The following is a 271,713-nucleotide window of genomic DNA, read 5'->3' on the forward strand; positions in this document are numbered from 1 at the left end:
TACTATGTAGGAATTCACATACATATAATTGGTCTATTCTGTCCCACAATTGCTCCCAGTTGGTCAGTAATGCTGAGAAGGTGTGACTAGGGAGAACAGTTAGGGCACTCCTGACCTATCTTTGTGAAGCCCAAGGACACTTGTAGCCCTCACTACCCCCCCCCCCCCCCCACACACACACACGCTTTGCTTTGAATTTTGAAGCTTGGAAATCAAAGCAAAGGAATAGACTAGAGTAAGGAACAAAATGAAGGGAAGGGGGAGTATTTAGTTTGAGTTTAAATACATTATTTTCGACTACGTTGGTTTGTCGTCCAACTATATCAGAATAACATTTCCGCTTAATAAATTGTCTATGTCAATGAGTGCTCAAGGTTTTTTCAGTGGCATTTGGTTCATTTGGTGCATTCATTAGAGACTGAGAAAAAAAAAAAAAAATATATCATTATTTTAAAAAGCGTACTTATGGTAGCTGCGGTTGATGGTGGACGCATCAGGTTAGCACTGCTCGTTCTATGCGTTTATACTGTCATTGGCGTCGGTTGTAAGAGTATTGTTAATTATTAATTTTACAATTCTAACCATTTTAACATAGTTAGAAGTAAAGCAGCCGAGTCCTCCCATGGCCGGGCATTATACCGGCGGGCGGAGACGTAACTGCGTGAGATTCTTGCTCAAAGATGTTGTGGCAATTTCGGAGGGAATGTCAAGGACGGATTTTATTAACAAGTTTGTTGAAAAGATTCTGAAGTTTAAAAAGGAGGAGGTACATGCTGTCATAAAAATGACTTCTGGCAAAGGCTTTGATGTGAGTTTTGAAACGGCAGCTCTTTATCAAGAGTTTTGGAATCGCTTTGAGGGAGTGAGGTCCCAGTTTTCAGGATTTACAGTGGAGAAGCTGACTGATAATACTAACAAGATTGTCGTTGTTAGAATGTTTAGTGAAATGATCAGTGCTGATGACGTCTGTTATTGGTTGAGTAGATACTGCTCAGTAAAAGGCCAGGCTATGAAGGTGAGGTGTGAGAAAGGCTATTGGAATGGTGCCTGGAGGGTACCAGTCCAACTACGGCAAGATCCTCAGGGCTTTCAGGGAATGAAACAAATTCCGTCGACTATATTCCTGGGGGAAAACCGTGGCTTTATCCACTATCAAGGGCAACCGAAACTCTGTCGCAAATGTGGTGAGCATGGGCATCTGGCTGAGGTATGTGATCGAATTTTTTGTGGAAAGTGCAGAACAATTGGACATTCCTTTGAGGAATGTAGCAATAGCAGAAAATGCAATCTCTGTGGAGAAACGAATCACCTCTTTAGAAACTGCCCGAATTCGTTTGCTAACAAATTGAAAGCTAGGAAGGCAGTTAACAAAGACAACAAAGACAATGAAATGATGTCAGACAACATAGATAATGAAATGAATAAAAGCGTGTCGGTACGCTGTGAGGTGGCAGCCCCACCAACCGACTATCCTGCGGAGGGCTAACAACTCACCCAGGAGAAACACACTTTGTTACGAAACTGACCAGAGAAAGAAGCCGGACTGACCAACACGGTAACGGACCCCAGCCTGCCCCCGACCAACGAGTACGGATCGATCTTCGTCATAAGACCCGTGTCGCCACCTGGAATGTCCAGACACTCCTTCGCCTCGGAGCTGCCACCCTGCTGTCCCGAGAGCTCTGTCGCTATAACATCACCATGGCAGGGCTCTGTGAAGTACGATGGCAAGGCAATGGTGAAACAACAGCTGGCAACCATTGCTACATCTGGAGTGGCCCCGAGAGTCGGACCGGCCTTTACGGTGTGGCTCTTGCCATTCCAAAAGCCCTCCGGAGGTCCCTCATCAGCTGGACACCAATAAGCGACAGACTACTGTCTGCTCGATTCCTCCACCATCACGGCAAGATGACAGTGATCGTCGCCTACGCCCCCACCGATGTCGCTGATGAGGATGCGAAGGACACGTTCTTTGACCAACTCCACCAGGCTGTCAACCAAGCCCCACCACACGACGTCACCATCATCCTCACTGATGCCAACGCCACTCTATGTCGGTGATGGACCAGATCCACCTCCCATCCAAATTGGTAGCGACATTGTAGAGCCTGTCAAGAGCTTTGTATATCTGGGGTCCATGGTGACAGACAATGGGGACCTAAAACCAGAGATTCTCCGCAGAAGAGCCCTGGCAGCTTCTGCTCTGCAGTCTCTCTGAAAACCACTCTGGCGGCACCAGACCATCGCACGCAAGACGAAGCTCCGCATTTACAACCTCGCCGTACTCCCTATCCTGCTTTATGGCTCAGAAACATGGCCCCTGAACGACACCCTGGCCACAAGAATCGATGGTTTTGATAGCAAGGCTCTCAGAACCATCGAGAACATCAGGTGGCCCCAGCGAGTCTCCAATAAAGAGCTCAGAGCCCGCACGTGCCAGCCCCAAGCATCTTCCTTGGTCGCACAACGCCGCACCCGCTGGTTTGGCCATGTCCTTCGTCTACCACCAGACCATCCGACACGAGCCATTCTCCAGTTTGACCCAAAGGCCACAGGCTGGAGACGACCACGAGGGAAACCCCGCACTCGATGGCTCGACGTCGTTGCGGGCGACCTCCAACAACACGGAGTTGCCGTAGAGGATGCAGAACAGCTGGCACAAGACCGCCAGCATTGGAAAAACCTGGTTCATCTGGTCGGCTCAACGCACAGGGACGGGACCCCCCGACCTTCGCTGGAGCAATAAGTAAGTAAGTAAGTATTTTAAAAAGACAAAAACGAATGCTTTTTGTCGAAATTGTTCTGGCCCTAGTCATGTCGTGAGGTATTCCTCAAAATGAATTTTCAATGTGGCAAGAGGTGTCATGTTTTTTTGGTGGTCTTGTAAATAATTAAAGTTCATTTTAGAGATTATTTTAACCCAGAGTAAATAATCCTAATTTAAAAAAATTTACATAAAAACATGCTACATAAAATATATTGTTTGAGTATTAAATAGAACAGAATTATCTTTATTGTCATTGATTACAACATAGTGTACCTTGTTTCAGACAAGATTTGATGTGGCACCCCAGAATAAACATGTAACAAACACTCTCTGAGCCTGTGTGTCTTTGTTTTGAAGGACCTGTAGCATCTACCAGAGTGCAGCAGGCTCTCTTGTGGTAGCACAAGCCAGCTATATCCTACAAACTGGGTAGAGCAGCTGATTATTTTGTGGTCTGTGTTGATGAAAGATTGTCTGTTGCCTTGCACCTAGCACTTCACAATCTAATGCTGTTTACCAAATATTCAGCAAAATTAATCAATATTATTGAAATGAATTAAAAACCACACGATTGTTTTTCTAATATGTCAGCAATTTTCATGACTGACCCCATTTTCAACTCTGACCAAACCAATAAAACCTGATGAAAGTTGTGAAAAAACAGGAGGCATCCCTTTTAATTTGTAATGCATGCAAATATCAAGTCAGACACATGATTGCTAGTTTGAGGGAGTGGTCATCTCCGAAATTAGATACTGCTTATTGTCCCACAAGAAATGTTTCCAGTAGGTTTCCACTTCCACTGAGGCTGACAAATGTGTCAAATTGCCATAAAAGTTTCCTTCAAAATAAAAATCTGACTTTCTTTTTATTTTTCAACCAGCGGCAAGCATCTTTCTGGTGACTCAAGTTCTGAAAGTTTAGATCAAGTAGTTGTGAGGTCCAGCCCGTCTAGAGGTAAGAGGGGAGGGGGGAAGACACAGGAGGCAGCTACAATCAGAGCCAGACAGGCTGGAATGCCGCCAAACCTTGGAATGAACACCCCACCTCGCGACACCCACATCCTAACATTTGTCAGTTTGTCCTCTCCACCGCAGCACTTGTACTTCCCTTTCCCATCGTTCTTTCCTCTCCTTCCTTCTCATGGTCAACACTACCAGGTTCTATCTCAGTACCCTATTTCCACATTGACCAACAGAGTAGGGAACGTTTCACTTTGCTAGAAAATCTTTAAGAAATCTGCTCATTCCTTCATCAAAGAGAAATTCCGGGCATACTCCATACAGGATGAGGACCTGCCTACCTGAGAACATGGAAACATTTGTCCCCTGCCAAACTGGATTCAATTTAAATTCCACCACCAGACACCCCCCACCTCCTTACTGCACTTCCCGTTTCCACCAGCTGGTGTCAGAAAGGCTGCATAGTAGTGATCCAAACACATCTAGACAAAAAGGCCTCGAGGGAATCAGTCCCGGATCCATTCTCTGACAACAAGTACATCTAGATCAGTTGAAAATGAGATAAAAGATGGGAGTGAACCCAATGAGCTACTGACATGGCCAATACAGACCTTATGTTTGGCGATGAGGATCAAGCAAAGCAAAACAGACAAGATAAAGTGTACAGCGGTCGTCTAGATGAGGACTTTTGGAGCAGGAAGCAAGGGATGCGTAGTTGCAGGAGAAGGGAATGGAGAAGTGTAAATAATAGAGGTGAGTTGGGAACTCTGTGTAGGCAACTCTCGGGCTCAAATGGGCTAAAAAAAAAGTCGCCCAAAAATGAAGCAAAATTGGAGCATTAGAACCATGATGGTGGATGATTTAGTACGCCGGTGCAGTAAATAAAAATGTTCAAAAGAGGGTGTTGTCATGCATTATTATCCAAAGATCCCACAATCAAAGAAGTACTACACTCTAAAAATCAGGTTAAAAGACCCTCCCCAAACGTTGGCGGGTAAGCACACAAGGGGAAAAAAATACACAGAAAATAGTCAGTGTGAAGGTTAACACAAGAAAGTGTTACTTTTTTTTTTTTGCACTGAACAATATAGATTTTCATCATTATTGAGAGTTGTAATGTTAGAGCAACACAGGTTCAGTGCAAAAAAGTGGCAATTGGAAATGTGTTAAATTAAAACTAATGAGTGTGAAACTACATCAACACTTATTTGCGTAAACTCAAATCTGTAATGAGCATTTGTTAATTTAAAATAATATACAGTGTTAAGATGTGTACACTTGTTTAGAATCTCATGCTGAAACAAATATACTCAGTTAATAACCCAATGTGTCCTAAAACTCAAAAATGTTCTCACATCTGTGCTAAGACAAATAAAATTAGTGCTTTCATTAGGATTCCCGTGAGCTATCGAACATTTCTCGAGTCCATCATTTCTAGGCATTAGGGAAAAAAAGTGTAGGAAGGGTTAACTAAATTTCCCGGTGATGGATATCAGTGACGTGCAGTCATGGGATCATGTTCCTCACTTGTTAACGTGGAAATATAATATTAAATATGTTATAAATGATTATATTTATTCAGTGTTAAACTTCTTCCTCATTTAACTTCTCAAATGTTTCATTTTCTTTATCAAAACACTAAGTTTCACATTATATTATTAATATTATCAATACAATTAGTAGCTAAACATATTCCTGTTCTGAAAGTCTGCAGATGCAGAGTGAGGCACGCAATGCTCTTGGCCCGTGACAGAGGGCGATAGTGAGACCAATATTTCTATTTTGCCACACACCTCATCCCCAAACAATAATAATAATAATAATTTCCTTTGTATTGTCATTCTTTGTAACAATGTACACAGAACGAAATGTCGATACACCTGACCCGTTGTAGCGAGTCGATGCAGCCGCAGCCAGAGGGCACCGCCATTATACCAATTAGGTATGTCTCGGTCGAGGCGCGAACCAGCGACCTCCCAGTCTCAAAGCGGGCACACTACCATCTAGGCTACTGAAATTAATAATAGTATTAGCAAGCTAACAACAAGTCAAGCCATCCCGTATTTTTTATGTGCATATCCTTTTTTATAATGAAGACTTACTTATCTATTGATGCCTTTCTTCAAAAGGAGTAGCGCATAGACGTTAAGGTAACACACTAAAACATTAAAAAAAAATCTATTCTACAGTTCATATTTTGCGTTCTTGCTCTGCCAATCGAATGATGCGTGGTTTTCGGTTGGTTGGTTGGTTGGATCCCTTAACAACTAGGGTCGTATTGGTACCATTTTCTATGGTGTGTCCTGGGCAGGTGTAGCCTGGTGGTGCCCATCCCTTTTCTTGCCTAGGTTCATTTATTTGTACATCTGACTGTGCATTACCAGACACAAGCCTCACTACAGGTCACTGATGAAAAATGATTCATCTAACCTCAACCCTTCACCCACTTTATACACGCTTTCCTTAAAAAGGAAACAACCCATCCAACGTTGCACACTAATCCCCCTCTTTTCTCCACTTGCTTCTGCTCAAGCTCCAAAGATTCATCCTCCACTTGTGTTTTTCTCTCCAGAAGTGCAGCCCAATTTAAGGACCCCCTCCTTCATCTCATGCACAAGAGCACACACACTTACTGGCACTTAACTTTGTGGCTCCCCTTGGGGCAAATGTGTAACACGTGACTCTAATTAACACGTACTGTAACAGTTGGAGCAGGAGCGAGCGCAGATAAAAAATAAATTTGACATTTACGACACCGTTGTCGAAGACAAGGATTGTGTTTTAAGCAGCTATTTCAACGCCAACCTTTGAATGACCCAGATAACACACATTTACATTTATCTGGCTGCATATCTTCTGAGAAGTAAAAGTGTATTAAATGAGTCCACGCAGAAGCAGATGGCCAGATAGTGACGGGCACAAGAAAATAGATGATTAAAGGTATGAGTCATAAATCAGAAAAAGAGTACGTCTCATTTAAATTCAGTTCATCGTCATCGCCACGGTGACGCTGACAGTTACGAGATAAAAGTCATCTGAGTCACTTTTGTTTGGGAGTGTGTAAACGTGCATGAGAGTTGCGGGCAAACATGGCGGCTTGGTGGGAGGTCTCTCGCTCGCAATGTGTGCAAGTAGCCAATGCATCACTAGCAAGATTAGTGTTGAGAGTTTCTCCCTTCTCTGGCTGACCTTGTGTGGCATTGATGGTTCGTGACATAGATCATCACATTGTCACATAGGTGTGTTGCATGCATCGCTACGAGGACATGAGTGGGATGGAACTTGACCCTTTTATTTATTTTTTTGATACCACAGTGGAAGTGGAAACAGTGGAAGTAGTATTAGATTACAAGGTCAAACTGTTGTCATACCAAAACCATAACGGTGTAGGAAAGAGGTTTGAGCTGATTTAGTAAAGGGGAAAAAAATCAAGCAATTATGTTGTGTTAACATTAACTAATAGGACAAAGATGCACTAATGATATGCAGAGAATCTGTTAATGTTCACCTTTGTTGCAAAGTTAAACAAATACAAATTTTCTGCCTGTGATAACTTCCAAAGATGTTATATAGTTATCATATGACAATGGTAAATGGACTGCATTTATATAGCGCTTTCCCAGATACTGATGACCTCCAAAGCACTTTACAATACACTTCACACTTTACCTTCTCACACACACTCACACACAGATGGCGGAGTCAGCCACGCAAGGCACCTACTTGCATATCGGGGGCAGTAGGGGTTCAGTGTCTTGTCCAAGGACCACAGGAATTGGACCTGCGACCTCTTTCATCGCAAGACAACTGCTCTGACTTCTGAGCTACTGCCTCCATATATTTTCTCTTTTAGAAACATTTCCCATGCTTAAACGAAACTTGATTGTTATAATTACTGTTAAAGGAGGGCTCATTAGAAAAAGTATATTTCTGCCTTTTACCATTGCAGAGTAAATTGCTTTAAATGATCAATTTTCTGCGCCGCTTATCCTCACTGGGGTCGCGGGGGTGCTGGAGCCTATCCCAGCTATCTTCGGGCAGTGGGCAGGGGACACCCTGAACTGAAGTTATATTTATATATTCCGAACCTTATATGTTGGTTACCAATTCAGCCAGCATGTAGCGATCAGGGTTTCTCACCCGAATTAATTCGACATAGCCTCATATTGTCTCTAGCTGTTTTTATGAAGGAAGCAATACTCTAAACCTGTTCTAATTTTAGCTGAGAATAATCGATGTTTCAGTTCATTGATATGGACAATGATTGATCTGCCCAGAAGGAAAATAATAGACACACAAATAAATAATGCACGTGTTTGATACTAACAAACCACATTTATTTACATGACAAGGAAAATCAAATTACACAAAAGAATACTAGGACAGAGTTGACACAAGCCCTCACAGTCTTAGAAAATGAGAACGGACAGAAAAAAAAACCCACCTCAGAAAATTCTTTATCCCTTTTTGTCGCATCCTTCAGCCAAGGGATAGGGAAAATGAGAACCACATCTTAGTTTTGCCATGTTTCCTGGCCGAGGAGATGTGGAGGTGGCTGGTCGCCATTGTTCTCAGGTGGGCTTTATTTTTTGCATTTGTGATACCTCCAGTATCTAAACAATGCTTTCCATAAACAATATAAGAGCACTTTGCTCGCAAAATAACAATTTATTGTAAGAACACTGAATTTATGCATAAATGATGCATGAACTTTGCGAGAACTTTTCCCGATGTTTCCGGTGACGTGATCACAGGATTTTGGTCATGTCACGGTCGCCATGACGACCAGTATGCCACGCCCCCGAACTCAAGCTGAAGCAGATCAGCTGATTGCTGGTCTGCTATTTAAGGCTGGATTTTGGGTTTGGCGGGCGCTGGCTCATTACACATACCCCGGTCTGCTATGCCTTGTCCTGTTTTAGTTTTTAAAACATTTTCCGTCTGTTATGCCCTGTCCTGTTGAGTTCGTGCCGGAGGAACTCTGTACCGTTCTGTTCTGATTGTAAGAATGTTTTTGTTTGTCTTGTCCCTGACTTTTGGACAACTTTTATTTTGTTAAATAAAACTTTGGATCGTTACGCAATTGAGTTGTCCCTCCCTGCCTCCTGCCTCCGTTCTGGTCCGATCACTCCTTCGACCCCACCACGCCTCGTGACAGAATGAGCCAGCCAACATTTGAACTCGGCGAACGATCCCTGCGCGATTTGGGGAGAGCTGGAGGACGCCGTTTGGCAAGCAGAGGTAACCTTCCCTGCCCGTTCGAACCACGGCCCCGCCCGTCGTGGCCATTGCTGTGCCTCGAATGGGGTCCCGGGAAGAATTGACGCCTGCCTGTTCGACTCTCATGCCTGCCTGCCCGACTCCCGTGCCGATTGCCTGCTATTCTGTCTCCCCTGCGTGCCAGTCCGACTCCGCTGCCTGCCAGTCCGACTCCGCTGCCTGCCAGTCCGACTCCGCTGCCTGCCAGTCCGACTCCGCCGCCTGCCAGTCCGACTCCGCCGCCTGCCAGTCCGACTCCGCCGCCTGCCAGTCCGACTCCGCCGCCTGCCAGTCCGACTCCGCCGCCTGCCAGTCCGACTCCGCCGCCTGCCAGTCCGACTCCGCCGCCTGCCAGTCCGACTCCGCCGCCTGCCAGTCCGACTCCGCCGCCTGCCAGTCCGACTCCGTTTCCTGCCAGTCCGACTCCGCCGCCTGCCAGTCCGACTCCGCCGCCTGCCAGTCCGACTCCGCCGCCTGCCAGTCCGACTCCGCTGCCTGCCAGTCCGACTCCTCTGCTCCTGTTTTGCCGGTTCTGATTTTGTCTCTCATGTCTTGTCGGTTCTGATTTTGACTCTCTCATGTCTTGTCTGTTCTGATTCCGCCTGCCCTGCCTTGCCTGTTCTGATTCCGCCTGTCCTGTCTGAATCGCCACTTCTGAGTCTGCCTGTCCTGAGTGCGACTCTTCTGAATCGGTCTGTCCTGAGTGCGACTCTTCTGAATCGGTCTGTCCTGAGTGCGACTCTTCTGAATCGGCCTGTCCTGAGTGCGACTCTTCTGAATCGGCCTGTCCTGAGTGCGACTCTTCTGAATCGGCCTGTCCTGAGTGCGACTCTTCTGAATCGGCCTGTCCTGAGTGCGACTCTTCTGAATCGGCCTGTCCTGAGTGCGACTCTTCTGAATCGGCCTGTCCTGTTTATCTGTCCTGTTCTCGTCGGTTCTGCCTGTCTGTTATCCCCTGTCCAGTTTGCCCGCCGGACCCCCAACCCCTGCCGAGCGTCGATTCCGATCCGCCTGACGCAGATGGCGCCTGCCTCTCCCCGTTCCTGCGTGTTCGGAGGAGGGAGCGGGGTTGCCCCAATCGTGAGCGTCGAACCATTCCGGGGCGCGAGGTAGTATTTTTTTTTTTCTTTTTGGGACCTCGGGAGCTGTCCCTTAAAGGGGGGGCTCTGTCACGGTCGCCATGACGACCAGTATGCCACGCCCCCGAACTCAAGCTGAAGCAGATCAGCTGATTGCTGGTCTGCTATTTAAGGCTGGATTTTGGGTTTGGCGCGGGCGCTGGCTCATTACACATTCCCCGGTCTGCTATGCCTTGTCCTGTTTTAGTTTTTAAAACATTTTCCGTCTGTTATGCCCTGTCCTGTTGTGTTCGTGCCGGAGGAACTCTGTACCGTTCTGTTCTGATTGTAAGAATGTTTTTGTTTGTCTTGTCCCTGACTTTTGGACAACTTTTATTTTGTTAAATAAAACTTTGGATCGTTACGCAATTGAGTTCTCCCTCCCTGCCTCCTGCCTCCGTTCTGGTCCGATCACTCCTTCGACCCCACCACGCCTCGTGACAGGTCAATGCTTTGAAAAGTGTTTTTATACAAAGGGGAGACCATATAATGTGTTACGATCATATTAATGTCCACAAAATGCAGTGAGAAGCCTCAAATCGGAGAGAAACTATATATGTAGAGAAGTTTTTTTTAATCCCCCCTGTGTCATCTTAAAGACTGTTAAGGTTTCAAATTTGCTTGAGCAGTTTGCATGTTTTTTTCTGTCAAAACTCTAAAACTGTAGATTTCCAAATGTTGAGCCTTTACTGTGTGGTGACTGACACAGATTCTTGATCAGATGATATTGCAATCCAGAGCGAGAGATGAAATATGTTGGGTTGCCAGAGGTAATTTTGTATCAGGAGAGTATTGTTTTGAGTTGAGACTGACCTCTGCTGCAGCCAGGCCCGATCTTCCCTGCCGGGGCGTGCTACCAACTGTAAGATCTATCACGTCTATATATAAACCACAGCACAGGGATTGGCTGGATTATGTATGATTTATGTCGGGCAAGCTGCACACATCCACCGTAAAGCCTTTCTTTGTCCCGCCACATACCCACTAATGTATTTCATTTTTAATTGTCTGTCTTAGGAGGCTGTTACAAAAAGAATTTTGCAGGATTTTGGACTAAAAGTAATGTTTTGGACATATTTCTCAGGGTTTTAAACTTAATAAGGTTTAACTGAAAAAATATATACTCACATGATTTGAACCCCACTAAAAATATTTACATTAAAAACAAAAAGCCAAATTATCCACTATAGTTTTCACAAATGCGTCACTTTTAGTTGTACTGCCTTAGAGGCTATTGAGTTCACAGCCACGTTTATGCATACACAATACACATCAGACAATGATTTGTGTTTACATTCAAGCAATAATTTGGTTTGAAACGAAATATAAAATTTCTGGAGCAATCCGAATGAATTGTTTACATGCCCAAAGACAAAGGAATAACATTTCGAGGGTGAAGCTGGAGAAACGTCGTTTTGGAAATCTACGTCATTTCTGCACTTAACTTTTGACATTGAATACTAAAAGGAGGATTTCATTCATGTCAATTCACCACATTCAAACATTTACAAGATGCGCTCTTATGTGGAAAGCCAAAAATATAGACTTACACTATAAATGGATGAATAGAACATTGACGGGTAAGCTGGAGTTTCAGTGTGTAATTATGTCTACTACAAGTCTCAATGTACTTTGCAGAATAAAGATATCCCAAACAAGAGAAATTTCACTTGTGCACAACCAATCAATTTCGATTTGTTTACTCGTATGCGTATACATGCACGACTGATTGAAATATAAGAGTACTATCCCAACCATTGCAATCAGAATACTTGCTGTCGGACTAAAGCTTGAATTAGATTACTGTGAGCATTTACATGGTTTTATATAATTGGAATACTAGCAATATTACCTGTCCAATCGTACTATTTACTTCCTATAAACATAAAAATTTTTAATGCTTCACAAACATCACCCCCGTCTCCCCATTCCAACAAAAGTTATACTTTATTTGTTGATTGTTTTTGTTGTAAAGTAAACTAAATACATTTCCCTTAGTACTAAGGTTCCCTTCCAAGTAATTCTTATCAATCTTTTTTTCAATTACAGGGCTGATCAACCGGTACTTAAAATTGTCATCTCTAAAACTCTACACCTACTGGATTCCATGCCAGCTTTTTTCCCATCCTGTCCACCCTGGCGGACACAAGCACACAGTCTCCGCACCTGACTCACTTTCTCTCTCATGCTTTCCTCTCAGTCCTCTCCCCATCTGTCTGGCTCATGTTCGCCACTCTCATCACACTCACAATGTGAGTGACCACACACAATCACCCCCTCCTCCTCACACTTCTCCTTCTCACTGTCCATTCTGTGCTCATGTTATTCTCCACACTGCACAATACAAAAAATATATTGGTACTCCATTTCAGTTCCCACTTATTGTTAATGTTGACCATGTATGGTCGATTGACGCCCACGCAACATCCATTGCAGCCGGTTATTCTGGAAAGGGGATTACCTAATGGGCGTTCCCTTCTCAAGGTTTTGCATTTTTCTTCATGCTTTTTTTTTTCTCGGTTGTTTGTTTTTCCTTGCCTTCATGTAGGTTTGAGATCAGGGGATCTAACAACCTAAATGTGGGGCTATGCAGCCCTTCAAAACTCTCTGTGATTAATGGCTATACAAATAATGTGACATAAACTTAAAGTGGCAAAAAAAATAGTTTATTTGAGGTATACACCGTTTTATTTTAAGATATTTTATGGTATTTCTCTCATGAAATCAGTAAAATCATCATTGAAACACCAAAATTACCTTATCTAGCAGATGGTAGACCGTTTTGATAATTCTAAGAAGTATTTTTATATTTTAAAATATATTATTTTGAAAAGTATTACGACTGTCATGGGGATCTGGCTTTTTCCCGTTAGCCCTTTTTTATCTTTCATTTTTTTCTCAATTGTATTAAAAAGTTGTTAAACTTAAATTTATTATCACCTTGTGTTTGGATAAACTGAGTGAAAAATAACAATGATTTTTTTCTCTACAACAGTAAAAAAATAAGAAAACTAAATAGATAATGACCCACCCAAGCCTAGAAAAGGCATGTCTGCTTATTTTAAGTATATTTTGTTGTGTTAATTACAAAACAAGCTCTTAAATTGAGAAAAACAATCTGCCAATGGGGTAGGATTGTATTTTTTTTTGAAGTGCACACTTGTCACATTTGAGAAGGTGGGAAGACTGGGACAAAATGGGAATGAGACGAGAGAGGGAAGTTGTAGGTATCATGTGGGTGTCAGAGGAGAAGATTGGGGATAATACTCAGATTGTCGGGCAGATCAATATCGTGGACAAGGGAGGACAACCCTCTTCTGTTAAGGGTCTTAGAAATTCTAACGGTGTATTCATGAGGAGAGAGGGAAGCAGCTGCTGTGCATTGTCAGGCTGAGTGTGCACAAGAGGCAGAGTAAGAGAGGAACCCCTTCTCCCCATTTTACTCAATAATATTACAGCAGTGTAGCGATATCCACAACAATGGCAGCCGGCCACTTTGGGCATTGTGCAATTGATCCCCCCTCGTGGCAACCTAACACGGACGTACCCAGTCGATGTAATTGTTGTTTTTCTTTACACACACAAACCCCAAACGGCATATTTCAGCCAAAGAATACATTTGCATTGAAACTTGCAGGCTGTATTGACATTGCTAAAGCCGCCACGCTTCTTTATTTAGTCGTCTATCGCTTCCAGGCATACTGACTTACTAACCGGATCCAAGACACTGCACCGGAGAGAGCGACGGATGGAGAGAGAGAGAGAGAGAAAACAGAGAGAGAGAGGTAGGACGGACCAGTGGCCGGGCAAGCGCAGGAGAGAAGAGAAAGCACTGGAGAAGAGGAGGAAAAAATCCTAGTGAAGAGGAAGAGAGTCGCAGGAGGAAGAGGGAGCATGCACGGCGTCTGGCTAACTCTTCCATGCTTGTATCCAGGGCCTTTGTGAATACACCATGGGATGCATCGGCTCCAGGAGACTGAGTAAGCGCCACTTCTCTTGCTCGCTCATTGCGGAAAAAAGTAGGGGGGGCAGAGGGATGGGGGGTTGGGACGAGGAGGAAGGGGAATGAAGGGTGTCCTGCAGAAGTGATGGTTTGTGTTGTAGAGAAGGACAAGACATGCTTTGTGTGATGTTGTTCTTCTTGCTTTTAAGAAAGCTGGGGATGTGTGGTCACCGAGACTCTTCCATAGTGTGCAGGCAAGATGTCACAGAGGATACGTGTTAAGATGTGTGCGTGCACCCCCCAACTCCCCTCCCAACCACCACCTCTCGGCACCCATCCTCCCATCGCTTGATTTATGATGCTGTTTGGCAGTATGTATATGTGCAGGAGTAGGAGGCAGAGCAGGATGGAGAAGGCAGGCAGAGGCGGAAGCTTATTTATAGGGCGGCATGGCTTGGAGGGTGGAAGATGGGGAGGAGGCGGCAGGGTTGGAAAAGTGATAATGCAATTGTCCTAAGCGCTGCACAGTCTGTTGTTATTTGCGCCAATTAGAGGGATCATCAGACAAGGGGAATTTGGAGGGAAGGGGTAGATGTGGATGGGGACGGATGGACGGCTTCAGGTGAGAGTCCTCCGGAGTCCAGGGGTGGTCTGGTCTTTATCGGGAAGAACAAATCACACTCGCAGGCAAAAAATAAACACACTTCCTCGGCGGTTAAATATTCATGAGCCACTTAGCGCTAGGAGCTCCTCAACTTATTTACGGTAAAGGAGCAATGTCACCATAAATGTGGCCCAGCCCCTACAGGGTCATGCACGTCCCGAGCAGGTAAAAGGACTCGCCCTGTCTCACCGAGCTTTTATTTTCCATCTCGAGGTAAATTCTTGATGAGGGGTGCTCTAAATATACCCAACTGGAGCACATCTGAAAAGAAAAAAGCAGAGCGGCCAGAAGGCAGCTTCAAACTCGATGCAGTTCGATTTAAGCGTTCGGCAGGTTGTGAAGCTGAGGAAGCGCACAAGGTCGGGGTCGAGATGAGAGACAAGCTTGTCCATTTGTTGAAAAAAATAATGGAATTGCAATGAGCTGGTGGGGACGGGAAGGGGGATGATTTTCACAATCTCGTTTGGAATTTGAATGATCAGAACAGGCCGAATAAAATGACGGAGCAGTCAATTTCAATGCCACAATTTAAATGGCAGCAAATGGTAATGGAAAAAATACAGGGAAAAAAAAACAGAGCCTTCACAGTCGGTGAATGAACTACCCGTGTTAAGGGACGGGGTCAAACTGTAATTTAAATCAATTGTCTGTCCGTAGAACAAATTTTGTATTTGGACGAACTTTTGCCACCAAGGAAGCTTCCATAACCTTAGCGGCAGTCTTTGAACGTGACATGGCATGCCTAGGGGATTACTGCTTGCATCGTAGAATCGTATCACAATCCTACATCGCGTTACGTTTATCTGCTGTTCTCTGATGGGCATCACACTTTATTCAGTACTGCGCGTAAGGAGCCTTTTACCTTAGTTTTTCACTTTCATAAAATGTTTTAGTTCTTTAATTCAGGCTTAAAATATCAATTTGCAATAAAACAATATATTGCAAAAATTGGTGGTTTAAAACTAAAAAAAGCTTAACATTGACTACATTTACATGCAGGCAATAATCCAATTGGAAACTGAATAATGGATTTTTGAAGAAATCTGAACGACTGCTTTACATGCCTAGAGACAAGCGAATTACAAAGTATACATGGCTTTTGCAAGAATTCCAATTACAAAGGTGAGAGGAATTGACATCATTATGTAAATAGACATAACTTCCTCATTTCACTTCTAGAATAATTTCATTCATGGCATTCACAAAATTCAAAAAAAGTAACATGCTTGTTTCCTCTGTTCCCTAAAAGGGAGTATCATGTGTCTACACAATGTGCTTGTATTCCGCTAACCAAAAGAAACGTACACTGTATATTGATGGATGATCAAAACCCTGAAATGTATAACTGCACGTACGTTTCTCAGTATTGCTTTGAAGTCTTACATATCACTGAATGTACAAAAATGGACATTGCTACCAAAGGAATGCAACATCGCCATGAACCAAGGATCCACCGCAATTCTTTTTTTACGTTTTCATGTTTCAAGCAAGCCTGTTTGCTTTCATTGATCCATGACTAAACCCATAGAGACCAAGCAAGGTGGACAATAGCATCTCCAGCGGCTTGTGTCCGCACCTGACAGCGACGCTGATGTAACCCTCAATCCAGAATTGTTGGCGGGCAGGCTAATGTGGAGGCATGCTTGTGTTTATCCTGGGTGAGAATAGCTTTAGTGTGCACTATTGATCGGGCTTCTCCGCTGCAGTCCGAGCTGCCAGGCCAAGATCAACAGGAGGGAAGCGACAGGCTGCCCGATCGGCCCTGGCTTTTGTCTGTGTGGCTTCTGGTAACTCGGTCATTAATCGGGCTGTGTTCCATAACCATTCCCTTGCATCAGTGATGGCAATTGCTTCCTAAAATCAGACCATTGTCTAATACGACTGAGTCGGGAAGCATGTGTGTTCTGTTGGCTTTGAAAAGTAGGATTGTAGTTATTTTCAAAATAATACACTGGATTGGATTTGCGGTGGAAGTAGTAGTAGATTTCTGCATGTCTGCTATTAAATTGCTGTCTCAATAGCAGTCTCTTCTTTTTTCGTTTTAACATAGGACAGGTAGAACCTTACCAGCTAAATAAAGCAATTGTAGTTTAATTCTAGCGATGCACAATACTGATATGCCAATAACCAACTACTTTTCATATATAAAGATTTAAAGTTTAAGTTAACTTAAAATTATGAAAAAATGGTTATTAAAAGAGAATAGCTTTGTCTTAGAAATTTAGCTTAATGCTAACACAACGCAAGTGGTAATTGACGTGCTATAGTTAGCATCCATATTCAGTGTGCATGTTTTACAAGTGTATTCAGGGATAAATAGTGTAATGAAACAAATAGATAGACAATGAAGACGCTCACGGTTGTACAGTATCTATTTTTCCTCTCTAGAAAAAAAACAAGGAATATAGCGGGTTTTATTAATGAAACCTATGTTCGTTTTCCCGTCATTGTGATCATACCATGCTAACTCCAATGGTCTACAATGGAGGTTGGAGAATGGCATTAAAATAAAAAGGATTGTTATTTGGGATGCACAGTAACTGTTTTTTCATACTGATGCCTGCTTCTGTAGACTGATAACTTCTAACTTTTCTTTCTTTACCTGCATGCTGGTTTTAGAAATAGAAAGAAACAATTGCAAAATCAAATTATTTTTATGTTTCTTCATGTGTGCATACAATTACAATAACATTAGTCAAGTCAAGTCATTTTTATTTGTATAGCCCTTAATCACAAATAGTCTCAAAGGGCTTCACAAGTTATTACATATAAGAAGTTTAGGTTATTCATATGCTATAGAGTAGAAGTGAGTTTTAAGCTTGGACTTAAACATGTCCACTGAGGCATCAGATCGGATCTCAGGGGGAAGAGCATTCCACAACACCGGTGCCCGGATGGAGAACGCTTTCGAACCAGCGGAACACTTCTTGGCTCTTGGGATCACCAGGAGACCGGCGCTCTCAGAACGAAGGCTTCGGGCCGGGACATAGGGGGAAATCAGATCTGAAAGATATGAGGGGGAAAGTCCATGTATGATTTTGTATAGTAATAGGAGAACCTTAAAATCGCATCTTAGGCTAACAGGGAGCCAATGCAGGTTAGTCAAAATTGGGGTGATGTGATCGTACTTTTTTGTCCTAGTTAAAAGCCTCGCTGCAGCATTTTGTACCAGCTGAAGACTCTTGAGTCTGGTCATCGGAAGACCGGAAAGTAGTGCATTACAGTAATCGAGACGGGAGGTAACAAACGCGTGAATTATGATTTCCGCATCCGACTGAGAAAGTATAGGACGAATTTTAGCAATGTTACGAAGATGGAAGAAAGCGGTTCTAGTAATTTTCTTCACATGTGTTTGAAAGGACAGAACGGGGTCAAATATGACACCTAAATTTTTAAGTGAGTCGCTCTGTGTGATGTGGCAATTGTCGATGTTCACAGCAGTTTTAGAGAATAAGTCACGGGACTTAGATGGACCAATAACTAACAGTAATAGCTTACTGATTATACAACATCAGTAAGCATGTCTCCAATACTTACTTTGTCAGTGATAAGTATAATGACAAGAAATTGTTATGAGCACCATAACACTTACAAAGACGTTGGAGAAAGTGTGTATGATTGCAGCTGTTTTCATTTCGTGAAAGTATGGCACTTCTCCTTGTTGAACCAGTGAGTCAAATTAATGTCATACGTGCCTTGGCTAAGAACAAAGTACATCAGACAAATGTAATGTCTGGCCAATTATGGCTGTAGAGCTCAAACACATGTGGGAAAAAACATTCTATAAATCAAACAAAACTATTTGGTAAAGTTCACAATATCTGTGTATCTGTGCATTATTTGCCCTCATTTAGGTTTTAGATCAGGTGATGGTGTCATAATAGTCAGTGGTTTGCAATAATCTGTGGTCTGTGCAGCCCTTTAAGACTCTTTGTGATTAGGGGCTATACAAATAAACATGACTTGACCTGACTTAAAGTTCCGAAGCCTGTACAATCCTACAGCCTGTACACAGCCTAAGCGATGCGACTGATTATGGCCAAGCTCTCCAGTGCCTCACGTTTATTATGAAGATGTACAGAGGAGAGACAACCAAGTTGTGCTACTACCTCTATAGCAAATCAAAATATATTTTAATGAGGAGCATAAATGCTGCTTGAACATTATAGCGTGGTATCAAGAGACAAATTATCAGGACCTTTTTTTTCTATCAGGCTTAAAACTGCGATGTCATATTTAGCCGTTATCTGTGTCTCTTTTATGGTCTTCTGTCAAATAGAGCCTATTGCAGCAGAATGGTGAAAGGCAGACTCCCAATCTGCCAGTCAATCGCAGGGCACATAATGAGCCAGACAAGCATTCACACTCGCATTCATACTGTCAGTGAGTGGCAACTGAAATGCTGCCAACACGGAAGTCTTCCAGTCATTCGTTTCCGATAGCGTTTGTCTGCATTCGGGTCGCTGGCAGGGGAGGTTAAACCAAATTGATTACAAGACACTCCTAAAGCACGTACAAGTATAGACCACGGAGAAGCAAGTCAAATGTTGGAGCGGTCTGTAGTCTCAATCAGCACTACATACGAGGAAGAGAAGGGGTATACGATATGTCGCTGCCACGTGAAAAAAACATCTCCAAAATTTCACTGATCATCTAATTCAGGGGTCACTAACCTTTTTGAAGTTAAGTGCTATTATTTTGTTACTGATTAGAACAAAGAGCTACCAGCGTGATATGCATCCCTAAATAACAACATAAAACGTTAGTACTATGTCGTTACTATGATACTATTATGTTATTACCAGGCTTTAATCATTAAAAGTAGGGTTAAAATAGGCTCAGGCAACCACTAAAAAATTGCCTAGTATAAGGTAACTGAATTATTTTCAAATATCTTTTAGGCTAATTTTAAAAATTATTTTGGAAGAATTGATTTGTGTTTAATGCACTTATCATGACAATGATTTCTCATGCCAGTTAGAAATCAAGCTTCCTAGAAAATGCCAATGACCCATCAGCAGTGATTTCAGAACTGGTTCGTGGTCTACTTGGTTGATCTTTGGGAGATACCTGGTGCCCATGAGTACCACATTGGTGACCCCGGATCGAAATAGTCTCTTAATAGTTTGTTAAAGGGGTATTTAAAGTGTAATCATTTTCAAAATATTAAATGTATCATTTTTTTTTATCATGTAAAAAAGTATATATCTGCTCCAATACTTAACACATGCTTTGGCTACAAAAAAATATATCACTGATTATCAAGTGGAATTCTTTGTGTTTTTTAATTATTATTTTTTTCAACCTCCTGAAAAACAAAACGTATTTTGGAGATTGGAGTTTTTCTTCACATAACAGCGACTGTATGCACCTTTGAACTAAATAATGACAAAAGGTAATTTTTTGCTTGCGTGGGTTTCCTCCGGGCACTCCGGTTTCCTCCCACATTCCAAAGACATGCATTTCAGGTGGATTGGCCGGCCAAAATTGTCCCTAGGTGTGAATGAGCGAGTGACCTGTCTGTCCCTGTGTGCCCTGCGATTGGCTGGCAACCAGTTCAGGGTGTCCCCTGCCCACTGCCCGATGATTTCTGGGATGGCCTCCAGCAACCCTGCGACCCTACTGAGGATAAGCGGTGCAGATAATGGATGGATGGATAGATGTATAATATAGTGAACAGCCGCTTCTGAATGTGATTCCTTAAAAGGAATTTGCTAAATAAACGGCGGAAACCCCAAAACCACAAGCTGTCTACTTAAACAGCCCCATTACAAAAAATTAAACAACCCAAATAAATAGTAATAAACAGAGTAGGAAAAATACAGCATACAAAAATGAAGAAAGAAAAACATTTATTCTTTGTGACTTTCATATTAATAAAAATATTAATCTTCAAAATAAGCAGTATATTCTGTGTGCCCCCAACCACCTTAGACGGATAATATACTTAAACACCAAATTACACTGTTTGTTGAATATGAAATACAGTAATCAGAGAAATTAACCTGTATCTGAGCGCTTTTCTCCGTGCCACCAGTTGCAGGGGGTCAGAAACCCTAAACTACTTTTTTTGTTTCTATATAGCGTAAAGTGATATCAATTTAAAAAACACCATTGTAATGCTGTGTTGTCACTACGTTATTACCAGTTTGTAATCAGAAGTAGTTCTAAAATAGCATCAATCAATCACTAAAACATCATGACAGCTTTAGAAAAGTCATAGAAAATCACAATGGCCCTGGTGCCCGTGGCCACAACTTTCGTGACCCCTGTCCTAAATACTCCCGTAACACCTATTACTGCTTACCTGCTTTCTAGAGTTGTGATATCTACAAGCTAAGCCCTTTGTGATGTCATTTTCAGACAACAAAATGGAAGCCTCCTGAGAATGACCCAGAGATGTGTTTGTTTAATTCAGATTCTATACACATAGTTCCCTGAACACTACAATCTCATTTGTAAACTTCTTAACTGGCATTGAGGAGGCACGAAAGCTCCTGGAGGAAAAACAACATCCTCCTAAATCCGCTAATGACCTTCTCCCACTTGACCTTTCAGTCAGAGCATCCTGACCAACCGCGTTTCGGTGTGGTCTTCCCACAACACTGCAAATAACGAAAGCGGTTTGAGAGAGCGGCGGTCAAGAGAGCGCAGACGGTCATTTCCCTCCACTCCCCTTCCACCGTGAAGGACATCTTCACGTCTCGTTACCGAGGAAGAGCTGAAGCAATCACAAATGACAACATCCACCCTGCCCGCTTCCTCTTTGACCTGCTGCTTCTGGCAGGCGCTGCTGGGTCTATCAGGACCACAGCAAACAGACTCAGACAGCGTCTTCCCACATGCTATCGCTGCACTCAAATCACAAGAAAGCCGAGGAGTGTTTTTATAGTGCCTGCAAATGTCATTTTGTGATTTTGTTTTTGTAATCTACACCAGGGATGTCCACACTTTTCAGGAAGCGGGCCAGATTTGGTTAGCTGAAAATGTGTGCGGGTCAACTATTCAGCCTGGCATTCTTTGAGCAGTCTTTAAAAAAAAAAAAAAATCACCCTCTGTGAAAGGTTTGCAGTGCTTGGCGATCAGTTTCTGGACCTCGTAGCTCCCCGTTGTTGCATTTTCATTTGACTCGAAGGGTCCCGTTAAAAAGCGCCGTTAAAACAGCATCCAGTTGCTTCACCTTTTCACAGCGTTTGTTTCTAGTAAGCTTTTTTTAGTCAGCATGTTTCGTTAGGCTGTGCCTCGATAAGGAAAACAGCCACAGTCTCTCGGCAAATTAGGCAGACCCAGATGTTTCAGATTTTGGTGAAATGGGGGTGGGCTCGATTTCTCACAGAAAGCCAAGAGTAAGGTGGCCAATGGGCTACTGCCATCATCTAGTGAAATGGTGAATTTTGTTATATTTTTTGGTATAAATTTATTTTATTCAGCGGTCAACATTACTGGCGGGCCACATATTATTAATTTTATGACAGAGGACGCGGGCAAGTAAAAATTTGATCATGGGTCGTAAATGGCCCCCGGGCCGGACTTTTGACATGCCTTATCTATACTATTAGTCATCCACACCAGTGGTCCCCAAACTTTTCTCCACCATGGACTAGTTTGTTTGACAATATATTCACGGCCCAGGCCAAGGTCAGCATTAAACATGCTTGTACTTTTTTAACGACCCTTTAAATGCAAGGAATATCCCAACTGGGATCAGAAATCAGATTTTTCGAACAATCCAAATGAATTTTTTATATTTCTGAAGGAAAATGAATAACCCAACCCCATAATGTATTTTTTATGCAGCCGTTTGTGGATTAAATACACTGTTTATCCACTATTCATGCACTTTTCTATGACTATTGATACAAAAATCACTAATAAATGAATACTATTGGTATACTGAAAACTAAACGTTAAAAAAAGTGATTAAAATTAAGTTCAAACAAAAGTAGAAACGAATACAAAATTCTAAACCATTACAACCCTGGTACATGCTTAATTGCTTTTTCTTAAAATGATTGACCAAAATATGTGCTGAAATTGTAATTGTTCGACAAAAAGAAAAATTGTCAATTTTGGAGGTCTTGTAGAATTAGTAGTTGAATATTTCATTCTTAAAGCATAAATAATTAGTAGTGTCTCTGTTCTATTCCTTTAAAGGCATAATTTCACATAAGTTATTCCTTCTATGATACATTTGTAGAATAGATAACATAATCAATATGACATTGGTTGTTTTGCCTGTTGATCATTTCTGCATTTTCCTTATGTCAGTTGTTGTCATTTAAAATGACATTTTATTCCCCGGATAAACACTTGCCAAATCAAAATTGGGAAAATAAAAATCTGCTGTGTAAGCCGATTGAAAGCCACGTAAGACCAATTCAATTGATTTCCTTAGACGCACACGGCTGCTGTCGGCGGATTGATGAATTGAATGTCGTAAACTACGGATTTTATCGACAGCTCTTCGGGCTTTTTAACATCTACTCAGCCTCCGCAGTATCACCGGGTCACGTGACAGTGATATGCAAGGTCCTGTCGTTTCTTACAGAGAGCAAAGGCTTTGAGAAGACAGTCGATGGGAGCTGCAAATTTTTCACAAAGGAATCCTATAAGAAAATCAGTCAGAATTTTGTGTCATTTTTATCAGCTATTCTGCTTACTGAACTAGACTTGTTTACATGGAACCACGTACAGTGTCGTTAACAAGTATTTGCCCCCCTCCTGATTCCTGTATTTTTTTGCATATTTATCACTCGCAAATGTTTCAGATCATCAAACCAATTTGAATATCACACAGAGACAACCCAAGGCAATATAAAATGCAGTTTTGAAATGTTGATTCTATTTATTAAGGCACAAAAATTTAAACCTATCTGGTACTATGTGAAAAAGTAATTGCCCCCTGAACCTGATAGCGAGTTTCCCCATCTTTAGCAGCAATTACAGAAATCAAACGTTTACAATAATTGGTAATGAGTCTTTCACAACACTATGGAGGAATTTTGTCCGACTCTTCTTTGCAAAATTGTTTCAAATCTTCCATTTTGGAGGATTTTCTAGCATGAATTGCCTGTTTAAGGTCATACCAAAGCATCTCAATTGGATTAAAATTCTGGACTCTGACCTGGCCACTTCAGAAATGTCATTTTATTTTTTGGGGAGCCATTTAGAGTTGGACATGCTGGCGTGTTTCCGATCTTTGTCCTGTTGCATGATTAAAAAGCACTTGAGTTTGATGGCACAGACTGATTGCCGGACGTTCTGCTTCGGCATCTTCTGGTAACCACCAGAATTCATTGTTCCGTCAACCCCAGCAAGTTGTCCTGGTCTTGAGGCAGGAAAAGCAGCCCCATACCATAATACTGCCACCACCATCCTTTACTGTTCATCATGTTATTTTTGTCAAATGCTGTGTCATTTTTAGGCCAGTTGTTACGGGCTGTGCACCTTACAAAAAAATAAATCTTTGCCTCATCAGTCCACAGAATGATTCTCCAAAAGTCTTGGGGAAAATCAAGAAAATGTTTTGTGTTCTTTTATGACAGCAGTGGTTTTCGTCTGGGAACTCTCCCATGGATGCCATTTTTGCCAGTGTGTCTCTTATAGTAGAGTCATGAACACTGACCTTAACTGCAGCTAGCAAGCCCTACAGTTCCTTGGATGTTTTTAGAGGTTCTTTTGTAACTTCCCGGATGAGCCGTCGTTGCACTCCATTTATGGAGCTATCCAGCCTTGGAAACGGCTGTGACCTTTTCTAGTCTGATAGATTTCAATTACTTTTTTGAAATTTCTTTTGGAATGTCTTTGGATTGTGGCATGTCAATTGCATTCCTGAGATTTTGTACCCTACTTCACTTTGTCTAAGTAATTTCTTGATTCAACACAGGTTATAGCAATCAATTTTGGGTGTGATCTGTGGAATTGAACACAGTCACAGTTTCTTTGTAATTTATCAAAAGGGGGCAATTACTTTTTAACATAGGGTCAGAATTTTTTGTTCCTTTCATAAATGGACTCAACATTTTAAAACTGCATTATGTATTTCTTGGTGTGTGTGTGTGTTCTGTGTGATTTTAGAATTGGTTTGATGATGTGAAACCTTTGTGAGTGATAAATATGCAAAAACTGAAATCAGGAAGGGGGGAAATACTTTTTCACAACACTGTTTTGGGACGACAAGGAATTCCTAAAGGCTGCATCTATAAACCTCAATCGGAATGTAACGGCTCAATTTGAATGACATTTCATTTCTTATCAGAGGAGTGGTATAAAGCAGAGCCCCGGGATACATCATTAATCCGTTCTGAGGTGGGGATTGTAAGGTGAAATTGTTGTGTATGGCGAGGGAGAAAAACTTATGGTAACTAGTTAATGCGTTCTGAACCCCTGGTACCCCAGGTGAAAATGTGAAAATGACAAAGTAGTACATAGCTCTGGATCTGTGTTAAACACGGATTCGAGTACTAAAACATTTTGTCAAATACAAAGCAATAATATTTATCTTAAAGTTTCCACTTGCGAGGTGTGTAATGCCCCCATGAGACTTTGCCGATTTAATAACTGCCCCGATTATAGATTGGTTATGGCCCTATTCCTTGTTTTTTTTTTTATTACCATCTCAAGGTTCGTTTCAATTATTATCACTTCTTGCTTTTTCCCTTACCATCACTGTCAAGTCAAGTCACATTTATTTATTTAGCCCTTAATCACAAAAATGTCTCAAAGGACTCCACAGGATTACAATGACATAATTACCTGATCTTAAACCAACATGCAGGCAAGGAACAACTCAAAACCTCACAGCAAGTTTTGGGACCCATACCTAAACAGATTAAGGTTTATTTTGCAAGTTTGAATCTTCTTGGTTTTTGGGCACGCAATATAATTTGTTGTTAGTGTTATTGTGGGAAAAATGGTGTGATGACGGGCCGAAAAAACATCGTGTTACACATCCTAACATGACAATATCATAAGCTGAGTCTGCGGTAACCCAGGGATCTGCTGTAGTACTGTACGTTATGGGGGAACCCACTCTTGATAAATCACATGATCTTGTTCAAGTGTCCCAAGAGAAGCATATAAACATCAGAACGTAATGTATCATGTCTCATGTAAACAAGTGACCGTGTATCTCCTTTGGGAATAATTTGGATTGGAAATAACAAAAAGTCTTCACGTTAACCCAGCTATTGAGAGCAAAGCCATTATTATACGTAATGGTGCCCATCGTGTCCCGGCACCATTAGACACTATGATATAATCAGCGGCGTTTTTGCTGGAGACAACACATCAGAAGCGTTTCTTCGTATCCATTTACTCGGTCACATGATACCTGTGAGTGCTAGAAACATCAATCATTGCATAAAACAGGGCATTGTTTTCTCTGTGTATCTAAATGCTCCGGCGAAGGCAAGCTGCTGCAGCGGCTTGGAAATAACAGCGTGAATGTGGAGTATCTCGGTAACATTGTCTTCTGTTTTGATTTTGCCACTTCACGGAATCCATCATTTACGATCGATATGGGGAAATGTGCTTGCGTGGTTCCAAGGCTTCCCATTTATATAAAAGCAGTATACTCAAGGCTGAGAACATATACCAGTATATTTATTTGAGTTACAGTTACCCTTAAGCTAACAATACATAGATATCAAGTGGCAAACTACAGCACACTCAGTTCTCATTTTTAGGTTGGCTTGGCATTTAGCATTGGGTTTCTCATATTATTAGGGTGACACCTTGTCAGAAATGCAGTTTATTTAGGTAGTTATTATCCATTTTGGAGCAAGATTGATGACACTGCAACAAAATAGGACGTTAAAGAAAAGTGGTAATGAAATGCGTTGAATGATCCTGTTATCAAGTATATCTTGCTCCAATGGCAGATTAATTTGCTTATTTAATAGTTTTATGGTAAAATGTATTATTTCATTTTTAAAATACTGTGGCAGTAAAAAGTTGTTGATCCCTTGCCAACTTATTTGATTTGCCCACTAAAAAAGACATCTTCATTCTATTCTTTCAATGATAGTAGCCCTGTGCCTTTGGCAGAGAAACACCCCAAAAACATGAAGTTTCCACCTTTATAGTTGACGGTGGGCACAGTGTTCTTTAGGTCATAGGCAGCATTTTTCTTCCTCCACACATGACGGGTTGATTTAGACCATATAGTTCAAATTTGATCTCATCTGACGGCAGGACATTATCCCAATCACTTTGCGCATCTTTGTAGTGATCATTGGCAACCTTTAGGCAAGTTGCCACATGTACCTTCTTAAGAATGGCTACCTTTTGGGAACTGCAGGATTTTAGTCTATTGCGGCACAAAGTGTTACCAATAGTCGTCCTGGTGACAGTGGTTCCAGTTGCCTTGAGGTCATTTACCAATTCCTGTTGAGTGTTTGCAGGGCATCTTCCCACAGTTCACATGATCATTGCCACCCTTTACGAGGAGAAAGCTTCTTTGGAGTATCAGACTGAGGTCTATTGATGGTCATGATTACTTCTTACTTTTTTTTAATCACAATTGCACATATAGTTGTTACTTTAATTCCTAGTTTCTTGCTAAGGATTTTGTAGCCCATTCCACATATGTACAGGTAAACAATCCTGTCTCTGGGGTGCTGAGAGAGATTTTTGGTCTTTCTCATCTAGAAAAGTTTTGAATCTGTCTTTCCTTCTGTGGACAGGTTTCATTCATACAGGTCATTGATAAGTAGAAGTCTCTTGAATTAGATAACCTGATCGTAACAATCACATTAATAACATAAGTTGTCAATGTAAAAATGCATATCCAACTGAATGTCCTTTGTGCTAATTAGTAACAAAAAGTAGTTATCAGCTTGAAAAACCTAGGAGACATCTGCCTTAGAAGATTTCCTTGCTTTAATCGACTCCTTATTTTAAACAATTGTCCCAATCATCCATTAGTTATGGCCATGCAAATTAGCAATGCTAGCGATTCCTGTGCTTTTTAGTTTTTCTTGATAATCACAAGCTTTGTTTCCATGGTTATCATGTTTTCACTTCTCCCTTTAGCATCACCGCAAGGCTTGGGACCCATCATCTTTTTGCCTAGTGTAGTGCAGGTGTTATTGCATTTTATTCTGGGAAAGTTTCTAAAGAAATGTTCCCGAAAGTCAAACATGTCTGCACCCCCTTAACGGAGTCTCGTGCCCTCCCAGGGGGGGCCGCCCCACTACTTTAGAACCACTGCCCTATAGTATTTTACAATTTTAATAATAATGTTTTTTAATGCATCAGCCAATTCCCAAAAGGTTTCTACCCCTAGCTATACAGCAATTTCTCTTTGCGATCCCTTCTCAAAACGGATTCATGTCATATCCCAGGGGTCTACTGTACTTCAAGTTTGTGATTGACTGGCACCCAGTTCAGAGTGTACTCTGCCTACTATTTGTAGACAGCAAGGATAGGCTCCAACAATCCCTATAAAACTCATGAGGATAAAAGGCCAGGGAAATGGATGAATAGATGTACTTCATCCGTGTCACTGCTCCGTACATAGCATTGATTCCCCCACCACTTTGTCCCAAAACGGTCTTTTCACACCTGCAGCACAGTGGAGGGATTCCCTGCCACTTACACTGCGGAGAATACAAGACACCCGCCGCAGCGTGAACCCCAGTAGAGTGCCACATTCTCCTAGCATCCCTGCAGTCAACTGGTGGTGAATCCTGCAGACTGGGTGGCTGGGGGAGGCAGAGGTTCTGCAGTATCTCCCATACCATAGGAATAATCTGGCGGGCTCCCCAGGGATTTATTGGTCCCGCCAGAGTCTCATAAACTTGGATTATTAAAACATATAGTGATATATTTGAAAATGCATTAGAATTTAAAAAATGTTCAAAAAATTCTTCCAGGGAGGCATGCCCTCGGACACACCTAGATTCTCTACCCACCAGGGTTTCACAAGTCTTTGGGAGAGACTGCCTTTTACGTGTCAGCAAAAAAATGTGGAATGTTAGCTTTTCATTTAGATAAATATAAATGTGAAGTTTATCAAAACAACTTTTAGATTTATCATTATAAGAATAATTGCAAAAGCCTTGGTTTGTATTTGCTTTCATAACGAGTGTATTTGTGATTCCATAGTTTACAAGGGCACACATTCAGCCTAGATCTGGCTTTTTGATTTTGCTCTAAAATTTCATCTGATTGATGCGGTTGAATTTAAAACGTACATAAATTTATTCCTTGGTTAGGGGCGCTGTTGCCCCTAGAACCCCTAGACTGTCCACCCACCAGGGTCTCACAAAATTCTATGGAAAACACTGCCGGTGAGCAAAATGTGAGGAATGGTAGCATTTTGTTTGAATATATGTAAATTGCAAAATTAATCAAAGTAACTTTTAGATTTCTCGTTATATAAATGATCACAAACGTCTTGGTGTGTATTTTCTGTGTCATTGCATTTCATAATTAGTGCATTCAAGATTCCATAGTTTACAAGGTCACACATGCATTATAGATCTAGCTTCTTGAATATACTTGAAAAATGCAACCGCTTAATGCGTTTGAATTTAAAATGTACAAAATTATATAGCGGAGAGCCCCCTAAATGTCCACCTACCAGGGTCTCACATAATTCTATGGAAAACACTGCCGGTGAGCAAAATGTGAGGAATGGTAGCATTTTGTTTAAATATATGTAAATTGCAAAATTAATCAAAGTAACTTTTAGATTTCTCATTATATAAATGATCACAAACGCCTTGGTGTGTATTTTCTGTGTCATTGCATTTCATAATTAGTGCATTCAAGATTCCGTAGTTTACAAGGTCACACATTCATTATAGATCTAGCTTCTTGAATATACTCGAAAAATGCAACCGCTTAATGCGTTTGAATTTAAAATGTACAAAATTATATAGCGGAGAGCCCCCTAAATGTCCACCCACCAGGGTCTCACATAATTCTATGGAAAACACTGGGCTGACTGATTGGCTCAGCTTCAGTTAGGTGAAGCCTTGTACGCACGTTCAAGGTGAATGAGTCATTGAGGTAGACTCCTACCAGCACGTGCACTCTTCATCCAAGGTCCTCGGTAATTGCACATGTAACCGGGGGTCGTCGCCTGCACGTTTCTGTCAACTCGGGTCACACCAGTTCACGCTAAACGGGTCTTTATTTGTTATCATGAGGAGCGTTCAACTCTAAGTGGCAATTCAGAGCAAAGAGGCCCGTGTGTGGGCAGGGGATGACGAGCGTTTTTGTAAACAAAGCGACTTAACGGCAGAGCGAGTTATGAAAATGAAAGATTGTGCCGCGAAAGAGACAGTTTCATAGCTAGAAACGGATCCGTGCCGAGTGTACGCCGAATGATCCGAGGGGCGGAGGGCGTAGTTGGCGGCGGAACGTGTTTATGGATTTATGTGCAATTGCACACGCACTCAGCATTAGCGAGTGACCGGAGCTAATTGCGTCTTTGTTATCTGCAGCTGTTGGGCTCGCAAGAAAAGAAAGACGGCACGCATATTAGATGGTATCAACCTCAGGAATCAAGCAGGTTTTTGTCCTTTCCTGCAAATTCTTTAGGACTGGATGACATTTACGCTTCAGCTCCGAGCGTTTTATTGCCTGTCTTATCTTATCCTAAATGTGCACAACATTGTAATCAATGAAAATAAAACAATTCTATTCATTAGAAATGTAGCATATGCACCAATGCATATGCTGACTATTTTTTTTTGCACAATGATGACTTTTGCACCAAATGCAATATTGCACAACCCTTACGATACCAACGGTATCACGATAACACTGTATGTAACATCCCACATGCCGACATTTCTCGTGTAAATACCATGTAAATTCTCACTATAGCCTTATCCCCCTTGTTTTATAACCTTATCTTCCCTGTTCCTTTATCTTCTTGGCTCATACCTCACTGTGAAGGTGTAAAACTTGATTGTCATGCCCAATTTCGTTGTCACAATACGTTAACCCATTTTGTAACAATGACAATAAAGGTATATTCTATTCTATTCTATATGCGCAAAACACGAACATTTCACACAGCAATGAATAAAACACTTATCATTTCAGATATTTCTTTCCCATGAATGCAACTATACATTTAATGTTGACAGAATTAGAAAACATTTACACTTTAAAGTGTATTATTGTGTGGTATTACTTTGTATTATTTAGTGCCCTAATTGGTTACATTTTATTCATACATAAAAATCAAAAAACAGATTAAAAATAAACAAAAATACATGAACTATCACCTAAGTGTGCATTACTTGACCTAGCATCTGCCTCACCTAGAGAAAGTTGGCATCTTACTGCTGTGGTTACCCGAAAAACAAAAAAAATATTGCAGTTCGGTCACTTGAGTCGCCATAGTTCGGAATCTTCCTTGTGCTTTTTAGCACTATTTTTTGGTTGCATGAGCCAGTACAGAGACATCCAGTGGTCAAATAAAACACACTGTTCCTTGAAACAACTTTTGAACAATCGTTGGAACTGCAAATCATTGCTGACATGAAAAACATTTATCTCCAAAATGATTTTTTCCAGGATGATTATTAAGTCAAAATTATTCCCCCCAGAAATGAATGAGATTTTCTTTTTCTTAAAAGCAATGGCACATTTAATATTGATAAATTTGAAAAACAATTACACTTTTATTAAATCTAGTAAAAAGAAAAAAATAGAAAGAGGTAAAGATACTAATTATTTGTAAATGAAGTGCAAGCATTGTTTACTTGTTACATGTGTGTACAATAAAAGGAAAAATAGAAAACCTTCATATTATGTGTATACAATATACGTATTCAGTATATCATCGCTGACATGTGAAAAACGTTTATCCCCAAAATTATTTGTTACCTGGAGGATATTCCTTCAATTTTATCTAGATTTTGTATGTATATATTTATATATATATATATATATATATATTGCATCTGATTTACTTAAAAGCTTACTCAAATTAGTAAAAGTCCCTAATCAGGGTACAAAACATTTTTTCCTCCTCTATGTTTTGGCCAGTATTCTCTTTCCCTCATTCCCTGTCAATAGTAAAATAGAATTTTGTTGTTTATCTACCGTAGTTTATTGTTGCTTTCTGGTGAAATCAGGGCATCTTTAAATTTGCTTTTGTTTTTCAGGAGGATGAATAAATATAATCATTCCACCAAAAATTAATTCTGGAGATCATTCTTGTTTTACATGAAATAAAGGATACATTGAAGGAGCTGTACCAAATTTGGAACTTTTTTTACTCGCTGCTGCCATCTCTTGGTTTGCGTCAAAAATTCAGCTTCTACCAAGCTCCTGATGTTGCACATGCAAGTACTGTACATTAGAGGTAAGATCGGGCCCAAAAAAAGCACCCGAGCCCGACGCAGGCCCGAGGGGTATTAAACCCGACCCGGACCGAGCCCGACTAATTAACTGGATTTGCTGGCCCGGACCGAAAGGGGCCCGAAATTACATATTTTATTTATAAGGAGGGGTGATTTATGATAACAAATTAAACTCTGCCTTTTGTTACAACATCTAGGCCTAAGTTAAATAAAACTGTATAAACATTTACATCTTTTATATTTCTGTGTCTGCACTGCAGATGTTACATTAAGCGACAATCTGTCATTGACGTTTTTTTTTTTTTGAGGTAGCGAAAACATTTAAGGGCGTCCGTCATTTTGACGACTTGATCATTGGGCCATAATCCACAGCAGCAGTAGTAGTACGTCCTTAAGATTTTAGCGCAGCACTTTCATTGAGGGGGTGTTGACGTGTTGTGCCCTTTTCCGACTCCTATGCAAATTCCCCCCCCCTGATCGTATTCTATATAAAACGCTTATTAAAACAATAAAGCGAGCTAATTATAATAATTGGGAGATCCTAGTCTATATAACGCGTTTATTTAAACAATAAAGCGTGATTTTATTCTGCAAATTGCGTTTTTTAACGCGGATGAAAATGTCACCAACGTCAATGTACGCTTCCGACAAAAGCGATCGTATTCTATATAAAACGCTTATTAAAACAATAAAGCGAGCTAATTATAACAATTGGGAGATCCTAGTCTATATAACGCGTTTATTTAAACAATAAAGCGCGATCGTATTTTACAAAATGCGTTTGTTAATGCGGATGGAAAAGTCACCAACGTCACTGTACGCTATGATTTCCGCAATCACAACTAATTGTACACAAATAATATTTATTTGATTTACAACAAGTATTCCTTGGTCTAGTATCCATACATAGTTTAGGTATATATTTTTAATGAACATATATTTATAATTATTAATTAATTTAAAAAAAAAAAAAAAAAAAAAAAAAAAAAAAAAAGCAGGACCGAACCCGACCCGACCCGACCGTATGACTGACATTTCAGGCCCGACCCGGCCCGAAATTGCCTCGGGTTCGGGTTCGGGCTCGGGCCATAAATCTTAGGTCTACTGTACATGCATTTATTAGACACACTTTTTTTTTTTTCATTTTTGTTGAGATTCGGGTTTGAAATGTGGTTGAAAAATACCTCTTGTTCTCAACAGAAAAATCCACAGGGACGGGCATGATGTCCCTTACCAGCACTCCCCCCCACCCAACACTTCTCTTATCTAATGTGTTCTGCCCCAAGCAGCTTTGCTAAAAGTAAGATATAAGCAGATGGGCGCGGTGGGAAAAAAAACTTAAATTGGTGCATTTTTTAAACGTACTTATAAACAATGTTCCCTCTAAGCTGCGTGTGTACGCAATTGTGCACTACCAAGAGCTTTTCCGCGCACAAGAAAATCTAGCCAGCTCACATAAATGAGGGCTCGAAATTGCTAATTAAATAGCTAATTAAGTCAAAGTTACAGTGCATGAAGGTAAAAATACACAGGTTCCCCTGACGCTGTGTTCTAAATGCGGTATTTTGAAGTCAATGTCCAAGTTGAACGAAGTTGAGTTAAGTCAGTAGTTTATCGATTGTTCCATCCCTTAACACAGATGTATCTTATTACTAAGTTCCTCCATAGTCCAACAAGGATCCTGTTCATGGAGGAGGGAAACTTGAAAATTAGGGATATGCCCGCATAACCCCAAAAGTTGTTTCTTACTACAGTGAGAAGGGAAGCCCGCCAAACGGCTCCTTCGGGTTGTTTTTGCTTCTTTGATCCCTACATGACAAAATATTATGTAAAATTGTGCACAAAATGACTTAAAGGAAGGAGGGGATAGAAAAAAAGAAAAAAAAGACCAAAATGAATAAGTAGTGAAAAGCTGAGAAAAAAAATGAAACAAAAGGGGAGAAAAAGAGAAAAATGGGCAGGAAAAATAAAGGAAAAAAGGTAATGGAGAACAAAAAAGCAAGAAAAAAGTAACAGCTAGGAAAAAATAAACACAATGAGATTTTTTTAAAAAAGGAATTTTTAAAAAAGGAGAAAAAAACAGGGAAAAAGAGGAAAAAGTTTGTGTTGCATTCAAATAATTTACAAATATATCAAGTTAATCTTGTTGCCAACATTGTACTTCCACTAAAAATGTAATTAAATACAGCTCTAAATAAGCCCCCCAAAACGTTAGAATTATGCGACAAAAGATACCAGGAATAAAAGAAATGGAAATCTTGAGAAAGAATTGTAAAAACAAATGACGTTTGTAGGCCCTGCAACTTTTGCAATCGTACATTAGTCAATTCATCCAAAAGTAAAAAAAAATTTTGCATTGCCGGAAACTCAGCAAAATGTAAGTTGATTTCAAGTTTTGGACATGTTTGATAATGATTTAGTTGCCACACTTGGGATTGCTGTTGCTCACTGTTGTTTCAAGCGTTGCTCACCGACTTTGTGTGAACGCTCAGACCCGTGAAAAATTACAGGGAACATTGCTTGTAAAGAAAATATTTACCTTTTAACTTTTTTAAGGACACCCCAAACGACACACCGTACTTTTAAATATTGACGGAATTAGGAAACACTTATTTTTTAAATAACTCCGAAATAAACCATTGAGGGACAATTAGAATAATAAACAACCCCCTAAAATGTTTTAGATTTGTTTTTTTTTTCATATAACAGCGACAATATTCATTTGGATGTTTATTGGCTTTATGAAGCATAGCTGCTCGATGCGACTTTCCTCGGTTTTGTGGTTACCCCACTAAGTGCAATGTGACAGCTAAGAGTCCATGACATATTTCCCTTCCAGCAGTTGTAGCTATCTACGTGTCCCAGAGGCCATTTTCATGCCCCTCGTGTCGTTTCAGCATCCTCCCCCCAAGTTAATGACTCGCGCTGTGTTTTTACATCTCGCATCCCTCCCCTGCAATTTTGCCTCGTTCCAAAAGCACGTTTACTTTCTCCCTGCGCCAAACTTCCCCCAGCTAGTCCTCACTACACCGTACAGCTCACTAACCCAGCATCTGCAGATATCCCGGCCAAGAGGGCTTCTGTCTAGGGCTGCACCTATCGCTCGACGTTGTCTATGAAAATCGATAGTAATAAATTCCATTGTCGACTATTGTTGACTGACATGTTTTTCCAACAGAGTGCGGCATCTCAACATGATTATAGTCTCTGCTGAGAGTCGCTCGTGCGCAATAGCGTCTCTCTCTCGAACGGTAACATAAACATACAGAAATGGTGGTGTCAACATGGACTATGTGTACCGTAAATTCCGGACTATAAGCCGCTATTTTTCCCAAATGTTCAGCCCTGCGGCTTATTCAATGAAGCGGCCAATTTATGTAATTTTTCTAACGGCCACCAGCGGCGCTGGAGTATAAAAGGTAAGATTAAGACCAGTAGAATATGTGCACCAAGAAAGACTGCAACTTCTAAGTTTAAGCATACATTTTCTGTAAAGTTAAGGTACGCTCCGATATTGAGGAAGACGCCCTTGATGGCGATAGTTATGAGGAGGAAGTTGAGGACGATCTACCGTGAATTTCACAATTGCGGGATGCTTTTTTTTAACAGGCATGTTTGATACATTGCGAGCGTGATCCTACTAGCGTGTTGGTACCTTTCAAAGGCACGGTTTGGGATGAAAGTTATATTATTATTATTAAAGCTTTAAAAACTCTCTCGGTGTGCCGTCTTTCTTCGTAAATATGTGTAACCATGTATAATATGTATTTGCAACTGTATATTTTTGTAATGTATTTATTTTAGAGATTTATTCTGTTATGTGTTCTACGGACGAATCAAAAAGAAGGGGCGGAGCAAACGCAGGCTGATGGGAAGTGGGGTAAACCTGAGTTACCGGTAGATCTGTCTGTCGTTGCAGCGGACAATAGTGGATATATATTTTTCCCACCCTTAACTTTGGAAATATACATTTTGTTTCCTTGGATTACTTTCAATATGTTCATATGCTAATTACGGGTATCATTTTCCACTTATGCCAACTGTGGTTCCAGGATTGTGTACAATCTATGTAGTCCCGGCTCCTAGGCTTTGTAGCGTATTATGAACTGACCGATAACGGATAATGGATAATGAATAAAGAAAATAGAACAATAACCCTTAAAAAATCCCCCCCCCCTGGTCTGGGTTAAACTTGTGATTGTGTCACAAACTTCAATGCGGGCACACGCGGCCTATACATGGGTGCGGCTTGTGAAAGTGCGATAGTGGCAAATCACTTAAAAAGTGGTGGGTGCAGCTTATAATCAGGTGCACTCTATAGTCCCAAATTTATGGTACTTCTTAAGTTTGAGGGTATCATAGCCTGGATTTGACAAATAAAAGTTTTCAAATCAAGTGTTGCGTATCATGGCAGTAGCTCAGTGATGCAAGAATATTTCAAGCGCCCGTTAGACAAAACAGAGTCTGACTCGTTTTGGTAAGATTCAAACAAGGTTCAAGTTAATACGGTTCTGATGACATGCATTGTACATTTTATCAGCATATATTTCTCCATAAAGGAGAGGTTGAGCGGTATGCTAACCTGTGCATGACAAACATATTTAAAATTAAATGCATGCAGAACAGAGCTTTCAGCCGCTCTGCCCCGCAGATCTGGAACTCATTGCCGCCTGACCACTTTCAAATCCGGACTCAAAACTTGCCTCACATACCGCCCCCTTTTAACTCTACTGTGTTTTTATTTGCTATTTATTACTTGCTTGTTTTATTGTGGTTTTATTCTTGCTTTATTGTTGTTTGTTACTATATGTACAGCGACCTTGGGGGTCCTGAAAGGCGCTTCGAAGTACAATGTATTATTATTATTATTATTATTATTATTATATTTCGCTATGAAAGAAAGCTTGAGCGTTGTGCCAGACTGTGCCTGACAAAGATTCTTAACAGATTGAAATCAAACTGTTTTAACAACTGGCGTTTGTTCTTAGGACAGCATGCATTTAATTTCAGATATGTTTGTCAGGCACAGTCTGGCATAATGCTCAAGGTTTCTTTTATAGAGAAAAGTATGCGAATAAAAAGTACAATGATTGTCATCAAATCGGTATTGGCTTGAAAGTTACTTGAATTTTACAGAGGCTAGTCTGTTTTGTTCAATAATTCGATGTGCTATTTAAATGTTCACGTGTCACGGATCTACCGCCATGATACGCAAGTAGTCTTTTTATTCAGTGTATCCAGGCTAAGATGCTCCCAAACTTTAGAAGTTTTGGTATGCGTAATTCATGTTAGCCTTTCTGCATGTTTATGTTACCGCTTCTGATAGAGAAGGTATTGGCTATTGCGCATGCGTGATTCTCAGCAGAGATTACATTCATGTAGAGATGCTTTACTTTTTTAATTTGGCTTTCAATTGATCCTTTCTTTTTAGTTTGATTTGTTTAACTCCTAACATTTTAGCTATAACATACAGTGCCGTGAAATAGTTTTGGCCTGCTCCCTGATTTCTGTATTTTTTGCATATTTATCACTCACAAAGGTTTCAGGTCATCAAATCAATTTTAATATCACCCAAAGGCAACCCAAGGAAATTCAACATGCGGTTTTAAAATGTTGATTCTATTTATCTGGCCCTATGTGAAAAATAATTTGCCCCCTGAACCTTATAGCAAGTCGCCCACCTTTGGAAAAGATAACAGAAATCAAAGGTTAACGATAAATGGTAATAAGTCTTTCACAACAATGTGGAGGAATTTTGACTCACTCTTCTTGGTAAAATTGTTTAAAATCTGCCATATTGGACAATTTTCTAGCATGAACTTCCCGTTTAAGGTCACACTACAGAATCTAAAGTTGATTTAAATCCGTAATTTGACTTGGACACTCCAGAACCTTCATTTTGAGTTTTAAAACCCTTCAAAGGAGGACTTGCTGGCGTGTTTCGAATAGTTGTCCTGTTGCATGATCCAAGTGCTCTTGGATTTGGGAAATTACTTTTTTATATAGGGCAAGATAGACCTAGATTTTTTGGGTTCCTTAATAAATGGAATCAACAGTGGCAGGTTGTGGTTCAATTGCTGAAAATCCTGAGGCCATTTGCTGCCATCCCTTTCAGTGTGGATAAGCCTCCTTCGGGTACCTTTCCTCACTTGTTGAGTCTGTGCTTTGCCATAATCACATTTCATTTCAATTTATTTTTTTTAAATTGTATTTTAACCACTGTTTGCGTCTCTGTGTTTTGGTGTTTCTGGTTGTTGGGTGGGGATACATTTTGTTGTTTTATTGTTGTATTGTACGGTGAATAATTTTATACAGCACTTTGAAAGGCAATGTTTTTCCTGAAAAGTGTTTTACAAATACATTTGATTTGATTTTGATCTGAATAGTCAACAACTATTTACATTGTCGACTTTTTCTGTTACGGATCTTTGTCGACAACATCGACGAATCGTTGCAGCCCTAGATTATTCGACAGATAATTTTGGTAGTCAGTGACTAGTCGACTATTAAAATAGTCGTTTGTTGCAGTCCTACTTCTATCCAATCCATTACCCCGCCGTTGCAACCAGCTTGGCTGCATCTGTCTTGATATACAAGGTCTGAACCCCCCTGGTTCTTCACCCGGGATATCTGCGGGTTAGCGGGCAGAAAAGACAGATGACAGTCAAGTGCTTGTCACTTGACCGAGAGCGTTCAAGCCGCCCAATCCGAGCGGGATTCGACATCGCCGCAGATCTTGGGTGGGTTATCATGCACGACTGAGTCGCTCCCTCTTTTTCTCCCCACCCTGCCTTGCTCCTCCACGGCCGTGCTAAAGCAGTCTCTCCCCCCATGACTCCAGCGCCGCACTGTTGTACGTGCGGGGGAGGAGGCAGAAAAACGCCAAGGGAGGAAAAAGCTGGTCATGTGGTTCATTGTTGATGATGATGCTGCTGCTGTTTCCCCCCCTCTCCTCCTCAAGAGGAATCCTGCCTTCCTTCTCAGGAGCGGAATTACGCATCAGCTTAACTGTGACTGGCGAGCATCACCTGACGGGGTGCGGACACGCACGAGCGTGCCATTGCCTTAGGAAGCGCAGAGATGCCGGCTAATGACTACTGAACCATCATTTGAGGAAATGTTGTGAGCCTGTAGCCTAAACAAGTCAAAGTAATCACAAACAAGGACATCTAAACCATTGCGGATCACTTCACTTATGCATTCATGTCTTTCTAGAAGACATTACACCAAGGGTGGGCAAAGTTTTTGAGTCACAGGCGGAATTGGGAGAACATTTTTTGCTGGAGGGCCAAGTGGAAAAAAACGATTGACTGTTTGGATTTTTGTAACTGCCATTTCAGTCTCAAATCTGCTAAAATGAACTGCATTCTTGCGGCCGCGATCCATTAAACCTAATCGCATATTGTTGTGAGCTGGGACCGGTAGAAGGCCCTTTTTTTCTGAAGTTGTGAGATTACTTTTTTTCTCAGCCTTTAATGAACGGCACTCGTGCGGCTGTGATCCATCATCCCCGATCGCATATTAATGCAAGCGGGAACTGGATGTGCACTTTTGTCAGGTCCGGCAGCTCGTTTTTGCTGTTCTGTCCACCAAAAAGTTAATTGCACTCGTGCGGTCGTGATCTATTATCACTGATTGCATTATGTTGCAAGCAGGGACTCGCAGAGCGCAATTTTGTCAGGCCTGATGGCTTTTTTTGGCCATTACTATATTTCCGTCTATAATGAACTGCACTTCATTATCCCTGATCGCATACTGCTGCAAGCGGGGACCAGTAGATGGCCTCTTGTCAAAAGGCGGGCCAAAATGGCACGCCTTCTGACACATATTAAACCAGAATTCAGGCTTTGGTGCCTGTGTAGATTGGACAGTCACAGAAAGCTTATTTTTGTCTGGGCCACTAAAGCGATCCATCATACCCAGTCGCATATAACTGTGAGAGGGGACAAGCAGAGCATATGTTTGCCAGGCCTGGTAAAGATTTCTTTGCTGTTACTTCCGCCTGAAGTGAAATGCACTTGTGCAACGGCAATCCCTTATCCCCAATCTCTTATTATTGCAAACAGGGACCCAAAGAGTGCAATTTTTTTTCTGGAGGCGTGCTGTGTTGGCCCGCCTAGAATGAAAAGCACAATTGTGGCCACAATCCATTATCCTGGTTGACCATTGTTGAGAGCAGGAGCCGACATGGCGTTTTGGGGGGGATTTAGGCCGCTGAAGTATGGAAAAAATGTAGCCAGTTACTTGAATCTTGGCCTGGTTGCAGTACACAATCAATGCTTTATGAAAAAAATATATTGGGGGAGACACACGAGGGACACTAAGAACAAGAGTGGCATCAAAACAACACATTTTTATTTGTAGTACAGTGAACCCTTGTTTATCACAGGCACTATGTTCCAATAAGAACTCGTGGTAGGTTACATTTTGTCGGGCCAGCTGTGATCCACCCCTTTGGAATACAAATGATTGTCAGCCATTGTGAAAGGGAACCTATAAAGGCATTAAAACTTTGGTCTGTACTCACAAGCCCAGAATATTCAGTTTTATTTGTTTCAGTAAACACCTCAACAGAACAGCTCAACTCTAGTACTTGTTTTGCTCGCTGCGTTGTACAACACGTGAAGAAAGAAAAAATTATCCTCCCTCACCAATCAGAACGTAAATCAGTGACGTGGCAAAACCGTGAAATGTAAACCGCATTATAGCAAGGGTTTACTGTACTTTTTTTTACCTTGATATACATTATCGTTGTTTTTACCATTTTTTGGGCGAGATGGACTCAAAAGCCTGGTGGGCCGTACGTGGCCCACAGGCCTTAGTTTGCCAGCCCCTTCATTACACTCTATTAATGTTTGCGCATTGAGTTGAGTGCACTATGTCCAGTTCCGTCCATAAACTGGAGGACTACAGGCTATAGAAGTCTTGAACCACGCTGTGATTTATGAGGGAGAGAGAGAGTGACTGCTAATCCACTAATTGGACAAACAAGGCTGCAGGATAGAGAGTAGAAAAATGAAAAAAAAAAAGTGAGTGAGGCAAACAGCGCAAGATAAATTGTGTGCATTATGCTGTAGGCCCGATATAGTTTGTGGGTGTGCATACATTATGTTTGCAGGGCACGTTGCAGGAATCTGGGACACACTCTTCCCCCCTCCCAGTCCGGAAAGGTTTTACTGACATGACGAACCATCTCCCGAGCGCCAAAAATGAGGCACGTTTGCTTAATCCAACGAGGGTCACGCGAAGTTCAGCTGTAATAGTAAAATTTGCAACGTCTCAGACAGTCTTTACCTTCGCTTGGAGAAGATCATAAGTGCTTTCTTTGGTAGTTTTTTTTTTTTTTTTGCAGAGAATGATACTTTCTTGTAAGACCTTGCACGTAAATGTATTTTATTTCATACAACTGACATAAGTAGAAGTTATACCGTTTATATACAGGCAATCCTTTTCATGGTCATAGTGGAGCTTGGGACTATTCATATTGATGTTCCCAGAGAACATAGGCAAAGTTATTTAAGGCATACTTTGGTAAAGTACCTCAATCCCATCAAACACCCTTGGGGATAAACCAGAATAGAGATTGGTTTGATTTTGCCATAGAATCACACACAAACTTGGGTCAAAACAGACATTGTAGAGAAAGGGAGGCTGCCTGACCTTTTTCTTGGGCCTTGTGCAATCTAGAACATAAAAACAACAGACACTAAACTTGATTTATGCATGTGGAAACATCCTTGGGATGAACTATAGTTTATTTTGAAATCGACGCGCTAACAGGAATCAAAACAGAGAAATCGCCTTGTTCAATCCAGAAAAACAAAGAGTCTCAAGCTTGATTCACGCATGCGGAAACACCCTTGGGATAAACTAGAATAGAGATTGTTTGGATTTTGTCTTAGAATTGATGCACTAACATGAGTCAAAACAGCAATTGCAAAGAAGGGCAGGCCTCAGGGTTCCTTTCCTAAGGCCTTGTTCAATCCAGAAAAACAAAGACAACGGACACTCAAGCTTGATTTGCATACGCAGAAACACCCTTGGGATAAACTAGAATAGAGATTGTTTGGATTTTGTCATATAATTGATGCACTAAAATACCGTATTTTCCGCACTATAGGGCGCACCGGGTTATAGGGCGCACCCCCAAAAAATAGTTTTTGGTCCTATATCTTCCATTGATAAGGCGGACCGGATTATAAGGCGCTACAATGGGAACGTCGACAAAACAGTCAGATGATTCAGTCCAACTGATTACCCCCTTAACATTCCCAAAGCTTGCAAAGAAGCAAATACGTGTCGTAGACACGTGCGGATGCGGTGTCCGTACGATGTTACTTAAATGCGTCATTTCAAATATCATTTGGAAGGTTAAAGTCTTGGGATTCAAGAAATGCCAAACATTTCTATGTTTCTATTTTCTTTTTCGCTCACAACTTTACTGTGCATATGACAATAAACACTTGGAATTGAGTTTAATTCACTCAACTCATCACAGCAACATCAAGATCGTTCTAAAACAAGATACCGGGAAAATATAAAGCCGCATAACTCACCTAATTTCTCACGTTCAATAATGATACGCAATCATGGTTTTCTTACAACCGTGAGTGAAGTAAATCCAGGAGAGTAGAATATTTACAAATATAGACTAATGAAACATGTTTCTTTATGGCGTTTTAGCAAGCTTGCTACGCCATTGCTAAACTCGGCCGATTGCAGGGTTTGTTTTGGCCCTCTAGCCAATCCGAGGCTCCGAATAACTTCAGCCAATAGCGATCGATTTAACGGATGATTGACACATCTTTTTCGGCTAATTGCAGGGTTTGTTTTGGCCCTCTAGCCAATCCGAGGCTCCGAATAACTTCAGCCAATAGTGATCGATTCAAATGATGATTGACACATTGGTTAGCCAATGAAACGCCGGTATATAAATCCCAGCATACACCGCGGACTACTCCATGTTCGGGGGAAAATCGAGTCGGCGGCTGTTGAGTAAGTTGCGAGACCTTGCGAATTTAATATTGAGCCATATATAAGGCGCACTGTGTTATAAGGCGCATGGTCAGCTTTTGAAAAAAATTAAGACTTTTAGGTGCGCCTTATAGTGCGGAAAATACGGTAGGTTGAAAAGGAGCAATCTTAGAGAAAAACAAGCATTAAGGCCCTTTTTCTTGGCATTTGTTCAATCCAGAACAAAGACAACATACTGAAAGATTAGGGCTCTCCAATATTATATGGAAGACTTGAGCTATGCCGTTAGATCGCTGTGACTTATCTGTGCTTGGTGTCTTCCTATCAAACCACTCTTATGCACATTATCCTGTTTAAACCAGCTAAGACCATTGAGTCTCATATAATCACTTTGAGGCCGCGTTGTCCCCCCTGCGTGGGTTGGCGACCAAGACATACTGTCCCTATCTAGTCTCTATCTTTGATAAGTCAGACTTCTTCTTGCGTCATGTTGAAGGAGCCTCCACAGCTTTGTATTCAATCTTTCTGGCATCCAGTAAATAGTTCAAATATAATTTGCCATCTCCTGGTTCCTATTTCTAGTATAGGGAGCATCTAAGATAAAAGAACCTAGCTGAGGTTCAGGCGAACCTATTACGACAGTCGAGCTTGATTTACGCATGTGGGAAAGAGACATCCCACACACACACTCTCTACCGATTTGTTGCTTCTGCAGGAATTTTATTGACAAGAATTCTGAAGCGCATCAACATGATCATAAAACGTCATATGGTCTACCTGGTTAATAGGGATTTCCCAAGCCGTATCACACATCCTGCATATTATGTGACATCAGGGTCTTGTGTAGTACGGTAATCTTTTTAGTATACGAAAACTACATGCATCACATAGCCTCCGTGTCTTGTGACACAACAAGGAAATTGAAAAGATTGAAACAGCAAATAGATGCTAAATACTAAATGAGTAAATATATGCAAACTTTATAAACATCTTTGAGAGGTTTTCAATAATATGCTCAAAAGTGTAATTGCACAAAACAGACAGTCCAGAAAGTCACTTACATTTCAGGTCCAGTATTTTTTGGACAAACCAGAGTCCATTAGTATTAGACAGCTTAAGCATTGCAGTTTTTTATTAGCATATCATGCCCTTGGCCTTGGCTGGCTTAATGATGTTGCAAAGCCTTCAAGAAGATTTTTTTCTCGGTCCCTGACTGCAGTTTCATTGGTTTGAGAGGCTTTATGACTGTGAAACTGGTCAATCGTATAGTAGAATTTGCTCTTCCAATCATAATTGTCTTGAAACGTGATTACTATTGCTAGCGTCAGTGAACCATTTGATAAACCAAGTTAAGGTTTATGCCAGGTTCACTACATTTAAGGTTTTTGCTTCAATACCGAAGAATGTGTACAGATAGTTAGTTTTTAACAAAACCATTTACTCTTAAGTAATTTCCGACTGTATCTACAAGTGGCTTTTGTAACTTTAGTAATGAAGTTGAGTACTTTTTGCATCCATAGCGATGCAAAAGTAGTACTAGTACTGCATCACATTATGTGATGTTGCCTCTTTGTTTTTTTTAAACTTTTTATTTCTCACATAAAATTCTTCAGTTGGTTGGGTCACCCATCAGTTTCATCAGTTTGAGAGGCTTTTTTTACGCTTTTGTTTTGTAGTCCTGTTGGGACATTTTTTTGTACCCTTTTCAGTTCTGATTTTAGTTAAGGCTTTAAGCAAACGTGACTATCAAGAGGTTGATCATCCACGACTGCCCTCAGCTTAACCCATCAAGTTTTACGTCATGTGCTCTATATTGTATACTTTTTTTCACTTCAATTTTGTAAGCTTTACAAAACTGTATAATTGATTTGGACAACAATCAGACTGTGATTTTTGTCAAGAACAGGTTTATTTTTGAGATACTTCGCATGGATTGTATACATTTCCAAAATAGCGCTGAGAACAGAAAAGATTCTTAGCAGCTACAAATTTTAGGATATGCCATCATTTAGTGAGCAATAAGAAGGGTAGGCTATCTAATACAAAGGATAATCTTTAAAGTCGATTGAATTTTACACTGGTATCTAAAAGGTATGTGAATATTTGTTACTTATCATATTACTGCATTAAATTAGTCTCAAATGTGAAGTAAATCAACTTCAAAACAGTTTCAGAAGAACAAAATACATATTCTGGAGTTGGCCAAGTCAAAGTCCAGGCTTGAACCCCATTGAGATGCTGTGGCATGACCTCAAAAATTCATGCCAGACATGCCAGGAATCTGAACTACAGCAGATTTACAAAGAAGAATGGGCCAAGATTTGTCTTGATTGATGTGCCAGAGTGATCTGCTGCTACAGGAAGCATCTGGTAGCAGTTATTGCTGCCCAAGGGTGGGACGAAAAAATAAAAAATGTGACGGTTCAGTTAATTATTCCTCCCCTTTCTGTCATTGTTTGCACACTATACTCATTAAAATATGAATTTGAATTGTCTTTATTGTCGTTGATATCAACGTTGTGAAACATTGTATGCAACGAGTTAGACATGGCACTCCAGAGTGAACATGTAATAAAGACTTAAAAGACAAAAAGATTATCTAGATGAATAGGCAAAACATAATTACAACGTAATGCTTAGAAACTGAGCTAAGTTATGATAATAATGCAATGAAACAAAATAGTGCATGTGACAACAGTGCGATGAAAAAAGGTGGGATAACCGTTTGCAGCGACAACAAAAAATAAAACAAAATAAGTCACAAGGTATATATATCTTTACAAAATAGAATAATATGCAAACTATGGAAACCTAAAATGTTTGCATGGTTTTAGTTAGAGCAGTCACTGTTTTTTCATCTGTAATTTTGACATAGATCAAATCATTGACAGAGGTTTAGTTACTTATTTCTCCCCCTTCTGTTATTTTTTGCATGCTGAAGTCATGAAAACATGGAAACCTATAAATGTTTGGGTCATTTTAGTTGAAGCAGACACCGTATTTTCATCTTTTAATCATGTATTAGATCAATTACAGAGGGTTTAGTTACTTATTCCTCCCCTTTTTGTCATTGTTTGCATGCCTTTTTCATTAGGATATAGAGATCCATAAATGTTTGGGTGGTTTTAGTTAAAGCAAACACAACTTTTTTCATCTATTATTTTGAAAAAGATTAGGTCAATGACATGGGGTTCAGTTACTTGTTCGTCCCCTTCTTATTACTGTTTGCATGTGTTCTTCATCAAGATATGGAGATCTAAAAATGTTTGGGTGGTTTTGGTTGAAGCAGACACCGTTTTTTCATCTGTGTAATTATGACAAATATTAGATCAATTACAGAGGGTTCAGTTACTTATTCCTCTCCTTTTTGTCACTTTGTGCATGTATTCTTCATTAAGATCTGAAGATCTATAACTATTTGGGTGGTTTTAGTAGAAGCAGACACTGTTTTTTCATCTGTGTAATTATAACATATATTAGATCAATTACTGAGGGATCCGTTACTTATTCCTCTCCTTTTTGTCACTGTTTGCATTCCTTTTCCATTAAGATAAGGGGATCTATGAATGTTTGGGTCGTTTAAGTTAAAGCAGACGCAGCTTTTTTCATCTGTATGATTTTGAAAAAGATCAGGTCAATGACATGGGGTTCAGTAACTTGTTCCTCCCCTTTGTATTACTGTTTGCATGCCTTTTTAATTAAGATATGGAGATCTATAAATGTTTGGGTGGTTTTAATTGAAGCAGAAACTGTTTTTTCATCTGTGTAGTTATGACAAATATTAGGTCAATTACAGAGGGTTCGGTTACTTATTCATCCTCTTTTTGCCACTGTTTGCTTGTGTTTTTCATTAAGATTTGGAGATCTATAAATGTTTTGGTGGTTTTAGTGGAAGCAGAAACCGTTTTTTTATCTGTGTAGTTATGACAAATATTAGATCAATTACAGAGGGTTCATTTACTTCCTCGCCTTTTTGTCACTGTTAACATTCCTTTTTTATTAAGATATGGAGATCTATGAATGTTTGGGTGGTTTCAATTAAAGCAGTCACAGTTTTTTAATCTGTATGATTTCGACAAAGTCATCCTGTCATTGTTTTGCATGCTATCCTCATCAAAATTTTTGAAACCTATAAATCCTTCGGCAGTTTTACTTAAAGTAAACACTGTTTTGTATTGTTTTAAAAAGATCAGATCACATTTGCTGCTGTATTTTTGCAGAAATATTATAAAGTTCCACTCTACTTTGGGTCACACTTTTGTAAAATCAATTCAGATCAATTAAGAGCTTGATAAAAAATCGAATACTCAAAGATAAGAATGTAGTTATTTAAGTTTTGGGTTATTTTTCCTCAGCTGGTCACGGCTAACATGCTTAGCTAGAGAAGCTTTATCAACTCATTATCTTGAGCGACACTCAGGATTTTCCATATCAATTTCATTTGAAACCGTCACAGTGCAAGAGACCCCGAGGTCTTATTTAAGTATTTGTTTTTCTTGCTGCTGCGTTCATGAAAAAAGACTCACAAAATTTGTTCTGACACATATAAGCCGTTTAAAGTTGCACACTGACAGGAACAAGAATCAAACAAAGTGGGTTGTGATGAAAGTGGGTCAAATTGAGTGGAAATGAAATGTGCAAAGTAACCGCTCCGGTTGATTAATTTGCAGATTTTAAAGACTTCTACAATAATCCTACGATAAAATATCTAATGGTTGTCCTCATTTCTGATGGGGGATGAGGCAACCTACAAGGTGGAAGCGTAGAGTCTCTTAATGAACACCAAGGAAGTTATACTGGACTTGCCTATGTGTGCCCAGGGGAAAACAACCTAGGACAAAATCTGCTTAATTCGTTCAACAAAGCATCACTGGAGAGCATACCCTCCATTTTGCTTCTTACTATAGCAATGCTAGTTTACTAGGAGACAAAGACCATCTCATTCCTTAGCAAAGCATAGTACGGCGGTCGGCAACTCGCGGCTCAGGAGCCGCATCTGGCTCTTTAGCACTGCCGAGTGGCTTACTGGCACTCGTCCAAAATACGTTTTACAAATTGTAAAAATGTATTTTTGTTTTAATATGGTTTATGTAGGAGGGAAAACATGACTAATCACTTTTAACGTTTTCCAATGCAGTAAAAAGCGTATTATGAATATTACATTTCCACCTGGGGTGTATACTATGACGCGAGAGGGAAGTTGGTACAAGCACATTTCTCCTTCGCTTGTTTTCCTCTCTCCTGTATTACCTGTGCAAGTACCGAGCTCCTATGCCCATGCCCAACCCCTTTTGAAGGGGTAGCGTCACAATCAGGCAGGTGGCTGTTTTTAAAACAAAACGGCGGATGTGTGATCGGCCATGGACCCCAAAGATAAAAAGAGAAAAATAACTGCACAGAAATCATACTAAAACTGCATTAATGTAGTATTTTTACTTAACCTTTTCACAATGCTGCTATTTTAGTTTTGATTAACGCATACTGCGGTATACAGTATTGCACCCTTTTTGTTGTTGAGGCACATGTTATACACATTCCATTTTATTGTTGTTCTTTTGAATCCTCAAATTAAAAATGACAAAAATTGGATTTCTTGAATTGTATTCATTAATGATCGAATGAAGTTAAACTTGAAGCGGTATCCTACAATAGAGTACCGTGGTCACATGGTGCATCATTTTCCACAGGATGCACTGTATCCAACTTAGTCATTTTGATAGAAAGCTAACATAGATACATACAACATGTTCATTCATTATAAAGCCAGTGTAAGGCTTTTATAATGATTTTAATGTTTTGCAGCTCCAAGAAATTTGGTTCTTTGTTTTTTTTTTATTTTTGGTCCAATATGTTTTTTTCAACATTTTGTTTTGCTGACCGCTGGCCTAGTACAATGGGGATGAGTAAGGGCCACACGTTTTTTTGGCTTCACAAAGATAGGTCAGGAGTGCCCTATCTTTTCCCTCGTTACAACTCTTTGGTATTACTGACTAGTTGAAATCAATTGTGTGAGGGAATTTTATGTATTTAAATTTGTACAGAGGGCGCTGCGAGACAAGTAAAGGCACAGAGGTAGGAATTAGGGGTGGTTGCAGGAAAATGAGGGAAAATAAGCGAGTTACTTGATTGGTGGCATACTTATTTGTTTTGAAATTTAACTACAGTTCTAAAAGTTCTAATGTTAGTGTTTTAAGTTGAGTAAATTTACAATTCACCATAATCCTTCGCTACTTCACACTTTATTCTTTGAAACCTCAGTAAATTGCTGGTTGAGAAATATTTTTTTTTTTTGCTTTTATGGCTCTTTGGGTCAAAAAAGTTCCTGACCCCTGGATTAGGGTATGCTCAATCAAATTTTAAATCTTATGTTTATTTATAAGTCTTTATCATAGGTTCTTACCAGAGAGCCACATCAGATTTCTTTATGAACAATGTACACTATATTGTAGTCTATGACACTAAATAAAATTCTCAATATGTGTGTGCTCAGAAGATCACTTTCTACAGTCTTTACTCTCAGTGGTTATCAGATTGCAGACCGGATAGAATTCACAGGCGACGCTAATATCACTGAGGTCAGGAGACGCAGAGCGGAGCCGATGTTTTTGAATGACTGGGTCAGTGGGTCACAGACATCACTGTCCATCCACAGAGCCGAACCAGTCTCACTAGCGCTCCCGCAGAATAGCTCAGGCACCAAACGGTGCCGTGACACACACGGCACTGGTTTCGGATCGCATCCCTCTGGGGCTTGCTGATACAGAGAGCAAGCACCTAGAGACTGTAGCTGTGTTTAAACCCAATTACCAGTACACGCTATCAAATTAAACCAATGCTTTAATTAGGATTTGAGCAGTCTGGAATGCGAGGGGGGAGTTGGGGATAATAAAATTAATTTGTCCGACCGAAAGGGTCTCGTAAATGGGTTATTGTTGATCTGCCATAATTTTCATTGACCGTTTATTTGAAAGTTCCAATGAACAGGTGTTGTGACACAAAAGTTGGCGCTTGGAAGTCGGGTCTGATGGCTTGACAGTGTTTTAGGTTTAAAAGCTGAAATTATTCAGATAAACATTAACTATGAATAAACGATAACATTTGTATCATATATTCAATTGTTAACCAGTGCCCACTGCCCGAAGAAAGCTGGCGATGGGCTCCAGCACCACCGCGACTCTACTGAGGATAAACAGTGCAGATAATGGATTGATGGATGGATGGATGGATCTTAAATGGTCTTTTCATAATAATTCTAATCATAATCATATTAATTCACAAAACCCAACACAGTAAGCCATAAAACGCTAAAAATAGGTTTTCCGTTGCTGGGACTTATACTCCAGAGCGACTTATATTTGTTTCTTCTGCTTTAGATTAATGATTAGTATTTATTTTGGCCTTTCTTAAAAAAATCAGAGGTCACTATAGAGTTACATACTAACACAGTGACATTCTCTATTTCTGGAAATCGTTTTTAGGTTGTGGAATGAAGGAAAAAAACGGAGACTGAACAATATAGCCAATTATATTCGAGCCACATGTTCAGATTATTATTTCTTAAATATTATAGGGCAGGGGTTACCAGGTAGGACCCTAAGGACCACCTGAGTAGCTGTGCACTGGTTCTGAAAATAGCTCACCGGTCATTGTGATTTGGGAAATGTAATTTCTAACTGGTATGACATTTTACTGAAAGGCTATTTTAAATATTTATAAATATTACAAGCTGGTAATTACATCAAAATAACAAAGTAACAACATATTAATGACATGATATATTCTTATTTAAGAAATGCAAATCAAACTGGTCACCCTAGGCCCTAAGAAGAAACAAAGAAGTAGCTTGCAGCTTCAAAAAAGTTGGTTTTCCCTGTTATAAGGGATTAAAAAAAATGGAGTGTGAATGGAGTGAAGAAGTAGATAAAGAATGTGCCTGTCAGGATTATTCTAAAAGTGATATGATCATGATGGGGCGGTTTGAAAGGAAGAGGAGTGGAAGTGGGGTAGCGAAGGAAGATACTCCGTAAAAAAAGGTATCCTGATAATTCAATGGGCATGGTACTGCTGATTCAGATGTACGCACTTTAGCCAACAGAAGGGTAGTAAAACACACAGAAATGATATTCGTTTTATGTTGGAAAAACAAAGAAACTCTCCTTGATGCAGGTTCATTGACTATGTTTACGTCTAGGCAATAACATGATTGGAGACGAAAGATTGGATCTGAATGAATTGTTTGCATGCCTAGAGACAAATAACCCCTTATACATGGCGTTTACGAGTATTTTTATTACAAGTGCGAAGCTGGAACAACGTCATTATGCAAATACTCTGCCACTCACAAAATTTAATGAAGTACCATGATTGTTTTCCATTAATTCTAAAAGTGAGCTCAATTGCAGTGTCTTGTGTGTTTACAAGAGTTGCTCCTAACGTGGACAAAAGGCAAGGTTTTGCCAAAAAGCTTAGACTTACATTATACATGGATAGATACAACTGTTGCACCCACTACTTATGGATGTCTACAACTAGCATTTATGCTTTGGGGGTAAATATTAAAATTGAAATATAATTGAGAAATCAAGCAAAACAAATAAACCTTTTTGGCGAGTTAGCCAAACTTTGCTTCTAAAATTCATTTCTGTACTACAAGTCTCACAGGGTTTTGCGGCATGTAATATCCGGGCAAAATGTAACTGCGTGCCCACACAAGCATTTGGTTTATGCGAATGTGTATATTCCCTGGCAATCATGAAATGAAAGGACTACCCTTGAGGTCAGCAACTTTTTGGCGCTCCCTAGTGGCTCAAGGGTGTTTTTTCAAAAATGTATGATAATAGGAAATTCTGTAGGAGGACAACGATGACCTAAAAATTAAACATTCAAGTTTTCCGAAAAATTATATATATATATATACATCACAGTATTTGTTGCCTTCCTTATAAGGCTTACAGGGTTTGTTTGTCTTTCAATTTAGAATAACAATCTTCAAGATGTTAATAGATTCTCTCTCTTGTTTCTTTTCTTCCTTTCTCAGCAGCAGATGGCGTGCCAGTCCAGAAGGATGGCGAGCAGGTAAGACCTTATTCTCGTCCGCCTCAATTTTTTTCCCACAGGCGGACAAGCCAAGGAAGCAACATGGCTGATTCGGTACAGCCGGTTTGACAGTTCACCGAGAAGCACCTCGGCCTTTTACCCGAGCTTTCCGTCAAGCGCCGATTCTCGTGTCGTGACAGGAATTGTAAAAGTCTCGGCGTTCGCTGTTCTGCAATTTTGCATCATGTAAAGGGTTGGGAGGGTTACTTTAAAAAATGTAATCGAATACAGTCGCTAATTACCTGTTGAAAGATGTAATCATTAACGTAATTTCAACACCATAATAATAAAGTAACGTAACTTCATTACTTTCGATTACTCCAATGCCAAATATGCTAATAAAAGACAAAATAATCATAATTATAAATATAATTAAAAAGATAAATTAACCATGTAACCTTGAAGAATTGAAGGAAACCAAGGTAGGGTAGTTTATTGTAGTCCTACAAAAAAGTGCTCAATTTTTAACCACGTAGTATAGTTTATTAAGCAAAAAATAAAACTTTTTATTAAGAACCAAATATATTTTTTTTAAACACACCAAATGTTCACTTTCTAAATTTCCTACAAACTCTGAAATGTCTTGTGTCCGAGTTATACTTGTTTGAAAATATTCACATTTACTACGCTAAGTAAAACATTGCCACAATATAACAATACGGGGATCGTACAGTCATTTTGAACGCATCACTAGCGCGCAACTGCAGGCTTATGCCAATTCAACGGAATGAGGGTTTCGTTGAAGGAGAAATGAAGGACAAATTGTCTCTCTAGTGTTAGTGATTGAAATTATGATAGGCACAATTTATCTATTGGTGCATGTCATATTGTCAGTTATAACGAAATTGTGAATGTGCTTAATTGCTGTTAAAATTGTCGAGAAAAATTGTTCAAACCTCACATTGTTTATTTGATGTTAATAGTGTCAATAAAATTGTTCAAACCAAAAATTATGTATATGTAAATATAGTATTAAATACAATTGTAATCCTGCAATGTAATTATTTTTTTCAACTAAATGTACCTGTAATCTTTTGGCCTGGAGAGGAATGGGCGCCACCAGGCTGTACTTGCCCAAGACACACCACAGAAAATGGTGCCCCTACGACCCTAGTGGTTAAGGATTCCAACCAGCCAACCAACCTGTAATTTAATTACTGTATCTATTTTTTTCTGTAACTGTAACAGAATGCAATTCTTTTTTTTGTATCCTAATTACAGTGCTCTGAAAAAGTATTTGCCCTCTTCCTGAATTATGTGTTTTTTGCAAATTTGTATTTAATATCACACAGACACAAGAAAGTACAAAATGCAATTTTAAAATGTTGGTTATATTTTTTAAGCCACAAAAAAAATCAAAACCTATCTGGCCCTATGTGAAAAGGTGATTGCCCCCCTCAACCTAATAGTGAGTTGGGACACCTTGGCAGCGATAACAGAAATCTAACTTTTACAACAATACTGTGAGGATTTTTGGCCCACTCTTCTTTGCAAATTTGTGACAAATCTGCCACATTGGAGTTTCTTTTAGTATGAACTGCCCATTTAAGGTCACACCACAAAATCTCAGTTGGATTTAAATCTGGACTTTGAGCTGGCCACTCCAGAACCTTCATTTTGTTTTGTTTTTTTGCTATTCTGACGCGGACTTGTTTGTATGTTTTGGATCGTTGCCCTGGTGCATGATCCAAAACACTTGAGTTTGAGGGCACTCACTGAATGCTGGACATTCTCCTGCAGGGTCTTCTGGTAAACACCAGAATTCATTATTCCACCAACCACAGCAAGCAGTCCTGGTCCTGAGGCAGAAAAGCAGCTCTGGACCATTACACTACCACCTCCATGCTTAATGTTGAAATCATGCTCTTTTTGTCAAATGCTGTGCCATTTTTAGGCTAGATGTAACGGGCTGCACACCTTCCAAAAAGTGTAATTTTTGACTCATCAGTCCACAGAACGTTTTCCAAAAGTCTTGAGGATAATCAAGATGTTTTTTGGCAAATGAGAGACATGTCTTTGTTATTTTGTGACAGCAGTTGTTTTCGCCTGTGAAACTTTCCGATGGATGCCATTTTTGGCCACTGTCTTTCATATAGTGGAGCTTCAAAAAACTGGCCTTAACCGAGGCCAGCGAAGCCTGCAGTTCCTTGGATGTTTTTTCAAGTTTCTGTTGTAACCTTCGCATGAGCTGTTGTCACACTCTTGGAGTAATTTCAGTTTGTCGAAAACTCCTGGGAAGGTTTGCCTCTATTCCCAGTTTTCTGTGGATCATGGCTTTTTCATGGGGCTAGTTTTTTTGTGCCTCAATAAATGGAATCAACATTTCAAAACATAATTTCGTATTTCTTTGGTTTGTCTCTTTGTGATATAAAAATCAGTTTGATGATCTGAAACCTCTGTGAGTTATAAATTTGCGAAAAACACAGAAATCAGGAAGGTGGCAAATACTTTCTCACAGCACTGCATGTAACGCCGCTATATCTATTCCATTCCATTCCCCTAACCTCGTCACGTAGCACCGGGAGAACGGGCGACATCAGGCTCAGTAGCCCCTTTGCGGTCACAGGATGTCAGATAAGTCAGTCACCATTCCCATTACGGCCCTGCCTTCCTCTCAAGGGGTAGAAATTGGAGAGAAAGCCATTTTCCATCAAAACACAGCTTTACTTTTCAAACCGAATGCACCACAGAGCGATTCCATTATTTATTTATGCATCGTGCCCTTGCTAGCAGTAAAACACCCACACCAATGATTGTTGTTTTCAAGCTTTTTTTTCCAGCAAGGAAGATAAGTTCCCTCTTTGGCCTCTGCGTTCTAACACTCAAGTGTTATATCTCTTCGTCCTACACATTATAGAAAAAAAAATAATAAGTGGAAGAGAATGCAACTACAAAGAATGCCACAAAAGTCTTAACCCATTGGCAGAACACTTTGCTTACTCCAAGTATCATTAAGATGTTTTATGTTGTTTATGTAATAACAGAAGATAATGTATACTTAAAATGAAGGGCATAGGTTTGGTGTTGGCATTGGTGGGGACAAAGCGCATTTTGACTATATCATAATATTTGAGGGAACAAAACAATGATTGCTTGATATTGGTGGGGACACAGCCCTTCCGTCTATTCCAAAACTACAGCCCTGTTTAACATAAAATATTGTCTTATCTAAAAAGTGATGTATCATTTGACACATTTTAGGTTTTGTTTTCTAATCTTAGCAAACTTCTTTATGCTCAGTTATTTTGGAAAATGTCCTTATTTTGTCAAAGAAATAAAATATTACCTATTGTGCCTATTTTAAGTAGGATTTTGCAAATTTAACTAGAAAAACGAATTAAAAATATTGAAATACATTCACATGTTTTTTTTAATGTACATTTTAGATAATATATATTTTTTTGCCAATGGAGTGAGATTTTTTTGCAATCTTACTACTTTGGTGTGAGACTGCCTCCTACTGTAGCGGATGTGTATTAACACACACAAACCCAACTCCTACTTTAATTATTTCATGTCATATGTTTGTATTCATTGACCAATGAGCATAATACATTTGCGAACGACATTCAGATTTAGAATGCAGCAGACCCCAAGGATATGGCATTAATCTGTTCTGAGATGGGGATGGCAAAGTGGAATTACTGTAAAGCAAGGAATACAAATATATGGTAATTAGATCATCCATTCTGAACCCATTGTACCCCAGATAAAAACATTAAAAATGCAAAATTGTCTATAGTAAGTACTACTTATCTGTAGTGTATGAGCAAAAGATCAAATGCTGTGCTAAACAAATATAGATGTAGGAGAAAAATCAAAACGTTTTTACATTTGGTGTTCATGCGATTTAAGCTGTTCAAGTGGAATAGCTGGTGGATGCAAAGGGGTTGACCGCAGATTGTTGTGCCCTTAGAAGATTTCCTTGCTTTAATTTTCCCTGTATTTTCAATAAAATTCCCGATTGGAAATTGTATACGGCCACGCAACTTAGTAATGGTAGCAATTAGTGTGCTATCTTTGTATTTTTGGATAATTGCAAGCTTTGTTTCCATGGTTATCATTTTTTGGCATTATGGGAGTTAGTTCAGCTAATAACATAATGGCATCTTATTGATGCCGTGACGCAAACCAATAGCAGACCAACATTATATATGATGCCGATCGATGTTTATTTTTTACATTTTTCAATCTTACTTCTTTATTTTGTATACATTTTTATCTTTTTAATTCATCTTACTTTGCACTGAAAGGAGAAGCCCTCCAATTTTGTCTTACTATTGTAGAATGACAATAAAGGCCATTCTATTCTATTCTATTCTGTTCTATTCTAATAGCTGACAAGCATCTTAGAAAAATAACTTTACATGTGCACAATTTAAATTTTTTACATCTTTGGGCACAAGAAAAAAATTATTGTTTATGTTCTGAAGACCCTTTAATTTGTTTGGAAACAATGTGATGTATCCGGTGGGCGGGGCTTAGCCTGTGGCAAAAGCTTGGGCGAGATGATATGTAAAGAAACGTATGCACTAAAAGTTTAGCTTTGTATCATCAAAATGGCTGACTTTGACGAGGAAAAGAAAGCTGTTGCTGGTAGTTGTCGTCATGTTGTGTTTGTGTGTGGCAGAATAGTAGAAAAACATTAGTGATTAAAGTTTTGCAGGATCCCAAGGGATACACCTGATCAAAAAAAATGAAGAGAGTTGTGTTTAAATCCATTAAAGTGAAAAGATTGGACCTAGGCACTTAGCAAAAAGGTTCAGATTTGCACCGCACACTTCATATGGTGGTGCGCGCGAGTGCAGCGGCTTCAGGCTCTCCAGTTAGTCTTTTTGCCATTTAATTAATTTTTTTTATTTTATCCTCACTGTTAAATGTGAACACTGGAGTGCCACGTCCAATTTCGTTGTCACAATATGTTTAACGCATTTTGTAACAATGACAATAAAGGTATATTCTATTCTATTCTAATTTGGGTTAGAGAAATCAAACGTTTATGATTTTTGTTTTTGAGTCCATACTACTTATTATATTAGCAAAATATCTCGTTATTTTCTCAGCTCCAGCTAACTGTTAGCGTGTAGCCTAAATGCTTTATCTTGCATGCGGCTACTGGAAAATAAAAACTGTATGCATTGCAAACAAATGTTGGCCACACAATTGTGCACATTCATTAGAGACATTTAATCATTCATGTATTTATTGTTTTTTTGTTTTAGGATAAGCATCTTTGATGGCATTTTTGCTACACGCAAACAGTTTGCTGAAGCTAATATCAAGATACTTTGCCAATGTAATAAGTAATATGGGCTGATAGTAACAGTCATAAATGTTTAATTTCTCTCATCTGATATGTAGTGTGTGCTGCAAACCCGAGCATTTTTGATGAGTGCCTCGGTCCAATCTTTTCACTTTGATTTTCACATTTAACCACAACTCTCTTCTTTTTCTTTGATCTGGGATACTGTAAAACTTCACTACGTTTTTTTCTGGTACACAACCACACAACATGACAACAACTAGCAGCAACAAGAGTTTTTTTCACGTTTTACTGCAAGTACTGTTTCCAAACATCTTATTGCACACTGTTCATTGAAAGCGTGGGCACCTTATCCCAGGGCTCTACTGTATTTCAAAAAATCCCCCAACTTCAGCGTTTTTTTTCCTTTATAAATAAAAGTAGAGCATCTTTGAATACACCTATGAGCGTGTACTCATTTTGCTTTTTCGGAAGTGCCCCAATCCTAACTGATGTCTGTTCAATCCACCCCCACCCCCCTCCCCTTTTTGTCACCCTGGTTCTCGCCTTTTGTCGTTCCTGGTTAAAAAAAAAATAAACACGTATCTGTTTTGCACTTCGCCTTGTTGTTTTCCTGCGTACGTCCCGTATGTAACCCTTCCACGCATGCCGATATCCCTCTTCCCCTCCCTAGCACGGACGCTCGGATTTTTCATGGGAGGGGATCAATGTAAGTCAGGGGTGGGCAACTATTTGGAGTTGGGGGCCGCATTGGGTTAAAAAACTTGGCCAAGGGGGCGGTCCTGGAGACCGATCCAATTTTTAAATTTACGAATATATATACAACCAAAAATCTACATGTCATACTTCTTTATATTTGTTTTTTCAATAGATTAGTTTAGTCAAATTGAAACGCTCACAATTAAAAATATATATATATATATTTGGTCCCTGTTTTAACAGCAATTGATATTTGGTTTGTAGTATTACTGTAGTTGTATTTATTTAAAGTATTTTGGTATATTTCTACAGTCGGATTTTTGTAGTGTTTTGTAGTTTAATTCTTGTAGTATATTCAAATAAGTATTTTGCCAGTGGTATTTTTGTAGTATTTCCAGAGTAGAGCTTTTGTAGTATATCTGTAATATATTTGTAGTATCACTGTAGTTGTATTTTTGTTGTATATCTGTCATAATATTTCTGTAGTAGTATTTCTCTTAATTATAGTATTGCTGTAGTGATATTTGTGTAGTATTTCTGTAGAAGTATTTTTAAAGTATTTCCAAAAGTAGTAAGCTTGTAGTAGGTTTGTAGTGTTTCTGTCGTAGCATTTTTGTAGATTTCCATAGTAGTATATTTGTATTATTTCTGTAGTATCTTTGTCTTATATCCATGATAGAATTTTTGTAGTATATCTTTCGTTTTATTTTTTGGGATTTTTGTCATAATATTTCTGTTGCAGCATTTTTGTATTTTAGTATGTTACTGTAGTGGTATTTTTGTATTGCTTCTGTTGAAGTAATTTGATAGTTTATTTATAGATAGTTTTTCTTTTTAGAATGAAAGCAAGATAATATATTAAGTTCCTGTTGTAAGCACTAAATTTTGTAGTATTTCTGTAGCAGTATTTTAATTTTTTAGTGTTACTGTAATGGTATTTTGTAGTGCTTCCGTTGAAGTAATTTTATAGTTTATTTGTAGAATTTTTTAAGTCCCTGTTGGAAGCACTAAATTGGATATTTGGTTTCTGAGTAATTTTGTACTATGTTTGTAGTATTTCTGTAGCAGTATTTTAGTGTCAATGTCGTGGTATTTTTGTATTGCTTCTGTTGAAGTCATTTCATAGTTTATTTATAGATTTTTTTTCTTCTCAGAATGAAAGCAAAATAATATATTAAGTCCCTGCCTTAAGCACTGAATTTGATAGTTTCTTAGTATCTTTGCAGTATTTCTGTAGTAGTATTTTTGTTGTAGACAAACAAAAGGGACGATGAGGACAACGACATTTTTTATTAATAGTAGTTTATTCACTAATATTTATGTTGTGATTTCATTTTGACCATTCGGTAAAAACAGCTTTGCATGTGGCCCGCGGGCCCTAGTTTGCCCATCCCTGACGTAAGCGCTTCGTTTTGGACGGGAAGGTCGATCTCTTTCACAAACCCCCCCACCTTTTCCTCACCGAGTTTAATGTGTGGCAGGCGGAATAAGCACACAGCGAAAGGATGTCGATTTGTATTAATCCAACATCTCCATCACTTCTCCCCCTCCACTCACCACCTCTCTCTAACACTGTCTCGGTGTCTTTGTGTGCCCCGTCACACCGTCCATACTATTTTTTTCCCCTCCCTCTTCCTCCCCCTTCTTCTACCTGCGCCATCCCTCTTTCTCTGCAGCTGTCCATGGAGGACACCACATCCATCCTGCCTCGTCTCAAGAGGAACTCCAACGCTTACGGCATCGGCGCACTGGCTAAGTCTTCTCTGTCAGGTGTGTCAGGTGTGTGTCTGTGCTGTGACCGGTAAAAAGACCCCATGTTGGCTCCGTCCCCCCTGCAGAGGACGCTGGAGTCAGCATGGTACCCGAAAAGGGTTCCCCTGTTTTTTTTTTCTCCTCCCTCCTACCTTCCTTCCTCCCCCCACACTGTGATAGTCAATGACTCAGCATGAGTCATTGGCGGAATGAATTCAGCCCCAAAAGACAATAGAAACATCAGTGTTGCTCTGAGAACAGGTGAGTGGCGAAGTGAATGAGAGTGTAATTTGGTGTCTTGTTGTCTCTTGTGCCGGATTCCAATTCGGTTTGGATGTTTTTGACTTGTGTCGTGCTCAGTGGAGTTGAATTGATTGCAGTCAAATGTTTTTTTTAGTGGAGTTTATTCATTTTATTTATTTAGTTTCTTGGGAGAGTGACGACAACTAGTGGGGCACCGCTTGCTTTGTTAAAGCGACAAAACCCTTCTAATGCTTGAAGGTAGGGTGCATCGTTTGAGGTAGCTTTAAAAGTTGAGAGTAAAATAATTTCTTTATTAAGTCGAGTGCCTACCTGAGTTCAAATAGCGTTTACATTTTTTTCCTCAATGCGCCTATCTGTTTTTATCTTACTTTTAGCACCCCTGTTCCGGACACTCAACACATTTGGAAGCAGTAGAGGGGGTTGGGAGGGGTGAGGGCCGGAGATTTATATCATGCTCGTGCTCAGGGTTTTTCGTTAGTGTAGCCTGAAAATGGTGAAAGTAAGAAAAGGCTGGTTTCAAAATCAGTCTAAACACCAACCCAACCCCCCTGAAAGATTAAAAAAGTGATAGTAGTACTTGAGGAATGAGCTTCCTCAGAATTTAAGCCAGGAGATGGCAGCAGAGAGTAGCATAATTTCAAATTATGGACAGCACCTTCGAAATGCAATTTTTAGTCATTAAAAAATATAACTTAATACTTAGTGTCAATAATTATTTCTTAATTATATTTATTTCAATTACTTAATTTTTAATGTTTACCTTTATTTTGTTTTGTTTTTAATCATGAAAGCAACAATATAATTTGTATCGATAGTTAGGAAAACGATAACTCAAAACCATAGAGGGACAATTTAGATTACAGAGAATTTCTAGTATTCTTTTCCATTTTATATCCTAAATCCATTACAATGGCACCATCTAGTATAGCAATAGATTGCTGTGCCGGCTGGCTTCCAAAATTGACGTACGAGTTACTAGCGTGCAACATGCTGCAGGGCCAGATATTGAATTTTTTTAAAAATGATTAAGAATCGGTGCATTTAAGTGGAGTAGGTCATAACGCTGATATTACCAGTAAATACACATTTATATAATTGAACTTCAAAGACAAGATTACACAGTAATGCAGAAAAATTAAATGTGCAACGATAAATTTAATCTAAACAGATTCAAAAAATACTTTTTATAAACCATTGAGGCATGATCTAAATAACAAACAAACAAAAAGCAATTTCTTTGCCAAGTTTTTTTCACATTACAGAATCAATTTAATATTTAAGTGCAAAAACTGTAGTTAGTTACTGAGTGTAGTTGTAGATTGTTGTACCGGGTGGCAGCCCAAATTGTCATACGTGTTGCCGGGCTGCTACAGACTGCAGTGCCAAACACGGGATTAAAAAAATTATCATATCCTGGAAAAAAATGTACATCAAATATACATATGTAACTTCAAAGACAAGCACGCCTTATTTTAAAAAACAAAGAAAGCGCTAGTCGGCAATCTTTGATTCTCTGAAGTGTGTTCCTCTGAGATGTTGTACAATTTCACAGAACTGCTGGAGATGCTTTGGTTTCATTGTAAAGCTCAAGAGGCTGCATCTTTTAAAATGCCTTCTCTGCGCCTTCAACACATGGAAGAATAATGACAAAGTGCTTAAGTCATTCACCGGCCTATGGAAAGCATTCAATAAACTAAGACAGTTGAGTTTAGCGGCACAATGACTATCTAGTACGACATGAATCTGTTCTGAGGTGGAAATCGCAAAGTGCAATTTCCATATGGCAATGTGCAGCTAATGCGTTCCCATCCTCTGCAAGCTTTGTTTCCATGGTTATCAGGTTGTTGCTTCTCTCTTTTAGCATCACTGCAAGCCTTGGGACGCGTGACTAAAAAATAAAATGGAGTAAATGGAGGTACACCAATAGCATGCGGTGACGCAAACCAATCGCAAAACCAAGAGCAGACAGACATCTTAGAGATCAACTTGTCATACACACAAGCACCACAAAGTTGTTGAATTTTTGTTTTTGGGTATGCGAAATAAATTGTCTTTGATGTTATATAGTGGGGAAAATGCCATATAAAGGGGCTGAATAAACAAATTTTCCCACATCATAAAACTAAACCGCAAAATCTGTCTAATGTACAAAACAAAAAACAATAGGTCATGTTTATTTGTATAACTCTTAATCACAAAGTCTCATAGGGCTGTGCAGACCATTATTTCATGAGAAGGAAAAACTTCAAAACCTTGAGAAGGGGCCGCACACAAGGTAATCCCACTTCCAAGATGAGAGTATGAAGTCAACATCACTTATAAGCTTTAGAATATGCCGTAAGCACCAATTTAAACACTTCCACTGAGGCAGAGCATTCCACAGTACCGGGTCTGACGGCGAATACTCCCGAACCTGTGGATTTCTTCTTGGCTCTTGTAATCACTAGTAGACCAGCATTTTCCGAGCCAGGCTCTGAGCAGGAACATAGAGTGCAATTAAATCAGAATGTCCATGCTAGATTTGGTATGTTATCAACATAACCTTTAAATCACTTTTTAAACTTACAGAGAGCCTGTGCAGGTCAGCTAAAATCAAGGTGATCAATCTTGTTATGTGTAAAAGCCTCACTGCAGCATTCTCAAATGCAATATCAGTTCTTCATTTTCAACATAAAACCTCAGATGTTAAAACGGTGCCCCCCAGCTGTCCCCGATGCCACTTGTCGCCACTGACTTAATCTAGTTGATTTCTGCGGTGCAGTTTATTTGAGTGCAGTGCAGCTATGTGGATGTCCACAATCATCATTTATTCATCTCACCCATTCGCCGTCATCACAATAGAAACGGGGGTGCCAGGCATTAAGCAAGGAGCGCCGGTTGCACGCTATTCCTTCCGCAGGGGGGCTGAATTTCCCCCGGGGATTGCTGATTGACAGCGAGGCGACGTAGCACGTTCCCACTTAGCTTGAGCGCTAGTGTGTCGGCGGGACCACCTCTCATTTGCCATTCCAAAGCTGTCGCTTCACCCCAATTAACCCCTTCCAGATCGGTGTGCACCTCTGACAGGCGGTGCTCATCCATCCCAAGCCTTCCTTCCTATCCCCTTCCTTCCTTTTCCTCGCCTTCAGTCAGTCGTCTCAGTCTCAATTAAACACACAAATGTCATCCGGGTAACCTTTGTCATTCAGCTGTTCTCATAATCCATGTTCATGAACACCCCAGTTGGACCGCCGCTAGGCTTTGACTGATAAATGTGCTTTTGTAACCATTTAAAATCATCCGAATAGACGGTATTTTGTAATTGAAATATTAAGAAACACTGGCAAAATAATTCAATTGAATTATCCTTGCTGTATTGTCATTGATATCAACATTGTAATTGTAGGGGTTGTATGTAGGGGTTGGGCATGACATTCTTGGGTGAACATGTAATAAAGGCATCAAAGAGTAAAAAAGATAAGACTATGAGGATAAAAAGGTGATTTTTTTTAAACAACAAAGTCCTTAGCGACTGGCCTATATAGTAATATTAGTGCAATACTGTATTCGTGAAAGAGAAGAATAGTGCATTGTAACAATAGTGTAGGAAAAACTAATATGATAACGTATAGCAGCAACAACAAAAACCCAAAACAAGTCAAAAGGATATATGACATATAAGGATGAGATAAAATAGAGCAATCCTACTTATTTTTCTTATTCCTTTAAGGTTTGTTTTGTCTGCCCAATGTTTTGGGTTGTTTCAACCAAAAATACAACTCCTTTTCGGTTATGCAATGATCATAATTATACTTGGAGTCACTTAAGTGAGGGAATAAAACAAATGTACCCAATTTTTGTCCCATTTATTTTTTTGGAACAAATTAACCTAATTCCTCAGACCTCAGGTGGGCAACTGTTTTGAGTTACGGGCCGCATTGGGTAAAAAAAATTGGCCATGGGGCCGGTCCTGGAGACCTGTCCTATTTCTTCATCTATGAGTAAATATACACGACATACAGACATCTACATGTTCTATTTCTTAATATTTAATTATAAAGTAGATTGGTTTCATGAAAATCTGTTGTATTTTTGATTATTTTTGGCTGTTTTTAGGAACATATCGACTTGTTGTTTAAATGAGTGACCCAAATGACACAATCTGGTTTGCTTTGTATAGAAAAAAACTAAAAACTTATTTGAACCAAACTACAAAATTTTTTTGGTTGTGTTATACAGTTCGACACAAACATATATATAGTTTTCTAAACTTGATTATTTGGGGGCAGGGGGATTACTGAGAAGAACTCATCAAAACTTTTTAACTAGTTTTTGCAGTTGTTTTAAACAAATGTAACCTTTTTTCGGCCCAAATATTTAAACTTATGAGCAAGCCTTATTGCATTTTTAGTTTTTTTACGACAGGTTCAATCAACTTGAGTGCTTTAAAGGGAACATTATATATCTTTTTACTTAAATTCTGAGTGTTAGGTCAAGTCAAGTCACATTTATTTTCCCAGCCCTTAAAACCAAAGAACTGCACAGGCCACCATTACACCATTCCCTAATCTGAAACCAATTAATTCATTTATATACAGATATAAAATTAAATACTGGAATCCCTTACTGCCAGCAGCCTCAGTTCATCGCAAGTTAAAAAATATTCTGCGATCCATTATCCCCGATTGGATATAGCTGCAAGCGGGGTGTGACGTTCTAGCCCGCCTAAAACAAAATGCACAGTTGCGGCCACAATACGTTATCCCCGTTTGACTATCGCTGAGACCAGGAGCTGACAGAGGTCTTTTTTCTGTTTCAAGCTGTTAGAGGATGTCATTGTGGCCTGCCTAAAATAATCTGCACTGTTTCGTTAGCTATCTATTATCCCTGTTATGTGTGGCAGCTCTCTTTTTCCGTTCTTTCAGCTTATAATGAACAGTACACGTGCGGCCGCAATCCATTATACCCAGTCAACTTGGCTACTTTGCAAATCTTTCCTTATAGCGGGGGTTCTGGTCTCAGTGACTGCGATATATAAAGGATTACAGTATAATGTACATATTGATGTCTGTATGTGTTTCTATTCATAAGCCTGAATGAGAAAAAATTGTAGGTCTACATTATTTCATAGCTTTTGTATTGCCAATGTACTGGATTCCAGAATATCGGAAGATACGAACAATTAAATCCAGCAATGTTTTTTTTCCTTCTGACCCCGCCCATCTGACAAACGATTTTGAACCCAATGTGACACACGTGATTAAGCGGCCCCAAAACCTTCGACCTTATCGAGATAAAATAACCAAATCTTCACAAATAATAGCGAGCATAACAGTGACTAGCATGCCTCTTTTGGCATGTGTCGCTCAAAACCAAAGCACGGTGTTGTATCGGATTTTCATTAGATCTGATTGTGGAGGTGTGCGTAATGAAGTGAATAACACGTCTTATCAATCATACTCAAACTACTGTACCCAATATAATCACATAGAAAAGCAATACATCAGTCTAAGCCTAACAGCATCCCCTTTTCCGACAGGCCATCAAAACATCCGCCACCAAACCGTCAGAAATAACGCTTCTCTTTTCTTTTTTCTTCTTTCAGGTGTGACACGCACCATGAAAGAGAGAGTGACCAAACCCACGGCCATGGCCCAGGGCCGCGTTGCCCACATGATCGAGTGGCAGAACTGGGGCATGGCCACGGTGGGCGTGGGGGGCATCCCTCAGTCCCGCATCAGCACGCAAGAGAGGGAGAAGGAGAGGCGGCTGGAGAACGACGCCTACAGCGACCTGAGTGACGGCGAAAAGGAGGCACGCTTTGCCGCAGGTAGTGGGAAAACTAATAACGATTAAAAAGCTTTTTTCACCTTAATGATTTACGGAATTCGTGTATTTAGCGTTATAGCTTGATTGTATGTTTACCTTGTTCGGACAGTTTAGAACAGGTATGTTAAACATTCGACCCACCATAGGTTTTTAAGTATTTCAAACAACAATCGAGTCTATAGGTTGTTTCTAACAAATGTTATGATTTTTTTTTATTATAGCAAACCAAATATTCTCTCCGGCTGCTAGAGGGGATTGTTGAGTTTGTATAGCGTGAGTTGGTTTAGAGGTGTAAAACTGTAGTCACTCAATTCACAAAATTAGCCAGTTACCACATTCAATGACAAACATGAAAATCTTTTAATCACATGGTTTGTGATTAAATGTGTTGTGTGTAGAAATAATCCTTATCAACCATGATTATAATATGCAGGGTAGGTTACTCATATCGGCTCAATAATAAAGCACAATACAGAAAAATAATGCTTTTTTGGAGTTGACATTCGTCCCGCCAAAGAACAGAATGCGTGGATCCGGCACCAGAGCCAATTTCGTTAGAAATTCCTGGTTAAGAACTTTGGACGATTACATCTAGCTCAGAGATAATACAAACCATTCACTATTTTAAGTCATTTAGGCCGGGACTGCATGAATGGGTTTCTATCACCAGAGGCTGTAGAGCTTTTTGGCAAACCATTACAGTTGACTCCCATGACATTAATCCATTCTGAAGTGGGGATCAAAGTGAAATTGCCTTATAGAGGGGATAGAAACCTATTATATTTATCTACGAATCTTTGCACCCCATATAATATATAATAAGTACTACATATGTTTAATATATGTGCATATGATTGAACAACATTATATACAAATACAGTGGTAAAGGGTAAAATAAAATTATTTACGGCGCACATGAGATTCTGCCCTGAATAAAGAGATGGGCATTGTGGGAGGTAGTTGAATCAATTGTATACCGACATCTTGGGGTGGCAGTAGTTTAGGAGGTAGAGCGCTCGTCTTGGGATCAAGGGATCCTGTTCGAATCCCGGCTCGTCCGTGTTACATGTCGAAGTGTCCTTGGGTAAGACACTGAACCCCTAATACCCCCAATAAGCAGGTTAGCGCCTTACATGGATTCAAGGCCGCTATTGGGAAATGTGGAGCACATTGTAAAGCGCTTTGGGAAGTCTTTGACTTGAAAAGCTCTATATGAATGCAGATCATTTCATTTCATTTCATGATGCATACCAGTAACACAACAGCACTTTATATGACGTCAACCAATAGCAGACGGGCATATTAGAGCAAAGTTTGAATTTTGAAAGTTATTGGCCACACAAAATAATTTTTTGCTAATGTTTGGTGGGGAAAAATTTTAAAAAGAGGCTGAAAAAAGAACTTATTTCACAACTGAAAATCTCGTAAGGTTGAGACTCTGCATTGCAGAGTTGAACTGTGCTTAATGTAATTTTTCCCCTGGTCTCTTAGCAATGATAGGCATTCAAATACACGCTTGAGTTTGACATACTTCTAGCATTTCTTGGAAATTATTGCTAGTGTTTAAGTTGTGGAAGTCAAGGGTGTCTAAACTTTTCATAAGCAGGCCAGATTTTGTAGGATGAAAATGTACTATTCAGCCTGGCATTCTTTGAACAGTCTTTAATAAGTACACTCTATGTGAAAAGTTTGCAGTGTTTGCCGATCAGCGACTTCATAGTTTGCCTTTGTAGAATTTTCATTTGACTCGCAGGGTCTCTTGAAAAAGCGATGCTGTGCTGTTACACAGCATCCAGTTGCTTCACCTTCTCACAGCTTTCAGTTATTTTTTGTAGTCAACATGTTTCGTCTGGTAATGCCTCTTGATATTATATTTTTTAAAACAGCCACAGTCTCTTTGCAGGCAAGACGCAAATGTTTCGGATTTCGCTGCAAAAATGTTCCAATTTCCACTTTGTCCTGAAGGCGGCCCTCACAGTTCACTTTCTTTTTTTTTTAGATTTACAGAAGCCATGTCTGAAATAAGGTTGGATAAAATTCTTACAGAAATCAATCATCTGGTGAAATGGTGATTTAAAAATAAAATAAAATGTATTTTATACTGTGGTCAACATTACTGGTGGGCAACATATGAAATTTATGACAGTAAAATTTGTTCACAATGTGGCAACCTGGGGTATCAAAGGCAGCCTTTACACTTGGAAACACAAAACACCAAGAGTCAGCTTTCCAGATTTGAACAACAGAAGGTTGATTGACTACTACAAAACTGTGTGGGGAATTGGGAGATGAGGTCCAAAAAACAAAAAGTCTTCTCTGATCGGAGGTGGGCTTCCTTTGGTAGGTGTCAGAGAGAACATTTAAAAATCAAATCAGGCCTGCCTTCCAATGCTCCGCGAAAGGTCAGGGTCCCATCCAGTCCTGACTTTCCTCATTCACTCTAAACAAAACGGAATTCCTCTTCTTTTTTTAACCAAAGATAAATTTGGCCGCTGGCCGCTTACCCCTGAATTTTTGAGGAACTGGGGCTCTCTCTCTCTCCTCTAGCAGCAGCTGTCCTTAAATACAGCTCCCTGGGTAATAAGTAGATTGTCCTCAAGTTTGACCACTCCGAGGAGCCAATTTTTTGCAGGGCGTGTACCTGGAGGTAACGGTGGTTCACAATCTTACCTGATACAAAAGGGCGTGTCAGCCCACCAAATACAGCCTGCCTCACTGGGTGGGACCTTTGGTTGCCACAAGAAAGGCATATGTTTATCAATTTTGTTGGGATGGCCTTGACACAAAACTTAGCTAAAAACACTCACAGGAGGCCTAAAGTACAACTGTGTAAATCTTCATGAAAATCGGTTCAGCCGTTTTGGACCCTAAAAGCCACAGAAGAATACACACGCACACACATACACCATGCACACACATATCAGGTTTATTAATAAGTTTAGATTAGATAACTCCCACACAAAGGCCCCACAATAGAAGAACATTTTCCCCCTAAAAATTGTAGCCGTTGCAATTTAAAAATCTCATTTCACTGCATATCAATTTGAACTTTTTGGCCTTCCTGCCAGCAATTCAGCCAATTAAGTGCTCATTTTTTTCCTGTCTCACCTCAGGCATCCTGCAGCAATTCGCGATTTCCCAGGCGACCCTCCTGGCCTGGTCGTCGATGGACGGCGAGAGCCCTCGGTCGGGGTCCAACCAAGGCAGCGTGGCGCACCTGAGCGAGGTCAACCAGGAGAGTATCACAAGTCGAGGTAAAAAAAAAAAAATCCGACTACAAGCCGCAGATCTGCGTAAACAGCACTTTTGGATAGTTGCACTTGCATGCAAGTGTCAGCCTTGATGAACCTCATGTTGTGTGTGTTGCTGCCCGTAGGTCCTATTTTTTGTAATGCTTCATTTGCATGATTCTTAAATGAGCTATCCCCAAAAAATAACAAGCTCCTGTTTAAAATATAGGATGGTTTTACTCTAGGTTTCAATTTCTATCTTCGCTGTCATGTGAAAAAAACATATTTTCAGGGGAAAGCCATATCAACATTATTCTTCAAAAATAGTTTTATATATTTTTTAAAGAAAGCAACAATAAATTTAGTTTTGAAAAACATTGATGAAGCCAAATTGTATATTGGATAGCGACGCCTAGTGGTCTAAAAATACTTGATTCATTTGGATGGTGTAATAATAGTCTGTGGTTTGCAATAATCTGTGGTCTGTGCAGGCCTTTGAGACTCCTTGTGATTAAGGGCGTCACAAATAAATATGACTTGACTTGACTTGAAATAAATTCTATAGATTCAAATAATAAGCCAAACCACATGACTTGACTTGACTAGAAATTATTAATTACATCACAGACCTCAAGAGGCCTTCAAAGAAGCTGATATTTTTAAACGCCATCTGACAACTACAGAAGCGCGGGAGACTATTTGCTAATGGCACTTACCGGCCGCTTATCTTCCACAGCTAAGCCCTGCATGTGATGGTGGTCAAATGCCGTGATTAAGGCATCTACAACTATTTTTCCACTGTTTCTCCCTCTAGCCACTCCTTAGAGGTAAGAACGGACCTATAGAAACCCAGCCTGACCCAACGCGACCCACGAATATAAAACCCCGAACTAGCCTGGAGGGACAAAAGCATGACCAACTTAGGTGCCGAGGTGCCTAACTTGTTTGGGTGTTTGGGCACTTGGGTTGGCCATGGTCCAAAAATGTTTGTGTGTGTTTTTTTGCTATTTTTTCCTTTTTATTTTTCTTTGTTATTGTATGTGTTTGTCTTGCTGTCGGTCACCCCTCTTGAGGGATATGACCAAGGTAAATAGATAAAAATAGCCTGAACCTGACCGTTAAACTTGATTTGAGGGGCCGTGTGCGAAGTAAACCTGAAGCTGCACTTCTTCACCGTGCATACTTTGGTACCGAGGTGCAGGTTTGGTTTTGAGTCGGCCCCTCAAATCAAGTGTGCACTTTGGTGCTGCACTTCGGCACAGAAGTATGTGCGGCACTGAGGTGCCGGCCTGATTGTGTTACTTAAAAAAGTACAGTGCCTTCAGAATAGAATAACTCAAGTTGAAGTAAAAAGTAGTCATCCAAATATTTACTTAAGTAAAAGTGAGTGTGCAGATCCTCCATGAAAAAAAAAACGCGAGAGTAAAGCCCCGCCCGACCTGACTCAATGATTGACATTTCATGTCCAGACCCAAGATCTTACCCCTATCACTCGTTTGAACCACTTAGTTGCAGGGTGTGGCTCGCACCTCGCTGCTTTTGTTATTGTTAGCTGCTCCTGCTTTGTCCGTTAGTGTTACATGCTCTCTACAGCTGCTCATGCAACCAGACATCGCTGAGTTATTTGATTCTGGCATCTTCAACTCTTTTTTTCGCTGTTTCCTTTTCTTGTCACTCATAATATCCATTTGGTTGAAGGGTATGGCTTGCTACTAGCTGCTATTGCAAGTTGCTCCATGTAAACAAAGCTTGCTTTGTCCTTTAGTGTCACTCGCCTTCAACAGATGAATGCCGTTCAGTTTCAGGGTTGCAATGCTTGAAAAATTATAGTTTGCTTTTGCAATCTTTCGCTGGCATCTTAAGAAACTTCTTTCACTTGCAGCTAATAATAGCCACTTCCACCAGCTTTGACCGACTCCAGCTATCCCCCCTTTTCAGTTGTTCCGGGTGTATCCAGCTCGCTCCGTCTATTGTTGTTGCTGCCAGGGAATAACACCAGCTTTTATGTTCTATCACTGGTTGTAAAATTTAGAAGTAGGCCTCAGAATTTTGCCAAGTGGTGTTCTTTGGGCTTCTGTGCTGTGTCTTCTTCTAATGCTCCATTCTAATCTACAACGACCCCTACAGGTGTATTTCTACAGTGTGACTTTAAATCGGGGGCGACAAAGTCAAATGAATGTCGGGCCAAACATAATGTTGCGAGACTAAATGTATTCCAGCACGCTTGGATAAATAAAGCAATAGATTCTTGTGACAAACATTGACTAAAGATATATTAGCAAATTCCTCTAACAACAGACCTCTACGCAACCTATTATTAAGAATAATGTTTTTGAAAACAGTACATTTACGCACTGCAGGAAGTAGCTAGCCAATCACATTGAAAGGCAGATGTACATCAAATTCATGTTCTTTTTCCCATCTAGCTCTTGTGCGTGAACATCACCGTTGCATCGTGGGAAATGTAGTATGTGTGTGTCTGAAAGATTTACGAGTTGCTCGCTTGCTGTGGTCTGCAGGCCAGTTCTAATAATGAATTAAGATCATCTTATGGGCCTTAGAAACTTTTTCATAGGTCGGATGTGGCCCCGGGCCTTTAGTTTGACACCTGTGCTTCAAATAATCAATAACAAACCTTTTTCACATGACAGCAACAATAAGCATCCTTAGATATATGACTATTTTCATTCCAGACCAGATCTTGCATCACTCTTCAGCCGAGGTATGGCCTCATACTTACGTCTCCCAGGGACACTACTGCCTGTCTTCTTCGGACGCTTGGGATCCCATCAACAACGACCCCTCAGGCGTGGCGTCTCCCCCCGCCGGCTCCTATCTGGTAGGGGGCGAGGGCTATGACGGCCAGTCGGCCGCTCACTTCTTGTCGCAGCAGCAGCAACAGCAGCAGCAGTTTAACCTCCAGCAGCAGAGCCAACTTCAACAGCTGCAGCATATTCAGCACTACCAGCAGCAGCAGCTCCTGCAATATCAGCAGCAACAGGTAGTGGAACTTAAAGGTATTCTCAAATTCTTAAGCATGCAAAATGTGTGGTGATGGTACATAGTTTTTGCTTAAAATCATTATATATTTCATCGGTATGTTCCAATTGTTTTCGAAAATAATGCATTTTGAAGACAGCATGTCTTGTCTTTTTCATCCTGAGCTGTGATGTCATCGGTGGAACACAGGACCCTAGCAAACCAGTCGCCTTATAGTGTTACGTGTCAATTATTAAAAGAGGTTACGACTTTTGTAAGCAAAGTTTTGCTAGTTATTGTGAAAAATGCAGAGGAGTTGTGTCGCAGGTGGATGCAGTAATGGGACGACAAAGGGCAAGCAGCCAAAAAGGGGATAACTGGCAAAAAATAACATACAAAGAACAAATGGGGACTGAACGTGAGGCGTGCAGACAAAAACAAACGCTGTGAGCTGCCAGGCTAACCAGGAACCAACAACAAAAAGCGGCAACGGCTATGAAAACAAATGCGAAGCTTACCGAGAGTAAACCAAGGGACCCGACAATCCACAGTGGGAAGTTAACAAACTCCAACCAGGTGAAAACAAAACAGGAAATCCCCCGGCAGCCACGGCGCTAAAGGGGCGATAGCCGGACAAAATTACACCAACCGCCGCGAAAAACACAAAAGTCACAATTTCCCACCTAAAAGGAAGTGAAGGCAAACATGGAATACATGCTGTAACAGCAACAGTTTAGCCTTCCCCTCGCCACTTTTGAAGGTTGAAGCACGATACAGTCTCAAGGCCCCTAGCGACAGGGTAAGCAAAGTTCCAATTTCTCCAAGCAGAGATGAGCGGTATGCAATAACTGTTCACTACAATCAATGTCAGTTTCGGAGCTAGTCTCACATGTTGTGTTAATGGGACTTTGTAAGTGTTGTGTTTCTTCTGACATCACAGCTCTAGAGGAAACTAGAGAGATGGGTCAAATTCTGCAACATATTTCCATAATTGTGGGGTGGAGCACTAAACGTTTTGTGTCTAAAAAAACAGAATCCAGGATCTAATCCTAGTTTCTTTCGGTAGTCACTAGAACACAGGCTGCACAGTGCCAACCACTCCCTGCAAGCGACCCCCAACAGCACCATCCACAGCCTGGTCCACCAAGTGCACCCACCCCTGGTGGATCTGTGGAACTCGGGCCAGATGGAGGCCTACCAGGTGGAGGCCGGCGGCTACGTGGGCACGGCGGCCATCGTGGAGCCGGGCCTCTGCGTACCTACGGGGGAGGAAGTGGTAGGGAATGAACACTCGCCGTTGCTGGAGCAGCAGGAGGAAGAAGAGGACGTCAAGGTAAGCTCACGTGGTTTTTACAACACAAATTGTGTGTACATCTCTCACCTTTTTTCTAAATATTGGCACCCTAAATGTAGAGGTTGGTATTTTGGGAGGACAACACAGAATAAAATCATGATTTGATACAATGAAAAGTTTACTGTATGTGGTCAATATATTCTGCGTTGACATCATACTAGAAATATATTTTTTCTCATGATAATGAAGAAGTGGGCAATACATCGTAAAAAGGAATAAATAGATAAAAGCACAATCATCTTGTTTGCAAAAAAAAATCTAATCTAAATACTTTTTTTAAGTAGTATTTTTTCAGATTTTCAGATTCGTTTTAAAATACAATTTAGGTAAAATTTAAAAAATACATGAATAGGAGAGGACGATTACAAAAAAATACAATACAAATTATTTCCCTTTCCTTGTAGAGTTTTAAAATATTTTTAAGTGATATTTTTTATTTTATTTTAAGAACCATTCTTACTCGAATCATCATTAAAAAATACTTGAAATTAGCAGAATTAATTGCCGTTTGCCATATTCAACCATTTTGCTTGTTTTACAATGTGTTTATTTACAGAGTAAAAGAAAGAAAATAACTATGATACAAATTAAAACAAATAGTAATAATAATTACAATTAAATCAATTATGATAATAATCAAAATAATAATAATAATAGTAATAATAATAATAATAATAATAACGGCGGCGCAGTGGTTAGCGCGTGTGCGGCACAGTTCTGAGGTTGTGGGAACCTCCTGCATGGGTTCAAATCCAGCTACCGGCCTTACTGTGCGGAGTTTGTATGTTCCTCCCCATGCTTGCGTGGGTTTCCTCCGGGAACTCCGGTTCCCTCCCACATTCCAAAGACATGCATTTCAGGTGAATTGGCCGGTCCAAATTGTCCCTAGGTGTGACTGAGCGAGTGAGTTGTCTGTCCACGTGTGCCCTGCGATTGGTTGGCAACCAGTTCAGGGTGTCCCCTGCCCACTGCCCGGAGATGGCTGGGTTGGGCTCCAGCCCCCCGCGACCCTAATAAGGATAAGCGGTACAGCTAATGAGATGAGATGAATAATAATAATTTAGCAAATTATGTAGAAGAAGACATTTTTTGGAGGGGGCTTAAATGACAAAATACAACTTCTTTTTTGTATTTTAAGCATTTTGCTTGCTGATGACTTACAAGAAATACATGAAAAATCTTAGGGGTGTACTCACTTTTAATGTCAGTCGTTGAGCAATCAACTCATAGGGAAAATGTACCTTTAACATTTACAGTGGTCAAGGGCAGTTGTCCGCAACATTTTCTGTAACATGGACCGGTTTAATGTCTGTCTGTATTTCTGCAGCCCAGTCCACAAATAACTTTAGTAATTATAACAAAAATAGTAATAATAAGGCCAAATCCACTGTGTGATCACGAGACTACTAGGAATCTATATAACATAGGAAACACGTTTATTTGGCTGAACTTTTTCCCATAATGCTCCAATACAATAGTGTACAACATGGCACCGTGAGTAAAAATGGTGTGATGTGCCCTTTCCTTTGTCATCCACAATTCTGATGGCCTAGTGGTTGGGATTTAGTGCACTCACAACTGTGCTCCGGGCTCGATTCCTGTTGCAGCTTCTTGAGCAAATGTGGTCAGGGATATTTATCAACATATCAATCATAGCTCATTTGTGGTGATGTACTACGGTAAACCAAGATATGATGCGCGTCTTGAGTCGTCTTTGGACGTAAATAAATAAATACTTTATAAGCAATAAATAACACTAATTTGTTTTCTTACTGTATGGCTCGGTACCAAACGACCCACACTTGCGTCTATGGCATGAAATGAGTTAATAAGCCAAATATTTAAGGGATGTACTCACTTTTTGTGAGCCATTTATTCATCCGTCCATGTATCTTTTTCTCTGCATCCAGGACGGAGAAATCACGCTGTGCATGGAGCCGGAGCCCTCCACGTTAACTCCGCCCACGCATCCGGGGGACGCCTCGGGCGGTAGTAGTCCCGGGCAACAGCCTGCCTCACCGGTGGGCGAGCAGAGGGTTTGCGATGCTGTTCCGGCCAATCTCGCTCAAACGCTGCAGGAAGAAGAAGAAGAAGAAGAGGAGGAGAAGGATAACGCCAGGCTGCAGGACGAAGGGCCGGCCGCTTCCATGGCAACCAACTGACTCGCTTGCCATCACGTGACTCCTCCCAACGAACTGACCCAGAGTCAGCCATAGTAATACAAATATCTATATATTATCCCGTTGCTTTTCAGGTATCAGAAAAGGAAACTTTTTTAGGGATTATTCGGAACTCATCGCGATGAGGAGACCTGATGCAACAAACTTTGTAAGCCTTACATCCAAAAGGTAACCACGTGACGAGAGGACACTATTGTCAGGGATTTTGGTGGGGTGGGGGCCGGGTGCTATGGAGGCACTATCCTGCTATATGTAGAATTAATTGTAGGAATCGAAAAACACACACAGATATACATCATGTGAATGAATGAATACCGAAATAAAGCACATAATACATAAATACATGACATGAATGCATTTTTTTCATCTATTTATGCATTTTCTCATTTATATTTGTATTTATTTAGTGATATATTTTTTTGTGTATTTTGTTTTGTACTTAGTAATTTATTTGTCATTTATTTATAATTAGTATTTTGTCATGTATTTTCTGTGTATTTTGATAGAACAAAATATTATATGGCATTTTTCTTGCATACATATGGCTCAGAGATCAAATAAGACATTTTTGATGAATTGCCTTATGCTAAACCGATTATAATACATGCGAGGCTGAGACTAAACTGATACTTAAATAGGTTGGTCCAGTATATTCAGGACACAATTTTAACTACAGTTTACAATCAGGGTGTCACATCACCAAACCCCGTTTTGGGTGTAAATCGCTACATAATCCTTTATATGGGAGCTCATTAAACAATTTAGCTTTACTGTTGAGACACTTTATGATGAAAACTCACAGAACAAATTTTAACCCAAAACAAACGTTTAACCCAGAAGCTGTGGCAAAGCACCTTGAGCAATATAATTGGGTAGACAATGGAAACGGGTGGAGCACAGAAAACGACGAGTACACTCTTTCTCCTTTGCCTTGTGCCGCTTGCACTGAAGGTAAATATGTTTGTACCGTCGTTTGCAGTATTTTGTGACATTTTTACAAAAGAACTTTGCTTGCACTTTGTTTTAAAACCATTATTTAGGATAAAAATAACAAAAATGAGCCTCAACACTCTAGAGGCAGTTGAGTTTTAAGTGGTATACTCACAATGACATAGGATACGGGCCGTAGCATTATTATTGTTTCAAAGATTTTATGAAAACTTCAGATATCACACATTGAAATAAAATGAGCTGAATAATTAGCTTTTGTCTGTAGAACAGTTTTATTGAATTATGTCTTAAAATATTTCTCAAAAAAAAAAAAAATAAAAATATATATATATATATATATATATATATATATTTGCTTTTATGGCTCTGTGCGTCAAAAACACCTGGTATAGCCCAAATGTCACAAAGGATTGTACAAGCCACAATGACATCATCCCATAAACTGGAACCAAACATGACAAAATATGCAGCAAAATAAACTGCCAAATGACAAAATACATGACCAAATGAATGACAAAATACGCAAAAAAATACACAAAAAATACACGACAAAAACAATGGCTCCGTCAGGGGTTGGCAAGGGGTGGCCACGGCCCTCCTGTAAATTTGTTGGCCACCCCACTGGCCAGTTTATCATTAGATTGTAACATCAGTTATGGCTTTTAGTTTTGGTGTGCCATCCCAAGATTTTAAGTGGCCCCATCTGGCCACCCCTTGAAAAATGTCTAAAGGGGCCGCTGGACAAACTGCCAAAATACCTGACATTTTACTCTACAAAGTACACAACTTAATAAATGAAAAGATACATAACAAAATAAATAGTGAGATAAACAAATGACACAATAAATGGAAAAATGCACATGAATGAATACCTTCCATTTTTCGTCATATATTTAGGCATGACATGAGTTATTTATGCATTTATTCACTTATATGGCATATATTTGTGGGTATTTCATCCATCCATACAATAATTTCTCCATACGGCAGGATCGCTCCTCCATACGGTGCATGCATGCGACCCCGTCTTATAACAAAATACTAAACATATTAGGAATCATTTTCCAAAGACGGGGTTAAGAAAATACGTGTATAATATTGACAATTTGTAGAGGAGAGGAGGGAGAAGAGGGGGGCAACTTTTGTTTACATTTCGTTTTCCTTCTCACATGATTTTACAACAGTAACAACCACCACCCCCCTCCCCCCGCCCCTCACCCTAATGACGAACCTTAAAAACTTCCATACGACTGACACAAAAACACACAAATATCTCTGCACAGGTAAGGATTGTACTGTAAAAATAAGTGTGCTTCCTCCGCTGTCTCACTGTATGCATGTACTTGTACTATACAACACTGTATAGACTTTGCACTAAACCATCAGAGGGTGGCGCTACGCGAATAATTTGCGCTGGGCTCCAAACTGTGGAAGAGGAAAGAAAATAAAAGATGGAGCTATCCCTTCTTTTTTTTTGTATTTGCACTGATGCAATCCAACTCTTGCACGGCCATGATGGTGATGAATGTACTGCTTTTGGACCAGGGCGCTTCTTGAAGTGGAGTTCATACGACATGTGGTTGGGTCCAGAAGTAGGGGTTTTGGGGCTTTTCACAACAACAACACTAAATATGAAAGCTGATGTCATTCAAACGGAGACTTTCTGCTTTCTCTTTCATTTGATGTGTGATGTCACACCAAGTGGGAAACGTTGTTAGCAAACGAAGCTGCTGCGTGCTACAGCTCACATTTATGCTCACACTCAAGCCGTCCAAGGAGGCCTCGCCTCTCAAAGGCACATACAAATACTGAGTAGTGCGGAAATATATGCTGTAAATCCCGGGATACGACATTCATATTTTCTAATGTGGGGATCACAATGAGAAATAGTTGTATAGATGGCGATGGTGATGAGATCATGCTTTTTGGACCCCCAGTACATCGGATAAAACATTAAAATACAAAAATGATTAATTATTACATTATTAAACAACATTATAAATGCATATAGATCTAAAGGAAAAATCAAATATTGTTTACCTTTAGTGTGACGAGGCTTGCGCTGGTCAGGTGGAGTAGCAGGTGGAAGCACAAGGGGGAGAATATGGTGGATTGAAATTAAAACTGATTAAAACACTGCCACTTGCGAGGATACGGAGAGTATGTGAGCAATTAACATTAAAAAATGAATATACACGAAAAGGAAAAATAGCATTTTATTTAACTTTGGAGGGAACTTGTGCTGTTCGACAGCAGATTCAAATGAAAACTGGTTTTAAAACTTCCTCCTGCAAGACCTGGGGGTGTATATGGTCAATAAACATTAAACATAAATATACGGTACATGCAAAGGAAAACGTAATGTAATATACCTATTGTGTGATTTGGCTTGAGCTGGTAGGGAGGAGTAGCAAATGGATGCACAGGTGCGAGGAGTTGGCGGATTCAAAGTGTATGTTCAATTAATATATACATGTACATAGCAAGGAACAATGATGTTTTATTTACCTCTGGTGGGACATGACTTGAGCTGGTCGGGTGGAGTACCGTGTGGAAACACAGGGGGGGGGGCATATTTGAAGCGTCCCCTTGCGAGGATTTAGGGAGTCAATTATCATTAAAAATAAATATACATGTCAAAGAAACATGACATTTTATCTACCTTTGGCAAAACGTGACTTGAACTGGTTGACTAGATCGGTGGGTGGATGCACAGTGGCGAAGAGATGGTGGATTCAAATCAAAACTAAATTGAAAAATTCCACTCGCGTGGATTGCCATGCCGTCAAGAGATTTCCTTGCTTTAATCACCTTTTTATTCTTAATAATAGTCCTGATCCCCGATTGGTTACAACCATGCAATTTAGCAAGGATAACAATGTGCATACCTTCTTAATAATTGGAAGCTATTTTTCCATGGTTATCATGGTTTTGCTTCCACCTTTAGCATGCCTGCAAGCCTTAGTGAATAAACGCAGTACAAGTTCATTGCGATATACACGGCTATTGATTTGATCTTTCTAAGATGAATGGATTGTGTTTTGCACATTTCAAATTAATGAATGGATTTTCTTGAAGGCGCATTTTTGTCAAGGATATGATAAGAGTAAACTTTGTTTCCATGGTTATCATGTAATGCTTCTTTTTTTAGCATCCCTGCAAGCCTTAGCAAATAAATACAGTACATGGTCATCGCGATCTATACCGCTATTGATTTAATCTTTCTGAAATAAATTAAATGGGCTTTGCACGATTAACATTCATGAATGCTTTTCTCAAGGCACGTTTTTGTCAAGGATATGCATGCCTTCTTGATAAGAGCAAGCTTCGTTTCCATGATTATCATGTATTGCTTCTTTCTTTAGCATCCCTGCAAGCCTTAACAAACAAACACAGTACAAGGTCATTGCGATATCTGCCGCTATTGATTAATTCTTTCTGAAATAGATGAAATCTGCTTTGCACAATTCAAATTCATGAATGCATTTTCTTGAAGGAGCATTTTTGTCAACGATATGCATGCCTTCTTGATAAAAGCAAGCTTATTTTCCATGGTTATCATGTTTTTGCCTCTTCCTTTAGCATCCCTGCAAGCCTTAGCGAATGAACCCAGTACAAGGTCATCGCAATCTACGCCGCTATTGATTTAATCTTCTGAAATAAATGAAATGTGCTTTGCACGATTAAAATTCATGAATGCATTTTCTCGATTTTAGACGAGGATACGCATGAATTCTCGCAGTGTTGCCACTTGAGACGAGGAAAAGAAATTGAATATCCTTGCACAGAAGTCAGATCTGGAGACGATGGAGCATGCTTTTCATTTGGAGGGACAGACCCCAAGGCAAAAATGTGAAATGGAAGCATCAATACTACATACGGTATTCCCCATTTCGTGGTTCGACTTCTGCGTCCTCTGATTTTTTTCGATGAATATGTCTGTGAATAAATAGGCACTTTTCAGTGTCACTTTACAAGTGGCCATACACAAATTGATCGGAAAACTGCCTTTTTTTCTGGGCGCTAATTGGGGCAACCCAAAGGAATCATTTACATAACTAGTGACAAACAATTGACCCCAAATACATGCAAGCATGTAGACGTTATTTCAGTATTTAACTTTTGTCTTTCCATTATCCCTAATCGAATATAGCTGCACGTGGTAGTCAGCAGAGCGCATTTTGTTGGGCCTAGCAGCTATTTTTCCCCTTCTGTCCACCAAAAAGTAAACCATTCTGGCCCCTCCGAAAAAGAAAAATGGATGTTTGCGGCCGTGTTCCATTATCCCCAATCGACTATTTATGAGGGCAGGGGCCAGGAGAGCACTTTTTTTTTTTTTTGTGGTCTGCCTAAAATGAACTGCACTGTTTTGCACGCGATCCATTATCACGGTCAACTATTTCTGAGAGTGGGGGCCAACAGAGCTAAATTGTGTCATCAGTGGCACTTTTTTCCTAGATTTCTGGCTAAAATGAGCACCAACTGTGTGTCCGAAATCCATTCCCCCCGTTCGCATTGTGCTGCAAGTGGATGTCTGTCAGAAAGCACTTTAGCTGCCAAAGGAGGGGTCCTTGGTGCATCGATTACAGGCTACAGAAACTGGCTCTTGGGACATGGAAGGTTAGCTTTCTGGCGGGGAAGGAGCCCAAGTTGGTGTGTGAAGTTGGAAGGTTCCGACTAGATATAATCGGTCTTACCTCCACACACAGCTTGTGCTCTGGTACCAGTCCTCTCGAAAGGAGTTGGACTCTCTTCCGCTTTATAGTTGCCCGTGCCGAAAGGCGCATATTAGTCAAGTGTGGGCATATTAGTTGTGTCACGGCTCAGCGCCAATACATTGGGGTTCACCCCGGTAAACGAGAGGGTAGCCTCCCACCACCTTCGGGTGGGTGGACGGGTCCTGACTGTTGTTTGTGGTAATGCACCAGGCAGCAGTTCAGAGTACCCACCCTTCTTGGAGTCCTTGCAGGGTGTGCTTTAGAGCGTGCCCCCTGGGGTACTTCTGGAGAACTTCAACGCTCTAGTGGGCATTGACAGTGATTGGTAAGGACGGCCCCCCTAATCCAAAGTCGAGTGGTGTATCGTTATTGGACTTCTGTGCTTGTCACAGCTTGTCCATAACGATCACCATGTTCAAACATAAGGGTGTCCATATGTGCACTTGGAACCAGGACACCCTAGGCCGCAGTTGGATGATCAACTGTGTAATAATGTCATCGGACCTGCGCCTGCATGTCTCGGGCACTTGGGTGAAGAGAGGGAAGGAGCTCTCAACTGATCCCCGCCTGGTGATTTATAGGCTCAGAATGTGGGGGAAGATGACATACCAAACCAGCAGACCCAGGCGTGTTGTAAGGGTCTGTTGGGAACGTCTAGCAGAATCTCCTGATTGAAAGAGTTTCGATTCACACTTCAGGCATAACTTCGCCCATGTCCCGAGGGAGGGCTGAGACATTGAGTCCGAGTGGACCACGTTCCATGCCTTCATCGTCCAAACTGATCCAAGCTGTGGCCTGCTTTGGCAACCCTCAAACCCGTTGGAGCATCAATTATCTGTACTACAATTCTCAAAGTGCTTTGCAGCAAAAAATATCCTTGAGGCAGAAACTTTTCCGTTATTTGGTTTCTACTCAGAGAAATTCCCTTGACACAGAGGCTAATGAACGGATTAACAACAAAATGCAAGGGAATACTGTAATATGTCATATCATGTTTATGGGAGTCCCTGAAAATTGAGAGCTATATCCCAAAGTGTCCAAACTATAACTTCTCACTAATAAATCAAATTTTCCCGCCCACATAAAAGCTGAAAGTCTTACGTTCAATGACATCTGCAATGTTTTATTACATCGACGGTCAAAGCCGAACATAAAAATGCTTCTGGGCCTAAAAGACAAATATCCAAATTGTAAGCAGCAATAGCAAATTGTCAGTGTCATACCAATGTAAATAATTTAGGGTAAAAAAAAAACAACAACTCTATTTTAATTGTATTTTATTTTCATTCACCATTTGGTCTTAATTTTTTTTGTCTTTTCTCACAATTTAGGTTAATTGTTTTTGTGTAGGCTTCATTCGAAATAGGAATAAAACCGTGCTTGTGCTGCTCAATCAGCCAATCAGGGAAAACAGGAGGCGGAGCTAAAGGCGTCTTCCTTGCTCGTGTGTGATGACCGTGTCGCTTTTATTTTGTTTAATTTTGCAGTGCCTAGCGAAAGTTTTTGGCCACTCTTGGCAACTCTTTGTCGTATTGCCACATTTCAGGCTTCAAACCTAAAGCTAAAAAACTCAAAATATATTTTAAGAATCGAATACATGTGAGACACAATCATGAGGTGGAGCTAAATTATTTTAATATTTTATATTATATTAGAAAGAGAAAACTAAAAAGTAGGTGTTGCAGGAATATTGGTGCCCTGTTCTCTCAGCTCAGCTAACTGACTCCAAAGGTTCCCCTGTGGCTTCTGAATGATACACTGCAAACCTATCAAGACCTGGCTATCCCTCTAGAATTTCGATTCAAACAAGATAACTAATCAGTGATGCAACCAAGAGGCCCAGGATCACATTGGATTACCTACAGGCATTTGACAAGTAGTCGTCTTCTGCAATGCATTTTCCCTTTTGAGGAAGAGTAGTGAGAATAAAGCCCGTTCTGAAAGAATACTATAAAAAGGTCCGTTTGGCCTTTGCAAGAAACTACATGGGACACAAATAACATGTGGAACAAGGTGCTCTGGTCTGATAAAATCCAAACTTAACTTTTGGGCTAAATGCAAAGCGTTACGTTTGGCGTATGAGTAACACTTGAAAACACCATACCCACTGTCAAACATAGTGGTGGCAGCGTCATGGTTTGGGGATTGCTTTTATAAAGCATGGACTGGGAAGATCATTAGTTGATGGGAAGATGGATGGAGCCAAATACAGCACTACTCAGGTAGAAAATCTGTTTGGGTCTGCAAGAGACCAGAGAACGGGGCCCAGGTTCACCTTCCTTAAACAGACCTTAAACATAAAGCAAAATCTACAACAAAATGGTTGAAAGCTAACAATATAAAGGTTTTGGAATGGCCAAGACCTCAATCCTATAGAGCATTTGTGGAAAGAGCTGAAAAATGCTGTGCACAATCACCTAACACTCACTTAAGGAACATAAGCTGTTTTGTAAGGAAGAAGAGGCAAATATTTTGTTTTCAAGATGTGCAAAACATAGAGAGACATACCCCAAAAGACTTGTGGCTGTGATCGCACCAAAAGGAGGTTGTACAAGTATTAACCCTAAGGGGGACCAATATTTTGCAACGTCTACTTTTCACATTTTTGTTTGTTAGCACAATATAAAATGTTGAATTATTTTCCCGATTGTGTCCAACATGTTGTTGATTCTTAGAAAATATTTAATTTCAATCTAAATTTTTAAAGCCTGAAATATGGCAATATGTCATATGGTTCTTGGAGGGTCAATACTTTTGCAACTCACTCTATAATTTACTTTTGCTGTGAGGGTGGCTGGCGTCAAAAGGACTGGAAAGCCTCCTTTTTTTCTGTCGGAGAGCAACGTCTCTTCATGTTGTTGATTGTGTGAGCAACTTTAAAGGTACCGTTTGTAAATTAAACTGTATATACACATATATGACTATATAAAAAAGGCAATTTACTGACTTGAATGAATTGATGTGTTGAAGGCTTCTTTATGCAATGCCGGTACAATGTTTATTTTTCTACTTGAACTCCCTGAAGCTAGAATAGGTGTCATGGTTGTAAAGTCTGTTGGGTCAAGAGTAACCCAAATTGGGTGAGTAGCTTAAAAGTAATGGAAGATGGGTTATTTATATCCTGCGCATGAGGTTATGACCTAAGAATTGGAAGAACAATACTAGCTCCAATTCCACTCATTGAGAACAAATCAGGGTAAAAAGGAACCCATTTTGGCTCCAATCTGAAAAAAAATGTGGGTAAAAGTAACCCAGTCTGCTCCAAATCCCCACAAAATGGACTAAAAGAACATCCCAGGGTAAAAAAACAAACAAATCCCAATTTGGGTCAAGAGTGGTTGAGGATAACAAATGGTCAAATGTAAAAAAAATAAAATAAATACTTAAACTTGGCTAGAAGTAACCCAATCTGCTCCAGATTCCCACAGATTGGATTAAAAGAACATCCCGGGTCAAATATAACCCAATTTGAGTCAAGAGTGGTTGAGGATAGCAAGTGGTCAAATTCTAAAAGAAAGAAAAAAGGAATCATTCCTAAATTCGGTAAAAGTAACAAAATCTGCTCCAAATCCCCTCAAAGTTGATTAAGAGAACCAACTGGAGGGGAAAAATAACCCAATTTATGTCAAAGGTGCTTAAAGAAGAATCTAGAAAAAAAAAATTGAATTTGGGTAAAAATAATCCAATCTTCTCCAAAATGTTCACAAAGTTGATAAAGAGAACAACCCAGGGTAAAAAATAAAATAAAAATAAAAATTGGGTCAAGAGTGCTTAGAGATAAAGCTAAAATATAATAATAATAATAATTTGGGTAAAGGTAATCTGCTCTAAATCTCTGCAGAGTAGATGAAGAGAACAACCTTTTATATTTTACAGTTGGATCAAATGAACCAAGAAGTGGACCAGTCCATTTTGGACCCAATTTGGGTTATCGTTGACCCAAAATTTGTAGAAACTAGCGTGGACGCCAGGAATAACAGCTCTGAGGGATTCAAAATTGTATTTTGTTTTCTGAACGGAACGTCTTTACACCATGACACGCGTTCGTTTATTTATTGAGCAATTAGGGACGATTATCTTGTATATATTTTTTTTCTGGGGAGCCTTCCATGTTTGGTTAAGGACCTCGATATTAGATGCTGCTTTAGTTCTATATGTGCTCATCTCAAAGAGGCAATATGGAGGATCAAAGGCGGGAACTGCTTCTTTTATTCTGGCCGGGTGATTGATTCTCTTTTGTTGAATCTCAGTGAATGAATAAATAAGGAGCCACATGAATTTGTGTGGATGTAAAGGCTTTAAGGACCTCGTCTCTCTCTTCTCCTTTTGTGTGAGTCTTCTTTGGTCTGTACAGTGTTCCCTCATCAAATCGCGCTTCCAATTTTACCTTTTCTCCAAATGTTTTCCAATTAATTAGTTAATTCTTGCTTGCATTGCTGTTAGTGTTAACTGGCAGAAGGCACATTTGTTGCGGGGATGCCATTATGGCATGCCTAAAATGAACTGCACTGTTTGGCTGTGATCCATTATCCCTAGTTGACTATTGCTGGTAACAGGGGCCGGCAGATTGTTTTGTTTTTTTCAGTTTTGACTGCTGAAGGGTGCCATTGTGGCTCGCCCCAAATGAGCTGCACTATTCTGGGTGTGATCCATTATCCCCAGTCGGTTATTGCTGAGACCTAAAATGAACTGCACTGTTTGGCTGTGATCCATTATCCCTAGTTGACTATTGCTGGTAACAGGGGCCGGCAGATTGTTTTGTTTTTTTCAGTTTTGACTGCTGAAGGGTGCCATTGTGGCTCGCCCCAAATGAGCTGCACTATTCTGGGTGTGATCCATTATCCCCAGTCGGTTATTGCTGAGAGCGAGGGCCAAAAGAGCAAATACAATTTGTGGCGTTTTTTTTTTTTTTTCATTATTTCCGCCTACAATAAATAGCACTCGCACAGGAGAAATCCATTATCCCAGTTAAACTATTGCTAAAAGCAAATTTGTCTCCTTTTTTCCGTTCTTTCCCCTAAAATGAACAGCATCCGTGCGGCCACAATCTATTCTCAGCAGAGCACATATTTTTCAGTTTAAGCCACTGAAATATGCCATTGTGGCTTACTCAAATTGAACTGGACTGTTTTGGACATGATCCATTATCCCGCCGGCTATTGTTGGTAGTGGGGGCCGAGAGAACAAATTCGTGTCATATGTGGTGGGTCTTATTTTCCAGTTCTTTCCGCCTAAAACAGCATCCATTTGGACACAATCCATTATCCCTGATAGACTATTGGTAAGAGCTGGAACCAGAAGAGCACACAGAAGTTCGGCCTGCCGACTTTTTTTGTTGTTATTCCCGCCTAAAATGAAATACATTCAGACGGCTGCCATCCATTAACCCTTACTGCTGCGAGCAATACAACCAACCAAAATACTCGAGGCTTTTTCTATTGGATAAGCTGGAATTTGCGTGTATCTTTTGTCTCTGTACTACAAGTCCCACAGTGCTTTGTGGGATAAAATATCCCGGATGAGGGAAATTTGAAGTCGTTCCTGATTGGCGAAGGTTTTCTTAATACGGGTGGTTATGGAACGGATTAATCGCGAAAATCGAGGGAATACTGTACTTCTATGTTTGTGTGGTCATGCCTGAAGAATCATGGGAAATTTTAACAACCAAAGGCTTAAAAGCAATCGCCACGTCTGCTGTGTTTCAAAAAATGTACGAAAAGAAAGAAAACTGGGACTCACGCATGCTTGATGCACCATTCTCTGATAATTTTCCCCCACGTTTACGTCCTCATCTGTTAGTTTTCTTTGCCATCCTCCTCTTCTTCCTCCTGCACGAACATGTTTTTCCCAGCATTCCTCTTTGGTCTCCACATGTGGAGCAAATAAAGAAAAACTTGTGCAGATGTGCGTTTGTCTCTTTTTATATTGGCTTTCAATTGTAATTCGAGATGCACGCTAACAGCTCAATATAATGTTATTGGGCCGATAGAAACAACAGACCCAAAATGACTTGTTAGAAAGATCTGAAGCGTTCATATTTCTCGTAAAATATATTTTGATTTTCTAGGGAATAAGTGGTTGTGTATCCTCCCTACCTCACCTCAATGTACGCGAGGCAAATAGATGAATGACTAAAGGTAATGATAAAAATAAAATCAATAAATAAAAGATATAAAATAACATCAAAATTGAAATGATAATAAGACAATCTATAAATAGTGGATTCAATATAATAATAAAGTCTAAAATTATAAATGAAATAATAATAATAATAAGATAATGATATGTAAACATAATGATGACAGAAAATAAATAATGAATAAAAACAAATAGTAAAATTAAGATAATGAAAAAAAAAATAGATTTAATAAAAATAGATAAAAAAATAGACAAATGAATAGATTATACATTTAAATAACAGAGAAATCAAGTCAAATAAAATAAACAAAAAATGAATAAAAATAAATACTGAAAATAAGATAATAAAATAATGAATAATGAAAATAGATTAAAAACAATACATAAAAAATAGCTAAATGAATAACCTATACATTTAAATAACAGTGATGAATTCATACAAGGTAGTATGTAAATAGGAAATAAAATATTAATACCTGACTGATTAAAAGATAATCATGAAAACAGGTAAATAAATATAAAACAAATTAAAGTGAATAAAAACAAAGAAATAAAAATAATAATATCTATCTATCTATCGTTTCAAGATTATAAATGTTGTTCATTTCCTTTCCTCTTTTCCTCAGATGGTGCTGGATTGCTGTATCCTGACGAAAATGAGAAAATTGAAAAATAAAGTGAATAATTGAATGCACAAAAATATAACATAAGAGCAATAATACAAATAAAAATCTGACCATTTTAAAATTTATGAAAAAATAATGGGCGGCACGTCCAGGTGGTAGTGCGAAGCCCCGCGTTGCGAAGGTCACGGGTTCAATTTCAGCTACTGGCCTCCCATGCGGATATTGCATGTTCTCTCTGTGACTGCGTGATGGCAGGTTAATTAATGCACCTATATTGTCCCCAAATCGCCAGTTTTTTTCCAAAATCCTACATTTTCAAACTACCAAGATGTCTATTTCAATGCCAATGACACCCATAATTTGAAATGTAAACATTGCAGTACCTCAGGAGGTAGAGCACTCATCCCGGCGCCAAGAGGTCTCAGGTTCGATTCCCGGCTCCTTGGGCAAGACAAGACGCCTCTATCGGAGTGTGTGTGTGCGTGAGTGGGTATGTGAAATGAAATGATCTGCATTTATATAGCGCTTTTCAAGTCAAGACTTCCCAAAGCGCTTTACAGTGTGCTTCACATTTCCCAATAGCGGCCGTGCAGCCATGTAAGGCGCTAACCTGCTTATTGGGGGTATTAGGGGTTCAGTGTCTTACCCAAGGACACTTCGACATGTAACACGGAGGAGCCGGGATTCGAACTGCGATCTCTTGATCCCAAGACGAGTGCTCTACCTCCTGAGCCACTGCCGCTTCAAAAAAAATGAAATGATCTGCATTTATATAGCGCTTTTTAAGTCAATGACTTCCCAAAGCGCTTTACAGTGTGCTTCACATATCCCAATAGCGGCCGTGCAGCCATGTCAGGCGCTAACCTGCTTATTAGGGGTTCAGTGTCTTACCCAAGGACACTTCGACATGTATCACGGGGGAGCCGGGATTCGAACTGCGATGTCTTGATCCCAAGACGAGCGTTCTACCTCCTGAGCCACAACCGATACATTGTAAAGCGCTTTGGTAGGTCTTCAGTGACTTGAAAAGCGCTATATAAATGCAGTCCATTTACAATTTAGGGTTGAATGAACAAGTGAGTTGTCTATCTCTGTGTCCCCTGCCCACTGCCCGAGGATAGCTAGGATGGGCTCCAGCACCCCCGCGACCCTACTGAGGATAAGCAGAAAAAATGAATAAATAACTAACAATAAAGCATTAAAAAAAAACAACCTTATAGGTTCTTGGTATCAGTCTCCATCCGCTGGAATGTATCGGTAGGAAAAAAATAGTAATCGTGCATCCATAATACCTCTGAGTGCTTTTGAGTGATTAACATAAACACCGAGTAATTTTCTCAAATTATTATCATTTATTTAAATTGCAAACCATTAAGGGTGATTTTTGAGCAATTGTATAAGAGTGAAATCATAACGTTTAATCAGTAAACAGTTAACCCACATCAAGGTTAACGCCATTAAGTCGTCGGGTTTCATCGTTGAAGGTCAGAAGAAGGTCTGAAAAAAGTTCGTAAAAGACACAGGAAGGCACCTGAGATTTAAAAAGTACAAAAAGAGAAAAAAAAAATGTAGAAAATATCGTGCATAGAGTTCGTGAAGTGACTCGTTTTTATCCCTAGATAGGCTCGTCCGATTCTTCGCTGTCCTCGTGCAGCGAGGATAGTGCCAGGATGCCGGGCGAGTCGCTGGGCGAGTCGCCGGGCGAGGACGAATCTTGTGAAAATGTGGGCGGGGATATCGGATCACGCGTTACCGGGTCGCCGGGTGAGGGCGGGGCCTGGTCCTGGGAACTGTCCTTCCTGTTGGGGTCCCCGTCCCTTCTGCTGGGGTCCACCCCCCAAAGGTCCCGGTCCCACAGGGGTGAGGAAGCAGTAGAAGAGGGCGGTTCAGGTTTTTTGGACTTCCTGCTGGCGTCCCGGAAGCTGGCCAGGGGTGGGCGGAGCCTCACGCCGCTACGGGTCGAGCCTTCGATGGCTTTCTGTAACTGGGACCGGAGACAAAAAATATGAGCTACGTTATTGGCACTTTTTGCAATTATTTATTGTAAAATTGTATTATTTATAACATTTGGAGTGATTTGGTTACAAAAACCTCATCAGAAACACAATGCATAGATAAGCCAGAGACAAATTGAGCAATATTTTTGATTAAGTGTTCAAGTGCAACAAAAAACATTAATACTATTTCTATTGTAATGTATAAATACGTAATTAAATACATAAATGTAGTAATACATAATAATAAAATAGTCTATATAAGAAAAATGAAAAATATAAAAAAGTACTACTTACAATTAGATTTTTTCTTTTAACAAATACATTTTTCTAAATATGTTTTTAATAAAATAAGAAACATTATCGTAATGAATAAATAACATGTAACAATATTTTAAAGTCCTGTTTCTAAAACGAGATTGTGTTTTTTATTTAACAATACATTTAAAAAAAATCTTCAAATGAATAAATATTTTTAAAAGTAAATTTTAGTAAAACGAAAAAATAAGACCTATATTTGTAGTTAGTTTTTAGGAATAAAACAAATCAACTATATTTAAAATGTTTCTTCTATTGAAACGAGAAGCATAAAAAGTACTATATTTTTCATTTGTTTTTCTTGTAGTAAAATGAAAACAAGTTCTTTATTTGTTATTATTTTTTCATTGTAACAAACAGAATAAATATATCTAATTACAATGTTTAAGTTTTCCTATTAAAAAACAACTTTTCTCTTCGTAATTAAAAGATAAATAAATTAAACAATGTATTTGAAATCGTTTTTCTAGAATAATGACAAAACTACAAACACGTTCTACATTTTGAATAATCTTTCTCATGTAATACAGCACATTGGCCTAACAGGCCAAAGATCCCTGGTTTGAGTCCAAGTGGGAATATTTTTTCGCCTTGAAAGCTATGGCCGCCAACAGGCTATACTTGCCCAAGACACACCACAGGTAATGGTGCCCCTACAAGCCTAGTGGTTAAGGGATCCAACCAACCAACCCACCCAATATAGTAAATAAATGTAACAATATTTAAAAAAAGGGAGTAAATCATACTTCAAATACGCAAAATTAAAGCCAGTGCAATGTTCCAATTTGTATCCTATACCTTTCAAAATAAGACAAATAATATTTAAAATTAGCAGAAATATTTCACGTTTTACTTATGAAAAATGACATGTTAATTTTGTCAATTTTACTTATTTTATTACATTTTCCCAATGAATTTTTTAAAACATAGCGCATAACGATAACACTTATTAAAAACAAAATAATAATATATCAGTAACTTTGATTTTGAAATTCCCAGATAAAATATTTTCTAGAGAAATTATACAATACACAAATTTTAAATGTGCAAATAACGCTAAATTTAAAAAATGCAAATCGCACTAAATTCAAATATGCAAATGAGCTCAAATTTAAATATGCACGTGAGTAAAATTAAAAAAGGACACTTACCTCTTTGAGTGCAACCACACCCACCAGTTTGCCGATACTTGTGACGTAAGCGTGACTCAGACCCAGAAGAGAGAACAGAGTGTGGGTCTGAGGAGGGCCAAGGGGGGTTTATTGTGGAAAAGGAAGAAGAGGGTTGGAGAAGATCCGATCGAGTCAGCGTCAAACGTGTGAAAATGGGACAACGTCCTGCTCTTTAACATAAACGATAACTCACTTTGTGCAATGACGTCCTCTCCACCAGCTGAAAAGGGGAGGGGTCGATTCGAATTTGCTCCATCTCCATTGGCCTCTCCATCTCGATTTCCTCCCAAGCTTTGACCTGACGGGACCAATCACAGGACTGCGATAACTGACACAACGCTAAAGCGCTGGAGCTAGCGTACCTCGTCCGGAGTGAGGGAGTCGGTCAAAGTGGGCGGGGCTGTTTCCTGGAGGGGGCGGAGTTAATAGCGACATTGCTAGTCACGTGACCGAAATATTTCTCAATTATTTTGTCATTTGTTTTTTGGGGGTATTTATTTTTTTCGTGCATTTTGTTCCTAAAAATATTATTCAAATGAGGGAGCGTGTCAAACCTTTCACCTATGGGTTTATTAGCGATGAACGGATCGACTCCATTTTGATCCGCCCCCTCATTTGAATAACATTCTGTTATGACAAAATACACGACAGAATACATGGCAATGACATGACAATGGATGACAAAATACATGAAAAAATACATGAGAAAATACACCAAAAATACGAGAAAATAAATGACAAAATACATGACACAAAAAACAACAACTAACAGCCCATAATGACACTTACATGACAAAATACACAAAACACATAATAAAAAATACACGACAAAGTAAATGACAAAATGACAAAATACATGTCAGAATACACAACAAAACAACAATACACACAACAAAATACATGAAAAATGTGTAAAAAAAAAAAACGACAAAATACACAACAAAACAACAATATACATGACAAAATAAATGACAAAATAGACAAAAGACGAGACAAAAATGACAAAAAAACACAACAAATGACAGAATACACCCCAAAATAGATAAAAAAATACACAAGAAAATATGCACAAAAATAAACGAGAAAATGCACGGGAAAATAACAAAATACACAAAAAATTACACTACAAAACACATTACAAATTACACAATGAAATACACAAAAATACACAAAAAATACAAAATGAAACGGAAATACACGCGAAAAACAATACAACAAAATACATGACCATTTTCACAACAACAAAAAAACAACCTAATACACGACAAAATAGGTGACAAAATACATAAGAAAATACACAAGAACATAAATGAGAAAATTTTAACCAAATACGTATCAAAATACGATATAAACGACACAATACATGACAGTATGCAAGAAAAAATACACGAGAAAATATACGACAAAATACACAATACCGTACATTACCCAGGACAAAATGTACGAACGTACCTGCACGTCAGTCTGACCCGACAACGACGAAGAGGAGAAAAGTCTGTGGAGAGTTCTCCGGACGGAAGGTTTGCCTTTGTCTGAAGATGGAAACAAATTCAATTGTTGCCATAATGCTTTCATTTCCTTTTTCTTTTCTTTTTTTTTCTTTTTTGCCATTGAATTGTAAATCTTCTTTTAGTCCTTTGTTGTCTTTTCAATTGAAATGACGCTCTGGCACTTTACAACGGTTAACCAATAAAGTGGATGTTTCCAAACTACAGCACAGGGGCCGTTTGCGTGCCCCCACCCCTTTTTAAAATGTTAGATCATTAAAAAAAATAATAGTAACCTTGAAAAACATTAATGAAAAAAAAAAAATACAAATTTAGAATGGGGAACACGTGAATTTAAATAAAATAATAATATAAATAAATCAATAAAAAAAAAAGTAATGCAATAATACATAAATCAAAATTTATAATAAAAATATTCTAAAACATATTTTCCTAAAACATTATGTTCTATGATTGTGATTATTAGGTTTGTTCTCTCTCTCTCTCTCTCTCTCTCTCTCTCTCTCTCTCTCTCTCTCTCTCTCTCTCTCTCTCTCTCTCTCTCTCTCTCTCTCTGTCTGTCTTTTGCGCTCCCTCCTTCACTCTCTCTTTTGCTCTCTTTCTCTCTATTAAGCTCCCTCTTTTGCACTCTCTCTCTCCATCTCATGCTCCCTCTTTTGCAATTTCTCTCTGTCAGTCTCTCTCTGTCTCTCGCTGTCTCTTTTTTATGCTCTGCCTCTTTTGCTCACTCTTTCACCTCTTTTGCGCTCTCTCTCTCATGCACTCTCTCTTTTGCTATTTTACTCTTTCGCTCTCTTTCTCTCTTGCGCTCCTTCTCTCTGGCTCTCTCTTTCACGATCCCTCTTTTGCGCTGTCTCTCTCTGGCTCTCTCTCCATCTCCCTCTCTCTTTTGCACTCTCTCTCTGTCCCTCGCTCTCTTTCATGCTCCTTCTTTTGCTCTCTTTCTCTCTCTCTCTCTCTCTCACTCTGTTGCTCTCGCTTTGTGCTCTCTTTCACTATTTTGCTCTTTCAGTCTCTTTCTCTCTCTCTTGCGCTCCCTCTTTCGCACTCTCTTCCTGGCTCTCTCTGGCTCTCTCTGGCTCTCTCCGGCTCTGTCTCTCCATCTATCTTGCTCTATCTCTCTCTCTTTTTGACTCTTTTACGATCCCTCTTTAGCACTCTCTTTTGTGCTCTCTCTTTTGCTCTCTCTCTTTTTCTCTCTCTCTTTCTCTCACTCTTTTGCACTCTTTCTCATACACTCTCACCTACGCGCTCTCTTACTATTTTGCTTTTTCAGTCTCTTTCTTTCTCTCTTGCGCTACCTCTTTCGTGCTCTCTCTCTGGCTCTCTATATCTGGTTCTGTCTCTCGCTTTCTGGCTCTATCTCTCTCTTTCACGCTCCTTTTTTTGCACTCTGTTTCTTTCTCTCTTTTGCGCTCTCTTTTGCTCTTTGGCTCTCCCTTTATACATATCAAGTCAAGTCACATTTATTTATATAGCCCTTAATCACAAAAATGTCTCAAAGGACAGCACAGGATTACAAGTACGCAATTACCTGATCTTAAACCAACATGCGGGCAAGGAACAACTCAAAACTTCAGCGTGAGAAGAGGCCTCACAGGTGGTAATACCCCTTCCAGGATGACCAGGGTGAAATACATTGAGCATTACAGTACGCAAACATAGTAAACACTAGGTTACATGTTGAAAATGTGTCCAGAAAGTGCATGACAGCAGCGACGCCCCCAGCCTGTAAACTAGTCCAGAAAGTCTATACTCTTTATATATGTATATACATATATGTATATACATACTGTATATGTATTCACTTACATATATGATCAATAAAATAGTGAGGATTAAAAGATGATAAACAAAACAAACGTTGGTGATAAGTGATGATATACAATTAAATATCGCTTATTTTTCCTTTCGTCTCACCTGAGTTTGTGTAATTGCCGGATGTCTCTTGAGGTTTGGGGGACGGGATTGGCCCGTTACACTCATCCAGAACCGGAACGCTCTGGAAAAAAAAAAAGAATTGTGAAGGAACCTTCAAAAGCCGTCTTCACGGTCCTCTACCTTCTCATCGCCTTCGTTGCAGCCTTCCTCGTCCACAAAGGCGAAGGACTCCCAGCTTATTTTGGACAATTGGCCCGGGGAATTCTGAGCCTGAGCTGCCGCATAGTGAAGATCACATTTTAGAACGGATAAAGACTGTTTTTTTTAAGAATACGAAAATATAAACTACATGACAAAATATATGACAGACTAAACGACAAAATACATGACGGAATACACAATACAATCAAAGACAAAACAAAATGAAATGAAATGATCTGCATTTATATAGCGCTTGTCAAGTCAATGACTTCCCAAAGCGCTTTACAATGTGCTCCACATTTCCCAATAGCGGCCTTGCAGCCATGTAAGACACTAACCTGCTTATTGTGGGTATTAGGGGTTCAGTGTCTTACCCAAGGACACTTCGACATGTAACACGGACAAGCCGGGATTCGAACTGGGATCTCTTGATCCCAAGACGAGCGCTCTACCTCCTGAGCTACTGCCGCCCCAAACAACTAAACACATGACAGAATAGACAACAAAATGACAAAACACGACACAATACATGATAAAACCACAAAATACACGGCAAAACAGCAATATACACGACACAATACACAACAAAATACATGACAGAATACACAATAAAATAAAAGACAAAATGACTAAACACAGAACAAAAAACGTGACAAAACGACAAAATACACAACAAAATACATGACGAAACCACAAAATACACTACAAAACAGCAAAATACACGACAGAAAAGAACAAAATGGCAAAATATACACAACAAAATACTGTACATGACAAAATACATAATTAATAATCGACAAAAAGACAAAAGACAAAATATCTGACACAATACACCACAGAATGCCCAAAAAACAACTAAATACACGACAATATAGCAAAAGACACAACAGGATACACGAATGAATACATGACAAAACATACAACAAAACGACAACATACACAACAAAATGAATGACAAAATACATGACAATATACAACGAAATACATGACGAACTAGAAAACGAAATACATGACAAAATGCACGACAAAACTATTGAAAAAAAACGTGACGAAACGAAAATATACACGACAAAATGCACAAAAAAAATAAGCGACAAAAAGAAAGACTACATGATAAAATACGAGCGCAAAGTAAATGACAAAATACAAAACAAAACATAATATACAAGACTAATTACATGACAAAATATTTGACTAAACAAACACTAAATTACACGACAAAATATATGAGAAAACGACAAAACGACAATAGACATGACCTGGGTTGGGTAGGGTTACTTTAACTGGATTACTTTCAATTACTTTTGGATTACTCCAATACCAAATATGCTAATAAAAGACAAAAGAAACTAAATATGAATAAAATGACTACATTTTGTGCAGGCTTGGGGAGTAACGGAATACATGGAACGGCAAAAATGATGTTGGCAAGCTGTTGGGATTTATTTTCATTTTGTTTCTGTCACATTTTATGTTAGTTTTGCCGGAGATCAAAGAGATCAAAGCCAGGAGAGAAAGCTTACCACCTGTTGTGAGTCATAATTTTATTCATATTTAGTTTCTTTTGTCTTCTATTAGCCTATTTGGTATTGGTGTAATCCTAAAGTAATTGAAAGTAATCAAGTTAAAGCAACCCTACCCAACCTTGGACATGACAAACTACATTTAAATGGCTGCACATGGGGACACCGGGGACAAGAACCGACTTTTAACCTTGCCACTAAAATACTTAGCACTCGTTTATTTGAAGACATGCACATCGCAGCTGCTAATGACGTACAAGAAAATCAGTATGGAAAAACACAAATTTGTCAATGATGGGTACCATCCGGTAAACACAGACTATCACAAAACAGCAAATGAATCAAGTCAAACGAGTTTGCCGCGGTAGCCTCTATCTCGGTATCGTTTTTTTCCCCGTTGCAAACGAAGTAGTAGTTGTGTAGTGAAAGGAAGTCCGTCTGATTTTAGAGAACCGGCTTTTTCGCCTCAACTCATTAAAGAGAGCCGGCTCTCAAAGGGCTCACTTGCTTTGATGCATTATATTATGAATTATTATGTTGTATAAAGAAGTTAAAAAAAGGAGTATAAAAGGATAAAATGAAAAAAGACAGGTTAGTGGTTATCCCTTTAATCAATGTATTACCAACAATAATTTAATGCAGAAAATGAATGAATAATTTGAATAAGAAAATTCTACTTAATTATATTTGCATGTATTTTTTCCTTCTACGCTGAACGTCCAAGCTACTAAATTTTGAACTTTTTTTATAATAAACCTCATTCATGTCGAGCAACCCAGTATCTCACAAGAAAATGTTAATTAACAATATATATGATATAAGGAAACACATGTACAAAATAACATGTTAAATTACATAAATAAACACGTTTGAAAGAAAAATATGGTGTAAGATTATTTTGTATTTTGTAAGGGAAAATACGACAGATTGTAATGGCATGGAGCCCTGGAGGTTGACAGGTATGAATTTCAAAATCCATCGATGTCTTCTCTTCTAATTTTGAGTGCCTACTAATGTTTAAACTGCTCATTTTTTTAGAAATTAAGATTGTTTTTTTGGGGTAGTTTTCCTTCGAAAATGCGTATTTCGTAAATTGCAATAAACCAGAGTAGTAAACTACAGAAGATTCATAAAATTTGGTAGCTCTGCTGACCCTTCTCAAAGACCCGGCGGGCCGGCGAGAGCCACCAGTCGATGGCGGCTTGGAGTTCCATCCTCTCGATGGAGCCCAGAAGAATCATAGAGTCTGGAAAGCAAAGGAGAGATTAGGAATGTCAAGAAATGAGATAAGAGACGATTTTGAAGACATTTTTTCATTCCGATAACCTTTCGAGTCCACGAGCGGGATGGTTTTAAGCGTGGTGGTCTCCAGCAGTTGATTCAGTTCTCGATACGTGGAGTGAGCTGACAAGAACTTGACGTTGCGCACCATAATGTCTTCCACGAAGATGTTGTACTTGCTAAACAAAAGCCAATAAACAGGGTGGCCCACTTCGGCGGGTTATACCCGGGGGCCCGCTTTACCTGATGTGGCCGAGGGCCAGCTCAGGCAGGTACGGCAACTTCTTGACCTGGATGATGGAGTCGTAGAGTGATGGCTGCAGGCCCTGGGCCACCATGTTGGCCAGGATGACAGCCACCATCATGGGCAGGATATGCGAGATCTGACCCGTCAACTCGAAGCAGATCACCGCCGTGGACACCGTGTGGGTCACTGCTCCCGTCATGGCAGCCGCACCTGGTTGGGGTACGAAACAAATTCGAAGTATGTTATTAGTTGTTACAGTGATGGGACGTCAGGGCCTGCTAGGCCTTAGCTGCTGGCCTAAAAAATATCAGTTAATGTAGAGAAAATTGCTTTATACTTGGTGCAGAACATAATTTGTTGGTTACTGATTTGGCCAGGAGGTAGTGCTCCCGTTTTAGCCATCCAATTAGTTTAAAAAAATACCCTCATATGGGGTCTAGCATTTATCAAGAAGGAGGAAATACATGATTTTTTAATTTTATTTTAAATATCGATTTTTCAGTTCATGGATATGGATAATGATGATCAGTCCAGAAGGAAAAATAAATCGACATACAAATATATAAAATCGCTCTAACAAACTGTGATTTATTTATTTACTATTTTAATCAAATGAAAGAATAAGCACATTGTTGACGCACTGTTAACGAAGGGGGAGTGAGGTCAGAAATTCAGTAGCAATAATAAAAGTACTGATACATAAACACGGTTTTAAGATAATGAACTCATATAAATGATCAAGAATTACTCTCATAGCATGTCATAAATTATATTTATAACCAGCACCGAAACAGTTTGTTGTGAAATCCTTTCTTGCCTATCTTTGGGTCAGAAAAAGCATCATGTGGGGTAGGGAATAAAAAAGCCACTATTCATTATCCCTGGTCAACATTTGCTGAGAGCATGGGCTGAGAGAGCAAATTTGTATTATGTTGACAGTTTTTTGAAAATTCTTTCCACTTAATAAGCAGCACCAGTGCGACCGCAATCTATTATCCCTGGTCAACGATTACTGCAAACGGGAGGCCGGCAGACCGCAAGAATTTGTCACGACCTGTACAAGCAGGGAACCTAAACGCGTAACGTTTCACAACTAGCTTTATTGCGGAAGCAGAGAAGTCAGGCGCAGGAAAACAAACGCCAGCGATTTGGCGATCGCTGGGCAGGAGAAGCAGGAGGCCCACGAGATCAGAGCGTGGTCGGAATGCGGAAATGAGTGGAGTAGCGGGGATGGGTGATCGGAGTATGGTCGATGTGCAAAAACGGGTCAAGTAGCCGGAGCGGGAGATCGGAGCGTGGTCGATGGATAGAACGGGTCAAGTAGCCAGAGACGATCAGGAAGTCAGGGACAGACGAGCAGGATACAGGTGAGGACGAGACAGACGGGATTGAAAACGGATACAGGATACGGGATAACGGGGCTTGGATCGATTGATATAAGATACAGGATACCGGACAGACGGGATCAATAACGAGCAGAATACCGGACCGGATAGATCAGGTATCGATACAGGATACAGGATACGGAACAGACTGGAGCCAGAGTCAAAGTACTTGCCTTGCAAGTGAGGAGGTTTGTTGAGGGACTGACCAGGAATGAATGAGAGTACTGAGTTTAAATAGGAGGGGAACCAAGCAGCTGCTGGAGCCAAACGACAGGTGAGGACAACGGGTAAATAATGACAGAATTTGCCCATTTTAGCATTAATAGCATGATCAAGGGATTAAAAATATAATCTAATTGACAAAATCTAGCCCCCCAGGACTATATTAGATCCATATAAGGGAATAATAACAATATTTTTTGTGATGCATTTAATACAAAAGTCTATATTTCATATTCAAGCAGAAGGTGTAGGACAACCAGGAAGGTCGAAAACTGACCAATGACGGCGTAGCCTCCCGGCAGGATGCGGTACACGATCCCATCAAATAGGATTCCGTTAGGGAACAGAGTGGCCATGATCTCGCCTACAAGACGACCGAAAGCCGCTCCTAGAGGAGGGAGATAAGGGAGGGGGAGTAGCTTGGTAACATTATTGAAGGTCAGCAGCCGGTAAAAGTGCTCGTGATACTCTATGGGAAAAAAAAGAAATCATAAATCCTCTTACCCAATATGAAGACCGGCATGAAGGCGCCCGAGGGGATGGGCATGGTGGTGGAAACCGCTGACATCCAGAACTGCGACATAAAAAAAAAAAAAACAAGATCAGGGAAGAATGGAAATGTAGCGCGAATGCTATTAAGGCAGAAGGAAGAAAAGCTACTGGACTGGTTCAAAGTGGTGAGTATACAAGTCTGAGGGTTGCTGTTCATGATGGTCAAGAACACAGAATTTGTTTAGGTGCACAAGATATTTTGCTCTGCACTTCGACAATCCAGATGTTGCACAATCTATTCCATGTTTTGGCCTTGTTGTGTTTGAAGAATTATTTTTTTACTTACGTCTGTGTGCAAAGTATAAGGTTTTTGGGGATTGGCAACCCCTTTTGTCAGGGAAATTAGGGTTTAAATGTGCCTTTTATACTCTTATATTTTTATATATTCTTATATTTTGGACTTTTATATTTTTATACGTTTAAAGTATACTCAATAAGTGTGTGGTTTAACAAATTTGAGTTGTGTTCAGAGGCACGCACCTTCAAGGGTAAAAGAATAAATTTTGATTATTGTTTGAATGTGCCTTTGTGTGATGTTCCCCTTAAAAGTGGCTTAACAAAGCCAAATATTATATCCAGGTGCTGTTTGTCGTCTTGCAACAATTGTATCCTTTTGGAGGCTGCTAACTTTTAATCAAGATGGCCTTCGTTTTGGTGCCGGGAAGCCCGCTTGAGAGCTTGCTTCCCACATTCCAAGTCTGCTTGAGAGCTTGCCTTCCCACATTACAGAGAGGCATTGTGTTGCAAAGTTTCACTATTCTTATTGCTCTTTTATTATACATTACATACTGCATTTAAACATGTGATTCCTGTCTAAACCAATCAGATTTGCTTCCTGTCTTCATATAATCGTGTTTAAACCAATCAGATGTGTTGTTTCATTCTTGTGTTTTCCTATAAATGAGCCTCCTGCCATAGGCGGAGCGTGATTTCTCCCTGATCCGATCCTGGAAACACGCACCATCCGATAGAAGGGCTATCAAAAACCTAAATCTCCGACTCAGAGTGTGTTCTTTTCTTCATCCTAATACAATCTCGTTTTAATCTTGACACCTATTAGAGGTCCACTTGTCAGTTTTCCTAGATTTAAGAAATTCAAGATTTATTGTTGTCCTTCAATAATGCCAATGATTGTTTTTGTGGCTGCTGTACCCTTGCAATAGCTACGTCATCCTGAGAGGGGGATTACCTCATGTGCGTCCCCTTTTCAAGGTTAACTTATTTTCCCCATGCTGAGGTTTTTGAGTTTTTCCTTGCCTTGTGTAGGTTTTAGATCAGGAGATAGCGTAATGGTAGTCTGTAGTCTGTAGTCTGTACAGCTCTTTGAAATTTCATTGGATTAAGAGCTATACAAATAAACATGACTTGACTTTATGAGAGAAGTTTAAAACACACATACAATTAAATAAAAGAAAAAAAAACACTTTCTGACAATGTGAGTTCCATCATTTCTATAGGATTAAGGTATTTGGCCTCTACTTTTTTTATAATAATATATTGGTTGAGTGGTTTCATAATTTTGGAATACAAACATTCCCCTACTTATGACCATTCGACTTACGTAAAAGGGTAGACACGAACATTTTTGGGGGATGTCGTGAGATATCCGGACATTGCTGTGAGTTAGATTTTGGATTGTGTGCACCTTTTTCCGAGTAAAGGACATTACTGTAGTGCTTCTTTCCGCCGCTACCGGTGGTGGCGCTGTGAGAGGTCACCCAACATCCACCTCAAAGAAATCCGGCTTCTACTTCCTAGTTAGTGTGTACACATTCTACACTGTATCTACAGCGCACCAAGAACTTCTTAATTTATTTTATTGTTTAATATCTCGTGCATCCATTCAAAATGGTTGGTGTAAAGTGTACAGAAGAGGTAAGCCGTTTCTTTTGAAATGAAAGTTGAATAAGAAAGCTTGATGCGGTTGAGAAAATGGTTTCGGCCACTTTTTACCACGGAGGAGGAAGTCGCCTAACTATTGAATCTTCCAAAAGTACGTTAAATTCAACTTCATCTGTCTTTATAGAGCATATAATTTTATGAAATGTTTATTTTTTGTGCAAAACAATACAGGTTATTCATACAAGCCTTACACATATTTATATAAACCTTAAACATAAAAAATATAGCACTGAAGCAATTTACAAACAAATTCCACTTACGAACGTAGGTAGGGCAGCGTCTGTAGTCCTTTACGCGTCTGCATTAATGACTACAATATCCCAAGAATGTTCTAAATTCTTTTAAATTTGTTGGTTTAGGCCAGATCTATGATTTTTATAACAAAAGTTTATTGAAACAGGGATTAAGAAATTGTTGTTTGCTGATTAAATTAATTTCATTCAATATCTTAGTTATAAGATCAAATATTTACTCACTGTGTTTGTTTAATGTGTCCTTAAAAAGTTTAAAGGTAAATATTATCTCTAACTGCACCAATCTGCTTGTACCTTACTTTTATCAGAGCTGTTCGGGGCGGAACACATTAGGTCAGAGGAATGGGGGCTGAGGGGAGTGCTGAAGAGTGACCTGGTGCTCCGCCCCGCACGTTTTTTTTCCACTGTAGCATGAAAATGGTGTAAGTAAGAAAAGACCTGCTTCAAGTAGAGTCCAAACGCAAACCCAAACACCAAAAAGTAGTTCTTCTGAGCGCCTCTAAGAAATGCATATACTTGCACTCGCATCATGAATGGGTGAAAATGAGAAAAAAAATGACTGAGGCTGTGAATATTACTTTAAGACATGAGATGGAGACAGAGAGTAACATATTTTAAAATCGATTCAGGAAAAGAAACACTCTAATGCTGCTCACCTTCATGACAAGGAAGAGGAGGAGGATGATGAAAACGCTAACTTGCGGGTGAAGCCAGACGGCCGAGCGACCAAGGCCGGCAGGGGGTGCCGAAGCCGAAATTTTGGTCCAGGTGAAGTTGTCGAACAGGGAGTTAATGCACTCTCGGGGCATCAGCTGACAGAAAAAATGGGGTGCATCGTTAAATATTTTTTCTATTATCTATTATGCTTTATTTCTCACCAAGCCTATCTGCTTTTATTTTACATTTAGCAAAGCCGTTCAGGGCGGAAACCATCAGGTAGAAGGAATGGGGGGGAGTGCTGGAGAGTGCAACATCCTTGTCCTCACATTTTTTGTTTCTATTTGTTGGTGTAGCATGAAAATGGTAAACATAATAAGAGGCCTACTTTGAGTTAAGTCCAAACTTCCAAACAGATTTAAAAAAAAAAAAAGGTTCATTCGAGCGAGTCTAAGAAATGCACTGAACTTGCAAGCGCAACATAAAGGGGCTGAAAGAGGCTGCAATGATGACACAAGCCAGAAGATGGCAGCCACAAGTAAAAAAGTTCAAAATTTCGTAAAGCTCCTTTAAGGTTTCAGGCTATTTATAGAAAAAATAAACACGGAAAAATAAAGCTGTTCTTGCATTCATCAACTCCTATTTTATTAATATCATGTTATATTCTTTGGAAGCATTTATTTTACTATTTTCCTCTGTATAGATAATAATTATAAATAATAATAAATTATATATATATATATATGTATATATATACCGTATTTTCCGCGCTATAAGGCGCACCTAAAAGCCTTTATTTTTTTCAAAAGCTGACCATGCGCCTTATAACACAGTGCGCCTTATTTATGGATCAATATTAAGTCGTAAAGTCTTCCAACTAACTTGCAGCCGCCGACTAGATTTTCCCCCGAACGCCAAGTAGTCCGCGGTGTATGCTGGGATTTATTTACCGGCGTTTCATTGGCTAACCAATGTGTCAATCATCGTTTGAATCGATCACTATTGGCTAAAGTTATTCGGAGGTCAAGGGGCGGATCCTTTTTATCATTTACAGGCTGGCATAGGCTTAAGCTGCAAAACAAAGCCTGCAATTGGCCGAAAAAGATGTGTCAATCATCAGTTGAATCGATCACTATTGGCTAAAGTTATTCGTAGGTCAAGGGGCGGATCCTTTTTATCATTTACAGGCCGGCGTAGGTTTAAGCGGCAAAACAAAGCCTGCAATTGGCCGAAAAAGATGAATGTGTATAGCACGTGGTTGATGGCATACAGAAAGCATTTTTTACTATTCTGTATTTGTAAATATTTTATTCTCCTGGATTTACTAAACTCACGGATATAAGAGGACCATGGCTGCACATTATTATTGAACACAACGACTTCGGTGAGCTACTCCGGCTATATATTTTCCCTGTATCTTGTTTCAGACTGAACTCGATGTTTCTGTGATAAGCGGTGCATAATGGATGGAATGGAGTGTCTATTTTTAAATTAAACTCAATTCCAAGTGTTTATTGTCATATGCACAGTAAAGTTGCGAGCGAAAAAGAAAATAGAAACTAAAGAATGGTTGGCATTTCTTGAATCCCAAGACTTTAACCTTCCAAATGATGGATTATTATTATCAAGATTAGATGACTTCGATCCTGACCACAAATTCATATCAGCTAGCTCAGACAATTGCAAATATTATACTGGAAATGAATACAATACCTTTGTTAAATCTGAAGACAAATTCTCAATAATACACTTTAACAGTAGAAGTATGTACACAAATTTTGATGACATCACTGAATACTTACAACAATTTGAGAACCCGTTTAGTGTTATTGCAGTTTCTGAAACGTGGTTCAGTGAGGGAAGGGGTGTAAATTTTGAATTAAACAACTATAATCTGAACTATGTAAATAAAACAAACAAAATAGGAGGTGGAGTAGCTATATATGTGCACAAAAGATTAAAATCGAAAATATTACAAAACATGTCATTTGTCATTGACGATTTACTTGAATGTATTACAATAGAAATTATAAATGAAAAAAGGAAAAAAATTATAGTCAGTTGTGTGTATAGATCACCGGGCTCAAATCTGGAAACCTTTACAAACTGGGCTGAAAAAACATTTCAAACAATAAGCGCCAAAACACTATTCATTTGTGGAGATTTCAACATCGATCTAATGAATCCAAACAAACATAAAAACATTGATGACTATATTAATATGATGTACAGTATGAGTTTGTACCCAACTATATTAAGGCCTAGTAGATTCACTTCACACAGTGCAACACTCATTGACAATATATTTACAAATAATATGGAATTTACAAACGTCAGCGGGTTACTGGTTTGTGATATTTCTGATCACCTACCAGTATTTACAGTGTATGATGAAAAGGTTACTAGACAAGAATCAATTAAGGATTATGTTTACAAACGAGTTAGAACTGAAGCGACTATTATATCACTGTATGATGACTTAGTTAAACAAAACTGGAATGCTATATATGGTACAGATGATGTGGATGGTGCGTTTGACATATTTTTGGAAATATTCACCAACAAGTACAACAAAAATTGCCCAATGAGACAAATTAATATTAAGAATAAATCTGTAAACCATCCATGGATAACTAAGGGTTTACATAATGCTTGTAAGAAAAAAAACTACTTATGTAGAAAATTTATTAAACTAAGAACTAAGGAAGCCGAAACCCGGTATAAAACGTATAAAAACAAATTGACAGGAATATTAAGAGCAAGCAAGAAATTATACTATACCAATTTATTACATCATAACAAAAGTAATATCAAAGGTATTTGGGATATATTAAATAGTATAATAAAAGGAAAGAATGTAAGCAATGCATATCCAAACTATTTTATTGATAAGAACAGTGAAAATTATAATTTAAATCAAGTTGTGGAGAATTTCAATAGTTATTTTGTAAATGTTGGACCAGAGCTCGCTGCAAATATCCCAGAGTGCAGTGGTAAACAATTTGAGTCACTAATAAAAATGAACTCCAAGACCATGTTTTTATCTGGGGTTACGGAATCAGAAATCTTAGACGTGGTTAACAACTGTAAAAACAAAACGTCTATGGATTGTTTTGACATCGATATGGTACTAATTAAGCAAATTATAAACAGCATTGTGAAACCATTGACCTACATCTGTAATCTATCATTTCTAACAGGCACATTTCCAAATCAAATGAAAATAGCAAAAGTTATACCAATATACAAAAATGGGAACAAGCACATTTTTACAAACTATAGACCGGTATCTCTGCTTCCTCAGTTCTCTAAAATATTAGAGAGACTTTACAATAATAGACTAGAACAATTTGTAGATAAACATAAATTGATTGATGAAAGTCAATATGGTTTTAGAGCAAACAGATCAGCAACAATTGCAATTATTGATGCAGTAGAAGAAATCACCCACAGTATAGAAAAGAAGAGATACGCAGTCGGGGTATTTATTGACTTAAAAAAAGCATTTGATACCATTAATCATAATATTCTAATAAAAAAACTGGAAAGATATGGCATCAGGGGAGTGGCTTTGAAATGGATTCAAAGTTATTTGACGGGGATGAAGCAAAATATAAAAATGGGAGAGTTGTCATCTGAATACTTGGACATCTGTCGTGGAGTACCACAGGGTTCTATCCTGGGTCCAAAGTTATTTAATTTATAGATCAACGATATTTTTAACGTTTCAAAACTATTGAAAATAGTAGTATTTGCAGACGACACTAACATTTTCTATTCAAATGATAACTATATGGATTTGGTAACCTGTATTAATTGTGAACTAATTAACCTAAAAGTATGGATGGATATAAATAAATTATCTTTAAATTTAAATAAAACCAAAGTAATATTCTTTGGTAATCGTAAGGCAAATCAAGATTTAGAAGTAAAAATGGATGGTGTCACAATAGACATTGTATCAGAAATTAAGTTTTTAGGGGTCATAATAGACAATAAATTAAGTTGGAAAACACACATCAGACACATACAAACAAAGGTATCTAAAAGCATTTCAATAATTAATAAAACCAAAGTTCTTTTACATTATAATGCATTGTATTTATTATATTGTTCTCTCGTTCTGCCATATTTAACATATGGTGCAGAAGTCTGGGGCAATAATTACAAAAGTTCACTACAGCCCCTTTTTATCCTTCAAAAACGTGCAATAAGAACCATACACAGGGTAGGATATCGGGATCATACCAATATTTTATTCATGCAGTCCAATTTATTGAAATTGGATGATTTAATAAAATTTTTCACTTCACAACTGTTATTTAAGGTCAACAAAAACATAGTGCCAGAAAACATACAAAGATTATTCACTCGGAAAGAGGGAAATTATAACTTGAGGGGCTGTGGTGAATTCAAAATCCCAAAGGTGAGAACCACCAGGAGAAGTATGTGTGTGTCTGTGTGTGGAGTCAGACTTTGGAATAATTTGCAAAATGAAATCAAACAATGTCCAAATATCCATGTGTTCAAATTTAAATACAAAAAAGCATTACTGGCGAAATACAGAGATGAAGAAAATGGGATATGAGGGAGACTGGAAATACTGCACTTCAAACTATGGCTAACTTGTTGTTATTGTGCTATTATCACATCAGAACTGTTATAAGTATTGTGTTTATTTTTATTGATATTATCACTGGTGCCGCAGTGACATTATGCGCATTATGACGTTGAGGGATGGGTATTGCGAAGATTAGTGTATAAAATATGTGATTATTGTAACTATTATAATTATTGATATCTGACCTATGTAATAAGTATATCCATGAGATTTTGTTGTATTAGACACAAGAGGAGCTATCTAGAAAATGTATTTAATAGGGAAGATAAAGGGGTAGGAAAAATAAGCATCTGCTTCTGACTACCCCTTTTCGAACATGTTGTGTGACATTATTTCGTTGTTGACTCATTGTTTTTGTCCTGTTTTTATTTTTATGTTCGAAATAAAGTTTTCATTCATTCATTCATTCATGGAACGATGCATTTGAGTGACATCGTACGGACACCGCATCCGCACGTGTTCTCGACACGTATTTGCGTCTTTGCAAGCTTTGGGAATGTTAAGGGGTTAATAAGTTTGACTGAACTATCTGACTGTTTTGTCGACGTTCCCATTGTAGCGCCTTATAATCCGGTGCGTCTTATGTATGTCAAATATAGGACCAAAAACTATTTTTTCAGGGTGCGCCCTATAACCCGGTGCGCCTTATAGTGCGGAAAATCCGGTATATACACACACATATATATATATATATATATATATATATATATATATATATATATATATATATATATATATATATATATATATATATACGCTGCCCATATTTCTTTTTTTTTTCTTTTACTTTTTATATTTCTATGTGTTTTTGTTTTTTTATTGTTTTATTTTATTGACAATTTTCCTTATAAAAGGAATGTTTTTTTTCTGGTTTTGAAGAAGTCTTTCAAGATAAATATTTATGATTTTTTTCTTTATTAAAAAAACCATTATTTTTAATAATTGATCACCATGAACTTTTATTACGTTTCATGCTTTTTACTACGAAATAAAATTAAAAAAACAAAATGTGTTTTTTAAGTTGACCTCAAAAAAATAATTTAAAAAATGTTTTTGAGCAATTTTTGGACTATAGATTTATGTTTATTTATATTGAATATTTTTAACACATCTTTTTGCCATAAAAACATTATTCAAAAGAAAAGGATTGTTCACCTGAATTGTGTGAAAAAATGTTTTGAATGAAAGAAATTGTATTGATATTTTGGAGTATTTCTTTTCCAGATCAGAACTCTAAGGGACATGTTATAGACTCACACAAAAGAAGACACTTTACGTAAATAATCATTTAAAAAAGACAACAACAGAAAAGCAATTAATAAAACTTATTGAAAAAAAAAAATCAATCAATAAACACATATACAAATAAAATAAAGAATAAAAAAACTATTGGAAAAAATATTGTAATATATTGGTTAAAGTAAGATCAATATATAAAATACAATAATAATATAATGAATGAATATATATATATATATATATATATATATATATATATATATATATATATATATATATATATATATATATATTCATTCATTATCTGCACCGCTTATCCTCAGTAGGGTCGCGGGGGTGCTGGAGCCCATCCCAGCCATCCTCGGGCAGTGGCCAGAGGACACCCTGAACTGGTTGCCAGCCAGTCACAGGGCAAACAGAGATACTTGCTCATTCACACCTAGGGACAATTTGGACTGGCTGATTAACCTGAAACGCATGTTTTTGGAATGTGGGAGGTAACCGGAGCGGCCGGAGAAAACCCACGCGAGCACGGGGAGAACATGCAAAGACCACACAGGAAGGTTGGATCTCATGACCTCAGAACTGTGCCGCACATGCGCTAACCACTGCGCTGCCACGCTGCCCATATATATATATATATATATATATATATATATATATATTTATAAAAATAGAAGTATAATATATAAAATAATATTGCATTAATAATACAGAAAATGATAATAAAATAACAATTAAAATGAGAAATAAATATTCAATGAAAAAGATTCCCAAAACTGAGCTGAGAAGTGACTCCTCACGAACAAATGTAATGCAGATGTGTACATACAAAAAAAAAAAAAAACGGAACTTTGCATCAGGAATATCCAAAAGCTCAATAATACTGCACTTTACAGAGCAGCTGTTGCTAACCTTATAATGCAGTTTTTGCAGAAAATCTTTTAATGTGAACTCTCTATCACCAATATTTTTAAGTGCCAAATCATAACCGTGTTCTGGCGTCCATTATAATTCTGTCCTCTATTCCAAACCAGACATTAGCATGAGATAATGGATCCTCACCTCTCCGGCCATAAATTGTCCAAATCCCGGCGGAAACGTGAAGGTGGCGATAATCAGCGTGACCGCTCCTGGATAGATCAGGCGACTGGACGGACACACAAACCCATTTGCGTCATTTTCTACTGGGGACACAAGATTAACGTGAAAAGAACCAGACACACAGTCAAATGGTTTCTCTGATGGAGGAGATGAGTGCTTACAGATTGTTGAGGCCGCGGGGAGAAGACGTCGAGTGAATACCTCGCCAAAAGGTTATTAAAGCGCACGTTTTTTATGCCATCTAGAGACTGAAGAGCTCAAATGCAAAATAAAATGAGCAGCTGTTGGAGTCGGGTCTGATGCCCGTGGGTACTTCCATATAATACTCGTGTAATAATTCACCACACGTTTGTTGTAGCTTAGAATTGCATGCATTAAAAGGACACATTAAGGAAGCCTGAAGGATACCAGGAGTTGGTCAGAGCTGTTGGAAGAGGCTAACTTTATCATCTAGTCACAGAAGCTTCTAACAAAGTAAAAGATTGCAAAAGCAAAGCAAAATTTGTCAAACGACAGAAAATCACAGCGACGTTCCCTTGCATGATCAACTGTGGAAGGTGTGTGACACTCTAGGAAGAAGCAAGCTTTATTTACATGAACCAGCTAACACATGCTGAGCGTGCCAAACAAAAGCCTGAAGCCAAGTGGTTAACATAAGCGGCTAGAGAGGAAAACAGTGGGAAAAAGTAGAAAACTGACAAACAGAGCAAGCTTCACATACAGGAACAGATAGAAATGACAATTGCGGTAAGATATAGCCCATGGCCAAGTGGTTAACATGAGTGGTTAGAAATGGAAACAGTCGGGAAAAATTAGGAAACTGACGGACGAAGGAATCTTTATATACAGAAATAGCTAACAACAACTGTAGCGTTGAGATACAACATAAGTGGCCAGAGAAGGAAACAGTGGGAAAAGAAGAAGACTGACTGACAGAGCAAGTGTTATATTCAGAAACAGCTAACAACAACTGTAATGTCAAGATATAACAAGAGTGGCTAGAGAAGGAAACCGTGGGAAAAAGTAGAAAACTGACAGACGAAGCAAGCTTTTTATACAGTAACAGATAACAATCTCTCATTTACTCTCATCAGCTTCACCGCTTATCCTCAGTAGGGTCGCGGGGGTGCTGGAGCCCATCCCAGCAATCATCGGGCAGTGGGCAGGGGACACCCTGAACTGGTTGCCAGCCAATCGCAGGGCACACAGGGACAGACAACTCACTCGCTCATTCACACCTAAGGACAATTTGGACCGACCAATTCACCTGAAATGCATGTTTTTGGAATGTGGGAGGAAACCGGAGTGCCCGGAGGAAACCCAGGCAAGCACGGGGAGAACATACAAACTCCGCACAGGAAGTCTGGAGCTGGATTTAAACCCACGCAGGAGGTTCCCATGACTTGAACTGTGCCGCACATGCGCTAACCACTGCACCAATGCCCGTAACAGATAACAATACCGGCAAAATATAGCCTGTAGCCAAGTGGCTAACATGTGTGGCTAGAGAAGGAATCAGTGGGGGAAAAAAAGTCAAAGATGGCCCGACTCATTGTACTCGGTGGCAGCACTAGTGGGAGCCAAGCAAAATTGACGGATGAAGCAAGCTTTATTTACACAGAGCAGCTAACAATAAGTGCTAGCGGCAGCCCGAGACTGCAGCCAAGTGGCTAACATAAGTGGAGAAGGAGACCGTGGAAAAAAACACAACAAATCACATGCTCAGCTAGATGTTGAGTGACACTGAAAGACAAGGCAATGTTTATTTACACGGAGGAAGTTTCATTAACTAAAACAGCTTGCAGCGAGCCATAGGCAGCAGCCAACATGAGTGGCGAGAGAAAGAAACAGTGGAAAAACTCAAGAAAACCTGACCGACAAAACTGGGCAATGTTCACTTGTGAAAAACAAATGACACTGAAGGATCAAGCAAGCGTTATTTACACAGACCAGCGAATTATAACAATAGCAGCAGCCATAGCCTGCAGCCAACTGGCTAACATGAGTGGCTAGAGAAGGAAACAGTGGGGAGAAAGTCAAAGATGCCTGAATCATGGTACTTGGTGACAGCGCTCTTGCAAGATACTGAAGAACGAAACATGATGTATTTACACGGAGCAGGTAACAATAACAATAGCGGCAAGTGGCGACCCTTAGTGTGCAGCCAAGTGGCTAGCATGATTGGCTAGGAAAGGAAAAAGTGGAAAAAAGTCATATATGCCTGAATTACAGGACTCTTATGACGTTTACTTGAGACGGGCAACTCACAAAGAATAACTAAGCAACGTTATTTTTACAAGGAACAGCTAACAATTGTGATAGAGGCTTGCTACAAGCCCTAGCCAGGCAGCCAAGTAGCTAATATGAGAGGCTAGAGAATGAAACAGTGTAAAAAAAGTCAGGGATGCTTGAATCACAGTACTCAGTCATGTTTGCTTGCATGACCAGCTGTAGAAGGTGAATTATACTGTAGGACAATTAAGAAGCAGCAACAATAACCCTGAGCAGCCAAGTGGCTAACATGAGTGGCTAAAGAAGAAAACAGAAGAAAAAGTGCCGGATGCCTGAATCATGGTGACCATCACATTCAGTGTTCTACTTTGTGCGGTAAGTGGCTAATTACAAATTTCAAATCCTGTTAATGAGATAGTACATTTATTAATGCCCATTATTTCAATCAATAGTGTTTAATCAAATGAATAAAGTTTTTTACAACCACTAGGGGTCGCTATATAACACACACTGAGGCTTTAAGTGTCATTCCGAGATCGGTACGCGCGCAAATACTCACTGCCTGGTCAAAAAGCGTGTGAGTGCCGTAGGTCTTCTCATGAAGAGGACCACCTGCCTGTTCAGGTAGACGAAAAAGGCCCCCAGGAAGCCGCAGGAGATGCTGAAAATCCGAGAGAGCGATCTCTCAGGCACGTTTTCCATTGAATTACAAGCAAAAGACGAGAGAACGTTACCCGATGATGGCGAATGCGGGAAGCTCCTGCAGGTCGAAAGGGAAATCCATTCGGAAGTTGGTTTTGAAGAGCGCCGTAATTGTGACTGATTGGGAGAGAAAACAACAGTTGCGTCAATTACAGTGTTTGCTATGGGGAGGAGAAATAATTCAATCACATTTAGACCGTAATCCATTACCTAACCAAATCAGATCACTTTTGATTTACTACCAAGTGTGCTCAGAAAAGCTTGGAAGTCAGATTCTACTGTAATCCCTGCTTTATCGAAGTTAATGGGGACCAGAACATGCCGGCCTCAATAGTTAACCAGGGATAATGGATCACGGCCGAACAGGTGCTATTCATTTGCGGTTAAAAAAAAAAAAAACAGAAAAAAACAGATGCCAAGCATGACACAAATTTGCGCTCGCAACCTCTGCTCTCAGCAATAGTCGACCGAGGATAATGGATCGTGGGCAAATTAGTGCAGCTTATTTTTGGCAGGCTACAAACAGAAAAAATGAGCTCTGCCAATTGCTGCTCTCAGCAATAGACAACTGGGAATTATGGATCGCGGCTGCCTTGTGTGCTGTTAATGATAGGCAAGGTGAAAAAAACAGAAAAAAAAAACATGTCATGCTTGACCGAATTTCACACTCTCAGCCCCCGTTCTCAGCAATAGTCAACTGGTGATAATAGATTATGATGAAAGTCAGTGAAGTTAACTATAGGCAAGCCAGAAATAGTTCTCTCCCGGGCTCATACTCTCAACAATAGTCGACAGGGGATAATGGATCACAGTAACATAAGTGGTGTTTAATTTAAAAAACAGCCGCCACCCATCACACAAATTTACTCTCTCAGTCCCCTCTCTCAGCAATATTCAACTAGGGATAATGGATCACAGTAAAACTGACAAATGGGCCTTTTACCAGTTCTCGCTTGCAGCAGTATAAGATCGGGGATAGTGGATTGTAGCTGCAAGAGTGCAGTTCATGTTAGGCTGTAACAGCGGTAAAAAAATTACTTCAAGGCCTGACAAAAATGCGTTCTGCCGTTCTTGGCTTGCAGCAGAATGCGATCAGGGATAATGGATTGCGGCCGTAACCAGTGCCTCAATTTAGGTGGGCCTAAACAGGACGTTTTTTGACAAAACTGCCTTCTGCCGGTCCCTGCTTGCAGCAATATGCAATGGGGCGTAATGGATCGCGGCAAGATTATTGCAGTTCACTTTTGGCTCTGCTGGCCTCCGCTTGCAGCAATATGTGATTGGGGATAATGGATTGTGTAATATTTTACAACTTGATATGCAACGAGGTTGCAGAGTACAAAGCGCGAAGTAGCAAGGGATAACAGTACATTTTTGGAAATCGTACGTTCCAACTGGACTCAATAAAAACAATAATAACGTTTTTGGGGTTGCTTAAGTTGAATTTGGGGGTGCTAGAGCACCCCAGAAAACAGCCTAGTCCTTCCCCTACTTACGACCATTGGACTTCCGTAAAACGATAGATACGAACATTATTTTCGGGACGTGGAAAAATATCCGGACATTGCTGCAAGTTAGTTACTGTAGTGCTTCTTCCTGCCACTACCGTGTGGCGCTGTGAGAAGTCACCCAGCATCCACCCTGAAGAAAATCCGACTTCCTTTTCCTAGTTCGTGCATAAACATTCTATACTGTATCTCCAGCGCGCTAAGAACTTTGACATTTTTGTTATTTAATACCTCGTGTATCTATTCAAAATGATTGGTGTAAGGTGTAAACAAGAGGCAAGCTGTTTCATTTGAAATAAAAGTGGAATAAGAAAGCTTGATGCGGTTGAGAAAATGGTTGGATCGTTTTTTTTTCGGCCACTTTTTACCACGGAGGATGAAGCAGCAACTCTTGAAGCTCATCTTCAGGAAGTAAGTTAAACTCAACTTTATTTATCTTTTATAGAGCATGTCATTTTATCAAACGTTTATTTTTCAGTTTCAAAACAATACTGGTTACTAATACAAGCCTTGAACATACTTGTATAAACCTTAAACATACAAAATATAGCACTGAAGCAACTTACAAACAAATTCAACTTACGAACAATCGTCCAGAATCTCACTTGTAAGTTGGGCAGCATCTGTACGACGTTGCTACAGTTACTCAGTACTTGAGAATTTACTTTATTATTTTAAGTATTTGGTTGACTACTTTTACTTCCACAAGGGTAATATTATTCTGAAGAAACGGTACTTTTACTTGAGTACAATTTTTGGCTACTCTACCCACCTCTGGTTAAAACGAATGCTTTTCAATATTTCACACATTTGATTATTTCTCTTGTGTGATGGTGAAATGTGATTTTTGATACCCAAAATGTTTTGTTATAAAGTCTGAAACGACATGAAAGATGCAAAAAGTGTTCCGGTTGCGAATCCTCCTGTGTGGAGTTTGCATGTTCTCCCCGTGCTTGCGTGGGGTTTCTCTGGGCACTCCGGTTTCCTCCAACATTCCAAAAACATGCATGTTAGGTTAATTGGCTGGTCCAAATTGTCCCTAGGTGTGAATGAGCGAGCGATGGCTGGGATGGGCTCCAGCACCCCCGTGACCCTACTGAGGATAAGAAGTGCAGACAATGGATGGTGTTCCGGTTGTTAAGGACCAAGAAAAGCTGCGACCTTTTCCACTCTGCCAATTTTTTCCCTTCTTTCCTTTTCCTTTTTTCAATTTCTGCAACCTTACATTTGATGACCATGCATCCATTATCTGCACCGCTTATCCTCAGTAGGGTCACGGGGGTGCTGGAGCCCCTCCCAGCTGTCTCCGGGCATTGTGCAGGGGACACCCTGAAGTGGTTCCCAGCCAGACCCATTCACACCTAGGGACAATTTGGACCGGCCAATTAACCTGACATCCATGTTTTTGGAATGTGGAAGGAAACTGGAGTGCATGGGGAGAACATGCAAACTCCACACGAGGAGGCTGGGAAAGCTGGACTTAAACCCTGAACCTCTGCGCCGTAGGGCCGTGCGCAAACCAGACAGGCACCCTGCCGCCAATATGATGTTCAGTGAAAAAAATTAAAATATCAACCAATCCATCAATCACCCCCCCACCTCAAAATGGATTCCTGCTGTATCCTGGGGTGCACTGAAGCCCAAACACACTGCTTATCCTCCCACAATTTGACTGTAGGGCTGAAATAAGGACTTTGCTGTCACAAGCGGCTACTTTATCCCCCAAAATGCAACGGCTGCATTTTTCCCGGAGCGTGTTTGTGTACCGTTTTTGCGTTTGTGTGAAAATGCGTCTCACCGGCATCCTTGTTCCACACAGAGAGCACCCTGAATATGAAGGCGCTGAAGGTGGCGGCAAAATACCCCCGCCAGTAATTCCTCACTGCAAAGTAGGTAGACGTGACCTCAATACTGAACAACACCCCTGGTCGGTGGCGGAGGAGAGAAAGGAGAGGAAAAAAAGAAGGACGGGGGAGGATTACATGAGGGAGGGAGAAGAAGTGGTCAGCGAGGAGGGGGAAAAGAGAGAATGGATTTAAATATGCTGAGGGGTTGAAAACACTTGAAGTTGAGGGTGTCAATCGAAACAAAAGGGCCGCTAAACACACAGTGCACTCTTAACAGGAGAGTGCGTATTATTTGACCACTAGATGTCGCTGTATTGCATTGTGTAATTAAAAACGAGTGCTCAAACAGACAAATAGAAACTTCAAAGACACCCAGGGCACCATTTTGCTTCTCGTTCTTTCGCTCAGAAACGTCAAAAAAGAAAAAAATGTCTCTCTTTTTAGTTTTCTCGTTCTTTCACTCTTTCTCTCTCTCTCCTTTTCTCTTCTTTCTTATCGTCTTTCTTTTTTCTCTTTCTCTCTCTCTCCTTTTCTCTTCTTTCTTGACCTCTTTCTTATCACTCTCTCCTTTTCTCTTATTTCTTAACCTCTTTCTTCTGACTCTCTCCTTTTCTCTTCTTTCTTAACCTCTTTCTTCTGACTCTCTCCTTTTCTCTTCTTTCTTAACCTCTTTCTTCTCACTCTCTCCTTTTCTCTTCTTAGTTGACGTCTTTCTTCTCACTCTCTCCTTTTCTCTTCTTTCTTAACCTTTTTCTTCTCACTCTCTCCTTTTTTCTTCTTTCTTAACCTCTTTCTTCTCACTCTCTCCTTTTCTCTTCTTTCTTAACCTCTTTCTTCTCACGCTCTCCTTTTCTCTTCTTTCTTAACCTCTTTCTTTACACTCTCTCTCTCTCTCCTTCTCTCTTCTTTCTTAACATCTTTCTTTTTTCTCTTTCTCTCTCTCTCCTTTTCTCTTCTTTCTCGACCTCTTTCTTCTCACTCTCTCCTTTTCTCTTCTTTCTTAACCTCTTTCTTCTCACTCTCTCCTTTTCTCTTCTTTCTTAACCTCTTTCTTCTCACTCTCTCCTTTTCTCTTCTTTCTTAACCTCTTTCTTCTCACTCTCTCCTTTTCTCTTCTTTCTTGACGTCTTTCTTCTCACTCTCTCCTTTTCTCTTCTTTCTTAACCTCTTTCTTCTCACTCTCTCCTTTTCTCTTCTTTCTTGACGTCTTTCTTCTCACTCTCTCCTTTTCTCTTCTTTTTTAACCTCTTTCTTCTCACTCTCTCCTTTTCTCTTCTTTTTTAACCTCTTTCTTCTCACTCTCTCCTTTTCTCTTTCTTGACGTCTTTCTTCTCACTCTCTCCTTTTCTCTTCTTTCTTGACCTCTTTCTTCTCACTCTCTCCTTTTCTCTTCTTTCTTAACCTCTTTCTTTTCACTCTCTCTCTCTCTCCTTTTCTCTTCTTTCTTAACATCTTTCTTTTTTCTCTTTCTATCTCTCTCCTTTTCTCTTCTTTCTTGACCTCTTTCTTCTCACTCTCTCCTTTTCTCTTCTTTCTTAACCTCTTTCTTCTCACTCTCTCCTTTTCTCTTCTTTCTTAACCTCTTTCTTTTCAATCTCTCTCTCTCTCTCCTTTTCTCTTCTTTCTTAACCTCTTTCTTCTCACTTTCTCCTTTTCTCTTCTTTCTTAACCTCTTTCTTCTCACTCTCTCCTTTTCCTCCTTTTCTCTTCTTTCTTCTCACTCTCTCCTTTTCCTCCTTTTCTCTTCTTTCTTAACCTCTCTTTCTCTCTCTCTCTCTCTCTCTCTTTCACTTCCAATAATTCACCTGGTAACAACATAGTAAAAACATAGTAAGAAGTACAAGATAACTTCTTATTTTCAAGATGGGTGCCCTTCAAGCTGATCAGTAACAAAAAGTAAAAAAAACTTTGGGGACCCCTGCTTTTCATGTATATTTCTTTGTAATTTAATCTATCTATCTATCTATCTATCTATCTATCTATCTATCTATCTATCTATCTATCTATCTATCTATCTATCTATCTATCTATCTATCTATCTATCTATCTATCTATCTATCTATCTATCTATCTATCTATCTATCTATCTATCTATCTATCTAAAGTAGTAAATTCTGTATACATATTTTTAATATTCATGATATTAGCTAGGATACCAGGGGGTTCCAAAAGGCATTAGCTAACCATTACAGTATAGGTTTCTATAGGTCAAATTCACCTCAGAAGAGATAAGTGTCGTATCCTGGGGGTCTACTGAATATATTTATAGTTCCTACATCGGGAAAATTCACTTGATATGGATTTACGGTAAAAATCAAGGGAATACTGTTTTATATAAACTGAAAAGGATCAAATGTATAAAGTAGTACCTACTGTATACATTTTGTTTTTAATTTTAATGATTTTTCGGGGATACCAAGGCATTATCTTATTACCATAGCTTTTTGTACCCCACTATGCAGCAATTTCACTTAGCGAGCCTGGATTCCTGTCGTATATATTGTATGTTTAGTGTTTACTGTATGAACATTTTATATATACATATAGTTATGTCGTGAAAATGGACCTAGTATCCTCAATAATCGAGAGAATACTGTACAATATTAGCGGAGTAGGTCCACTCTAAAAGTCGAAGAAGGGCATCAGAATCAAGCTTGATTATTATTCCATACCTGTCAACCTGTACGTTTTTGCTGTACAAAGTACGTTTATTATGCATTTTAAGACGTGTACGACGTACGAGAAAATCTGTACGGAAAAATGCAAATTTGTCAATTATGGGTACCATCAGGTATACACTTAGTATGACGAAACGGCAAATCAATCAAGTCAAATAAGTTCGCCGCGGTAGCCTCTATCTTGGTATCTGTTTTTTTTTTCCGTTGCAAACGAAGCGAGCGGTTTGATGCTACTGTGCGCATGAGTCTGCCGCCTCGGATTTCATGTGGTAGTTATGTGGTGTAAGGAAGTCCGTCTCTTTTTAGAGAACCGGCTTTTTCGGCTCAACTCATTAAAGAGAGCCGGCTCTCAAACGGCTCACTTGCTTTGTTGCAGTATATTACGAATGATTATCTTGCATAAAGAAGTTAAGAAAAAAAGGAAGTCTAAAAGACAGGTTTGTGGTTATCCCTTTAATCAGTATATTACAAACAATAATTTAATGCAGAAAATGAATTCAGAATTTGAATAAGAAAATGTATTATTCTATTTGATTATATTTGCATGTATTTTTTCCTTCTACAGTGAACGTCCATTCATTTTTGAACTTTTTTGATAAAAAACCTCATTCATGTCGAGCAACTCAGTACCTCACAACAAAATGTTAATTAACATTATATATGATATCACGAAACACATGTACAATATAACATATTAAACTACGTAAATAAACACGTTTGAAAAAAAAAAATATGGTGTACGATTTTTTTGTATTTTGTATGGGAAAATACGACAGTTTACAAGGGCATGGAGCCCTGGAGCGCGACAGGTATGTTATTCATTTCTTAGCACCGCATCATTCATGTGCCAGTGAAGCAGTAATATGTCGTTGGCATGAAAAGCGTGAAAAAAAAATCAATTTGCGTGTTGTGAGAGGGTGAACATATCAACATTACCTCCGAGCGGCGTGCCGAAACAGCAGCCCACCCCGACGGCACAGCCCACCGTCAGAATATCCGTATAACCGTAAGGGTTCTACTGACGCAGACAACACAAAGGGGGGGATAATGGATAGAAAAGCGGGTGAAGGGCGGGTGGCAGTGGGGGCAGTGACACCGGGTAGGGCACAAATTGGGAAAAGTGAATAAATCGGTTTCGATGATTCAGCAAAGTGTGCGTTGCAACACAGGGAAGCGTGCATATTGAACAAGTGTCTGTAAAGCTAAAGTATTGGGACGCTTAGGGGAAGTGGAAGAAATATCTTATTTCATGTATATAGAGATTAAAAGGTGACATTTTGGAGAAAGGTCCCAAGACTTTAGTCTTTAGGGAAAGCGAGTGAGAGTTTGGTTATCGAGGTTGCAAATTAGTTTTGCTACATGCTAATCGACGAGCTCAATGATTGAATGAGCAAAATCAACACAATGGATTAAGACGTCAGGATCTTTGACATTGTATGAAAATAAAATGAAAAAAAAAAAAATCAAAAATACCTTATTATCTCATTGACGCATAATTTTAAGTCTTAAAAATACGTTTAAAAAATAGAAATAAAAGGTGATTTTATTTAAAGAATTGTGTCAATTTAATTTTTAGAAAAAGAACAATTACACAAACAGAATTGTCCAACATGTCTATATCTATTTTTATTATTGCGTTGAAATGAATTTACATTTAAATTGTCATGTCCAGCATGGTCGCCGTGGCGACCGGCTGGCCCCGCCCCCTTGGCACCGGCAGTAGCAGATTTTCTAATTGGCGTGTGTGCTTCTTAAGTGCGGGTTGTGGGGATTGCCGGTGGCGGGTTCACTGCATTACTTTGCATTATTCTGTTCTGTTTGACTTGAGGAAACCTGTACTTGCCCGTTCTGAGTAAAAGCCTGTTTTGTGAGTATTCCTAGTCTGAGTTCCTGTTTGCCTGTAAGCCTGTTTTTGTTTTTGTCCCTGAGTGTTGGACGACTTTTATTTCCTTAATAGAAGAAACTGACTGTTAACGCGAATGAGTTCACCCTTCCTGTCTCCTGCCTCCGATCTGGTCCGGTCCCCTGACATAAATTTGTAATTTTATTAAAAGAAGTATCATATTTTCTCTGTAGAATTGTCCAATACGTCTTTACAATTATTTTTTAGATGTTCTTAATAAAAACTGCAATTATTTTTGATTCTATTTTTGTAAAACAAATATTTATTGTAATAAATATTGTTCTTAATATGTTACAATATGTATTTACTTGTTTTTCCTAAAAATATTCTTTATACTTCGTTAATCCAAATTCACATTTAAAATGTAATCATAAAACGTATGGACTCAAACTATTTTTGAAATAGATATCATTTATCACATTTTATAATATGCATTTACTTGTTTTCGCAAGTAATTTTTGAATATTTTATCCATGCAATTTCATTTTTCCATTTTTGTTAAACAAACCAGTAATGATAGCAGTGAAAATATATCTTGAAATAAATATAATGTATGATAATTTATTATATCTAATTGATCTGAAATATAACTACTCAATAAGCACAATGATCTGATATGTTCTTTCATTTATTTTTCTATTTTATTCAGAAAAAAAAACTTTTTTTTTCTTACTTTTGAGTGTTTTTATCATTTTTTTCTTCAGTAAAAACAAATTTATTTTGCAGTATTCAAAAAATACTGAGTTATCAAATTATTATATATGTGTTGACTTTTATAATCAATGAACAATTTTTTTATATTTATTTTAACACATTTTCTATACACAATTTAACATCAAATTTTACAATATACATTGACTTGTTTTGCCAACCAGCAAACTAGTTGATACATTTTGATATATTTTTTCCCTATTAAAATAAAAATAATTAATTAAAGGGGCAAATATATATATATATATATATAATATATATTTTTTATAATATATGTATTATACATCTTTTTACTCATTTTATTTCAATTTAGTTTATAATTTTTATATTTAACGTATGCATACACATTTGTATTTTATTACTCCAATCTTATTCTTTGACTCAGCTAGAAGCTGCTGTCGACCACCGCTCACACCAGGCCGCTCACACGCAAAACCCCGCCATTATTTTGACGGGACTTGCCTCCCACCGGAGCAGCGAAACAAGTGGCCACGCCCACAGCACACGCACACACCAACAGCTCCTGGTTATGGATACCATTCTGGGGGGGTCCGGGGGGGTTTCAAGTGGGGTCAAAGTTCAGGAGGATGCAGCAAAGAAGCACAAAGGGTGGGGACAAAAAAGGGAGATCAGCGTCATTACACATGCTAAACGTTAGCGTCACACGCCAGAAATACAAGAGGTAAGATCTCAAGCAAATGATCGAATTCGACACGAATTTCGGACTGTGTCGGGTCTGAAATGTCAATCATTACATTCAGGTTGGGCCAGGCTTCTTTCTCGCTGACTTTTTTAAAAGATAAAGTACATTTATATAAAAATATTTAACTATAACGATGATAAAAGTGCACCTTATAATCCGGTGCGCCTATGTACCGGAAAATTCATAGGTACAATAACTGATACTGTATGTGGAACTGTTCTGCTTTTGAGGAACATTTAGAGTGCTCTCTTGTGGGTTCGTCAATTATTTGAGAGCTTTTCATCCAATAGTTTGTATCATTGTGTCATTTATGTTAAGTTCACAATCGTTTGAGCAAGTGTGAGGTCACTGTTCTGCTTTTGAGAAACCTTTAGAGTGGTCTTGGAGCGCCCTCCTTTGGTTGAAGTTCTGGTGGTTTGTTGCTAAAGGGGTTGACCTTATAATCAGGTGCGCCTTATAGTGCGGAAAATACAGGATACTAAAACAATTTGTCGATACTAAACAACAAAAAACACATGGATTGAAATTTCTTCTTTTAAAAAAAAAAAAAACTCTACGCTTTGACTCTTGCTGACTCTATAATAAATGCTTTAGCTCCTCTTTTAGGAGATAGGTAGAAATTGAACACATGGTTTACAGAATGTATGCAAATATAAGACCAACCGCTTTCACCCCAGATCCACCTAGCTAATGTGTTCCTGGTTCTTTTCTATTTACATTTGGTTGTTAAAGGGACAGTGTGTAATATTTGTCCACAAGATCTATCCCGGCTGACGCTCAAGGAAACTGTGCGGGTCAGATGTATCGACATTTCGTTCTGTATACACGTATACAGGAATGACAATAAAGTAAATCTGAATCTGAATGTGAAGATGTCGCTGTATTGTGTATTAAAATAAAAGCAATTACTAGAAAGTACGAGAAAAAAACATAAATTATTGAGACTCATAGTGATCAAAAATGTTTTTCCTAGTTTTCTTTCCAGCCTTTTGTGAAGGAAAGAGAAAAAAGTAAAGAAAAGAAATCAACAAAACAAAAAAGGAAAATGGACAATGAAAGAAACGGAAAAAAACGGAAAGAAAAGAGGAAAAAGACAATGGAGAAAGAAAAACAGAAAAATAGAAAAGAGGGATAAAAACAGAAAACAGAAAGAAAAGAAGAACAAACAAAATAGAAAATAAAAGGAAAAAGAAGAGTCTGATGAAAAATGGAAAAAAAGGAAAAAATGGAAATCAAAGAAAAAAGAAGACAAGAGAAGAAACAAGAGAAAAGGGGAGGAAAAAAGTGAAGGAAAAAAATGAAAGATGAAAGTATTTGCAAAAAGAAAAGTAAAGGAAAAAGAACAAGAGAAAAGGCAAACAAGAAAGAAAGGAATACGCGGGTACACTTAGCAACAAAGAGGCTGATAAATATGTTAGCTCCCTAATTTTGAATGAATACAAATTTATCCACTTTTTTACTACTAAGAGGCACTAAATATTACACTCTGTCCCTTTAAATATTCTTAGTGTTTATTCCCTACCTTCATATGCTTTTTCTGTGTATTCTATCAGTGTTTTTTGTGGTTTGTTTTGAATCATACTTTTTTTAATACATCTTTGATGTTACTTCCTTTTTTACGTCGAGTTTTATTTCTTGGTGTTTCATATCTCTTGCATTCACATCAAAAGCTAAACTAAGGAATACCTGTTACAAAATTATTAATTCGGATAACAGAGAAGGCACTTGTTTAACTTAGAACTCATTAGAAAAGACAGGCTTTTCTTTGTTATCATAAATCAAATCTCCTCCTCACAAATAAAAATGAAATTTGGGGTTTGCTTCGGGCTCGGTCCTGCAAATAAAGTTAATTGGTTGGACTCTGGCTGGGTCGGGCTTTAATACCTGTGCGCCCGGGTTGGTCTTTTACTCTCTGGCTCTTTTTCTCTGAGAGTGTCGCACTAGATTCTTGTGGTTTATGGCCCAACTTTCTACCTGTTAAAATAACGGCCTTAAAAGTTTTCCAGCAATGACGGAAATTTGTTTGTTAATGTAACCTCTGCAGACACAAAAGCTGAAAAATGTTTATATAGTCATGTTTAACTTAGATTTGGTTACAAACGACAAGCTGTAATTTGTTATCATAAATCACCTCTCCTCCTCCCGAGTCCTCACAAATAAAATATGAAATTAGCGGTTTGCTACGGCTTTCCATCCCACAAATCAAGTTAATGGTTCGGGCTAGGGCTCGGTCTAGGTTTAATACCCACAGGCCGGGTCGGATCGGCCGGGATATTTTAGGCCCGATCTTACCTCTGATTCAAAGTGACACAAGCACAAAGATGTTGGTTGGGGGAGGGGGAAATCGGGGCCCCTTTTTTCCTGGGGCTCCATCTTACCTCATAGACGCCGGAGAAAATGGACATGAAGCGACTCAGAACGGCAGCGCAGATGCTGGCGATGTGGACGAATGGACCCTAAGGGCGGGACCAAGCGGGCGACGGACACATACAAGACAGCGCGTGTTAAACAGGGGAACCCCAAATAGGTCGCACCGAATCAGAGCACATCAAACAGGGCCCTAATTGCTTTTGGTGAGGTGGCCGTGGCCCTCAACACCGAGACGGGCTGGGGGAAGACGCATCTCATCGGAGGACAGGACAAAAAGACAGCAGATGATTTATGATTCGCTAGATCGAGCGGGGGAGGACCGAGGGGAGAGTAAAGAATGATTCTCTTTGGTAAAAACTAGCTTATTTACTGAAAACTGGCATTATCTTCTAAGGTATTGTCATTTTCTTCTAGGTCAAAAACTAGCTTCTTCGTCTTTTTCTACATTAAAAACTAGCCTCTTCTTCTATGCTAACATTTTTTTGTTGATTTCTTAAATAAGATAAGAAACGCGTCCCTTTCTACGTCGTAAACTAGCTTCTTCTATGCTAAATTTTTGTTGTTGATTTCTTAAACACGATAACAAACGAGTCTCTTTCTACGTCGTAAACTAGTTTCTTCTTCTATGCTAAATTTTTTTGGTTGATTTCTTAAACACGATAACAAACGCGTTTCTTTTTACGTCGTAAACTAGCTTCTTCTTCTATGCTATTTTTTTTGTTGATTTCTTAAATACGATAACAAACGCGTCTATTTCTACGTTGTAAACTAGCTTCTTCTTCTATGCAAAATATTTTTTGTTGATTTCTTAAATACGATAAGAAACGAGTCTCTTTCTACGTTGTAAACTAGCTTCTTCTTTTCAAGAAACAGACATTGTCTTCTTCTACACTGACAATTTGTGTTGATTATTTTTAAAATCCTATATCTATTGCTGTCTAGTTCTACGTCAAAAAGTGGATTACATATTTCCCGAAAACAGGCGTTGTCTTGTTTTACGTCAAAAACTATCTTTACCAAGAACAGAGACGATCCTTTTCTACACTGGTAAAGTGTTTCTTTTAAAATTTAAAATTATTTTTTATGTGATACCTTACATCTCCGTCTTTGTCAATTTCCAATCATTTCAATGCATTTTTTACAAAAATTGCCAAAAAAGCGACTTAGACTCCAGTGCAACTTATGTGTACATACTTTACTTCTTTGCTGAAAACCAACAATCATACTACTAAACAATTCTCTTTTTCTTCACGGAAAGCTGACGTTCTAATCTTCTACATCAAGAAATGAGCCTCGTTTTTTTCTGCTCCTAGAAAGAATTTTGATTTTTTTTAAGTGTGGAAAACTAGCTTCATCCATGCCCAAGTAATGATAGTATCCTTCTGTGTAGAAAACTAGTGTCTCGGTTATCTTCTTCCTTGCCGAAAACGTAGTGTCCCCTTTTCCTTAGCAGAAAGCTAGCGTCATGTACTTCAACATCAAAAATGAGCCCAGTCTTATTCTTACTGTACAGCAATATTAAACCTACGTCTAAATTCTTCTGCCTGGAAGCGAGCATCGTCACCCTTTAAGCAAAAAGTTAGCATAAATGCAGCTGAGTTTATGATTAGTTTGCCACGTTGTTACATGAACCAGCAAATGCGACTTATACTCTACTTCCTGAAAACTACTGTTGTTCATTTTCTACGCAAAAAAATATTACGATCTCTTTTTCTGCAGAAAGCTAGCTTAGCATTGTCTTATTCTAAACGAGTGTTCTTATATTGCATGACAAAAATTAGCTTCTTTTTTCATGCCGCTAACCCTAACCCTAACCCTAAGCTAACGTCTCCTTTTAGGCAAAAAAAATTATGTTGTTGTCTTTTTTGCCAAAAACTAACATTCCTATTTTATGCTAAAAAATGTATTATTTTCTTTTTCATAGCGGAAAGTTTGCGTCATGTTCTTCTGCATCAAATATGAGCCTTGTTTTATTCATACAGCAACGAGGAAATTACAGCCATAGTCTACTGCATGGAATGCTAGCATCATCTGCTTTTAACCTAAGAATTAGCATAAATGTAGCCATGTAAACCGCCATGAATGCGACTTATACTCCAGAGCAATGTATTTGCGTGTTGTTTTGACTTTTTTTCTACATACTCAATTCAGCCTCCTATTTTTCATATGGGAGGAATTAGCATTGTTCTTCCACATCAAAACCAAGCCTAGTTTCTACTGTTTGTACAGCAAGTGTTGTTTTCTTCTATGTCAAAAACTAACTTAATTTTCCATGCCAACAATCACGGGCGTATTTTGTTGTGTTCAACGCTAGCGTCGTCGCCTTTTAAGCTAGAAATGAGAAGGTTTGTAATTGCCTTTATTGTCATGGATATCAATTTGGCAATCATTGTATGCTACGAGATTAAGCATGTTATTCCAGGGTAAACATGTAGAAAAATCGGATAAAAGTCAGAATAAATAGGTAAAATATTTACAATGTAGTGGACGTTTTAATAATAGGGGATTGAAAAAAATAGAGCATCGTAATAATAGTGCAATGAAAAGTAGTGCAATAACATTAGCAGCAACAACAATTAAAGTAGTAATTATCGTTGTTACACAAACCGCCCACAAAGCTACTTATACTCCAGTGCGACTTATGTGTAAAGTTTTTTCAAATAAGTTATGCTTTTTGGGCTTAGTAGGATTTATCTAATAAAGTCTTTACCTCTTTGCCGAGGGGCATCCCGCTGCCCAAGCCTGCCGTCAAGCCTATAACTTTCGCCACGAAGGCCTTGAGGGTCAGATACTCCTTCAGGACCACGCCCCTTAGGATGGTTTTAAGCTCGGGGATGCCAGAACCTGAAACCGAAACCCGGTGAGGTCAAAATCTGTAATGGCGATTTATAAAATTTCAACGGTGCTTACCGATGGCTTGCGGAGAAACCAGGTGACAAAAAAGTGAAGCGAACATAACCAGGATCATGGGATAACTGATCCAGGCCAGGTACTGGAGCGCTACGTTGCCTTTTAATTCCCCATGCATCCACTTGTAAGCTACGGGGAGGTGTAGGATTATTTCATTGACTCCGCCCCCAAGACAACGCCCACTTGGTCTACCTTGCAAGCTCTTAGCGCTAGCATAGTCCATACTCCAGCTGACTAGCGCCATGGTCAGACCAAGAAGGACCAGGAAGATCCAGTCCTCTCCCATCTTGGTCACGATGTAGCGCCGGGCGCGAAACAAGCAATCTGGAGCGGAAACGAATGATTCAGATTATCGGGGCGAGCGCCATTCTTGAAACAATTGCTTCGAGTGATGATGACAGGGTAGAAGGCTTCATTAGTTCGGATGTAACGTACTGTCGAAAGACATCACTCTAGCGGTGTTCATTGTGCTAGCCTTGGCCACTAGGGGCAGCACTCGTCAGTACACGTCTAATAGTTTACATTTATTAATTTATAATAAGATATATAAATCTTTTTTTTGTCTAAACATATGTCATATATACATCATACACTATCAGTACATTGTCTGTTGACTTGTGTCGTCAATGATAGCGTTGTTAGAGCATTGCAAATTTGTGTTTTAATATCCATTGTTAAGGGGGTAAAATCGGCTTAAATTTGATGATAGAGAGAAAAAGAGGGTGTATATAAGGAGAAAAGGCAATAGGTTAATAAAACGATAGACAAAGAGAGAAAGAGAGAGAGAGAAAGAGAGAAAGAGTGGCAGAGAGAGTGTGTGATAGAGAGAGAAAGAGAGAGAGAGAGAGAGAGAGAGAGAGAGAGAGAGAGAGTGACAGATTAATTGATGGGGAGAAGGAGAGAAAGAAACAGATTGGTAGATAGGGAGAGAGCGTAAGAGAGAGACAGAATAGTAGAGTGAAAAAGACAGATCGGTAGAGAGTGAGAGAGAGACAGAGATCGGTGGATAAGGAGAGGGAGATAGAAGTAGGTTGCTAGAGAGAGAGAGAGGGAATGAGAGTGGGGTTGGTAAAAAGAGAAAGAGAGGCTGGTAAAGAGAGAGGTGGGTGGTTGAAAGGGATAGGGAAAGAAACCAAAAGGGAAAGAAACATTGGGAAAAAGAGAGACAGGTTGGTAAAAAGGTTGAAGAAGAGGGAAAAGAAAAAGAGTGAGATCAACAAAAAAAAAAGAGGGAGAAAAGGAGAAAGACATTGGGAGATATGGAGAAGACGGAATAGAGAAACTGATTGTAGAGAGAAAGAAACAGTTCGGAAGAGAGAGAGAGCTTGGTAAACATTGGTAGGTATGGAGAAAGGGAGAGACAGGCATGTTGGTGGATATATATAGAGAGAGACAGGTTGGCAGATGGCGATAAAGGGGTAGAGACAGAGAGAAAGAGAGAGAGAGAGATGTTGGTAGATAGAGAGTGAGAGAGACAGATTTTGGTAGATGGGGAAAGGAGGAGAGAGAGAGACAGACAGGTTGGTAAAGAAAGAGACAGAGAGTCAGAGAAATGTACAGTATATTGGTAGGTAGGAAGAGGGAGAGACAGGTTCCCAGAGAGAAACAGATTGGTCATGAGAAAGAAAGACAAAGATCTATAGAAAGGAATAGATAGAAAGAAAAAAAATAGAAAGCTAGATGTATTTATTAATATTTTGGGCAGTTTTAGAGAAGAAGAGGAGGGAAATGTTTTAGTCATCCTTATGAAAACACTTCTAAATAAAAACATCACGAGTCTTATTGGCCGACCTTGACATTTGGAGTAAGGTCGTGGCTTCTTGGTAGAGGAGGTGTGACTGAGATGGGACTCCAAGACGGGTTGTCGCCGTCCACTGCTTTTCCCCGCTGCCTCCGCCGCGTTGTTCTGGCCTGCCTGTCGCCGCCATTGTCTTTCCGTCAGCAAACGGGCCGCCTCACGACGGGCAAAGTTGCCCAGTTGCTCTCGATATTCCCCGTACAGCTGAGGGAGGAACAAAACAAATTCAGATCGATGCGACCGATTTAGTCGCAAAATGCAAACAAATTTACAAGCATTCTGGTATAATTAAATAGGGGACCAAACTAATAAACACACTAGGGTGGATATAAACTAAATTTGTGCCAAAAATACAATAAAAAGCTAAAGGATCTATGACGTCTATGGCAGCCCATCTAGGAATGATCTTTGACGCCGATACCTTTCTATGGCAGGCTAGCTAAAAATGGATCTTTGCCGTCTATAGCATACCTGTCGCGCTCCAGGGCTCCATGCCCTTACAAACTGTCGTATTTTCCCTTACAAAATACAAAATAATCTTAAAACCATATTTTTTCAAACGTGTTTATTGATGTAGTTTAACATGATTTATTGTACATGTGTTTCGTTATATCATATATATTGTTAATGAATATTTTGCTTGTGGGATAGTGAGTTGCTCGACATGAATGAAGTTTATTATAAAAAAAGTTCAAAAATGAAGTCGCTTGGACGTTCACCGTAGAAGGAAAAAATACATGCAAATATAATTAAGTAGAATAATACATTTTCTTATTCCAATTATGAATTCATTTTCTGCATTCAATTATTGTTGGTAATATACTGATTAAAGGGATAACCACAAACCTGTCTTTTTTCATTTTCTCCTTTTATACTTCCTTTTTTCTTAACTTCTTTATACACCATAATCATTCGTAATATAATGCATCAAAGCAAGTGAGCCGTTTGAGAGCCGGCTCTCGTTAATGAGTTGAGCCAAAAAAGCCAGTTCTCTAAAAAGAGACGGACTTTGTTTGCAACGAAAAAAAAACGATACCGAGATAGAGACTACCGCGGCGAACTCGTTTGACTTGATTGATTTGCCGTTTCATGATAGTCGGCGTATACCGGATGGTACCCGTCATTGACAAATTTGCGTTTTTCCGTACAGATTTTCTTGTACGTCGTACACGTCTTAAAATGCATAGTTAAACGTACTTTGTACGGCAAAAACATAGTCCCCTCTCCCAGCTTAGCTATATTGGATGGTAAATGTCTCTAGCTGCTTATGGTAGTTTAGTTACTGTATAATGGATCTTTGGCAGCCTAGCTAAACTGGATCTTTGATGTCTATAGCCGTCTTTGGTAGCCTAGCTGAACTGGACTTTCGATGTGTATAAATATAAATGGCAGCGTACCTAAAACTCACCTTTTACGTCTACAGCCATCTATAGCAATTAAATGTGGATTTGATTTCAAAAATAGGTTTTTGATTAGATTTCTTGAATTTATATTTTTTTCAAGATAAATAAAAACCCCTCTCATGTTTTTTTTAAACGGTCATCATTATTATTGGTGACCATCCGCTGTAACCGATATACGTCGAATACCCCGTGGACAAAAATAGAACAAAATGGGCATGGAGATCGGAAAAACCCCTCCCGGAGCCGAGGACGGGATTCCGACAAACAACATTGAACAAAATCAATACCCATTTAGAGCACAGAAGCTGCAAAATCGTCAGCAAATCGCACGTAGCCGGGCCTAAATCAAGCTAGCATAGAGGCCCCGAAGAGGACTAAAGCTCCTCTAACTGGCTATAAATCGGCCTTCTAGTGGCAGCGTAATCGGGTAAAATAGAATTGACACCGCCAGCTCTGGGCTCAGGATTTTATGAAGCTATCGGAAGTGGCATGACTGGCATACCTTCGCTAAAGCCGAGCCGTGTCGCCGTTTTTTTACGACTCCAGACTGATTTATCTATTCTGCGAAGTGCTTGTCCTCGTTAGGGCGTTGCTTAGGGCCGGCCGTTAAATGGAAGTCATTTGATTAATTGTTCGTTTGGAGGGATCGAAAAATTTGCTAAATCTTGAAATCCATGGTACAAATTAAGCAGGTAAATTCAAATTACTTGAAGCTTTGGCTGATTATTTAACATGGATCCAACCACTAACGTGCAATGGATCAAAATATTTTGATTTTAGAAATACAGTGGAGAAAATAAGTATTTGAACACCCCGCCATTTTGCCATTTCTCCTGCTGGGGTCTGAAATTTTCATCATAAGTGCATGCCCACTGTGAGAGAGATAAACTAAAAAGTAAATATCCAGATATCACAATGTATGATTTTTTTTTAACATTTTATTTGTGTGGTATATCTGCAAATAAGTATTTGAAAACATTAGAAAATGAATGTTAATATTTGGTACAGTAGCCTTTGTTTGCTATTACAGAGGTCAAATGTTTCTTGTAGTTTTTCACCAGGTTTGTACGCACTGTAGGAGGGATCTTGGCCCACTCCTCCACACAGATCTTCTCTAGATCAGTCAGGTTTTTAGGCTGTCGCTGAGAAACGCAGAGTTTGACCTCCCTCCAAAGAACTTCGATAGGGTTCAGGTCTGGAGACTGGCTGGGTCGAGCTAGAACCTTGATATGCTTCTTACGAAGCCACTCCTTGGTTTTCCTGGCTGTGTGCTCTGGGCTGTTGTGTTGGAAGACCCAGCCATGACCCATCTTCAATTTTCTGACAGAGGGAAATCTCACAATACACGGCCCCAGTCATCCTCTCTTTAATGCAGTGCACTCGTCCTGTCCCATGTGTAGAAAAAACCCCAAAAGCATGATGCTACCACCCTTATGCTTCAGAGTTGGGATGGTGTTCTTCGGATTGTACTCTCCATTCTTCTTCCTCCAAACACACTTAGTGGAATTATGACCAAAGTGTTCGATTTTGGTCTCATCTGATCACAAAACTTTCCCCCATGACTCCTCTGTATCATCCAAATGGTCATAAGCAAACTTAAGACGGGCCTTGACATGTGCTGGTGTAAGCAGGGGAACCTTTCGTGCCATGCACGAGTTCAATCCATGACGTCTTAGTGTATTACCGAGAGTAAGCTTGGAAACAGTGGAGCCAGCTCTTTTTAGGTCATTGACAAACTCCTGTCGTGTAGTTCAGGGCTGATTCCTCACATTTCATAGAACCAATGAGACCCCACGAGGTGATATCTTTCATGGGGCTCCACTCCGATTAAGAATGACCGTCATTTTTAGCTTTTTCCATTTTCTAATGATTGCTCCAACAGTGGACCTTTTTTCACCAGGTTGCTTGCCAATTGACCTGTAGATCTTTCTAGGCTTGTGGACGTGTACAATTTTGTCTTTGGTATCTTTGGACAGCTCTTTGGTCTTCGCCATGTTTTTCCTCATTGTATGGGGTGGACGGGTGTCTTTATGCAGCTAACGACCTCGAACAGGTGCATCTGATTCAGGATGATACATGGAGTGCAGGTTGACTTCTAATGGGCAGACTAACAGGTCTTTCAGGGTCAGAATTTTAGATGATACACAGGTGTTCGAATTCTTATTTGCATCACACAAATAAATTGTTAAAAAAAACATGCATTGTGATTTCTGGATTTTTCTTTTTAGTTTATCTCTCTTGCAGTGGACATGCACCTTCGATGACAATTTCAGAACCCTCCATGATTTGAGTGGGAGAATTAGCAAAATACCAGGGTTTTCAAATACTTATTTTCTACACTGTACATCATTCATAAATGTGGTAAATCATGAAAGCGATGTTAGAGATTTAGGAGTTGAAATTTGAAATCCAAGGAGCAGATTAATAAAAATGTATACAGCTACCAATGGGCGATAAATTGAAAAAAAAATCTATTACTAGCTGATTCTTAAAATTGAGATTCAAGATATTGACAAAACTGGAAATTGATGGTAGGAATGAGAAGATGAATTAGAATTACTTGAAGCTGAAACATTTTTCCAACTATCGATGGGAAATGAAACAAAAATGTTGTATCAATTATTAATCATTTAAAAAATGGAGGATTCAAAAATGTGGTGAATCTTAAAACAGAAGGTACAATTTTGAATTATTTCACGTTGATGATCAAACATTTATCCAACCACTAATCAATCAAATTGAATCATTTAATTGGTCATTTTAAAAATCAAGAATTCAAAAATGAGTTGAATCCTGAAATTGATGACTTGGGGAGTTAAATTTGAATTACTTGAAGCTGATTGACAAACAATGATTACGAGGGATCCACGATCACTCTGAGAAAATCCTGATTTTTGAGACCAATACAAATACCTTTTAAGTTTTTTTTTTAAACTACATGCTACATTTAAAAAAAACTAGAAAAAAACACTAATTTAGTTTTATTTTTTCGTATTTATTTTTACAATTCCAAAAATATTAGGCAACTTCGGTAAACAAGCTCGACTTTGTCAATTAATTGATTATTACTCAATTTGTTTGCCAATTATAATAAAGAGCGCCATCACACTGACATAAATATCACAGAAAGTGCATCTATTTCTGGGTGTATTCATAGTGTGAAAAAAAAATCACTTCTGAACATGATATAAATCCTCCAATACCGAAAATCACACATGCCTTGGCTAAAAAAGACATCACTTATTCTTATCAATTAAATGGAGAAATTGTCTTTCCGATGTCGATGTTTACCTCCTGGCTCGAATCGGGCATGACTGCGCGGCGATGTCCGTGTTGTGTCACCTGAGGCTCGGAACAGACCTGCCTCGCCTCGCATTTACTCCTACCATTAGCGCCGTGCCTCACATCCATCAATGTCAACGTCATCAAAGAAGCTGCCGCTAAGCAAAAGCGCCTGCCGTGCCGGTTGAAAAGGGGGTCTGTCATGATGTAACCGATGTGTTGCGCGTACAATGGATAATAGAATAAAGCCATATTTGACTCTGCTAACCTTGCATCGTTGATGTCTTTAGCGGTCTATGTCTGCCCAGTTAGAATGGATATCTGACGTATATAGCCGTTGATGGCAGTCCGGCTGGAATGGATCTTTAAGGTCTGTAGCAGTCTACAGGTCCTTTGACGTCTGTAAAGCAGCCGAGCAAAACTATATCTTTGATGTCTATTGCAGTCTATGGCAGCCTAGCTAAAACTGATCTTTGACACCTATAGCAGTTTCTGACAACATAGTTAAAATAGATCTTTGACATCTATAGCTGTCTATGGCTGCCTAACTAAACTGTATCTTTCACGTTGATAACTATCTGAAGCTGCCTCGCTAGATTGAATCTTTGATGTGTATAACAGTCCTTTGACATCTATAGCCGTCTATGGCAGCCTAGCTAAGCTGTTTCTTTGATATTACTAGCCATCTATGGCAGCCCAGCTAGAACGTATCTTCGATGTTCATAGCTCAGCCTATCTAAACTGTATTTTTGACATTGATGGCTGTCTAGAACGGTATAGTAAAAATGGATCTTGGATGTCAATATTTGTCTGTCGGTGTCTAGCCAAACTGGATCTTAAACGTCAATGGTAGAATGAATTGTTAATGTCTACAACAGTCTACAGGTTATTTGACGTTCATAGCCATATTTGGCAGCCTAGCTAAAATGGATCTTCAATTGGCTATGGCAGTCTAACTAAACTGTATCTTTGACGTCAATAGCCCATATGACGGCCTAGCTAAAATGAATATTGTTGTCTATAACAGTCTACAGGATCATTGACATCTATAGCCGTCTGTGGCTGCTTAGCTAAAATGGATCTTTGTGGTCTATAACAGTCCACAGGTTCTTTGTCATCTATAGTCTTCGTTCTTTGATCTTCGTTATCTGTGGCTGTTTATCTTAGCCTAAATAAACTGTGTCTTTGACGTGGTTTGCCATCTATGGCAGCCTAGCTCAAATAGATCTATGACATTTAGGGCAGCCTAGCTAAACTGTATCTTTAATGTCTTTGGCAGCCTGGCGTAAGTGGATGACGTCTAAAGCCACCTGCGGCAGCCTAGTTAGAATGAATCTTTGATGCAGATATTAGTCTTTGGCGGCCTAGCCAAACTGGATCTTGCATGTCTACAGCCGTCGTCAATGGCAACTTAGCTAAACTGGACATTTTAACAGTGTGATTAAAAATCTCATCCTGGGAGGCTTCAAATGAGCTCACAATCACTTCTTACAGCAAAGCATGAAAAGAAAGTTAATGAGCAGAGGAGCCATACGTTAAAGCTGCCCCAACAAAGTTTATTAAAGGCCTATAGTGATAATGAGCAGATTTGAACATCACAAGCGTGCGAAAGTTGCACTGGGGTCACCTTGGAGTTAGATCCCAAGGTCAAATGACGTAACCGTAAACACAAACCGTGACAGATGAGACAGCAAAGATATAAATGGTGCTTTCAATGTCCTTCCCACGTTTGTTCCATGGGAAGTATGCGGTTATGTTGCGCCATTGGGTTTCTGTCTTGTCATGTTATTAAATCATATATATATATATCCCATTCAAATAGTTTCGGAAATGGGTGCAAATAAGGTGCGTGTATAAGAATTTTAGCCAGCTCATTAATAAAAGTGTTGAAGCAGTCACTAAATAAGCTAGCCCTTTGTTGTGACTTCAGGATCGACCTCCGTTGTTGCCCTGGCAACAAACAGAGGGGGCGGGCCTAGTCGGAAGAGTTTAGCTTAGCACAGGTTAGCAGCTGGTCTTTGCTAGGTCGTAGCATCAGACAGCATACAACAGGAAGTTATTTTTTTACTTTCGATGCTAATATTTTCTGATATGGGAAGAAATTATTTGTTATTTGTATAGTTTTTTGTTGTTGTTGTTGTTTTTAATACTCTCGAAAAAACAAAACAAATTTTGTAGATAAGCGCACAAGTGTGAATGGGATTTTTTGGGGTTAGCTTATTAGCATTTTGCTAAAGTTCTAAGCAGTCACTAAATAAGATAGGCCTTTGTTGGGACTTCACTTTTGAGCAAAAAAAAGAAGGACGGGGCAGGTCGTCAGAGATTAGATCAGGTTAGCTCAGCGCAGGCTAGCAGCTGGTAAGTGTCTCTGCTAGGTTCTATCAATGGACTAAGTTAAGAGAATATATTTTTCACTTCTGATACAATATTGAAATTTTCTGTTATAGGAAGAAAGGATCTATTCTGATTTTAGTAATTTTTCCTTAAAAAAAACCTATTTGGTGATAAGCACGAAAGTGTGAATGGGAGCTTTTGGCTACCTAATTAGCACTTAGCTTAAGGTCCAAGCAGTCACTTAACAGGCTAGAACTTGTTGTGACTTTGTTGTCAACCTCTGCGTGCTAGCAACAATCGAAAGCGGCGGACCTAGTCGAAAGAGACAAGGTTAGCATAGCGAAGGCTAGCAGCCGGTAGTATCAGACTTAGTTGAAAGAAGTTATTTTTCACTTCCAACACAATACCGATGTTTTCTCTTAGAGGAAGAAATAATCTATTTTTTTGTTTGTATTGATTTTTTAAATCATCCTGAAAAGATGAATTTCGGTGATAAGCGCAAATGTGTGTATTGGAATTTTTGGCTAGCTAGTTAGCACTTATCTATAAGGTTAAGCAGTGACTAAATGAACTAGGTCTTTCCGAAATTTTCGGATTTGTATGTAATCCTCGAGAAAAAACAAAACTGCGGATAAGCGCTAAAGTATGTATTTGAATTTTTGGCTAGCTTATTAGCACTTGGCTAAAGTGTTAATAAGTCACTAAATAAGCTAGGTCTTTGTTATGACTCTCTGTCTTCAAGGTTCTCACATTGTATAGCGTAGCTTAAGGTAAAAATAAGTTATTTTTCGCTTCTGATATCATCCAATAATGTAATACTCTATTAGTTTGAATTTGATTTTCGGCTTCATCCTTTTTTACCTATTCATGGTATCATAAGACGTGTAGAGTGCATATCTTTTGAATTTTTTTTTTTTATTAAAATAAAAAAATGTATACTTAAGCTTTAATAAAGTTATTATACTGCATATTTACTCATTCAGTGCTCATTTACTATATTAGGAGGGTTTCATTCTTTGATGTTTACAATGCATACATTTCTTTATGTTTCTTTATGTTTTTCTAGTCAAATAAAACCTTTTTTTTAAACATTAGTTTCCGTTAAGGGAATAAATAATCTATAAATTAGAATTTGATTCTGTGTCTGATTCTGATTCCTTGAGTTGATTCAGCTTATCATTTATTTGATAGCAGTTTCTCTCAAACTCACTCTGAAAGGATTTGTTTTTTTAATTTTTTTTATTTTAGTCAACAGTTTGTTTTGATCACATTTGATTTGTTCCCTAACAACGCTAGGCTAATAAACATAGCGGTTGAAGGTCAGCATGACCTTGACAATGATTCAAACTGTAATTGCAATCCTGGGGCTGCCCCCCTTCACGCTGCACATTCATAATTTGCGTTTACGAGTGAAAGAGTGAGATTGGACCTTACAAACGAGGTTAACGATTAAAATTTGACCCCACAAAAAAAACGATTGTGAATTTACACGCGGGCGTGAAAATCCGCACGCGCATTTCTGAGTAAACATATGCATGCTCTAATTAACAGCACAATAACAACGAGGCGCTCTACCAACACTGCTCAAGCTGTCATGTTCTAATTATTGTGCGTCCGACGGGGCGAGAAAAAAAGAAAAAAGGAAGGTTTTTCTCTCGTCTTTGGTATAGAAGCCGACATAATAAAGTCATGGTAATCTTAACGATTTAAATGACTTCTGAAAAGAATGAAGTTCAAACCCTAGTTCCTATACCCAAGCATAACACCGAACCCTAGATGTAACCATAGCCCTATGTCATGTCCAGCATGGTCGCCGTGGCGACCAGCTTGCCCCGCCCCCTGGGCACCGGCTGTAGCAGATCGTCTAATTTGCGTGTGAGCTTCTTAAAGGCGGGTTTTGGGGATTGCCGGTGGCTGGTTCATTACTTTTTCTGTTCTGCATTAATGTGTTCTGTCTGACTTGAGGAAACCTGTGTTTGCACGTTCTGAGTAAAAGCCTGTTTTGTGAGTATTCCTAGTTTGAGTTCCTGTTTGCCTGTAGGCCTGTTTTTGTTTTGTTTTGTCCCTGAGTGTTGGACAACTTTTATTTGCTAAATAAAAGTAACTGGTCGTTACGCGATTGAGTTCTCCCTTCTTGCCTCCTGCCTCCGATCTGGTCCGGTCTCGTGACACCCTAACCCTGTTTCAAATCGTAACCCTAGTTCTAAACACCTTTTGGAACCCTAATATGGATCTCAAACCTTAGTTCCGGACCCTAAGCCTTCACTTAACCCTAGCTGTAATCCCAACCCTGATCCTGTTTTTAAACCACAACCCTAGCTCTAAACACCCTTTGGAACCCTACATTCAGCCTGTAACCCTAATATGGAGCTCAAACCTCAGTTCCTAACCCTAAACCTTCCCTTAACCCTAGCTGTAATGCCAACCCTTACCCTGTTTCAAACCGTAACCCTAGCTCTAAACCCATTTTGGAACCCTACATTCAGTTTAAGTCAAGTCAAGTCAAGTCATGTTTATTTGTATAGTCCTTAATCACAAGGATCTCAAACCTTAGTTCCTAACCCTAAGCCTTCACTTAACCCTTGCTGTAATCCCAACCTTAACCACGTTTCAAACCGTAACCCTAGCTCTAAACCTATTTTGGAACCCTACATTCAGTTTGGAAGCCTAATATGGATCTCAAACCTTAGTTCCTAACCCTAGGCCTACACCTAACCCTAGCTGCAACCCTAGCCCCAACCCTATTTCAGATCCCTTAATTCAGTATAATACCCTACTAAGGACCCTAAATTCAGTTTAGAACCCTAATATGGATCCCAACCTCTCGTTCCTAACCCTACTACCTAGGCCTACAACTAACTCTAGCTGTTACCCGAGTCCCAGCCCAATTTCAGTACCTTCAATACAGTTTAATGCCTGGAGAGGGATGGGCGCCACCAGGCTGTACTTTCCCAAGACAGATCACAGGAAATGGTGCCCCTACAACCCTAATGGTAAAGGGATCCAACCAACCCAAATAAGGAGCCTAAACCTTACTTTCTAACCCTAGCCCCAGTCCTATTTTTGAACTTTAATATTGGTTAAAAAAAGTTAATATACATTATTTTTTACAGACTGATACCAATCTTGATACCACAGGCTCTTTAACTCCACCCGGGGGAGTAAAAGCCCACATTAAACCCCAACCCCACATTTGCATATTACCCTATTTTTATAACGATGTCTATTTTTCGGAACACTATTTAAATGCTCTGTATTCCGCACGTTATATTGGGTATTTTTGTATTCTATAGCTCTTATTTGATTTTTTTAACACAAGGATACTGCTGGAAATGTGAATTTCCCTACGGTAATAAAAAAAAAAAAATCTGCATTAAATAATCAATGTTCACCCCAAAAAAATGCATTTATTTAATAACAATTCACAAGTATCGGTACTTAAAAATAAGCCTGGTATTGGCACCAATATCTGATATCAGTACTTGGCATTTCAAGTTCAAGCAATGACTTAAAACAACATCTTTTAAGTCAAACTTAGGGCACACTTTTCATTATTTATTTTTAACTTTTTATTTATAATTATGTTATCATTAGTATTTTGTTTAGTTTGTTTAAATTACATCAAGGGCAGCACGGCGGCGCAGTGGTTAGCGCTTGTGCGGCACAGTTCATGTCATGGGAACCTGTCGTGGGTTCAAATCCAGCTCCAGACTTCCTGTGCGGAGTTTGTATGTTCTCCCCGTGCTTGCGTGGGTTTCCCCCGGGCACTCCGGTTTCCTCCCACGTTCCAAAAACATACATTTCAGGTGAATTGGCCGGTCCAAAATTGTCCTTAGGTGTGAATGAGTTGTCTGTCCCTGTGTGCCCTGCGATTGGCTGGCAACCAGTTCAGGGTGTCCCCTGCCCAATGCCCGGAGATGGCTGGGATGGGCTCCACCCCCCCGTGACCCTAATGAGGATAAGCGGTGTAGCTGATGAGAGACATCAATATGGATCAGTCGTAACATAGGGGAAAAAAAAATTCAAAACAATTTCCACCGTTTTTATAATCGGCAATGTTCAATAGCTTTCTCTCAGGCCAATACCGATCTTGATACATCATACTGATACCATTAGTAAAAATAATTCAATTTCTGCAATAAAATAACTGATATTTTAGATATTTTTCACCCCAAAAAAATACATTTAAAAGCTATGTAGCCTGCTATCAGTACTTGCCATTTCAAGTTTGATCAATCAACCAATAATCTCGCTTTGATATCGAGCGTATTTATTTAATCATTAAATACTTTTTGTTTTCATGAATTAACAACCAGGGTTGGAGTTATTTCATGCTGGTTATAACTTATGTAGGTATGTCTTTTCTGTTTATCTTACCAATGATGGGTTTTTTTTTCAATACCAATCTTGATACCACATACAGATACCAATAGTTATTATATTTATTTTTCTGCAATTTATTTAATGGCAATTTACAAGTGAGAATACTTATTTTTTTAAATTTATGTTCAAAGCCTTGTATCAGTACCGATACCAAATCCTGATATCAAATATCAAATAAATACATTTACGGTAATTGGATGTGACAGCTGTATTGCCATCTCAAGTTCAAGCATTTACTCATAAACTGTATCGTTGATGACAAACTTGAGGTATAACCATTTATTATTTTTTACCTTATTTTTTTCTACTATTTATTTATTCGTGGTTTAGTTCTCATTATTATTATTTGTTTTCCGATTAAGTAAATTTATATAAAGGAGAAATTAGCTCAACTCAAATAATACGTAAAAAAATAGCAGTAAAAATAATAAAAATAAATGAAAGAAAATAATTCAATAAAATAACACAAAAATTTAATCAAATACGAAATAATAAAAAATAACGAAAAATCACAATAGCAGCTTGATGCCAATATGATGTAAATTATCGCCAATCAATAAATGAAATAAATTCTAAAAAATGAACTGAGGTATTTATATGCAATATAAACCAATTACCACGAAAAAAAAATATATATATATAAAACAATAACAAAAACTAAATATAAAGGTGATATATATGATTTATTTTCTTTTCCTGTTATTACCACCAATAAGTAAAACAATTACCATGTACCCCTAGTTAAAAGATAACATCTTTATTCCATGTGTGCAAGTCTAGCACCCTCTGTTGGTCAGATCAATTTTACTTAGGAATGTTTTAGCCACAACGATATTGGTTCCGCCCATTTTAACTCAATTTAAGACTCAAGATAAAAAGACCAGTACAAAAAAACTCACCAGGAACTGATCTACGTTCAGTACCGTCTCAAAAGTATTCATCCTCCCGCACATCTTCCCTTTCGATCCTTTTTCTCGACTCTCAAACTTTCAACTGCGGTCTTAAAGCTTCCCTCCCTCTGCGAACCTGAGGTTAAAACGGGCCCTCCGCAGAAAATTGTCATCAGCTCTTAATTCAGATTAGATTCCGCCCTGCGCTATGCTAATGGTCCGCTAGCTAAGTATGACCATAATACCCGTTGATGGAGTGGAGACGTGTTGATATCGTGCGCGTGTCAAATATAAAGTGGGGAAAGTATCAGTTCTGAGATCGGACGGTTTTGAAGGTCGTTTTCGGAACAAGGTCGGGTTTGAGTGCTTCGTGATGACGGATTAGCCCACGAAATTCTGTCCTCGGGTCTTGAATCTCAAGTTCTTGGTGCATATATAAAATTCTTTTAACCCTTGATATGTGTATTCATGTGAGCACAATTGGTTATGTGCCTCCATACCTCGAACCGAGACTCAACTGCAAAGAATAGGATCAAATTTTGTCACTTTCGGAGGTAATTTTCTAATTTCAAGTATCAGTTTTCTCATTTTAAGATATTTTAACTTGTTTTTTTATGTATTAAAATAAGAATATTTATAATTATGTCGGGCAGCACGGCGGCGCAGTGGTTAGCGCGTGTGCGGCACCTACTGTGTGGGTTCAAATCCAGCTACCGGACTTACTGTGCGGAGTTTGTATGTTCTCCCCGTGCTTGCGTGGGTTTCCTCCGGGCACTCCGGTTTCCTCCCACATTCCAAAGACATGCATTTCAGGTGGATTGGCCGGTCCAGATTGTCCATAGGTGTGGATGAGCGAGCGAGTTGTCTGTCCCAGTGTGCCCTGCGATTGGCTGGCAACCAGTTCAGGGTGTCCCCTGCCCACTGCCCGATGATTGCTGGGATGGGCTCCAGCACCCCCGCGACCCTACTGAGGATAAGCGGTGCAGCTAATGAGATGAGATGATTATGTCAAATATTTGACATCCTTTTCGTACATTTACTGATTTTGTACTTATATATTTGCCGTTAAAGGAGGGTTTCACTCTTTTTGTCCCTATCATGGAAACACAAGACATACAGGGTGCAAATATTTTGATTGCTTTTGCTTGCAAAAAAGGTTTTTTGTACACTTATGTCAAAGCATTTATATCGTTTTTCAAACTTATGTATTTACTGTTTAAAAGGGGGCTTCATTCTTTTGGGCCTAATCATGGTGTCACAAGATTTACATGGTGCACAATATTTATTTTATTCTTTTTCTAGTAAAATAAAAACATTTATGCTTATGTCAAAGCATTTGCATAGTCATCATATATTCACTTATTTACAATTTCTATATTTACTGTTTAAAAGAGGGCGTCATTCTTTTTGGCCTAATCGTGGTGTCACAAGATGTACATGGTGTATATAAATAAATTTCATTCTTTTTCTAGTAAAATAAAAACATTTATGCTTATGTCAAAGCATTTATACAGTCATCATATATTCACTTATTTACAACTTCTATATTTACTCTTTAAAAGAGGGGTTCATTCTTTTTGGCCTAATCGTGGTGTCACAAAATGTACAGTACATGGTGCTTATAATTTATTTCATTATTTTTCTCATAAAATAAAAACATTTATGCTTATGTCAAAGCATTTATATAGTCATCATTTACTCACTTATTTACAACTTTTATATTTACTGTTTATAAGAGGGCGTCATTCTTTTTGGCCTAATCGTGATGTCACACAATGTAAATAATGCATCAATTTTTTTATTCTTTTGCAAGTAAAATTAAAACATTTATGCTTATGTATTTACTGTTTAAAAGAGGGCTTCATTCTTTTTGGCCTAATCGTGGTGTCACAAGATGTACATGGTGCATATAATAAATGTCATTATTTTTCTGGTAAAATAAAAACATTTCTGCCTATGTCAAAGCATTTATATAGTCATCATATATTCACTTATTTACAACATATATATTTACTGTTTAAAAGAGGGCTTCATTCTTTTTGGCCTATTCGTGGTGTCACACGATGAACATCGTGCATATCATTTATTTTATTATTTTTCTAGTAAAATAAAAACATTTATGCTTATGTCAAAGCATTTACATAGTCATCATATATTTACTTATTAACAACATACATATTTACTGTTCAAAAGAGGGCTTCATTCTTTTTGGCCTAATGGTGGTGTCACAAAATGTACGGTACATAGTGCTTAAAATTTATGTATTTGTTTTTCAAGTAAAATAAAAATATTTATGCTTATGTCAAAGTATATCATTTTTTCCATCGTATATATTTACTGATTAAAAGAGGGCTTCATTCTTTTTGGCCTAATCGTGGTGTCACAAGATGTACATGGAGCATATCATTATTATATTCTTTTTCTCGTAAAATAAAAACATTTATGCTTATGTTAAAGATTTGATATAGTAATCATAAATTTGCTCAGGGCTTCATTCTATTTGGCCTGTTCTTGGAGTCCTAAGATGTCCCAACACACACACTGCACGTCAAAGTGGTTAAAAATGAAGAATAATGAAATGATAAACCTTATACAAAAGACCCCGCCTTATGACACTTTCACCTTACGGCGCTGAAAAGGTTGTTTTTCACCCCCTCTTTTTGGCATTTTCTCCACCAAACGTCAACAAAAAATTATTATGTGAGCCCAAAGACCACTAAAATTCTAACTTTCTAACATTATGGTGAGTATATAGAATAACTGTCTGCTATTGGTTGATGTCATAATGAAATGAAATGAAATGAAATGATCTGAAATGATCTGCATTTATATAGCGCTTTTCAAGTCAATGACCTCCCAAAGCGCTTTACATTGTGCTTCACATTTCCCAATAGCGGCCATGATCTGTGCAGCCATGTAAGGCTGCTAACCTGCTTCTTGGGGGTATTGGGGGTTCAGTGTCTTACCCAAGGACACTTCGGCATGTAACACGGACAAGCCGGGATTCGAACTGGGATCCCTTAATCCTAAAACGATCGCTCTACCTCCTGAGCTACTGCCGCCCCAAGATGCTGGTCTGCTATTGTTTGGTCTCACGGCATTATGAAAATTCCGATATGCTACTGGCTAAATTTCTTCCCACAATGCTTTTCTCTCTTTGTACAGTTCATTATCTTGTATGCTTGGTAAAGACTATGCCAGTCAGCAATATAAATCTATTTAACGCATTGGGTCCACAGACTTGCAGTGATGCTTAATGGAGATGAAAAATAATGATGACCATGGAAACAAAGCTTACCATTATCAAGATATACGAAAAAGGCACAAGAACATAATTAAGTTGTCAATTTAAGCAAGAAAATCTTTCCTTGCAATCAAGCATTTTCAAATTTGTCTTTTTTTTTGATCCGCCGTCACCATCTACTCCCCCCTCTGCATCCACCTGCTACTCCACTGTATCACGTCACACCAAAGGTAAATCAAATTTCCTTTTTCCTAAACGTGTGTATGTAATTAAAATGTTATTTTATGATATACACATAAATTACATGTTAGTAGTACTTACTTTATACAATTTTTTCATTTAAATATCTTTATCTGTGGTACCAGGGGTTCGGACGCAACAGCTAATTAGCATAAGTTTTCACCTTCTCATTTCAGAACAGGTTAATGCTGTATAAACCCATTAGAAATGAAGAGTTTATACATAAAAGTAATCAAATATTAACTTTTAAAATTCTTACAACACTGGAAAACAATAGAAATGTTTGTGTTGTGTTTGTAAACGATTGGCATACAAAGTGTGCCTGAACTGGAGGGCTGAGGGTCATTTTGGAGGCTCACAATTAAAATATGATTCAGGGAAGTAAGATTTAATGATAAAAACCTAACTGATGGTTGTTTTTTTTAGTTCCACTAAGATTAAATGTCTTGCAGATTTTATCCCCTACATTTTAAGTTATCCACCTATGTAGACTGAAAAGTGACAAAAATAGCATACAAAACTAATTTAAATGATTGATTTAATGTTTTAATAGTCTTTCTGCTTTTAATCGTTTGTAATATCGGACTTCACTGTTAAATGTTAGGTCCTTTATCAAAAGCTTTTTAAACCCAGGTGCTTTGTTCCCCCCAAAATTGCCTTAAAAACAGCTCATTAGTGACTTTATTTTGAGTGAATTAAATTCTGGATGGGTTCCCTTAATGTTCTCTGGTTGATTAATGGTACTCAGCCAATACTGCTAAAGCGGTGGCTTTGGCGACATCAAGTGGACATATTTAAAAATGCGGGTTCTTGCAGCTCATTTTTCTCTTAGGTTGTGGTTTTGACTTAGGAGGGATCCATTTGTCTTTCAACGAAGTTTTTTCATAGCGCCGTTTTGGTTTACAATCGTGCTAACAGAGTTAATCATTCTCCACACTGATTGGCTAGCGCAAAATATTGGCTCCATTCATCCTTCACTGTATCTCCTGCGGGCAGGAATATTTGTTTTCAACGTGAGGGTTGCACCGCCCGACAGCCAACTGCACCCGCCCGTGCAAACCACACTGATATTGAATTCAAACGCATCGCCTCGAAGCCCCAGTTAAACCTAAAAAGTAACAGTGACAGTAAAACAACAACAGGAGAAAAATACAAAGTGCGGCTTGGTACCAAATCACACACGGCACTGTAACGGTCCGAGGCCACATTACGCCTGCGGACTATGGGTTTGAAACATGTGCATGACACCTTTTCTCTCCCCCTGTCACTCTTCAACCCAAAAAGTTCCCCCTGGCACCCTTCCGGGTCCCGGTCCGTTCAACCCAACCCCCCCACTCCAGAGGTGAAACCTTACTCGCGGTTAAATTTAGCACACGGTGTGAGCGGCCGATCGCCGACACACTTTTGAGCGGCTCTCGCCGGGTGAGTTTGTTTCCCTGTCAAGCGCTCATTTGTCCCACGGGGGCCGCGACACTGAAAGATGTCGCATGTTAACCTTTCGTCTCAAAACAAAGTCGTTTGGAGGCGCTCGCGGATCTCCGTTTAGGAGCGGCGGGGTTAGCATCACGTGGCCGGAGTATCGCCTGAAGTTTTAATGGCTTAATGCGAGACATTTGGCGGCTGAACATTATCCCTTTGCTAGCGTATAACATTCGAGACTTATGAGCTCTATTTCGCCACCGACGACAGGGCGGCCGAGTATGTAGCGTCCCCTTGAACAACCCTCGTTTTTATGACGGAATCAAAAGCTTTGTCCTTGAGGGGTCATCGACGATGCATTATCATCAGAAGGAGATTCCCCGGATAAAAACGTTGCAGGGGGTAAGAATGGTGAAATGCCCAAGAACTTAGACATATTACCCCATTTCAGACTTCAAACTTTTAGATGAAAAAACTCCAAATGTTTTCCAAGAATCAAGTACAGACAATGTCAATGGCAGCCTAGCTAGAATGGACCTTTGATGTCTATCGTCGTCAGGGGCAGTCTAGCCAGAAAGGACCTTTCATGGTTCTAGCCATCTGTTTGCCTAGCTAAAATGTCTCTTTAAAACTTCAACTTCACTGGCCTAGATAGGAAGGATCTTTGATGTCGAAAGCCTTCAGGGGCACCTCAGCTAGTGAGGATCTTTCACGTCTCTAACCGTCTATGGCAGCCTAGCTAGTGTGGACATTTCATGTCTATTGCCGTCTATGGCAGCCTAAATAGAAAGGCTCTTTGACATCTCTAGCTGTTTATAGCAGCCTAGCTAGCACAGATCTTTGATATGTATGGAAGTCTATGGCAGCCGAGCAAGAAGGGCTCTTTAACATCTCTAGCAGTCTATAACAGCCTAGTTGGTTTCGATCTTTGACGTCTGCGGCATCCTAGCCAGAATAGATCCGGGCCGTTTATAGATGTCTATGGCACCCTAGCTATGACAGATCGTTGATTTCCATAACCATCTCTAGTAGCCTAGCTAAAATGCATCTTTGAGGTCTAAAGCAGGTTGGCAGGTTAGCTATATTTAAAGAGTTTAATGTGAAATATATTTCCAAAATGGGTTTTGATGAGACATAATGTGTACAGGGCAGCACGGCAGAGCAGTGGTTAGCACGTGTGCGGCACAGTTCTCAGGTCATGAGATAGAACCTTCCTATGTGGAGTTTGCATGTTCTCCCCGTGCTTGCGTTGAGTTTCCTCCGGGCACTCTGGTTTCCTCCCACATTCCAAAAACATGCATTTTAGAGTAATTGGCAAGTTCAAATTGTCCCTAGGTGTGAATGAGAGAGTGAATGGTTGTCTGTCTATGTTTACCCTGCGATTGGCTGGTAACCAGTTCAGGGTGTCCCCTGCCCACTGCCCAAAAATAGCTGGGATGGGCTGCAGCACCCCCGTGACCCTACTGAGGATAAGCGGTACAGATAATGGATGGATAATATGTACAGCTTTTTTCTTTGTTTTCCCGCCAATCAAATATGAGTTTCTGTGCATCCCAGTGCCTGCAGAAAAACGGTGTTGATAATGTAACTCAAGGTTAATCATTTATAAGCTTATTTAACTTATTATTTTTTTTTAAATGTATGCTTCACTGGAGAAGTATTTTTACCTCTTCTTATACAACAGGTATCACCAACCCTTATTATGGTAAAAAGTACTGGTTTACAGATAAGTTAACAAAGCTCAGAGTTTGAAACAAATTTCTGGAATAACTAATCATGTTATAACTATATTGTTACTGTGATGGTGCTAAGTTAGTACTAGTTTGTTATTTTTTTGTGACTTTGTCACTTAATGTCATTCAATTCAATATATACTGTGCTACTGTGTAATAACCACCAATTTAGTTTTATTAATGTTTATGTTTGTTTTTGTATTGGGCCCATGCCCAGCCCATCCTGTCACCCTTGCTAATAATTTGTGAGAAAATCACAATGACACAATGAACTATTATTCAGAAACTGGTCTGCGCCCTACCCAGGTGTTCTTTGGGGGCTCCCTTGTGAACCACATTGGTGATATTCGTTTTAATATGTCTAATACGGGGGTGAAAAACAAGTACCATTATTATGTAGTTTTGCTCCCTTTTACTGTATTTAGACCTTTTTTTAATTCGCCAATTCAGTATCCTATATTTTATTTTAGGGATGCACGATGATTAACGGTCAAATACTCATCATCATCTCATCTCATTAGCTGCACCGCTTATCCTCAGTAGGGTCGCGGGGGCGCTGGAGCCCATCCCAGCAATCATCGGGCAGTGGGCAGGGGACACCCTGAACTGGTTGCCAGCCAATCGCAGGGCACACAGGGACAGACAACTCGCTCGCTCGTTCACACCCAGGGACAATTTGGACCGGCCAATCCACCTGAAATGCATGTCTTTGGAATGTGGGAGGAAACCGGAGTGCCCGGAGGAAACCCACGCAAGCACGGGGAGAACATACAAACTCCGCACAGTAAGTCCAGTAGCTGGATTTGAACCCACACAGGAGGTTCTCAAGACCTTAGAACTGTGCCTGCACACGCGATAACCACTGCGCCGCCGTGCTGCCACGGTCAAATACGACATCCCATAAATTATCCTGATATCCGGCAATATGTGTAATGGCTTTTGTCTCCATGTCTCGAAATTTCAACAATATTGTCAACACTTAATCATTGGAAGATAAAAATACATTTTCACAAAACATGTTCTAGTGTACATCTTTGTTTATTACGAAAAGTAGAAAAATGTGATCTTTAAGTGGGAACTATGTTTTCTCTTTTGAGTCTGTTACGTGTTTGTTCCCGAGTGCCACGTCTCATCTCCTTGTGCACTATGTTGTGACAATAAAGAATTATCCCCTCTCAAATATGTCTCCGGGCCAGCATGGCGCGTGATTAAAAAAAAAAGGAGCTACTTCACGGATTTTGGAATATCACAGGGGGTTCTGGTTTCCATTAACTGCAATGAACACCACATTACTACATTATTTGAGTCAGCAGAGGTAAATGAATAAAGTATTTTTGAACCACTAAGGGTCGCTATATAATACTCGCTTTTGCTTTAAAGTCTCCAGTCTCCAAGCACTACCTTGTAAATATCTTTGCCTATTTATCCTGACCATTTCATTTATCTCAGTTTCATCTTTTCAGTGTTTATTATGGCTTTATCCTGAATGGCTATGACTAGTCCTGTTTCAAACAATGTTCACAAGTTATTTCTTAATAATAATGAAGACTAGCCTATTCTTAAGATTGTGTAAAACTGAAAAAAGTGCATGCTGCACCCCGGTTCTATATTGTCAAAAATAAAACTCATGCACAATTTAGGGTCCAAAAACTCAGGTTCTTGAACCAATAAAGAGGGAGTGAGGTGGAGCTGCAAAAGACAGAATCCAGAAGATGTGCAAGGACCTACCAAGGTCTGCTGGTATCTCAGAGCCTTCCTTTGCGACGCATCTGTAGCCATTGACACTCCGTCAGTGATCCCAAAATAACCTCGCCAGCATTTCCGCTGGCGTGGACCGCCGACGTTACAACAGAGTCCTCAAACGCTCCCGGCGCCGTCCATTTCACTCCCCGTTCAGAGAAAGTCCCGAGGCGCCGGCTGTGGTCCGGAGGCCGGCGGAGATCTAGAATCGGATTGACGGGCTGAGAGAAATCAGACAGGCGGACAAAGCTGAGCAAAGCCATCTGATGAGGCAGCAAAGGACACTTTCCTTTATTAGAACTGCGGACACCTAATAACACACATGCAACCACATACACACACTTGTTGCTCTTGCCAGAGGTGTTTGCCAGATGGACGGGGTGGGGGGTGGAGGGTTATGAGGTGGTATTGGAAGGGCCCCGACCCCTGGGCCCCCCACCCCCACAGGGCTCCCCCTGCAACGCGAGGAGGAAGTTTGCACACGACACCCCTCCTAGAGATCATTTCTTATTAGTCAATGATGCCGAGGCCATCTGCAGAACGCGTAAATGGAGCGCCAGTAAATCACGATGCCCTGGAAAGAAAAAAAAACGAGAAAACATGGAGGGTTGAACATAGACAAAAAGACGTGGTGGTATGATCATTGTGGAAAAAATATTAAATCAAAGTCATAAAGTAAATATTATATATATTATCAACTTGAATCATACGTATCAATACAAAAGTAATATATTAAAATAGTAAAATATACAATGGCAATACCATCACCGTGCAATAGTAAATAAACAAAAATAAATACAAATAAAGGATATTGTTTTTGAAATTATACCAAAAATAAAAATCAATAAAATAATGTGAAGGTAAAATAAATTTAAATGAAATATTAAAATCATATTGTAACATTATCGTTGTTGTACCACATTAAACAAATAAAAACAAATATTATGAACAGTAAGAAAAATAAGTATTTGAACACCCTGCTATTTTGCTATTTCTCATGCTTAGAAATCGGCAGGGGTCTGAAATTTTCATTGTAGGTGCATGTTGACTGTGAGAGAGATAAACTAAAAAGAAAAATTAAATGTAAACCTGAAAAAATGAATGTTGATATTTGGTACAGTAGCCGTTGTTTGCTATTACACAGGTCAACCATTTCCTGTAGTCTTTGAGCAGGTTGGCACACACTGCAGGAGGGATCTTGGCCCACTCCTCCACACAGATCTTCTCTCGATCAGTCAGGTTTTTAGGCTATTGCTAAGAAACACGGAGTTTAAGCTCCCTCCAAAGTATTCAATCCTTGGATTTCCTGGCTGTGTGCTTCGGGTCGTTGTCATGATGGAAAACCCAGTCACGGCCCATCTTCAATGCTCTGACTGAGGGAAGGAGGTTGTTCCCCAAAATCTCACTATACACGGCCCCAGTCACCCCCTCTTTAAGGCAGTGCACTTGTCCTGTCTCATGTGCAGAAAAGAACCCGCAAAGTATTATGAGAATAATAAAATTGACAGTGGAATTATTGTAATTGCGCAACATCAAATAAACTAAAATAAATCAATATTTCTAATGATATTTATCAAATAAAACTATTAAAATTAATTTGTAAAATAAATAAAATTAATACAAATAAATCCCTGGAGAGGGATCACCAGGCTGTACTTACCCAAGACCACATACAACTCTAGTGGTTGAGGGATCCAACCACCCAACCAAAAATGATTGATAAAAAATAAATGAAACATATCAGAATAATAAAATAATTAATGGCTTTACAGTATCATCATTACACAATATTAAAGATATAAAAATAATATTGAAATATAATCAATTAATATACTGAAACTATATCCCCCTAGTAGGAGGTGGCTAGAGTCAAAAACACACTGAAATTGACCAAACATTCATTCCACTTCACTTCTTCCAACAAACAATAAGCCTAAAGCACAAGGGGTGGGTTGCTGTGCCATGCAACCTTTCATCAGCAGAGAGGCCCGACGGCATACACTGGTTTACCCCCTCCGCATCATATGCGACGATAACGGTCATTCGTAACTATTTATCACCAATAAATAATAATAAAATAAATCAGAAACACAAATATTAAAACATTTAACAACTGGATTATGAAAATTGTGCAATATTAAATAAGAAAAAGGAAAGTTAACAATAGTGCAATGACATTTTAGAGCAACAGTTAAAAAAATATGAAAGTATCAGCAACAAGGTATATATTTTTAGTTTCGAGCAATAGCATATAGCTTCACAGTTTCGTTTAGCAACAATGACAAAAAAGACAGAAATAGAAAACAAGTATCACGATATGATTTTGCAGTTTTGTGTGCTTGTTTATTGTAGTGATGGCCCTGGGGAAGAAGCTGTCTCTGAGCCTGTTTGTCCTTATTTTGAGGGACCTGTAGCGGCTACCAGAGGGCAACAGATCAAAGAGGTGGTGGGAAATGTCTTTTACTATGTTAGTGGATCTGATACGGTCTAAACTGGGTAGAGCGCACCCAATGATCTTTTAGGCTATGATAATCATTTCGGTATGCTTTTCCTGTCCGTTGCAGTTCTCCCAGCATACCACACGGTGATGCCGTATGCCAGAATGCTTTCCAAGGTGGCTTTGTAGAAGGACACCAGCAGCTTCTGTTCCTGGTCGGTTTTGTTGTTTTTTCTTTTGACACGCGTGTACAGCGGTCATTCCATGACTTTGCGTGCGCGGCCATCACGACAACAACAAAGATCGCGCAGATCCCCCTTAACCCCCGGCTCGCTTTGCGCCCCGCACGCCGACGCATAACAGCCTAATCTCGGGCCGTAGAAAAATATGTACTACTCCGACCTCCGCGATGTGCTTGTGCACGTATGTGTATGTGTCAGCAGGGAATGACTGGGGACAGCTGGCCCGGGCCTCCATCTGATACATTCGGAATATTATCACCGAGCGGCGGGAATGACACACGTGGTCCCGGAGCTCGAGGAGAGACCTGAGCGCAGCGGAATCGCGGGTGGGCCGGTTACACTACACCTGAACACGGCCGGGACGCGCTGTAACGCCGGCAACAACACACACAAACAAGGCAACAAGCCGGGTCGCGGAAAGGGGACAGACACTGTGCGGCAGGAAAGCGACGTCAAGTCATGTTGATTTGTGACGCCCTTGAGCACAAAGAGTCTCAAAGGGCTGCACAGACCACAGATTATTGCAAACCACAGACTATTATCACACCATCCCCTGATAATGCTAATTGTAATTCACCCTGGTCAATCCTGGAAGGGGGATTACCACATGTGCGGTCCTTTCTCAAAGTTTCTCTTTTTTCCTCACACTGAGGTTTTTGAGTTGTTCTTTGCCCGCATGCTGGTTTGAGATCAGGTAATTGTGTAATTTTGTAATTGTAATCCTGTGCAGTCCTTTGAGACATTTTTTGTGATTAAGGGCTGTATAAATACATTTGACTTGAATTGACTTGACTGATCTATATTTATTATACTGTTCTCTAGTTCTGCCATATTTAACATAAGTCTGGGGCAATAATTACAAAAGTTCACTACAGCCCCTTTTTATCCTCCAAAAGGTGCAATTAGAACCATACACAGGGTAGGATATTGAGATCCTACTAATATTTTATTCCTGCAGTCCAAATTATTAAAATTGGATGATTTAGTAAAATGTTTCACTGCACAACTGCTATTTAAGGTCAACAAAAAAGATAGTGCCAGAAAACATCCAGAAATTATTCATTCGGAAAGAAGGAAATTATAACTTAAGGGGCTGTAGTGAATTCATTATCTCAAAGGTGAGAACCATTAGGAAAAGTATGTGTGCGTCTGCGTGTGGAGTCAAACTTTGGAACAATTTACAAGACGAGATCAAACAATGTCCAACTATTCACTTGTTCAAATTTAAATACAAAAAAGACATTCCTTGCAGAATACAGAGATGAAGAAAATCGGGTATGAGTGATACGAGAGATTGGCAGTAGTGCGTCTAGAACTATGGTTAACTTTGTGTTATTGTTGCTATTGTTATATCATAATTGTTATTACTAATATCATTACAATTGTTGTTACATAATTGGTGTATTTAATAGGGAAGATTAAGGGGTAGGTAATATAAGCATTTGCATTTGACTTTTTGAACATCTCATCTCATTAGCTGCACCTCTTATGAAATGAAATGAAATGAAATGATTTGCATTTATATAGCGCTTTTCAAGTCAATGACTTCCCAAAGCGCTTTACAATGTGCTCCACATTTCCCAATAGCGGCCTTGCAGCCATGTAAGGCGCTAACCTGCTTATTGGGGGTATTAGGGGTTCAGTGTCTTACCCAAGGACACTTAGACATGTAACACGGAATGAGCCGGGATTCGAACTGGGATCCCTTGATCCCAAGACGAGCGCTCTACCTCCTGAGCTACTGCCTCAGTAGGGTCGCGGGGGTGCTGGAGCCCATCCCAGCTCTCTTTGGGCGGTGGGCAGGGGACACCCTGAACTGGTTGCCAGCCAATCGCAGGGCACACAGCTCGCCCATTCAAACCTAGGGACAATTTGGACCGGCCAATCCACCTGAAATGCATGTCTTTGGAATGTGGGAGGAAACCGGAGTGCCCGGAGGAAACCCACGCAAGCACGGGGAGAACATACAAACTCCGCACAGGAAGTCCAGTAGCTGGATTTGAACCCACACAGGAGGTTCCCAAGACCTTAGAACTGTGCCTGCACACGCGCTAACCACTGCGGCGCTGTACTGCCCCTTTTCGCACATATTATGTAATATTATTTTGTTGTTGAGTTATTGTTTTTGTTCTGTTTTTATTTTAATGTTGAATAAAGTTTTCATTCATTCATTCATTCATCGAAAACCTACATAGGGCAAGGAAAAAACTCAAAAACCTCAGCATGAGGAAAAGGCCTCAGATTTGAAATAAATACATTGCAACTTCAAATACATCGAATGTTTTTTTGCGGTTTCTGATGAATTATCAAGTACAGTGGAAACTCTGGGCATGGTACACCTTTTCATGGCCAAACTTGAGCACTTTTAAAGACTTCCAAAGACAATTTTCTCTTTTCTCCAGTATCATTAAAATAAATAACAAATCAATTGTGGATTATGGATTTTGCAGAGCCACAACCATAGCTGCAAGTTACATATGCAAGAAATACAGTGTGAATTTTAGATCTTGGGTAACTTGCCAATGTATTCGTTTTTGAGAGAAATCTCTCCCCATATAGATGTTGGGTAAAAATCATATAATTTCTAGCTTACATTTTCAGTTGCAGGAAGTTCTTCCCAATACAATTCACTACTGAGAATCACTACCTTCATTTATTGCAAGCCCCATGACAAATGTCCATGATTGATGCACGCTCTTTGCATTAATACACATTCCAAAGTGCCCTGTTTAAGTGTGGCATGCACCCAGGACCGGCCCAAGCCTTCATGGGGCCCTAAGCAAAATTTGATTTGGGGCCCCCGATTACTTGTCAATTTGCACACCTACTAGAAATCACTTCATGTTCTACTCCAGGAGAGGGCAACTATTGGAGTCAGGGGCCGCATTTAACATGTTAGTCTTCTTTTTAAATAGATTGGTTTCATCCAAATGGGTTTTGAAACAGTTAGAGTAAAATAGTATATAAGCTCCCTGTTTTAAGCACTTCAATTCTTCCTTAGTTTTGAAGTATTACTGTGTTTTTTTTAAGTCAAGTGAAGTCATGTTTATTTGAGACGCCCTTAATCACAAAGAGTCTCAAAGGGCTGCACAGACCACAGATTATCGCAAACTACATAGACTATTATCACACCATCCCCTGATCTAAAACATACAAGAGGGCAAGGAAATATCAAAACCTCAACATTAAGTAAATAAATCTTTTTTAGTATTTCTGAAGTCAGACTTTTATTTAATTTCTGTAGTTTTTTTGTGTTTACTGTAGTTTTATTTGTGTACTATTTTGTAGTATTTCTTTTTATTTCTGTAGTACTTTTGTTGTAGATTTTTATGGGGGGGGGTATCCGTAGTATTTTCTTTGTATTTTTTTATTATTACAGTAGTTTTATGATTATAGTATTTTTGTAGGATTACTGCAGTCATTTTTTTTATTTTGTAGTATTTTCATATAAGAATATTTATTGTGCATCTGTAGTATTTCTGTAGATTTCTAGTAAAGTTTTACTGCAGTTTTAATTTTGTAGTTCTCTTGTGATATTTCCAAATTTTGTTGGCATCTCTATAGGTGTAATTTGCGGTATTTCTGTTGTAAATCTCTTGTAGTAATATTTTTGGAGTAATATCTCTCTGGTAGTTTTTATATTATAGTATGCATTGGCATTTTTTTAGAATTTCAGTAGAAGTAAAATTGATGTATTTCCGAAGCAGTATTTTAGTAGAATTTTGTAGTAAGTAATTCAGTAGTAGTATTTTGTAATATAGTATAACTATAGTAGTATTTTTTTAGCAAAATAACATATGAAGTCTCTGTTTTGAGCATTATATTTATTATATAATTTTGTAGCTACTGTGGTAGTACTTTTTGTGAAGTATTTTTAAGTGGACACACAAATGGACAATGGGGACCAAAAAAGTTATCCACTCTTGGGGGCCTCCTAGTGGTTGCGGGACCCTAAGCAGGCACTTAGCTCGCTTATGCCTTGGGCTCTGCATGCACCTGGCGTTGTGGGTGCGACCACTGACGCTTCATAGGACAATGCCATACAAACTAATGTCAGTTGCCATTAATCACAAGCGAAGAAGAAATGCAATGGCAAAGCAGAGTCACCAGAGTGCAGTGTGGTTATTAGGAAACTTGTTGAGAAAATGACATTTCATGCATTAACAAGCACTTTTCAATCCTTAAAACACTATAAAATTCAAGCATTTTCAAGGATTTCAAGCACCTGTACAAACCCTGCTTACAGTATCTCCTTTTGCAACCTTTGCCATGAGTTTTGGAAAGGGGGGATGATGAAAATAACTACAACGCAAGAAATAATAGTAAACTGTCATGATTGCCGACTCAGGGCACCTGAGACTGCCCCATTAGCGCCAACAGCCCTAGTCGCTGATTGGGTCATGGACTCTTTTTAAACCCCCGTCTTCCAAGAGGAAGCTGTCAGACCGTCTGCGAACCTATGCTTTCTGCTAGGCAAGCTCTGTACTATCCGATATTCTCCTACCCTGTTGTCTCCTGCCTGATACCTGTTGCCAACCTGATTCTGGACCCGTTTCTGCCTTGCTCTTCCGTCCCGGCCATCGACCTGTTTTACCCTGTTTCCTACCTGATACCAGTTGCCGACCCCTTTTTTGGACTTGTTACTGCCCTGTCTCCTCCGTACCAGCCATCGACCTGTTTTCCCGCTGCCTACGACTACCCTCGCTTGACGCGGAAGTGCCACTTCCGCAATCCTGCCATCAGCTACCCATGTCCGACGATCATCGGATCACGGAAGCAAGCACTGCCCTCTCTTTATCAATAAAACTGAGTAAAACAAACGCTATTGGGTCCTGTCTCCGTTTCTGGCTTGTGACAGTAAACATGAGAGTGTTTGTTGACGTTGAAGGGTTCGATACCCAACTTGAGAGCGACGTGGGGTTGGACAAGATCGTTTCCATTGGAAAATTCATTGGGTTGGGCTTTGTTGAGGGGGACACCAACAAAAATGTCCAAACAAATTCTAATTCGGTATGAAATAAAAACATTGATTTAAATAATAGGCAAAAATACATGAACTATCATACCAATGTTATTTTCCGTAAAGAAATCATAGGTTGAGAAAATTTGTATTTCTTTTAGAAAGTGGAATCTATACTTAGAGGTCGCCGCCATGGCATCGAAACCCAGTGCCAACGAGCACAGCGTAGCAGCATTAGACATCAGTGCCATCTACTGGTCAGATATTACACACTGGGGCTCTAAAGTAACAGTACTTTAATTCTATGTGTACAATTGAAGTGTAGGGAGGTAAAACTGGGTCCTATTTTTTGGGGGGTAATCAAGTCTGGGATGAACAAACTTTTGAGTTGAGAGGCCATTGTTTAAAAGCAATGTTTCTCAATTATTTTCTGCCATGTGCCCCCTCGGAAGAAGAAAACCTCTCATACTTTGTGCAAAGTGTGAATAATCACTGCAAACAAAACTTCACCATCAAGCACACACATTGCCAATAAGAGCACCATAGGGGTACCTGAGGTAAACCACTACCCAAAATACGGCGAGGAATGGGCACCGCCAGGGTGTACTTGCCCAAGACACACCACAGGAAGACAAAGGTGGTTAAGAACTACGTGAACCATACAAATCCTTACCTATAGTTCTGCACTGTGACTCCCGCATGCGCCTCCTACTCCCACGCCTCTGTTGGGTTGACTCATAACAAACTCGCATTTCATTTCGTTAATATCATCTTATTCATCTTCTTCCTGTGTCTTAAAGTTGAATTACTATTTAAATGTGTTGGGGCGGCAGTAGCTCAGGAGGTAGAGCGATCGTCTTAGGAATAAGGGATCCCAGTTCGAATCCCGGCTTGTCCGTGTTACATGTCGAAGTGTCCTTGGGTAAGACACTGAACCCCCAATAAGCAGGTTAGCGCCTTACATGGCTGCACAGATCACGGCCGCTATTGGGAAATGTGAAGCACAAATGTAAAGCGATTTGGGAAGTTATTGACTTGAAAAGCGCTATATAAATGCAGATCATTTCATTTCATTTTAAGTGATCCGAACGATGTTTTTTTATAGCTTTTTAAGGTTTCACTTTGATCTTCCTGGGAGGTCGGGAACGAGCCAGTTCCTTTTTCAAGGTAATTGTTTCAAATCGGGAAAATGTGCTTGTTTCACGAGCAATCCGAGCCACGAGCAAGATCCTGGAACGAATTAAACTCGCCCATCAAAGCAAAAACTGAATGAGGAACAGCTTCTTCCCAAAAGTCAAGTCGTGTTTATTTGTATAGTCCTCATTCACAAAAAGCCTCAAAGGGCTGCCTACCCTCAACTACAGCGTCCACAATGTACTGCACAATTGCCACTGTAAATATGCCCGTATTACAGTAATTATAAGTCATTCATATATTGTTTTTGACGTTTTTTATCCTTTTGCACATATTTTTACCTTTTTGATCTTACTTGGGGCAGCACGGTGGAGCAGTGGTTAGCGCGTGTGCAGCACAGTTCTGAGGTCGTGAGATCAAACCTCCTGTGTGGAGTTTGCATGTTCTCCCCGTGCTTGCGTGGGTTTCCTCCCACATTCCAAAAATATGCATGTCAGGTTAATTGGCCGGTCCCTAGGTGTGACTGAGCAAGTGAATTGTCTGTCCCTCCATGCCCTGCAACTGGCTGGCAACCAGTTCAGGGTGTCCCCTGCCCACTGCCCGAAGATAGCTGGCATGGGCTCCAGCACCCCCCGCGATCCTACTGAGGATAATGGATGGATGATTTTACTTGAACTGAAAGAAGCGCTACAATTTTTTTTAATAATCGTATGACAATAAAGGAAATTGTGGGCACAGAGCTGGACAGCCTGACAACTGTAGACGAGGGACCGGCACTGAAAAAGCTACAGCCAATCATGGACAATTCATCACATCCACTAAACAGCATCATCTCCAAACGGAAGAGCAGCTTCAGCGACAGACTGCTGTCACAGTCTTGTTCCACGGACAGACTGAGATCATTTCTTCCTCATCCCATGAGGCTCTTTAACTCCACCCGGGGGAGTAAAAGCCCACATTAAACCACACCCCCACATTTGCATATTACCCTATTTTTATACCAGTGTGTATTTTCCGTAGTACTATTTAAATACTCTATAGCAAAACGGTATATTGGGTATCTTTGTATTCTATATTTTTATATTATTATTTTATTTTTCAACAAGGATCGTGCTGGAAGTGTGAATTTCCCTACAGGGATGAGTATCTTTGTATCTATCTATCTATCTATCTATCTATCTATCATACATTCATCAATTTGGGATCAGTGGTCGAAGATTTTTTGGGCCATGCAAAGTTAGTCGTTCCTCCACATCCCAGAATGATATTAAAACGTGTACCTAAATAACAAGCATTATCTAAATATATAGGTTAGGGTTTTCTAATTGTGTGCCAGAGGGGAAAAAAAGCATTCTATTACAGTATCTTTGCTATCTTCTAGTGATCAGTTGAGTAACGATCGATCCATATCAGGGCAGCAGATTACTATTTAATACTAATTATCTGCTCACGAGGTAGTAAAGGGAGGTATAAATAATAACTCGTATACATGAAGCTCTTTCAAATTGCTGAGATTATAATTCATGCATTTATTCCTTGATTGCTGTAATATATCGTTCTCTGGTCTCCCTATTTCTAGCATCAAAAGTTTGTAGCTGGTCCAAAATGCAGCAGTGAGACTTTTGACTAAGACAAGAAAGTTTGACCATATCACTCCTATATCAGCTAACTCGCACTGGCTCCCAGTCCGCTTAAAATTATACCTTCTGGTACTATATTTTAACAATGAGATTCTCATGGGTCCATTCGAACCCAACTGATATGTTGGGGGTCATTAGGTGACCAAACACCCCAATTACAACCTCTATGCCGAGCGCCAAGCACGGAGGCAATGGGAACCAATGTTGTAAGTCTTAGGTATGACCCGGTTGAGGCTTGAACCAGCAACGTCCCAGTCTTGGGGCGGGCGCCCTACCCGCAAGCCCACCGAGCAAACGATTGCATGGACTTGCCTCCTGTCTCTCAGATTTGATTTCCCCATATTTTCCTGCAAGGAGCCTCTACTCAGAAAATGGTGGTCTACTTGTGACTCCAAGAGCCAAGAAGAAATCTGCAGGCTCGAGAGTGTTTTCAATCCAGGCCCCAGTGTTATGGATGCGCTGTCCCTGGAGATAAGATTTACACCCTAAGTGGCAGTTTAGATATAGACTTAAGACACACTTCTATTCTATAGCATATGATTGATGTCCAACTCAAACTTTTATTTTCCTGTCCTTTCCGACAACCCGACTCGTGGTGAAATGAGGGAGGACAAATCGAGATAACTCAGTTGACCAGCGCCTGGACCTGAAGCACATCAACGCCTGCGTCAGACAGCCGGCAGAGATGGGAAGTCGTTGCAGTCATGGACCTTTTGGACAACTTCTACATCTTACCTATGTTTTTCTAATTGATGTTCACTATGTTTTGTGTATTGTTCCTTAATGCAAAATGTATTGCAGCCTGGTCGACCTGGAAGCGGGATTACCACTTGTGAGCCCCCTAGTATTTCTATTTTCCTTATTTTGAGTTTTTCCTTGCCCGCATGTGGGTGTCGTTGTAACCAGTTCAGTCCCTTGAGACATCTTGTGATTAAGGGCCTTACAGATAAGTGACTAGACTTGACTGTAAAATAACATATTCCGAATAATTCTGTGGATTTATTATTTTTCAATTAACTCAAAAAACACGACGGAATTTTAAAAAATGCCCTGTTCCATTGGCAGATAATTTTTTGCTTATTTTAAGTAATCTATTTAGTTCATTTTTTAGAAAAACAAGTTTAAAATGTAGTGAAAAAACACTAAAACATGACGAGAAACATCTTCCACCCTCTGAAACAGATTTTAAAATTAAAAAAAAATTAAAAAAGAGGTTAGTGGTGTGGGATGGAGGAATTCAGGGAAAACCAAAACTCAAAATAGATCCCGAATTAAGAAAAGAATATAATTAAAATGATATCCCCCATCTTTTGGAAAAAAAACAAAACAAAAACGCACAAGAGCAGGGTGGAGTAAAGGAATTCAGGGGTAATTATCCAAAATAAAGAAAAAAAGACAACACAGGCGTGAAGATGGGTACGAAAATTTGAGTGGGGGAAAAAATGATCCACATTTTTTTTAAAAAAGAAACAAAACATCAGAGGGGAACATGGTTAGGATGGAGGAATTTTGGGGGGGAATGCTATTAAGAAAGTTTCGTAGATATTGACCACTAGATGGCAGGCATGTCATGCCTCTTCTAAAATTCGATACTGTTCTGCCCCCATAACCCAAGTTGGTCTTTTTGCAGATCTTGTTTTTTTTCTTGTGGACAAACACAAACCAACAACAATAAACACTAACCTGTTTATTCGGCAGGTATCAATCACCCTGTCTCCCATCATGCATCAGTTAGACAGAAAATCACATCCTTTCCTTTCTTTACCCATCAATAAAATCCATACTAGTTTAAAGGGACAGTGCGTATTATTGGACCACTAGATATATTGTGTCATGAAACCTAAAAAGAGTGCTAAAAAGCACAAGGAAGAATACAAACTAGAGAGTCAGAATGACCAAACTGCACCATTTTATGATTGAAATCAATGTTATTTTCAGAGAATTCCTTTTTGTTTTGTTTTGACCAATAGGAGGTCGGGTGCTTAATAATACACACTGTCCCTTTAAAAATCCTACGTGAACTTTTATAAACCCTTCCGGTAACTGATCAATACTGCTTTTAAGCATCTTTCTCCACAACACTGTAACTAAACTGAACACGTGTCGCCTCCCTGTGGCTTTTCTGGGAAACATCAATTAAAACCCAGCATTATTCATCGATTATTCTTAAATACCTCATGAACTGCATAGCTCTTACCTTTCTGGAAGACGTGCAATATATATTTGTCACCGTGTCACATACAAAAAAAATAACAGATCATGTAAAAACACCAAAAAATTGAATGGGGGAGGAGAAGCTAAATGTGCACCCCCCTAAAGAGGAACGTAATTATACCAGGTCAAAGTTCACACTGCTGGCCCAAGAAGTAGCACCGCACATTCCCCTGACAATCATACATAAAAATATTTACAACATAAAAACATTTGCGAGTAAAAACATGCAAAAGGAATAAAAGGTGACACAGTCATAAAGTACAAAAAGGGGGGATAGTAATTTGGTGTGGCTGTGAAAAACAAACTTCTGCACTGACTTTATTGCTCAATGCTGCCCTCTGCCTCTTACTAAGCTGCACTGCAACTCGGCATGAGAAAAACACATTAAAAAGGGCAGGGTTCATTTACAAACGCCTTACAAAATAACAAAGTAGAAAACACTTTGGTGAGGGATTAACATACTCGGATGTCAAAACACGTCGATTAGCATCGATGGAATATAGCGGAGGCAGTATGAACATGGAAAATATGAATGAATCAAGGTTTGGATGCCCGTTCAAGTGTGTGAGCGTCGGTTGAAAACGCCGGAATGCAAACGTGTGTGGCAGTAATACGCTTGGAATGAGGGGACATGTTTGTATGGGGGCATTATAAACGCTGGGGCTGGTATTTGGGAAATAAGTAGAGGTCTTTACACAGCGAGCTGGTAAATTCCGACATCTCTTTGCAGCGGTGGTGGGGGGTACCCGGGGCGTACCCCTCGCGCTCTTTGATGCGTCCGTTGACCTGTGGCGAGAAAGTCAAGAGCAGTGGTTAGAAAGTAAGAATTTTATTATCGATTTCTGTCCAATATTGAAAATCAGCAATACACTTGTTATACTTGTCATTTGAGGTAAGATCGGGCCTAATATATATATATATATATGCATATACACATTAAAAAATAAATTAAAAAAACAAATAAACATCCCGACTCGACCCGCACCCGAGCCCGGAAAATGAACTTGAGTTGAGGGACTAAGCTCGATGCAAACCCAAATTTTCATATTTTATTTGTGAAGGAGGAAGAATTTTTGGAAGACTCCGCCCCCAGGAGTGCATCTGCAGTGAGGCAGGCCTCCAAATTTTGTCAGTTTAGTGTGGCAGATTCCTCCATGGGAAGATAGTTGAGTGTCATCTGCGTAGCAGTGGAAACTGATATTATACTTGCAAATAATATCACCTTATGCAAGCATGTAAATACTGAAAAGAAGGGGGCCAAGTACTGAACCCTGCGGAACACCACAGGTAACACTAAAGGGCTCAGATGTCATTTCACCATATTTAACACAGTGCGTCGTATCTGACAGATAGGGTATGAACCATTAGAGGACGGTTCCTGAGGGACCAACTATTTTCGAATTTGACAAAAAACACAATAGAAACAAACAAAGCAAAAAAATAAGTAAATACATTTCTAGGACACAATACATCTTGCCTCGTACTCTACCTGGCACAGCTTTTAGCCATGGTGAGAAACATTTGGCGAACAGGCACTTCTCATTAAATGTACACTTGACGGGAAAGGTCCAGAGTAAACATGTCTGTCCCAAGTTGTTGTATGTATTGTGGACCCAAGACACGATTCTGCACTTAAAGACCCGACTGAAACCACACCACAATTTTGCTAGTTTTGTTATTGTGGTCACGCCAAGATACCTCGTAAGTAAATTGGTGAATTATCCAAAAAGAAAGTTGATAAATAATTCAAAATCATTTTAGTTCACACAAATAGAAAATATAATGGGTTCACATTTGGGTGGAAAAGCGGATGAGTTGTTAGCGCTTCTGCGGCACAGTTCTGAGGTCATGGGATCAAATCCAGCTACCAGCCTTCCCGTGCGGAGTTTGCATGTTCTCCCCATGCTTGAGTGCGTTTCCTCCAAGCACTCTGGTCTAATGCATGTCAGGTTAATTGGCCGGCCTGAATTCTCCCTAGATGTTAATAAGTGAGTTCTATGTCTGTGTGTGCCTTGCAACTGATTGGCAACCAGTCCAGGGTGTCCCCTGCCCACTGCCCGAAGATAGCTGGGATGGGCTCCAGTACCCCCGCAACCCTACTGAGGATAAGCAGTGCAGATAATGGATGGTGTTCACATTTTTAAAACGTTAAAATTGGATTCAAGTCATTTTAATGCCAATTAGGACCCTATTTTAAGAATAATGAATGAAATGCCTTATAAGGATTTTCAAAGATCCGTTGGAACCCTGATTTAGGTTTTCCCCCAAATACACACTCACTTGCACAAGAATGTCGGCCACGTGCGTGTCTCTAGCGTGGAGGCGGAGGGCAGAGTTGAGCTCTTGGATGAACCAGGATCCTCTCTTGGTGTTGCGCATGGCCGCCGTGCCTTTGAGAGTAAATCGAAAGCGATTGTTTGAACAATGTGGGCGCAAATAAACGTTCAGTATGATTGTTTGTGCCGTCGATTTCTTTTTTTCTTTTCTTTGAAGACATGTGCTAACTGTAAACAGAGAGAGGTGTAAACACGGTGCGAGGAGACTCCCAACAGAGACAGAATAAATAACGGGTCTGGCGCTGTTAAGTGAAATATGTTTACGGGAAGGTGTAACCGTGACAGAGACGAGCCAGCCTGGAAGATATTTTGAGTCGCAGCGGAAATCTCGCAATATTTTGATCCAATGGGCTCGTATGAGAACCAGAAAATAACAATGATTATTCCAATTCATTGAAGCAAGGGTGGCAACCATACGGCAAGCTGGCCAGAGAAGGTCCACCAATCAATTTAATACGGCCCCTAAGACACCAATGGTGGAAGCGCAATGGGGAAAAAGAGCCAAAAAAAAAAAGACCTGCCGTTCTAAATATGTCTACTTGATGTCGCTTAAGCATGGCGCCACACCCAAAACAACTGTAGGGGTCTCTCTCTCTCAACCACTCTCTCTCTCTCCTCTTCTCCCTTTATTTTTCTTTTCTGCTTTTTCTCTTTTCCTCTCTCTCCATGTCTCCCCGTGTCTCGGTCTCTATGTCTACGTTTCTACATGTTTCAGTATCTTTTTTCCCCTATTTCCTTTTCTTAGTTTCTCATTCCCTCCATCTTTCTTTCCAATCTACTAGTCAGGCTTTAGTAAGAGTGCTTTTTCTCCTGAGCTAAAATGAGTTTGACACCCCGGCATTAAAAGGGACAATGTGGTTAATTAGCGCTTCCTGGTGGTAGAAAAAAACTTCATTTGAGAAACACACAAAAATTTTGATTTAAATGACAAGCCAAAATATATGAACTATCAAGTAAACATCCTTTTTTATAAAAATAATTGGCAATCAAGAAATCATCAATCACGATCCTCACCCAGACGGAGCTGGCATGATTGGCTGCAATCTTGCTACCCTCAATACCTGGGTTTCCCCTCTGACTTTTTCCTCTTTTACTTTTCATTTTTTTCATATTTTTCTATCCCCATGCCTTTTTTCTTTCCTTTTTTAGTTTTACTTGTTCAGTTTTACCCTCTTTTTTCCTTTAAGTTTTTTCACGTTTTTCTTTTTTCCCCCTTTCCCCTTTTTTCTTTATTCGCAAAAAAAAGGCACAAAAGTAAGGGAAAATAATATTCTGTTTTGGTCACTGAGTCTCCGTAGTTTGTATTTTTCCTGTGCTTTTTAGAACTCGTTTTCAGTTACACAACACCATTCACATAACGTATTTTCTGCACTATAGGGCACACCGGGTTATAGGGTGCACCCCCAAAAAATAGTTTTTGGTCCTATATCTTCCATAGATAAGGCGCACCGGATTATAAGGCGCTACAATGGGAACGTCGACAAAACAGTCAGATGATTCAGTCCAACTGATTACCCCCTTAACATTCCCAAAGCTTGCAAAGAAGCAAATACGTGTCGTAGACACGTGCGGATGCGGTGTCCGTACGATGTCACTCAAAAGCGTCATTTCAAATATCATTCGGAAGGTTAAAGTCTTGGGATTCAAGAAATGCCAACCATTCCTTAGTTTCTATTTTCTTTTTCGCTCGCAACTTTACTGTGCATATGACAATAAAAACTTGGAATTAAGTTTAATTCACTCAACTCATCACAGCAACATCAAGATCGTTCTAAAACAAGATACCGGGAAAATATAAAGCCGCATAGCTCACCTAAGTTCTCACGTTCAATAATGATACGCAATCATGGTCTTCTTACAACCGTGAGTGTAGTAAATCTAGGAGAGTAAAATGTTTACAAATACAGACTAATGAAACATGTTTCTTTATGGCGTAGTTTAGCAAGCTTGCTATTCAGTCATCTTTTTCGGCCAATTGCGGGGTTTGTTTTGGCCCTCTAGCCCAGGGGTGGCCAACCCGGTCCTCATGAGCCGCATGTCCTGCATGTTTTTGGAGTTTCTCTGTTCAAATACAGGTGATCCCAATCACCTGGGTCATTATCAAGCTCCCGCACAGCTTGCAAACAATCTTAAAATTTGCATCACCTGAGAAACCTCCAAAACATGCAGGACATGCGGCTCTTGAGGACCGGGTTGGCCACCCCTGCTCTAGCCTATCCGAGGCTCCGAATAACTTCAGCCAATAGCGATCGATTCAAATGATGATTGACACATTGGTTAGCCAATGAAACGCCGGTATATAAATCCCAGCATACACCACGGACTACTCCACGTTCGGGGGAAAATCGAGTCGGCGGCTGTTGCGTAAGTTGCGAGACCTTGCGATTTAATATTGAGCCATATATAAGGCGCACTGTATTATAAGGCGCATGGTCAGCTTTTGAAAAAAATTAAGACTTTTAGTTGCGCCTTATAGTGCGGAAAATACGGTAAATATACCAATGGAAAATATTACACACTGTACCTTTAAGAATGACAGCAGTACAAATTGGAGATACAAGACCAACAAAACGTACAGAAAAATAAATACAATCCGTCTAAAATTTGGGCAGAATGACACTCAGAATAAATAGTTATCCCTTGCTATAACGCTGCTTCAATGATTTTTATTATTCATTGTGCTTTGCATTCTTATCAGCTATTAAAAATAAGGAGGCAATTTAAGCAAGGGAATCTTATTCCGGGATGACAATCCTTGCAATTGAAATATCTAAAATCAGTTTCAGTTTTAATCAGACGTGCAACCCTTGAGGTTATTTTTTTAGTTAAAAACAAAAAAACACAAAGGAACACTGCACCTACTTAGGACCTACAGGCTAAAATTTCAAATTAAGTGCAAAAGAAAAGCCTAGCCTGTAATGAAAATCAAGCTAATAAAAGCGCTATTCCAGTTTTGACTGCTATCATCTTGGAAAAGAACCCCAGGGCAGCCTAAATACCCTATTCAAGCCCCTAAAATAATATGATAAAAAGGCAAAACTTACAAATTCCCTGACCTTTGAGAGACGCAAAGCCGCAAATCATGTCAGACCGCTGGGGCAGTTTAATCCTGGGCAGGCCCGAGTCTCCTTGTCCAGGATCGGCATTCCTCGGACCTTCTCGCCCCGCGTCGGGCTGCTCGCAGCTGGGTGAGCTGATCCTTGCTGGCCCGTCCACTTGCTCCACTCCGCAATCCAGCTCCTCTAAATAGGAGACACAGTTGAGAAATTGGTCTTTTTGGGAACACCATCTGTGGTGTTAAATAAGTTTGAGTACAAAAAAAGGAGAATTCTGTAAATTTGAGCTCTTTACCTCCTCTGCAGGCCTGGATGAAAAACATCTTAGGTTTGTTCTGTAGCAATGGGCAGCGCACATTGTCGAAAGCTTCAAACACCCACTGAAGCTAAAAATGAACGAAAGACAGTATGGTTAGGTCCATTTTTCGAGATTTTCACCTAAGGGTGTATACGATAGTTCCCACAATATGAAATCAAGAGCGTAACAATTTCTGTTGATTCCATTCAGAATCTCTTTTGCTTCATAAATACTTAGCGGATTGAGGATTCCATACTGTATATTTTGTACTGTATTTATTAGCCATGGGTCCCAGGACTCGCAGTGATGATAAAGGAACAAGCAAACACTCACTAAATTGCATGGCCATAGTCAATCTGTGGAGGACAATTACAGTAATCCCTCGGTTATCGCGGTTAATGGGGACCAAAACCACCCGCGGAGAGTGAAAATCCGCGAAGTAGCGACGCCCCTTCAAAAATGCTTACATTTTTTTTAATATTATTATTTATAGACCTGCAAAGCTCTGAACCCGCGAACGTGGAACCACGAAGTAGCGACGCCCCTTCAAAAATGCTTAATTTTTTTTAAATTATTATTTATAGACCTGCAAAGCTCTGAACCCACGAGCGTGGAACCACGAAGTAGCGACGCCCCTTCAAAAATGCTTTTTTTTTTTTTAATTATTATTTTTTAGACCTGCAAAGCTCTGAACCCACGAACGTGGAACCACAAAGTAGCGACGCACCTTCAAAAATGCTTAAAAAAAATAAAAAAATTCAATTATTTTATTTTATTATTATTTTTTAGACCCGCAAAGCTCTGAACCCGCGAAGATGGAACCGCGAAGTAGCGAGGTCCCACTTTATCTATCTAAATTACTTGTGTGTGTGTTTCTATGTGACTAAGAGGCTTCCAAAAGGCTGAACTGATTTTCTTGTTTCTTCTTCAAGTGTTGTTTTAGGTCGAGGCACGACCAATAAATGCCAGCCAAATCGATAAACATTTGCTTTTGAGGTGTCTCTAATGCCTTCTAGCGACCAAATTGGGTACTGCAGTTCCCAACCACGACCACTCCAAGCAACCAAATCCAATCTTTGACCAGCCCGGAAACGCCAGGCCATTCATTTCAACATATTATATTAGATTTATAACGGAAAACATGAAAAGTATATGTTACAAAAACAATAGCACCCTATTATGAAATATGGCAATATGTCAAAATGTTCTTAAGGGTGGTAATACTTTTGCAAGAAACTAATCTGATAGGATGGCTGTCTTTGCAGTGAGCTGTGTCAAAGACTTTGTGATACAATACTGAATTTTTGCACTGTATTTTTTTGCTATGGATACGAAGACTTGCAAACATGCTAAAGGGAGAAGCAAAAAGATGATAACCATGTAAACTAAAGCTTGTCATTATCAAAAAATACAAAGAAGGCACACAAATTGTTAAATTTGCTCAATAATATGGCCATAATCATGCAATGATTGGGCTATTGTTAATAAAAGAAGACAATTAAAGCAAAAATATCACTGAGGTTCGAGTTTTCCCTTGCCCTCATGTAGGTTTTAGATCAGATGGTCTAATAATAGTCTAGTTTGCAATAGTCTGGTCTGTTCAGCCCTTTGAGACTCTTTGTGATTAAGGGCTATACAAATAAACATGACTTGACTTCTACGGGCATGCAAAACAATTTTCACTAGTATAATTGTAAACTCTATTAAATTTTTACTTAGCCAATGCCATCTTTTCCCTCCCTCTGCATCCACCTGCTACTTCACTGGACCAGCCCAAGTCACCTCACACCAAATGTATTTATGATGTTTCTTATATTACACATTAGTAGTACATGCCATATACCATTTTGTTATTTTAATGTTTTCTCTGGTCTAAAGGGTTTTTATCCCCCGCAGTACGGCAATTTCACTTTGCAATCCAAACCTCAGAAGCGATTGTCATATGCCAGACGTCTATATACGCACACACACATAAGTTATATATATAGATATATGAATATTTACAAGTGTTAAACAACATAAAAGCATACCTGCAGGAGCTGGCCGTCTGTGCCGTATATGGCTCCTTCAACGCCGTGAGAGAGCAGACAGACAACGCAGCTGTTCACACTGCGGTGCTCCGGATGCCTGCGGAAGTTCTCTAGGCATTTTCTCATTTCCTGAAAGAGGGCGAAAAATTGAATTCGTGTTCACGGTGATTACGCAAGAGAAGTGGGCGAGGCGACCTCACCTCTGCTGTCAAGTCTCTGCGGACGGTCACGACGTAGTCCAGATCAGTGAAAAGCTTCCTGAGAACCTCGTGGTCGACGTCGCCTCCCTTCCTGGGTTCGAGGTCGGTTGCCGAGTGAAACATCACGTTGCTGATCACCAGGGCTAAACCGCGAGGTGTTGAGGTCATTGCGTAAGACTGAAACAAAAGGAGGTAAAATGGGACAGCGTTTATTTGGGGTCAGTATTTTGGATGTTAAAGTTCAACTTTGGAGTCCGTGCAGCCCTTTGAGACTCTTTGTGATTAAGGACTTTACAAATAAACATGACTTGACTTAACATGACATTAACTCTTTGGCCAGATTTTGTGGCATAAACCACGTTACTGAAAAAGTTTGGTTTCTTGCACTACAAAAGAATTTTTTTTTCCCATCACTGAGCAAAATTCTGTACAAGAGGCAGGCGCACATTTTTTTCAGAACGCAAGCTCCATGCAAAAGCAAAACCAGCAGGCTCAAGGACAGCTTCTTCCATCAGGCCTATACTTACTCTAAACTCTCTCCCGCCCTCTGCCAAATTAATGCACTACTGCGTTCCTTAGATTTTGACTTGCAGGCATACATTTGACCAGAAAACCCTGCAAATAATGTCCGTTCATTAATTTTGCCTTATTTAAATCATCCTAGAGATTTGGGGAAATACATGTAAGGGCAATATTAGAGCGCTTAAAGGAAAAACTATTCAGTTATGGAAAGATTTAAATGATGACCTTAAAAATGCCCCTTATGTATGTAAGGTAAAAACATTTTGGATGCATTTATTAAAGAAGATTAATAGATCAAAAATTTTTTTGAGTATTATACGTTAATTGAGTCACCAGTGATACAACAATTTTAAAATGTCATTTTCTTATTTTACAACATTCCTTTGTGCAGTAAAGTTCTGCTTTTTCATGATTTGATTTTGATTGAGTCTTCCCTGCAAGGACAAAATGTAAAAGCTAGGGCCCCTTAAAAGCTTAGGCTTCAAACTATCCCCTTTGGGCACATGGTAAGTACTGTACTATTGTACTGTACAGTTGCTTGTGTGCAAAGTCTTTGTATTATTTTCCTTTTGTTTAGTCTATTAACACACTTTTGTGCTGTGCCTTGAATAAACTTCAGTCAGAATTCATTAAGAATGTGCAATGAAGCTCTTAATTGCACAGGAAAATAAAACAGATGAGTATTCAAAGGCAGTCTGCATAAGGGGGGTGCTAACACCTTTTTAGAATACTTACAAAATGACCACAAAAAAAAGCAAAACATCTAATTGTTTTGAAATGAATTGAACATCCTTTGGACATTTTTCAATTAAGCCAAAAACGAATGGGTGGTCACACTTTTACAACACGCGAGCTACTTGCTTAATGAACAAACTATTAACCAACCAGTAAAACGCTAAACAAGTTATTTTCAATTAATTTAAGTGATTATTTGTACCTTAATTACACAAAAAACTCACACCTTCATAGTTTGTGAGCAACTTAAAAAATGACCCAGTCGAAATGATTGATTCTCCACCCCAAAAATGCAAAACTGAATTATTTTCAATGAAGAGTCAAGGGCTTCTTGCACTTGAACACCACGTGAGCTACTAACAAAATGATAAAATTGAAATGATTTACCAATCAAAAAAGCCAAATACCTAGTTATTTTCTAACATATGGAGGATTCTTTGGACATTTACGCCAAAAATGAAGATTCAAGGGCAGTCTAATATGAAATAAAAACCATTACTAATTAGTGTAAATGAATGGTAGTTATTTTTCTAAATGCTAGTTCAAATATATAAAAGATGTTTACACAAAAGCATGTAATAACATAGTCAAAAGATAACTAGTGTCAACACTGTGACTCAATTTAGTTTTTTATGACTGATATTTTTGTCCTATCTTGCTATTTAAAAAACACTCAATTTATGCATTAATTTGCGTAAAATCAATAAAAATTCCGACATATAAACAGTAGGTTGCCCTTATCCTAACAAATGTAAGATATATTCATGAACTGTCTTAGTTTTCTGATATAAAAGTAAAATGGAAATGCATATTATACATTGCATTTGAACTTCTAATCCTCAAGCACTCAATACATTGTAAATACATATTAAAAATCATCTGTAAATCATAAGACTTAAAAAGTGGTCGGCGGCGCCCTCTGTTGGCTGCGGCTGCATCGGCTCGCTACAACGGGTCAGGTGCAATCGACATTTCGTTCTGTGTACATTGTTACACAGAATGACAATACAAGGAAATTATATATATATATATATATATATATATATATATATATGTGTATTATCGTCAAAAATTACACCTTTAATTTGCATAATTCATACCTGTTAACCTGTATGGTTTTGCCCTACGAAACATGTTTTAATGCATTTTAAGACGAGTACGACGTACAAGGAAATCTGTACGGAAAAACACGAATTTGTCAATCGCAAGCCGCCTGGGGATTTCCCATCATGCATCATTCCGGAAAAAAAAGAAGGCGTACGATTATTTTGTATTTTGTACGGGAAAATACGACAGTTTGTATGGGCATGGAGCCGTGGAGGTTGACAGGTATGACAATTTGAAATTCTCCAATTTGTTACTGCAGCAACGTTAACGTTTATGCAGACACGCCGCATTTGACCACTAGAGGGCAGCGTGTCGCCAAATACAAATCACTGATTACACTTTCCATTGGTCAAAGTAATGAGCTCCCCTGTTCCACATCATTTAAACAGGTTTAAACCATTTTAAGCAGGTTATCCGCTGCATAACTTGTGCTACCTTTATGCACTGAGTGAGGTAGAGGTCATGTGTGCAAGGGAGCACGGGATTGGTGTTGGGGCTGTCCGCATCCAGGCTGTACTCCATGTCCTCTGAAAACAACACGCAAAATGCATCGATAACCAAACGAGTTAAATAATGTACTGGCTTGGTTGCAAATACGTATGACATCACACTCGTAGCTTCAAACATAAAATCTGCATTCTACAAGCCCGTACTCGAATCACTCACAAGGTGCGGCACCAGCACTCCTTTCAGTAATCTGATAAATAAACAATGAAGCAACTGACAATAATATCCCCGTATCACCAGTATATTTAATTACCACTCTCTAGGCAATCCCTTTGTCCACAGCCTACGTCACCATGGAAACGTAAAAATATTGACATGAGACACGTATGTGATATGTCACATCTCACCGTGTGTCCTAGCTCGTTTGGCCGAGATTTCCTCTTGGGTGGAAAGTGGAAGAGGGGAGTCCCCGTATCGCTGAAATAGAGACAAAATTGAATTTAAAATTTGATGCAGGGGTCACCAACCTATTTTTGTTTACTTCACTACTTGTTATGTTATTACTACGTTAGTACTATATTATGCCATTACCTGGTTGTAATTATTACAAGGTTTAAAACAGGTTCAACCAACCACTAAAACATCATGACAGCCAGAAACAAAATTTCCTAGGAAATCACAATGACATCACTGGTGAGCTACTTTCAGGACCAGTCAGTGACAGTTTTGCTACTTAGTATGTTATTACCATGTTCGTACTCTGTTATTACATGGTTGGAAATATTAGTAGAGTTGATATAGGCTGAGTAAGCCTCTAAAACAACATGCCAGATAGAAATTACATTCCCTAGAAAATCACAATGACCCATCACTGTCGAGCTATTTTCGGAACCAGTCCGTAAGCTACTCAGGTGTTCATAGGGAGCTACCTGGTGACCGCCGGCACTACTTTGGTGTCCCCTGATTTAAATGTGACTAACGGAGTCAAACATATGCACTGACGATAAAAATACATAGTTGAAATGTGAATCACATTATAATCCCGCTCCAGGATTAGCAAATATGCATTTATAGGATTTTTGGCAAACGCTTTAAAAGCCTGATAATATCGGTTGAGCACAAAAATATTTAGGCTCCACCTTGTGGCGCATTCCTGCTATTGTTCTACTTAATTGATATTTTTTTTGTCAGTTTTGTACGGTTAATGAACTGTTATTATACGTTTTAATTTTGCTTCTCTTCCAATGCAGCTGTTATTCACAGGGGTGGGAAAATTACGGTCAGCGGGTCACATGCTGCCTTCCAGACTTTTCATCTGGCCCGCCAAGCAAAAATTGTCTAAAAATAATGATAAAAATAAAAAAAAGAAATACAACTAAAAACTGTTTTTGTGCCAACTTGGCCCCCTTTATCCCTTTGGATGTCAACAAAAAATACTTTAACAGAAATACTACAAGAATACCACTGCAGTAATACTATACAACACTAAATTACTACTACAGAATATTACAACAGAATGGCTATATTAGTACAAATACATTAATACTACAAAAATACTTCAGTCTAAAAAAATACTCCGATGAATATACTTCAAAAATGCTTCTAGAAAAATATTACAAAAAAACCCTTCAGTAAAACATTTATACAAAAATACTACTACAGAACTATTCCGACAGAATATTACTACAGTAATACAACAAAAATACTACTACAGAAACATTATGGCAGAAATTCTACAAAAATACAACCACAATAATGCTACAGATATACTACATATACTAAAAAAACTATTATGGAAAAACCACAAAATACTAAATATACTACAATGAAAATATTTCAAAAATGCTTTTACAGAAATAGTACAAAAATACCACTACAGTAATACTTAATACAAAAATACCATTCCAACAGAATATTACTGCAGAAGTACAACTAAACTACTACTCCAGAAACATAACGACAAAACGATAAAAATATACTACAAATATTAGACAAATTCTGCTATGGAAATACGATAATGCTATTGAAATACTACAAAAATAAAACTACAATTATACTACAAAAATATAAAAATACCAACAACATGCAACTGCAGTAATACTACCAAACTAAATATCAAATTAAGTGCTTAAAACAGGGACCTTGTTTATTATTTTCGTTTATTGTGATTGGTTTTTTGATAAAACGGATCAATTTAAAAACAAACATAAAGAAATATTACATGTATACACCTGCATTTATATTTATTTACAAGTGGAAAAAAATGGATAGATCTCCAGGATCGGCCCCTTGGCAGAATTTGATAACCTAATGCAGCGTGCCATTTCAAATGGTGGGCCACGTGCACTACACAAATATCATTTTTAATTTTTGGGGGAGAGAATCTGTTATCAACAAATAGAGGTATCAGATGTCTCGAATGAAAAGGTGAGCGACTGTACTCGATTACACGCGAGCTACTTAATCATTCAAAAGAGTATCAAGAGTGAAAGGTTAGTTGGCTCACCTCTGTCCTCGGTTCTGAGGTCTTGATTAGCTGCCGTCCCTCTTGTCCTTTATGTTCTTCCTCCGGCTGAAAGCATAAAAGACGTTACCGTGATTACAGTATAGTAGATGCCTGGCTTAGAAATACCCAGCCTTATGATGTTCTCACCTTACAATGTGGAATAAGATGTTTTTTTGGCCCTTTTTTACAACATTTTCCTCACAATAAAAATTAAAAACAACAAATGATTAGGGGTGCCAAAAAACGTAGCTGTGTTCGAGTGTATGATGAGTCTAAGCTGATCCACTATTATATACAATGCTGATTTGCGTCACGGCATCATGTTTTTGGCTGAACTCCTTCCCACAATGCCCTTCTCTGTGCTTTCCAAGGACTTGGCGAGCCAGCGATACAACACTTATTTATGTACTGAATTTAGTTGCTTTTGAAACGAAAGCACGCATGATGCTAAAGGGAAAAGAAAAAATGTGATATCTATGGAAACAAAGCCCGTGTTTATCAAGCAAAACGAAGAAGGCGCTCTAAACACTCCCTTCACTAAGTTGCTCGGCCGTAACTAATTGACAATTGGGGCTATCGTTACAAATAAATAGAGCAATTTAAGCAAGATAATCTTCTGAGGGCATAACAATCTTTGCAAGTGGAAGGTGGAAAATGAGTTTCATTTTCAATCCACCGGCACAGTCTCTTCCTTTTTTCTGCATACACCCGCTATTCTACTTTACCAGTTGAAGTCAAATCACAGGTAAATCAAATTTAATGTTTCCTTTACATTTGTATTCATTGCACATGCCATTTAATCATGTACACATATATTTCACACAAGTAGTGGTTTCTATATAAGATTTTGTAATATTTTTATTATCAAGGGTACCGGGAGTCTGGAACAGGTTAGTTACGCATCGTATAAACCACACGTGACAAACTCTTGGCCCGCGGGCCAAATGCGGCCCACAACGTCATTTGTGGGGCCTGCAAGAGCTTCAAATGTCACAGTCTAAAAATAAACAGGTCGACGAGTGCTTTATCCAAATACTACATTTCCCACATTGCCCCTTAACTATAGTATGTGTGAAGTGACGCCTCAGCGCCTCGACACGCCAGTATTTCCATATTGATGCCAATGAGTGAAATTTAGAAATAAATAATCCTTAAAATGTCCAAGAAGGGTTTTGTTGGACAGTGAAACCTCTATATATACAAGATTCATGTGTTCCCAGAATGTGCTTGTATCTAGAATTGCTTAAATCTCAAGCACATTTTCCCCAAACAAAAAAACTGAAAACTCCAAGTTAACCCTAAATAGCTCTAAAACGCATCTTCCTGATTACTAAAAACACATTCAAATAGTAAGAGAAAATAAAGAATACAGTGAAAAGATACATTGGTAACTTCTGGAAATTTTCATCAATTGGATTTTCTCTCATATTACGAGCATAATTTCTAGTATAGTATCTGAAATTTTTCGTAGATTGTATGAAGCTGTATCACTATATTTAATTAATAACATGAAAGTGTCATGTTTGGGACAAGAATAATTCATATATTCAGATACTTTACATAAGGTACTAGTTACATTTATTTTTACATACCAAATGACATTTAGTAACCTTTATACGTATCATCGGACACTTTGAGGACAGCCATTACGCTGATGTGGCCCTCGGTGAAAACGAGTTTGACATCCCTGCTGTTCACCCTTCCATCTCCTGAGGGAGCCAACTGTGGTCATTGTTATAAATCCCCTAGGTGCTAACGTTAGCATAGTGCTGAATCTACTGCTCGCAAACAGTATCTTGTCAACCCTGCTATCAATTTATAGGTTCACACTGCAGAGCTTAATTCTCAATTGCAATTTCTTTGGGGGTGAAATATAATGTTTTAGTCAGATTTTTCACATTTGCAACTAAATTCAACTTGTATGTGATCCCGCATGCGCAGAAAAGGACACGTGACATCACACGCAATGCGCGCAGCGTTTGCAGAAGTACTCATGGATGCTAACGGTGCTACAGGAGTCAGTATTTGTACTACTTTATCATTTTAAAACGATTAAAAAGAGAGCCAGCATTTTAAAACGTATGGGTGCATGGTCGCAACTAGGAGTGGTGAGATAATGTTGTGAGCGGTTTCACTGACTCTGACTTAATTTGTAATTTTCAAATGACAAGAAAAATTTTAATGCGGATAAATGAGCGCCTATCCTTAACACTGTCACGGCAAGAAACACCCGAACAGAGTTGTCCCCCCCATTGAATACTCTGTTTTCGTCCACCATGGTTGTTGATTTTTCCCCTTCATCCCGCCTGGTTAAACAGAATAGTGATGTCTGTGGCCTATCGATGACAGGCAAGTCGCACTAATGCGTCCCGACTGATCACACAGAAATTGCATTCAAAAATCGGCTATGTATTGGATTTAGGACCATATATGAAAGTGGCCTGGGTCTGGTGTGAAAAAAAATCGGCAATGTTCCGTTTAGACGGACTTTATCAGATCGGATGCAAAGGAAAATCCAATTTTCCTGCGGTGTAAACCTAGTCAATGACAGTTCCAATTCTAATTATCAAAAAGTTTCAATCACCCACTATAACAGCAATTCTATTTTGCGATCACCACTTCAGAACGGATTAAAGTAGTATTCCGGGTGTCTATTTTATGTGTGTTGGGAAAACGTTTGCCGTGTTACACATCAACTCACTTGGGTTTCTTTGCCGTACTTCCCCTGTAATGTCGTGAGCAGCTCGCACAAGTGCAGCTGCTCGGTTTCTCTCAGAGCTGAACAGAAGCTGCCGAAGGCTCGCGGACCACGCTTGGGAAGCAGCAGTAAGAGACGCCAGCTTCGTTTATGTGACGTTTGCTCAGCCTAAAGAAATTGACAATAAAGTAAAAGGAGTTAAAAAATGAAGCAGCTGATTGTAAAAAAACCATAAAAAGGAGGACAATACTAACTGGTATGGAAAACAATTCTAGATGCATTTTTGGGATGGTTACATAGTTCAGACATCTGCATATTACGTCTTGTTCAAAATGATTCATAAAATGTATTCCACTAGTGTTCACATTGCTAATTCATAAGAAAATATGTACATATTGATGGAAATGCACAATCTGTTCTGTGGACGCCGAAAAAGTAATTATGAATAAAGGCTTTTTTACATGGTCTAAAATGTATTGTAATTCATACCTGAAAAGATTTACAATTTATAACTATGAAAAATATACAAGTCAAAGCCAAAGAAAACTTTAATTGTCTCTCTTATTATAGGTTTAGTTGGACCTGACATTTATAAGTGGTAAAATCATCCAGCAAACAATATAATTTGTTGCATTCCAATTTCAAATTAATAAGTTGTATCTACGATGCTTTTACATTTTAGGAGCTGTGACATCTATAATATTCTGGATACTTTTCATACCAATCATTAACAGTGATTAAAATGTGTACAGGTCAAGCAAAAAAAATCATAAATGTTTTTGTTATTTGTTTCTAAGGGGATTTTATTGAAGTGTTATATAAAAAAAGAAAAAAAGATAATAGTTTAAACATAAAAGGTCTAAATTGTATGCCAAATTAAAAGCAGATACATATCTTAATGTGATCTTTACAAAATAAATCAGGGAAAAAAATCTGCAAGACAAAAGACGGGAAAAGATTACAGAAAGTCATCTACACAGTACAGAAAATCACAGGCTGCTGCTCCCTGCCCAGTCTGAAGGACACTGCCAGATCGCGATACTCCGGCATATCCCTCTCACCTGCTGCCTTTTGGCAGACACCGAATGTCCCTTAAAAAAGGCATGTCGAACATCTGGGTCCTGGGCCAGATCCAGCCGGTCGGATGATTTAATTCAGCCTTCTATAAATTTCTGAGTACAGTAATTTGGGGATTATAAATCGCACGAGCCAAAAAATAAATGTTTAAGAAGGAAAAAATATTATGAGTCGCACTGGAGTATAAGAAGCATTTTAGGGGGAAATGTATTGCTTAGCACAACACCAGCAATGTTGAAATTATCAACACAGACCTAGAGTGCCCTCTTGCAGTAAGTGTGAAAATAAATGGTGAAATGATATACCTCGTAATAATGTGTTAATATTTTCACACACAAGTCTCACCAAGGTATAATGAAAAAAAACTGATTTATAATCCGAAAAGTACAGTAATGTAAAAAAAAGAGCAAGTCTCTAGGAAATTTCTGTCATAAGTTATCATTTTTTATTTATAAACATGGACAAAATGATCCCTCCAATGCCAAATATGCAAATATTTTTCCCCATTGTTTGTGAATAAATGTTGCGAAAAGATCCCTTGCCATCTGTGATCATAATAGCTAATTATAAGCGATTATAATACTCAAAATGAGTTTGACATCCCTGCCGTAAAACAATGATAACAATGGGGACATCACAACCCTAAAGAAGCACAAAAAAAAGTGTATTATTCATAGAAAAAAATATATATATATTCATAATATTGTAGTCCTAATTTTTGCACGATGTAACTGACTATTTTATGATGCACTTGACAACTTAGGCCTGTTTACAAGCACTGCCTTGTAAATATTGCCCATTTGTGATATTCTTTGTTATATTATTATTATTATTTTTATTTAGAGTAGTGTATTACATGTTTATCCTGGAGTGTCACGTCTAATCTCGTTGTGAACAAGGTTGTAATAAATGACAATAAAGTCAACTCTGTCGCCTACCACAAGGGTACCTATTTGTCTTTTTAAAATATTTTCTGTTATTGTTTTTAAGCGTTGCTGTTTGCAGTCATTTGTTTTATGTCATAATAGTATTATAGCAAGTAAAAACATGTCAATTAAAAGCAAAATAAACATACCAGGATGCCCTCAGCCATGCTGTCTGTGAGGATGTTGTCTTCCTGCAGAAACTGAATGAGCAATTCATCCACCACCAGCTGCTTGCACAAAGAAGCACTCCGCAAAGCTACTCTGTCTCTTTCCAGCATGCCACACTCGCGCATTTTGCTATTAAAACACATAATCATTGTATTACTAGTAGTATTTTTCAAGATGAGCGACTACGCCAAATCCATAGTCAACTCTTTTGTTTACAAACGTCAATGGTAAGAGTAGAAAACGATCGACATTGACTCTCGACGTCGCAAAACAAAATCAACTTTGAATTCGAATTCAAATCGTTTAGAGTTTAGAATTCGATGTGTTAGCATTCGATTTCTGCAGACCACACATGCTGACAGTCGATCGCTATCTCAGCACTCGGAACGCGCTAGCTAGCCAAACTCGGTGAGTGAAGCAAGTTAAGTTTTTCTTACCTTCAAATGTTCAGTCACCAAAATATAAATTTGTATAGTATGAATAAAAGAGGGGGGCTCGATTTGATTATTTTTTTTCTCCTTCTTAAAAATCTCACGTCCGAAACAGACCGCCCAACTTCCGCGGGTAGCTACAAAGCGAAGGCGGGGCTATAACTTGGTGTTTATTATTTAGACAAATAACAGTGCGGACAACTTGAGGGACGTGAATGCTGACCAATGGTGGTTTCCTCGACGTCACGCTAACCTTGGTGTATGGCGGGACATTGAACGTGGTTGTTCTTTTCGGGAGAAAATAATCCAAACGAAACGCAAACTTTTACATCCATTTTAAATTTCTCGTAAAAAGTTTTTAAAAGGCAAAAAATTGATTCATGCATAAAAACTATTGTATTGTGTACAGTAGATCCCTGGGATACGACATTGATCTGAGGTGGAGGTGAAATTGCTATAAAACGGAGGATAGTTTCCTATGCAATAAGCCAATGCGTTCCGAATTCCTGGTACCCCACATCAAAACATTAAAATAGCGAAATCTTATAACTAATTCACGTGCATATAATTAAATATGATGCAAGAGTGTGTGCCGGGAATAGATGTGAATGGCAAAGGATAGTCAAGAATGACTAGTATTGACCTATGATGCGGAAGGGGTAAACCAGTGTATCCTGGCGGGCTTCTCTGATTATGAAGGGTTGCATGGCACCGCAACTCACCGCTTGTTGTGCTCTGGGCTTAATCTTCAGTGTCAGGTTAGAAAGAGTGAAGATAATGACTATTTTGTAAATGTGAGTGTGTTCTTGACTCTAGCCACCTCTCACTGGGGGGGATATGACTTCCGTATATAGATAAGTTGATAATTAAATATCATAAATAAATATACATGTATACAAAAATTGAAATTTGATTCATCTGTGGTGTGATGTGATTTGAGCTGGTAGATTGTCGGCTTGACCTGGTTCAAAACGCCTGTAAAAGGTAAATTAAGCTTTTGAATAGAAGGAAAATGTCTCGGTGTTGCCAGGCCGACAGAAGTTTGGATTCTGCTGCTTGAAGTGGTTGGTGGTCTGGAAATGCAGTACCCCATTTGGCCACCGGAGGGGATTAGAAACCCCACAATGGTAAATGGTCTGCATTTATATAGCACTTTTCAAGTCAATTAAGACCTACCAAAGCACTTTACAATGTGCTTCACACTTACCCATTCACACACACTCACACACCAATAGGGAGTCAGCCATGCCCACCTACTTATTGGGGACATTAGGGATTCAGTGTCTTGCCCAGGGACTTCTTGGGTATTTATTGGAGGTACCCAGACACAAAGACATGCTTTACTTTGCCTGGTTGAGTTTAATTTTTTAACGAGGTTTCACTTTTAGGGATGACTCTTTCCTGTCTCAAGCCCAGAATATTTTTGTTGTTGTTGTTTTAAATCTTTTTTATCAACTGAACTGCTTACTTTAGCTTTTGTTTCCTTGGTCCCAATACCCGGTCAGAATCCCAGAAGTTGAATTAAACGCGTGGCAGTACACGAACTGTCGAAATTTCCAATACAATGGCCTCAAAAAGTATGCCTCCTTTCTGATTTAAGTGCTTTTTGTGTATTTATCACTGACAAAGGTTTCAGATCACCATATCAATTATAATATCACACAGAGAAAACTCATACAAATACAGATTTAAAATGTTGATTGCACTTATTGCCCCCTGAACCTAATAGAGTTTTTGCTAAATTGTTTCACTTGGTAGTTTTCTCGACAATACTGAAGGTTTTCATATCAATTTGATTTAATTTCAGACTTTGACTTGGCCACTCTAGAACCTTAAGGCCACTCAGAGGTGTACGTGTTAGGTAATTTCAGTTCATTGTCTTGTTGCATGATCCAGGTTCGGCTTCAGTTTGAGGGAACAAACTGATAGCCGGACCTTCTTCAGGATCTTCTGGTTAACACCAGAATTTGTTATTCCGTCAACCACAGCAAGTGGGCCGGATCCTGAGGCACCAAAGCAGAACCAGAACATCACACTGCCACCACCATGCTTTACTGTTGGCATCATGTTCTTTTTGTCAAATGCTGTGCCATTTTATGAGAGATGTAACTAGCTGCACACCTTCCAAAAAGTTTAATTTTTGACATATTAGTCCACAGAATGTTTCTCCAAAATGTTTTGAAGATGATCAAGATGTTTTATTTGGCAGTAGTGAGACAGCTCTTCTATTCTTTTGTGACAGCAGTGGGTTTTGCCTGGGAACTCTCCCACGGATGCCATTTTTGGTCAGTGTCATTTTTATAGTGGAGTCACTCACTGACCTTAACTGTTCTCAGTTTTTCCCATTTGTGGATAATGGCTCTGACAGAGGTTCGCTGGAGATCTTCAGCCTTGAAAATGGCTTTGTGACCTTTTGCAGACAGAGATTTAAATCGTTTTTTTCTCATTTCTTCTGGAAATTCTTTAGATCGGGGCATGTCAATTGTGTTCTTGAGATTTTGTAACCTACTTCACTTTGTCTATCAGATTCAATTAAATTGATTTCTCGATTCAACAAAGGTGGTTGTAATCAATTTTGGGTGTGGCCTGTGGAATTGAACACAGCTTTCTCCAAACTGTGGTTAGTCACAGTTACTTTGTGATTTAACAAGGAGGGGTCAATTACTTTTTCTTAAAGGGACAGATAGATTAAAGTTATTTGTGCCTTAATAAATGGAATCAACATTTCAAAATGCATTTTGTACTTCCTTGGATTGTCTATGTGTGATCTTAAAACTTTGTGAGTGATAAATATGCAACAAACACAGAATTCTGGAAGGGAGCAAATACCTTTTCACACCACTCTAGCAATCAGATTTATCAGTTGAAACACTCGAAACGAAAATAATAAAATAACACATTCATTTCTAGCAGAGCGCAACGGCAGTCATGTTTCTTTTTCGGGTTTGCTGTGCGCAATATTGAGCGATCTAGCCACCGAGCGCCTCGTTGTACCGTTGCTCATTTCACCCTCCCCTGCTGCGTATCTCCTCACACTGACTGGGTGCTGTCAATAATTGATGGTCTTTAGTGACTCTCAAAGGGTAACAGGTCTGCCACAAAACGTCTCATGTGTCATTTCTTGATTTATTCACAAGTCTTGAAGCGCGCAATTGCTGCCCAAGTGTTTAGTATGTTTTAGTGTGCTGTGATGTTTTTTTTTTAATGAGTTTATTTTGACGTATGGGGTTGATGCTACATGCGTGACGTGCGGATGCTTTAAATAAGCTTGTGGCGGGGGGGTCATGGAGGGAGAGCGACAGAATTATTGAGTGAATTAATTCCGCCGTTGCCAGTCCTGATTGACTGTGCAAGTACAGTACAAACATGGAGGAAGAAAAGAGAGCGGACGGGTTTTTCCCTGCTAAACGAAGTTTCACTTTTGGGACTTATGGAAGGTGGGTGCACTAATTCAAATTTGGACTACCAGTAACTCGTTCACCGCCTGCTCTTACTGCAAAAACTTTATGTTAAAAATAATGTTTTTGTTCTATTTTCGTATTATAATCTCATGACAGATCATATATCATTTTGCCAATTTAAAATATTGGAATTTTTTATTTCTGTATTTGAATGTGTTTTTATTTCAGAAATATTTTAATTGTTTTTTTTTTAAGTTTTAAAAAATACATTGTGATGTATTTCAATAAACAACAAAAAACAAAGTGTGCAGCATAAATAATAATATTTACATTTGAATAAAAGTTATTTCTTGGTTTTGCCCATTTTGACGATTTAAATCTTCTATTTTTAATTTGCATTTCATTGTAATTTTTATTTTACAATAAACACAATAAAATGATTTTAATTTTATCTGGAAACATTAAAACAATCATTTTTGGATTTATTTTAATATATATTTGTTAAACAATAAATAAAAAAAAAACAAGTAGTAGAATATACAATAGAAATAATAACAACAATAATAATGTACTGGACAAAATCTTAGTTATCTTTGTTTTGCTTATTTTAAATGTTGGAATGAATCGGTCTTCATTTCTTATTTTGATTTGTATGACATTTGATTTTTCTACTTTAAACTTTCAAAATTATTTGAAACAATAATTTACAACACAATCATTCATGATAATAATTTAGATGAAAAAAAGTTATTTGTTTTGCTCAATTTAAATATTTGAATGTATTAAATAAATGTTTCAATTTTTATTTATACTTGAGATTTAATTTTTAATATTTTTACTTTTGTGGGGTTTTTAACGCCCAAATTGATTTTCATTTTATCCAAAAATGTCCGTGATTTTATTCTTAGAATTATAATAATTTTGTGTAACACCAGGAAAACATAATAAAATATGATTTATGAATGATAATAATAATCATATAATCCAATATTTTATTTTTTTCATTTTAAATATTTAAATTCAAATCTTTTAATTTCAATTTGTATCTTTTTTATTTAACTTTCAGATTTCTAAAAAGTATTGAAATAATTTATTCTATTTTAATTTTTGAAATATTTGTGAAAATAATGAGTAAAAACAAATAAAAATAAATAAAAAATGGTTGAACAAAATGATAACTGTATCTTAGTTTTGCTCATTTTAAGTATTTTAATTAATTGAATGCCATTTCCTTTATTGAGTTTGTATTGTTTTATGATTTTAATTTTTACGTTATAATTTTTTACAATTTTCTTGTGAAACAAAAAATGATAAGTCAATAATAACAACATTCAATTGGAACAAAATAACTGTCTTAGTTTAAATATTTAAAGTAATAAATGTATAATATTTTAAAGTAACTCATATTTTAGATTTACCTTCACATTTTATATATTGTTTGTGAAACAATGAGTAAAATATGCAGTATAATTCATAACATTGGGTTTGAAAAAACATGTGTCTTAGTTTAAATATTTAAGTTAATCGAATGCATGTATTTTTAAACATTTGAATTTTATTTTCAGTTTAAAATGTATTCAACTCAGTTTATTTGAAAATATTCGATATTTTAAGTTTTGATTTATTAGAATATTTTCAGGAAAGCAACAAAAACAATAAGTAACAAATTCTCTAGTAGTAATGATAATAATGGAATCAAACAAAAAACAATAATAATTGTATCTGTGATCGAAACAAACACGTTATTTGGAAAGTTGAGTTTACTGATTTACTTAACTTTTTTGCAGTGTACTTAAAATGCATCTTTGACGTCAATAGCCGTCAGTAGCAGTGAATAAGTTAATAACAAAGATGCAAATTGACATTTTTCTATGTGATCCTTCTCGTTAACAGCCTTGGCATATCCGGGGATGAGATAAGGTACGCTTTTATTTCTCTTTTACTGACGCACTTTTGACCGGACTTTACAATAAAACAAAACAAGAATGAGCAAGGAATTTTTTTTGCACCTGCAGAGCGGAAGAAGTCGACACGGAGAACATCTTGAAGTCTCCGGAGGAAGAAGGCAAGCCGATCATCTTTGTTAGCAAGGAAACAGAATTGTTTGAAATCATTGAAAAACTTCAGGTATGTTATTGTGATGAAGCAAAAAAGGTCGAGTTCAAGAGTGATGTCGTCATCTGTTGCTTTTTGCACCATCAGGGAAGCCGACTCGATGAGCAACGATGTGAATTTCCGCTACCTTTAAAGGTTTGTCCCATCATTTAAAAAATATATATCGTTAATTCAGAACTACAAAGCACACCTGACTAAAAGCCACATGGGCAAATTTAGAGAAGAAATTCAACTTACCGGATTGTTTACGGCAGGTTTGAACAGCCAAAAATATAAACTCTTTCACGTCCATTTTTTACATTTTAATAAAAAAAATCAGCGGGGAAATGTCTAGTACAGGAAAGTAAAACATTGTGCCGCAATTAAGATACTCGTTTGTGTACTGTGTCCACAGCTGTCAATCTCAATCAACTAGCGCAGCGGTCAATATGAATTAAATTGGCGTAAACATATACACAAGAGTGCAAATGTAAATGGAATTTATAAGGCGCTTTTCAAGTCAATGAAGACCTCACAAAGTGCTTTACAATGTGCTTCACACTTTTCCCTTTTACACACGAACTAACCGATAGCAGCGTCAGACATGAAAGGCATCTACCTGCTATCGGGGGCATTAGGGATTCAGTGTCTCGCCCAAAGACATTTCGACATATAACACAGAGCAGCTGGGAATCGAACCTGCAACTTCTTGATCTCAAAACGAGCGCTCTACCTCCTGAGCTAATATCGCCCCAAGAGTGCAACAAAAATAATTTTACACAAATGCCTGGAATCTTTCTAACAAGTAGTCTCGGCTGATTGAATATTTTAGTGTGACAGAATGTGACTAATTACCGGGTAAAATTTTCCTACCAGGCCGAAACTGTGATGGCATATTAAAGTGTGACCAATCTGATAACTGTCAGCCCGATAATTTTAGTGTACCCGTCCTTATTTAGTAACAACTGTAGGCATGTAGTTATTTTTTTATGTAGTAGTTGCAATACTCCTCCCTATCACTGTCATGTGCGTAAGGGACGGGAAGGCTTAAGCTCAGTCTCATGGCTCTTCATGTCCACAGGCTGTTGTTATTCCTCTGCTTTCAGAAGATTTTTGTCGCAAACCTGCGTATGTCAATGCCTGTTTCATAAATGTTGATTGCTGTGTCAGTTGATTACAATTGACCGCTGCAGAAACAGTCTCAAACCAAGTGTCATAATCGAGGCGCAATGTGTTACTTTTCGTAGACATTTCCCCGCTGATTCTGTAGAGATGTCAATTTTCGTCCATAGGAACAGTAGTAATCTTGTTCATCCACTTATGCACGTCACTAATTCGATGACGAGGTATTTGGCTATGGAAGGGAGTTAAAGTTACTCCAGCTATTTACCCGTGCTTCATTGAATTTCTTCACGATGACATTCAGAACTAAGATAACATTGCGTCATCACCCGCCTTGTACTATCACAATACTTTTTAAATTAAAGACTTGGAATTTCATGGTCCGCACCAGTTGTAAGCCAGCTGCTTGGCAACCCCCTGTGTCTATGTGGGGCACTGTTGCTGGGGTGATAGGCCCTTGACACCCTCCGCCGCGTGAAAAAAAGAAGAAGAAATCACATCATATAGCAAGGGGCAGTGTTTAAAATAGAGAAAAAAACGTAGCGGCTTGTAGTCCAAAATTAACGGTGTATATATTCCTCATTAAAGACTGACAACCCCATCATTATCATCCGTTTCAGTCTCAGCTTTTGACACTAAATGGGGAGCTACCAATCATCCTCCCATCCAAGCTGGGGGGCTATTGGGTGGACCCCCCTTTGGAAAGGGTGGCCAATGTAAGCCCCACCTCCCCCCATGCGAGCCCACAAGAGGACAGCTACGAACTCATGGAAAGGGACAGAGAAGCCAAAATCTACAATGAGCACTTTCGATATCGGGTTAGTCGGCTGCAAATGTATTCTTTTTTTTTTGAGTTGCAAAAGTGAATCGTTTAATTTGCCAAATGACTTGAAAACTGTTAATTATTAGAATACAGTATGAATTATCTACATACATTTTAAATTACAAAAATAAAAACTCACGATGTATAAATATATCATACATTTTCTAATTGCTGATAAGTTTATAGTTTAGTAGACACTCAAAATAAGACATCAGTGAGTTTTAAGCCTGCAAGGAGAATAGGAGAGGATTGCACAAATAAGGCCACACAATTCCAAATTCCAACCTGTTCCAAAAGCCTTCCCCTAAGCTCTTTCTTTTTATTAAATGTCATGGGTTACAAAAAGCAGATCTGCTCTAAAAGGTGTGGTAATCAAAGAACAGCAACATTACTGCCCGATGGTGACAATGATATAAACAGTGCATAATGGTCAAAAAAACGGACATCATTGAAGTATAATAGTCAAAACAACTAACTGGTATCCACGCAATCTTCCTTGCAGATGTCCAAATTAGAATAAAAGTATCACTTATCTCCACAGATGCAATTAACACCACTGTCATCTAAAATAACAGTATCTTGTTTTTTGCAACGTTATCATCATTTTCAACGTACCAAAAAAGCCAAAAATACAATTTTTCAAAAGATGGTGATACATTTTTATAGAGAAAAAAATGTTTTTAGTTTTGAGCGTTTACAGAATTTTAAAAATCTTATTGCAAAAATGCAAAAAAAAAAAAAATAGTAATTACAACTTTTGTTTGTAAAAATGGAAAAACCATTAAAAAAAATTCTGTGTTTTGTGACTAATTACCTGGCCTTTTTTTGTACTGCGCCGATAACGATGTCATAATTGGACGTTATCGTTTTGATAACTATCAGCCCGATAAACGTTGTGCATCCCTACTATTTACCAACCTTGCTGACGGATGAATACTGATTTTTTTGGGGGGTACTTGGCAGTATCACCATTCGTTCACGGCAGTGGATCAAGCATTAGGGCCTTTGGTTCTGTCTGTGTGTTTGGAGGAAGAAGAAAATAGGATGAGAGTCATACTGAGGTGAAAAAATGTTAATGTTTTAAATTAGGAATGTACCTATTTACCACCACAAGTGTTTAACCTGAGTCAGTGACTTTTTGTTTTTAATCTCTCAGAATGAAAGAATGTTCACTGCACGGAGTTTTCTCCCAGTCGCTTTTTCCCGGTATTCCATCAGCAGTCGAACTGGCAAAGGTATACCGCTTTTTAAATTATATTTGGGGGAAAACATGTACAAATATTCAGAAGAAATAGGGCCTCATGCAAGAAAAAAGTAATACAATTATAATTTCCAGACTCTGTGTGACAGAGTGACCGTTCCAAAGTTCGACGCAGTCAGCTACCTCAAGGTATTTCTTTCAAATGAGGAATAGGGAGGAAAATATCGAATTTATTTTGTTCTGACTGACAATTTTCTCTGGTTCTTTTTCAAGGCTCCGATACTAATAAAAGCATTTGATGAGCACAGAGTGTCTTCCAATTTCAAGTTTGGTGTGTTGTACCAGAAGGAAAATCAGGTAAGAATAGTATTAGGGTGATGTAACTATTTGGGAAATGTTTATTGAAGCATTCTTTAAAACTTCTTTTAACACACCCAAGTGAAATTGCATCTCCCATACACTAGGGGTGCACTCTCACTCTCTTGACAGAGTTTACATTTTGCCTCCCTATGGCATATAGCACAGAGTAAGAGCATTGAGTATAAGGTGTTGACCTGAAATAGAGTAGACCCCATGAGTATTAAGCTTGGGGTGACGCGAGAGGATTTCTTCTTCCGAGGAGAGGGCGCAACAGAAAATAATTAAGAAGCACTACCCTAAATAGGATAAGCTGTGCAGAAAATGGATGGATGGTTAGTTTTTGTCCGGTTCCGGCATGGCCTACAGAAGTGGATCCCATAAATGTAGACACAAAGTAAAACTCTAGAGAAGCATTTATTTACAGACAAGGAATTTGCATTGTCTAGTGAAAAGAAACAAAACAATGAAGTTTACTAGGATCTTCAGAATTCAAAAGACATCAAAGTTACAGTATTCTAACACAGGCTTGGGAACCTGGTAATGCTGGGAACCTACTCACACATGGATAAAACAACTACATTATGTCCCAAAACTATCCAGCTCTAACAGAACAAAACATGAAATAGAACACACAAGAAACACTCCTACATGTGGACAGAACAACGGGTGCCATGACAAAAAGACAGTGAAATATAATGCAGAAAAACTAGATTAAAACATGAAAATAATAATTAAATTCAGAATATGTTGAAACACTAACTAGTTTTAACCTAACCCCCAATGAAAATAAGAGGACACACGAAACACTTTCACACGTGGACAGAACGATGAGACTGCCACCCCAACAAGACTGTGAATGACAACACAGGCACACTGACTAGGTGTAACTGAAAAACCCATGAAGAGAATGCCGGTTATGTTGTAGTACCATCCAGCTCTAACTGAATAAGCGTGAAATAAAAACAATGCAGTATATTTTGGAACACTTACTAGCTCTAACTGGACAAAACATGAATGACACCACAGGGTACATTGGAACACTAACTAAACAAAAACACGAAAGACAATGCAAAATATGTTGGGACGCTACGGAACTATTATGCTATGATTCATTGTGGTTATTGTTAATTTTAGATGGCTTTATTGACTATTGTGAAAAAGACTCACACGTGTACAGAACAACAATGAAAGTGCCAAGACAACAAGTCAGTGAACGAAGATGCAGACTAACAGGCTGTAAGTGAACAAAATATGAAAGAAAGACGACAAAAGACATATACTCTTCGGTTGATAGAACAATAACAGGAGTGCCAATAACGGCGAGACCACAAAATATAATGCAGGCACACTAACTCGATCTAACTGAACAAAAAAACCCGAAAGAAAGGAAATTATGGATATGACTTCACCATAACTGACTAACTGAACCATACATGAAAGACGCCCCAGGACATGTACTCTTACATTAATAGAATATTCGGAGGGCCATGACGGCAAAACCATAAAATACCAAATGTACTAGAAAAGTCATGATGGCCATGAACAACATTTTTTAATCGATTCAGATTCGATTGCATCAGAATCGTGATGCATCCAAAAATCTGAAATTTCCCTCACCACTGCACAGTATGATTGTAATAACTATGCAATAATAGAACCTTTCAATTCCACGAATTACAGAAAAATCTACTATGCAACTCTTTCACCAGCTCACAGAGGAGGACATACTCGGTAACGATGGGGAAAGCGAGGAGTTTATCGAGTTTTTGTCTATTTTAGGGGACACGGTTCAACTCCAGGGCTTCACCAGGTGAGCACACTTCTAAAAGAACAGCGTAGTGCAACATCTCACCTGATTTTTTGTCCCTAGGTTCAGAGGAGGTCTGGACGTATGTCACGGCCAGACAGGAAGCGAAGCAGTCTTCACTTCCTTTCACGGTAGAGACGTCATGTTCCATGTGGCCACAAAATTGCCCTTCACGGAGAGCGACCCGCAACAGGTTCGCTGTTCTGTTCCAAACATAAAATACTGTTTTTAGAGTCCAGTTCTGTGTACAGTAAACCTCCAGGAAACAGTAATAATCCATTCTAAGATGGGGTTGGCAAAGGGAAATTGTTGTATAGTGGGGGATATAAACCTATGGCCCTTAGCTCCTAACCTCCAGTACTACAAATAATACCAACGTTAATATAAAAGTCCAACTCATGTGCAATACACGTGTGATAGTTTAGTAGCACTCTTCGGGAAGGCATACAAGTACATGTCATTGTTAATACATTTTCTCTGTAAAATTACAAGACTGAAAAAATATCTGACTTATGTAATGATAAAATATAATAAAATTGAATTAATTTATGGTTGGTTGAATGGATCCCTAAACCACTAGGGTCGTAGGGGCACCTTTTCCTGTGGTGTGCCTTGGGCAAATTACTTGTTTCTCAAGTAAGTAAATCAAACATTTTAACAAATGGGTCCATGATGTTCTCCAGCTGCAAAGAAAGACATCGGAAACTGCATTGTGGCGTTGGTATACCAGGAATGTTAAGTCAAGTCAAGTCTGGTTTATTTGTATAGCCCTTAATCACCAGGAGTCTCAAAGGGCTCAAATCCTGTCTTAGCTGCGAAAAAAAACGTGTTTTCTCCTGGCGATTTAGGATGTCGGGACGTTTTACACCGACCACGACAGTGACCAGATGATGAAGGCGCTGTATCCGAGTCCCATCAGGGGGCGTCTCCTGCTACTGGTCTCAATGAAAACCAATACTATCGGTTTCATGTGGGGGAGCAAACCCATAGCCCCTGAAAAAATGGCATAGAGAGGAATGGGCACCACCAGGGTGTACTAGCCCAAAACACACCACTGGGAGTGGTGCCCGATGACCATGGTAATTAAGGGATCCATGAATAGACACTCAAAGTAAGGAGAGAAGATATTGTTGGATTTGGATCTTGCAAGAAGAGTATGGCAATGCCAAAACCTTAGATTAGGAATTCCAACCTGTTCTAAAAGCCTCCTTCTAAGAACTTTCTTTAAATTAAATCTCCTAGCTTACGAAACCAGATCTGCTCTAAAGGGTGTGAAAAATCAAAGAACAGCCAGACTATTGGCCAATAGTGACAATAATGTAAAGAGTGCATACTAGTCAAAACAACGAACAACAGTGAGGTATACTAGTCAAAATAGCGATCTGGCATCCCATGTGATCTTCTTTTGCAGGTGTCCAATATTACGAACACAATAAACTTATCAATGTGCATTTGATTAAGTAGCATTATAAATAGATATAAAAGTCAAGGAAAAATTTGATTGTATTTACCTTTGTTGTGACATGACTTAAGCTGGTTAAGTGGAATAGCGGGTGAATGCAAAAGGGGGATGAGATGGTGAATTTAAAATGAAACTGATTACAAACTTCCACTTGCGAGGATTGTCAAGGTGTTAGAAGATTTCCTGGCTCTGTTCGCCTCATTTTCAAAAATAGGCCTGACCGTTTATTGGTTATGTCCAAACAATTTAGCCATATCTGTATTTCTTGATAACAGCAAGCTTTGTGTACATAGTTATCTTTTTGCTTCTCCCTTTAGCATCATTGCAAGTCTTGGGGCCCTTAGTGAATAAATGCAGAACAAAAAGATGGAATATTGTATCGGCGACTTGCCAAGTGTTTACAAAGGACACAAGATTCTGAACTGAATGAAAAGAGGGGCATAATGGGAGGTAGTTCAGGTAGTTAATAATGCCGTGACACAAACCAACAGCAGACCAGCATATTATATTACGTTGACCAATTGCAGACAGGGATCTTAAAGACATCATTTTTTACATGTTGGGGCACGTGAAATAATTTGTCGTTGATGTCGCATAGTGGGAGAAATGCTGTTAAGAGAGGCCAAAAAAGCATCATATTCCACACTGTAAATCTAAAACGTCGTAAGGTAGGGTTGCTGTATCGCGGGGGGTCTACTGTACCTGTCTTTTCTTCCCAAGTAAATAAATCAAACATTTTAACAAATGGGTCCATGATCTTCTCCAGCTGCAAAGAAAGAGACACATCGGAAACGACATTGTGGCGTTGGTCTACCAGGAAGGTTCAACTCCTTTCTTAGCCGACGCCATTAAGTCGCATTTTCTACACTGTTTCATCGTAGTTCGGAGGATTCACAGTGAGATGATCGATGACACTGGACAACCCTCGTATAAGGTCTTGTTTTTATTCGTTTATTTCTTCCTTCTTGTTTTCTCTTTCGTAAGGTCGACTGTAAATATTTGAGTGAGATGTGAGCACTGAAAATTCTCCTGAGGGTCACAAGACTTTTGAAGGGTACTTAAGGAGTTTAGACGCGGGTTTCGAAGTCTAGATACAAGGAAAAGTTGAAGGTACAGTACGCAGACCAAATAGTATTTGCATCTTCTTTCATTTTTGCTTTTGTAATCAAATATGGCCGCCGCTCAAAGGTCACATCACGCTTGGAAGCCTCCATGTGTGTTAAAATAAATACTGTGATTTGTGTAGAGACCATTACAAATGCCGAAATCTCAAATTCATCGATATTGATGTCATCGATATAGACACCACAAACTGAAAAATATAGAAAACATGACTGGTATTTTTTAAAAAGAAACACCGTTACATCCCAATCCATACCGATACCAACCATTCCAGATTTGCCTATCTGTTATAAACCCTTTTTAATGTACTTTTTATTTTGTTTCATCACTGTTCTCCATTTTGTGTGCAAAAAACCTTGGGTGTCCTGAATGGCGCTTCTAAATAAAATGTATATTATCATTAGTAGTAGTAGTGGTAAAAAATTGTTTTGCTTAATATTGCATTTATTTTTAGATTATTTACGTTTCCTTTAACATCAGATTCATATTTGTTTGGTGGGCATTTAAAAGCACTCTGGTATCGGCTACCGGGTATCGGATACCCTAATTGACGGCTGGATCGGCAGTGAGATCGATATCTGGTATCGGTACTAGTCCATCCCAAAATTTAGGTCAATTATTAGTACGGTACTCGACATTCCTATTAAGCTTAATGACTGCGTTCTAAATATACTCAAACATGATTTATTTATTTAGTCTACTTTCCCCCTAAAATAATATGCATATTGTGGCACTTTTATTTTTATCTACTTTGTAATTTACTGAGCCATTGGCACTTATTTCAATCAAAAGTACACGAACACTGGCTCTAAACATGTCCACCCCCACTCTTATAAATTGAATCACTTACTTTATGCTCCAGGGTTGAAATTGTAAAGCTGTCACGTAAAAATAAAAACAAAAAAATGAAAGAAATACTTAACATTTTAAATGAAACCGCGTTTCGCGTCACCTCCAATTAAGTACCTTTTTCCATTATCGCCCACTTCCGCATGCCCGCTGTTCTTATTGGATCATTTAGTCACATGGCTAAATAGACAGCCGCGTGTATTACAGCTAGGACATGCTCCATTGAGCCTACAGCGAGCCTAAGCTAGTCGGGTCAAACTATCGGAATCTTCTAGTACATGTGAACGGAGCGAAAACAAAAAAAGACAAAAAGAGAATTCCGGCTCATTGTCCTGCCTACAGATGCACTCAACGCCGTACAATACATTCCCGAAAAGCTGGTACATTGATAGACATTTTTTTGGCTCTTCTTTTTCATGTTTTTATATTGTTGCGAGCTACAGTAGCTACTTGGCTTTCCATTAACAACCACCAGCTCCTCTTGGTTGCTTACATTGTTTCAATGCTTTTATAATTAAGGCTGCGCCACATCGCCTGACTCACTTCCCTTGATTTATAAGGCGGAAATACAAGAAATAAATCTTGTAAAACGTTCTCCATTCAGGGTTTCAAGAACCGTTTTATAGTTTTAACCCTCCGTGTGGCATGTGACCAAACTGTATATAGTCACATCAGTAGAAATAAAAACTAAATGGTAAATGGTATGCATTTATAGGGCGCTTTTCAAGTCAATGAAGACCTCCCAAAGCGCTTTACAATGTGCTTCACACTTACCCATTCACACACACACTCACACACTAATAGTGGCCATGCAGCCATGCAAGGCGCCGACCTGCTTTTTGGGGCATTAGGGATTCAGTAGCTTCCTTCAACTTTGTGTATTTTTATTTTCTGAATACAGTATAGGTATGCGTACAAAATGTGTTTCTTTACCCTAGACTGGCGAGTGGTTATGTATATGGTTATGTGTGTATTTCTAGGGTAATTCATTTAGCACGATTTGAAAAACGAAAATAAAACACTGTGACCCAAGTTTTAAAAAAAAGTCTTAAAATATCCCCTCAAAACTATTTAAAATTCTAAATTTGTGTTTTTAATGAGTTTCATACAAAGTGTTAAAATTCCAATGCAGTTTGGAGGTAAGATCTTTGGCTAGGCTTCTCTCTCGCTGATTTTTTGTGTGTGTGGAGGATCTGCACAGTATGCACGCTGTTCAACGCACTTGAGCGCTGCACTTCGGCGCCGCACTACCGCTCCGGGCGTACACCGGCCAAAGTGCCGAAGGGAAGCTTTGTGTTTACTTGGGGTTCGGTCCCTCAGATCAAGTTAATCGGTCTGGCTCAGGCTAGTTTGGGCTTTTTTACCGGTGGCCCGGGTCAGGTCGGCATGGATTTTTCATTCCCGATATGACTTCTAATGCATTATTTTGTAACTTGTATTAAATATCATTAATGATTGTTTTAATAAATTGTTTGTTTTTTATATAAATAAAAGCCCTTTCCCGCTTTTATATTTTATGATTAATTTATTGTAATAACAGCTCGTTTTGACATTGACCTAAAAGTTAACCACATGAAAATCGATAAAAAATCGATGAAAAAATGAGCAAGTTATGATTTCTTTACAATGTACATACATTTTGTCAACGGGGACGTTGACCTGACCAATATGGCCACCTCGTAAGCACGCTAGTTAGCATGCCGCAACAGTGTGCTGACGTATCTAGTTTTATCTCTGCATTACGTCAAAGAGGATACCGAGACAATATAATAAATTTCAATTACTAGTTGTTTTAGTGTGCGCAGTGTGTTGGAGATCATACCAAGAGGAGATAATAAACTGAAATCGGTTCAGCGTGAAGACGCTTCGATTCTATTGGAAAATCATAATTCGGTTTGCAACTTTCGGGCTCAGTAAATGTGAGGTTGTGAAATTGACATCACTTACAGAAGTTTTGTACATATTATAGGTATCTGTCACAGCCAGAGACGATGTACCCCCATTTGGTCCAGTTCTTCCAGATCCTCCAGTCTTCACAGACGTGAGAAGAACCGAGAAAAACTAATGATCTTCAATTGCAGTTCTTTAAGCTGCACACTTGTTAATTTCTGCATCAAATGTACAAAGTAAGGTGCTTAAAAGTATATATTTTTTGCCTTAAGCACGCCCTGCTGAGAGAATTCCTCTTGACCAAGCTTATCAACGCAGAGATTTCCTGCTATAAAGCGCAACAGTTCAGCCGACTTGAGGTACAGCAGATGCTCAAGTTCGCAACGTCCATTGGGTTGAGACTTCTTCTCTTCTCTCCTAAAAATTGAATCAAATAAAGCTACGCACCCGTTCATCGCTTCTCGAGAGTCTGCGGGCAGAACTCTCCACGCGTTCACAATGCATGCTGGGAGATCCATCAGCCTCCTCTCTACCTGCTGCTGAAAGTGTCAGGGGAGCATCCGAAGGCAGCGGGGGCTTCATTGAGAACTTTAAGGTCAGAATGTACACTTTTTGTTTGATTCAATTATACGCTGTAAAGTTCGGGGTTATACTGAAAAGCGGATCCCATGAATGTGAACGCAGAATAAGATTTTAGAAAACGATTACCGGTATTTACAGAAAAGGAATCTATAGGATACAGAAACAGAACAATGAATGACAGACGATGACAGTGAACTTACAACAAGACCAATTCACGTACGTAATTTAGGTACACAAACTAGAGACAAGGGCAGCACGGCGGCGCAGTGGTTAGCGCGTGTGCGGCATAGTTCTGAGGTCATGGGAACCTCCTGCGTGGGTTCAAATCCAGCTCCTGGCCTTACTGTGCGGAGTTTGTATGTTCTCCCCGTGCTTGCGTGGGTTTCCTCCGGGCACTCCGGTTTACTCCCACATTCCAAAGACATGCATTTCAGGTGAATTGGCCGGTCCGAATTGTCCCTAGGTGTGACTGAGCGAGTGAGTTGTCTGTCCCTGTGTGCCCTGCGATTGGCTGGCAACCAGTTCAGGGTGTCCCCTGCCCACTGCCCGATGATTGCTGGGATGGGCTCCAGCACCCCCGCGACCCTACTGAGGATAAGCGGTGAAGCTGATGAGATGAGATGAGATGAAACTAGAGACAATATCCAGCTCTAAAAGAGCAGAACAAGAAAGGAAAGGGATGCAGGAATAAGTTGGAACACCAACTGGTACTATAGACACAGGGAGCATACTTATGTGTGGATAAAATAATTTCAACTTAACTTTAAATTTCAACAATAACCAACTCTAACAGAAAAAAACATAAAAGTGAGACAACATTAAAAACATTCCCAGACATGGACAGTACATCAATGAGAGTGATGTGACAAGACCATGAAATATAAGATAAGAACACGAACTAGATCTAACTGAACAAAAACATGAAAGAGATGAATTAATAACAATTATACAAATTGAAGGATATGTTTGAACAGTAAGAAACACTTAAAGAACAAAACATGAAAGGATGTCCACACAGTAACGAACTAGCCCCTACTGAACAAAATATGAAGGGAATACAATGCAGGGAATATTGGAATACGAAATAGCTCAAACTGAACAAAACATAAAAGTAAGATACCACAACCACCTGCCACTAAAACAATAACAATTGCCCTTATATACTCCCAATAACTCATCCTGACCTAACTTTTAAGACTTTGATTTCACTGAAAGCACCAAAATGCAGAACATGAACATAAATTAAGTACAGAAAATGACATGTCAACTGTTTTTGCACTTTTTTCTTTCTTTCAGAGGGCCATCAGAGTTCGCAGTCATTCTTTCGAGAACCTCGGGGTCCCCAGGAAGATCAGTGGCATCACACCACAGAAATTAAAGGTAATGGACTCAATACATTCAGAACTTAGCATGTTAATCACATAATTTTCTATAATTGGTCAAACTAATGACCAAAGTACCTTTTTAGGTGATCTTTATTACACAAATTTGAAGAACTATTGGTATTCTACAGACACAGTTCAATTATTTGCATGTTGTTTATACTTTGTAAAAATTTCAAATCAGAAATAAAACACAATGGTCCCCCTACGACCCTAGTGGTTAAGGGATCCACCCACCCACTAACCCATTCAAAAACTAATATGATGGGCCGAATTTTATACTATTCTTATGAAGATTCCACACGATGGCAGCAAAGCCATAATTTGTATATACAGAATGATGACTCCTCTGAATTCAACATACACCGGGATATGACATGGGAAATTGAGAGTGCCACACAGCAGGGAATATAAACCTATAGTAATTAGCGCCAAATCCCTGGTACCACAGATAAAAACATTAAAATAAAGGAAATAGTATCTAGTGAGTACTACTTATGTGTAATTTACACACATAAGATTAAATAACATTACATATAACCAACCATACATGTAAAGCAAAAATTAAATTTGATCTACCTTGGGTGTGAGATGACTTGAGCTGGTCAAGTGAAGTAGCGGGTGGCTGCAGATGAGGGAGGAGATGTCAACAGTGGATTTAAAATAAAACTGATTTTTAACCTTCAACTTGCAAGGTCCATCATAGCCTTGAAAATCTTATTGGCTTGAATCGCTTCATTTTCGTTAATGGTCAAAATAGACGATTAGTTACAGCCATGCGATTTACTGAGAGCTTTGAGCCTAATAAAAGAAAAATGTCAGTAATACAATGCCATACTACTGTTTATCGAGGAAACGTTGACTATTATATATTCCAATCTCTTTTACAGACAGACAAGGATACAGAAAGGTAAGACTTTTGCCTATTTTACTTCCATGTAATGCAATATTCACTACAAAATGCCATCAATTCCAGTGACTGCATTGCTCCATCTGAAGTCAAAGATCGTCCGAATCCTCAAGAAGAGACATAGAAGCACTACCAGAGTTTAGATTTTTATCAGAAAGACAGTCTTTTTCTTATTCTGTGTAAATAAACAAAAAGTATCATTGCGGCTGATGTAATTATCATGCAGCAATAGAAGTTCTATACTGTATATTACCTTAGAGAGTACAAATTATATTTCTGTGACAGGTACGGTGAATAAAAAAACTGTGAATGTTTGAAGACGGGGTGAGTCATGAATAAAAAAAGTTTCCTTTGTTTGTATAAAGTATATGGTGAAAAGCACATGAGGAATGAATTCCTTCTCCGGATGGTGAAAACTGCAACAGTTCAAAACAATGCATTGAGATCGTATGCCAATAAATTCACAAAAATGAGTTCCATAAACTTGACATCTGTCTGAAGAAGTACAAGATATAGTTGTTTATACAACATATAAAACCTTTTGGAAACGTACGACATTGCCTTGTTAAAATATCGTACAAGTAAGATGAGGAAGAAAACGTTTTTTTTCTACACTCATTTGACTTCATTTTATTTTCATCGTTTTAACTGTTTGAAAAACTATGCTCCTGTCAAATCATTTTTTTTAAAGCCAGTAAAAAGTTTCTATGGACAATTAAAAATGTACTACTTGGTAAAAAATGCAGGCATATTTTCAGTCCACAAACTGTTAAAAAAACACCTATCTTCCCGACCAACCTATTGTACTATTTATTTGGTTAGTTGGTTAGTTAGTAATTTGATTTTACTAATGTACTCAAATTCTTTAATGTTGGCAAATTGTGAGCTTCACCAACTGTATTTTCTAGGCCAGGCAGTCCGACCCAGTTATGGCCCGTGATCACATTTTTACTGGCCCGCGGCCACTGTCATAAAATTAATAATATGTGACCCTCCAGTAATGTATCAAATAAAACTGTACCCCAAAAAAATACTATTCTCTTAAATGATGGCAGTAGCCCTTTGGCCACCTTGCCCGTGGCATTCTGTGAGAATTTTAGCCCTTGCCATTTATGACATGGAAATCACCAAAATCCGTAACGACTGCCTTTGCCTAATTTGCCAAGAGTGTGTGGCTATTTTAAAAGAATATAATATAAAGAGGCACTGCCAGACGAAACATGCTGACTACAAAAGGCAAACTCGAAACGAGCGCTGTGAAAAGGTGAAGCAACTGGAAGCTGTTTGAATGGCGCAGCTGCACTTTTTCACCCTGGGAGTCAAAAGAAAATGCTGCAAAGGCAAGCTACAAAGTCGCGGAAGGTGAATTTATTGTAGACTTTTCAAAGAATGCCAGGCTGATTAGTTAACCCTCACACATTTTCAGCGTACCAAATCTGGCCAGTTTTCTGAAAAGTCTGGACTGTTCTAGGGTAAATAAACATACTTTTGACTTTATTTTTTCCGATTGTTTCCCCTCCAATATTTCTTGTTTTTTATGTTCTAAGTCAGATCTCAAACTGTTGTTGTTGTTGTCATTTATTCTAGATATCCATCACAAGCAGTGCAAGGCTTCCTGGTCCTTGTCAAAAAAAATGGGGGAAAAAAAAAGAAAAATGAGGAAGCTACATAAACCACAAAACGAAGTAATAATATATTACTAAATCATATTACTATATTTTTAATTACTATATAATAATCTGTGAAAAAGGTTTTTATTTATTTAATTTTATCTATGAATTCAAACTTCTTTAATGACAGCAAACTGAGAGCTAGAAACGGGGCATTTAAAGAGCTAGATTTTTGGTGTGTAAATTGTAAGGGAAATTATGTTCTAAATGTGTCTTTTGTACTATATTCTATACTCTTATATCCAATATATACTTTTATACATGTTGGTTTAGGGATGTTTTTATTTCTAAAATGCGTGTGTGTGGTTTTACGATTAGGCAAACACCTTCAAGGTCAGGAGAATAAGTTCTCAGGCACCAAAGGATGTGCTTCTGAATTAAAAAGCTACAACTTCTAGCTGGTTAAATAGAGATGGCTTTGACTCCCATCAAGATGGCTTTGCCTCCCAAATTCCATTCTTCTTACAGAGACATATTGTGTTTACAAAGTTTCACTATCCCTATTGCTCATTTATTACACTCGCCATCTAGCGAACAACATTATTCACAGCATTTAAATATGTGATTCCTGTCTAAACCAATCAGATTCATTTCCTGTGTTCATATAAACCAATCAGATGTGTAGTTTCCTTATTGTGTTTTACAATAAATGAGCCTTCTGAAAAAGGAGGACTGTATTCTTCATTGAGCCGATTCTGGAAGCAATGCAACACCTCCAATGGAAGGGGCTATCAAAAACCGGTTCCGAGTGTGTTCTTTTCTTCTTTCTGCTACAATCTCAAGTTCTAACCTTGACAAAATAAAAAACAATATATATTTTTAAAACTTTTGTTTCCATTTTTCCCTCAGATTTTTCGAGTTTTTTTTTATAATCAAGGTCTTAACGGGAGTCATTTATTGGGAACAATTTTTTTAAAATTTGATTTTACCTGTATATTAAAACGTTTTAATGATGTCAAAATGTAAGCTAAAATGACGTTGATTGGCAAAATACCTTTTTATTAACTTTCTTTATACTGTTTTTCTTGGAGGTGACAATGTATATTTAATTCATATTTTTTCCCAGTCTTTTGAGATGTTTTTGGTTCGCCAGGCCCATGTTTTGTCAAACACATGCAATTATCTAAAACTACAAGGACCACTTTTTTAAAAAAGCTCATTTATTAGAATAAGAAATGTCTTCAATGTCATTAATAACGTAGTGAACATTGTTTAAAATGAGATGAGCCGTGGCTTTCTGTGAAAAAACATGTAATTAAGACTTACAAGAGAATGTTAAGATTTAAAAAAATATTAAGATAAATTGGTAAAAATATTTACAAACTGCATCAAAATAATAGTGTATTTTTTGCCTTTTGTATAAATTTATATGGATTTTTCCCCCCAATGAATTTCGTTTTTGGAGGCGCTAAATACACACTCACTGTCCCTTTATTTTTTGTAGTTTTTTTAATCAAGGGGGACCGTTTTCCATTTTGGTACAGCCTGCATTTACACTGTTTTCCCATAGAGAGCAGTAAATAGCTTTTGAGCCAAATTTATTTATAATAGAAGAAGATTTTCTTTTAATTCGATATAAACAAACACACCGGAGTGTTTTAAACATTGTTGCAAACGTCCTCCTAATTCGAACCGAATCCGGTTTTTCATGTTTCGAATTTGATTCCTTTATATTGACAGAGTCTCTTTTACGTAACCGATTGTTTGTTGTACTGAACTTTGTCACACTGCGCAGCCTGCAAGGTTGTCATTTTGAGATTCGTGCAGTTAAAAGCGACAAAGATGACCTCCAAGAAAGTTATCGAATTATTCTACGATGTGGTCTCTCCCTACTCGTGGCTTGCTTTTGAGGTTTGCATGCTATTCTTTTATTTTAATATGTTTTATTCAAATGGAAATCAAAGTACAATAAACTGAATTGTTTACAGGTCATGTGCCGCTACAGAAACGTGTGGAATATTGAGCTTAAACTTAGGCCTGCGTTTTTGGGTGGTGTCATGCAGGGTTCCGGTACGTATTATTGAAATGTTTTAAAATTATTTGCCCAAATTCAGTGTATGGGTTTTTAGTCTAGGACAAACCCCAAAAGACGCGATAATTTCCACGATCTCGTAAAATCTCGCGAGATGTAACTTTTCCAAAGTAAACAGGCGCAACATTAAAGCCCCAGTGTGTAATATTTGACCACTAGATAGCACTGTTGTCTACTGCGAACGAAAACCAACCCCACAGATGCAGAAAGGCGCCAGATAAACATGGCATACTACCAGGTATGAGTTTCTTCTAAATAACATTGGTATGATAATTGATGTATTTTATAAAAAAAAAATATATATATTATATGAAAGTTTTTTTGTCCCACTAGGTGGCATTAAAGATTACACACAGTCCCTTTAAAAAAACTTAATAAGTCTCCAGAAAATTCAAGTAAAGTACAGATCCCTGACATATCTAGCGGCTCCTTGGAGCTTTTTCAAAATGCTTGTAAATGGAAAAAGAAGAGTGAAGGGAATACTGTATATATTTTCCAAATCTGGTTTCTATTGGAGCAACACAGAACAACCATTCTTAACATTTTCAATGCAGTAGAAATGTATAAAATAACTATGAAATGAGTATGAGTATCCGTATGAATCCCCTTTTCGTTCTGATTTTTAAAAAAGGCCTGTATAAGGCTTTGCATTTTTTTGCAGCTTCAGACATGTTTTCTGTTTTTTTAATCTGCTATGGCTCTTTCAACATCTTTGCTTAAGCATCGCTGCAAACATTTGGGATCCATAGCAAGTAAAGACAGTATTGTATAGCCTACTCATCATCATTACGAAGCACAAGAAATTCTGAGCTGAATGTAAAGATAGGCATTGTGGGAGGTAGTTCCACCAATAGTATATTGGCATCTTCATGATGCCGTGATGTCGACTAATAGTAGACCAGCATCTTATTGGACCTTGACCAAATTGCAGACGCATGGACATCGCAAAGTTTGAATTTTGTGAGTTTTTGGGCCAGCAAAATAATTGGTTGGTGTTGTATAGTTGGGCATAATGCCTAAATAAGCATCCTATTCCTCAACGTAACATGAAAACATCTTAAGCTAGGGACACCAAAACCCAGGAGTCTACTGTACCTGTAGTTGACTTTTTTACATGTGACCACAGGCAATAAACCCCCTGGACTGGTTCCAAACAAATTTCTATGGATGAACAGGGACCTGGAGCGCCTTGCAGAATATTTCAAGGTCCCTTTGCATCCCCCGTCAGACCCTGCAGAAGTAATGTTCTCCAAAGGTAAACAGAGCAAAATAATCGCTGTTTTCCAGTATGATGAGACATTCTTGTCTTTTTGTAGGCTCCTTGAATGCAATGCGCTTTGTGAAAGCAGTGCAGGAGAAGGAAGCAGGCGGAGACAAGCAAGTGGAGAACGTGTCCAGAGAACTCTGGAAAAGAATATGGAGTGAGGACAAAGATATCACCGAGCCCACCTCGCTGGCAGAGGTAGCGCCGTTTCCAATTGGTGAACCTCAAATGACGGAAACTAAATGGTAATTCTTCATGTTTGCAGGCGGCGCTGAAAGCTGGCATGGAAAAGAGCGAAATCCAAGCGCTGCAGAAGATGTGCACCTCGCAGGAAATCAAAGACAAGCTGAAGAAAAGTACTCAGGATGCCCTAGAATACGGGGTTGGTTCAGTTAGACGTGGTGGACAGGGACATGACTAGTTAATCATTTATAACTATTATTGCTCTTAGGCTTTCGGCTTCCCCTTGATGGTGTGTCACATTAACGGGAAATCTGAGTTGTTTTTTGGCTCGGACAGATTTGAGGTCATGGCACACTGTCTCGGTAAGTTCTTATTTTTTTGCTTATTAAATTGATTTTTTTTTTCTGGCACAAAGGATATTAGTGTAAAAGAATCAACGCATCTTCAAAGTTTAGTGCTTCTATTTTGCAGTTTGTGTTAAGAACACATAATTTAATACATATTTGGGTTTAGTTGTTTATTTTTGCATGTAATGCCTCTTTTGACCTCTAGATGGCAGTACACTCGAGTCCCCTCCTTAAAATAGTTTGGGAGCATAAAAAGCTTTGTCCTAAATACAGTGCAAATGTGTACAAAAAATTTCAAGTATGAATTTAATCAGGAACACAATGGTTATGTTTCTTTTGTGTAAATAAATGTACATACCTAAGAATATAATAATATATATGATTTGCAACCACACCAGTCTAAAATAGAATGGGAATTATGTATTTAAATGAGTGGAAATGCAATGAAGATTCTATAGTGATGGCAGTTGGGGTAGTGCAATGACAAAATGTTGCAAAAGATGTGGCCCCCCCCCCAAAAAAAAATTAAATAAATAAAGGTCTTTGAGTGATATAAGAATTAACACATGATAAAACAAAACAACTAGATTTCAAAAGTTTAATTCAGTCATTAGATGACAAAAACACATTATAAAGCTCTTACAATATCTACTAAAACTGTCAACTTCTTCGTAATTAACGGCAGCTGGTATTAGTTTGCGCGACATTGTCTCATGAAACGTTGCACCCAAGAGGACCCATTCATGCTACATCTAAAACAGGGCACTCTAAAATATGTATTAGTGCAAGGAACACTGTCATTTTCACCCAACACCCATATGGGGAGAGATATGTCCCAAAAATATTTGCACACGTATTGTTAAGATTGACAAATATATTTGCAATTTACTCAAGATCTAAAAACAATATGTCTTAATAAATCCACACGCAAAATTTCAAATCACATATGTAAATCAGAGGTCAGGCAATTATGGGGTGGGCCGATTATCGGCACCGATATTTGGGAATTTGACAGATATTGGTATCGGCATATTATCCATTCGATGAGCCAAATCTTAAGTCTCATGCAGCTGAGACTCTCTCTCCTGGTCCTACTCCTCCCATCCCCCACTATTCTTGCTACCCACCCAGTGCCTTCTGGTTGGATAAACAACTCTGGGGCGAAGCCAATAAAGCAGGAACATTAAGAGAGTGTCAGCTCAGGTCACTTGTCCCGACATGCATATGTCCATGATAGAAAAGCAATTAAGAGAATAAAAATCCGAGTTGACCTGTTTCAGAGAGGCACATTCAGGTTGAAACTAATATACTTGCTCTTCTCATAACATTAGTTTGTCAATCAAGCGTGTGTGTTTGTGATTGAGCGGGAGCATAAAAAGCACACTAAAGTGGAAGTGATGAGCTCTTATCATAACATTAGTTTGTCAATCTGGCTCCAAAACAAGATTGCCTACACTATTCAATTTGCCAACCCTGTTAAAATTTAAGTGCACTTTTTGTTTTAATTTATTTAAGTCATGTTGGTTGTATTGACATTTTTATTTATTTATTGTAAAACAATAAATAAAGAATCAGGGGGCTATCATCGTTAGTTTTTGGTTTAGGTGAATGATTAGTCATTTTACTTGTGTTGAAATTCTAATGTATTAACTGTGAAATGTTTCACAGTGCTCTTGAAGTCTAATTTAATAAATAACAACAAATATTTTATTTCTGCATGATTAATTTCTTACGCCAATGTTTACGCTTTTGCAACAAATAAAGGTAGGCTCCAAATATCGGTTATCGGTCTCCTCTTAATAATAATATTTGGTATTGTTATTGGTCAGATCAGACGAACCCTGATGTAAATAACAGATATTATTGTGGTTCTGCAAAAGACAAGATTCACGTGAGATTTCTTCTTTTAATGCTACTGGAGAAATTGGAAAACTGGCTTTGAATGTTCTTTAAAAAGTGCTTGAATTTGGCCATGAAAAGGGTGTATGAACCTTGTAAAATACCTGTAAAACCAATGTTTCACATCTGTAGCTTTTTTTTGGCTGCTCAAACGTGTCTTTGACATTTATAGCAGTCAATGTCAGCAAATGAGTTAATGTGTCTTCATTTATTTATTCATTTGTTCCGTTTGTGGCATTGTTTTTATGAACATATTTATTTTCCCTTATTTCTAATGGTAATCCTTTTTGTTTAGGTGAAAAATGGCTTGGACCCCAGCCTGCCTATCGTGAGATATCAGCTGCTAAATTGTGAGACGAAGCTGCTCTTGAAATATCAATTCCTTTTACTAAGGAATATCTTCGTCTTGCCTGGAAATACATTTTTGTCATGTGCCTTTGGATTACGAGAGCAAAACACACATGACTCGTTTTTCTCAAACCTGTATAAAAAGCAAAAGAAACCTGTAAAGGGTAATTGGAATAAATCTTTGCTGATAAAAAAAAAGGTCTGGAGCAGGGGTGTCAATTTCATTTTAGCTGAGGGCCACATACTGGAAAATAAATGTCACGGGGGCCACCCTAGTAGATTTGAGAGAGAGAATTACTGTAGTTGTATTGTTATAGTATTTCTACCGTAATATTTCTTTAGTAGTGTTTTTGTAGTATTTCTGCCGTAACATTTCAGATTTTTTTTTGTAAAATAGTATTACTGTAGTGGTATTTCTGTTGTATTGTTGCAGTACTATATCTGTAGTATTACTGTAGGTCTGTTTTTATAGTATTTCTGTTGTAATATTTTTGTTGTAGTATTTTTGTATTAAGTCAAGTCATGTTTATTTGTATAGCCCTTATAGTGTTACTGTAGTGGTATTTTTGCAGTAGTACGTTTAAAGTAGTTCCATAGTAGTATTTTTGTTGTAGTTCCGTTGTAGAATTTTGTAGTATCTTTAGTAGTAATTTTCAAGTACAGTATTTTTGCTGTAGTATTTCTGTGATAATATTTCTGTAGTAGTATTTTACAGTATTGATGTAGTGGTATATTTGTAGTATTTCTGTATTCATACTTTTATGGTACAATTACTGTAGACGTATTTTTGAAGTTTAAAAAAAAGGTATTTTCATAGTATGTTTTTGTCGTATTTTAGTCGTATTTCCATTGTAGTATTTTTGTACAATTTCCATTGTAGTGTTTTTGTAGTATTTTTATCATCATTACTATACGGTAGTTGTATTTTTGTGGTATTTCTATAGTATTCTTTTCAGAATGAAATCATTATATATTAGGTCCCGTTTTTTAAGCTCTAAATTTGATGTTTAGTTTTGTAGCAATTTTGTAGTATTTTTGTTGTATTTCCATCGTAGTACTTTTGTTGTAGACAACAGGGAAAATGGGGACAAAGTTGGCTCAAAAAACATTTGTTATTAGTTTATTTACTAGTCTGTATAATGCCGTTATAATATGACCATTTTTGTTTTCCGGGGCGCATGTAAAAGCCTTGTGGGCCGCGGGCCTTATTTTTCCCATCCTCGGGAAAGACAAAGTTTGTTGTTTTGCCAAGCTGGTCATGCGAGTTCCAGGAAAAACCGAGACCCCAAAAGATATTTGTAGTTGGGTTTTTTTTCAAACCATCAAAATTTTACAACCAGGAGCTGAAAGACCAGTTTGCTTAGAAATGATGGCACCAAACAAAAAGAGGCAGAGCCTGCCCATTACTTGTTGATCTGAGACAGAGGTAGGCAAACGACGGCCTGCAGGCCACATGCGGCTCGGCAGGTTTTTCAATCTGGCCCGCCGAATGAAAAAAGTGAAATTATAAAGACAATATATATATAAATTAAGTACTACTACTTTATAGAAACGTATGTATTTTTTGGGGGGCAGCTTTGTCTCCTATTGTCCCTTTCTGTGTCTGCTACAAAATACTACAAAACAGTGAACTAATGTATTACTTTGCTTTCATGTTGCAAAGGAAGAAAATACTCCAGACATACGTACTACAAAATACTACTATGATAATAATGTAATACAGAAATGCTACTGCAGAAACACTACAAAAGACTACTACAATATTGCTGGTGCATCCATCCTAAGAGAAAAATACTAGTACATCAATACCACAAAAATGTTAGTAAAGGAATACTATAGTACAAAAATACTACTATAGGAAAACTACAAAAAGACTGCTTCAGAAATATGACAGAAATTGTACAAAAACAGTACAGAAATATTACAAAAATACTAATACAAGAATACTACAATGGAAATAATGCAAAATACTGCTACAATTAAACTATAATACAGAAATACTACTAAAGAAATAGTACGAAAATACTACTGTCATAATACAGAAATACAACAGAAATAGTACACAAATACTACTGTGGAAAGACTACAAATATACTCTTAAAGTAGTACCATAATACACATATACTACTACATAAAACTACAAAAACCCTACTATCTAAATACTAAAATATTACTAATACAGATAAACTACAAATATTCTGTTTGAATACTAAAAAAACTTTACAGAAATACTACAAATATACTGCTACAGAGATACTTCAACAGGATTACTATTGTACAGAAATAAAACTACAGAGATACTCCAAAAATTCTACTGAAATACTACAAAATGACTACTATGGAGAAACTTCAAAAATACTACAAAAAGATTACTACAAAAATACGTCTACAGTAATTCTACCATAAAAGTACTGCTATAGAAATACTACAAAAACATTAGTACGGTAATACTATAATACAAAAATACTACAAACATACCACTACAGAAATAAAATAAAAACACCATAGTAATACTAGAAAAATACATCTACTGTATTACTACAGTAATGCTACAAAAATATTACCGAAAAATGACTACGTAAATACTGCAAAAGCTCAGCCACAGTATTACTGGTTGGTTTGATCCCTTAACCATTAGGGTGGTAGGGGGAACCTTTTACTGTGGTGTGTCTTGGGCAAGTACAGCCTGGTGGCGCCCATCCCTCTCCAGGCCAACAGATGTTTCCACTTGATCTCGAACTGGGGACCTTTCGCGTGTTAGATGAATGTGTTAACCACTGCACTACAGAAGCACAGCAAAAACATCACATTTATTATTTTGCTTTAATTGTGAGTTTTCTAAAAACAGTTTAAAGAGTTAAATCTATTTTAAAACAAAAATTAAAAAAGAAATATAACATGTATGCGGCTGCATGTTGTATTTATTCAGAAATGGGGAAAAATTGGAAATCCTCCAGGACAGGCCCCTTGGCCAATTTTTTCTTAACCCAATGCGGCCTGCGACTCAGTTTGCTCACCTCTGTGGTGAGGAATCAGAGAAGAGGGCGGAGTCAAGGAAGAAGGCGGAGTCAAGAGCATTGAGCATAGACAAACAGGTGTATGCTGACAGTCTTACAGAAGGAAACAAAACAAGAGCATGTAGAAGCCATCCGGGATTTAAGACGGATTTCATGAAGGCGGCACTAGAGAGAATATTCTGGAGGATTTACAAGCAAAAGGTAAGAGGAGAGAACAGTGTTTTCATGTTAAAGAATCACTGATGATAAAGAAAGAAGTAAAACCACTCCACGGTTGTCTTATTGAGATATTGCGGGCGCTTATGGTTTTCCCCTTACCAGGCGTGTCATTCAACGTGAGAAATGTGGATCTACTGGTTTGCCCTCCCTTCTGTCACTCTTAACTATTCCAGGAGACATTTTCAACGAGTCACATTTCATGTAATTCTGGGTCAATTTCTCCGTGCCGTTTGTCAGGACTTCATCACAATAGGAGGAAAACTTGTTAAGCTGGATTTTATGGTTAAAAGACATGTTAGTTGTACGCACGGGACAATCAGTGTCTCTACTGACGTGTAACAACAGCGGAGACCTATTTCCGATGATTGCCCGTGATAAAGATCTAGGCCAAAGCTATATAAGAGGGCTATTGGTGAGAACCTGATTTCGACTGCAATTTACAGGAAAACAGAAATATAATAAAACAAGAAAATGATTCCTTACAGTTAGGAAATTTGGGTAAAAGTGCATCTATAAGACTGTCTCAAAAAATGGGAATATTATGATAAAGTTTTCTGTAATGCGATTTGAATGAATGGCCTTTATTGTCATTATAGAATGATAAAACAAAATTAGGAGGACTTCTCCTTTTAGAGCAAGTAAAACTAAAAGCAAATATAAAAATGTGCAAGGATAAAAAAAAAAAACATTATATTAATGATATACAGTATAATAAATACATTTTTTAAAAGTCATACATTCACGATTCATTACAAGACTTTTATTGTTTTAATATTGTTGATTAAGGCAAAAAACTCAAATATTCTATCTAAAAAGTATACTTTTAAGCTGTAAATCAGAATTAGTAACAAATAAAAAAGGAAAACCCAGAATTATCACAGTTGGTTTGTCATGAATTCAGAAGGCCTGACAGAGATCTTTATCACAGTAGTCTAAATTTTCTGAGGCAGTTCTGTATATACACTGCTAAATATTTTTGAACCTAATTTTAAGGGAGATTTTTCTTTCTTTATCATATTTGTTTATCTTGTACAATAACTCTCCATTATAGGATTATCCCATAAGGCAAATGAAAGCCAGTGATTTTCATTTTAAGTTTTTTTTTTTAACTACACAGTTTAAAAATAGAATAATTATTTTTCCTAAGGTAAGAAAGTTTTCACACATTATCATTTTAGTTCAGGGGTGTCAAGCTCATTTGAATTCGGGGGCCACACAATAGAAAAAAAAACATTCTCTCGGGGGCCGGACTAGCAGATTGAGGAGAGAGAAAAAAAGAGAGAAAGAAATAAGAGAGAGGGAGAGAAAAATGTGGGACAAGGAAAGAGAGAAAGGGAGAAAGAGAGAGAATGTGAGAAACAAAATAGATCAAAAAGAGAAATAGTGAGAGAGAGGGAAAGAAAGAGAAAGAAAGAAATCCAAAGTGAAATGGAGAGCAAAGAGGATAGAACGAGAAAAGGGGAAAGCAAGAGAGAAAGAAGAGAGAAAATGATAAAAGGAAGAGGGAGCATAAGAAGGTAAAAAGACACAGAGAAAGAGACATAGAGGAACAAAGAGAGAGAAAGAGAAAGATAGAGCGTGAGAGAAAAAGGAGGAAGAGAGAGAACGAGAGAAATACAACTACAGCGTCTTTGTGAAAGGCACCTTGCTTTGGCAACATCAAATGGACATATTTCAACTAGCAGCTTGTTTTTCTCTTGCGCTTCCCTAAGCCTTATCTCGCAGGCCGGATTCATTCCCTTAGCGGACCGGTTCCGCCCCGTAGACCGCCTGTTTGACACCCTTTTTTAGATAGTAATAAGTGTTTCACAAGTACTTTTTCCAAAAATAGCAATTATTTTGAGATTCATTATATAATTTATGATGCGATTGATTGTTTAAAGTATAAAATTATGTTTTAAGAACAAAATACACTTTACCTTATTACATTTTTGAAATAATCATTTTTAGTTTCATAGTTTTATTTCATAATTATTATGTGATTATCAAATTATTTCTTAAATATAGTACAGTTTACAGTTATAAGAACAATTTGATTTTTAAAATGATCGAATATACTCTACCTCATTATACAATTATTCCAAGTATTTTACTTAAAGAAAATCTATGATCGTGATGGAACTATTTTTACCAAGAAGCAAAAAAATAACTTGAAAAAACATTTTTTTAAATTTTCATAATCTAATTTGTTAAGCGTTATATCTTTTCACTTAACCGAGAAAATATTTTTGAAATATAAAGTGATTATTTTTTCTATTTATAATATATTTTCCCCCCATATAAAGATATACTTGAAAATAAGAAACCATTTTTACGTTTTTGTTGTTGTGTAAAACAAATTGATTAGTTAATAAGTAAACGTTAGTATTGCTAAAAATTAGCATCGGCATACAATTTAAGTACAATAAATTTATCATGCCGCCATTTTAATTGACTTTAAAGTTAATATTGTGTTACATGAGTTGAAAACGTTAGATACACACGTGAAATGAAAATTTCCCTTCTGCTTTTTCGTGTCGATTTTACTGCCCGGCATCCGTAAACCAAAACACCGGATTTCATCCCTAAAAAACATTTGAAATTGAGTATTACGCTCTACAGAAGGGGTGTCAAGCAGGCGTCCCGCGGGCCGGATCAGGCCCGCTAAGGGATTGAATCTGGTCCGCAAGACAATGCTGAGGGAAGTCCATGCGAAAAACGAGCTGCAGGTTGAAATATGTCCACTTTATGTTGCAAAAGCCAGGTGCCTCTCACAAATGCTGTACTTTTATTTCTTTCTCTCTCTCTGACTCTCTTTCTCTCTCTCTCACTCTTCCTTTTTCTTTCTTTTTTCCTCTTTGTATCTCTCTCTTTCTTCGCTTTTTTCTCTCCTTCTATCTTTCTGTCTTTCCATTTCTCTTTGGATTTCTTACTTTCTCTCTTTCCCCCTCTCTCACTATTTCTCTTTTTATCTCTTTTGTTTCTCTCTCTCTCTCTCTCTCTCTCTCTCTCTCTCTCTCATCTACAAGTCCGGCCCCCGAGAGAATGTTTGTTCTATCGAGAGTTAAAATGAGTTTGACACCCCTGCTCTACATTGTCATCCTAGCCAAAGATAAATTTTCTCGTAAATAAATAACTCCGAGTGAAATTGGATAATTTTCCAGGACACGGTCGATCACATTGCACTGTTTTGGAATCTCTTATTCAAATGTAAAGCTTTTTGCATACGTCTCTAAGTACATAAACGTACACACTTTTGAGATCTCGGTCGGTGCCAACTCGTCTCTGGATCAGGATGACAGTTTTCCGTGTTTGTTTAATATGTTTGACTACCTTTTACAAACAAAGCTTGATCACACATTTGAGTCGACCGGACTGGGAGTTTACGGGTCCTGAAAGACAAAACCAAAAATATCTGACCGAGAATGCTGCTTTACAAGTACTAGAACACAACATACCGGTCCGAAAATCTTCCGAAAATTCCATTTAAGTGATTAAATCTTGCTATGAATAGTCTTTGACCTAAATGTATTCAAGGCTGAGATCATTTGAGGGTTTCTGGAAGCCTATGAATTTCTCAGACAAGCTATGTTTAGATCTGAGCTGAAAAGTTAACAATTTTTAATCGTAAACTTTCCTCCGTAGGCTCGCACTCCTCTCAGAAAAAATGTCATCAATATCTGACGCAGACTTCCGCTGCGAACAAGGAGACACGATCTGCGGTAAGTATTTTAAATGCATTTTATAGAGCGTCAAAGATTTTCACAAGTCTAAGATATAAGGGATGCATGGCTGTTATAAAAGTGATATTTATCAGACTGATAATAGCAAAAGATCCATGGAATTAGTATCGTATAAAGAAACAGAACAATGTAGTTTACTACTACTCAACTAAATATCCCTTCTATATAATGTGGAAACAATAACTAGATGTAAAGAACAAATCATGGCAGACAAAGGATATCATGGAATACCATTTAGTTCTAACTGAACAAAATATGAAAATAAGACAACAGAGGATATGTTGGAATACCAAGTAGCGCTAACTGAACAAAACACGGAAAAAAACATGATGAAGCATATGTTGGAATAGACACTTGAACACATTTGAACAAAACATGAAAGGAAGACACCACATGATATGTACTTACACGTGGATAGATAATAGAAACGTAATGTTGGAACACAAACCGGATCTAACTGAACAAAACACGAAGGTAGGCTGAAACAGAAAATGCAGGCACACTAACTAGAACTAACAAAACAAAACACGAAAATTGACAACCCAAGAAAACTTCCCAGGCACAGAAAGAACAACAAGAAGAATTGCGTGACAAACTAGCTCTAACTGAACAAAACATGAAAGAAAGACAACACAAGAAATATACTTGCACTTGTATCGAACAAATATAACGGTGGAACACCAACTCATTTTAACTAAACAAACCACGTAAGTAGAAGTCACAAGAGATGTTCCCACATGTTGACAGACCAATGAAAAGGCCATGACGAACAAGTGCAAAATAGACAAATCATAAAAGGAAGAGAACGCAGGAAATGTACTCTAGTGTGGATAGAACATACCGAGAGTGCAGAGACAACGAGACATTGAAACATAATGATGAACACTAACTAGTTCTAAATGAACAAAACATGAAGAGAGGAAACACATGTTTAAAAGAAAAAGTACCTTAAACGGAACAAAACATGAGGGTTATGATGTTGAGACAATGAAGTATATTGCTGGAACACTATCCAATTCTAAATAAACAAAATATGCAGAATATGCTGGCACACAAAGTAGCTCTAAGAGAACAAAACATGAAAGACGGACAATTACAAAGGGCAATAATAACGTGAAAAATAATGCTAAAACACAAACCGGCTTTAACTGAACAAAAAAAAAAAACATGAAAGAAATTAGACACAGTATAAGTTGGCCTGAAGAGGGATGGGTCCCACTAGGCTGTACTTGCCCAAGACATGCTACAGGAAATGGGGCCCCTAAAAACCCTTGTGGTTAAGGGATCCAAACAACAATATGTGGAATGGTTAAATGGCTCTAAATGAACAAAACATGAAAGAATGATGATGCAGGATCTGTACTCACAAGTGGATAGAACAATAAACAAGAGTGCCGAGACAATGAATCATAATCTTGAAAACGAATTGGCTATAACTGAACAAAACATGAAACACTGCCATATACCGGTACTGTATTTATACTCAACCAACCGTCCGAAGATAAGTTATTGTACTCACACTCTCCTTTTTTTCCCTCCCTGCTCAGAGATCCGCGAATATGAGAAGGAAGTGATTGTGGTGCCGCTGCTCCTGCTGGCCACTTTTGTGGTTACGCTAATCTTCATCTTCCTTTTGCGCTTCTGCCCCGAGAAAGTTGAGCGCATCCGTTTCAGCACCCGGAAGACCACCTTCAGGAGGGAGCTGCACGGCATAGACGGTACGGGCAAAACTCACCAGTAGATGGCAGTAAAGAGCTGTTTTAGACCAAAACCCTTCAGCCCCAATGTGAAAAGCGAGCCCTAGTGGTTCATGAATTGAAATGAAACACTATTGATTCAAATAATAACCAAAAACAAAATGACTATCTCATAAGCATTATTCTTTGCCCACCATCTTTACTACGAAATTTTGGGATTTTACCACTGTTTCCTTCTCTAGCCACTAATGTTAGTCACTCTGCTAGCCACTATGGTCATTGAGAGCTTCTCCATGTCAATTAATCCAGTGTCCCTCGCCCGTGGAGTCCAGTGTTTCAGGCAAATGACTTTTTTCACAGTTTTTATTTCTATCCACTTGATTGCAGGCTATGGCTCATTGCTTGCTGCAATTGTTATTGTTAGCTGCTCCGTGAAATTCAGGCTTGCTTTGTCATTCTGTGTAACTTGCTTTCACAACTGGTCGTGCACGCAAATGTCGCCGAGTTTCGTGATTTAGGCATCTTCCACTCTTTTTCCGGGTATTTTCTAAATGTTTCCACGGTTTCCTTCTCTAGCCACTCGTGTAAGACACTTGACTGCAGGCTATGGCTCGCCACCACCAGCTGCATTTGTTATCTTTTTCTGCTCCGTGTGTATATTCATTTTTCCCAACGTCCACAGCTGGATCCTGCAAGCGAAATTTGCCAATTTCTATTATTCAGGCATTTTTGACTTTCTTTCCACTGTTTCCTTCTGTAGTTCCTCATGTTAGCCACTTGGCTGCAGGTTATGGCTCATTGCTAGTTGCTATTGTTAGCTGCCTCATGTAAATCAAGCTTAATTCGTCAGACATCTTCCAATGTTTTTTTTCCCTGTTTTGTTCTCTAGCCAGTCATGTTAGCTACTTGGCTGCAGGCTATGGCTCGCCGCTAGCTACTATTATTGTTAGCATGTAAAGAAAGCTTGCTTTGTCCAAGCATATTCCCGTTTTTTTCCCAGTCTAGTTCTCCAGCAACTCGTGTTAGCCGGTTGGCAGCAGGTTATGGTTCGTGGTTATTGTTAGCTGCTCCTGCTTCATCCTTCAGTGTCACTTGCCTTCCATAGCTGGTCAATCAAGCGAACATTGCTTATTTCGATGATTTAGGCATCTGTTTTTCCACCGTTTCCTCCTTTAGCAACTGATACTAACCGGTTGGCAGCAGGTTATGGCTCGCCGCCAGCTGCTGTTATTATCTGCCCTGTATATTAGATCATCTTCCCTCAACTCAAAGCTATTCCTGGCAGCGAAAGCCGCCGAGTTCTGGAATTCGGGCGTCTTGGACTTTTTTAACCATTGTTTCTTTTTCTAGTCACTCATGTTAGCCAGTTGGATACATGCTAATCGCTTGTCGCTATTGTTAGCTGTTTCATATAAATGAAGTTTGCTTCATCCATGCGTCTTCTATTTTTTCCACTATTTCCTTCTCCAGCCACTCATGTTAGCCACATGGATGTAGGCTATGGCTAGCCGCTACTGGTATTGTTAGCTTGTCTTCTCCTTAAGGGTCACCTTTCTTCCAACGCTGGTCCACAGTTCTATGATTCAGGATACAGATGCTTGACAAATTATTGTTGGCTCTTGCAGTCTTATATCGGCCTTTATAGAATCTTCTCCCCATACCCGCTTAAGTTACCGTCTTATATCAGATCTGACAAACTCTAAGTCTTGGCTCTTTTTAGCCACTCGGGGTGTATTATGGGGATCAACAGGAGCTTTCATGTCCTGTCACGGGGTGAAAGGATCCTTGCACAGGCAAAAAAAATATGTTGGTAGGCTTTAAATTTTGCCAAGCAGTATCTCATCAAGTTTCCGTAGTGTGTCTTCTTCGATTGAATATGCTTCAGCTCCATTTAAAGCAGCAAAGACCTCTTGTGGTAATTTATTACACACTGTCACTTTAATTTTTCTATCGCTTCCTTTCATTTCTCAACAGCACCACCCGGCATCAATGTACTGGAACATGAAAGCATCGCCCTGGACATGCCCACCTCATACTCCACCTTCCAACCGCCCAGCACTTACCCAACCAAAAAGCTCTCCCTGTCGGTGGACATGCCCCCGCTGTCCTCAGGGGCCCAAGGGCCTCCTTACGAGCCCGCCGCCGAGGCCCTCGTCCAGCCCAGGGAGCTGCCGCGCCAGAGGCTGCCAGAATCCTTCAATTTGGTGGCGCCGTTGGCCGGTTCCTTCCCGTTGAGGTCCAACTCGTCAGTGTCCTTGTACAGGGCCAGGATGGAGAACAGGAACGTAGTCTTACGAGTACTAAATGGTAAGAAGCATTCAGTAGTTAGACTAGTTGGCTACACTTGTGTGGTTCCTTCTCAAGATTTCTTAATTTTCCTCAAGCAGAGGTTATTGTGTTATTCCTTGCCCTCATGCAGGTTTTAGATCAGGGGATGGTGTAATAATAGTCCGTAGTCCATTATAGTCTGTGGTCTGTGCAGCACTTTGAGACTCTTGTGATTAAGGGCTATACAACTAAGAATGACTTGACTTAAAGGAGTAAATGCTATTAAAACTTTATTACATTCTATAACCTTGATTCCCTCACATTTAGCACCTTGTGTTAAAGTTAGGGAAAATATACAGTATCCTATATTTGTGTGCTAGTACAAGTAGTACTGTAATTGGCATTAAATTCAAACATCAAGCATGCATCATAAAGAAAAGAACAACTTTTTTCGAGTTAAAAAGATTGTGGCCACACAATCTCTTATATTCCATAAAAAAGAAAATACATTTCACACAATAAACAGCTCATTAAAAATAAAAATAAATCATATATTAAAAAAATAACCACACAACTTTTCATATTTTCTAATCAAATAAACAAAACAAAAAAACAAGAAAAAATCAAAGCGATATAACCCATTTAAAAATACATATTTCCAAATAAATCAAAATAAAAATTGACTATTGCTCCTCATGTTTTCCTTTTTTGGGGGGGAGAGGGATAAAAATATAGTTAACAAAAGACTAACCCATTGAATGCCCATTTTAATTCATATGTACAATTTTCTAAATAATTAAAATAATTCCTCCCAAACGTAAAAAAAAAAATCTTCAAAATGAAGCAAAAGAACGAATATTATTAAAGATAAATCATTTTTTAACTGCCAATTACGAATCTGAAAGCAAATATGTGATTTTGAATGAAAAGGACAATAATCAGTCGGAATTTTGAGCATTCGAACTATCAAAAATATTGAATAATCACTCCAAATAACTATTAATTTAATTTGAATTTTTCTACAAGTGAACACATTGGTCAGAGACCACCAACCTTTTTGAAGCTGAAACTTAGTTTTTCATTACTGATTAGCACAATGTACTACCAGTTTGATATGAATTTTGAAAATAATTTAGAATGTTTTTATATATGATATTACTATGTAATTACCAAGTCAGCACACGCACAAGCGCGACACTAACACTCAAGAAAATCACAAAGGCCCATCCCTGCTAAGCTGTTTTCAGAGGGAAGGGGCTACTCATGTGTTCTTAAGGGACTACATGGTGCTCGCGAGCCCCACGTTGGTAACCCCTGTAGTAGTTTTTGACTAGTACTACAAGTAGCGAGTTTTACTAAGCCGGTATTTATCCGCAGACTCTGCCGACACCCTGGAGAGGCACAACTTCTTGGGCTTCGCCTCCTTCCTGGCCCAGCTGGGCCCGCATCCCTTCTTGCCCGAGCTGATGGGGGTGGTCTCCCTTCGAGCCCCCCTGGTGACGGTGGTGGAGGAGCTGGAGAACCGGGACCTGCTCAGCTTTCTGTGGCGATGCCGACAAGTATTTATATTTCAAAACGTCATAGCGGAAGTGAAGCAAGTAAGCCAAACGTTGTTTTTTTTCTCCCTTGTGTAGGAAGACGTGAATCCACCATGTGAGATGACAGAGCGGAGACTTTTCACCATGGCCCAACATGTGGTCTCAGCATTGGTTTGTTTACATTTTTCTATGATAATTGACGAGCAAATCACATTTTCAGAAAAATCAAAATTCAGTAAACCCCTCAGGATGTGGGGGATATTAAGGCAAAATTGGTGTTTAGCTGGGGATAGGAAACTATGGTTATGCTAATGCATTTCCAACCTAGATAGAAAGAAAGAAACTCTAGATAAAGACATTAGATTGACAAAATAGTACATAGTAAGGACTACTAATATGTAATTTACATGTATATGATTAGACAACATAAATAACTATACATTACATTTTATTTACCTTTGGTGTGACGTGACGTCAGTTGGTACAGTAGTGTAACAGGTGAATGCGGGGTTTAAAGTTGTAACTGATTTTAAAGCTTCCATTTGCACGGATTGCCATACCCTTTAGATGATTTCTCTGCCTTATTTTTAGTAATAGCCCCAAGCATTGATTGGTTACGACCATACACCTTAGCGAGGGTACTGATTTGTGTGCATTCTTGATAGTTCTTTATAAATACAAGCTTCGTTTCCCTGGTCACCTTCTTTTTGCTTCTGCGTTTAGCGTCACTGCAAGTCTTGGGACCCCTAGCGGATAATTACAGTGCTAAAAAATACAGTGCTGTATCTCACTTACTTGCAAAGACATAACACACGAGATTCTGAACTGAACAAAGAGAGAGAAAAGCATTCTGGGAAGTAGTTTAGCTAATAGCGTATCTGTATTTTCATGGTGCCATGGCGGAAAGCAATAGCAGACCAGCATCCCATATGACATCATTCAATAACAAACATGCATCTTGGAAACTTGTTATACGTACGAACTCTACATAGTTTGACAAACACATGTTTTGGGGCATCATTTATTGTTCATGTAGTATGACCCTAACCCTAACCCTAACCCTAACCCCCTGAGATTCAATCTGCAACCTCAGTAGAACTGTTTCAATCTAGGCTTAAAACACACTTCTATTCTATAGCATATGAATAAACTATATTTTATGTTGACAATATCTGTGTATTATTAGTTATTGCAACATTCTTTTTGGCCTGGTCATCCTGGAAGCCGGATTACCTCATGTGAGGTCCCTTCTCAAGGTTTCTTCATTTACCTCATGTTGAGGTTTTTGAGTTTTTCTTTGCCCTCATGTAGGTTTTAGATCAGGGGATGGTGAAATAATAGTCTGTGGTATGCAATAATCTGTGCCGCCCTTTGAGACTTTTTGTGATTAAGGGCTATACAAATAAACATGACTTGACTTAGAAAGAATACTGTCAAGACGTTATCGCTGTATCTCGGGGTTCTATTGTAGTTTGAAAGTCCATTGGGGCGGCAGTAACTCAGGAGGTAGAGCGCTCGTCTTGGGATCAAGGGATCCCAGTTCGAATCCCGGCACGTCCGTGTTACATGTCGAAGTTTCCTCGGGTAAGACACTGAACCCCTAATACCCCCAATAAGCAGGTTAGCGCCTTACATGGCTGCAAGGCCGCTATTGGGAAACGTGGAGCACATTGTAAAGCGCTTTGGGAAGTCATTGACTTGAAAAGCGCTATATAAATGCAGATCATTTCATTTCATTGTCTCCAGTGTGACAATCACGCTAGTTTTAACTGCTTACTATAGCGTATCCTTCCGTGGTGACCTAAAGTAAGCTCAAATTCCGAGAAGGCGCAGCAGTGACTTGAGTAGTATTGTTGTCAAGCCGCTCCCGCAATGCTAACACGAGCCCAAGGCATCCGTCAGATAAAAGGTAAATTCCATTGAGTAAAATCAAACAATGCCAGCGGGGGAAAAAACCTTTTTGCACTGCCTGCCGTCTAATAAATTGATTATTTTCCATATTGCATGTATTTCCCTGGTAAATATTTATAACTAAAAATCAATTATTCAATTTAAATTTTAACTATGGGGGGTTTGCGGTACCTGTACTGCCTGATACCAATAGAATCGCTCCATTGTCCAATTAACAATCAAGAACTCGAGATTTTCTGAATATTTGACTGTCATTCATTTTGATCAAATACATGGCAGCCTTTGGACTTTAAAAAGCAGTCGATTTTATCAAGCATTATATTTTAAGCTCAAAACAAAACTCCAGAATTACAAAATAAAAATAAAAAATAACAGGATGTGGCAAACTTAAATCTAATGTTATTGTTTGAGTCGTTTATTCACACTAAAAGACTGAATCCCTCTAGAAAATAAAGCAACCGTAGATGAAAATACTATAGTCACGAGTCGAGATTTTGGTGGTGTTGTTTGAAATGAATAAAAAGGGGTGCTTTTTAAAAAAAAATTGGTTGGCATTATTAAGAGGAAAAATGAGGAATTGTTGTTGAGTATGATTTTTCTTAAAATGGTCTATTTAAGTTTTATGTATTTAGTATTAATGACTACTTAGGAGGTAAGTGAAACAATTGGTAATGCTGAAGTAAAGTCAAACATTCGTTTTATATATATATATTTTTATCAATAAATATTAATTGGGAGTAAAAACATAAGATTTTGTAACAATAATGGTCTAAAGTCGTTTAAATATCAAAGCGTGGCATTTTTTTTTATAATAATGAGTTAAAAGAAGCAAAATTCACCTGATTTTAACCATATCCGAAGGCAGCCATTTTGAGTGGGTGGCGGCTTCACTGTTGCTCATGCTTCAGTTTATGACCAATCATGACTTGATCATGAGAGGTGAGCTCTGATTGGTCAATAGTTAAGCCATGGGGAAATCGATGTAGTGTTTACTTGACAAGTCTCAAAATGGCTGCCGTCGTGACTCCAGGTAGATAGTTACAGCTGGATTTTGCTTTGTAACTTTTATGATACAAACATAATATTGATAGGTCAAAACGTTCCATTTTGTGTTGTTGGATTAAGAGTTTAAAGCAATACCCACCTGTTTTTGATCATCCCCGAGGCGGCCATTTTGAGAGTGTGTTATTGACCAACTAATTTTCCACCGGTCTGAGACTTTACACTACATCGATCCTGCGTGTGGCACTGGCAATCAAACAATTATTATACATGTGCAAAACCTGAGATCAAGTTACACTTTGCTGAATTTCCTGCAATGCTAAATTCATCTATCCATCTGTACCGCTTATCCTCAGTAGGGTCACGGGTGTGCTTGAGCCAACCACTGCTATCTTCGGCCAATGGGCGTGGGACACCCTGAACTGGTTGCCAGCCAGTCGCAGGACACACGGAGACAGACAACTGACCCGCACATTCACACCTAGGGACAATTTGGACCGGGCAATTAACCTGTTTTTGGAAAGTGGGAGGAAACCGGAGTGTCCGTGGAAACCCACGTAAGCACGGGGGGAACATATAAACGCTGCAAAGGAAGGCTGGTAGCTGGATTTTAGCTGTGCCTCAGATGCGCTAACCACTCACCCGCCATGCCGCAATGCTAAATTATTTTTCACATTTTAATGTATTGACTATTGTCGTATTGAAACGGTTGTACGGCTCACCAACTTTAGTTTTTTTTACAACGACTTTCACATGAGATTTGCCTTTTTTTAAAAAGTATCTTTTGTTCCGTCACCCTAACATTTTTTGTGGATTTATTTAGTCGGTTGCACAATACCGAACTGTTTTTGATCATACTTTTTAGTGGAGGTACAATGTTGGCAACAAGATTAACTTGATATATTTGGAAAATATTTGACTGCAACCCAAAACCAATCAAAGGAACACCAAAAACGGGTCTTTTTCCCCCTCTCTTTTTTTTTCTTTCTCCCCCTACTTTTTTAAAATAATTTTTTCCTCATCATTTTTTAAAACTTATTTTCTTGCCTTTTCTTTTTGTCATGCATTTATTTCCTTTCCTTTTTTTTTCTTCTCCATTTTGTAAATACATTTTACATTTGGGAATTTTTTGGGTCTTTTTTTTTGCTTGATTTTCCCCTTTTTAAAGTCCTAATGTTACATAATAATGGTTATAGAATGGATTAAAACAACAAAAATAAAGTGCCGTTTGGGAACCGATAGAGCCGCTTAATTTAGTGAGCTGAGCCGAAGAAACCTGTTCTCAACTTTGTGCAATTTCTACACTGACTTCAAAATACCCCATTTAAAGCAAACCGCCAAGGGAACCTGTGATGGTTTTACCCACATGCACTGTAATTTTTGCTGGATTTGCAATTTCAAGCCCTGATTTTTATGCGCAGATTTTCTTTTGCACGGAGAAAATCCGGGCAGTGTGCAATTGCACACGCGCACAGTTTAGAGGGAACATTGATCACGGCTCCCTTCAGAAATTAAGTCATCTGTGATTGGTCACAAGTAACTTGAAGTACCGTAGGTATCATTTGACAAGGTCCTAAAATTGCCAATACAGATTTTATTCTGAGGGGGATCCTAACCACATATATAAGACAAAATTCAACAAAACTGCCTTACCCGCTCTCCAAACAAGCACATTTTACAAATCTATAAAATAATTATGCCAGAGCCTGTGTTCCACATCAATATACAGATATACCACTTAAAATTTGTCTCCATCCTGCAGTTATGACTGTTGAGGCTCTTTTCGACCTAAATAGAGGTTTGAAAACAAGGTGCGAGCAAAGTTCTTTTGTAAAAATGTCACCCAAAAACTGCAAAAAATGGTACTAACGTGTTTACATTACATTGCAGACGGCGCTGGGTGAGGAGTCCACACGCTGGATTATAGCTCAGCTCAATTCTACTGCTCACCCAATCAAATTGCTTTGGGTGCTTTGCTAGAGCCTTTGGGTGGCTTTTCATCATTAAGCATAACAGATTGTTTAATAAGCTTTGATATATCAGATTATTGAGCGATTTGAAGCCAGAGCAGGGGCTGTTGGAGTGACACCTTGACCTTCAACTGTAGTTGAGACTGTGCCCTATTTACACTGGACTGAACAATGTAGGTCGTCAGTGTTGTCTTGGCATCGAAGTGCAACAATCTTCTCGCATATAACAATACAGTAATTCATAGTTCAAATTCCATTTTATTTCTGAGCAATTTATGCCATTTTCCCGACCCCTGCTCTGGGATTTGCTATTCTGACCTTAATACCGCCTTTTCTGCAGACGTACCTCCACAGCAAAGATCTCCTTCACGGGAACCTCCGAGCCCGAAGCGTCCTGGTCAGCAAAGCGTACACGGCCAAACTTTGGGGCCTCCATGGGGTCTTCACGCGTAAGGACCAGGGAGCAACTCAGAAGGACGAGCCCAACATGAAGAAGTGGCAGGCGCCAGAGATTTTAGCCAAGAGGACCGTAGGGCCCAGCAGCGACGTGTGAGTATGCAGACAGACATTTGTTATATTCATTCTTGAGCTCACATTTATTTATTTCATTGCAGTTGGTCCTATGGCATCTTACTGTACGAAATGGCAACTCTCGGTAAGTGGAGTCTAACGGCTCACTAGGCAGTTACCTGTTTTTGAAAAGAAAACAAACTGATCTACGGAGGGGTATTGCATATACTTGGCGTTTCCCAGATTTTTTTCCAAGGCCCTTTTCTGGATATTTTGTTTTTAGAATATTGTTTACTGATATTACCCCATTTTAGGAATATTTTCAGTTTATCATTTTTCTGGATATTTTTTTTGTTCTCAAAATTGTCTCTTTGACCCCAAAAATAATCATTAGGGTTAGTGCTATTAGGTAGAATATCCACTATTAACCAAAACTTTGACGCAATTTAGTTAGTGTAGCGGTGTAAGGTTTTCCTCATTATGTGGGGAAAGAAATGTCTACAAGTAAGAAAAAAAAAAAAAGAAAAAAACCTGAAGTGGGTTATTAAAAAAAATTAATTCAATGTCCTAACTCTTAGGAGAAAAACAGAAAATTGATAAATGAATAAAAACGCTCAACAAGAAACGCGTCATACTTCAATTACATTTTTCGCCTTCTTTGCAGGAAAAAGGGACAGATTTGAGAAGAAAAATACACTCCAAAAAAACTAAGACGGTCCAAAAACATTTCTAGTAAAATTTCCCTTTTTCTTAAAAAATGACAAAATTGGAAAAAAAAAAACTCAGCAGTCATAATTTTTGTGAAGGAATAAACATCACATAATTACTTGCATAAGTAGTAGTTCGTGTGCCCTCTTCATCATTCTTATAATAGTAAACTTTGTTTCCATGATTGTTTTTGCTTCTCCCTTTAGCATCACTGCAAGCCTTGGGACCCATAGCAAATGCATACAGTGCAAAAAATAGTTTTGTATCGCTGAAACGCAGTCTTTATGAAGCACACGAAATGGAGAGTGGCATCGTGGGAGGGAGTTCAGGCAAAAGGATAGTAATTTTCACAACGCTATGACGCAAACTAGCATTTCATATGGCGTTGACCAATAGTAGACAGGCATCTTCTAGACATAATTCGTCATTCTGTAAAATTTAAATAGTGCAAAGTTGTTTTTGTTGTCGTCGTGTAGTGGGGAAAAAAAGCTTTAAAGAGGGTCCAGATAAAACATCTTATCCTCCACCATAAAGTAAAAACGTAACGTGGGGAGCCTTATCCCAACCATTGCAAGACTAAAGACCCAAACCCTTTTTGCAGGGGAAGCTCCTTTTGCGGAGATCCCAGTCAACGAACTCCTCCAGTTCCACCAGCGAGGCAAAAGCCTGAAGAGGCCTCCCAACTGCTCCAATGCTCTGTAAGTAAAGAACCACCTGGTCTCAAATTCATAGCATGTGACTTCACACTTGATTCTCTCCTCAGCTACGCCATCATCAAGAACTGCTGCCAGTGGAAAGAAGCGGATCGACCCACGCTGGCCGAGGTGACCCGCAAGCTGGTGTCGGCGGAGAAAAGCGCCTCGGATAAAGTCCTCAAGGGGCTTTCGGCCGTCAACCTGGAGCGCTACCTGCAGGAGGCTGGCTACGGGGAAGCCAACAGCTACACCATCTTTTGATTAGAACAAAAAAAAAAAGATTATTGCCTTTGTACTGGTGCACTTTTCCCAAGACAACTGTTACAGTTTGCACATGAAAGAGAAGAAAAAGAACTTTGTGTATTTGAGATTTTTATTTTCTCTTATTTTTGAAGTTCGGGCAAAAGAAAATACAGATGTAAACGTGGAATGATGTTTTCTCACTGACTTGTTTACCTACTTTTTGTTTTTTAATGTTCCCCAACTTCCGGGGAAAGAACTGAATCAGCGGTGAAAAAAAAGCTTCGGCAGCATTTTTTACTTTGTGGACCTGATTTTCACATCTGGAACTGAACAAAAAATAAAATGTGAATACATCCCTCTCAGTTTTTCTCACTGAGGCGAACCAAGACTCTGCCCCGCTCCAACACACGTTTGGGGTTACGATTGTAACCGCGATTTAAGGCACTGCCTTTTTTTCAAGCCAGTCCTGGAATTTTTCTGACAATTGGTTAGCCACAAACGCTGGATGAAATACATTTGTGAGAGTAGAAAAATGGAAAAAATACAAAACTAAATTTCAAACTGTTATGAATTTCCCTCCTTGTCAGGCAGGACCTTGTAACAGGGAAAAAAAAGAGCACCATTGAATATACGGCGTGAAGGCAACGTAGTGACCTCACTGCCACAAAAACAGAGTTCCCACTATGGAGGTTAGCATACTGGTTTGTTAATGTCGCACTACGATCCAAAAACGTTTTTGGGCGCCTTAAAAGGTCCAGAATGTGAACTGTCAATTCAAAGTGTCGTTTCTACGGTCGGCTGGAAGGCCGTCACTCGCGCAGGCTGTTGATGGATGCGCAGATTTTGAGAGCTGGCCCCAACTTGATGTTCATGGTGGAGATCAGGTGGTCCTCACGGAGGAGAAGCAAGGCCTGCCCGTCGATTTCCTGCGACAGGAAGTGAGCCGCCATATCCTCGCAGCCTGGACGGAATTCACACACAATGCATCGTTTATTTAATGCACAAAAAAGATTGCAGACAACAATGTCAGTTCCCCCTAGTTATTAAACCACAGTTCTTGTATTTTTAAAATACATATTGCTTTTTTCAAAAAAAAGGACTTTTTTCTACCACAACGAGGCACTAAATAATACACACTATCCCTTTCAACTTTCACATTAAGGTGGGGGCTTTAACAATAATCCCACGGTGACAAGTTTGTAACCCCTGGTGTAAAATGTGCTAACCTTTTAAAGTGACCTTGATGTTGTTGCCCTTTTAATTAAGTACAGTACATAGTCAAGGATAAATGTGAGTACATCAGAAACTAATCTCAATAATTTTAAGAGTATTTCAGTAAATTCAAGTGTTTAGGTCATTTATCAGGAATTGAGTGGACGACAATGTTTAGGTGACACACAAGAAGTATTCTTTAGAACTAAGTTTTATGACAGTGTAGAAGGCACAAACAAAAATATGTTTCCAAAGAATATTAGCTATTCCCAAGGACAAAATAAGTTGCCAGTGATCTGAGTGAGCAAAAAACTCACCAGCATTAGGCAGGGTTCTTCAAATTGTCAATACAGTAAACCCTCGCTATAGCGGGGTTTACGTTTTAGTTTCACTACTTCATGGATTTGCATGCATTGTGTTCTGCATTCCGATTGGCTAAAAAGTCTCCCTGCTTATTATTATTTGATGGTGCAGTAGGTATTTCATAATCTGTGCTCTCCCACCTTGAAGCGATGAGATGAACCTGCACACTTCCTCCACGCTCCACTGCGAGGGAGTGGCTGACAGGAAGCCGGCTGTCTCCATAGGGAGGCCCCCCGGGGCCGAGTTGCCATCCGACTGCGGGGCGTTTTCGAGGTCTCCCCTTGAGCCTGAGCGAGAGTGGGAGGATGTTGGAGACAGCGAAGGCGCATCCTCTTCTTCCTCGTCTCCATCGCTAGACGCCTCCTCAGAGCGGCTGGAGTCCGAGCGGGACTGAAAAATATGGACGAGGTGTCGAGGATTTATGACAAAGGTTGCAAAGCTTTGGTTAGGATGATGTTTCCATGAAATTTGAAATTCAACTACAGTCGACCCATGGGATACGGCAACCCCATCTTATGACGATGACACTTAATGGTGTGGAATGGGATGTTTTTTGGGCCACTCCTTACGGCGTTTTCCCCACTATACAAGAACAAATTATATTGAGTGCCATAAAAAACAAATTCCAAACTTTGCGGAGTTCGTGCGTATGTCGAGTTTAGTCTCTAAGACGCCTGTCTGAAATTTGGTCACAGTCATACAAAATGCCGGTCGGCAACTGGTTTGTGACATTGCATCATGAAAAAAGAACAATATGCTATTGGCTGAACAACCTCTTACAATGCCTTTCTCTGTGCTCAGTTCAGTATCCTTTGTGCTTTGTGAAGACTTTGCAAATAAGCGATACAATACTTTAATTTTTGTACTATATTAAGCCACTATAGGCCCCAATGCTTGCAGTGATGCTAAAGGGAGAAGCAAGAGCATGATAACCAACAAAGCAAGCAAGAAATAAAAAGAAGGCACATAAATCACAACCATCACTAAATTATATGGCCGTAATAAAAATATCAGGACTATCATTCAAAATAAAGAGGCAATTAAAGCAAGAAACTCGAAGAGCATGACAATCCTCTCAAGTGGAAGTTTTGAAATTGATTTAATTTTTGATCTGCGGTCGCCCTTTCCTCTCCCCTCTGCATTCCACCATACACATTCCACCGTATTCTCTACTGAACTAGCTCAAGTCACGCCAAACAAAAGATGAAGAAAATCTTATTTTTCCAGCATGTTTGTAGAACATAGTGAAATCAAAGATCAGACTCATGCAAGCACTGGTTACTCCCATCTTCATCTACGCTTGCGAAACATGGACTCTCACAGCAAAACTGGAAAAGAAAATCCAAGCCACGGAGATGCGATGCTACAGGAAACTTCTAGGCATTAGCTATGCAGTGACAAACAAAAAGGTGCGCAACATCATCAGAGGGCAAATAGGATCATACCAAGAGCACATAGAAACTTCAGTGGTATGGACACGTCACAAAATCTTCAGGACTGGCCAAGATAATTCTCCAGGGCACAATACAAGGGGGCAGGAGGAAAGGAAGGCCGTAAAAGAACATCAAAGAATGGACTGGTGCCAAATTTCCTACGACCCAAAGACAGGCCAGGGACCATCAGCTGTGGAGAAAGCCTTCCAGAGTTGTGTGGTAAGTGCTGCTCCAACTACCCAGGTGGTTAAGGGATCCGTAAACTGTGAATCATATGTCCATACTAAAAGTTTGGGGTCACCCAGACAATTTGAAAAGTTACCCCATCTTTTTTTATCAAATGAGTAGCAAAATAAATAGAATGTATAGACAAGACGTTAATAAGGTTAGAAATATTTTTATTAGAGAAAATAACTATCTTTCAAACATTGCTTTCCTCAAAGACTAGAAATTCCCAAGTGACCCTAAATTTTTGAATAATAGTGTATATTACTAATGAGTATGGCTTATCTTCATTCTCCTCATGTTGAGGTTTTTGTGTTTTTCCTTGCCCTCATGTAGGTTTTAGATCAGGGGATGGTTTAACAATAGCCTGTAGTTTGCAATAATATGTGATCTGTGCAGTCCTTTGAGACTCCATATGATTAAGAGCGTCACAAATAAACATGAACTGACTTGACATGTCTTGACTTAAATACTATTTTGTTATTTTAATGTTTTAATTTGAAAAACTGAGTTCGGAGCTAAAATACAATTTCCATACCTCACTATTCTGCAGTTAAACTTTGTGATCCAAACCTCAGAATGGATTAATGTCGTATCCTGGGGGTGTACTGTACAACTTATCGTGAAAAAAGTGCCACAGGAGGCAGAACATCTTCGTCAAGCCAGTTTAAACTATATTCTTCAATTTATCGTTTTGACTTCCTCGTTACCTTTACGTTCAAACGCTGGCCAGAAATTGCATTTCCATTGGCTGTGCTGCGGCGAGGTGGCCCACGACGCCTCACCACGTTCTGGCTTGGGGGAGGAAGCGGCGCCGATGCGTTGTTGCCTTTTCCCCTGCAGCTTACATTGTACCTGTTCAAAGCAAGGAGACTCATTAAACATGCCGACATCTTTCGAAAAGCAAAGAAACTTGGAAAGTTAAATGATGCGACATCATGTAATGATTGCCGAACAAATTAATCCTACTTGTTATATAACAGGTGACGCACCGTGTACTTGCCAAACACGCTTGACACGTCTGTGGTGAGCGCGTCATTTGATCTTTTCACTGTATGATTAAATGATTTTAGCACAGTACACCTATATTCTATTTGCATGACTGATTAGATCTACGTCTGTATAACGTGAGGTTAACACGGTTGGTGAACTTCGCTTATTTACGTAAATGCACGGTTACTTTTAGCTGTCTCCGAAAATGAAAAAAAAATGAGAACTGTGCTGGATAAAGGTACGCTGGCAAGTCTTTGTCTTGCCTAGCCTTTCCCTGACATGAAAAAAAGCCTACATTAGCAATTTTGGTCATTAGAAGGCTTGCACAGAAATGTCAGATCATGTATTAAATCATAATTAATACATCAACAACAATTATTTAAATAAATCATAAACTAGGAACAATAGAAGGGTCACCAATGTAGCCCCCTATGAAACAGCTGAGTAGCCTACTGACTGGTTTTGAAAATAGCTTATCAGTGGTGGGTCATTGTGAGTTGTAGGAAATTCGATTTCATGAGAAATCATTGACATGATTAGTGTCTTTAAATACATGGTCAGTTCTTCCAATTTTTTTGCTTTAATGACAAAGTGAAATTTTCATCGTAGATCTGACCTATTGGATATTTTTAGGCTCTCAAAGCCTTGCAGAGACAAGGCTGTGCAACAGGTAAACAGGAAACAATAAGGCATATTTGCTACATCATGGTCTGTCTTTTTTTAATATACAACCAGGCTACACTTGCTGCTAGTCTAAAGTCCAACACACCAAGTAGCAGCATCTTGCAGGTTTATTAATGTTAATCACTCAGTGCCCTTATACAAGGCATGTCTGTAGTGCTAGACAGAGCGTAATTAAACCCAACCTCCAATTATTACAAACTGTTAGTAACATAACAATAATAATATCATGATTTTTTTGTAGATGTTGCACATCAATCTGGTAGCTCTTTGCGCTAATCAGTTAAGAAAAAAGGTAGCTATTAGGTTCAAAAGGTTCTGTGACCCCGGGAAAAATATGTTTATAATGAAAAGATCTCAAAGTGAAAAAAACAAATTTGTCCGTAAAACTATTATGAAGGTTTTCATTGAACAAGTGGCCCATTTGCTCCTACTTCTCATTCTCAGAGTCAATAATATATTTTTTTTTTAATCCAATAATATTAATCCAATAATATTTTCATATATTTCCATCTAGAACTTCAACTGATACCCTGATTTTTACTCAAATTTTGTAACAGGTCAGTCATAACTTAACTTGTATGCCTGGTGAAGCACTCTTAAAAGTTTGTGTGCATGAAAATACAGCATACCTCTTTGCACAGGTGTTGGTGCAGAACCTCTTTGTTCCTCTAAACTGGCTGGCCGGTGCCAGGCTTGAGCAGTACTCACATTTCAACACTGGAAAAAAAGGGAGTGTAAAAAAATATATATCTTTCTTACTCACTGTATTGAATTTTGGCACTTACAAGGTGGGCCATTCTCTGCTCGGGCGCCAAGTGCAAAGTCACGGTCTTTGAGGAGCCCAGTGACCTTAAAATCAAACCAGAAAATGATTAAGTTAAGTCAAACAGTGGAGAGCCTTCAACATTTATCATTTCATGTTCACTCTGCTAGCCTCTGGGAAGAGGTACTGCAGTGTGCGGTGCAGGACCACCAGGCTCCGCAATAGTCTAGTCCCCCTGGCCATTAGACTGTTAAATGGTCAATCTAACATATAGTTAACTTAAATCTAAACGGCTGCTAATCTGACTTTTGCACTACTGGCAGTTTTTTTTTTTTTTTTTTTTTTTTTTATAGCTTGCCACTCCTTGCACATTGCTCTCTGCACTATTGTAATTACAGCGTTATTGTTACAGTGTTAATGTTACTGTGTACCTGACTTGTTAACCTGACTGCCCATATTGCACATCTGGTTAGCTACTCTTCTTGCACTATCGGCACTATGGTAAAATACTACACGTAGCCAAAATACAATACAACATTATTTATATCTGTACATTCAAGGAAACTGTGGGGGTCAGATGCATCGACATTTCGTTCTGTATACACGTGTACTAGAATGACAATAAAGTAGATCTGAATCTGAATCTGAATTTGATTCTGCAATGAGGATGTTGATGTATGGCAGCAGAAATGATGATATTGTAACCAATATTCTTGCCTAATGATGATGGAAGAGGGTGGGCGGAGTCATTTTAGACCTGAGCGGTCTTTTCTAATTGCACGTACTAAGTTTATATCATGCAACAAAATGGTTTCGGGCATCATTAAGTTCTAGCACAGTGATGTCTTCATTGACTGAGATATGATTTGGGTGTAATGTCAACTCAATAAAACAAATATGGTCATTACGAGTGGGCGAGTGCTACCTTTTTAATTTGCTACCTTACTAACAAAGGAAAAGACGATAAAAATCTTACTGGGAACGGCTCAGCTCCTTCCTGGATGACAAAACCCTCGATGAGGTGCGTTAGAACTTGCGGTTTGACCACTGCTTGGGGAAGCGGTGCCCGTTCTTTGTCACTGTGCCCCACCCTTGACAGTGGCAGAGGCAGTGAGGAGGTGGGCGGCACTGAGAAGGATACTGCTGGGACAGGGGCTGCAGAGGATGAAGAGAAATGATTATAATAGGGGTGGGCTACATGAGAATTTCCCTATACCACTAATGACTGGGTAATATTCATGTTGCACTATTATACAAATTGTACATTTAAGAGGTAGAGACTTGTCTTGTCAGTGTTGTGTGAATCAGGGAATGAGAATGTTATATTTTATGGCTTGTGCAACAATGTAATGAGTAGCTCTTAAGAAGCAAATAATTTTCATTAGATCTTCTTTGTAATGAACTAATTTCAGTAGATAAAAGAAATAACCTGAACCTTGATTGGAGTATTTTAGACTATCATTTAACCAACAGTTGTCGATGCATTGTTTAGTGCGCCCGAAAACGAGTGCTAAAAGTTCAAAGAAGAATACAAACTATGGAGACACAGATTGACTAATGCAAAATATTTTTCTTCTAGATTTCCGCCCAGCGTTTCTCGAGGTTTTTTGGTACCCAAATCAGGTAAATGGCGTCAATTATGTCAACTCCCACTAGGTTAGTCTCATGCATGAAAAATGATTGACCTAGAAGTATGTTAAAATGTTTCATTTCTAATGTACTTTTGCTTAGATTGTCAATCTATATTGTTTAGTTTTTTTTTTTTTAAATAGTTTTTATAACTAAGCCATAAATAATAAAGACTGTCCCCCTATGGGACAATGGATTTATCCATTGAGTTAATACATCAGCCCATATCAAACATCGTCTAAATAATAATCCCTTAACACAACCCATTAGCTATGGCAACAATTAGAGAAGTAACTGAGGATAATTCTGTGTGCTGTCACTCATCAATCTTCCCGCTTTTTTACGATAACAATTCTGTTTCAGTCCGGCCCTCGTGTAAGCACTTGAGAATTTTGTCGATGCCAGAGTTAAAGTACAAGCAAATTGAATTATTATTATGCAGTTACAATAAATGTATGTTGTTACCAGGTTTCAATTATTAGAAGTAGGGTTAAAATAGGCTCAGTCAACCACTTAAACATCATGCCAGTTAGAAATCAAATTTCCTATCACCCATCACGGGTAAACCATTTTCAGAAACAGCCCGTTGGCTACTCTTGTGTGCAGTACACCTGACTCTTTCGTTGACGCCGACGTTAAAGCAGGTGCGGTTTCTTTCATCAAAGTCGATTCAGAAGATCCTCCAGTCATCTCACAGGGTGCGTCACAGTCAGACTTCCTCTTGAGAGAGCCACTGCCAGGCTTATTCTAAGAGAACATGTCTATTTAATGCTGATTCTCAACTCTGCTGCCATAAGTAATAAATACCAAGCTCACCACGGTTGTAGAAGCATTGTGCGAGGCGTTATTCATGTTTTCCTGGGCTGTTACGTTCCGCACCTGGGCCAGGGCCACGGCTTGGATGCTCCCGGCCATGCACTGCCTGGCCCCCACCAGCTGTACAGGAATATGGGGAGGATTGTGGGCCGCATGGTTGCTGCTCACCGGTGCTGGGAGAATGGGCAGAGGCTGACGGGGGGACACCTGTAAGGGTAAGCGGTGCCCATGCACCGTCTTGGGCTGGATAGGCACAGGACCTTTGTCGGCGGCAGCGCCAGTTTGCTGCAGGGGCTGCACGACGAGTGTCTGAGTGTTAACGTTAGCTTTGGGGGCCACCGAGCTGATGGAGTAGCCCTGGGTGGAGGTAGGCACGTTGGAGGTGGGCACCAAGATGACAGGCGCAGCCGAAGAAGAAAGGAGGAGCTGGGAAAGGGGGAGCGTCGTGGAGGAAGAGGCGGAGGGTGCCACTGAAGCCGCGGGAGGGGGAGGGACCATGGAGGACTGGTTGGAACCTTTGACGCCTATCGGGTTGCCTGACGATTTGGCCGTTTGCTGCTGGGGTTGAACTTGCTGCTGGTGGTTGAGAGAAAAGGCGCCGAGCTCTTTTCTTTCAGGCAGCTCAGACTTGATGGCAACTGCCCTGGGAGTGGACACGCAGTGTAAGGCCAGATTCTGCACCTGCAGAGATTAAATGAATAATATTTAGGGTTTTTTTGATTACATGATGTTTTATTTACAACAGGGTGGCAAAGAACGAATTTTCTTCCTACTCAACTTTTCCATCAATTTATCAAATAGTCGGATAAAATAAGATCCGTTTACAGTGAACCCTTCCTATAATGCGGTTCACTTTTCACTGTCTAGACACTTTACTAATTTTCACATTGCATCTTTTGCATTCTGATTGGCTAAACTAGAAGCTGGCAACCCTAAATGTTAAATAGCCATATCTGATCAGAAATAAAAACAAAAATATATGTTTAGAGTCACAAAAAAATAAACATTTTGTATAAGCCTCTCATACTCTCAGGTTTCAGCCCAGATTGAAGATTACCGTATTTTCCGCACTATAAGGCGCACCTAAAAGTCTTATTTTTTTTCAAAAGCTGACCATGCGCCTTATAACACAGTGCGCCTTATATATGGCTCAATATTAAATTCGCAAGGTCTCGCAACTACGAGAAACAGCCGCCGACTCCATTTTTCGCGCTGTGCATACTGGGAAATATTAAACGATTGGTAGTTGCCGGGGCTCGTGTTGTATTTGTTTACTAAGTGGCAAAATGGCTACCCCATTAAACTGCTTAATTCATATTCAACAAATACAGTATTTGTCTGAATCCAGGGTTATGACTGGTGAAGATGTAAAGCACAATTTACCTTAAACAAACGCAGAATTATTCAGAATGTCACGTTTGCGAGAGAGAGAGAGAGAGAGCGAGATTCTCTTTCATACGTGCATTTGTATAAGAAAATGGCTCCTGTTAAGAGACACGCGTACAACGCCGAGTTTAAACTCAAAGCGATCAGTCACGCAGCACAACACGGCAATAGAGCGGCAGCGAGAGAGTTAAACTTAAATGAATCGATGGTACGGAAGTGGAGAAAGGATGAAGATAAGCTCCGCCAAGTAAGGAAAACTCAACAAAGTTTCCGTGGCAATAAAGCAAGATGGCCAGAGTTAGAGGAGACACTTGAACAGTGGGTTGTTCAACAAAGAGCGGCAAGCAGAAGTGTCAGTACGATAACTATACGTATGAAGGCAACAGCGCTGGCACAAAAACACCGGACGTGTTGGATGGCCCATTCACTGAGATATGGTCAATTCGAACACAGCAGAAGAAGAATTCGAGGGATTCGTCGATGAGGAGCTTATAGAGTGATCTTTGCTTTTCTTTTGTGTGTTTACGTTTTACATTTTACAGTTATTATGTTATTGCTTTGCACTCGTTGTTTTTGCACATTACGAGTGTCACTTTATTGCGATTGCACTAACGTTTCATTTAAAATAACAGTATCAGACGTTTTTTTCTTTGCGTGTTGACTAAATGGACAAAAAATAAAATGTTATGTCGATGTTGTTCAAAGATGTTAAAGATGTGTCACGAAAATGCTTTACCTCAGAGAAAATAATAAAACGGCTGTTTATTTATTTTGGGAGTGAATGGAGTTGTGGAAAGCTTGTTTGTTAATAAAGTTTGACCTTTTTGAATGCTTTGTTGACATTCCCTTGAGCGTGGCAACATCTAGAGGTTGCATAAAGTAACTACATTCTCTACTGTAGTCAAGTCGTCACATTTATTTACCGTAAATAGCCCTTAATCCCAAAAATGTCTCGAAGGACTGCACAGGATTACAATTACAAAATTGCACAATTACCTGATCTTAAACCAGCATGCACTTATAGCGCCTTATAATGGGGTGCGTCTTATGTATGGCATAAGTTTTAAAATATATCATTCATTGAAGGTGCGCCTTATAACATGGTGCGCCATATAGTGCGGAAAATACGGTAATTGTTTTTGACAGTACAGTAGTTATTTGTCAAATAAAATGTTTATATAGTACTTTTATTTGTTAAAAAAATGCATAACCCTGTAAAAAGTGTTTGTTTTATTTCAGTGTGTAATGGAGTGTTGGATTGTACAATAGTTGTGAATTAAAGTTTCTACATAAAGAACATCACCCATCACGGCTTCTCAAGTTAAAACAAAACATTTTTACTGAGACCCCCTAAAATCACCTTAGCATTGCTCATAATTCATAAAAAAAACACAAAAAAATAACAAAAACTATAAAAATGTGTCTAAATATGCAAAAAATAACATTATGTAGTTTAAGTTTGATGATCTTCTAACCTGATCACTGTCGGACTGAGTGCTGGCTGAGGTAGGCGCTTCGGTTTGCTGCTGCTGCTGGTGTTGATGTTGTTGTTGCTGGGTTTGGGCCACAGTAGCAACAGTAGCTGTAGCTGTGCCGCCTGGCATGAAAATGAGCTGAGAGCCCAGAGGTGCCCTGAGAGAACGGTTCACCTAAAGAACAAATAAATGTTGAAAGACCTTAGACCAGGGTCACAAAAGTTTTTGATGGTTTGTGGGCTATTCAGGTCTTCTTAGGGAGCTAAGTGATGCTTGTGGGCACCGCATTATTGAGGGTCAATAAAACATATCCATCAAATTCACCCTAAGATACATCTGCCCCTGTCCTGGCGAGTTTCCCCCCAACAAAACTGGCTGGTTGATGGCGGTAGTTGTTGCAGAGGTAGCTGTTCCGTGGGGACGAGGGTTGACAGCCGTTCCACTCGCTGACGTAGTGCTGTAATTCACCTGGGAGGAAATTAAATCTTAGTTTGCTGCATTTCACACCCCAGGAAAACAACGCTAATGATAAAACGTACAGTGGTGGTAGCCTGCGAGATGCTGCTACTCGGTGTGTTGGACTGGCGACTAGCAGCGAGTGTAGCCTGGTTGTATAAAAAAAAAAAAAAAAAAAGTCGGATCATGATATAAAAAATGACTAGCAAATATGCACTATTGTCTCTTGCTTACCTGTTGCACAGCCGCCAGATTATGCAGCTGAGCGTTGTTGATTTGCTGCTGCAGCATGAGTTGCTGAAAGTATTGTGCTGCATTGGGCTGTCTCTGCAAGGCTTGGAGAGCCTAAAAATATCCGATAAATCAGAGCTATGATGAAAATTTGACTTAGCAGCTCATGCCCTCACCTGCACCGCCTGCCGTTCATATAGAGACATGTGGGCTATCTGTGGTGCACGAGAGGTTCTGCTGGTTGGAGTGTTGCCATTGATGGTGGTAGTAGTGCTGGTGCTGCTGGTGGTGGTGGTGTTTTGGTCCTCACTTGCATCCATTTTAGCTGCTGAGAACAGTTCGTAGTGGACAGAGATGAAGCATCCCGTCAGGCAATACATGCAATTTGCTTGGTGGCCCATTGCTAGCAGGGGCTCTCAGAGGGACAACATATTTCCTACAAAATGCATATGGTTTGTTTTCTGTCGTGCACCAATTTGCCAGAGCGCCCGATCCCTCGATTTTTGCAGCCCCAAGAGATCCTTGGTGGTGAAGCGCAATAAAGAAATCCCACAAAAACATGTTTTGAACGGTGATATGAGGAAGATTTGAGGTGCCAAAACTATCAGGATATAGCATCACCATCTTATATTGTTTTCATTCTAGGATGCTGAATAAGATGTATTTCGGGCCCCTCCTTATAGCATTTCTCCGCATGTAGGACATCAACAGATAATTATTTTGCATGCCAAAACACTTCCAACACTGCTGTGTTTGCCCATATGATGACTTGAGTGTTGACGATTTATGTCTTCCAATGGTCAACGTCTGTTGTTAGTTAACGTTGTGGGCAGAAACCTATGGCTCGCGAGCCACTTATTGGTCTTCTCATAGGAACATATGGCTCAAAGATAAAATCACAACTACGCAAATTTAATCTACAGCATTTCAATACTGATAAGCGCTAGGGTGAGACTAATGCTCACATGCTCGTTGTCGCGCCAGGAGAACGGGCGATTCGGTCCAGTATTCGTTCCTCTACAGTCAAAGTGTCAAACTAACAGACCCCGTTTTGGCTGTACGATGTTAAGGAATCTTTTATTTGGAATATCGTTAAACATGATGAAAACCTAAAGAAGAAAAATTCAACACTCAGAAGTGCCAGCCAAGACACAGAGCTATTTGATTGGGTGAACGGTAGGGGTGGATACAATGCACTTCTTCAGTCCAGCTCTCTCTGCACCTACTGTAAATACGTAAGTATCCTCATTCAGAGGAATTTCTGACCTTTTAACATAAAAATGAAGGTAAAAATGAGCTTCAACGATCTTAAGTAATTGAGTGAGGGAGATAAGCGTTATATTTGTTGATATGAAAACCATGCTTCGGCATTATTCTTCTTTCATACATTTTATCAAATCATCTAACATTCAACAGTGCGATAAGATGCGCTGAAAATTTTGATTTTGTCAAGAGAGCGGGTTAGGCGGTTTCGCTGAAATTTGTCTAAAAATATATTGTATGGCTCGCTCTCTCAAAAAATGTTATTATGGCTCTATGGCATCATGAAAATACAGATATGCCATGTAATGAACTACCCCCTACAATGCCTCTCTCTCTCTTGAAGAAATACGAATCGCAACCCCTTGCTCGACGATAAGTACTATAGAAAAAAATGGAGCCAAAAACAATAAGCAAAGTTCCAAGGGCATGACAATCCTCGCTAAAGTTTTAAAAGCAGTTTCATCAGTAATCCACAAATGTTGAATTCCCCCCTCTCTCTGCAATCACTGCTACTCCACTTGATGAGCTCAAGTTCCGCCACACCAAACAGAAATAAAATGTCAATTTTTCTTAGCATCTATATTCATTTATGTCATTTGATCACACCTGTGTATGTTACCGGTTGTTCGGAGTGCTATCACTAATTACCATAGGTTTCTATCCCCAACTATGATGCAATTTTACTTTGCGAACTCCACATCAGAACGGATTAATGTCCCAGGGGTGTGCTGTGATGCAATTGTTATGTTGGTTAAGGACAAAAATTGTATGTTGTTAAATCAGGGTTCCTACAGCTAAAGGCAAGTTAAATTCAAGACTTTTTAATGACTTTTGAAATCAAATTTAAGACCAAGTCGACAAAAAAAAAAAACCCACAGTTGAAACGAAACAAAAAAAACACACAAATATGTCTTGAACAAAATACAATGCCTTGTACACAACCTGGCACAGCATTGGGCCATGGCGAAATATGTTCGTCAACAGACACTTCTCATTAAAGGGCCCCTTTCCTATGGTCCCAAGCAAAGGTCTCTGTCCGAAGTTGCTATGTGTATTGTGGGTAAAACCAAGACATGAGTCTGTTCTGAAAGGCCCTACTATTGTGGTCAGGCCATGTTGCCACCAAAGTTAATCGGCGAATGATTAAAAAAAAAGACACATCTTTTTAGTTTCAACAAATAGAAACCTTATTAGCATATTCACATTTTTAAGACTTTCCAAAATTGGATTTGAGACATTAATGTCAATTAAAGCCTTATTTTTTGAATAATGAATCCAATTCCTTTTAAGACGTTTCCAGGATCAGCGGGAACCCTGCAATTCTCCCAAAAAACATGCACAGAAGTATCGGTTTTATTAGACAAGGTCCCCTTTTCGGGTGCTGATGCTGCAATGAACGCCATCAACTTACTTGTTCCTGACGGATGCATCTCACAGACGACTCCTCATAACAATTGAGCAAACTGCATAGAAGTCTGAACGATCGCCTTTTACAGATGAACCCCAACCACACGTTCGATTTCACCTTTGAACCTAAAGCGACGTGGGGTGAAATATTTAGGTAGTTTCAAAAGGCTACAAGGCGAACGATAATTTTGGCTAGGTGCGACTGTGAGCAAATGCAAATACAAGCAGCGCTATGTTTTAACACAAAAATAAATATAAGTTAGTTCATACGTTAAGAATCGTAGTGAAGGTTTTTCAGACAAATAATTAGCTCGCGGCTAGCTTGTGATGCTACCTGCGAGAAATCATGCATGGAGTCACAAAATGACATGCTTGTGTCTTTACCTTGTTTCTTGGTTAATAAGTTAGTTTGACTCCCCTTTGGAAGAAATTAAAACCCCTTTGTTGAGGTTTTGAACGTAAACGCCGAAAGCCTTTTTTTTTGGCTTTTTGGCTCTAAAAAGAAAATCCGCCCCCCCTCGGATCGATTTTTTTTCTTGTTCTTCTTCACTTGATTTCTTTTAGGATTAGAGACACAACGTTGCCATCTAGTGGAAATTGTCGACATGCGACAAGGTTACGAACGAGTATACGATGTGGACTCAAGTTACGAACAAAGATGTATTTTAGGGGTTTCACTCAGCAATATTCAAAAGATTAATAAAACACACAATTGATGCAAAAAAACACTCATTCCATAAAACAGTTTTTCCCCCAGGAATCTTGACCACGCAGAATAATAGAGTCTGGATCTAAATTACGAACAAGATCCACAGTGTTTTGGGTTTTATTTTTGACAATACCGAAAACGTTAAAATCATATAAACAATACCACGATTTCATAAAAACATTAGGATTTCCTCCAAATATTTGTCAGACTGGATTTTCAGTTGTGTACAATAGAGGGGGGAAAAAACTATTGCCACAGAACACGAGTCAAACTCATGGCCCCCATCATTTTATGTGGCTCCGGCAATGCAGAGACGAGCACAAGAGAAAAATAAGCTGCATCGCGATGACTTGCAGTTTTAAATATGTCCAATGGATGTCCCCAATGCCGGGCGCCACTCGCAAACAAACACTGTAGCTGCATTCGCAGTCTACCATTTATCAACCAGGAAATATTCAGGACACCTATCACAATGTTACTTTTTTAAAATAAACGTATTGGACGTGCCTTTCAAGGGAACACGAAAAATACCTAGGTGTCTTTGAAAAGTTTAAATAGTTAGTTAGGAAAACAGTGAAGTTCTCACATTCGGGTTAACATTTTAATAAAAAAAATATATACATTTTGAAAAAAGACTTTTAAATCATTTAAATTAGTCTTTTCATACTATATCTGTCACTTACCAGTCTGCATGAGTTTCCCCGAGTTATATAAACTGTAATGGAAATTAATTTAATTGTTGTTGGGTTCCCCCCCCCCCCCCCCCCCCCCCCCACAAATGCACAGTGGATAAACAATACAAGAGATTAAATCTTTAAAGTTGAAAAAAACCCTCAGTAATAATTTTAGAATCAAATCTTATCCGTCAGAATTTATTAATTGTATTTGTGAGCCTCCGAAAAAAACCTGTAGACCTGCAGCAAAGGCCCCTTTTATGCCATTAATTTACCACTCAGGCCACGATGTGGCCTCCAAGCTCATATGAGTTTTACACCCCTGCGGAAAATATTATATACACTTCCGTTTATTGTTATAAAACGGAGTTAAAAACATACTGTTTAGATCCGAATTACGAACAAAGACAGCAGTATTTTGGGTTTTTCTTTCAGTAAAACAGAAAAAACAAAACATAGAAGCAATGCAAATAAAACAGAGATTCTAATAAAACATTAAAACAGAGGTCACAGACTTTTAAAAAGCTGAGAGCTGTTATTTCTTGTGACAGATTAGCATGAAGGGTTACACGTCTGATATGAATTTCCAAAATAATTTCATGTTACCACTGTTTTCATGTTACTACCAAAAATGAGAAATTCTTACTTTAAAAATTTGAAGTTGGGTTGAAACAGGCTCAGTCAACCACTACACCTGCTTTGTACAAGGGCATTGAGTGCATTAAAAGATTACCCTGCAAATTATTGACTGACCAGAATATTCAATATGTACAATACAGGGGAAAATTAGATTATGGTAGTAGACAAAAACACAAAACAACTCATCCATATTTTATTCCATTGGCCATCAGTTGACATTATGTACCCACATACAATAACTAGACAGTATTTTTTTTTTTTTCAACTTTGGTATTTTGCAGTAAAAGTGCATTTATTTTATCAAAATATATTGATACAAATGTAAGTATTTCCTTACATTTCCTTTTAGATTTCAAGTGGAAACAATTCAGATTCATTAGCGGCTCTTATATTCTTGTATTGAATTCATAGGTGCAATTTTACTTCTTATAGCAGGGTGTTGAAGTGATGCGTGTATACATCCACATATAGTCATAGTTAACATTCACATAGGGGTAATATCTTAAACCCGAGCCCGACCTGAATGTTATTTATTACACTCGGGTTCAGGCCGGGCTTCTCTACCTCTCTGTGTTTATTTCTTTTTTAAAGGATCCACCAGTCATTATTATTTGTTTATTTTATTTTCAGACGCGAGCTGTGTTGCGCTAAAGGGGGACGCAATCCATTACGCTGATCCTCCAAAAAGAAAGAGTGAGAACAATTATTGGAGGATGATTTAAAAAAAAAAAAGTCAGCGAGAGAGAAACCCTCCTCCTCATAATTAAAAAAGCCCTGCCCCTCAAATCCAGTTAATATGTCGGGCTCAGGCTGGTTTGGGATTCAATACCCTCAGATTGGACTGGATTCATTGGGCTTGATCTCACTTCTAATTCACATCATGCAACCAGTCCTTAATTGAAGTTACTCAAGTTGCAGCAGTCTTTAATAACTTAATAACTATAACATTTCTTCAACATTAGAAGAAAAAAAGCAGAATATTTTCTCTGTTTGAACAGACGAAATACGTTGAGTCTGCAAATCTAAATCAAGCATTTGATTGTTTACCATCAAACAGCTGAATGACGTGGTGAGCCTTGCTGCCCACTGCACCCGCACTAAAAAAGAAAAAAAGGAAAAACTGAGTTCGCCTACAAGCACTTTCATCAAAGCTGTAAGAATAGTCACACATGGAAAAAACACGATTGAAACGAGATCACATCGGTAACAAGTCGTCGTCTCTCCCTTCTGGTTCCTCATCCATAGGCTCTGCGGACACCGGCGTGTAATTGGGGGCCTGGTCTCGATCCCGTGAGCGGCATACGAGGTCGCAACCGTCCTGGAGAGAGGTAACGATGATGTCATTTATGGCACATAAAATCCATGCAAATTCAGCAAAAAGTAGGGATGCACCGAAATGAACATTTGGGATACCGAAAAAGCAACTGCCAAAGTATATGACCCCAATGAATCAATAACTAAATCATACTGTAATCCCTAGCTGCATTGTGGGTTGAAAATTATTCTGCGATCCATTATCCCCATTCATATATTGCTGCAAGAGGGGGCTGGCAGAACACATTTTTGTCGGGCCTGGCAGCTCTTTTTTTTTTAAAGTTATTTCTTAAAAAAAATTAAACTGCACTTGCGCAGCCGCAATCCATTACACCCGATCACATATTGCCGCTAGCAGGTGCTGGCAAAGTGTATTTTTGTCAGGCCTGGCAGCTGTTTCTTTTTTACCATCATTTACACCTATAATGAACTGCATTCATGCGGCTGTGATCCATTATCCCAATCCCAAATTGCTGCGAGGGCCGGAACTTTTGTCGAGGGGGGTGCTATACTTGCCCACCTAAAATGAAATGCACACTTGTGGCTCTGATTAATTATTCCCCTTCAACTATTGCTAAGAACATGGGCTGGCAGAACAATTTTTTTGTTCAGGCTGCCCAAATTAAATTGCACTGATTTGAACACAATCCATTATCCCTACTTGACTATTGCTGAGAGTGAAGTTCGAGGGAGCAAATTTGTATCATGCTCCTTTTTTCTAATTTCCACATGAAATGATAAGGCCTGGTGCGGCTGTGATCCATTATATCCAGTCGACTATTCCTGTGAGTGGGGGCCAGCAAAGCATGTTAAAAATGGGTGGGCTACTTTGCGGAATATTGTATATGGCAGAGGGGTACTGGTTTCCATTAAACGTGATAAACAAGGGATAATAATAATAAACATTTATTTGCTTAAAATGCATAATATTAAAATATAATAAACGGAATGGAATATTACTAATTTTAAATAATTTTCTTTTAGTCTCAAGAAACACCAAAAAGGATATATTTTTATTTTTTTCCAAATACAGAGAGTTCTTAAGTGCAAATAACACAGGCAAGATCATTCTAGTAAAGAAAAAAAAACAGTCTCTCTTTTTAGAAGTACATATCTTTGAGGCTTGTTAGCTTTTAATGGATAGAATAGTGACAGGAAATCAAGAGGAAAAAGTATCTGATGATCATGATGATAATGAAACCCCCCCCCCCCCCCCCCCAAAAAAAAAAAAAAAAAATTAAAATAAATAAATAACAGTAAATTCAATTATCGCTGCACACAGCCTAGCACCGGCCGATTAACTTGAGGGACAAACAAATTGAATGTCAAGCACAAAGTACTGGTACATTTTTACCCACTAAAACCATGAAACTGTAGATGGTTAGCTGTGTAGGGTTGGCATGTAAACATTATTAAAAGTTTGGCTAGTGGCCAACGAAAATGTGGAAACAGAGGGAAACACAATCTCTTGAGAAAATGTCTCGTTTGTAAAATCTTCCATTTCTTTGCTTTTTGAGTGAAAAAAGAATATAATTAGCTGAGCCGACCACAAACCGTGCCCCGAGTGAAGCCAGCTTTGCAAGGCTCGCCTCACTTTACGTGTGGTATCATCAAAACATTCTATTGAATGTCTTTTTTCGGTTTTATTTTTTTCTTTCGTCCAAAACTGAGAATGCCTTTTCCATCAGAAACATTTTCGGTGCAGAAAATCTGGTGCATACCGAATAAAAAGATTCCCAGGTATAATTGGGACTTACTGCAGAGAGATTGCCGAGCTCAGACCAGAAGGCGTAGTTGGGGAACTGCTCCATGCCTTTGGCTCCGACGATGAGCCGCTGGTACAGGAAACCTCCGATCAGGTAAACAGCAAAAAGGGAAAACAAACTGGAAAAGGAAATAAGAAAAAGGTGGTGAAATTTGCACTTCCAGTCGATAGAAGAATTCTACACATCCTTGTTCAAATGTAATATTTTAGAGATACAAGAAAGCCTTACACAAGTCAATAGATTCCTCTTCCCCAAGAGGACAGGGAAAAAGTCAAGATTACGCACAAATGCACACACTTTGAAAACCGTGATGTGTCTGATTGGACGAAACCACTTACATTTTTATGTCTAGGTGAGCCTCATGATACGTAAAATAAATACAAATTTCTCTACCTAAGAGTATTTTAAAAACATGCACCTTTGTATAATAGTTAATGTTTTTTTATTATCATTTAAATCAATGTTGTTTTATTTAAATTAAGAACGTTTTTTTTTACCTCTAGGAGGAACTAAATAATAAAACACTGGTCCTTTGAGACAAAGTATAACAGGCTCAGAGACAGTTTCTTACTCAGAGCCATCACCGCCTGAAACAAGCACCCAAGATTGGGAAAAAATATCTTGCCTATGTATAGGTAAATCTATATTCGTATTTTATTTCTTAATTATTATTTTTGCACAATGTTGCTGTCATTGTCATTGCATTATTTTATGATATACATACAATTTGGGCCAGTCCACACCCTACAGGGAGGATCTGCTTCTGTAACATTACATATTTACTAAAAAGAAAGGGCTCAGAAGAGGACCTTTGGAACAGATTGGAATTTGCATTGTGAGGGTTTTTGTCATACTGTGGGGCGGCATTGGTTCAGGAAATAAAGCGCTTGTCTTGGGATCAAGAGGTCACAGGTTCGATTGACAGCTCCTCTGTGTTATATGTCCAAGTGTCCTTGGGCAGACACTGAATCCCTATTGCTCCCGATAGCAGGTAGTTGCCTTGCATGGCTGACGCTGCTATCGGTTAGTTAGTGTGTAAAAGGGAAAGTGTGAAGCACATTTTAAAGCGCTTTGGGAGGTTTTCATTGACTTGAAAAGTGCCATATAAATGCAGACCATTTACATTTACTGTCCTCTCCTATTCCCCTCAAAAGTTGAAAATTAATTGGTGTCTTCTCTCCTAAATTTGAGTGTTTACTAGACTAAAAACTTATCATTTGGTCGTTCGAGCCGGATTTGTACCAGCAACAGTCATTCATTTAAACACATAAGATAATAATTATGTAATAACAGTATCGCTTAAGTTGAAAAAACATGAGAACCAGTACAATCAGTTTCATGTGGGGGAACAAAAAATATGGCCTAGAGAGAGCTGGGCATCACCAAATTGTATTTGCCCAAGACACACCATAGGAAATAGTGCCCCGGCGACCCTAGTTTTTAAGGAACTCGTGAACAAATAAATGCATGATTCTCAACCTACGAGTATTATGCCTTACATGTATGTTTGCTTATTACTCTTTTGTATTGTCTTTCTTGTTAATAACAAAATAGTGAAAGATTGAATGCAACAAGATTAGACGCAGCACTCCAGGTGAAACGTGTAGTAAAGACTTTAAAGAGAAAACAAGATAAAAGACTGCCAGGATAAAGTCCAAAAATATTTAAAACTTACTGCTTAGAAACTGAACTAAATTGTAATGATAGTGCAATGAAAATGGTGCTTTCAAACAACAGTGCAATGAAAAGTAGTGCAAAAGCATTTAGCAGCAACCCAAAAAAATCCCCAAATAAGTTGCAAAAAATCTATCTCAGTTTGATGTGCTCAAAAATATTTTTTTTTACAACTAAGAGTCGGTAAATAATACACCCAGTCACATTAAAGTAAATATTATCACTGTTATATTATTACTTATTATCAGGGTTGGGTAGGATTACTTTAACTTGATTACTGTCAATTACTTTTGGATTACTCCAATACCAAATATGAAAATAAAAGACAAAAGAAACTAAATATGAATAAAATTATTAAATTTTGTGCAGGCTCGGGGAGTAACGGAATACATGGAACGGCAAAAATGATGTTGGAAAGCTGTTTGGATTTATTTTCATTTTGTTTCTGTCGCAATTGGTGTTAGTTTTGCCGGAGATCAAAGCCAGGAGAGAAAGCTTACCACGTGTTGTGAGTCATAATTTTATTCATATTTAGTTTCTCTTGTCTTTTATTAGCATATTTGGTATTGGAGTAATCCAAAAGTAATTGAAAGTAATCCAGTTAAAGTAACCCTACCCAACCCTGTTTATTATTATTATTATCATCATTGTTTAAAACAACTGAATTATATTCTACTATCTCTGGTTAACACTGCACAATCATTTCATTGGATTCATTTGAGAAGTAGAATTTTTTTTTCTTAAAATGAATTGCAGCTTGTAATTGGGGCTAATCCAGTTGAAAACAACTGATTTATAAAACGCAGAAAGACAATAGAATCAAAGAGTTGTTTTTTTTCTCAATCGCAAAATTCTGCACTTCCACTTGATTGGATCACAGATACCCAACTCCGAGGTACTGTGAATTTCATCAAATTCCTCCATGTACTCACACAATGAGGATAATGGAGCCGGCGCTTAGTTTGTATTCCAGAGCTGGACACACGGCGCTGGTCTCAAGCTTAAACAAGTAAAAGCAGTTTTGCTCCCGTATTCTGTTCTCTTGCACTACCTCCAGCTGGCCCTGCAAACATTTAGATGTATTTCCACATTGAGTTCTGTATTTTCTTTTTCAAATACTGTAAGTAAGTTAGCATAGAGTTAGTTAGCAAAGCACACACCAGAACGTGGGCAAACAGGTTCCTTCAAATAAATGATTATTTTTTTTGGTCCGTGTTCCTACTCACCACGTCCAAATTCCTGTTGCAAAAAATCATCAGCATGGCCTTTCTCTGCTCTTGGGAGCAGTGGCTGTCGTATTTTTCTCCATTTCCGTATTGTAGCCACACAAAGTCACCTGCAAGGGGGAAAAAAATCCAGTATTTCAACCTGCATAAAGGGACATTCATTTTTTAGCACTAAATGTCGCTGTATCGTAAAGTGACCCCAAAACGACTGCTAAAAACCACAAGGAAGAATGCAACTACGGAGACTCAGAGTGATCAGACGGCACCATTTTTTTTCACTTTTTTTTTGCCCAGCCTTAGGCACGTTTTTTTTTAGTTTTGGGAGGTACTCGTAGCAGCAAGATGTCAGACAATCATGTCAGCTCCCTCTACGTGATTCTCATGTTAGGTGAAATAGATTAAAATTTAACGGTCAACAAGTATTTACATAAAACATGTTGTTTCTATGTTAGTTCTTGTATTTTTGCTTATTATTTATGTCAATGTTGTTTATTTTTGAACAAATTACCATAATTTTACCACTAGCAGGTGCTAAATAATAGACAGTGATCCTTAAAGCTATTGAATAAATAAATAAATCATAATCAGTCGACAATGAGGATAAAGAATCTATGCCCGTTTTTAATAGAGTGTTTGGCAACATTTTAAAAGCACACTTTTTTCATTGAAAAAATATTGAAAGAATACAAAGATTTAATATCTTTTAAATTTACTTTTTCAAAACTAGCTTTAATTTTGCCCATGTTCTGATTTTATTGTTCGATTTTATTTTGACTTTTTCCTTGTAAAATACAGAAAATGATCGACTACTCAAACAATGATATAACTACATTTTTGAAACTTGTAGAAAAAGATATATAACACAAAAATGAGCAGCAATATCTGCCAGGAGAAAATGTTAAATTGACAAAAGACTACAGTATAACAAAAACGCTTAATTTGTTGTTATCATTAGATAAAATTAGATCAATAAACAAATAAAATCAGACAAAGTCTCACGACACACTATTGTTATAAAAAATAATGTATCTACCAATGTACTGCTATTAATAATGTTCAATGGTGTGCTGTTTATAACGACCCCAAAATTCTAGTTACAATTACAATAAGTAAATGGTCCGTTAAATCATGTGTTAGCATGAAGCTAAGACAGTCAGAAAATATATATGTCAGGGCGTCAAACATGCGGCCCACAGGCCGAATCAGGCACGTGAGACAACTCAGAGAAGTACGAGAGAAAAATGAGCTGCAATTTTAAATATGTGCACTTGATGTCATCAAAGCCAGTTATCATTTCTAAAGCAACTGTAGCTGTATTTTTTCTCTCTCTTTATCTTCCCTTTCTGTCTATCTTTTTTCCTTCTTTCTCTTTTCTCTCTTTTTTCCCGCATTCTCACTACCTCCCTCACACTCTCTTTTTCTTTCTTTCTTTGTGCTTCTCTTTATAGTATTACTTCTCTCAGAAACCCTCTTGTTTTATCGCTTTCTTTCTTTCTTCTTTACCCCGCTGTCTGTCTTTTTCTCTCCCTCTCTACTGTCACTTTCACAATCTTTGTGTCTCTCTCTCTTGTATCTCTTAATTTCTCACTATCCTTCTTCCTTTCTCTCTTTCTTTTTCTGTCACTTTCTTCTTTTCTTTATCCCTTTCTATTTTGCTCCATTTCTCTTTCTATCTCTCTCTATTTCCCTTTCTTTCACCCCCTCTATTTCTCTCTCGTGCTTTCTTTCTCAATTTCTTCCTATATTTCACTCTCTTTCTCTCTCTCGTTCTGTCTTTTTCTCCCTCCCTTCTTTTCTTTCGCTCTAATCAAGACGTCTGGCCTCCATGAGTTTTTTCTCACGCGACTTTGGCCTCCGAGCTAAAATGAGTTGACACCCCCGACTGACAGCAAGTGGTTTGTTTTTGTGTTTATTCTTACAGCAAACTTCAAGTTGAACCTCGGAAACCCAGAAACTACTTTGCTTGAGTTTAGAAAAGATGACGGACAAACGGGCAACCCGAAAGAAAGAAGTACACGCCGAGTTCCTAGGAACCCCAGGTAAGATTGCGGTGATGCAACTCACTTCCTCCGATGACTTCTGTCGTGTTGTACATTCCGATCACGGTTGTTGTCTTCCCAGTTTTCTGTTTTTCCACTTGAATGACTCCTGCTCCGGGAACGCCGCCTGCGTCGCCACACAAGTGAAAAACGTACGAGTACTCGTCCTCGCCGATCATGGTCTCCGCCGTAAAGCTACCGTGAGGGGAATTGAAATCAGTAAGATTGAAATCCTCGCTCATGGGCGTCCATATTGCGACTTACTTCCTATGACCTAGCGTCTCTATTCGTTGGAGGACTTTCCGTTCTTTCTCGGACTCGAACGTGAGTTTACAGTTTTTGGTGGCGTCGGCGGCGTACGCTAGGTTCCTTTGCAGGACCACCTTAACCACAAGCGTCCAAACCAGGAGACAACTTCGAAGGGAAGTCTTCGATACCTGTAAAAATTACAATCAAAGGATAGATTGTTTACACGAGTGCTTCTCAACCTTTGTTTAGCCAAGATACACTTCCATCCATCCATCAATTAGCTGCACCGCTTATCCTCAGTACGGTCGCGGGGTGCTGGAGCCCATTCCGGCAGTGGGCAGGGGACACCCCGAACTGGTTGCCAGCAAGTCGCAAGGCGCAGAGACGGACAACTCACTCATTCAAACCTAGGGACAATTTGGACCGGCTAATTAACCTATGGCTCGCGAGCCATATATGGCTCTTTCTATGAGTATCTGTGGCTCAGAGACCAATTTGATTGCATGCAAAATTTCTCCATCTTGTTCAAAACCGGAATCGTCTATCCTCTTCAGGTATACGTAAAGCCAAACCAAAGCTAGATGTAATGGAAACACTTCGCAGTATATATAGGGCACGTTTTTCACTACGATTTACAGTCAAGGTGTCACACAAAAAAAGGGGGAACAAAACTCGTTTTGGCTGTACAACGCTAAAGAATCCTTTATTTAAAAGTTCACTATACAATCTGTGTTCAGTGTTCAGATACTTTATGATGAATCCACAGAACTGTAAATACGCCAAAACACCGGAAGAGAACTCAGTCATTTGATTGGGTGAGTGGGAGGGATGGGTGGAGCTATGCAAAAAGTACAAGCATTCCCTCCCATCTCTCGCCAAAGGTAAGCACATAAGGCTCCCTATTCTCAGAATGTTGTGACATTTTTACAAAATAAATGCTTGCATCTGGTTTTGAAACCAATATGTATGAAAAAAAGGGTCAAAAGGAGTTTAACCGATCTTGAGTCATTGCAAGAAAGAGACAAGTTTAAAGTGGTATGTTTGTTGATTTTGGGACAGGGGCTCTGGCATTATTCTCTTTTCATAATTTTTATCAAATCATCAAAAATAAATGTGCTGAAGACTAAGCTTTTGTCTGGGGCGCCGGTTTAGCAATTTAGTAAATTTGTCTCATAATATATGGTGTGGCTCTTTCCCAAAATAAAATTAATATTTTTTGCTTTTATGGCTCTTTGAGTCAAAAAGGTTCCCGACCCCTGGAATACAGTATCCCAGTGTAGATGCTGCTTGCATTGTATTCTGATTACAATGGCGAAACGGGAATGACGTCAATACGCAAATAGGCGTTGTTTACGGATTTCACATTAAATCAAGGACAATTTCGTTCATGCCACTCAGCAAAGTCAGCGCAGTACCAAACTCCATTGCTCTGTCTTGTGTGTTTACAATTTGTACTTGAAGTATACTTTCGTTTTCTATCCGCCTTTTCATTTACATCGTAGTTGTCAGACAGGTAAAACATGCACTGGAGCTGAGATGTGCAGTTTCTTCGATGTTTTATAATCACAGAATTATTTGGGCACAAATAAGATACAAGATTAATAATGCTATAGGATTCATGAGCGCACAGTCAAAATGGCTGACAGTTACCTTTATACTGGGAGGCTCTCACCAAAAACAAAACCATAGTGGAAATGAAACTAAAAGATTGGAATTCTTAAATGGAAAGAGGCGTCCTTGTATAATCTGTTCTAACAGGAACTGACAAGCCCAAGCCTCATCCATCTCCAAAATAAAACACAACAGAAGCAATAGAGAAGCCCTACAATTGCAACTGAATAAATAAAGAAGTGAATTAATTATGACTACACGAATGAAAAGTTATAAATGACTGAAATAATAAAGAGGTTCAGATAAGGAAATCATACAACCATTACTAAATATGCAGTGACACATTGATTGCAATATTGCAGCAGTGGCTATCCAAATACATATACTTACACTATAAATGGACGGATACAACTGTGACATCCCCTATATATATATATTCATACACCTGTGTCATTTTTGCCATGGTGACAGAAATTAAAATGGAAATGTCCGGGATATAATAACCGATACACATGAGGCTTTTTATTTTGAAGCGGACTCGTGGAGAAACGTGGCAACAATTTCAAGCATTTACAAGTACTTCACTCAAAATTCAAGCCATTTTCAATCGTTGAAAGCACAACAGTAACACAAGCATTTAAGGATTTCAAGCACCCCCACGAACCCTGTGTATTTAAAAGCAGTAAACAAACAACTTGAGCTGCAGTCGTTACTCTAATAAAATCTACCATATGCTGCACGTTACGCCTTAAGGGAGGAAAAAATGAGAACATTTTTAAAAACTTACCTGCATTTTTATTTTTTATTAGCTGCAATTTGCGTCCCCCAAGCGTACAACTTAACGCTGTAGTGTCAACGCCACTTCCTGGTTGACTTTAACGGCAACGCTGTTTCACATTTGTCCTGAAATCAAATCATGGCATAATTGGACAAAAGCGTCAAAAGTCCTGATAATCTTTATAATAAACTGATAATCTCTTTAGAGAAAATGTGATCAACGTCATCCGACCGGTTGAAGAGACGCAAGATAAACACCACAGTTAACACAGTGCGGAAGTGAAAGCAAACAGCCAATCACGTGACAGGGGACAAATCAGCTGACAGGAAGTGTCCCTGAATTGACTCGCCCTGTATTTCATTTTAAATCATTTTGTTTTTTAAATAAAATTATAAAACAAAAAAAAAACAAATTACAACATTCAAATACCAGCTAAAATAAAACAGTTCAGTATCTGATCAAATTATAACATATAATGTAGGAAATTAGATATGAAAGAATGCCTATTTATCAGAATATTCTTTGTATCTCTACTTTTCTCTTTTAAACGGACAGTGTGTAATCTGTGACCACTAGAGGTCGTTTTATCATGTAGTGCAACTGAAAACGAGTGCTAAATGCTCAAGGAAGAATATAAATTACAGAGACTTAAAGTGAACCACACATAACCTTATTTTACCTCACTTTTCTGGCTAGCTTTGCACAAAATACCCAAAAAAGGAAGAAGGGAAAAAAAAATCATATTTCTACTTATCTTTTGCGCATTGTTTTAAAAAATAGGGAAAACAAGAAAAAAGAAAATTAAAAAGGGAATTAGCAAGAACAAAGGGAAAAGGAGAAAATAAGAAAAGGAAAAAATAAAGGAAAAAAGGGAAAAAGAAATAAGGGAAAAAGGAAGACAGAAAAAGAAAAAAGGACAGTTGGGGAAGGAAAGAAATCTAAAAAAAGAGGAAAGAATAAAAAAAAAAGAGAAAGAAAAAAGATGAAAAAGTAAAAACCGAAAAAGAAAAGTAAATAGAAAAGTGAAAAAAAAGAAAAAAAAGATAGGGAAAAGAAATAAAGTCAAAATAAAAATTCTGGCATAATTTTGAATACATAAATAAAATCTCCTTCCGACCTACTTGAGTTGATCCAAAGACGTGTCCTTCCATCTATAGCCAGCGTGTCCGATTTCCTTCCTTATCAACGTTTGCTATGCACAACAATGATTTGAAATAAATTCCATAAATACATGAATAATTAAATTGCATTGTTCAATTAAAAACACAAGGATTATTATATATATGAGGAAAAAAAGACATTTAGGTGCTTAAAATTTGGACAGTTTGACATCAAAGTGAACTAAATAACTAAAACTGCTGAAAAGATTTAATATGAAATCAACACAAACAAGTTCATTCTACAATGAGTATATATGATGAGAAATAGTTTATAACTGCTAAATGAAAATTCCTTCCATTTTTAGGACATATTTGTAATGCTTTAAAAAATATTATATCAATCACCCATGCATCCTAATCTTTAAAAATATTATTTCATCTTTTGAGTACTTTTTTGCCTGGAGTGCCACGTCTCATTTACTTGTATACAATCTTCACTTTGTTGTTATCAATGAGAATATTGACATTTCTGATTCTAATTCTAGCTATTGATCCACTCAGCAAGGTGCAGTCTGGAAATAATAGAATCAGCTGATAAACTGAAACCCAGTTTCCTCTTCAAAGGCATTGCATTCATTCTTCACTATTCAGTGTGAATAAGTCACACATCCTAATCATGCGGCGGACCCCTCAAAAACAAAAGCCTGTTTGCATAACAATTGCCCCCCCCCCTTGGCACAAAATGACCATATAAGTCTCTTGGCTTTAAGTTACAAGAACCTAATGCATTTCCTTCGGGGAGGAAGACTTCTAAAAATGTCTTTTTCCAAACGCAGATGCCCACAGTTGCACAATTTACGATCCTGGAGAATTAAACAAACTAAAACGAGTTGTATTTTTTTTTCTACAGCTGTCCAAGAGAAATATGTCAACAACTATTTCTAATGTATTGCAATTATTGCCAAGAATGTGTGCAACATTAACATGGAATTTGAGTGGAAAAATAAAAAACAGACTAGTTTAGAAGATCATTTTTTAAACATGTATGTATATATATATATTTATATATATATATATATATATATATATATATATATATATATATATATATATATATATATATATATATATATATATATATATATATATATCCATCCATCCATTATCCGCTTATCCTCAGTAGGGTCGCGGGGGTGCTGGAGCCCATCCCAGATATCTTCAGGCAGTGGGCAGGGGACACCCTGAACTGGTTGCCGGCCAATCGCAGGGCACACAAGGACGGACAATTCGCTCGCTCATTCACACCTAGGGACAATTTGGACCGGCCAATTAACCTAACATGCGATTTTTGGAATGTGGGAGGAAACCAAAACAAAAACTACTATCCAACCAACTAAGCAATCAACTATTTTTTGCAAAAGTATTTTGTCCGAAAAAAATTGCACAATTTTTGTGCTATTTCCTTTGTAAAGTAACACAGTATTGGTTTGTACATTTTTGACCCAAACTTGGGTTATTTTTGACTGATTGTATTTTTTGGGTGTGTATTGTGATTTAGTTCTTTATTTACAGTGATGCAATTGAAAAACGAATGTGTTCTGGTTTTGTTACAAATTAACAGAAATGATGCAAATATTTTATAGTTTTATATCTAATCACTTTTTGATATTTTGAGATGGGGTATTTGCATTTTTATAATGTGCAATGAATGTGGAATGTTTGTTTTTTTGTTTGTTTTTTTTCAAAATTGGATCAAAGAAAACAAAGAACTTTATCACAGTTTTTTCCTGGAACAGTCCTGTATGCTTTGTGATGAGTTAAGCTGATTCTAATATGAGTTTTTTGAAACAATGGTGACTTCATTTTATTCTTTTAGTACTCTGTTATTATTATTATTCTGTTACTTGAATGTAATAGGACAACCAGTTCAGGGTGTCCCCTGCCCACGACCCGAAGATAGCTGGGATGGGCTCCAGCACCCCCGTGACCCTACTGAGGATAAGCGGGGCAGATAATGGATGGATGGATGAATGTAATAGGTTAGAAAGTGAACAGGCTAAGCTTTATGTTTTTCCACCCCAGCCTTTTTTTCCCATTTCATATGTACGGTGTAGTGGTGGATTTTTAATGCATTGGAACATAACAGGTGTCATGGTGGATAACTGGTTTGCACGTTTGCTTCACAGTTCAGAGGTTTTGGGTTCAATTCTGGTCACCAGCCTCTTTATGTTGAGTTTCAATTTTCTTCCTGTTGATGGTTGGATTTTCTCCGGGCTCTCCAGTTTCCTCCCTCGTCTTAAAAACATGCTAGTGTGAACTCAGAAAATAAGTCATTTTTAAAGGGACAGTGTGTGATATTTGACCACTAGATGTTGCTGTATTGTGTAGTTCTACTGAAAATGAGTTCTGCAAAGCACAAGGAAGCATACGAACTACGGAGAAACTAAATGACCTAAAAGCAGGGTATTTCCTTTATATTTTTTGCCCAGCCAAGATTTAAAAAAGACAAAGGAAATAAAAAAGGAAAGAAAGGAAATATGATAAAGAGAAACGTTAATAAAAAAAGAGTAAAAATATATTCAAAAAAGAAATTCAAACAACATGACAAAAAGGAAAAAAAATGGAAAAATGAGAAAAAAAGCTAGTGAAAAAATAAGTAAAAAGAACCAAAAGGAAAAAAGAGGGGAATTAAAAAAAAGGAAGAAATGGAAGAAAAAGGGGGAAAGGAAATATGGGAGAAAAGAGAGAAAAAAAGAAAAAGTAAAGAAAGAAAAATGAAAAAGGAGAGAAAAAGAAGTAAAGAAAGGGGTGTGTGTGATATTTTGGGGCAAAATGGCAGACAATCAAACCAGGTCTCTAGGTGATCCTCTTCTTATGTCAAATAAATGCCAATTTCTTGACCTACAAGTATTTTTTTTTAAAATCACGTTTATATGATAGCTTATGTATTTTTGCTTACGATACAAATCAATACTGTTATTATAAACTAACGATTTTTTTAACCATTTGGAGGCATTAAATATTGTTTTTAAAGCCAAATGCGACAGACAAGACTGATGTTCTAACCTCTGATATTGCGTCTATTAAACAATAATTCCAAAATGTGTTTTTTTATCCTTTCCATTCTCCTGACAAATTCCGCTCCAAGAGTGTTATCTTTCCGAGGCCTCTTCTCCCCTCCCCCACTCCATTATCACCTTACCTGCATGAGAGTTTGTGTGCTGTTGCGCAGCCACACCCGGTTGCTCGGAATCCACCAATCAGATGATCCGGACAGAAACACCAAGGAGGTTGTACTTCCTATGTTTGGTGAAAGAAGAATGGGTGCAGTGCAGCGACCAGCCAGAGTTGTGTGCTTTTCTTGGTTTCTGAGAGGAGGGAAAAAAGGTTTCAGAAGAGGACAAGACCCTGCAACATTTGTACTTGATTTATGAGAGAGTAGTTGAGTGAGAGTGACTTACAGAGGACAACTAGGCACAAGGGGGTTGAAAGAGGAGGGGAGAAGATAAGTGTCAATCTGTTGAGACTTGTTTGGGAATTTAAAGAAGGAAGGAGGTGGGGAGAGTCGGAGAAGGCAGTGAGAAAGTGGAGGAGAGTTCAGCAAAACATTCGATTTTTTTTCACCAGATAAGTAGCCTCCGTTTGGAAACTTGTTAGAGATTTTATAAGTCACCTATGACAATGTGAAGGAGTTTTCGTGTGTTGTGCAATCAACATGCTTAAACACTGAACAGGACCGGGGGAGACCAGCTCTCCCCACAACTTCACATTCAGGTGAGTGGATTTTCCTTTCCTGAGATTTTCACACCAACACCAGTGTGAGTGGGTTTTTTTTGCCCCTGTGAAAGGCGGAATTTATTCTGTCTTGACATATGTGTGAAATGCCGTGCCTATGTGTAACAGGCCCTAGCTTACTCTACGGCCTCCTTTGGTATGCTGGGCTTTGCAAGTTTGTGCTGCATTCTTCGCAAACTGTAAAAGGGTGTCACCTTTTTGTTTTATTGAGCCGGCGTCTTCATTTCGGCTTGGTAAACCCAAAGCAAACTCCATGTTTATGCCACAGTGTGGCATGAAAATGGCTAAAACTTGTACAGCCCTCTTAAATTGCTCCTATAAAACTTGTACTGTTTGCACTTGAAATTCCCATTTGCTTCAAAAATTTGTCTGATTAATCGGGTTTAAATGTCTCCAAAGGTTCTCCAAATAATGTTACCATGGGAACCAAAAGGCCAAACGCCACCCTCTTCGAGACTTTGTCAAATTCCAAGACTCCTGACCGTGAGCTTCAGCCAGGCAGAAGAATCTCCAGGGATCCCAGTCCGAGGCCGGCTACAACGGCCCAGTCAGAGTGGGAAAAGGTTCAAGACAAGGTGGCACAGAAAGATTGGGAAGCGGAGAAAATCAAAGAAAAGACTAGGTACCGAGACACTGATCGCCGAGAGAGGTTCTACGAGGGAGATCAAGCCCAAAGGACCAGGTTGCGAGAGGATGGGCAAGCAAGGAGGCAAGAGGATGAGAGGAAAAAAGGGAGGCCACTGTCAAACATGGAAAGAGACTTTGAAAGGACTATGGAATGGGACATCAAGAAAGGTGACACATTTCCAAGGATGAGGAGTCGTGAACGGGATGAAGGTCATGAACAGAGACGCCAAAAAGATAAACCTAGAAGGACCGACACTGATTGCTGGGAGAGAGTTCATCAGAGAGAGAGCAGAAGAGGCGAAAGGAGAAATTATGAAAAATCCTGGCAAAGATACCAGGAGTCCAATCCTGGATTCAGGGAAGAGCGGAGAAACCCACATTATGGGACCTCGAGGGACGCAAAACAAAGGGATGTAGGACGAAGAAGGGATAACATGGACTGGAGCGAGGCCAGGATATCCTCGCCACATAGTCGAAGAAACCGGCGCATGCATCATGACAATCAAGAGGAGGAGAGGACCTATAAGAGTGCCGAAGGGAGGGGCACGAGGAGTGAGGGAGACAGCGATGAACGAGAAGCAAGGCGTGAAAAAGCAAGGGTCCGCAACAAGCGAGAAGAGTTGATATATCAACATAGCAGAAGTGAGGGGGAGAGCAAGGGTAGTTCGGCGAGGGAGCCGGACAGAGATCGTTACAGACACAGAGACGCAGACCGTATCAGGAGAGAGGGGGAGCGAAACCGGGGGCGACACAGAGAAGTTGACGGGAGAGCAGCGTGGGAAGGGGGAACACAGTCTGGCGACAGGCGGGAGAAAGAGTACTACAGAGCACACAACCCGAGGACGGAAAGGCAAAAAAAGGAAAAAGAGGCTGACTCGAAGTGGGATGAGAAAAATCTCAAGGAGGCAGCCTTTGGGGTGCCGCCGAGATCTCAGAGAAGTGGTGAGTGGAGCAGCAGTATGGATTATGACACGCGACACAGGAGAGCCAGAGACAGCTACGAAGAAGTGGAAAAAGAAAACAAACAGGACTTCAGAAAGCGAGAGAATCGAGAGAAGCAAAGAAGTGAGATAGACATTAAAGAAATGGTGAACAATGCGCCGGAGCTCAGACGGATGTGGTTAGAACCACAGAGCGGCAGAAATAGCCAAGAATCGTCTCTGGAGGATGACTTTATTGACCAAAGAAGGGGAGAAGAAGAGGGAGAACGCCAAGGAGGAGGTGTTGAAAGTTTGAGTCGCGACTACAGAGAGCAGTGGGAGGGGGTAAACGTAGATGGAGAAGACGAACTCCAAGAGGATTTGGATCATCTGTCTGGCAGTGGCGGGAGTATCAGAGTAAAATGGCAAAGAGATGCTGAGGGAGAGAGCAACAGCGAGGAAAGCGAAAAGGGAAGTGAGACAGGGTGGAGGCCTGACAGAGATCGAATGCTTTCAGGAGAGGATGGCTTTGTGACCGTGTCAAGCGGTGGCGATGACGAAGATGAGCGAGAGGAGTTCCTGGACTGTCAGGACTTTTGGGAGGGCGGGGATGCTAAAGACACTCCCTCCTCTCCTGGCCATGAGCAACCGACGAGAGAAGAACATGCTAATGATGAGGAACTTGCTGGAAAGGAAAAGAAGCCCAAGTACGTCTTTTGCGTGATCGGGCAAGCGTCACCGCAACCTGACAGGATGTCGCCGTCATGCGCTGAGCAGGAGGAAGACAAAGAATGCAACCTCCTTTCTGAAAGTCTTGATCAAAGTCTTGATGATGTCAGTCGGCAGCCTTCAGATGACCTGGCTTCTTCACCAAGGAGAAATGAAGAGCATATGACAAATAGCCACAAGGTAGCTGAAAAAGACAACGCCAGGTGGACAGAGGACAGCCAACGAGACGATCCAGGAATGAGAGCCAGGAAACCCGAGCATCCATATGCTGAAATCGGCCCCTTTAAAAAGGACTCGGAGACCGAAAAACTCCTCTTGAAGTGGAGGGAAAAGAGTAAACAAATTGCCGAGAGGGATGGACTGTCTTCCCTCCCGACAAATCCTTACGCTGACGTCCTATCTCAGGTGACTTTCGAGGAAATTTTACCTGCCTTAGAGGGGCTTAATGTAGAAGAGATGAGCCCAGAAGAGAAAGAGGCCATTCGGATCCGAATGAGTGGCGCATGGAGTATGACTGAGGAGCCTAAACGCCATTCGCAAGCGCCTCACCTTAAGTGGGCCAAAAACGTTGTACGTGAGATCCTTGGACATTCTGGGGAGGACTTGACGGAAGACCCAAGCTCAGGACTCGCTCCGACTGAGACGAGCCAGGTCGACGATGTGCCTGAGGGTTCTGCAGAGACTCAACTCGACAGCTTGAAAGAGGACGACACAGACTCTGGACCTGAGCCAGAGCTGGAGGAGGAAGAGCCTTTGGAGGTGGAAAGGTTGAGAGGTATGGAGCAGCGCCAGCCAAACATGCATGCTGACCGGCTCTCGGCCATGCATGCCGACACGACCGCAAACATTCTTTCTGAAACATTGCTAGACAGAGAAAAGGAGGATCAAAACCAGGAAGCCGATAAAGAGTCCGCGTCTCACCCTTATTTCCAGTCAGTAGATGTGAAAATAACTGAGGAACCAAGCAGTGAGGTGAACGAGTCTGATTCTGAGAAGGAGACAAGCAGTCGGACAGAAACTGAGATTTTTTTATCTGTCAGCAACATGTTGTATAAGCCGAGCAGCTGCCCAATTCTCAACTATCCGTCTCAATCAAACGTTGAGGGTAATAATGTTGGGGATAATGAAGCAGAAGGAGGAATAGAGTTTGAGGAAACTGGTTCTATAGAGGGTCTATCAGGTATAGAATCAGAAACCGATGAGTGTAGTACAGACGGGGTAGAGCAAGTGGGGGAACTGGGAGGCGGCTCTTTGACGAGAACCAGCAGTTTCCGGCATATGGGTCCCGAGGCCCGCTTGAGGAGACTGGGCATCCGTAAATCCACCACCAGAAGAAATGAGGTGCTTATAGAGATGGAAGAGGAGGAAGGTGTTGCCAGGGATCGCAGAACTCGAATATTCGCTACAACAGGTAAACAGAGAGGACGAGGCGGTCCCTGAATCTGATTTTATTCTTGTCTTATAAATTAGCACTCGGTATGTTTAAATGCAGGCAACAGTCCGATTGAAAATGGAATATTGCAATTATTCCGATGAGGTAAATATGTGTAAGCGTGCACGATAATCTGATTAAGGTTTTAGTCCAACTGCAAGTTTTCCGTTTTACATTCGGGTAATCCGGTTGCTTGTGCTTAATTTTCCTTATCTGGGATATTTTAAGCCCTGAAGCATTTGGGACATATAATACAGATACAAATGATGAACACAAACTCCAGTTTACTTGCTAAAACAACCTTATGTTTATTGATTGATGTATCCTGGACAATTTCAAATTATTTAATGCCCTGACAGCAAAAGTGCTACAGTCCATACTGTATATACATCGGCCAACACTTCACATTTGATGTCTGATCTGTCGAATCAAGAAAAAGCAGTAGTTTATCTCGCTCAAGTTAAATTTGCGTGCTAAAATGATTTGGGGTAAAAAAGACCGCCCATGTGAAAAATTTGATGACATTTTGGTAACATTTTAACTAATTTTTTAATCTTTAATGATTCTTGGAGAAATATATATTTGTCCAGCAATATATATATGAATGGTTGTAAACATAAATTGCTTGTTGTGTCACTATTGTTCAAACTTCAGGGTTTTTTTCTAACATGTGTCATACATATGTACGTGTGAACAATAACGTACAAAAAAATAATGCGGACATATTTCAGGAACTTGTCCTGACCGAGCAAAACCATTATGATTTCTGGATTCAACACATCACGCTAAATCAGCTGAAAAACACAGACCACAAATTTTATATTGTTTTTTGACTTGTGCAACGGATGCAACAGTTGTAGACATTCATACGTAGTGTAAGTCCATGCTTCTGGTGGGTCTATTATAATCGGAATACTCGCAAACGGGTTTATTAGTTTGTCTCTAGAAATTGAAACGATTAATTCGGATTGCTCTAAAAATCCGATAATCCAATTCCAATAGGAATTTTGCCTTCATGTAAACGTACTCAGTGATGCAAAATTTGCTTGATTTCTTTGTCTCCAAACAATGCCGATTGATCAAAAATTTTATTGTGTGATAATCCCCTTGACATTAACTCATCTGCACTTGATTAAAACCCTTTTCAACATTTCCAAATCTTTATCATGATTTTTGTCAAGAAGTCCCAAAGATAAAGATCCATTGAAGTTACTGCTTTTTAGGAAGTGTTAGTGAGTGGAAGAAGGTTAATACTGTATGTCATTCTATAAATCAGTTCTCATCATCTAGGTTATATTTCAGACAGTGTTTTCAGACAGGTATTTCCAGAATCAGACTTCCAGAATCTTATATCATTTTAAAACATTTGAGGGAAGAATCCTCCAATCGATTGTGAGGTGGTTCCATCACAAGTAATACTGTGGTCGGGTTGTGTGATGAAACAAACGGAGGTTGAGGCATTGAAGAAAACCAAGAAGAGAAGAAATAGAAGTGTGGATTACAACAACTGACTTACTTTCATTTTCTACTTTAATGTTTGCACTCTGGAGCTTTGATGGGAATGCTGTTGTACAATGTTTTGACAAGTGGAAAATTTGTCGTTCCAGATGAGGACGATCGCAGCAAAAGCTGGGGGGAGGTGGATCTTAGGTGAGTCACATTTACTGTACCTCAAAATATAACATAATTCTGTTCTAAGGTGGGGATAGCAAAGTTAAATTGCTGTATGGCAGGGGTTGAAAATTACTATAGTTAGTTAAATCACTTTTACACCTCCCTTCTGAAAAAAATATTACAATAACACAGTAGTAGTAAGTACTGCTTGTTTGAACTACACTTGTATAGGAAACAATGGTATTACAAATAAATATGCATTTAAAGGAAGAACAAACATTGATTTACGTGACTTGAGCTGGTCGAGTGGAGAAGCGGGTGGATGCCACGGCAAATTAAAAATGAAACTCATTTTAAAACTCCACTTGTGAAAATTGCCATGCCCATAAGATACCTTTTTGCTTTAAACACCTACTTATTCTTAATCATTTTTCCGATTGACATTTGGTTACAGCCATATACCTTTTCAAGACTGGTAATTCTGTGTGCCTTCTTTTGCATGCTTCGTTTCCCCTGGTAATCATGTTTTTTTACTTCTCCCTTTAGCATCACTGCAAGTCTTGGGACTCCTAGGGAATAAATACCATACAAAATATATAGTATTGCATCGCAGACCCGCAGAGTCTTTACAAAGCACACAAGCTTATGAATAGAAGAATGGAAAATCATTGTAGGAGGCAACCAATAGTGTATCGGCATTTCATGATGGTGTGATGCAAACCAATAGCAGACCAGTGTTTTCTATGACGTCGACCAATAGCAGACAGGCATCTTAAAACATCGTACGCATGAACACCGCAGAGTTTGAATTTTATAAGTTTTTGGCCACACAAAATAGTTTCTTGTTGATGTAGTCTAGTGGGGAAAATATCGTAAATCGGGGCCTGACTCACTCATTTCATACCGTGAAGTGAAAGGCCGTAAAGCGCGGTAGCCATATGCCGGGGTCTACTGAAATTACCTAAAAATCCTTACCTTTATTTTTTCACAACCATCTTTATGTTTCTTCAGGAATGTTTTGGACACAATTGGAAGACGAAGAAGGAATTCCAAATTTTTCAGTGAGTATCCCCGTTCTCTTCTTTGCTGTTTTTCTTTCAAGTTCCTAAAACTAAGCTTTTTCAAAATGGATCCGGGAGAGTACACAATGACCTAAGTGAAAGTGTATGAAATGATGAATGAGTACAACTCCACAGTGAGAAAACATTCCACGCTTGTAATTTATCAATAAATCTTAATCTGTTCTATTCATGTGGTGGTTGGCTGGGGCAACTTATCTCGAGATCCTCGACTTTGCTCGCAGACGGGAAAAGCGTGACGCATTGGCTCATTTCCCTTCATGGTGTGTGATTCATCTGGGCAGAAACGCAAAACTCGCAAGCCCCCGCCTCTTACCGCACGCACAGTTTAGAGCAAAATGTAGCTAATGGGAATCAAAATGTTTCTTTGACAATCTAAACAGGCCTTCGTCCTCTTGACTCACTCAGTGAGTGCGCCTGTTTTTTTTTGAGGAATTGTAGATGTGTGTTTCTGCAAGCTCGAGGCAGGATTATGCAACAGCTCCTTTCTAAAAACATGCGGGAAAAGCAGCTTCTGCTTTGACTTTGAATTCCATCAAGTATGTGTAAATGAGATGGATGGACAGGTCGGTAAATAGGGTAAGGTTGCTAGCTCGGCAGCTTTGTGGGTCATCAGGCATGTTCTTCGTTGTAGGTCAAGTCATGTTTATTTGTGTATCCCTTAATCACAAGAAGTCTCAAAGGGCTGTACAGACTACAGACCATTATCAAACCAATACAATTCAGATGAATGACAAAAGGGTTCAGCAAATAAGCAAAAATAAACACAACTTAGACGTACTCCAATTTAGGGTGTCACAAATCCATGCGTATGTGCTAAAAGCACACGTTGTTTCTTAAAGTTTAGTACTCCACAGTCAAGACCAAAGGACTAATCAAATTCCTACCGAAACCTTGATGTGGAGCTCTGAAAAATCAGATCCTTATTGGATTCCTGGTCTGGGTAGATCGTCATGTATTAGTTACATGACCTGATGTTCTTTTATGATTTATTAAAAAAATACCATACTGTACAAAGAAGTTTGAAACGGATTAGCACATTTATATCCGGTATGCGTCTGTACTTGCAAAGATTTCAGGTTAGGAAGCTTCTCCCAGATGGAATTGAATTTGTAAGGAGGGGGAAGAAATTTAATATTTTAGTGAGAAACAAACACACATTTTTAACTAAATGTTTGGATTGGCATTTGGAAATGTATAAATGTAAAAAGGGAAGACACTGAATCCCTAATGCCCAACATAAGCAGGTAGGCGCCTTGCATGGCTGATTCCCTATTTGTGTGAGTGTGTGTGTGTGTGTGTGTGTGAATGGGTAAGTGTGAAGCACATTGTAAAGCGCTTTGGGAGGTCTTCATTGACTGGAAAAGCGCTACATAAATGCAGACTATCTACCATTTACCATTTAAAGGTGTTTACCTAGCTAGTTTGCATATTTTCAAGCTATAAATTGCTCGAGCTGGGGGCGATTTTAGGTCCAGAGCTTTGGGGGTGCTGAACACCCAGAGCATCTTACCTCTCTCCTTTTCCACACATCCAAACATATTTTATTCATTAAAAATATCAATTTAGTCATCATTTATTAGCAATAAGATAAAAAATCAGAATCATAAAAATCTATATTTATTCAAAACTGTTTCTTAATGTTTTCTAATAGTAAATGGTTTATAGATAATCCATCAAATTGTGATGATAATGTGGTCAACTAATTAAGAGAAAATACTTGATAATCCGAATACATCTTAGGTTTTATTCTTGATGGGATGTTTTTAACTTCAGACACTGTTCATATTTTACTTCACAATGGATACCTGTGTTCTCCGAGGCTCCAGGTTCCCTCTCTTCTTATTCTACCCCTCTTTCTCTCCTAGAGCCTAGAACCAAATAAATGAGGAGGAGGTTTTGTGTATTCCTTTATAGCTCCTGTGGGTAATAGACTTGCACCTGAACATTGTACTTTTTTACTGAAGAAACTGTGAATGTCCATGCAGGTGCTGAAAGGATGACAGCACACATAGCTTACACACACACGCAACAATTAAGCTAGGCTGAATATTGTTGCATTCCATTCAATGCAGCTAAAATGAGGACTAATATCTGTTGATGAAAACAAAGAACATGCCTGCCAACCAACAAAGCTACCGAGCTAGCAACCTTAGCCTATCTACCGACCTATCCATCCATCTTGTTTACACATATTTGATGGAATGCACAGTTAAAGCAGCTGAGGTTGTGCAGTAGGGTGTCTTGGGGGTTCTTCTTGTGTTTATTTGTTTGCATATGTATGTATGTATGTATGTATCCACATATCATTATTTTGAGGTTCAATTGTTTTGCATAGGCACTTGTTAAAAACAAAACGAGTCAAATGTATGTTTAATTGTACTGTATTTTCTCGACAATAAGGTGCACCTAAAAACCCCAAATTGGCTAGACATTTAAAAATGCTCTTTATATCCTGGCGCACCCAATTATTTGCAGAATGAAAATGTTTTCAGTTTTTATATGTGTGCATCACTGCACAAGGTTTTACGGTACAATCCTGTATTTGAGCAATAATTGATCAATTGGTAACTATCACTGGCACAAATTCTAATACATCTAATACAACAGGATTTGAACCATGGTTGTGGCATCATTTACATTTAACCACTATAAAACAAGTAGTAACGATTACATAGAAAAAGGCATTAGAGGTTATCTCATTATCAAACTATTTTTACTCAGTGTTCCAGAAACGCTGATTAGAATTGTACATTCTGATTGGTTTAACAGTCTCTCTTCACTTATTCTCCTGTCAATAGCGTTGCGAAAGACAGAAACAGAAAACTGACAGTCTTTCGAGAAAATACTATGCAAGTTCATTGCAAATCAGTGTTTCTGGTACTGTTACAATGAGATAAGAACTAATGTATTTTCCTTTGTTAATGCGAAATCCGCATCGCGGTCATCCTGGAAGGGGGATTACCACTTGTCAGGCCCCTTCTCGAGGTTTCTTATTTTCCTCAGGCTGAGGTTTTGAATATTTCCTTGCCCGCATGTTGGTTTAAGATCAAGGAGGGGTAATTGTAAACTGGGCAGTCCTTTGAGACATCTCGTGACTAAGGGCCATACAAAGAAATGTGACTTGTGTCACAAACCAGGAACGGAGACTGGACCCAATAGCGTTCGTTTTACTCAGTTTTTATTAAGAAAGAGAGCAGTGCTTGCATCCACGATCCGATGATCGTCGGTACGGGTAGTAGATGGCAGGAACGCGGAAGTGGCACTTGCGTGACGAGCGAGGGTAGTCGTTGACAGCGAGAAAACAGGTTGATGGCCAGGACAGGGGAGCAAAACAGAAACGGGTCCAGAAAAGAGGTCGGCAACAGGTGTCAGGCAGGAAACAGGGCAAAACAGGTCGATGGCCAGGACCGAGGAGCAAAAGCAGAAATGGGTCCAGAAAAAGGTCGCCAACAGGTATCAGGCAGGAAAACAGGGCAGGATAATGTCGGAGAGTACAAAAGCTTGCCAAGCTGAGAGCATAGGTTCGCAGACGGTCTGACGGCTTCCTTTCGGAAGACGGGAGTTTAAAAAGAGTTCAACAGCCAATCAGGTCCCGTGGCTGTCGCAGGTGCCCCGAATCGGTAATCATGACAACTTGACTTTGTAACACTAGTGGTCAAGTGTCGTCACTCTAACGCCGCGACCTGCGCCTGACTTCCGTTGGAGCCATGTTTTTCGATTGATCATTCATTGCACACCATAATATCTCTTGTAGGAACGCACACATATAAATACTGTATGTATTTCCAATCTTATCCACCATATTTTGTGGCACATAAGGAAAACTTTCAAATTTCTGTCCAATTTGAGGTTTTGGTTTCACAGTATAGTCCAGAAAATATGGTAGCTGTCAGCTTCAAAATGATTAGCGACCCCTAACTAAATGCTGTTCTCTCATCGCTCCAGATCGCGCCCAACTCTACCAGCAATACAACGAGGCCGCCCAAAACTCGGAGATCCTGCGGCAATCCCGCTCCGATATCCTGTCAGTCGGGGAGGACAGCTCGGCCTCCCCGGCTCCGTCGCCTCCCCCGGCCCGCCGTCCTCTACCGCCCCTGCCCCCTGTCCCACATCCCCACTCCTTGTCCCACTCCGCCTCCATCACCAGTGTGAGGAGCTTACCATTGCCCGAGCCACCAAGAAGCCCGGGCAGGCCTTTGTCCCCCCGCCTCTCCATTTCGCTCACGCAGTCGGCCACCCTGTGGCGGGAACTGCCGGGGGTCCGGAACAGCAACGAGCTGGAGGACCTCACTGAGGACAAGAGACGATTGCAGGAGGTAATGGGACATTTTAAGACATGTCGAAACTTAGTCTTTAATCACTGGTTGCTAAGAGAGACAAAACAAAATTAGCCGTCTTAAATTAGTGCCTAAATCTAATCAGAAAATACTATACCAGCTATTGTGTACTTATACATATAAAACCGAGAGGTTATTAACACAGGTAAAGAAGTAGAGGGACTGTTTAACCTATCAGAATGCACTTTGAAAATCAGTGTTTATAGCACCGTATAAAATAGTGTGATAATGACATAAGCTCTAATGCCTTTTCGCATGTTATCTGTACTACTGATGGTCTAGTGGTAAAATGTCGCAATCTTACCGCAGGCAATTAGGGTTAGATTCCTGAACAATGTTTTGCGATTTTAACCAGCTATCGATTGATTGATCTTTGCACTATTGTATGCTGTGTCTTACTTTATTCTCAATTTCTTTATTTATATAAAAACTAATTTTTGTGGGGTGCGCCTTATAATCAAGTGAACCTTACAGAGCGGAAAATACGGTACGAAAAAGAATTGTCAAAGCAAAATCACTGTAATTGCCTCATTTTTACCTACACTGAAAACAATTTCCCATTTGCAGAATAGATTGCTATTTTATTCGTATTAGTTTACTATATTTTGGACCATTTTTTACTAGTAAAAAACCTGCCTTATTTTGTCACATTTTAAAACTAACATCTTAAGCAAAAAAATCCTCAAAAGCTAATTTACCTGATATGGCAGATTGCATAAAAACAAAGTAATAATATTTTTTAAAGTAAAATAATAAATATATATGTAACTAATAAAAGCTTTCCTGGTATAAGAAAAATAACCATTAAAATAAACAAAATGGTCTGATTGAGCAAATTTTTACAATTACTATTATTATTTTACTTTTCTTACTTTATTTTTCTAGAATAAGTAAAATAATCATTAAATTCTGTTATTGGGTGAGTTTGCTAATTTTCATTAAGAATTTGCAAATTTTTACTGGTCAAATAAAACCTATATCTTTGTGCAAGCAATATTTTCTGATATGGAATGTTGCATATATTTTGCTTATTTTACTTAATTTATTTTAACAAAATATGACTTAAATTGAAGTAGATATATATCATATCTAAAAATTGAAATATTAGAATTTAAATACAATTGAAAAGTGTACTTATTTTATTTACTATTTCAAAAGGTTTATAATATAAATGTATATTTTACATACATGTAACTTCCACTTTATGACCTGATCAGCTTACGTCACAGCAATTATAATATCTTACAGTATTAAAAAAATATTTCCTGGGCTACATAAATGAAAAAAGTTGTGTTATAAATTAATGAACAGCAAAATAAGATTATTCAATCCGATTGGGGAGTATCTGAAAACAAAAGGAAAAAAAATGTCTTACAGGATCTTCGTTGTTGGGCATTATTTGACAGGCGTAGCCCCAAATGAATCATTGGCCCTCTGTTATTACCTCACACCCCAGGCTGCTAAAATAGTTACACAAATACTGG

At 38.9% G+C, this 271,713-nt stretch overlaps 9 protein-coding genes and 1 long non-coding RNA gene across 22 annotated transcripts in view; 5 read left to right on the forward strand and 5 right to left on the reverse strand.

Annotated features, from left to right (window-relative positions):
- Window positions 1–13,863: 13,863 nt before the first annotated feature.
- fam131bb (family with sequence similarity 131 member Bb) lies at window positions 13,864–87,212 on the forward strand. Of its 5 annotated transcripts, none has more exons than XM_088326872.1 (9): window positions 13,864–14,086; window positions 52,055–52,092; window positions 58,050–58,085; window positions 59,752–59,854; window positions 65,676–65,900; window positions 69,013–69,153; window positions 71,823–72,130; window positions 73,175–73,441; window positions 75,373–87,212. In XM_088326872.1, exons 1-9 carry the CDS (start codon window positions 14,059–14,061, stop codon window positions 75,622–75,624), a joined length of 1,398 nt encoding a protein of 465 aa, XP_088182998.1. In that variant the 5' UTR covers window positions 13,864–14,058; the 3' UTR covers window positions 75,625–87,212. The 5 variants fall into 5 exon arrangements, with proteins under 5 accessions (XP_088182998.1, XP_088183000.1, XP_088182999.1 ...); XM_088326874.1 differs by having other exon boundaries at window positions 59,752–59,845; XM_088326873.1 differs by having other exon boundaries at window positions 52,058–52,092.
- A 2,192-nt stretch (window positions 87,213–89,404) lies between these two features.
- On the reverse strand, window positions 89,405–150,315 carry clcn1b (chloride channel, voltage-sensitive 1b). The gene is made up of 24 exons (XM_088326878.1): window positions 150,155–150,315; window positions 129,492–129,702; window positions 127,893–128,024; window positions 127,701–127,829; window positions 127,501–127,634; window positions 124,799–124,876; window positions 120,040–120,118; window positions 116,377–116,502; window positions 113,103–113,187; window positions 112,928–113,029; window positions 110,098–110,182; window positions 103,172–103,327; window positions 100,312–100,381; window positions 100,085–100,195; window positions 98,197–98,410; window positions 97,999–98,132; window positions 97,826–97,918; window positions 95,129–95,223; window positions 94,988–95,069; window positions 93,012–93,091; window positions 91,922–91,966; window positions 91,753–91,857; window positions 91,539–91,625; window positions 89,405–90,059 (listed from the first exon to the last, which is right to left on the reverse strand). The coding sequence occupies exons 1-24, from the start codon at window positions 150,203–150,205 to the stop codon at window positions 89,691–89,693; spliced, it is 2,853 nt and encodes a 950-aa protein (XP_088183004.1). The 5' UTR covers window positions 150,206–150,315; the 3' UTR covers window positions 89,405–89,690.
- An 11,936-nt stretch (window positions 150,316–162,251) lies between these two features.
- On the reverse strand, window positions 162,252–223,336 carry casp2 (caspase 2, apoptosis-related cysteine peptidase). Of its 8 annotated transcripts, XM_088326887.1 has the most exons (17): window positions 223,290–223,336; window positions 218,797–219,033; window positions 216,556–216,738; window positions 192,184–192,341; window positions 189,689–189,785; window positions 186,741–186,809; window positions 180,881–181,028; window positions 178,732–178,896; window positions 176,031–176,096; window positions 173,932–174,001; window positions 173,513–173,604; window positions 170,714–170,890; window positions 170,514–170,642; window positions 168,481–168,571; window positions 168,174–168,371; window positions 165,074–165,183; window positions 162,252–163,579 (listed from the first exon to the last, which is right to left on the reverse strand). In XM_088326887.1, exons 7-17 carry the CDS (start codon window positions 181,022–181,024, stop codon window positions 163,442–163,444), a joined length of 1,380 nt encoding a protein of 459 aa, XP_088183013.1. In that variant the 5' UTR covers window positions 181,025–181,028; window positions 186,741–186,809; window positions 189,689–189,785; window positions 192,184–192,341; window positions 216,556–216,738; window positions 218,797–219,033; window positions 223,290–223,336; the 3' UTR covers window positions 162,252–163,441. The 8 variants fall into 8 exon arrangements, with proteins under 8 accessions (XP_088183013.1, XP_088183008.1, XP_088183015.1 ...); XM_088326882.1 differs by lacking the exons at window positions 216,556–216,738; window positions 218,797–219,033; window positions 223,290–223,336 and adding exons at window positions 189,868–189,996; window positions 195,573–195,710; XM_088326889.1 differs by lacking the exons at window positions 216,556–216,738; window positions 218,797–219,033; window positions 223,290–223,336 and adding an exon at window positions 195,573–195,710 and having other exon boundaries at window positions 168,186–168,371.
- On the forward strand, window positions 184,395–200,653 carry rap1gapl (RAP1 GTPase activating protein-like). The gene is made up of 18 exons (XM_088326880.1): window positions 184,395–184,767; window positions 186,625–186,651; window positions 186,747–186,858; window positions 186,934–186,981; window positions 188,568–188,765; window positions 189,734–189,831; window positions 189,927–190,005; window positions 190,107–190,160; window positions 190,245–190,328; window positions 192,041–192,141; window positions 192,202–192,331; window positions 194,367–194,534; window positions 197,541–197,612; window positions 197,734–197,820; window positions 197,901–198,056; window positions 199,340–199,423; window positions 200,316–200,335; window positions 200,402–200,653. Exons 1-18 carry the CDS (start codon window positions 184,697–184,699, stop codon window positions 200,457–200,459), a joined length of 1,647 nt encoding a protein of 548 aa, XP_088183006.1. The 5' UTR covers window positions 184,395–184,696; the 3' UTR covers window positions 200,460–200,653.
- On the forward strand, window positions 203,652–208,284 carry LOC148372239 (glutathione S-transferase kappa 1-like). Its single transcript, XM_088326891.1, has 7 exons — window positions 203,652–203,856; window positions 203,934–204,015; window positions 205,164–205,292; window positions 205,354–205,499; window positions 205,567–205,683; window positions 205,753–205,846; window positions 208,026–208,284. The coding sequence occupies exons 1-7, from the start codon at window positions 203,788–203,790 to the stop codon at window positions 208,082–208,084; spliced, it is 696 nt and encodes a 231-aa protein (XP_088183017.1). The 5' UTR covers window positions 203,652–203,787; the 3' UTR covers window positions 208,085–208,284.
- styk1b (STY kinase 1b) lies at window positions 211,160–227,936 on the forward strand. Its single transcript, XM_088326890.1, has 10 exons — window positions 211,160–211,296; window positions 214,939–215,015; window positions 216,584–216,754; window positions 218,708–219,040; window positions 220,379–220,560; window positions 220,636–220,710; window positions 225,763–225,971; window positions 226,037–226,077; window positions 227,242–227,338; window positions 227,404–227,936. Exons 2-10 carry the CDS (start codon window positions 214,961–214,963, stop codon window positions 227,594–227,596), a joined length of 1,356 nt encoding a protein of 451 aa, XP_088183016.1. The 5' UTR covers window positions 211,160–211,296; window positions 214,939–214,960; the 3' UTR covers window positions 227,597–227,936.
- On the reverse strand, window positions 227,688–242,443 carry phc1 (polyhomeotic homolog 1). The gene is made up of 15 exons (XM_088326879.1): window positions 242,299–242,443; window positions 241,919–242,040; window positions 239,421–239,572; window positions 239,248–239,358; window positions 239,097–239,162; window positions 238,882–239,025; window positions 238,558–238,731; window positions 235,697–236,377; window positions 235,492–235,627; window positions 234,228–234,406; window positions 233,274–233,337; window positions 233,118–233,205; window positions 231,522–231,666; window positions 229,294–229,543; window positions 227,688–228,539 (listed from the first exon to the last, which is right to left on the reverse strand). The coding sequence occupies exons 2-15, from the start codon at window positions 241,935–241,937 to the stop codon at window positions 228,388–228,390; spliced, it is 2,361 nt and encodes a 786-aa protein (XP_088183005.1). The 5' UTR covers window positions 241,938–242,040; window positions 242,299–242,443; the 3' UTR covers window positions 227,688–228,387.
- Window positions 242,444–244,116: 1,673 nt separating this feature from the next.
- On the reverse strand, window positions 244,117–254,903 carry m6pr (mannose-6-phosphate receptor (cation dependent)). The gene is made up of 7 exons (XM_088326892.1): window positions 254,603–254,903; window positions 252,220–252,392; window positions 251,981–252,150; window positions 249,917–250,026; window positions 249,623–249,753; window positions 247,008–247,134; window positions 244,117–245,254 (listed from the first exon to the last, which is right to left on the reverse strand). The coding sequence occupies exons 1-7, from the start codon at window positions 254,606–254,608 to the stop codon at window positions 245,132–245,134; spliced, it is 840 nt and encodes a 279-aa protein (XP_088183018.1). The 5' UTR covers window positions 254,609–254,903; the 3' UTR covers window positions 244,117–245,131.
- An 810-nt stretch (window positions 254,904–255,713) lies between these two features.
- On the reverse strand, window positions 255,714–259,184 carry LOC148372243 (uncharacterized). The gene is made up of 3 exons (XR_015849528.1): window positions 259,155–259,184; window positions 258,896–259,061; window positions 255,714–255,785 (listed from the first exon to the last, which is right to left on the reverse strand). It is a non-coding gene; the product is annotated as an uncharacterized LOC148372243 (long non-coding RNA).
- Window positions 258,934–271,713, forward strand: part of arhgef5 (Rho guanine nucleotide exchange factor 5) — a 23,598-nt gene continuing 10,818 nt past the window's right edge. The window contains exons 1-5 of one of the 2 annotated variants that reach the window (XM_088326893.1): window positions 258,934–259,467; window positions 259,888–263,175; window positions 264,804–264,846; window positions 265,822–265,871; window positions 269,838–270,208. In XM_088326893.1, coding sequence (XP_088183019.1) covers window positions 259,908–263,175; window positions 264,804–264,846; window positions 265,822–265,871; window positions 269,838–270,208 — 3,732 coding nt within the window. In that variant the 5' untranslated portion in view covers window positions 258,934–259,467; window positions 259,888–259,907. The remainder of the gene's footprint in view (window positions 259,468–259,887; window positions 263,176–264,803; window positions 264,847–265,821; window positions 265,872–269,837; window positions 270,209–271,713) is intronic. The other variant, XM_088326895.1, reaches the window with a different exon arrangement.

Source organism: Urocampus carinirostris, chromosome 2, assembly GCF_059441175.1.
Source record: "Urocampus carinirostris isolate Australia breed hairy pipefish chromosome 2, RoL_Ucar_1.0, whole genome shotgun sequence".
Lineage (NCBI taxonomy): Eukaryota > Metazoa > Chordata > Actinopteri > Syngnathiformes > Syngnathidae > Urocampus > Urocampus carinirostris.

What these genes read in the sequence shown, in the direction of transcription:
- fam131bb (XM_088326872.1), top strand. Translation starts at nt 14,059, where the DNA reads ATGGGATGCATCGGCTCCAGGAGACTGA. An exon ending in CATCGGCTCCAGGAGACTGA is followed by an intron (nt 14,087 to 52,054) that starts GTAAGCGCCACT and finishes TTCCTTTCTCAG; the next exon opens with CAGCAGATGGCGTGCCAGTC. An exon ending in TCCAGAAGGATGGCGAGCAG is followed by an intron (nt 52,093 to 58,049) that starts GTAAGACCTTAT and finishes TCCCCTCCCTAG; the next exon opens with CACGGACGCTCGGATTTTTC.
- clcn1b (XM_088326878.1), bottom strand. Translation starts at nt 150,205, where the DNA reads ATGGCTACAGATGCGTCGCAAAGGAAGGCTCTGAGATACCAGCAGACC. An exon ending in GGGAGGCTACGCCGTCATTG is followed by an intron (nt 98,411 to 100,084) that starts GTCAGTTTTCGA and finishes TACCCCAACCAG; the next exon opens with GTGCGGCTGCCATGACGGGA. An exon ending in CGGCAATTACACAAACTCAG is followed by an intron (nt 93,092 to 94,987) that starts GTGAGACGAAAG and finishes TTCCATCTTCAG; the next exon opens with ACAAAGGCAAACCTTCCGTC.
- casp2 (XM_088326887.1), bottom strand. Translation starts at nt 181,024, where the DNA reads ATGCGCGAGTGTGGCATGCTGGAAAGAGACAGAGTAGCTTTGCGGAGT. An exon ending in GCAGAGACTTGACAGCAGAG is followed by an intron (nt 170,643 to 170,713) that starts GTGAGGTCGCCT and finishes GCCCTCTTTCAG; the next exon opens with GAAATGAGAAAATGCCTAGA. An exon ending in CATCCAGGCCTGCAGAGGAG is followed by an intron (nt 168,372 to 168,480) that starts GTAAAGAGCTCA and finishes TCTCCTATTTAG; the next exon opens with AGGAGCTGGATTGCGGAGTG.
- rap1gapl (XM_088326880.1), top strand. Translation starts at nt 184,697, where the DNA reads ATGGAGGAAGAAAAGAGAGCGGACGGGTTTTTCCCTGCTAAACGAAGT. An exon ending in CAGCAGTCGAACTGGCAAAG is followed by an intron (nt 190,006 to 190,106) that starts GTATACCGCTTT and finishes TATAATTTCCAG; the next exon opens with ACTCTGTGTGACAGAGTGAC. An exon ending in CTGGACAACCCTCGTATAAG is followed by an intron (nt 194,535 to 197,540) that starts GTCTTGTTTTTA and finishes TACATATTATAG; the next exon opens with GTATCTGTCACAGCCAGAGA.
- LOC148372239 (XM_088326891.1), top strand. Translation starts at nt 203,788, where the DNA reads ATGACCTCCAAGAAAGTTATCGAATTATTCTACGATGTGGTCTCTCCC. An exon ending in TGGTGTCATGCAGGGTTCCG is followed by an intron (nt 204,016 to 205,163) that starts GTACGTATTATT and finishes ATGTGACCACAG; the next exon opens with GCAATAAACCCCCTGGACTG. An exon ending in AGGATGCCCTAGAATACGGG is followed by an intron (nt 205,684 to 205,752) that starts GTTGGTTCAGTT and finishes TATTGCTCTTAG; the next exon opens with GCTTTCGGCTTCCCCTTGAT.
- styk1b (XM_088326890.1), top strand. Translation starts at nt 214,961, where the DNA reads ATGTCATCAATATCTGACGCAGACTTCCGCTGCGAACAAGGAGACACG. An exon ending in ACAAGGAGACACGATCTGCG is followed by an intron (nt 215,016 to 216,583) that starts GTAAGTATTTTA and finishes CTCCCTGCTCAG; the next exon opens with AGATCCGCGAATATGAGAAG. An exon ending in GGAGCTGCACGGCATAGACG is followed by an intron (nt 216,755 to 218,707) that starts GTACGGGCAAAA and finishes ATTTCTCAACAG; the next exon opens with CACCACCCGGCATCAATGTA.
- phc1 (XM_088326879.1), bottom strand. An exon ending in CTCAGTCCGACAGTGATCAG is followed by an intron (nt 236,378 to 238,557) that starts GTTAGAAGATCA and finishes TAATCTCTGCAG; the next exon opens with GTGCAGAATCTGGCCTTACA. An exon ending in ACAATGCTTCTACAACCGTG is followed by an intron (nt 235,628 to 235,696) that starts GTGAGCTTGGTA and finishes ATGTTCTCTTAG; the next exon opens with AATAAGCCTGGCAGTGGCTC.
- m6pr (XM_088326892.1), bottom strand. An exon ending in GCAACAGGAATTTGGACGTG is followed by an intron (nt 249,754 to 249,916) that starts GTGAGTAGGAAC and finishes AAATGTTTGCAG; the next exon opens with GGCCAGCTGGAGGTAGTGCA. An exon ending in GGCTCCATTATCCTCATTGT is followed by an intron (nt 247,135 to 249,622) that starts GTGAGTACATGG and finishes TTCCTTTTCCAG; the next exon opens with TTTGTTTTCCCTTTTTGCTG.